A 273,003-nucleotide genomic window follows, 5' to 3' on the forward strand; every position below is an offset into this window, starting at 1 on the left:
AGATAGATAGATAGATAGATAGGTAGGTAGATAGGTAGGTAGGTAGGTAGGTAGATAGATAGATAGATAGATAGATAGATAGATAGATAGATAGATAGGTAGGTAGATAGGTAGGTAGGTAGGTAGATAGATAGGTAGGTAGGTAGATATGTAGGTAGATAGGTAGGTAGATAGATAGATAGATAGATAGATAGATAGATAGATAGATAGATAGATAGATAGATAGATAGGTAGGTAGGTAGGTAGGTAGATAGGTAGGTAGATAGGTAGGTAGGTAGATAGGTAGGTAAGTAGGTAGGTAGGTAGATAGGTAGGTAGATAGGTAGGTAGATAGATAGATAGATAGATAGATAGATAGATAGATAGATAGATAGAGGTAGGTAGGTAGGTAGGTAGGTAGGTAGGTAGATAGATAGATAGATAGATAGATAGATAGATAGATAGATAGATAGATAGATAGATAGATAGATAGATAGATAGATAGATAGATAGATAAAGCTTTATTAAAGATAGGCTACTTTGTGTTCCTCTGCATGTAGGGGTTTTAACTGAACTGAGTGTCGGTGTAATCCAGCAACATGTGGACGAAGCAAGAGATCATTAAGAAAAAACACTTGGATAAATGAGAAACTTTTTCTGTCATTTTTTAGATTAAAAAGAAACAAAACTTAATTTTTCAACCTGGAAAAATTAAAAAAAATTCCCCTGCTGCAAAATTAGGTAAATGTCAATCTTTATAAAAAAATTCAAAAGTCATTAATAAGAACAGAAACGTTTTCTTCTAATTAAATAAAATTGTGGTTTCCAGATTCTTCCTTAAATTTTCATTTTTATCACTTCTGGAAAATATATCATCAGATTTTCTTTGCACACTTAGCTTTCAGGGCTTCCATATGCCACTGTTTTGCATTAAATATAAGATTAAGTAATATATTAAATATGCAAGGTGTCGTATTTAATCATCGTGAGATAAGAGATCCTTAAACATGCTCAGAAAAATGTATTTCAGCATCTCCTGAGGGCGTTCTGTGAAAACAGGAAGTCAGTTTTTATCCTACTTTGAATTTTGACACATTTTTCATCCATTAAAAAAAGTAGTAACCTTTCTGCCTCAGGTTTAAACAGGAATAAAGAACTTCTTAAAAACAAATGAGCTTATTGATCTGCTGAATATTAACGACGAATTGGACTGTCAGCCTCTATTATTTGTACCTCTTTCATGTGCTGATATTTGTCTCCTGAGATTGTATTTAATCAGTTCATCTAATGATGATGTGTTGAAACAGACTTCAGGTTTTTAAGTAGTATTTTTATCCATCAAGCGTCTCAAAAGGGAAACAAATTCAGCCTAATGTTCCCTGCAGAGATTCTGATGATCGTCTCTTCTGTGTCGTGTTTATCTGTCGTGTTTAGTTTGATGTTTCAACACTTCATGTTTTTAAAATCTGCCTCCATCATTCAGCAGTCAGGTGATCTGTCAGCGCGGCTCCACTCGAATCACCTCAGACATGATGGCATTTGATATCTGCAGAGCCTCGGTCCCAGCGGCACTCAGGTGTCTTCTTCAGTGGAAGTGTCAGGTTCAGAGCGAAGGGTTCATAAAGACCACAGACCCCCACCTTTTGTTCAGGCATGCACTCAAGCAGCCTCCCAGTGCGGCGCTCTCCACAGGACAGCAATAGGCCATCGCTGAAAAGACGCTCAACAGGGAGTTTTTCCCCAGGCATTCACTGAACATCTCTGATCAGGTCTTACTTAACCAGGAGATCTGCTCCTGTCACATGATTCACACACACAAATATAACAAGCAGCTCGTTTAAGTGCAAACTTTTATTCTGAAAAGATGAATGTCAACATATAAAACTCTCTCTTGTCGGTTGTGTGATGTAACTGATGTACGCTCTGCTCCTCAGCCTGCAGCTTCTTCACAGCAAACATGAAGCTCAAACAAACTTTGCTGCCGTCACGTGTAGAAACAATAAAAAGAAGTGGACAAACACGGACGACAGACACTAAATCAACTGTGAGCGCAACTCTTGCAGCTGTCTTTAAATCGTCCGAGCAGCAGCAGCAGCAGCAGCAGCGTCCTCATCTGGCGTTCTTGGAGCAGCAGCCGTGCAGGAACTTCTTGAAAAAGTTCCTGAACTCCGTGTTGAAGATGGTGTAGATGATGGGGTTGAGGGCGCTGTTGACGTAGCCGAGCCACGTCACCACGCTCATCAGGGCGGGCGGGATGTGGCAGTCCTGACAGCGAGCCCGCAGCGTGTGGAGGACAAAGAAAGGAGTCCAGCAGAACAGGAAGGCACCTGCAGGAGGAGAGGAACCAGAGAGCAGGTGAGTTTCTCTCGAGACACAGAGTCAGATGTTTGGGGTTTATTTCAGTTTCATCCAAGCTGTGACCTCCAAGGGTTAAAAAGATGGAGCCCAAAACTACAGTTCCCTAAATGGCCACTAGAGGCTCCATTAAGCCCCATGTTAAGATCAAAGACTGTATAAATAATGGACATAGTATCTGTTCTTGAAGCGCTCGTCAGCTGGTGCCATATTGGAAATGATGAACTCAACCTAACTTCATCCAAGCTAGCATGAGGTAAAGAGGTGGGCCTTTAGCCTTTACGCTAACATCTACAGGGTGCCTGCCTGGGGTTTATTTCAGTTTCATCCAAGCTGTGACCTCCAAGGGTTAAAAAGATGGAGCCCAAAACTACAGTTCCCCAAATGGCCACTAGAGGCTGGCTACACAAGTGAGCCAGTCTCCATTAAGCCCCATGTTAAGATCAAAGACTATAAATAATGGACATAGTATCTGTTCTTGAAGCGCTCGTCAGCTGGTGCCATATTGGAAATGCTGAACTCAACCTAACTTCATCCGAGCTAGTGTGAGGTAAAGAGGTGGGCCTTTAGCCTTTACCCTAACATCTACAGGGTGCCTGCATGTCAATCAAGTCAGCCATGCCCTTATTTGGGCAAAACTTGTATGTTTAATATATTCAAAAATACTGAGTTATAAAAAGATTCACCCCGTACAGTGTGTGCCGATAGAGAAATGAGCTACTCAGACCGAAGTCGTTTTTTGAACCAGGCTGTAAACATGTTTATTTCTGCTGTAAAGATCGTCTTCTTTGAATGGGTGTGTATGTGGTTTACTGTGTTTCTGCAGCCAGCCTCTAGTGGACGCTTTAAGAACTGCAGTTTTATAACATCCGCATGGTCTTGATATTTTAAGACTGGAGGTTGCAGCTTGGTTAAGATGCAACAAGCCAAAAATGTCAACACTTTTGCAATGGGGACAAACCAAGAACTGCAGTTCCTCAGACGGCCACTAGAGGCTGGCTGTAAGAGTGAGCCGGTCTCCATTAGGCTCCATGTGAAGAACTTGAATAAAGCAGATTTACAGGCTGGTTAAATAATAATGACTTTGATTTCTTCAGCTTCATTTTCTGTCCATGACAAACCATAAACCTGGGGGGACAGAGCCTTCTCCGTAGCCACCCCCACCCTCTGGAACTCACTCCCCTCCCATATCCAAAACTGCTCTGACCCTCCAGCCTTCAAATCTCTTTTAAAAACTCACTTTTTTAAGTTAGCTTTTAATTTGTGATTGTATTGTTGTTTTGCCTAGTTTGATCTGTGTTCCTTGTTCGTTGCTTGTATTGATTTTAACAGTTGTAAAGTGTCTTTGAGTTCCTGAAAAGTGCTATATACAACTTAATATATTAAGAACATTAAGTTATTCATAAAGAGGGGTGTGGACACTTTGATTGACAGGTTGATACTTTACTTATTCTACTTCTCTTTACCGCCCTATCCGATTTCTGTGTTTGCACCCCAGTGGGGATGTTTACTGAACGATCTGCGCCAACCAATCAGCAGAGTTAAAAAATGAACCCATTGCATCAGTGCTGAAAAATGCAATTCCTCAAGTGTCCACTTGAGGCTGGTTCCAAAAGCACAGATGACCCCATTAACACCCATATTAAATGCCTAACAAAACATATCAGCAGCCTGATTAAAGAACAGTTTCAAACGCACTCTACAGAGGAGGATTGTTGCTGTAAGACAGGAAGCTAAAGGCCATGTCTGACCTCTGCCTCTTGCTAGTTGAAAACATCCACACTGTAGCTTTAATGTAGCTGCTTTTAAGAGAGGGTTCGTTTTTATGCACCAAAACTGTAGAACTCTACCTCTAGACATCAGAATGGTGAGCTCTCTGGGTGTTTTTAAAGTAAGCTAAAGATTTACCTTTTTAATTTGAAGTCATTTTTGATGTCCATAGATTGCATACTCCTCCCTCCACCTCTCTGTGCCCTCTGCCCGTCTCAGCATCCTGGGGAGCAGAGCTTTCAGTCACTCTGCTCCCCATGGTGCAAGCTCTGCCTCACTACCCCTGTTCAAATCAAGACTCAAAACTCATCTGTTTCAACCTGCATTCCCTGTCTAACTTCACTGCCTCATTTTAACTTGGTGTAACTCTGCTTCTTTTTATTTATTTTATCATGTTGTTTTATTTATTTTGTTTTTTTCTGTCTGTAAAGTGCATTGAGTGTTTGGAAAGGCGCTTCTAAATAAAATGTTTTATTATTATTATTATTATTTATTTATTATTTTTATTTTTTAACTTGTTTTTTATTTTATTTATTTATTTATTGCAACATTTATTTATCGTATTTATTTAGTTATGTATTTATTTATTGTATTTATCTGATTCTTTTAATTTTAGCAGATTTTTAATTTTGCTTCTACCCTTATTTTATTTATTGTATTTATTTTATTTCATTTTTAAGTATTTTCTAAGATCATGTCTTTTATTATTCTATCCATCTCTGTAGTTTTCTGTCTCTCTGTTCTTTTATGAAGCACTTTGGTCTGCACGCTTGTCTGTCTGAAAGGTGCATCATAAATGAAGTTAAGGTGAGTTGAGTTTTGCATTTGCAGCGCATTGCATTTCCACCATTGCATTTGTGTCAGACTGTTGTATTTGCAGCCTACTCACACCAATTAGACGCAACTGACACAAGCCTTCTACCTATCACAACACTGGCAGTCATCCGTCTGGGAATAATCCTGCAGTTTGAGAACATGTCACGAATCTGATCTCTCTAACTTTCCAGAGAATCATTTAAAGAAAATAAACCAAACCATGATGAAGGATTCCCACTGAGAGGAGGTTGCAAAGTACCAAGCAGAATCCAAATCTGTTTACACCACAGGATCTCTTAATAATTAATACTTTGTAGTTGATCATCAAAGGTCTTCATTTTACACGAAGCACTCATTACCCAGACGTTCTTCCAAAGAGTAAATCTCCTCGTACTTCAGACTGCCAAACTCTGAGGCCACCCTTTCAACCGTCAGGTGAGCACATGCAGATTAATGAGAACTACCTGCACACTGAAAACTCTGTCAGACCGAGCTTTACGTAATAATTGGATTCCAGATTAAGTAGCTGCAGGATTAGCCGCTGTGTGCTAAAGGGAAGCACTTCTGCGCATTAGGACCAACGCTGGCTGCTATTAATAGACCGACCTTTTCTTACTGATGTGTGAGTGACTCTGAGCAGACATCAGAGGTGGAGGTCAGACATCCAGATATCACGCTGGATGGATGACAAACTTTTTACTTCTTCTTCTGTCACAACAAAGTCCCTTTATTGTCATTACTTATAAAGTTTGTTTGGAATAAAGCTCCAGACTTCATGTTTCAGTCCTTCTGAGTTTCTTTGGAGGAAGCAAACTTAAACTTTGACCTTCAACAAGGTCCCGTTTCTTTCTGATGAAGGTCATGAAGAGTTCTCTTAAAGGTGACATATCACGCTTTTTTCATCAATATATATTGGTCTAAGAGGTCCCCAAAACATGTCTTTAAAGTTTATGCTCAAAAAAACACTTTGAAATCAGATTTTGGTCTGCCTGAAAAACCCTCTTCTTCAGTCCTCCTCAGAACACTCTGTTTTCTCTCTGACCACGCCCCCTCAGGAAGTGGGTGTGCCCTCGGCTGTCCAGCACGTTGATCTAATGTTTACATGTTGGCTGAATATACACGGCTGCTCACAGACCCGCGTTACTTCAACCCTCTGAATCTGATCCAGAATCTGATCCTGACGGAGAGGCGCCTGTAGCAGGACCTTTCTGAACCATTGGTCACAGATTTAGTGTTTCTTGTTGTTTTATTTGTCAGTATGTCGACGTGTGTCTTGGTACACAGCTACCAACATGTAGCTATGTGGCTATGCTAACTAGCGCTAGCACTTATCCATGATAAATAAAAATCATCCACTAGATCTTCAAATCTGCAGACGTGGGGAGTAAACCGACCTTTGTGTTTATTAAGACAGCCTACAACTAGCATGCCTCCCTCCTAAGCTCCTTGTTAGCACACATGTGTGCAGGGAATGAAAAACGGAGGAGGGGTTGAGTTGTATTTTATACAGTCTATGGGCTGAACAAGCTCCGAGCTCTGACTTCCTGTTACAGACCGGATGTTGTTGTTACGTAACAAAAACACTGAAGTCTGAAACTGCTGGTTTCAGCACACATTTACAGAAAGGTGGAGAAATCAGAACAGGGGCAGAATGGATTTTTTTCATTCTCAGGGGGTTTGTAGACAGGGACACATATTTCAGGTAGAGAACCATTAAAGAGTCCATTTTGCATGATATGTCACCCTTAAAGACCCCCAGGAAAAAAATCTTCAACATCTTTAAAAAACAATAATAAAAGGGATTTCAATGAGCACAAACTATTTGACACACAGAACATTGGGAGCTTTTCAAAGGGTTCGTTGATTTCTGGTTCTTTCGGTGAGATTAGCGGGCTTTTTATCCGTCTAAGACTTCAGCCACAAAAACAAAACAACAACTCACACTGAAGTTATGAACTCAAGTGTGTCACTCTCTAATACGGCTCTCTGTGCATATTTGTGACGCTCAGGCCTCAGCTTGCCCAACGATCGATGGGGCCTAAGCATCAGGAATGTCCTAAAACCATAAGTTGAGAGGTGGTTTCAAAGCTACACCGGCTGTACGGGAGCTCAGTTTGAAGCATTAATATAAAAGTTGTAGATTTCAGGAGTTTGTTGAAATGTTATCAAAAAAACGTAAAGCAGGTTTAAGAGCTGTTTTTATGTAGAGCAGTGGTGTCCAAACTTTTTTCAAAGAGGGCCACATTTGATGTTGTCAGAATACCTCAGGGCCAGCGGCTCCTACCGCGACTTAGGAATCCTAAAAGTTATATATGAAATCTCCATTTGATAACAATTATTAAAAAAAAATTCTGAATAAATCAGTAACTAGGAAATCCTCAGTTCTCCACAAGCCACGTATACATTAACAAACTTTTATCTTCAGGAGGAAAATGGTCGGGCAGTGTGGGAAAAATATTCTATCATTATTTTTCTATGGCAGGATCACGATCTGGATTTCATCACACTTCTTTTTCATGTTGTTTTTAAGACTTTTCTGACCAGCAGACAACATTTTAAGAAGTGAATAATTATTTGTCCTGCGATCTGAACAATTTTTATGCACCGAATTTTGCCTTTTCTGCACAATTTCATAATTTTGATTATGTCTTGTGTCCTCTTTTGTGTCTTGTGTCTTCTGAACTTTTAGTGTTCATCAAGAACATTTTCACATCCTGATAAAAACATGAATTTGAAAACCTGTCAACTTTAAGAGTTCTTGTGTTCCTTCTTCATTGCCGTCTTGCAGAATTCTCAGAGCTTTGCCTTTATACAAGTAGTTCATATGGAGCTTTTTGAGACGTTTCTGGTTTGACTTTAGTTTTGTTTGTGCACTTGAAAGAAACTGCAAATGTACAGATGATTCAGAATGGGATTAATTTTTGTGCCATAAATAACACATTTTAAGATGGAAGCTTGGGGCCATAAATAAATGGACCTTGGGCCGCGATTGGCCCCCGGGCCGTACTTTGGACACCCCTGATGTAGAGTGACGTTTACCTCAAACATTTCAACCATCACAAACTGGCAGCCCTTTCATCTGGGTGTATGTAATAGGGACAGGATACGACACTGTACGGTACGATACGGTATGAAAAATTACTATTTGATACAAAGCGATACGCTCTACATGATTCGATCTGATCCAATAGGATATGAAACGGTACGATACAAATCGTTTTGATACGATACAATACAAAATGCTACGCTAGCTTTAAGATGATATAAAAGCATGATGATACGATGATACAGTACAATGCAGTATGGTAAGATACGATACTAAACAATACGATACGGTAGGATAGGATACGAAACAACACAATACGATATATGTTACTAAATGATACAAAACAATACCATACGGTATGACACGAAACGTTATGATACGATACAATTAGGAGACGATATAATATGAAACTGCAACAATATGATGCTGTATGATGCGATACGATACAAAATGCTACGATACGGTTAGATACAATACAAAATGATATGATACGATACAATTAGGAGACGATACAATACGATACAAAATGCTACAATACGATACGGTATGGTACGTATGTTATGATGCGATACAGAACGATGCCATGAGAACTAGGGATGGGTACCGAATTCGGTACTGTTATAGGTACCGACCGAATTCTGTCGGTACTACTGAGTACCGATCCACGTAAAACCAAACGGTACCATGTTTCAGTACCTGAACGCATCCTTGTGACTGTGAGGGAGTGGAAGAGGAGGAGAGTTTCCGCTTTCGCCCTGTAATAAAGTCAGAGACTGATCGGGTGGACGTGTCTGCTCTCTGCTCTCTGCGCTCTGCATCTGTGAGAGAGCGCGCCAAACGGAGCCTGCAGCTGACGGACGCACGCACTCACCGCGAGTCTGAGCTGCAGGAGGATTAAGTTGAGACGGACTCTCTCGCTCCGAATACCTGCCCTGTTTATAACTGTTCCTGTGTGCGTGAATGCCCAACATGTAAGTTCAGTACGACAACTCACGTTTACTTAAGATAAAGTTTATTGCAGCATACAGTATTGTGTTTGGCGTATGGGCTCCGGACCTCATTACTCAGCATATTTAAATGCATACATTTAGGAGCAATGAGATAGGACTAACCCCCCTCGGAGCCCGCAGGTGGATGGAGGATGATGGTGATGACGTGTCAGCATGAATGAGCGCAGCTCGAGTTGTCTGCCTGAACTAGCTTGCAGTAGTGGTGCAACGGATCATCGTTGATCGGTGATCCGTACGGATGCCTCTCCACGGTTCGGCACGGACGTGGTCCGCGGATCGGTTGATGAAAAAAAAAAAAGGTTGCGCGTCAACTCACTCGTCAAGCGCAGTGGTAGTCATGGCAAGTGAAGGAGCAGAGGAACATTATAACCCTCCTGCATCTTGGAAGTCACATGTATTGGAGCATTTTGGTTTCCCTGTGAAATACAGTGAATGCTGAATGTGCTTGAGCCACGTTATGAAATTCCGTCGCGCACCCACTAGACCAGAGGCCGTCAATACACGGCCCGCGGGCCGCATCCGGCCGCCTATTTGTGGCCCCCGAACTGTTACTCCTTCACTCTGTGTTTTGGTCGGGTCACCATGTGTTTACCGGGATTTTTTTCTCCATGTCAACGATACGCAGACAGGCTGTTACTGGGTCACTTAGAGTCCAATGCTGCGAGTGCAATTTTTAACTTTCACTTTGGTTTATGGAGCAGTTCGCATGTTGGCACTTTGCCAACTGTAGGACCCTAGAATAATACGGTGTGTTCACAGTTTGCTGCTCAAAGAAAAGTGGACGCTGAAAATCAGCAAATGAAAGAAGAATGGAGTGAAACTTTTGAAGTTCCTCTGCTCCTTCACTTGCCATGCCATGAAATGCAGTGAATGAGGCAGGACTGGGGCCACAGATAGGGTGCTTTGCACATGCAGTACATTTTGAGTTGAATGTTGTTTTTATTTAATGGGCAAAGAGTTTTACAAAATAAATAGAGGGACAAAGTTGTATTTGTCTTGTCTTCTTTCTTTTTTTTTTTTTTTTGTTGATCCGAAAAATGATCCGATCCGTGACTCAAATCCGTGATACGATCCGAACTGTGAGTTTTTTGATCCGTTGCACCCCTAGCTTGCAGGCGGCGCTCCATTTGTGTGTCCTGTTATTATAAAGAGACGGAGAACTGACTGACTCCCCGTCTGCAGGCGTTCACGTGTGTTCATTGATAAACTCCCGAAAGAGCAATTAAACGCCACGAGCACGTGTCAGCTAATATATCTAATCACCTATATAATCCTGTTTCTGTTCATTTCATGTTAAATTAAATACATTTTAAATTTTTGAGATTTTACTATTAAACAAATCAACATTTATTTACATAAACACACAAAAGTACCGAAAATTGGTACCCTTGAGTACCAGTACAGATTCCCAGGTACCGGGTATTGGTGCCGTATCGGTTCAAATGTGAAAGGTACCCATCCCTATCCAGGATAATTTGTCTTTAACTTGTCATTGAAGTTTGAACAAATTGATAAAAATCTACAAAAGCCAATAAAAATCAACGAGTTCAAAGAGAAACACTTACCAAACAAAACACATATGACACACATTGCACCATTACCACACTGCACATGTTCCACAAATACAAACATGATAAATATAAAAGGTAAGAACATCATGAAGCTGTTATAGGCAGAGATGAGTTCTTCAGGGTTAGGACTATGTTGGTGTTCTCTGTACCGTCTGACAGACAGTGAGAGTTCATCATTTCAAACAGGTCATCAGAAGTCTTTGAAGGCTCCTTCACGCACGGCCTAACTACTTTATTCATTCATCATCCCCTGGATAGTAACCTGGTTTGTTGGTAGTCCGGCCTTGTGTGGTTGTGATGTACCTGACCCTGGGTTCAACTACTACCTGCAACCTCCATCTGAAATGTAATTATAGAAAAGGTAGTAAACTCACCCACAACAACAGGAAGCACCTTCATGGCCTTCCTCTCCCGGGTGTTGATCTTGGCCGTCTTCCTCTTGCGGGGTTCAGGGTTGAATTTGATCTCTGCTAGGCTCACCGTCCGCACGTGGCTGCCTGTGTACTCCAAAGAGTTAAAGGGCTGTTCTTGAGACGGGAACTGATCCTCTGGAGAGTCCGAAGGTTCTCGCTCTATGATTGGCGGCAGCGGCGGCGGCAATGAGGCCAACGGCGGCAACGAGGCGGCGGCCTCCTGCAGCTTGCGGCAGGCCTGGATGCTGTTCCTCAGCTTGGCTTTCCTCGCCTCCTCCCAGCGCCGCAGGCCTCGAAACATGCCGCAGTACAGCAGCAGCATGATGGGACAGGGGATGAAGAAGGAGCACACGGACGAGTACAGGACGTAGTCGTCGTTCTCTAGTTTACACTCGGTTGGGTCGCGGCCCGGAACGTTGTTGATGCCGAACATGACGGGCGAGGCCACGGCCAGAGCCACGATCCATGTGGCCGACAGCAGCACTGTCTGCCGCAGGTCCACGTGCTTCCTGTTGTAGTTCAGAGGGATGAGGACGGCGATGAACCTGCAACAATGACAGAACATTTACACAGTTAACCTGAAAAACTTTGAGGACAGCTTTAACAAACTTTAAGCTAGTTCATCCTTCTTACTGTCGAGTTATGGATGATTCCTTTCCCATTAAATCCTTGATCTTTGTGTTGTTAATGCACATACAGTGAGGCAAAAAAGTATTTAGTCAGCCACTGATTTTGCAAGTATTTTTAAAAGCAAGTACTCAAGTACTTTAACTCAAGTAATAATCTAACTGAACCACTTTCACTTGTATTGGAGTAATATTTGACCTGGAGGATCTATACTTTGACTTAAAGGTGACATATCATGCAAAATCGACTTTTTAATGGTTCTCTACCTGAAATATGTGTCCCTGTCTACAAACCCCCCGAGAATGAAAAAAATCCATTCTGCCCCTGTTCTGATTTCTCCACCTTTCTGTAAATGTGTGCTGAAACCAGCCGTTTCAGACTTCCGTGTTTTTGTTACGTAACAACAATATCCGGTCTGTAACGGAGTCAGAGCTCGGAGCTTGTTCAGCCCATAGACTGTATGAAATACAACTCAACCCCTCCTCCGTTTTTCATTACCTGCACAAATGTGTGCTAACAAGGAGTTTAGGAGGGAGGCATGCTAGTTTTAGGCTGTCTTAATAAACACAAAGGTCGGTTTTACTCCCCACGTCTGCAGATTTGAAGATCTAGTGGATGATTTTTATTTATCATGGATAAGTGCTAGCGCTAGTTAGCATAGCCACATAGCTACATGTTCGTAGCTGTGTACCAAGACACACGTCGACATACTGACAAATAAAACAACAAGAAACACTAAATCTGTGACCAATCCTTCAGAAAGGTCCTGCTGCAGGCGCCTCTCCGTCAGGATCAGATTCAGGATCAGATTCAGAGGGTTGAAGTAACGTGATCTCTGAGCAGCCGTGTATATTCAGCCAACATGTAAACATTAGATCAACGTGCTGGACAGCCGAGGCACATCCACTTCCTGAGGGGGCGTGGTCAGAGAGAAAACAGAGTGTTCTGAGAAGGACTGAAGAAGAGGGTTTTTCAGGCAGACCAAAATCTGATTTCAAAGTGTTTTTTTGAGCATAAACTTTAAAGACATGTTTTGGGGACCTCTTAGACCAATATATATTGATGAAAAAAGCGTGATATGTCACCTTTAAGGTGAGAAGCTGTGTGCTTTGTCCACCACTGTACCTCGTCAGTATAAAGGCAGAGCAGCCTGAGAGGTATGTCTCAGGGCTTAAAAAAGAAGCCTGTTAATCACTCTGTGCAGCCTGATGAGCTCACGGCTTCATGCTGCAGCTTTCATATGAACATGAAGCCTGACATGCTTCATGAAATCAAAACAAAAGGGATCGAAAGCTCCAACAGAAACGATCAACAACAGAATAAAAGACGACAAATCAATAAAAAGAGACAAAACAGTAACGGAGTGATGGAACAAAAGGAACAGAAACAGGAAAAATCCTGAAAACATTCACATCCAGCTCTCAGGTTAATGATCACATCCTTAAAGTTTTGTTTTTCTAATCTAAATAAATCTTCTTAACCTGAATCTTGACAGAATCAGACCTCTCTCCCTCTTTCTTTATTGTTCCCAGATGACGTCTTTACTCACACACTCTCACCTTTCTCAGCTGCAGAGAATCAGAGGTAAAGCTTATATCATTAAAGAAGTCTCTCTCTAGTTCTTATATTAATGCCGCAGGTCATGATGTCATTAGTTTCAGCTGTGACTGACAGGTCAGACCACCTGCTGTGAATATGTAGTCCTAATTATGTGAAAAAGCATCTTTAGAGGCAGTAAGATAAGACAGAAGATCAATGAAAACATGCTTCAATGCTTAGATATGGTATTTGAATCTTATGAGAGGAGTTCATGGACAGGATCTAAAGGCGCAGCCGGGGGGCAGGAGGGTCTCCAGTTCAAGGGCCTCAGAATTTGATCTTTGCTTTTCAAGCCGGGACCTCCAGCAGGCATTGAGGCAGTTTGCAGCTGGAATGAGAAAGGTCTGAGGTCATGGTTCTCTGAAACGGTGGATTGCTCTCTCTGGGTGGGGAGCGAGTCTTTGCCCCTAGTGAGGGTGTGCAAGTATCTCAGGGTCTTGTTCACATGTTGGGGTAAAAGGGAGAGTGAGGTTGACGGGGGGATGGGTGCTCTGTCAGTTGTGGTGAAGAGGGAGCTTAGTCGTAGGGTTAGGGTTAAGATTAGGGTTAAGGGTTTGGGTTAAGGGTTATGGTAAGGGTTGGGGATAGGGCTGGAGTTGAGGTTAGAGTTCAGGGTTATTGTTAGGGTTTAGGGTTAGGGTTAGGGTTAATGGTTAGGGTTGGGGTTAGGGTCATGTTAGGTTTAGGGTTTATGGTTAGGGGTCAGGGTTATGGTTGGGGTTAGGGTTATGTTAGGTTGAGTTTTCATGGTTAAGGGTTGGGGTTAGGGTTATGTTAGGTTTAGGGTTTAGGGTGTATGGCTAGGGTTGGGGTCAGGGTCATGTTAGGTTTAGGGTTTATGGTTAGGGGTTAGGGTCATGTTAGGTTTTGGTTTCATGGTTAAGGGTTGGGGTTATGGTTTAGGATTGGGGTTAGGGTCATCTTAGGTTTAGGGTTTATGGTTAGGGGTTAGGGTCATGTTAGGTTTAGGGTTTATAGTTAGGGGTTAGGGTCATGTTAGGTTTAGGGTTTATAGTTAGGGGTTAGGGTCATGTTAGGTTTAGGGTTTAGGATTGGGGTTAGGGTCATGTTAGGTTTAGGGTTTATGGTTAGGGGTTAGGGTCATGTTAGGTTTGGGGTTTATAGTTAGGGGTTAGGGTCATGTTAGGTTTAGGGTTTATGGTTAGGGGTAAGGGTCATGTTAGGTTTAGGGTTTATAGTTAGGGGTCAGTTAGGTTTAGGATTTATGGTCATGGTTAGGGTTAGGGTTTAGGATTGGGGTTAGTGTCATGTTAGGTTTAGTGTTCAGGGTGAGGGTTAGGATGTGAGCCCCATCCTTCCCAGCCCCAAGAAAACCAGCACAACAGGTCAACCGGATAACTCAGCCTTTCGAAGATATTAAACGTACGAGTTTTGCCCAAATAAGGGCGTGGCTGACTTGATTGACAGGTAGGCACCCTGTAGAGGGCTAAAGGCCCGCCTCTTTACCTCACACTACCTCGGACAAAGTTAGGTTGAGTTCAGCATTTCCAATATGGCTGCTGCAGCCAACTGGCTACAAAACAGCGCTTCAGAAACAGATGGGTGACGTCACGGACGCTACGTCCATTTATCATACATTCTGTGATTCACCACAGACACATTTGTAGACGCATCCTCTCTCCTGACACCAGGTTTTCAACACCCCCCCTCTCTGAGTTGGCCTTTAAGGGCTGTTCGGATACCATTGTGTTGCCTCCACTCTCGCCTCTAAGAGTAACGTCTTCATCACTCCTTCAGCAACTCTTTGACCCAACTACCCAGAGTGCATCAGCCCTGCGGCCCCTGTTTCCATTCAGTAACACACATCCGAGAGTGACAGCCGGTCATCACTCAGTTTGTTGGTAAAACCATCAAACCTGCACAGACACAGGAAGACGTCCCCCCTCCAGCAGCAGGTGGACTCTCTGCGGACCTCCAGGATCTGTGTCCTGCCCGCTCTGTTGAATTATTCAGACTCTGTCGCTCAGTTAAACCTCTTACTGCTGCAGGCTGCCTCAAAAGCTTCAGATCATCATCATCATCAGTCCACGTTAGCCCCACGGCCTCCATCACTCACTGATGTAATCATATTTTCCTGCCGTCGGACATCAGAGTTTGGGAGAAGCTCGGGTTTTTGGCTCAGATTTTCATCCCTCAACTTGGGGATAATCTCATTGAGTCAAAGTTAAAAGCACAAAGTGAAGCTGGCAGTTCATCACCACAGACTCATTCCTCATTGGATCCTCTAAATTGTCCCTGATTTTTCTTCTTTTAGAGCTTTTACAGGAAACAGACAGAGTTAATGTTTTTTATAGAGTGATCTGTTTTGTGACTGCCTTTAGAGGGAGAAATGAAACTCTAAGCGCGGGGTCCTCAGGGCTCGGGTTTGATTAATCAGCTGGTTCTTTCTAGGTGACCTTCACCCCGAGTCCACTGAAGCTCTCATAATGACTCTGAGTATGTGAGCTATAGCTGAACTTTGACCTCCACATGTAATTCAAGTCTACAGGGTTTCCTCTGAGGCATCTGGAGGAGTTTATGGAGAGCTGATTTTTGCAGTTTGAGATGATTCACAGTGATAAATTAGCTGCAGTAAAATACAGCCTTATAAATATAACAGCATGAAAAACTAATCATGTCAGAACTTCCTCAATCATGATAATAATAAAAAGGTGTCTCAGGCTGTGGGGCGATGTGATAGCTGTGTGCTGTCATGATTTCTTTCACTTATAATTCTGTATTATGTGTGATAACGTTACGTATCGTATTTGTTTGTATCTTATGTATCCTATCGTATTGTATTGTATCGTATTATTGCATCATATTGTATCATAGCGTATCATATCGTATCGTACTGAATCAAATTTAATTGAAGCATATATCTTCATTTTATAATTTTGTATCGTATCAAATTGCGGATTGTATCGTATTCTATCGTATTTTATGGTATTATTTCATTGCGTATTGTATCATGTAGAATCTTGTCATATCGTACCAAATCTTATTGTATCATTTTTTCATATTGTATTGAATCAAATTGTATCGAATGGAATCGTAGCATAGTGTAGCGTGTTGTATCGTATTGCATCGTATTGTATCATAACGTATCGTATCAAATCAAATCAAATTGTAGCGTTTCTTCTTTTACAATTTTGTATCATATCGAATTGAATCAAATCTAATTGAGTCGAATTGTTGCTAACTGTTTAGTATCATATTGAACTCTGTTTCATATTGTATCATTCATATAGTATGGCATGGTATCAGAGCGTAGTGTGACGTAAAGTAACATAACATAAAGTGACATAAAGTAACAGAATGTAAAGTAACGTGAAGTTAAGTAAAGTAACGTTAAGTCACATAATGTATTGTAAAGCAACGTAACGTAAAATGAAGTAAAGTAAAGTAACGTAACAACATAAAGTCACATAATGTATTGTAAAGTCACGTAACGTAATGTAAAGAAACGTAATGTAACGTAAAGTAATGTAAAGTAACATGACGTAACGCAAAGTAACATACTGTAAAGTAACGTAAAGTAACATAACGTGACATAAAGTAAAGTAACATAACGTAAAGTAACATAAAGTAACGTAAAGTAAAGTAACGTAACGTAAAGTCACGTAAAGTAACGTAAAGTCACGTGAAATAACGTGAAGTCACGTAAAGTAATGTTAAGAAACATTACGTAAAGTAAATTAATGTAAAGTAAATTAATGTAAAGTCCCATAATGTATTGTAAAGTCACGCAACGTAAAATCACGTAAAGTAACATAATTAACGTACCATAAAGTGAAGTAAAGTTACGTAACATAAAGTCACATAATGTATTGTAGAGTCACGTAACATAAAGAAACGTAATGTAAGGTAAAGTAATGTAAAGTAACATAACTTAACGTAAAGTAGAATACCGTAAAGTAACATAAAGTAACATAAGGTAACATAAAGTAACATAAAGTAAAGTAACATAACATAAAGTAACGTAAAGTAAAGTAACATAAAGTCTTGTAAAGTAACGTTAAGTAAATTAACGTAAAGTAAATTAACATAAAGTAACCTAAAGAAACGTTACGTAAAGTAAATTAATGTAAAGTAAATTAACATAAAGTCACATAATGTATTGTAAAGTGACATAACGTAACGTAAAGAAATATAGTGTAACGTAAAGTAACGTAAAGTATCATGACGTAACATAAAGTAAAGTACAGTAACATAACAAAGTAACATATCATAAAGTAACATAACACAAAGTAACGTCAAGTAAAGTAACCTAGATTAAAGTAAGGTAAAGTAACGTTTAGTAAATTAATGTTAAGTAAAATAATGTAAAGTAAATCAACGTAAAGTAACATAATGCAACGTAACATAATGCAAAGTAACATAACGTAAAGCAACGCAACGTAAAGTGACGTAAAGTAGCATAACGTAAAGTAACATTACATAATGTCACATAAAGTAAGGTAGCATATTTGAGAAACCCACAACAGCTGTTTCTGAGTAGCCTCCAGTACTGTTTTTTTTTTTGTTTGTTTTTGTTGGGGGTGTTACTACTATACATTAATCACTGTTCAATTGTGATGGCGTGCTAAACGCAGCCTGGCCTTTTTTCTTTTTTATAAAAACTGAACTGTACAACTGATTGTTTGTTTGTGTCCTGTTGTTTTTTTGTTTTGTTTTTTGTTTGTTTGTTTGTTTATTTATTTATTTTTTGTTGGTCTATTTGACTAACTGATCATTACCTTATCGTTTGTAACTATTCTGTGGCTATTTCTTTCTGTATGTCAATTGTCATGTGCTTTTGTGTTTTGTCATGAGTGTTGTTCAATAAAAAGACCATTGAAAGAAAGTAAGGTAGCATATCGTAATGTAACGTAAAGTATCGTTCGGATAATATTGTTTCAAATCTTACCGTATTGTATCATTTTGTATTGTATTGTTTTGGTATTGTATGGTTCAGGATCAATTCTTAATGGATCATATTGTACCAGTTTTACAGTATCATACTGAACCATTCTGTTTCCATCTGTACTCTATTACACCAAACTGTTTCATATCCTCTCCTGTTGTATGGAATCATCATTTTCTCTTTGTCATATTCTACTATTGTAATTTATTCAAACAGTAATAAACTTCATACTGTTTTGAATTATATCCTATTGTATAGTATTATATCATATTACATGACATCATATCCTGTTGTATTGCATCGTCTGGTGTCATACCAGGTTAGCACTGACCTGTCGATGCTGATGGCGCAGAGGTTGAAGATGGAGGCGGTGCACAGCATCACGTCCATGGTCATCAGACCATCACAGATGGTGGTGCTGAGGGTCCAAACACCGTCCTCGAACTGAAACACAGAGAAACACGCTCAGTATGGTAAACTGCAGATTTTTTACACACTTCATACATCAGTAAAAACTACAAATATTTACCCAGCTACTCTACTTTAGGTACCACTTATGTGATATAGATGCTCTAGAGAACTACACCGTCATCCTGCATCCCTAGAAGTCATTTTAAACCCTGTCTGCAAAGTAAACAGACCTGCAACATCAGGAACTATCAAATCATTAAAACAAGGAGCCAGACTCACAAAGGGAGTCATTTAAAGTGATTCTGTATCATGCACACTCAACATTTGTATGATGTGGGCAGCCCGCTGTGGGTGGAGGTCAAGGCAAGGGGGAAATCTGACTCGCCATAAATTCTTGTGTTCTTTTTGTTCAGGTGTGATGATTGTTGGAGCCACACAAACATTTACCTGGCAGTCCTTTCACATAGCTGGCAGTGCATAGTGAGCAGGGCAGCTGTGTGCAATGTTTTTATTTAGCCTGACTGAATGAATGACGAAGGTACAAAGTGATGAGAAAAAAACTTCAATAACAAATTTAATTTTAATAAATTAATAAATAAACATAGGTAAACTTTATATTTATATCTTTTATCATCTTCTAGTCTTCTCTCTGTTGTGTTTTCAAGCCTCCGTCTTCTCACTTCACCTTCATCTCAGCGTTCATTTCAAATAGCAGGACGAAAGGAGATTGTTTTTGGTTGTTGCATTACCTTCTTTACATCCTGCTTTCTGCTCTTACTGTCGAAGCACTTTAAAGTCTCTGATTTTAAATGTGCAATACGAATAAAGTTATTTCATGATTGATCTGCAGCATCCTGAGACGAGTACTGCCAAACAATGGCAGCAGAATGCTTTTTACATTAAAGGAGACGTCGGCATTTGATTTGTTTTTATTGAATACTATCTGTTTGTTTGAAACAGATCGACCACCCTGAATTAATTTGCCTACTTTCAGTTTTCAAGGATCTTGGGACGTTCAAAACAAAAGCAGTTTTGATTTCAAACACAGCAGGGAATGGAAAAAAATAACCAGAAGACAAAAGAGGGAACACTAAATGACAAAACATGGACCCATGTGTACTGTTCTCATTGTTTTCCTCTGATGCATTGTTGATGTGGGGCCACTCGCCTGACCTCTGAATCAAACCCCCACAGCAGAGCTGACCTCTGGAGGAATGTATATGGAGGGACAGTTTATGACACAAGCACTGAGCATTCCAGGAAATATACAGCATCAGGGTTCATTTGAAGTTTGGACGAAAAGATGACCCAGGTGGTCCTGAGTCCGCTTGCTGACATCACAAAATGGGTGGGGCTTAAAAAGGCGTCGGAGCTGACAATTAAAGGGACGGTTCACCAACATCAAAATCAACATCTTAAAAGTACAGAGTGTACAAATTAGAAAGCCCCAACGGACTGATTTAGAATTTAACATTTTAATTTAAATCAGTTAAAAATAAAGGGAAAAACAGTGTTACCATATAACTCTACACTCCCAGCATGCAGGCCTGCTCATCGTACCTGAAGTCTCTAAAAGTAGTATGGGAGGTAGAACCTTCAGCGATCAAGAACCTCTCCTTTGGAATCATCTACCAGTCAGGGTCCGGGAGGCAGACACCCTCTCTACTTTTAAGAGTAGGCTTCAAACTTTCCTTTTTGATCAAGCTTATAGTTAGAGCTGGATCAGGCTTGGACCAGGTCTTAGTTATGCTGCTATAGGCTTAGACTGACACACTGGGATCCTGTCTTTCTCTCTCTCTCCTCTCTCTCTGCCTGTCTCTCACTTTAACTCTTCCTGTCCCATTAAAGTTACTAACCATAGACCTTTCTGGAGTCCCTGAGCTCCCTTGTCTCGTAGGTTCTTTCTTTCTTTCTCTTTTCCTTTCATTCCTTTCTGCTTTCCTTCGTTCTTCCTTTCTTTGTTCTTTCCATGTTTCTTCATCCTTTATGTCTCCTTTTCGTATCCCATCTTTTACTTCTGTCATTCCTTCACCATTTATTCTCCTCTTTTTCTTTCTTCTGGTCTCCCTCTCTTCTCTCTTTTCTTAGACCTTTCTGGAGTCCCTGAGCTCCCTTGTCTCGTAGGTTCCTCTGGATCTCTGCTGCTGTGGACGTGCCAGACTCCAGCTGCTACAACTACTACTATCCGTCCCCCCACTATCATCTCTCTCTCTCTTCATCTCCCTCTATCCCTCTCTCCAACACGGTAGCAGCAGATGTGTGTCTAACATGAGTCTGGTCCTGCTGGAGGTTTCTGCCTGTTAAAGGAAGTTTGTCCTTGCCACTGTAACTTGCTAAATGCTGCAAAGTGCTCTGCTCATGGTGGATTAAGATGAGAGGGTTCATTTGAAGTTTGGATGAAAAGATGACCCAGGTGGTCCTGAGTCCGCCTGCTGACATCACAAAATGGGTGGGGCTTAAAATGGCAGCAGGGCTGACAATCAAAATCTTAAAAGTACAGAGTGTACAAATTAGAAAGAACCAAGGAACTGGTTTAGAATTTTACATTTAAATTTAAATCAGTTAAAAACAAATAAATGCAAAAGCAGTGTTACCATCTAACGCTACGCAGACTGAGTCCTGTCTGTAAGATGGGACTGGATCTGCTCCGGTCTTGATGTTGGGTCTTTGTTAATAATAGAACATAGAGGACGTTCTAGACCTGCTCTCTTTGGAAAGAGTCTGAAGAGAACATTTGTTGTGATTTAACGCTTTATAAATAAAGATTGATTGATTGATGAAATGAAAAAGAAAAAATACAATACAAAAAAAGAAAAGAGGGAAAAAGAATTTGGGCCTGTGTCCACAGCATTTTTTGACATTCTGGCAGCACATGTTTTCTACAAGAGACCATCCCAGCTCAACTTTCAGCGCCCAGCTTCCTCAGCTCTAAAATTAAAGGTTCCACTTTCAGAACACTGCCACACTCATCAATGGTACTTCTCCCTCACCGACCAATCAGAATGAAGAGACATGGAGACAACTTTCATTAACTGGCATCTATAAGCCCTTTTAAAAAGCGCTCTGAAGTTGAGGTTGCAAAAAGAAAAAAAACTGCTGTAAGTGGACACAGGCCCTAAATCATGCAAATGAAAAAACAACAGTGTTCGAAAGCTGTGTTAATAGCTGGTAAATTCGGGGCGCTGGTGGCCTAGCGGTCTAAGCGCCCCACATACAGAGGCTACAGTCCTCGTCGCAGGGGTCGCCGGTTCGATTCCCGGCCGGTCAACCATTTCCTGCATGTCTTCCCCCACTCTCTACTCCCCACATTTCCTGTCTCTCTTCAGCTGTCGTATGGAATAAAGGCAAAAAGGCCAAAAAATATAACTTTAAAAAATTTTTTTAAAAAAAAGCTGGTAAATTCAAACATCCAAATACAGTATAAATGAGAATAATAGATCTGGGTCATAGTGGTTGTTGATTCAGCGTTTCTAATCATCCTTATGATGCAGTGTTTAGAGAATACACAAGAATACATCTCAGTGTATTTGTTGATCTTTACAGGATGATAGTTGTTGGGAAGACAAATCATAAAACATGTCTCTGAAGAATAGTAGTATAACTGAAATCTAATGTTTAAAAACTGATTTTCAGCTCATGCTTTTCTATGATTTTATAACTTAAAGGTTCAGAAGTCCAAACTTCCCTCTGATATAACTGCTCCAAGCTCTCAAAGCTGGAGGTATAAGTGAGGCTTTCACACTCTGACTGCTCGATCTCATTTATAATCCTGATTAACCCATTAAAGCGCGAACACTTGGCCGTGACTCCATCTAACTCCATGTGAGCCTCACACGTTAGCCTGTTTTGCTATCGGTGGATGAGACACTGAACTATTTACATCCTAGCTGTTGACCTTTGACCTCTATGAAGTCAGACGGATGAGTGACAGTGAGCTGATAGTTCCACTTTCAGGTGTCACTCAGTTAGACGTGTTGTTATAAAACGAGAGGTCGTGCTGTTGTACTGAATATCAGACCTGGCTGCTGCAGATGTTGCTGATTGATGGCCACCAAATAAACTTTCATTGACCGTCCGCCGGCTCAGAGGCAGGACTGAAGTTTGAATCAACGTATCGAGCTGGGTTGCAAAGGGCTATAAATAGCTGTGGGTGCACATTTTGATTTGTTGGTACCTTGTAGAGGGAATTTTACAGATGCACAGACACACAGTTCGGCCATAGTCTCAGTGATGCTGTCCTTTAGTTTCTGAAGAGGACATTGCATTAGCTTCATTTCTCTGCCCCTGAAGTCACCGCTTGGTTGGAACAAGCTGCAGGCAGGTTCTGCTGCACTTCAGTTTTGGTAGATATATCATCTTTATCAGTCCTTCAGACTTGAAGTTTCCACTCTGCTGTGTTATTTTTTAAATCAAGACACCTTTGCACAGGAATTCAACGTAAGCAGTGAAAGTAAATTAGATAAGTGGAGCCATTTGTGACTAAAGCATGTGCAGACATATGTCACCCTTACAAAAGTCAGTCCTCCACAGAGTGTTGGGTAATTTGTGACACTTAGAAATGCACATTTTGGGGGCACTGTTTGCCTAGTGGTCTAAGCGTGCACCCCATGCACAGAGACCATAGTCCTCGATTCCAGCCTCGACCATTTACTGCGTGTCTTCCACCACTCTCTACTCCCCACATTTCCTGTCTCCCTTCAGCTGTTCCATCCAATAAAGGCCAAAATACCCCAAAAATATAACTTAAAAAAAAAGAAATGCACATTTTCATTCTCTTTGACAATATTCCATTTCATCTTTTTTCAATTAAGACAAGAAATAATGTGTACAGTTCTTGTTTTCATTGAAGTCTTGCACAACGGGTGAGCAAAGCATCCGTTTGGAGGGCTTATAATTGTATAATGATGTAATTAAAGTGTTTCTAATTGGATTAAAGGGGGTTAATTACTGGTCACATGCATTAAATGTGATATGTTAAGTGGTTTTAATGGTTCATCTGCATTAATTAAGTTTATAATAAGCTGGAAAAATGATGACAAAAGGCATGGCAGTCATTCTTTATAATTATAACCAACAAATCTATACAATCTTAATTAATGCAATGTTTTGTGAGGATCTTTGAACCATCTACTGTTACTTTAAATAACCTTTATTAATTATAATTATTCTGATTTATCAATTTTAAGGAGTTTTGTCTGATGAATCTTTCATACTATTGGCACGTGCAAATGAAGGGAGAGTGAAGCACCCAAAGGATCTTTAAGGAGCTTAGGTGTTGCCTCCCCAAATCAATGGACACATTAAAGGATCTCATGTTAACACCTTAATGAATTCAGATTAAGGTGGGTGTGTTTTTAAAGGTGAATTTAAGGTTTCCTCAGTAACTCCTGGAGGTTTGCTCACACTGTGAAGAGTTCCAGGAAGAAAACGTTTCTTAAATAGATTTCAGAGGAAAGAAGTGAGGTCCAGGAACCAGGATACTCCACAGACCTGCACCTGGACTGGAGTCAAGCAGGTCCCCTCAACAGTTTGGGGTCCCTAAGGTTTGTAGATTTAGAAAAGTATCTAATCTTAACTCAAACTGAAGCTTATTGTCTCCACAGAGTGTTTTCTGTGATCTCACCTCGGAGTAGACGAAGAGCGGCAGGACGAGCACGGCGAGCATCAGATCCGCGACCGCCAAGCTGACGATGAAGTAGTTGGTGGTGGTCTTCAGCGCCTTCTCCGTGAACACACTCAGACACACCAGCAGGTTCCCGCAGATGATCACCACGATCAGCAGGACCCCGAACACCAGCGCCGGCACGTTGTGTCCCCTCGCGGCCGCCTCCGGGGCCGCCGCAGCCGCGCTCAGGTTGACCGCCATCTCCGCCGCGGCTCCTCCGCTCCGTCCCCGTCCGAGCCACAGCAGCGAAGCCAGCTGGCTCTCATGAAGGCCGGGCCAGACTCTGGACCCGGTACTGTGATGTCATCCTGGGTGACTCGACTCAGGTTCTGCCGTGGAGCTCCAGGGTGCTCCGGTGCGCACTTTACGCAAATCACGCGCGTAAAACCGAAAAGAAACAGCTCGAGTTCCTCCTTCTTTACAAAGCAACACACATAATAACTCACTAGAATTAAAGGGGATCAGACAGAGTCCCGTGGGCCCCTGGGAGACAGAACATTTCAACTCATGAACATGGAAAAGTCGGAAAAACCGTCAGAAACTTCAGGAGGTAATCCATGGCTCCTCCGTCGGACCCCAGATCTGGTTGAGTTAACGACCCTCTGGAGTCTCTGGGGTCAGAGCGCGGTGAGTGTGTCGGGCTGCGGGTGATTTCAGCTCCCGTGTGTTTACCTGCAGCCTGCGTGAGGCCAACGGGGCAAAATTAGCCGATTAAAGCCGCTTATCAGCTGCGCTTTACGGTGTCCTTCAGTCCTTGAGCTCCAGCAGGAGACAGTCTGTCCATCTGTCTGTGGGTCTGTCCGTCAGAGAGAGAGAGAGAGAGAGAGAGAGAGAGAGAGAGAGAGAGAGAGAGAGAGAGAGAGAGAGAGAGAGAGAGAGAGAGAGAGAGTGTGCACGCTGTAAAAGATATCCAGTCCACCACTTTACTCTGCTGGTAATTAAAATAACGACAGACAGTGAATGTGCCACAGAGAGCAGTGATACATATAAAGTGTTGGGAGAGCTGCAGACATTCTGACTTTAAAGTGACTCTGAGGGAAGAGCGTGCTGGTGGGATATGTCTTGCAGTGTAGAGTGAAGGCTTGAGGGTAACCCTGAGCAGGAACCTGCAGGGGCAGAAGTCAGAGGAGAAGATTACCCTCCTCTGACGACACTCTGCAGGAAACCTCTGCTGCTTAGAAGGGTCGACATCTGGACTCTCAGATTCCTCTCACTCTGATTGTGCAATTATCACATTTCTACAAGTGCAATGTGTTTTTGTATTTCTTTGCATAATTATCATTGTGCAACTTGTAAATCAGAGATTATTGACTGTGCTAAATATATTTTTAACTGGGTAATATACAACACTGACTGAAATACATGTTATTAACTCAATAATGTAAATGTCTCAGAGTGCAATGTGCAATATACATTTTTTACAGTGTGGTATTCATTACCGACCATGCAATTAACATTCTTTCACTTACTTGTTGACATACATTACCTGAAGTGCAATATTAAATCCTTTACTTTGTAATGTATATCACCTTCTGTCCAATCTACATTACCTTACATGCAATATACAATATTTACAGTGTACTATACATCACCCACCATTCATTTAACATTTTTTTTTACATACATTACCTTAAAAAATATATAAAATATACTTCACCCTCTATATATACATTTTGACTATGCAACATACATGATAACATACTAAATACATTATTTACAGTGTACTACCTCACACAGTGATGCTTAGAATATTTACACTGCAATGTCAGTAACCTACCATTCATTTACTTTTTGACATACATTACCTGAAGTGCAATATTAAATCCTTTACTTTGTAATAAATATAATCTTCTGTCCAATATATACATGATCTAACATGCAATATACAGTATTTACAGTGTACTACACATTACCCACCATGGAATTTAAATTGTTTTTATAATTTGACATACATTACTTGAAGTGCATTCTTACATTTTTTACATTTTAAATATATTTTACCCTCTATAAATACATGTTTACTATGCAACATACATTACCTGACATACACAGTATTTAAAGTGCACTACACATTACCTACAATGAAATGTATTTTGTCTTTCTTTTTTGACATACATTAGCAGAAGTGCATTCTAACATTTTTTACATTTTAAAATACATTTTACCTTATATAAATATATATTTTAAAATGCAACATACAGTATTTACAGTGCACTATAAATTGCCTACCCCGTAACTAAAAATGTAAGTTAAGAGATATACATTATCCTCTGTGAAATATTAATTCTGTACTTTGAAATATAAATATTATATCTCAGAATACATATATTTCACAGAGTATAGCACACATTACTGACAGTGTAAAATAAATTTCTTTACTTTCCAATTAAAATTATTTCACAGAATAATACATTTTACCTTTCATGTAATTTACATATTTTACTATACATTACTTTACGTGCATTATACAGTTATTAAAGTGCACTACACATTACCTACAAAGCAGGATACAAATTTTGAAACATGCAATATACATTTATTACTTATCACTATTTTTTTTCCCAGTGCAAAATACATTACCTTCAATGCCATACATAATATTAATTAAATATTGAGCAATACACTTTTTCATTCTGCAATATAAAATACCAAAAGTGGAACATTCATTAATTACTGAATAATATATATATTTACTGAGCAACATACATTACCTACTGTGCAATATACATTTTTTTAAAGTGCAATATACTGTATGTTACTGTGCAAATCTATTTCTACCATTCAATCTACATCTTTTTAACATTTGCATCATACATAACCTGAAGTGCAGTTAGTATCCTGACTGCACCATACATTACCTAACTTGCATTATCCCCTATATGTTCAGTATGTTTGCTGTAACTGTGTTTATCAGATGATAAGCTGAAGCCTTTCTTATTTTGTTGAACCTTACATTATCACACTTTCTACTCTGTTTTAATAACAGGTCGTCCAGTGCTGCGAGCGCCCTCTAGAGGCCGTAGTGTTCTTTATAGCTACAATAAGATCAAACTTACCAAAGTCACTTCACCCTATAGTTCAGGACACCGTCTGTTCTTCATAAAGTGTGTCAGGGTCTGGACTCGCTCGACTCCTCGGGTCAGGAGGTGATGATGCTTGTTTTTATAATTTTGAGGCCATGTGTCTGTCGTGATGATGGATCACCTGAGCTGTGATGTCAGCTTAACCTCCTGGGATGACAGCGCAGACACACCTCCTGTCCTGTCCTGTCTGTCAGAGATGAGTTAACCTTCATGCAGCCGTGTGGACAGGGAGGCAGATGAGTGTCTCCGTTTTTACCTCTCCAGACCTCTGCTTCATTTCATTTTATCAACTAATGTCTCACTTTGTTCTCCTTTATATTTATCTGACGACATAAGTCCCTTTATTAAATATTATAACCCAACCTTTATTACTTTACATCAATCAATCAATCAATCTTTATTTATAAAGCGCCAAATCACAACAAAGTTCTCCTCAGGCTCTTTCCAAACAGAGCAGGTCTAGACCGTACTCTATGTTCTATTATTAACAAAGACCCAACATCAAGACCGGATCAGATCCAGTCCCATCTTACAGACAGGACTCAGTCTGATCTCATCTTAATCCACCATGAGCAGAGCACTTTGCAGCATTTAGCAAGTTACAGTGGCAAGGACAAACTTCCTTTAACAGGCAGAAACCTCCAGCAGGACCAGACTCATGTTAGACACACATCTGCTGAGACCGTGTTGGAGAGAGGGATAGAGGGAGATGAAGAGAGAGAGAGATGATAGTGGGGAGACAGATAGTAGTAGTTGTAGCAGCTGGAGTCTGGAGTTTAGAACTTTAACTCTGCAGCTTTTACTCACTGAAGTTCTCTGCTGCCACCTGGAGGTCTTCAGAATGCAAACACACACACACAAGCATCTTCTGTAACCATAAAGTAAGACCACAGATGTAAGACAGACGTGCTTCTTTTAAAGGTTTTACTTGTTCACACAAGATATAAAAAATATCACCACTCTGTCTGACATACAGCGCTTCAGAAAATAAAGACAAGACAGAAAAGTCTCTGAATACATCGATGTTTCTGCAGGAGAGCAGATTGATGGGACCAGAAGACACATCCAGGAGGTTTAAGGGTCTCAGACTGAAAGAAGAGCAGGATGTAAAGCACAAACATACAGGTATACTGCAGGTAAACACACAGTTACAAACAGGAAGTGACCAAATCAGGAACCGAAACTCTGAGGAAGACTGTTAGCATGAAGAGACTCAGCTGGCGCCGTATTAGATGGTGCTATATTTCACCACATATGGATTCACTGAATCAACACGTGAGAGGAGATAAGCACGAGTAGCAAAGACGTTTCAACACGGCTTTAAAATCCTTTTGAACTCAAAAAGCCGTGGCAGAGATCGGCCGGTGTTTTGGTTTAAACAGCGACCCTGTTAACTGGAGACTCTCAGCCGGATGCATCCCTCATAAACGTCTTTAGACGATCATAAATATCTGATGAGGATATTTTGAAATCTTAATAAAACTAAACTAGTTTGCATTCCCAGGAACTCCCTCTGTGTTTCAACAGCTGTGTAAACTCCACAAACACTGACACGTTCAGCTGAAGGTCTCCAGTTTACAGGGTCACTTTTAAAACCGGAACACCGGGAGGAGAGACGCATTCACGGTGGGCTGAGAGAAGACTACTGTTACAAGCTGCTTAAATCAAGAGAATCACAGCTTCTTCTTTTGAAAAGTACACACACATACAAAAAAGATAGAACAAATAAAAACTAATGAAAGAAAGAGAAATCAAGTGAATCACAGATGGAAAAAACAATGACTGGGAACGGTTTTAGGAAAAAAATTACAAAAAAAAAAAAAAAAGAATTGGAAGACAAAATTTTGAAAAAGATTTTTTGAAAAAAAAAATTTAGAAACAAATTTTTTGAAAAAAAAAATTTTGAAACAAATTTTTTGAAAAAAAAAATTTCGAAACAAATTTTTTGAAAAAAAAAAAATTGAAACAAATTTTATAAAAAAAAATTTTGAATTTTTTTTTTAAAAAAAGAATATTTGACAATTTTTTTTGCAAAAAAAAAAAAAGATAAAAAAAGTTGACCTGGCGCCTGTCGAAATTTTTTTTTTCTTCAAATATGAAATTGTGCTCCAGTATTGGAAAAACATGAAAAAAAGTGAAAATTTTGCGCCTGCGGTTAAAAACATGGAAAAAGCAATGAATGAATCAACACATGAGAGGAGATAAGCGCGAGTAGCAAAGACGTTTCAACACAGCTTTAAAATCCTTTTGAACTCAAAAAGCCGTGGCAGAGATCGGCCGGTGTTTTGGTTTAAACAGCGACCCTGCTCTGATCATGTAAACTAAAGACGCTCATCAAACGTGTTAAAATATGACATTAAACACTCCTGCAGTGTAACAGCGACCACTCCTGTGGTTTTCATTTCTCAGGGAGGCGGAGCTTCTGTTTCTCTTTGGATCTCTGATTGCTCCATGAGCTGCTCACCTTTGTTCAATCAGGTGTTTCTTTTTTAAGTTCAGTGAGTGGCTTCGGCAGCTTGTTGCAAAAACACAACGGCCCAATCCTGATCTCCTCTCCCACAGACTCCCAGTCTTTAAGGCATCTTACCAGCACATGTAAGGTGTGTTTAATACTTTGAATACAGGTGTTTTGATGATTTTATTTTGAAAGATTAGCGTTGACATTTCTCTGGAGTATAAAAAAATGAATGTGGCGTCATCATAGTGTCGTTTAAACCACCTGAAGCCTGTATCTGTGAGAGTTCAGGTGGAAGGTGAGGTCACCGGACGTCATCCTCACTCCTCCGGGTCGCTGAAGCTGATCCTGATGGTGAAGTGAGAGCGGAGCAGGGACATGATGGGGTCCCGCGGGGCTCCGGCCAGGCAGTACGCCTCGTCCACGCTGATGCCGCTGGAGCGCAGGGTCAGCAGGGATTTGGCGCAGCTCTCCTTGCTGCCGTGCGTCGTCACCAGGATGAAGCAGAGAGGGCTGTCGCTCAGGCTGAACCGCCGCCGCATCGCACCCAGCTGAGACGCCAAGCTCTGCAGAGGGAGAGGGAGAGTGAACAGCGTTCTGACACACGTTAGAGGTGTGATAACACCGTACAAGAGAAGTGAAAGGCAGACGGCGCCCTCTGCTGTTCTTAAAGAAAGATGTCATCTCACAGACTCCAAGATTTTCACCTCTCTAGTTTCAGGATGTTTCTGAGAGTACCTGAAGGGCCTGTCGACTCGCAGGCTTCAGGCCGGTGTCCGGCTGGATGACGGCGTCCTCACAGAACATTATCCTGAGCTGATCTGATGGAGTGGAGGCGACGCGATGATCCAGGAGAGCAGAGAGAACGCCTGGATCAACGACAAGGAGGGAGATTCACCTTCTCAGTTATCAAAATACAGGATTAGATCATATCATGAATATACACTTATAGACATACACACAAATAATTAAACACATAACTCATATGGAAGGCATCATGATAGCTCTGCAGTGTGATATCAGACTTAAAGTCGAACACTCCTCTGTGGATGTGCAGTGGTAATAATTCCAGCAGCTGATGGAGGAAGAGATCTGAGAGATCTGATCTGGTCCTCTGAGTGTAACTGAACCTCCTCCCTGCTGGCTGAGGTCTAAACTCTGCATGAACAGAGAGGTGAGGCTTTTAAAGGATGGGTTTTTTTTTGCCTCTGAGTGTCTCTGACTTACAGAAAAGTCTCTGATCGGCCTCTGTGCAGGTATCAGTGTTAGACTGAAGAGTCAGTTTGTGATCAAGGGTTGTTATATTTATACTGAGTCACAGATATTGAATACAAAAACACAAATACTGAATTTCCCCCCGGGATAAATAAAGTGTGTCTGATTTCTGATATAAGAGCTGTTGAAAGGTTGGTGCCTTCATAGGTGGATTTCTACAGACAACAATATGATACAATAGGATACGATACGACTAGTAACAACAGGATGTGACACGATATGACCGGATACAATATGACAGGAAATGGTAGGACACGATACGATACTATAAAATACTATACGATAAGAAAAGATGGGACAGGATTCGGTCGGCTACGGCACGATAAGACCCGTTATGACAAGACAGGATACGATATGATGGGTTAAGTTAGGACACCATGTGACATGACAGGACCCGATGTGATAAAACATGATAAACTTTATTGTCTGTTCGGCTACCAGGGGCGTCGCCAGACCCCCTTTACTGGGGCACTTGCCTCAGTATAAATAAGCTGTGCCTCAGTATCAGGGGCGGACTGGCCATTAGGAGTACCAGGAGTTCTCCCGATGGACCAGAGTAAAAAAGAAAAGACTTTAGGCGCAGGTTTTAATGTGCTGCATCCACCGCAGTGTTTCCCATTCATTCATTCATTCATTAATCTGCGACCTGCTCCTGACGGACGCCACCCCCTCCTCCCCTCCCCAGCTTGGAGATCATCGCTGTGTTCCAGAGAGCAGCAGGTGAACTGCACACACGCAGCTTTCCCTCAGGTGCGGGACGTGGACAGCGAAGTTAGCGGTCTGGTTTTGATTTTGCTGCTGCAGAGAATGAGGATCAAGGTGCTGGAGGAGGAGGAGAGGGAGAGGGAGGAGGAGTAGGAGGAGAGACTGAGGTGCAGGAGTGGTCAAGGCAAAGTGGAAGTGAGACTGACAGGCGAGAGAAGGGTGAAACAAGTCAGGAGAGACGGCCCCAAGAAGACAGACATGAAGATGAAGATGACGAGGGAGCAGTTTCAACACAAACAGAGGACATTAGTCTAGAGGGGCAAGAGCAAAAACCAGAGTCCACAAAGAAGGAGGGGACACGAGTGACTTAAGGCTGATTTATACTTCTGCGTCTCCCCTACGCAGCAGGGGCTGACGCGGACATGAGCCCCACATACTTGTGCGTCGGTGTGTCCGTGTCGCGCAGCAATTCTCCGCCGAAACGCCTGAGGGCAGTGCGGTCTCTCTGATAGCCGGTCCGCCTGCTTCCGGTCCCGCTACGATCTCTGTTTACTTTTCCACAGAGTTCAGAGCGTGTTATGTTAATCTACAGCTGATACATGTTGCTGTTTATCATACAGACATGATTACATGAAGAATAGAGAGGAGGAGATGAAATACACGGACGATGTGCGGCCGATGTCCGGGATCCCGGAAGTGTTGTAAATGCGGGAAAGACAAAGCCGCCGAGCGGACCAATCACAGGGCTTGAGGTCCGCGTCGGCTCTACGGGGAGTTACATTTTGGAGGAGGTGCACGTCAGCTACGTGCGTAGGCCTCGGCGTAGGTACGGGAGCTACGCGGACCCCCGGCGTAGGGTACGCCGTTGATTCAACGCAGAAGTATAAATCAGCCTTTAGGGGGAAAGCATGATGGTCCTAAACTAGTGAAGGCCCACTATCCCCAGCACTGGGTTAAAAAAACGATCATTGAATCCACAATGGTTTGAAAGCTTTCCCTGGTTCTAATATTCTGTAAATAGAGATGCAGCTTTGGAAACACATGAAACATGACACATCTGTGAGCACTGGTTTCACTAACTGGAAAAAAGCTCTGGATCTCTTTAGAGAGCCTGAGAAAACACCTGCCCATAAAATGTGTGTGTGTGTGTGTGTGTGAGGAAGGGTATATAGTAGGGGGCCTGTGCCCCAGTAGAGCTTCATGCCTAGCAACGCCCCTGTCAGCTAGTTTGTCTTGGTGCACACACTGAACAGCCTCCACAATAAGCATCTGTTTTGTCTTTGAGACACTGGGATGCAGGTAGGACTCATCGCACCTCTCTACAGGGGCACATTTAGGAACTGGGAGCTTTCTGTGTCCTTTAACTGCTGGTGGAATTTCTGTGTTTCTCTTTCTGACGTCCTCGATGGAGTGTTTGTGTCTTGTTGCCCGCTGCAGATCAAATTTCCCTTCAGGATAAAAACAAAGCTGAGGATGAAGCTGAAGAAGAAACTCGACCTGACCTTCCTGCATCGCCTCCGAAGCCTCGCTCCGGTCTGTCGTCAGGAAGAGCTGAACGTTATTCTTCTGCAAACTCTCCACGAAAGTCTCCTCGTTGGCAAAACAGAAGCTGCTGATTTCAAGACCTGCAAGACAGAGAGTCAACACCGCCGTGAAGAGGCGGTTAAAAAGAACATTTCTATCACATTTGATGCCTCTCCTTGGGCTTTGAGTTGAATTACCGTGATGCTTAGTGCTGCTGATGATGCTGGAGCTCTGCTGCTGCTGCTCGCTGTCCGTGGTTATCAGGATGACATCAAACTGTGGCGTCTCTTCAAGATTCTCCTGCTCCATGCGTTTATTCATTTCGTGCAGCAGCTGAAAACAGGAGGACATTGTGCCTTCAGTGATGAATCCACATCTGGTGCTTTTGTTTGCACTTGCAGGATAAAACATGGGAATGGGAATAACACAACCCGATGACCTTATGAAAAATAAAAACTACTGCAGCCTTGGACTCATCAGGATTGGGATACTGTGTTAGGTAGTTGGGTTGGTGGATGTCTGACCTGTAGCAGCTGGGTTGACATGTCCTCCTTCAAAGCTAAATGCCCCTCATCAGCTCCTGTTTCAAACACCTCACGAGACGTCACCGCCACAACCAGCACCCGATCAGGGTCTTTCTGCAGAGAGGAAACAACACGAGTCTTTATTTGCTCTTCTTGTGAGACATGTGAATAAAAAGGACACAGAAACAAACACTGAATCATCAGGACAGAAATAAAGAACCAATATGCAAACATTAGAAGACTAGAGTAGAACCTGCATGAAGATACAAATGATACAAAAAGGAATTTTAGTGAACATCCTGTTTGTTGTTTGATTTATTGTTATTGTATGTTTGAAGAATTTTCAGTTTTTAGTTTTTCTACATTGTGTTTTTAGCATTTTCAGTTGTTGTATTTCATGTCTGTAGAATTTTTCTGTTTTTTTGTATTTTATTTCTATAAAGCATTCACGGTTTTTCTTTGTAATGTTTGTAGAATTTTTTTGTTTTGTATTTTATGTTTATTTTGTATGTTTTGTTTTATGTGGACCCCAGGAAGAGTAGCTGCTGCGTTAGTGGCAGCTAATAGGGATCTGAAGAAAGAAAGAGAGAAGGAAAGAAAAAGAAAGAAAGAAAAAAAAAAGAAAGAAAGAAAGAGAGAAAGAAAGACTGAAAAAGAAAGAGAGGAAGAAAGACTGAAAAAGAAAGAAAGAAAGAAAGACAGAAAAAGAAAGACAGAAAGAAAGACAGAAAGAGAGAAAGAAAGAAAGAAAGAAAGAAAGAAAAAAGAAAGAAAAAAAAAAGAAGAGAGAAAAAAGAAAGAAAAGAAAGAAGGAACGAAAAAGAAAGAAAATAGAGAAAGCTATGAAAAAAAGAAAGACAGAAAAGAAAAGATATAGAAAGAGAAAAAAAAGAAGAAAGAAAGAAAGAAAAAGAAAGAAAAGACTAAAAAAGAAAGAAGAAAAAAAGAGAAAAAGATAGAAAGAAATAAAGAAAGAAAAAAAATACAGAAAGATAGAAGAAAGACTGAACAAAGAAAGAAAATAAAGAAGCAGAAAAAGAAAGAAGAAAGAAAGACAGAAAGAAGAAGAAAGAAAGAAAAATAAAGAAGAAAAAGAAGAGAAAAAGATAGAAAGAAAGAAAAAAGAAAAAGAGAAGAAGACATAAAGAAGAAGAACTAACGAAGAAATAAGAAGGAAGAAAGAAGAAAGAAAAAAAGAAAGAAAGAAAAAGAAAGAAAGAAAGAGAGAAACAGAGAGAAAGAAAGAAAGAAAGAAAGACAGAAAGAAAGAGAGAAAGATAGAAAGACAGAAAGAAAGACAGAAAGAAAGAAAGAAAGACAGAAAGGAAGAAAGAAAGATCTGCTGGCTGTGGGATTAAAATGACAGAATTCTGAGTGTAATACGGCACGTGACATTACACAGGCATTATTCTCCACTGTTCTTACCATCATCTTGAGTTTGACTTCATACTGATCTAATGTGCATGATCTCTCTGCTCTATAAAACATCCTCCTTTGCTTTGTGCTCCCTGATTCTCATGCAGCTTTGCACACGCTGCACTAATCATGTACTCAGATATGAGCGTGTCCGAATCCCCTTCACAAAATGCACAATTTAACATTTCTTCACTAAATTCTGAACAAGCTCCACAGTTAAAGTAATAATGTGTGGTGCATTTTAAACTCACGTGTCCTATGATGAATTCGGCATACATAACATGCAATATTATTGAACTGTAACTTTGAACATCAGAATCAGAATCAGCTTTATTCGCCAAGTATGCTTGAACACACAAGGAATTTGACTTTAGTAAACTGTGCTCTCTTTGTACAAGGCATAAGAATAAGAATAAGAATAAGAACTACAATAAAAAATAAAATAAAAATATAATAACAATAACATTAGCTATAATCTGGAGTGTTGTATCAGATAAATATCAGATATTTTAATGCTTTTTGAGTGAAACCTGATGAGTGATCTGACATACATGTTTCTGCGTATGTTGTGTGTTTTGAACTCTCTCGTGTTGGGACGCTCCCACATACCATCTCAGGTGTGTCTTACCTGCTTCACGTCGGGGTTCTGGATCGTGGATGCCATGTCCACCTGTCAGCTGGAGCTCTGCAGGTTCAGAGTGTTTCCAACAGGTTAATTCACACCTTTCTTCCACGTTACTACCACTTAAAAAGCTGTAAGACAAACTTACTTCAAAGTCCCCCCAGAAACAGGGAACTGTCTGTTTGGGTTCCGCCCAGAGATGAGCTGATGGTGAACGAATCGAGCAAATGATCCAACTCTTTTATGTCGTGAACAAAGAGGTGTGGCTGCTGTTCAGTAGTCATCTTTTGGACCATTCAATGTAAGGGATCGTTCATAATATAGTTTTTAGTATAGCTGTTCATTGATAAAAGTTGGTGCCTTGATAGGTAGATTTCTACAGACATTAATATGATACAAAAGGATATGATACAACACAACAGGATATGATACAGCAAGACATGACAGGATACGAAACAACACGACAGGATACAAGAGACATTTATTATCTAGTTCAAAATGTAGTCATTTTTTAAAGTAAATAATGTCTTATTTTATTATTATACACATTAATATTATTTATTCAGTTATTTCTTATTATTTAATTTATTGTGGATTATTTAAATATTTATTTAGTTATTAATCAGATCTTATCATCTCATGATTTTTACAGATTACCTCTCAGCATTTTAATATTTTGCTATATTTACTTTTAGTGTAGCATCTAAGTTTATTTTACTGGTTTAATATTTCAGTGTTTTATCATTTTATTAATTTATTTTATTTTGGTGGGTTTGATTTCATGTGTTGAGTTTTAACCATAGACTGTAAAAAATATGGACGTAGTATCCGTGACGTCACCCATCTGTTTCTGAAGAGCTGTTTTGAGACCAATCGGCTGCGGCAGCCATATTGCTTCTGTCGAGCCAGTGTGACGTAAAGAGGCGGGCTTTGAGCCTCCTAGCCAACAGCTGCAGTGTCCCTGCAGGCAGCTGTGCCTCTGATTGGAGGACTAGTAATCTCAATATCTTCGAAATTGCCGAATTACAAAAAAATTCACCCCCCTCACAGTGAGAGGACATCGAGAAATTAGCTATTCAGACTACACTCATCTTTTGTACCAGGCTGTAAACATGTTTATTAATGCTGCAAAGATCGTCTTTTCCCCATTCATGTGTATGTGACTTCCGGTACTTCCGGAGCCAGCCTCAAGTGGATCCTCGATGAACTGCAGCTTTTAACACTTCCGCAGTGACGCATATTTTTAGACCGGAGGTTGCCGCTTGGTTTTAACATCTTATTTACCTCCAGTGTTTCCTCATCAAGATATCATGAGAGCGATTCCTCAGTTTGTTCAGCAACTTCTTATTTATTTTACATTTCTTCTTCTTCTTCTTCTTCTTCTTCTTCTTCTTCTTCTTCTTCTTACTATATCATGTTCTTAACCTTTTGTGTCGGGGATGGGGGGACTTTTTTATCATTATTCTTATGTACATCACTTGGTGTTAGAATAACATTGCATTTAAAGCGCTTTAAAAATAAAGTCTGACTGACTGACTGATTGATTGATTGATTGATGAGGAGTCAAAACATTTTTAAGTGCATAATTTTGTAAAAATACAAATTAAAATGTAAATATTCAGTGCTTACTGTACGATAACTTCATAACACGAGTCAGGGTGATGTTTTTTTGCCTTCATAGACTGGATATTATAATATATTCTACTTTATTTTAATTCTACAGTCAATTGTAGCCATATTTGATGTCTAATCTTTAATTATTTAGCTCATGTATGAGTACAAATTACCAACATAGATCAAAACGTTGCTTATCTGGCCGAACTATAAAATAAAGAAGCAGTTCTGAACATTAAAACCCACTTTGGAGCTTAAAGAGTCGATTCTTGCCGAGTCGAGTAAAATGTTCCAGCTCACAAAAAGAACCGAACTCCCCTCCGCCCAGCGTCGCCTTCCTGAAACGCGACGTTGGTTCTGAGCGCAGCGCGGTGACGTCACTTCCTTGTTTGTCCGCCGCTCGCAGCCCCGCCCACAGCAGTGATTATTGTGTGTCAGGTGAAGAGAGTCGGCCCGGTTTGCCCCTTTAACCCCAAAGATCTTAAAGACCTGTCCGGAGGGAGCAGGGGAGCCGGTCCAGAGCGGGTCTGAGAGGAACCCCGTCCTGGTATGACACGGATCTGACCCGGTTCGGAGCGGTTTTGTAACGGATCCGGACCACTGGGAGGAAGAGAAGGAGGGAAAGTTTGCTCCAGCTTATGTTCACGGTGAGAAATCCTTACTCTGTTACCTATGTCCTTCCCTCCTTACCTCCTACGCTCTTCACCTTGGTGGTTTGAGGCGTCCCGTGTGCTCAACATGAACCCCGCGGACTGGTCGGGGTTCGGTTAGTCCTGGTTCAGGTCTGCAGGTGGACCGCATGTGGTTAGCTGTCAGCAGGTACAGGTAGCAAACAGGAGCAGGGGGAGAATATAATCTGTAATCTGAGACAGAAAGCAGCTTCAGATTACTCTGACAGCCAGAATACAGAGAGGGACAATATCAATATATTGACATTCAATCATCAATAATCAATCAGGCTCCATTTGATATATTTCATGCAAATCAATGCACCTTAGACACATAGATGCATACAAATGTAGGTAATAAACCCCCTTATATATCAGTGTTTGATAAAAACAGACATTTTAACCTCTAATTTGTTATAATCCAGCTCACACCAAGCAGTGACACAGATTAAAATACATAAAAATACATACAGGCAGGGAAATATCTCAAATGAAGCCTGGATTAATGGAATAAATGCAATAAATAATTAAAATTATACGTATAGAAAGATCAGTGTAAGGCTAGACCAAGAAGAAAAATATTAAACATATTCTAAAAATATTAATAAACATTTATGAGCAAATGCAAAACTAAAAAAAAAATATATATATATATAAAGACATACAGAATAATGCTTATGATTTAATTAATTTAATAAAACCAGACTCAAATGTTAAATTTATCACTTATGTAACAAATAAATACACAAGGCTTTATTACAAGCCAGTTGCAAGAATCCTGCACACTGTCCAACTTTCAAATAAAACATTTAAAGGCAATGCTTTGGTGTTAGACCTTCATCAGGGGAACATGGTCCAGGGTTAGGGAAGGTCTCGGTTGGAATCTTGCATCTCAAATTTGTGAGCTGCTTCTCACTTTTCTCCAACACACCTCTCCTTTGGAGTTGATGAGCGAAGCCTTTTTTTTCATTTTTAATTACTAGCCTGGAAATGACAAAAATGGACTAAAAGAACAAAGTTAAAATGCAGTCAAACATTGGGAATAAGGGAATTTTTAATAATTAATAATTAGAATAATCGTTTAACAGTAAAATATCTAATAGTTCATGTGACTTTTATATTCATGATATATCTTTTCTGTTGTTTCTACGAGCTCTTGGTTGTAATGTGGCACAGTCGTCAGACAGAGATTGTAGAGCATCTGAAAGCTGTTAGCTTCTTGTTGTTAAATAACAAAATACTTCCATAACAAGATGAGAATATTTCAAGTAACATAAGGAAGCATGAGATCCAGTTGCCCGTGAAACGAGTAAAGTAAAGTTCTGAAGGAACTTTTATGAAAAAATACACAAAAACTGAGGTAAAATGCAAACTTTACAGATCTCTCCATTCAAATAATCGACAAACAGTGAGCAGTGAATAAAAGAAAACTAATTTAGGGTCCAGATTGAAGGAGTTACTGTTCCATTCTATTCTACTTTGATCTGCTCTATTCCATTCTCTTCTGCTTTGATCTGTTCGGTTCTATTCTCTTCTGCTTTGATCTGTTCCATTCCATTCTCTTCTGCTTTGATCTGTTCCATTCTATTCTGCTTTGATCTGTTCCATTCTATTCTATTCTGCTTTGATCTGCTCCCTTCCATTCTCTTCTGCTTTGATCTGTTCGATTCTATTCTCTTCTGCTTTGATCTGTTCCATTCCATTCTCTTCTGCTTTGATCTGTTCCATTATATACTGCTTTGATCTGTTCCATTCTATTCTGCTTTGATCTGTTCCATTCTCTTCTGCTTTGATCTGTTCCATTCTATACTGCTTTGATCTGTTCCATTCTATTCTGCTTTGATCTGTTCCATTCTATTCTGCTTTGCTCTGTTCCATTCTCTTCTGCTTTGATCTGTTCCATTCTATTCTGCTTTGATCTGTTCCATTCTATACTGCTTTGATCTGTTCCATTCTATACTGCTTTGATCTGTTCCATTCTATACTGCTTTGATCTGTTCCATTCTATTCTGCTTTGATCTGTTCCATTCTATTCTGCTTTGATCTGTTCCATTCTATACTGCTTTGATCTGTTCCATTCTATTCTGCTTTGATCTGTTCCATTCTATTCTGCTTTGATCTGTTCCATTCTATTCTGCTTTGCTCTGTTCCATTCTCTTCTGCTTTGATCTGTTCCATTCTATTCTGCTTTGATCTGTTCCATTCTATTCTGCTTTGATCTGTTCCATTCTCTTCTGCTTTGATCTGTTCCATTCTGTTCTGCTTTGATCTGTTCCATTTTATTCTGCTTTGATCTGTTCCATTCTGTTCTGCTTTGATTCTTGCTTTATTCAACATCTGATTCGACTATGAATGAAAACTAAATTCTTCTTCAGATGTAAACATTCAGAGAAACGCTCGCTGCTGTGTCTCTGAGTCTGCTGACTCATGCTTTGAGGTTTTCAGAAACTCTTGTTGCTTCAGGAAGGCGGCACTTTATTCTTCAGAGGAGTTTTGTTTTTCTCCTCTGTGCTCCACAAGCTTTGCATTTTTCTGTCTGTTTCTGACACTTTAAAATGTTAGCGCTTCCAAAGTTGTAAAACATGTCTGCTCATTCTTCCAGTAGCTGTAGTGGAGCTGTAGGGAATAAAGGTGGATGTTAATGGCTCTAATTAGCTGCTCACTCTCCGTCTCCTCAGTCAGTCAAATGTCAGTCAGTCCGTCTCCTCTGAGTGGAAGGTGCAGCAGTGTGTGTAAAGGCTCAGACGCTAATAATTAGAAGCAGTCACACCAGTTGCTCTCTTTATCCGTCCATCAGTCAGTAAGTGTGATTACAGCTCACGTTATCAGTCAGTTGGTAAAAAGTCGGTTCTTCAGGTTCGGACGGCGCTGAAAAGAAAATCATTAGAGGCAGTCGGACCAGTCGGACAGCTCCCAACACACGATCACACCCGGGACGGAGCTACCTCCAAAAACCATCAGTTTTTACTTCAGCAGAAAAACACTCTGAATCAATCAATCTTTATTTATACAGCGCCAAATCACAACAAACGTTATCTGAAGACTCTTTCTGAACTAGACCGTACTCTATGTTCTATTATTAACAAAGACCCAACATCAAGACCGGATCAGATCCAGTCCCATCTTCCAGACAGGACTCAGTCTGATCTCATCTTAATCCACCATGAGCAGAGCACTTTGCAGCATTTAGCAAGTTACAGTGGCAAGGACAAACTTCCTTTAACAGGCAGAAACCTCCAGCAGGACCAGACTCATGTTAGACACACATCTGCTGAGACCGTGTTGGAGAGAGGGATAGAGGGAGATGAAGAGAGAGAGAGATGATAGTGAAGAGACGGATAGTCGTAGGTGTAGCAGCTGGAGTCTGGCACGTCCACAGCAGCAGAGATCCAGAGGAACCTACGAGACAAGGGAGCTCAGGGACTCCAGAAAGGTCTAAGAAAAGAGAAAAGAGAGGGAGACCAGAAGAAAGAAAAGGAGGAAAAAATAATGGTGAAGGACAGGACGGGATAAGAAAAGGAGAAGGAATGAAAGAGAGAGAAAGGAAGGAAAGAATAAAAGAAAGGAAGGAAGGGAGGAATGAAAGAAAGAAAGCAAGAAAGAAAGGAATGGAAGAGAGAAAGAAAGAGGGAAGGAAAGAAAGAATGAAATAAGAAAAGAGAGAAAGAAGTAAAGAAAGAAAGAGGATGAATAACAGACCCAAAAAAAATGAATCTACAGCAGAGATCTAGAGGAACCTACGGGACAAGGGAGCTCAGGGACTCCAGAAAGGTCTATGGTTAGTAACTTTAATGGGACAGGAAGAGTTAAATTAAGAGACAGGCAGAGAGAGGAGAGAGAGGGAAAAACAGGATCCCAGTGTGTCAGTCTAAGCCTATAGCAGCATAACTAAGAGCTGGTCCAAGCCTGATCCAGCTCTAACTATAAGCTTTATCAAAAAGGAAAGTTTGAAGCCTACTCTTAAAAGTAGAGAGGGTGTCTGCCTCCCGGACCCTGGCCTGATAACTGAAGGCTCTACCTCCCATACTACTTTTAGAGACTTTAGGTACAATGAGCAGGCCTGCATGCTGGGGGCGTATAAAAAAGGTGCAGATCTGATAGGTTTCTATTCTAGTCAATGTGTTAACTTCCACTGGATCCGCTCTGTTGCGTTCCGGCTGCATCTCTGATCCGGCAGGTCAGAGTCCTCCCGATCAGATACACAAGACTTCTATTCTTGCCGGATGCCGGAGCACGACGCATCAACTCAACAGAGCAGATGGAGCGGGACAGGAAGTCAGGTTTCACCAAAACGAAATGAAAACATCCGGTTAATTTTCAGAATAAAACACTGTGTTATCACCAGATCGTATTTCACTTAACTACAACAACAAACCAAAGTCATGATGAGCGGAGCCAGGCCTGGAGTCATGTGAAAAACCTCGGTCACATGACTCCAGCTGTCCGGTGGTCCTGCTCCGTGCTATGTTCTGAAAATGCGACCAGTGGGTTTCGTGACTGGAGGGAAAACACAGAGCCGGACTGCAGTGGATCGGAGACGGAGGTCCTGGGTCAGTGTTTCTCTTGTGTCTTATCAGACCGGACTAAAAGGCCAACAGCTTCAGGCGTTCAACAGTCAAGGGCCGGGACTTGTTGCTGACTGTGTTCTGATCCCTGTTTCAGTCTGCAGAGCAGAGGATGAATCATGAGCTGAGGGAGCTTCGAGCAGCTGATGAAACATTTCCTCCTCCCTGAACAAACAGAACGGTGGAGCGTCTAATTGCCTGTTTGCACGAGCTGGCGACAGTGTTGATGCTCCCTGTTTAAATAAAGCTTGTTGTCATTTAGTGTTAAAGGAGTGTCACGTTCAGGAGGTTCATCAGAAGAAGAAGAAGAAGAAGCATTTCTTTCTTTTGTTTCAGATTCTATCGATCAGTTTCATCATCATCGTCAGATTTCTGCTGAAGCTTCTCCGGACATTAATGAGTTAATCGCCTTGCAGGAAGCTCACAGCTGAAGTTAATGAGGTCTTCTGCACAATAAATGCATTATGTAGTTATGGTGATATGAATATGAGCAATAACACAATCCCCAAAGACCAGCTGAGTCACAATAATCAGACAAGATCTGATTCGGGGCGCCATTGGTGGAGCAGGCGCCCCATGTACAGAGTCCTGGAGTCCTCAACGCTGACAATACTTCTCCTCTCTCCCTCCTCTTGAGTTTCTAGCAATAGGAGAACATCCCTCTTTCTATGTACAGTTATTTGAGATTCAGTTGATGCAGCGTGTTCAAAAGCAGCGACCATAACCAGGAAGTGGTTCATCCACCAGAGAGAGACGCAGAAGCGTCATCTATGAGATAAGATGTCACTTTTACCAGTTCAACAAAGAAAGAGAGAGAGAGACGATGATGAATCCTTCTAAAATAAGGTGGAAAAACAAAGAGATAGAAGGAAATTCAAACAGTTAGATGAAGATGAAGAGGCCTGTTCTCTTCTGGGGACACTGACTGTCAGCACCAAATGTCACTAAGTTGCATCTTTCCAATTTCCAAGTCATTTGAATGATTAGTGGAGAAACCATAGACTGTATAAATAATGGACGTAGTATCCGTGACGTCACCCATCTGTTTCTGAAGAGCTCTTTTGAGGCCAGTCGTCAATGGGAGTCATATTGCTGCTGTCGATCGATTGTGACGTAAAGAGTAGGGATGCATCGATCCTACATTTTAGGTCCCGATACCGATACTAGCCGATCCGATCCCGGTATTGATTCGACAATCTCTATTCCTTAATGTGAGGATAGAATCGTGTTTTGGCAACTTCAGGCTTTTCTGACTTGATGGTGAACTGTACCTGGGTTCCAAGTGCTAAACCAGAGGCCTGAATCCCTTAATTTCAAGGATCTGGAACAATTAAAGGTGACATATCATGCAAAATGTTCTTTTTAATGGTTCTCTACCTGAAATATGTGTCCCTGTCTACAAACCCCCTGAAAATGAAAAGAATCCATTCTGCCCCTGTTCTGATTTCTCCACCTTTCTGTAAATGTGTGCTGAAACCAGCCGTTTCAGTTTTCAGTGTTTTTCATACGTCACAACAGCATCCGGTCTGTAACAGGAAGTCAGAGCTCGGAGCTTGTTCAGCCCATAGACTGTATAAAATACAACTCAACCCCTCCTTCGTTTTTCATTCCCTGCACACATGTGTGCTAACAAGGAGCTTAGGAGGGAGGCATGCTAGTTGTAGGCTGTCTTAATAAACACAAAGGTTGGTTTTACTCCCCACGTCTGCAGATTTGAAGATCTAGTGGATGATTTTTATTTATCATGGATAAGTGCTAGCACTAGTTAGCATAGCCACGTAGCTACATGTTGGTAGCTGTGTACCAAGACACATGTCGACATACTGACAAATAAAACAACAAGAAACACTAAATCTGTGACCGATCCTTCAGAAAGGTCCTGCTGCAGGCGCCTCTCCATCAGGATCAGATTCTGGATCAGATTCAGAGGGTTGAAGTAAAGCGGGTCTGTGAGCAGCCGTGTATATTCAGCCAACATGTAAACATTAGATCAACGTGCTGGACAGCCGAGGCCACACCCACTTCCCGAGGGGGCGTGGTCAGAGAGAAAACAGACTGTTCTGAGGAGGACTGAAGAAGAGGGGTTTTCAGGCAGACCAAAATCTGATTTCAAAGTGTTTTTTTGAGCATAAACTTTAAAGACATGTTTTGTGGACCTCTTAGACCAATATATTTAGATGAAAAAAGCGTAATATGTCACCTTTAAATCCAAAAACCTGTCCATTTTTTCACACCTTGAATCCATTAATAGAAGGTTTCTTCCTTCTTTGCAGTCGGCTACAGCTGACGTAAACTTCCTCCTTTGGGCTCCCATTATATTTTTCAGCTCACTGCCCTCCGTCGAACTGTTAGCGCTGCACATGTTGAGAGTTTCCGTCGGAGTTGTTAGCAAAAGAAGCGTGACATGCAGCTAAACTACAGAGCCTCTGTAGTTATCCTCCATCATGCTCCACCGGGCGGCGCTGATGACGTAGGAGACGCACATGGCTGTTGTAAACACAGAAAAGCATAGAACTGAGATGAATAGATCTGCCGTATGGATCGGCACTATATATCGGCCCTTGTCACCGATATCTGATCTAGCTTTTTGAGTCTGATCTAGCCGATACCAGGATCGGATTGGTGCATCCCTAGTAAAGAGGCGGGCTTTGAGCCTCCTAGCCAACAGCTGCAGTGTTCCCACCTGTCAATCAAGTCAGCTGTGCCTCTCATTGGAAGACTCCTAATCTCAATATCTTTGAAATTACCGCATTATGAAAAAATTCACCCCCCGTACAGTGAGAGCACATCAAGAAATGAGCTAGCCAGACTACACTCGTCTTTTGAACCAGGCTGTAAACATGTTTATTTCTGCTGTAAAGATCGTCTTCTTTGAATTGGTGTGTATGTGGTTTCCTGTACTTCTGGAGCCAGCCTCTAGTGGATCCTTGATGAACTGCAGTTTTTAGCTCTTCCGCATTGGACTCATTTTTGGACCGCTTGGGTTAGAGACACAGCCTACATACAACTTTAGCTCCATTTACTAGATCAACACACTGACAAACCTCGCCATGCTACCAGACGACATCTGACACCTGTGCTTGTTTACATCCAGGTAGTAGAGCTTTACAGGACGAGTGTCAGGAGGCTGCTTTACAGCTCAGAAACCTCTCTGTAACTTTCCGATCATGAAAGCTGCTGGAAGCTTCAGTCTCCGCTCCGTGACCCAGTCACAAGACTTATTTCTGCTCTCGGTCCCCAGAGTGCGTCTTGAAATGGGGGAAAGAGTTTTCGGCACGCTGCTTGCTGCAGGAGGATCTGTGTCGGAGGGAGCTGCTCTCTCTTTGAATGATTTTAAAAGAGGACTGAAGGCGTTAAAGGAGCATGCATCAGGTTGTAGATGCTCTGACTGATGACTTCCTGTTATGTGTTGTGATTGTTGGAGCGTGCTGCTTCTGCTGTTCTTGTCCAGGAATCAATGAATGAATACATAAACAACATATGTCGAGCATTTCAGGCGTGTAATTATAGAAATATTGATAATCCATTAAAAGGACTTCTAACTCTGGTTCTGATCAATGAGTGTGACAATGTTTAATCGTTCAGTAGATTAAACACACTCATCCCTGCTCTCTTTATGACGTTATGACGGCTCTTAAACACAACAGAGCTGTAAGACACAGACGGAGTAAATAAGGAATATCAATAAGCATCTTTTTCTGTCCTCCTCTCTCTCTCTCTCTCCTCCGCTCTCTGCAGCGCCGTCGTCCGTCATGTTCAGGTAGAGATCGACCTCACGGCGCCCAACCATGCGGAGGCATCTGGAAAGGATCCGCTTCCGGGGCCAGAGACGGGACGAGTTCCTGGACCTGGCTGAGTCGCCCAACACGTCCGACACGGAGAGCACGGAGGACGTCGTGCTCAAGCCTCGCGTCTCCGTCAGAGAGGCGGAGGAGCTGAGGGAGGTGGAGGGCGAGCAGCAGAGTGACGCTCAGGTACACAAACAAACACACAAACACACACACCTGTCTGATCTGGAACAGAGTAGTCAGAGTGATCCGTCTACTAGAAGAGAAGTAAGTGTTTGTGACCTCCATGAAGGCGAGCTGACCGAGCCCAAACACAGAGCTCACACAGGAAACACACACACACCGTGTTTCAGGAAACACACACACACACACACACACACACACACACACACACACACCATGTTTCAGGAAACACTTAGTGTGTATTTACATTCTTCAGTCCGCCTCAGTGTGACAGATGATCCGTAGTTTCTCTGCCAACTAGTTTGAGCTGATACTCGGGCCGGGATGTTTCCTGCTTCCTTTTCCTGTTGATCTCATCTCCACTGATAGCTCTCCAGCTGCTGCCTGCTTCATGGTGAACCCTCCTCTGTGGAAATGTTCAGTTTCTTTCCCTTCTGTTAGCAAAGGTCTGATTTGAGTTGGTAAACTGAAGGCTGTGTAGCCAGCCAATCACAGACTGTGACTTTAAGTAAGTCAGTAAATAAGAGAGTATGTAAGAGGGTGAATACGTAACTAAGTAGGAAAGTAAATAAGTCACTGAGTGAGTGAGTTACAGAGTAAGGAAGTAAGTAAGAAAATAAGCATGGAGGCTAGAAAGAAGGTAAGTAAATGAATGAGTGACTGAGTAATAAAATGAGTGAGTATGTAAGGAAGAGAGTAAGTTACTTAGTGAGTGAGTGAGTGAGTAGGTAAGGAAGTAAATAAGTAGGCTAGTAAGTAAGCAATGAGTGAGTAAGTAAGAAAGTAAGTCAGTGAGTGAGTAAGTATGTCACCAAGTAAGTAAGCGAGGAAGAAAATAAGTAAGGAGGCTAGAAAGTAAGTTAATTAATGTGTAAGGAAGTCATTAAGTGAGCAACTGAGTAAGTCAGTGAGCGAGTACGGAAGTGAGTAAGTAAGCAAGTGAGTGAGTGACTATGTAAATAAGAAAGTAAGTTAGTACGTATGTAAGTAATCAAGCAAGCGAGTGAGTAAGTAGGGAAGTGAGTGAGTGAGTGAATGAGTAAGTAAGGAAGTAAGTGAGTAAGCAAATAAGTAAGGAGGCTAGAAAGTAAGTTAATAAATGTGTAGGGAAGTCAGTAAGTGAGCAACTGAGTAAGTAAGTGAGCGAGTGACTATGTAAATAAGAAAGTAAGTTAGTACGTATGTAAGTAATCATGTGAATAAGTAAGTGAGTGAGTGAATGAGTAAGTAAGCAAGCGAGTGAGTAAGTAGGGAAGTAAGTGAGTGAGTGACTAAGTAAGTAAGGGAGTAAGTGAGTAAGCAAATAAGTATGGAGGCTAGAAAGTAAGTTAATTCATGTGTAGAGAAGTCAGTAAGTAAGCAAGTGACTGAATGAGTAAGTAAGCAAGATATTGAGTAAGTAGGTAAGTGAGTAAGTAAGGAAGGAAATGAGGAAGTAAGGAAGAAAGTAAGTGAGTAAGACAATATGTAAGTAGGCTTGAAAGTAAGTAAGTAAATGAATGAGTAAGGATGAGAGTAAATCCCTAAGCTAGTGAGTGAATAAGTGAGTGAGTGAGTAAGTAGGGAAGTAAGTACATACGTATGTATGTAATGAAGTTAATGTGTAAGTACGTGAGTGAGTGAGCTAGTAAGTGAGTGAGTAGATCAGTTACCAGGTAAGGAGGTAAGGAAGTAAGTAAGAAAATAAGTATGGAGGCTAGAAAGAAGGTAAGTGAATAAGTTAGTAAATCAGTGGGTGAGTAAGTGAGTATGTAAGGAAGAGAGTAAGTTACTAAGTGAGTAAGTAAAGAAGTAAATAAGTAGGTAAGTAAGGAAGTAAGCGAGTGAGTGAGTAAGGAAGGAAGGATGGAAGCAAGTGAGTAAATGAGTTACAAAGCAAGGAAGTAAGTTAGTAAGAAAAAAGTAAGGAGGCTAGAAAGTAAGTAAGGAAGTGAGTGAGTAAGGAAGTGAGTGACTGACTAATTAAACAAGAGAGCAATTTAGTACGTATGTAAGTAATCAAGTAAATGAGTAAGTGACTGACGGAATGAGTATGTAAGCAAGTGAGTGAGTAAGTAGGGAGGAGGCTAGAAAGTAAGTAAGGAAGTGAGTGAGTGATTAAGTAAGCAAGTATGTGAGTGAGTAAGGAAGTAAGCGAGTCAGTAAGTGAGTATGTAAGGAAGTGACTAAGTTACTAAGCAAGTGAGTGAATGAGTAAGTAAGAAAGGGAGTGAGTAAGTAGGAAAGTAAGTAAGTAAGGAAGTGAGGAAGTTAGTAAGTAAGGAAGCAAGTAAGTGAGGAAGAAAATAAGTAAGGAGGCTTGAAGTAAGTAAATAAATTAATGAGTAAGGAAGTAAGTATGTACGTAAGTAAGTCATGAAGTAAGGAAGCTAGGTGAGTAAGTACGTGACTAAGTAAGTAAGTGAGCGAGTGAAACCGCTGTTAGGGGTTAGGTGTCACACCAGATGATCAACAGCACTTTGAGGAAAAGCCTGTTTATAATTTCTCCTCAGGGAATACTCACAGTGAGTAATACATCTGAGTCTTTAAAGACAACAAGACAAGTTGATCAGCAAAGAGATGAGCAGCATCACTTTGTCCACAGGGGGCGCCAAAAATGACCCAAACAGAAAGTTCCTCACAGCAGCTTTAAGACAAAATCATCAACATTTAAACCACACTTTATATTTGATCACCATAGAAAATACAACAAAGAGAACTTTTCCTCTATATTCTGATTTTTGTGAAAAATGGAGGACCCAGGATTGAACCCTGTGGTACTCCACACACAAGAAAAATCCTGATCCAGGTCTCTGCTGCGTCTTTAAACTGATCCAGATCACACGTTGGTCTCAGCTGACCTTTGTAATAGATTTTATGAACTCATGTTGCTTTTCTGTCTGGGTTCATGTTCCTGTTTGTGTGGTTTTATCCCTCAGGCTGGTCCCGGCTCATTTTCTGCAGCTCTCCAAGACGACACCAAGACAGATCTGAACGAGGTCAAAGGTCACCTCGAAATCGCCCTGTTAGAGAAGCACTTCCTACGTGAGTAATTTGACTTGAACAATGATGGTGGTGTATTAGTGCTCTAATGCTTTCAATATTTAAACTTTTTTTATTCTATATTCTCCTCACATTTCCAGACACTAGGACTCCTTCTGATTCTAACATTACAAACCTCATTATGGACTCACATGAAACCACTTTGTCTCATAAATATCTTTTAAATAACCAAGAATAAGATGCAGTGATTGTAAAAATTTTAGCTGATTCTTTGTGGTTCTTTGTGTCTGTTTTTAAATAAGTCATGAGATTTGATATTGTGAAATTACAGCAAACACTTCCCCCTCTTGAATCGCCTCAGAGACTGTGTATTACTCTCACTCTGTTGACATTTTTTTCATGTTTAACCATGAAAACAAATCAGAGTTGTTCCCACAGGTGACTTCCTCAGGCCACTTAAACCCTCCTTTCTGAATCCACGGTTAGGTAAACGAGCCTGCCCGTGTGGAAGTGTTGCTAAATAACAGATAATCATCTGCTGCTGACATCAGGGCATGGCGCATTGTTTGTAGACGGGTGGCCGCTGTGAACACGGCAAATATTGGCCAATACTGATGTTCAGCTGATACCTCTGTTTTTATCTTGGCTTGTGCAAATAGAGAAGTTCAGAGGCGTGAATGTGCAGCAGCAGCAGCTTCTGTGAGAGTGCTCTAGAGGTTGAAAGTTTCAACTTCTGATTTCTCATAATGTTAACCACACATCATACATTTTCACCAAAAGCATCATGGGAAATAATCTCAGCAGGGATCTTTGTTGTAATCAGGCAGGTAATAACCCTGCAAGACACCGTGTCCGTATAATCACAGTCAGAATATTAAACATTAAAGATGTGAGGAATAGACAAACGTTAGTCTTTAAAAAGACCAACATTGTATTAATTCAGTGTTATGTTTTTGAAAGGCATGAGTCAAAATAAACACTGAAATTATTAATATTATAATCAGTCATGATGAAATTATACTCCTCCGCACTGTTATACAATTCTGTCTGGAATGAAATGTAAGTGTTTTATCTATAAGCTTCACCTCTGAGGCAGAAATGTGTCATTAATTCTTATTTTCAATAAATTCTAAATTGAGGTTCTCTGTCTGAGACTGAGACTGAATACAATACAAACAAGAATATATTAAAGAAGATAAATTGTGTACGTTTTATCCAAATTCATCTGATCAGTGTGGGAAGTGTGGATCGTTCGACTCCCATGTGCTCTCTTTTTGTTCCTGTTTTAAAAGTGAACAAAGTGTGGAATATAATCTTGAATCTGAGCTGGAAAAATACTGTATGTTATCCTGTGGGAGGCAGAGTGTGCTCTCTGCCTTAATTTATAACTAACTTGGGAACATTGGGGGGGAAAACAGGCTTCTGTATAGACCTGAGTGGGAGGAGATTAGGGCCACTAATAAAAATAAAATTTGATTTGATTTGATTTGATTTGATGACTTTATTTCGAACATGTAAAAGTAAAAAAAATACAATTAAAAAAAAAGCAGAAAAGAAGAAAGAGTTATACAAACATAAAATAAAAAGAAACAGTTTTACAAAAGAAACAAAATCAATATTAGCAAGCAGTGAAACAATTTACTCTACATGTACGAAAAGGAGTAGGAAGAAGTTTAAAACTTATCTAATCCTACCCCCTCTATTCACTGTTTTCTGCCATTATATGAGTGCAGTCCCACATGTCAAATCTTCATCTATTATCTTCATATTTATGCTAACAAACAAAAGTAAACCCCTCGTGATTATATACACTTGTCTTCCTCCTTGTACCTTATTAAAATCATTTCTTTGTACTTCTTCTTGAATTGAATTATGTTCAGACATTGCTTTAGTTCCATACTGAGACTATTCCATAGTTTAACACCACAGACTGAAATACAAAAGCTTTTCCTTGTGAAAATAGCTTGGAGTTGGAGAGCAGAGTAAAGAAAAGTTTTTAAGGTGTTTTTTTTTTTTATATTTTGTTTTGAGATTTAAGTCATAATTCCGGAATCACAGTCAGAATTCTAGAATCTTGAGATCAAAGTCAGAATTCTAGAATTACAAAACTAAAGCCAGAATACTGAGAAAAAGTCTGAATTCTGAAAAGAAAGTCAGATTTCCGAGACCAAAGCAAGAATACTAGAATTCTTGAGATCGAAGCCAGAATTCTAGAATTCCAAGATCAAAGTCAGAATTTTGAGTTTTAAAGTCAAAATTCTGAGATCAGAGCAAGAATTCTAGAATTCTTGGGATTAAAGGCAGTATACTAGAATTCCAAGATCAAAGTCAGTATTGTAGAATTATTTAGATTAAAGGCAGGATTCTAGAATTCTTAATATTAAATGCAGAATTCTAGAATTCCTGAGATCAAAGTCAGAATTCTAGAATTCTTGAGATCAAAGTCAGCATTCTAGAATTCCTGAGATCAAAGCCAGAATTCTAGAATTACAAGAACAAAGCCAGAATACTAAGGAAAAAGTCAGAATTCTAAGATGAAAGTCAGATTTCCGAGATCAAAGGCAGAATTCTAGAATTCTTGAGATCAAAGAAAGAATTCTAGAATTCCAAGATCAAAGCCAGAATTCTAGAATTCTTTAGATCAAAGTCTGAATTCTAGAATTCTTGAGATCAAAGTCTGAATTCTAGAATTCTTGAGATCATAGACAGAATTCTAGAATTACAAGAACAAAGCAAGAATTCTAGAATTCCAAGATCTAAGCCAGAATACTAAAAAAAAAGTCAGAATTCTAAGATGAAAGTCAGATTTCCGATCAAAGTCAGAATTCTAGAATTCTTGAGATCAAAGTCAGAATTCTAGAATTCCTAAAATCAAAGCCAGAATTGTAGAATTACAAGATCAAAGCAAGAATTCTACAATTACAAGATCAAAGCCAGAATACTAAGAAAAAAGTCAGAATTCTAAGATGAAAGTCAGATTTCCGAGATCAAAGGCAGAATTCCAGAATTCTTGAGATCGAAGCCAGAATTCTAGAATTCCAAGATCAAAGTCAGAATTTTGAGTTTTAAAGTCAAAATTCTGAGATCAGAGCAAGAATTCTAGAATTCTTGGGATTAAAGGCAGTATACTAGAATTCCAAGATCAAAGTCAGTATTGTAGAATTATTTAGATTAAAGGCAGGATTCTAGAATTCTTAATATTAAATGCAGAATTCTAGAATTCCTGAGATCAAAGTCAGAATTCTAGAATTCTTGAGATCAAAGTCAGCATTCTAGAATTCCTGAGATCAAAGCCAGAATTCTAGAATTACAAGAACAAAGCCAGAATACTAAGGAAAAAGTCAGAATTCTAAGATGAAAGTCAGATTTCCGAGATCAAAGGCAGAATTCTAGAATTCTTGAGATCAAAGAAAGAATTCTAGAATTCCAAGATCAAAGCCAGAATTCTAGAATTCTTTAGATCAAAGTCTGAATTCTAGAATTCTTGAGATCAAAGTCTGAATTCTAGAATTCTTGAGATCATAGACAGAATTCTAGAATTACAAGAACAAAGCAAGAATTCTAGAATTCCAAGATCTAAGCCAGAATACTAAAAAAAAGTCAGAATTCTAAGATGAAAGTCAGATTTCCGATCAAAGTCAGAATTCTAGAATTCTTGAGATCAAAGTCAGAATTCTAGAATTCCTAAAATCAAAGCCAGAATTGTAGAATTACAAGATCAAAGCAAGAATTCTACAATTACAAGATCAAAGCCAGAATACTAAGAAAAAAGTCAGAATTCTAAGATGAAAGTCAGATTTCCGAGATCAAAGGCAGAATTCTAGAATTCTTGAGATCAAAGAAAGAATTCTAGAATTCCAAGATCAAAGCCAGAATCCTAGAACTCTTTAGATTAAAGACAGAATTCTAGAATTCTTGAGATCAAAGGCAGAATTCTAGAACTCTTGAGATCAAAGGCAGAATTCTAGAATTCTTGAGATCAAAGAAAGAATTCTGGAACTCTTGAGATCAAAGACAGCATTCTAGAATTCTTGAGATCAAAGGCAGAATTCTAGAACTCTTGAGATCAAAGGCAGAATTCTAGAATTACAAGAACAAAGCCAGAATACTAAGGAAAAAGTCAGAATTCTAAGATGAAAGTCAGATTTCCGAGATCAAAGGCAGAATTCTAGAATTCTTGAGATCAAAGAAAGAATTCTAGAATTCCAAGATCAAAGCCAGAATTCTAGAATTCTTTAGATCAAAGTCTGAATTCTAGAATTCTTGAGATCAAAGTCTGAATTCTAGAATTCTTGAGATCATAGACAGAATTCTAGAATTACAAGAACAAAGCAAGAATTCTAGAATTCCAAGATCTAAGCCAGAATACTAAAAAAAAGTCAGAATTCTAAGATGAAGTCAGATTTCCGATCAAAGTCAGAATTCTAGAATTCTTGAGATCAAAGTCAGAATTCTAGAATTCCTAAAATCAAAGCCAGAATTGTAGAATTACAAGATCAAAGCAAGAATTCTACAATTACAAGATCAAAGCCAGAATACTAAGAAAAAAGTCAGAATTCTAAGATGAAAGTCAGATTTCCGAGATCAAAGGCAGAATTCCAGAATTCTTGAGATCAAAGAAAGAATTCTAGAATTCCAAGATCAAAGCCAGAATCCTAGAACTCTTTAGATTAAAGACAGAATTCTAGAATTCTTGAGATCAAAGGCAGAATTCTAGAACTCTTGAGATCAAAGGCAGAATTCTAGAATTCTTGAGATCAAAGAAAGAATTCTGGAACTCTTGAGATCAAAGACAGCATTCTAGAATTCTTGAGATCAAAGGCAGAATTCTAGAACTCTTGAGATCAAAGGCAGAATTCTAGAATTCCAAGATCAAAGCCAGAATTTTAGAATTCCAAGATCAAAGTCAGAATTCTAGAATCACAGAATAAAGACAGAACTGAAGAATTTTGAGATTAAAGTCAGAATTCTGAGATTAAAATCTCAGAATTAAAATAAAAATGACACCTTAAATTTTCTTTTTTTCCTCAGTGACCTCACTCCTCTTCTGTTGAACATGAAAGGATTAATGAGATGTAATTCGCCTCTTGAAAACACATCATGTTAAGACAATAAGAAGGATAAAATAATAAAAGGATGTGTGGAAGAATATTCATGAAGTGTTATAAAACCTGTGGATGGTGTGTGAAGGGGGGTCAGAGACTTATGTGAGGTGTGTGTGTGTTGATGTTTGGAGAGGGTGTGGTGTGTGGGATGTTATGTTATTATTAAACACTGGCAAAACATTGGAAGCATGGAGGACTGAAATAATCTGAATAATAATGAAAACAAAACAAACGTATTCATCTGTTATCTCTCCTAATGTTCCCCTCAGCGTCTTCAGATCACACGAGTTAAAGCCAGCGTGACCTGGAGTTAATTTCCTCTCCCACGATTATTAACTATGAATGAAAAAGTAAAGTGTCTCTCCGTCCGGCTGAGAGAGATTATGTCGATCGGCTCATTGTTGCTCCTCTCATTAGTGTGGAGAAAAACGTCCCACAGCAACACAGCATGCTGGGTAATCCATCAATATCTGCCTGTCCGCTTTATGTAACACACACACACACACACACATTCACACACACCCACACAGAGCTATTAATAACCCTACTGAACTCATTTGACACACACACACACTCACACACACTCACACACGTGTACATAATGATTAAGTGAGGAGCTGATGTTTCTTTAAATAAAGTATTTACTGGAGTTTGAGGGGAGTCTGAACTGAACCTCTCTGTCGGACGTTATCAAACAGTTTCTGTGAGGTGAAGTGTTTCTGTACTGATCGAGTGATTCTGTCGTCCATCGTCAACACAGAGGCTGCATTTTAAATGAGTGAGCTCTGCAGCTTTTAAAGGACCAGTCCGGATTTTCCATACACATGTTAAAGTCTATTTCTCCCTCATTTTAATCTGAAATCCTCAGTTTGGTATTTTATCAGCGTGCAAAAAAACCCCGTCTGCTGCTTCAAACCTCTAAGAGGAAACTAAAGTATCTTAAAGCTCCGCCCACGTTGATTTTGGCGCCCCCTGTGGACAAATTGATATCCACATCTCAATTTTTTTTTTTTAAAGTTACATTTTTTGGCCTTTTTGCCTTTTAATTTATAGGACAGCTGAAGAGAGACAGGAAATGTAGGGAGTAGAGAGCGGGGGAAGACAAGCAGGAAATGGTCGACCAGCCGGGAATCCAACCGGCGACCCCTGCGACGAGGACTGTAGCCTCTGTACGTGGGGCGCTTAGACCGCTAGGCCACCAGCGCCCCATATATATCCACATCTCTTTGCTGCGTTTGTCCTGTACATGTTTGAGGTGCTTTCTGACAAAAAAAGTTGTCACTCACTGTAAATATTTACACTGGATAAAGTCAAAATGGATGTTTCTCAGCGTGCTGTCAATCATCTCGTTTGACTCCTCCCCCTTCACAGCAGCTTCAGGTGTTAGAAGTTACAGTTCCTTTTGTAGGTCATGAAAAGGAGTCGGCGTCACTTTCAGACTGTTTCATAAGCAGCTCTAAACTCCTTGCAGGAGTTTTAAACCTGGAAAATATAACATTCAGTTTGTTTTTACTTCTTAAAGCTGGGGTTGGCAGTCTCGGAAAACCAGCATGAATTTGAATGTAGCATTTCCTCAGGACTCCGTCTAACCCCTCCCCTCCTCCCTCAGAGCTCCTCCAAAACGACGCCCCCCCGCTCACATGCACGAGCGCCGCTGACTTGCGACCATATGATGGTGACTGATTCAAAACCGGTCCTCACCAAAACATTCTCACAGTGAAAGTTAAAAACACAAACAAACATGGCTGCTGTTAGTACTCACAACTGTCATGTCAAAATTTTGGGTCCCAAAAAACGGTGATTGGTTGGTGTTTTCCCAGGTTTACTCCGGCTGTAGATAGCAGCTTTTTTTCACTCTTTATTAAGAACACATTATGTAATGATTACCATCAGGACATAAAGATAATTTTAACCAATATGACAAAAAGTGTATCTAAATCTGAACACCAACCCCAGCTTTAATGGCAGTCATGGCTCACCATACAGGTTCAAGTAACTTTTAGTTGTTTTTTGGTTTTCCATGAACAGAAGATAATTAAATCAAATCATGCATCTTGTCTTCGTATCACATTACACATTTAAAATAGTACATTAAAAATAAAATAAAATACATAAATAAATAAAAATAAAATACTGCCACTGTGTCTTACTGTACATTCCAAACAAGGAGAACCCAGCCGCCAGACCCCCCCCCCCCCCCCCCAAAGGTCAATGTCAAGCATATTGCCATTATAATAAGTTTTTGCATGATAGCAAAAGGCAAAGCTAGCTAAGCTATTTTGATAATAGACACAATAAAGAAATTACTTTTAGTTTTGATGCTCCAAATACTTTGAATTTGCTGCAGAGAAACTTTAAGACGACACTAACTTCTGATCGTATTGATTTCTTTTGTTTGTGCTTTGATACTTAAAGGTGACATATCACGCTTTTTTCATCAACATATATTGGTCTAAGAGGTCCCCAAAACATGTCTTTAAAGTTTATGCTCAAAAAAACACTTTGAAATCAGATTTTGGTCTGCCTGAAAACCCTCTTCTTCAGCCCTGCTCAGAACAGTCTGTTTTCTCTCTGGCCACGCCCACTCAGGAAGTGGATGTGCCTCGGCTGTCCAGCACGTTGATCTAATGTTTACATGTTGGCTGAATATACACGGCTGCTCAGAGACCCGCGTTACTTCAACCCTCTGAATCTGATCCAGAATCTGATCCTGACGGAGAGGCGCCTGTAGCAGGACCTTTCTGAAGGATTGGTCACAGATTTAGTGTTTCTTGTTGTTTTATTTGTCAGAATGTCGACGTGTGTCTTGGTACACAGCTACAGCTACGACATGTAGCTATGTAGCTATGCTAACTAGCGCTAGCACTTATCCATGACAAATAAAAATCATCCACTAGATCTTCAAATCTGCAGACGTGGGGAGTCAAACCGACCTTTGTGTTTATTAAGACAGCCTACAACTAGCATGTCTCCCTCCTAAGCTCCTTGTTAGCACACATGTGTGCAGGGAATGAAAAACGGAGGAGGGATTCAGTATTATTTTATACAGTCTATGGGCTGAACAAGCTCCGAGCTCTGACTCCGTGACAGACCGGATATTGTTGTTACGTAACAAAAACACGGAAGTCTGAAACGGCTTGTTTTACACACATTTACAGTTTGTAGACAGGGACACATATTTCAGGGAGAGAACCATTCAAAAGTCCATTTTGCATGATATGTCACCTTTAAATTCCTCTGACTGCTTATTTTATTGTTTCATTGTTTTATTGTATTTCCCTTACACCTCTTAGTTTTTGAACTGCATGTTTCCTTCTTGTGTCTCCTCACTGCTACCTCTCTAACCTTCTCTAACTGTATACCTGTAACTGCTCTCTTGTTGTCTCTACCTCCACCCTTTGCATGTGTTTTCCCAGGATCTAAATAAAATAGCTGGATGAATGATTGGACAGCTTTTAAAGATACAACCAGGCTTGACAACTCATCATTGATTTATTGATCTGCTTTTCATTCCTGTGAAACTGCTCATGAATTAATCAGCAGCAGTTTGTGTTTATGTCCACGAACTCTCGGCTCAGAGTTATTCCAATCAAACTTTCAGACATCCGCGCCCTCGCTCTGATTTTAAATGTTCAGTCACGTGAACTTAATTCGTCTCCTCTGAGAGTCTTTGATAATGTCTGTTTTATCTGTTCCAGAGGAGGAGCTGAGGAAACTCAAAGAGGAGTCCAACGTGGAGTCTCTGAGACAGGAGCTGGAGAAGGAGCGCAGCAGATGTCTGGAGCTGGAGCAGAAGGTGAACGAGGTCTTGAGATCCAGGTGAGTGTTCTCACGAGGAGCGGGTTGGATCAGTCAGGGTTTAGTCGTGGTGTTAGTTCTGGACTGACTGCTTTCTTTGCTTCTGTCTTCAAGCCTTGAGGACTCACCTTCCCAGACTCCTAGAGCACCGCCCCCTCCTCCACCTGCAGCCAGCAGCACAGGTAAGCAGGAGGTCACTTTAGGAGAGTTCATCCTCAATTCTTGGAAAACATTGGCAAACGGTCGCATTGGTTTAAAAAAAACATGGAGGATATTTAACATTTCACTCTCAAGAGCACAAAGCTTGAGGTTCATGGAAGGCAAAGGGAGGGAAACTGCAGAAACTTGTGAGGGAGGTTAAAACACACGAGGAGCCGAGTGAAAGAGACGTCTACCAAATTGAAGAAAACAGACACAAAACCACAAAATGCAAACAGAAAAGTTACAGTTGTGTCCCTACTGCGTCTCTGATCTGTCAGGTCAGCCCTCCAGATCAGACACATGAGCAGTGGTGCCGTATAGGGGGGAAAAGTTAGGATGATTCTAAGGGCCCGTGGCTCACAGGGGGACGAAAATAATAAGAAATAAAAAAAATTAAAAAATCAGAATTGATATTTTATTCAGAATACGGTCATTTAAAAAAACAGTCCCGTTGTCTTCATATGTATCGGCATGAAATGGTCCAGCCCAGCCTGACTCGCTCTAATCAGCTGTGCTGCAGTCACACAGAAGTTGCACAGTGCACAGAAAGGCAGCTAAAAGGTCTGGAAAGACAAAGTCTGGGTCCCAGAAAAGGAGGGAAAGAAAAGAGAGAGAGAAGAAAGGGCGACAGTATGTCACCCAGTTCTTCTCCAGGAAAGGTTGGTATAGTCTTTGAGTGGTTCAAATCAACCTGTTTGCTAGTTTGATGTCCACAATGAGATGAACTACGTTGTAGCTAATTATACTAAATGGGTTTCCCCGCCCTCCCTACCAGACTCAGCAGCTGATATGTCAGCAGGTGACCTGTCTCCCCACCACTCCCCCCAACCCCATGAACAAGAAGGTGAGCAACGTAGCATGGCAATTAGCATTATTGAAGGGGGTCTGTGGGAATCTCTTCTTTCTCTCTCTATCTGTACTATTACTAAAGTATAGAAAAGGCCCCAAAGTTATGTTAAATCCTGTTTGGTTTCAGTTCTGTTTAAGTTACACTACCGTTCAAAAGTTTGGGGTCACTTAGAAATGTCCTTATTTTTGAAAGAAAAGCACAGGTTTTTTCAATGAAGATAACATTAAATTAATTAGAAATACTCTATACATTGTTAATGCTGTAAATGACTATTCTAGCTGCAAACGTCTGTTTTTTAATGGAATATCTACATAGGTGTATAGAGGCTCATTTCCAGCAACCATCACTCCAGTGTTCTAATGGTACATTGTGTTTGCTGATAGCGTTAGAAAGCTAATGGATGATTAGAAACATCTTGAAAACCCTTGTGCAGTTACGTTAGCACAGCTGAAAACGGTTTCGCTGGTTAGAGAAGCTGTAAAACTGGCCTTTCTTTGAGCTAGTTGAGTATCTGGAGCATCACATTTGTGGGTTCGATTATACTCTCAGAATGGCCAGAAAAAGAGAACTTTCATATGAAACTCCACAGTCTATTCTTGTTCTTAGAAATTTCCAAGAAACTGAACATTTCCTACAACTGTGTGTACTACTCCCTTCAGAGAACAGCACAAACAGGCTCTAACCAGAGTAGAAAGAGAAGTGGGGGGCCCCGGTGCACAACTGAACAGAAGACAAGTACAGTAGAGTCTCTAGTTTGAGAAATAGACGCCTCACAGGTCCTGAACTGGCAGCTTCATTAAATGGTACCCGCAAAACGCCAGTGTCAACGTCTACAGTGAAGAGGCGACTCTGGGATGCTGGCCTTCTAGGCAGAGTGGCAAAGAAAAGGCCATATCTGAGACTGGCCAATAAAAGGAAAAGATTACTATGTGCAAAAGAACACAGACATTGGACAGAGGAAGATTGGAAAAAAGTGTTATGGACAGACAAATCGAAGTTTGCGGTGTTTGGATCACACAGAAGAAGATTAGTGAGACGCAGAACCGGTGAAGAGATGCTGGAAGAGTGTCTGACGCCATCTGTTAAGCATGGTGGAGGTAATGTGGTGGTCTGGGGCTGCTTTGGTGCAGGTAAAGTGGGAGATTTGTACAAGATAAAAGGGATTTTGAATAATGAAGGCTATCACTCAATTTTGCAATGCCATGCCATGCCCTGTGGACAGTGCTTGATTGGAGCCAATTTCCTCCTACAACAGGACAATGACCCAAAGCACACTTCCAGATTATGCAAGAACTATTTAGGGAAGAAGCAGGCAGCTGGTATTCTGTCTGTAATGGAGTGGACAGCGCAGTCACCAGATCTCAACCCCATTGAGCTGTTGTGGGAGCAGCTTGACCGTATGGTACGCAATAAGTCTCCATCAAGCCAATCCAACTTGTGGGAGGTGCTTCAGGAAGCGTGGGGTGAAATGTCTTCAGATTCCCTCAACAAATAAACAGCTACAATGCCAAAGGTCTGCAATGCTGTAATTGCTGCAAAGGGAGCATTCTTTGATGAAAGCAAAGTTTGAAGGACAAAATTATTATTTCAACTAAAAATCATTATTTCTAACACTCTCAATGTCTTGACTATATTTTCTTTTCATTTTGTAACTCATTTGATAAATAAAAGTGTGAGTTTTCATGAAAAACACAACATTGTCTGGGTGACCCCAAACTTTTGAACGGTAGTGTATGCTTTCACTTTCAATGTGGGAGGGGCTTCCCCAGCTAGTGTTTGACTGTGAGTGAGTGAGTGAGTGAGGCCATGCGGTGATGAGAGCTGGTGCAGTGACAGACAAGTGACTAGAAGCTGGATAAAACCACACACCCAAATCAACCAACTTCCAACTCTCTGTGTTTTTCGTGCTCTCGAGCGTTTGGTGGTGTTCTGGCCGACACCCCTGTGTGAACCTTGTAAAACTACATGAACTAGTGTCCAGACGGAGTTAACAACATTATCTCCACTACAAAAAGCCTCTAAAAACAAAGCTACTGCTAAGCTACATAAGCTACAGCCTATAGTCTGTTTTGGATGCTGGGCAGGTTGAAGCATTGAGGGATTTAGTCTGTTTTAAGGTCACGTCTGGGTCGATTGGATCCTGGAGATGTGGTTACAGCAGTTGCACAGGGGTCTTGTGGTCTTTGGTGATGGGGTCCAATGTGATAATTTTTCATGGGGCCCAAAAATCCCCGGCGGCGCCCCTGCACACAAGACTTCTATTTGTTCCCGGATGCCGGAGCACGACGCATCAATCTCAACAGAGCAGATGGAGCGGGACAGGAAGTCAGGTTTCACCAAAACAAAATGAAAACATCCGGTTAATTTTCAGAATAAAACACTCTGTGTTATCACCAGATCGTATTTCACTTAACTACAACAACAAACCAAAGTCATGATGAGCGGAGCCAGGCCTGGAGTCAACAGGTCAGAGGTTTTCAGAGGACCAGAAAGACAACATGGATGAGGAGAGGAGGAGGAGGAGAATCCTTGATTCAGTGATTTCTGCTGGAAAACCTCGGTCACATGACTCCAGCTGTCCGGTGGAAGTCCCGTGTCAGAGTACTCCTCAGATTGTTTTCCTAACTAATAGAAACACAAGATATGAGAACTTTGGTGAAGGTCAGACAGCTTCTTCATGAGAAGGGGAACGAGGTCCAGTTGTTCATCTCTTTAACTTTCTGCTCCCGTAGAAAAACAGAAGGACACTCTGTTCGACAGCTTCTCCAAATGGCTCTACGACCGTTTCGGGGTTTATATCGAGGACTTCCGCTTCCAGCCGGAGGAGCACACGGTGGAGACGGAGGAGCCGCTGAGTGCCAAGAGGTGAGGAAGAAAACACAGGACAGCAGAAACTTCTTTTTATGTATGTGTTTGAGTGTTTCAGAGGCGTGTGTGTCTTTAATGTAAACAAAGATCTGATCTCTGCTCCACAGGTTGACTGAAAACATGAGACGTCTCAGTGAGTATGGACTTACAGCACATATAACACATACCTTTGGCCACATGTTAGAAGCTTATTCTACAGATTAATTTTTAGCACACATGCTTCTTTGTCGTGATAATCTCTCACCTGGTCTGTGATTGGTCAACATGTTTGTTTGTTTGTTTGTTTCCAGAACGAGGGTTCAAACCTGTGACCAACTTCATGAGGAACCTTTCTGCCTTATCCAGCTGGTACTCCGTCTACACGTCGGCCATCGCCTTCATCGTGAGTCCACGCACAAGCATGTTTTTATATTTACAAAAATACACAATAAAAAGACACACTCCTCTGAGGTTGTGTGTGTGCGTGTGTGTGTGTGTGTGTGTGTGTGTGTGTGTGTGTGTGTGTGTGTGTGTGTGTGTGTGTGTGTTACAGGTCTACATGTACGCAGCGTGTAACGGCTGGGCCATCCCCATGTTCCTCTTCCTCGCCATCGTCCGCCTCTCTTTGAATTACCTGATTGCCAGGTCAGTTCAAGCCCCGCCCACTCTCTCAATCAGCCAATCACAAGGACAGAATCAGAAACTGGACACAAGAACATCTTTGTTTTCATTCTGTCCTCAGCTTTTGTTTCCACACTGATGTGTTGAAATGTTAGGATGTTTGGTTCAGGATGTTTGTAGTAGTCAGGGCAAACCTGCGGGACAAGGGAGCTCAGGGACTCCAGAAAGGTCTATGGTTAGTAACTTTAATGGGACAGGAAGAGTTAAAGTGAGAGACAGGCAGAGAGAGGAGAGAGAGGGAAAGACAGGATCCCTGTGTGTCAGTCTAAGCCTATAGCAGCATAACTAAGACCTGGTCCAGGCCTGATCCAGATCTAACTATAAGCTTTAACTGTTTAACATTTTAATCTTGGGCACATTTTTGTAACTTCATTCATTTATAGATATCAGATTGAATCCCATCTTGAAGTTCGGTTGTTAAAAACAAAAGATGTGGGGCACTACGATCAGACGGTTCAGACTCTGATCAGATTTCATTTGAACATTTGAGCCGAGATGACTCATAAAAATCTTCTAACCAGAGACAATTTAATATTTAATGAGACATCAAAATGCTTTTGATAATGTTTGGCTTCAATCAAGTGTTTCCCAAAGTGTAGAAGCAGACAAGCAGAATAAAGATCCTTAATGACTCACTTTGATTAAATGAAAGGACAGAAGAAAACAAGTCACTTCCTGTCACTAAAGTGACTAATCGTCTGTAATCAATCTGTTTTTATACAGCGCCAAATCAGAACAAATGTTCTCCTCAGACTCTTTCCAAACAGAGCAGGTCTAGACCGTACTCTATGTTCTATTATTAACAAAGACCGAACATCAAGACCGGATAAGATCCAGTCCCATCTTACAGACAGGACTCAGTCTGATCTCATCTTAATCCACCATGAGCAGAGCACTTTGCAGCATTTAGCAAGTTACAGTGGCAAGGACAAACTTCCTTTAACAGGCAGAAACCTCCAGCAGGACCAGACTCATGTTAGACATACATCTGATGAGACCGAGTTGGAGAGAGGGTTAGAGGGAGATGAAGAGAGAGAGAGATGATAGTGGGGAGACGGATAGTAGTAGTTGTAGCAGCTGGAGTCTGGCACGTCCACAGCAGCAGAGATCCAGAGGAACCTACGAGACAAGGGAGCTCAGGGACTCCAGAAAGGTCTAAGAAAAGAGAAAAGAGAGGGAGACCAGAAGAAAGAAAAAGAGGAGAATAAATGGTGAAAGAGTGACAGAAGGAAAGGACGGGGTAAGAAAAGGAGACAAAGTATGAAGAAACATGGAAAGAAAGAAAGAAAGAAGGAATGAAAGGGAAAGAAAGAAAGACAGAAAGAAAGAAAGAAAGAAAGAAAGAAAGAAAGAAAGAAAGAAAGAAAGAAAGAAAGGATGAATAACAGACCCCAAAAAAGGAATCTACAGCAGAGATCCAGAGGAACCTACGAGACATGGGAGCTCAGGGACTCCAGAAAGGTCTATGGTTAGTAACTTTAATGGGACAGGAAGAGTTAAAGTAAGAGACAGGCAGAGAGAGGAGAGAGAGAGGGAAAGACAGGATCCCAGTGTGTCAGTCTAAGCCTATAGCAGCATAACTAAGAGCTGGTCCAAGCCTGATCCAGCTCTAACTATAAGCTTTATCAAAAAGGAAAGTTTGAAGCCTACTCTTAAAAGTAGAGAGGGTGTCTGCCTCCCGGACCCTGACTGGAAGATGACTCCAAAGGAGAAAGGCCAGATAGATCAGATAGCGGTGAGACGGATAGTAGTAGTTGTAGCTGGAGTCTGGCATGCAGCATTCCAAAGCAAACCTACGGGACAAGGGAGCTCAGGGACCCCAAAAAGGAGAGTGTTTACACCTCCTCTGCTTCTTAAAGCCACATGATACCTCAGATCAGTTCACCGTGTCAAACCTCTGACACACAGATGTTTGTACTGTGTGTTAAATGACCTCCTCTCTGCTTGTATGTACCCATGATGCATTGCTCTCAGAGGCTGGAGGATCCAGTGGAGTATCGTACCCGAAGTCTCCGAGCCCGTGGTGAGAAATCACTCCTCATACGCTCACACTTTACTGCTTTCAACTTTACATTTTCATCCCTCAGATCAACCTGATCGTATGAAAGGAGATGTGGAATTATTTTGACTCACGGGTTAAGATTAGTTTTCTGAATAAGGGGCTATTTGATCCATATTTTCAATACTTGATGACCAATATAAGAAAATAACAAACATGTTATGCCCAACATACAGGGCTTGAAGTGATATAGCGTTGTCCAAAGTGATAATGAAGTTGTTTCCTTCTCTGTGTTCCAGGAGCCGCCTAAAGAAGACCTGACTGTGTCTGAGAAGTTCCAGCTGGTTCTGGACGTCGCTCAGAAAGCTCAGGTGAGCCGTGACGGACAGCTTTAGGCTCAGATGATTTACAGACAGGTTTCAAAACAACAACAACAACAAAAATGTGTTTTTCTGTTCTTTGTTCTTTCTTCCTCACAGAATCTGTTTGGGAGGATGGCGAACATCCTGGAGAAAATAAAGAAGTGAGTTTGTTTGCACATGTTTGTTTAATTTCCAACAGAGCTGTTGGTCCATAGTGATGTATCTTTACTCCTGTGTGTAGTCTGTTCATGTGGGTTCAGCCAGAGTTGACTCAGAAGCTGTACATCGGTCTGTGGATGGCCTTCATCTCTTCCTGCCTGCTGCCGTACAAACTGCTGGGATTCCTCATAGGTACGTCATTGATATACAAAATGCACTCACATGAGTTAATATCAATAACATACAAACTATTTAACTTAATTCAGTCAAAGCTTCAGTCTCTGATTAGTGTCTTCTTCCTCCTCCTCTTCCTCAGGTGTGTACGCAGGTATAAAGTTCTTCATCATCGACTTCATCTTTAAGAGTTGTCCGAAGCTCAGGCAGCGCTTCGACACCCCCTTCATCATCTGGACCAATTTACCCACCGACCTGCAGCTGAAGGAGCGCAGCAGCACCACGATGAGCAGACGGGTCAGTCCCAACTCTCCAAAATGGCGCCTACGTTACCCACAATGCAATCTGACCCGGGACACTTTGGTCAAGGGCTTTTTTTATTTTTTATTTTTTTGGTAGAAGCAGCTAACGTATCCTGAAGTTGCAAGTCTTGAGCAGATAGTAGTGTACAACGTTCTTCAGAAGTCTCAGCTCACTACCTTCTAACTTCATACAAGCTTTTTTTATTTTTAGGGCCCAAGGAAAAAATACTACTCTCTCTCAAAACCCCAAAGCTCATCAAACTTGGCACACGATTCAGGCTTGGTGAAAATTTTGATTTAATGTTGGTTTCACCTAAAAGTGTGGAAAAATGACTCTATAGCTCCCACTTAAAATTCTCAAAAATAGTTCCCCCAAAAATGCACTTTTATGAACATGTACGAAACTTGGATCAGCTACTTCTATGGCGTTCAACTGATCTGCCTAAAATTTGATGTGCAAATAGAAGACAACTGCATGAAGAAGGTTTATCAAAATCTTGTACATAACTCAAAGTGTGTGGCCGTAGCAAGCCCTCAATTTTGCTTTGGTTCGCCATGAAACAGGAGTGTTATATAACTAAGGTTCCTAAGTTACTTTTATGTAGATTTACGAAACTTGGTATGCAGATGTAGCTTGATTAGATCTACAAAAAAGCCATTTGGACATATATCACAACTACAACAGGAAATCCACTATTTTAAATAAGTTATCAAAATTTCATATTTTTTGGCTATTACCAGAGGGCTAACTTGGATCAACTACTTCTAGGGCGTTCAACTGATCTGCCTAAAATTTGATGTGCAACTAGAAGACAACTGCATGAAGAAGGTTTATCAAAATCTTGTACATAACTCAAAGGGTGTGGTTATAGCAAGCCCCCAACTTTGCATAATTCGCCATGAAAAGGAAGGGTTTTGTAACTCAGGTCCCCCCAAAAAAATGCTTTTATGTAGACTTACAAAACTTGGTATGCAGATGTAGCTTGATTAGATCTCCAAAAAAGCCTTTTGGACCCATATGATAATTCAAACAGGAAATCCACTGTTTTTAATCATTTATCAAAATTCAGTATTTTTCGGCCATGTCCAGGGGTCAAACTTGGATCAGCTACTTCTATGGCGTTCAACTGATCTGCCTAAAATTTGATGTGGAACTAGAAGACAACTGCATGAAGAAGGTTTATCAAAATCTTGTACGTGACTCAAAGTGTGTGGCCGTAGCAAGCCCTCAATTTTGCTTTGGTTCGCCATGAAACAGGAGTGTTATATAACTAAGGTTTTCTAAGTTACTCTTATGTAGATTTACGAAACTTGGTATGCAGATGTAGCTTGATGAGATCTACAAAAAAGCCATTTGGACATATATCACAACTACAACAGGAAATCCACTATTTTAAATAAGTTATCAAAATTTCATATTTTTTTGCTATTACCAGAGGGCTAACTTGGATCAACAACTTCTAGGGCGTTTGTCTGATCTGCCAAAAAATTGGCGTGCAACTAGGAAACACTTGCATGAAGAAAATTCATAAATAATCTTGTACATAACTCAAAGGGTGCGGTTATAGCAAGCCCCCAACTTTGCATAATTCGCCATGAAAAGGAAGGGTTTTGTAACTCAGGTCCTCCAAAAAATGCTTTTATGTAGACTTACAAAACTTGGTATGCAGATGTAGCTCGATTAGATCTACAAAAAAGCCATTTGGACCCATATCACAACTACAACAGGAAATCCACTATTTTAAATAAGTTATCAAAATTTCATATTTTTTGGCTATTACCAGAGGGCTAACTTGAATCAACTACTTCTATGGCGTTCAACTGATCTGCCTAAAATTTGATGTGCAACTAGAAGACAACTGCATGAAGAAGGTTTATCAAAATCTTGTACATAACTCAAAGGGTGTGGTTATAGCAAGCCCCCAACTTTGCATAATTCACCATGAAAAGGAAGGGTTTTGTAACTCAGGTCCCCCCAAAAAAATGCTTTTATGTAGACTTACAAAACTTGGTATGCAGATGTAGCTCGATTAGATCTACAAAAAAGCCATTTGGACCCATATCACAACTACAACAGGAAATCCACTATTTTAAATAAGTTATCAAAATTTCATATTTTTTGGCTATTACCAGAGGGCTAACTTGGATCAACTACTTCTAGGGCGTTCAACTGATCTGCCTGAAATTTGATGTGGAACTAGAAGACAACTGCATGAAGAAGGTTTATCAAAATCTTGTACATAACTCAAAGGGTGTGGTTATAACAAGCCCCCAACTTTGCATAATTCGCCATGAAAAGGAAGGGTTTTGTAACTCAGGTCCCCCCAAAAAAAAGCTTTTATGTAGTCTTACAAAACTTGGTATGCAGATGTAGCTCGATTAGATCTCCAAAAAAGCCTTTTGGACCCATATCACAACTACAACAGGAAATCCACTTTTTAAAATAAATTATCAAAAGTTCATATTTTTTCGGCCATTTCCAGGGGTCAAACTTGGATCGGCTACTTCTAGGGCGTTCAACTGATCTGCCTAAAATTTAATGTGCCAATAGAAGACACCTGCATGAAGAAGGTTTATCAAAATCTTGTACATAACTCAAAGTTTGTGGCCGTAGCAAGCCCTCAATTTTGCTATGGTTCGCCATGAAACAGGATTGTTATATAACTAAGGTTTCTAAGTTACTTTTATGTAGATTTACGAAACTTGGCAAGCATATGTGCCTTGATGAGATCTACAAAAAAAGTCTGCTGGATGCATATAATAACTCCAACAGAAATCCACTATTTTAGGTAAATTATCAAAATTTCATATTTTTCGGCTATTACCAGGGGTCTAACCTGGATGAACTACTTCTAGGGTGTTCGTCTGATCTGCCTAAAATTTTATGTGCAACTAGGAGACACCTGCATGAAGAAAGTTTATCAAAATCTTGTATGTGACTCAAAGTGTGTGGCCGTAGCAAGCCTTCGATTTTGTTATGGTTCGCCATGAAACAGAGTTTTATTACTGAGCCTCTTACAGAAATATTTTGTGCAAATTGCAGCTCCCTGTCGTGGTAGCACAAAATGTCAGGTTGTCACTCGATTACAGTCCTAGCACTTATCGTCTCCTCATCTAATTTGCTCTGAAAACACTTCATTCTTTTGTCTAGCTCTGTGGGGACATTCTTGAGTTTTCGTCAAACGGCGAGTCGCTGGCAGCGCAGCCACTGGTTTCTCCTTCTTCTACTAAATCAGCAGATTTCAGATGGAGGTTCTGTACTGGAATATTGGTTCTTACTGGTCCCAGCAGGTGGTCTCTGCTCTGCCTGGTTTCAGTTTTCTTTTTGTTGTTTTTCTTTCTCAGCTGTCTGAGTGTGAACAGGTAGGATCTCGATGTGTGTGTGTGTGTGTGTGTGATTTTACAAGTCATTAGTGTGTAGTCAGAGTTCTAGAATCGTGGTGACATCACTGGATGTGACCAATCAGCTGCTGTCATTCTGTTGACTGACAGCAGTAACTGTAAATCCCAACCCCCCCCCCTGGTCAGAGTCTTAGTAGTAGGTGTCCCTCCCCGATCTCCAGAGGATGAACCCTTTAGATTTGATCATCTCCCTCTAGCGCCCTCTTCAGGACAAACTTCGGTCAGATCTTACCTGAATTTTCACCAAATTTTAAATTAAATCCCCACATTTTCAGATCAATACAGACATTTATGCTTTTACTAGAATAAGTTGACAAATTTGATTTGTGCTCAAGAGAAATGTTGTCTTTGCCTCTGAATGTATCTGAAAATGTGGGTCCTTTTTTCAAGTTGGATCTGATCCGAACTTTTGTAATTTTGCCACAGACTCCCTTGGACACGTGTTACAAAGTGCAACACATTGTGATTGTCATGTTGTGTTGAACCATCTGACATCAAACACACCGACACCACAGGAGTAGTCAGTCACTGGCTGAGATGTTTGATAGAAAGTTTATTAGTTTTGTCATAAACAACTTTGATTATTGAATTTGTTTGTCTTATTGTTAAAGGGATAGTTGTCTTCTTTCAAGTATGGTTGTGTGAGGTCGCTGAAAGTGTACGCTCTGTTTAGAACTCTGTCAACACTTAACTTCGCTATTGGTTTGTGCACTTTACTTGGATGCAACACATCCGTGTTCTTCTGCCTGCAGAGTACTGATCATATGGTTTCTGGTGATATAATATACAGTCATAGCCAATACAAACGGTATTTTCAATCAATCAATCTTTATTTATAAATCATGAAATCACAACAAATGTTCTCCTCAGACTCTTTCCAAAAAAGAGCACCCAACATCAAGACCGGATCAGATCCAGTCCCATCTTACAGACAGGACTCAGTCTGATCTCATCTTAATCCACCATGAGCAGAGCACTTTGCAGCATTTAGCAAGTTACAGTGGCAAGGACAAACTTCCTTTAACAGGCAGAAACCTCCAGCAGGACCAGACTCATGTTAGACACACATCTGCTGAGACCGTGTTGGAGAGAGGGATAGAGGGAGATGAAGAGAGAGAGAGAGATGATAGTGGTGAGACGGATAGTAGTAGTTGTAGCAGCTGGAGTCTGGCACGTCCACAGCAGCAGAGATCCAGAGGAACCTACGAGACAAGGGAGCTCAGGGACTCCAGAAAGGTCTAAGAAAGGAGAAAAGAGAGGGAGACCAGAAGAAAGAAAAAGGGTAGAATAAATGGTGAAGGAATGACAGAAGGAAAGGACAGGATGAGAAAAGGAGACATAAAGGATGAAGAAACATGGATAGAAGAAAGAAAGAAAGAAAGAAAGAAGGACAGCAGGAAAGAAGGAATGAAAGGAAAATGGAATGAAAGAGAGAGAAAGAAGGAAGGGATGGAAGAAAGAAGAGCAGAAAAGAAGGAAAGAAAGGAGGAATTAAATAAAGAAGAAAAACAAAAGAAAGAAAGAAAGAAAGAAAGAAAGAAAGAAAGAAAGGATGAATAACAGACCCAAGAAATGAATCTACAGCAGAGATCCAGAGGAACCTACGAGACAAGGGAGCTCAGGGACTCCAGAAAGGTCTATGGTTAGTAACTTTAATGGGACAGGAAGAGTTAAAGTAAGAGACAGGCAGAGAGAGGGAAAGACAGGATCCCAGTGTGTCAGTCTAAAGGCTGATTTATACTTCTGCGTCTCCCCTACGCAGCAGGGGCTGACGCGGACATGAGCCCCACATACTTCTGCGTCGATGTGTCCGTGTCGCGCAGCAATTCTCCTCCGAAACGCTTCAGGGCAGTGTGGTCTCTCTGATAGCCGGTCACCTGCTTCCGGTCCCGCTACGATCTCTGTTTCCTTTTCCACATCGATTCAGAGCGTGTTCTGTTAATCTACAGCTGATACATGTTGCTGTTTATCATACAGACATGATTACATGAAGAATAGAGAGGAGGAGATGAAATACACGGCCGATGTGCGGCCGATGTCCGGGATCCCGGAAGTGCTGTGAATGCGGGAAAGACAAAGCCGTCGAGCGGACCAATCACAGAGCTTGCGGTCCGCGTCGGCTCTACGCGTAGTTACATTTTGGAGGAGGTGCACGTCAGCTACGTGCGTAGGCCTCTGCGTAGGTACGGGAGCTACGCGGACCTACGGCGTAGGTTACGCCGTCGATTCGACGCAGAAGTATAAATCAGCCTTAAGCCTATAGCAGCATAACTAAGACCTGGTCCAAGCCTGATCCAGCTCTAACTATAAGTTTATAGAGGTTTACATGAACACTTTTACAGATGTGTATCATCTTATTTTTTGATTCCACTGCCATGTTTAGGATTACATATCTTATGTTGTTTATTACGACACTGTTGATGGGGGTTCTTTCCTTTAGCGCCCTCTTAGGAGTTTTGGCTACACTCAACCAAATTTTCAGGTGTGATTATATTTATTGTTTTAAGCAGAGTCTTAGACTAGAGACACTTAGACTAAAGGCTGATTTATACTTCTGACATGAGATACTTGTGCATCGATGTGTCCGTGTCGCACAGCAATTCTACTCCGAAACCCCAGAGGGCAGTGTGGCCTCTCTGATAGCCGGTTGCCTGTTTCCGACCCCGCTACGATCTCTGTTTACTTTTCCACAGAGATTCAGAGCGTGTTATTTTAATCTACAGCTGATACATGTTGCTGTTTATCATACAGACATGATTACATGAAGAATAGAGAGGAGGAGATGACATTTATTTTTGTATTTATTAGTTCATTTGACAGGGGGGGCCATGCAAAACAAAAACTGTCAAGCCAGAGTTAGCTATAAGCTAATTTTCATCTGTGGTCCCTGGGCAGGAAGATGTAAACAAATGTACAATACAAACGATAAAAAAAACATACTAGCATTTAAAACAATACATAGACTACTCAACACAGTCCATCACTAATAACGACACATTTAAAATTACATTTCATTGTCTCTGATTTGATGCATTCAGATGAGCACATGATTGTTTTTCCTTGAGCCATAATTTCAGTGTACTTTTAAAAACACTGAGGCTTGTCCAGTCTCTAATGTGGGTCGGGATTGAGTTCCATTTTCCTGCTGCTCTGACTGAAAATGCAGACTGTCCAAATGCAGTCTTCCTACGTTTAGCTGAACAGTCTCCTCTTGCTGATGCCCTGGTCTCCCTTAGGTTGTTCCTGCATAGTAACACACATTGTTTAAGTGGTGGAGGGGCCTGATCATGAATTAGTTTATACATCAGACACGTATCTGCATAACAAAGAAAGCTGTCAAGTGCACGGCCAATGAGCGGGGATCCTGGAAGTGCTATAAATATGGGAAATACAATGCCGACCAATCACAGGGCTCGCGGCCCACTTCGATTCTACGTGTAGTTACATTTCGGAGGAGGTGCACGTCAGCTACGTGTGTAGGCCTCTGCGTAGGTACAGGAGCTACACGGACCCCTGGCGTAGGCTACGCTGTCAATTCGATGCAGAAGTCTAAATCAGCCTTTAGACTACGCTGTTTAACATTTTCACGTGTGGATCGTTTTTTTGTTGTTGTTGTTTCAAAACAGATTTTTGGTTCCTGTTTTTGAGAGTTGGAATCGTTTTTGGGACGGTTTTATCACATCAATGTTTTTGGTCGAACTCAACTTTTCTACAGCATAAAGGTTCCTAAAAATGATTGAATCCTGTGAAAGCTGTGTTTAAAATGTCGCTGATTAAATTAAATTAAAACTGAAGCAACATTCTAGGGGCATTTGACAACAACAACAAAGTCAAAGTGAGGGTGCAGTTGTTAGAATCCTGACCCAATCTGTCAAACAGTTGTGATCACACCGGGACAGGTGAGTGGTTTCACCTGTAGCTGACTCAGGGGATCCGGCTGCAGGTCCTTGCTCCGGCAGGTTTGTCGACACAGACTCTGATTCTTCCGTTCTACCTGCTCAGGTCACCGCTGCAGGAAGCCGAGGCAGCGTCGGCGCCGCAGCTCCTCTGGGTGTCAGCCGAGACGAGGACGGAGGACGAAACTACAGCACCAAGAGAGGAACGTTTCATGAAGTCTTCAGTCTGCCGGAGAGTGAGCGCCCCCTGACAGGTGAGGGGGGGAACTGCAGGGTGACTGAAACACCAAGTTTGTACATAGACGTGTTAAAGACTGATTCTGTAGCGCCAGAATCAGTCGTATAATCCCTTTGGGTTACATAAACTCCACCTGCTGCTAAACATCTCAGTTATGTCTGTGCATGACTGGACATGCTGCAGCCCTGTGTGCAGTGACATGCAGTGACTGTGAGCTGCAGCAGCTGATTCATGTGTGTGTGTGTGTGTTTTGTGTCTCAGTGTGTGAGAACGGCTGGCGCTGCTGCCTCATCAACAGAGACAGAAAAACACCCACAGACTACATCCGGAACGGAGTCCTCTACGTCACTGAGAAGTAAGTCCTGCACTTCCTGTCAGGTTTTTAAAAGTTTAACCGTCCCAATGTGGAGCTACACCGTACCGTCATCCCTGTAGGATAACGGACTCAGTTACTAAAGCAGTCCAGGCCTTCACTGGTGTTAATGCGGTCTGCTCTGTCTCCTCAGCTACCTGTGTTTCGAGAGCTCCAGCTCCAGGTCTGGATCCTCCAAGAGGAACAAAGTCATCAAGCTCACTGAAATCACAGACCTCCAGAAGGTAGGCCGAGTCTCTGAGCAGGAGCAAAGAACAACCGGATCAAACTGAGTCATTAAGAATCACGTCTCTCCATGAAGAGGGAGCAGATTACTTGGACAGACTTTAGGGACACTTTGTAGGACTAACAACCCTCTGAATAATAACAGTGTCACATCATCTTCTCTGTCTCTCTCAGTACAAAGTCCTGTCAGTGCTGCCTGGATCTGGGATGGGAATTTCAATAGCTACACCATCCACCCAAAAGGTAAGAAGGACTTTTAGTCAAAAAGAAGTCTGCACACGCCCCTGCACAGCACCACAGAGGGAACTATGTAGAACCTGAATGCTGACAGAAAGTCAGTCCCAACAAATATTACCCTCAGACTCTTTCCAAACAGAGCAGGTCTAGACCGTACTCTATGTTCCATTATTAACAAAGACCCAACATCAAGACAGGATCAGATCCAGTCCCATCTTACAGACAGGACTCAGTCTGATCTCATCTTAATCCACCATGAGCAGAGCACTTTGCAGCATTTAGCAAGTTACAGTGGCAAGGACAAACTTCCTTTAACAGGCAGAAACCTCCAGCAGGACCAGACTCATGTTAGACACACATCTGCTGAGACCGTGTTGGAGAGAGGGATAGAGGGAGATGAAGAGAGAGAGAGATGATAGTGGGGAGACGGATAGTAGTAGTTGTCGCAGCTGGAGTCTGGAACGTCCACAGCAGCAGAGATCCAGAGGAACCTACGAGACAAGGGAGCTCAGGGACTCCAGAAAGGTCTAAGAAAAGAGAGAAGAGAGGGAGACCAGAAGAAAGAAAAAGAGGAGAATAAATGGTGAAGGAATGACAGAAGGAAAGGACGGGATAAGAAAAGGAGACATAAAGGATGAAGAAACATGGAAAGAAAAAAGAAAGAAAGAAGGAAGGACAGCAGGAAAGAAGGAATGAAAGGGATAGAAAGAAGGAAGGAATGGAAGAAAGAAGAGCAGAAAAGAAGGAAAGAAAGGAGGAATTAAATAAAGAAGAAAAACAAAAGAAAGAAAGGATGAATAACAGACCCAAGAAAGGAATCTACAGCAGAGATCCAGAGGAACCTACGAGACAAGGGAGCTCAGGGACTCCAGAAAGGTCTATGGTTAGTAACTTTAATGGGACAGGAAGAGTTAAAGTAAGTGATGAAGGGGGGGAAAGACAGGATCCCAGTGTGTCAGTCTAAGCCTTAGCAGCATAACTAAGACCTGGTCCAAGCCTCAGCCAGCTCTAACTATAAGTTGAACCCTAAGAAATGAGCTCTTTAATATGGGACCTAATGGGGATTCCTTGGCTTTTGCAGCCAGCCTCTAGTGGACATTCAAGGAACTGCAGTTCCCACACTGGTTTCCTTGGTTTAACACCAGAGGTTGCTGCTTTGAGTATTGTATTTGAGTATTAATAAAGAAACGTTGGGTGGGTCAGCAGAGGTTTACATTTCCATTACAATAAAAGTTCTGTGTGATTTTGAAGTCGCTGGACGTATAAAGAAAATTCTTCTCTTCTTCCTGCAGCCGATGGTCTTCGGCGCCATGATCCACCGAGACGAGGCTTTCGACGTCATCAACGCCCAGTACACGAAGATCAACACCATGGCAACAGCCGCCAACCCAGAGACATAGTAACACCTCTCCAAGATGGCTGCCTTTACACAAAAACGCTGAAACTGTCACACGTCATCCGGCGGGTACATCTTCGATCAGCTGCTGATCAGAGTCTTCAGTCTTCGACATTTAACCCCTGATTGATGTTAAATCAGCCAAAGTCAGAAGTAACGACAGAATCAGCACAACACTGTCAGTCCTGAGTGTTATTAGCTTCTCATCTCTCATTAATGATCTGTAGTTGCTCAGAATCACATACGAGCTCATGTAGGAGAGGTTCTTCCCTCTAATTGAATGTCACATCTAAGTTGGACATTACTTCAGCATTAACTCCCTCAGTACGACCACCATGACATCGTCACCCTCCTCACTAACGTCTTCTAGTCGCTCCCTTCTCTGCTTTTTGATAATCCCTGTTAATCACCAGTTATTGAAACTTCCTTCCAGCACAAACGCTTCACACTGAAAGTCTTCCAAGGGCACAATCCCTCCCTTACTTGGTCGACTTTAACACTGATGTTCCTAAACACACCAGAGTGTCTCGCACATTAAACTAATACTTGATTAGCAGAAATTGAACAATATTTATGATGAAATAATCCAGTAACATGCTAATCAAACATCCAAACTAGTGAAGGTCGACTGCTTCTCTCGGTTGTATCCGTGTGCACTGGATCTCTTGAGGTTTTGGAGTGTTGGAGTGACCGAACAAAAGAGTCAAAGACGCCGCCTCGGACTGAAAGCATTCAGATTGCTTCACTCTTATCTAAACTAGGACTGCGTGCCATGTCCATATGTGATCCCATGACATTTTTATTAACATAATAAAAGGAAAAAAATCTTCCTGAAGCAGATTACAGAACTCAGGAGATGCTTGTACCAAACGATGCAGGATGTCTCGGGTTCCTGAGAACGAAGACTTTGGCGACTTCTAGTGGAAGAACTTGAAATTGCATTTTCTTGCATCTTCTCAATCAACCAAAACTGAACTCCTGAGTGAGCCTATATCAACAGAACACACTGCTTTCCCCTGAGATAAAAAAAAGTCCTCTGTTTTCCTGAATTAAGTTGCATTCAAGGATATCCAGTAATTTCAGCAACTCCCTAATCATCTCTTGTAGTCAGACTGAATGCATTTCAGATGTATCTCCATGATGCATGCCATATCGGCTCAACAGATTAGTCAAACTAATAACACCGTCAGTGTTATTTAAAGTGTCTCCATGTCTCTCAACTCGAAACCAAATTAATACAGGATACAACAGTGGGGTCATGTTAGCTTCCTTAAAGGTGACATATCATGCAAAATTGACTTTTTAATGGTTCTCAACTTAAAAATGTGTCCTTGTCTACAAACCCCCCGAGAATGAAAAGAATCCATTCTGCCCCTGTTCTGATTTCTCCACCTTTCTGTAAATGTGTGCTGAAACCAGCCGTTTCAGTTTTCAGTGTTTTTCATACGTCACAACGCCATCCGATCTGTAACAGGAAGTCAGAGCTCGGAGCTTGTTCAGCCCATAGACTGTATAAAATACAACTCAACCCCTCCTCCGTTTTTCATTCCCTGCACACACGTGTGCTAACAAGGAGCTTAGGAGGGAGGCATGCTAGTTGTAGGCTGTCTTAATAAACACAAAGGTTGGTTTTACTCCCCAGGCCTGCAGATTTGAAGATCTAGTGGATGATTTTTATTTTTCATGGAGAAGTGCTAGCGTTAGTTAGCATAGCCACATAGCTACATGTTCGTAGCTGTGTACCAAGACACACGTCGACATACTGACAAATAAAACAACAAGAAACACTAAATCTGTGACCAATGGTTCAGAAAGGTCCTGCTGCAGTCGCCTCTCCGTCAGGATCAGATTCTGGATCAGACTCAGAGGGTTGAAGTAACGCGGGTCTGTGAGCTGCCGTGTATATTCAGCCAACATGTAAACATTAGATCAACGTGCTGGAGAGCCGAGGGCACATCCACTTCCTGAGGGGGCGTGGTCAGAGAGAAAACAGACTGTTCTGAGGAGGGCTGAAGAAGAGGGGTTCTTCAGGCAGACCAAAATCTGATTTCAAAGTGTTTTTTTGAGCATAAACTTTAAAGACATGTTTTGGGGACCTCTTAGACCAATATATGTTGATGAAAAAAGCGTGATATGTCACCTTTAAGTGGCCTAAATAAGAGCATCCATTGGGTTTTCAAGGTGTCTTGTTAATTCAAAAATATTGATGATTTTTTCTAAAATGAATGCAATCTATTCCTTATGAACATTATATCCATTATTTAACTAATAACGCTGCACTTCTATTATTAAGTATCTCAATTAAGGTAATTAAGGGATGGTATCACTCGCCACAGAGTATTTAATGTTAGTTTTGCTTCAATGAACTCTTCAAAACCACAAAATATCCAGGTTATAACGGTATACAACAGAGGTGATAAGCATATAGTTCAAATAATCAACTAAATTCAGCCGTTTTCACAGTGTTAGAAGCAGATAATCATGTTTAAACCTCATTATTTGCATTAGTGTCTTCAGGGAAATGTAAAAACTTCATTATCTGTATTGTAATACGCCTTACAGTCTTGTTAATGTGACGATATGTTCTTTATAAAGGTACAAGATCTTCTATTCAGTTTGAATGTCCTCAGAGTACTGTAGTTTCTGTGCAACATTTGATAGAACGATAAACCACAAAATTCACCACTTTGTTTTTTTTTTCTGTGTTAGCTAGCTAAAGCTAAAGAAGCAGCTACAACGTGTTCTCCTGTTTTGCCTGACGGTTCAGTTCAGCTTCATTTTTTCTTTCATCAGAAATCATAGGAGCTAAATTAACCAGACGCCACACAGCAGTGTCAGTTATTCGCTTTTTACCGACTGTTTTACGCAACTTTTTCTCCGGGCTGGAGGCTAACCTAGCTAAAGCTAATCGCTACAACACAATGACTTGAAATTTTAGGTTTTTATTTAGAACTTTTAACTTACAGATTTTTGTTTTGCGTCATTCATCAGCTCGTGGTTTAAAACCGAGCTGAGATTATGTTTGTTTCGGGTTCTGTTTAACTTTAGCTTCCTCATTAGCCTAGCTAACCGGCTAAAGCTAAACTAGTCAGATGACAGGCGGAAATGCTCTCTCTCGTTTCTTAAAAAAAAAAACTGAGAGTTGTGATAGAATGAAAACAGCTAATTAACTCTGTCTGCTGACACTCAAGTTTTTGCCTTTCAATTCAAAACTTTTGCTCTCGAATTGCTTCTAGTCAGATCTAAAGGAGACATTTGGAATGGAATGGACAGAATAGAATGGAATGAATGGAAAAATTGAATGGAATGAATGGAATGGAATGGAATGGAATGGACAGAATAGAATGGAATGAATGGAAAAATGGAATGGAATGAATAGAATGGACAGAATGGAATGGAATGATTGGAAAGAATGGAATATAATGGATTTGAATGAATAGAATAGAAGAGAATAGTTTGTAATGAATAGAATGGACAGAATGGCATGAATGGAATAGAATAGAATGGAATGAATAGAATGGACAGAATGGAAAGAATGGACGTAATAGAATGAAATGAATAGATGGAATGGAGTGAAATGAATGAAATGAATGAAATGAATGAAATGGAATGGAATGGACAGAATGGAATGAATGGAATAGAATGGAATGGAATGGAATGGAAAGAATGGACATAATAGAATGGAATGAATGAGTGGAATGAATGAAATGAATGGAATGGAATGAATAGAATAGAATGGAATGGACAGAATTGAATGGAAAGGAATGGAATGAATGGAATAGAATGGAATTGGATAGCTGGATTGAATTTAATAGATTCCGGAACAGTTATTTTTTCCTCCATCAGGTCGTTTAACTTTGACTCTGAATTCGGCTAAAGTGCAGCTATGTAGTTTTTTAAAAAGTGCGTCTCTTTCTTCTGATCATCGTCTGTCTTTAACTTTGTCTTTCGTCTGTTCCTCAGAGGAACCAAATGAGTGTAAAAATGGTCAGTCTAAGGGCTGTCACACCAGCATTTATAATTTAACTCCCGTCTAATTCTCCATTTCTACAAACACATGACTCATTTTACATTCCAAACGTAAACAATCATTAAACTGGAGAATCCTTTCAAGGCAAGTAAATATAACTCGATTGATAAGTACTCGGTCTAACCTGTATCGACCCGTCCACCAGAGAAAACCATGAGTTTGTTTTTTAATCTCAAGTCGATAAAACATGAATTCATGTTTATTCAAACAGTTCTGATGAGTCCTTCTCACTGTTTGGATTCTGCCTACTGAAGCTCTTTTGTTGCCAAGTATTTTGTGTTTTACAGTTTTTCATTTTGCTTCTTGAACAAAAAGTTAAAACTGTAAAAAAAAAAGTTGCAGTATTGATGCCAGTTGTTAATACCATGTTGCCTCATTCAGACATTTGTAGTTGTGTGTGTCCCGACGCTTCAACACCTAATCTCCCGCGGTTTGTTTTTGTGGTTTATCAGGGTTTCATTTTGACATTTTAAAACGTAAACTCTGTGAGCATTTCTCTGTCGAGCTGTTGTGTCTTTTGAATGTAAGGGTTTTATAAAAACGGTGTCATTGTACAAACAGGTGTAATATTTTTAACTGAGATGATTTCTGTTGTAAAAATTTGATTTTGATTTTTTATTTAAGTAAAATCAAATGTCAAACTCCCGACTGTCTCCTGGGTTTGTGTCAGTGCAGTACCTGCTTCCGCCTGTTGGTGTCGCCGCCTGATTGTTGTTGTTTTTCTCTGTGGTTTGGAAATGGCTTCCTCTCTACGAAAATATTCAGAGTAATAAATAAAAAGACTAATCATATGAATTCACATCATTAACAAAAATATATATATATATATATATAATGACGTTTACAGTTATCACTCGTTATTAACATCAAGAAATTCAATGCAACTTAAAGCTTCTACAAGAAGTTTTTAGCTGCTGTTTTTAACACAACTTACTCATTCACAGGACCTAACGTACCATCCACCACATCACTCCTGTCCCCCAACAGCTCCACTGGCTCCCTGTTCAGTTCCGTATTCAATTCGAAGTCCTCCTGTTCACATTCAAGACCATCCACAACCTCGCCCCCCCCCCCCCATATCTGTTCGACCTCCTCCATGTTCCCACTCCCTCCCGTTCCCTCAGATCCTCTTCCTCCATACACCTGTCTGTCCCCTCTGCCCGTCTCACCACTATGGGGAGCCGAGCGTTCAGCCGCTCTGCTCCTCGTCTCTGGAACTCATGACCACCTCAACTCAGAACCACAGATTCTTTCCCCCCATTTCAAATCACAACTCAAAACACATCTCTTCAAAACCGCCTACTCCATCTGACGCCAATTGCACTGTCACTTTTTATTGTTTCTATTTTCTCACAACTTTGTCAGTTTATATTGTTTTCATTTATTTTAATTTTGTTTCCTTTAATGTGTAAATTCATGTATGTATATATATATACATATACATATATATATACATATATATATGTATATATATATATGTATATATACATATATATATACATATATGTATATGTATATATGTATATATATACATATACATATATATACATATATATATATATACATGTTTATATACATATATATACATATATATACATATATATACATATATATGTATATATGTATATATATATTTATACATATATGTATATATGTATATATATATGTGTATATATATGTGTATATATGTATATATGTATATGTATATATGTGTATATATATGTATGTATATATATGTATATATATGTATATATATATATATAAACATGTATATATATATATGTATATGTATATTTATATGTATATATATATACATATATATATACATATATATATATGTATATATATACATATATATATCTGTACAGTGTCTTTGACTGCCGAGAAAGACGCCTTTAAATAAAATGTATTATTATTATTATTATTATTTTGTCCACAGGGGGCGCCAAACTCAACACAGCCTGAAAGTTCCTTATTGAAGCTTTAAAAAAAAAGTAATAGATGTAAAAAAACAAATTGTACACCATAATATTTCTCAGCATAGAGTTTATTATAATAATTAATATACAATCTGTTTTCTGCCTTAAGCATATCTGAAGGCAAAACCACATATTTACATGAATGTTCAAAGTATTAACTGCTCACAAACACTTCTATTGACTCTTTATTATTTTAGGGAAGTTCAAAGTTTGTGTCAGTCATAATGTTTTACAGTCGCTGTATCAGCAGGGAGGGTTTTATGATCCCTAACAGGAACATGTGTTAATGTTTTTATCACCTGAAGCTTCTCTCTTTTTCACTTCTGGTTTAATGTTGACATGTTGAATTCACAAGTCAATGAAAAACAGGAATAACTGGTGCTGGTCTGACATTTATATTGTTAAAGATGGCTGCCATTAAATGTCTAGTTTTATTTTAAAATATCACTGCTCTTGTTTAACTCATGCTAGCATTTAACCATGTCCTAGCTAAAGGCTTTTTAGCTAGCTAACCTCAATAATTAGCTGAGTGCTAATTAAGCTGTTGAGACTTAACTGTAGGTAATTAGAAGTGCTCCTTTACGTATGTCTATCCTGATACACAGCCTAACATCCGACCTGATCCCTCCAATACATGTCCTGTCCCGAGCTTATTAAATCAAAAAATGTTAAATAATACATCTTTTCAGATTATCTTCATTGATATGAGCTGTCAGAAGAAAGGGTCTGCTCTGCGATTACTCCACTTAAATCCACTGTATGAATCAATTTGACTTTTTTTGCGGTGCATTTACTCGCAGTGACCACAAGGGCTCCATGAAGACGTCGGTCTTATCACTGTAAGACATTTCAGGCTGATTTAACTTGGAAATGAAAGTTCCCCTGCGGCCTTGAAAATGTAAGTTCATTCAACTTCAAAAGTAGCTTTTTCTTAAATCCAAAATTAAAGTTCAAAATTTTGATTTAACTATAATGTACTGGTTGTCACACTATTGTAGTTTAAGTTATGTATGTTTTGATATTTCATTGATTCAACTTTAAATTGCAAGTTAAAACAATGAATTATTAAGTTTTATTGCAGCTATTAAACGTGTCTTACCTAGTTAAACAAACACACATTTCTCTGTTGTTTCAATGTAAATTTCAACTTTTTCTTAATTTGTTTTTACTTGTCTTTATAAGCTAGGAGGATTTCTGTTTCTATTTTTTTCAATTTAGCTGCATCAGGATCACGATCCACCAACATCATGGTTTTCAAGCTAGCATTATTCACCGTGCAAACTAGCTAGTATCAGTGTGGGCGACGAGTACCATATTTTGTTTGAATGCAAGAACACAAGCATTCTGAATAATAGAGAGAGGTTCATACCCAGGTATTATTTCCAACGTCCCTCTGTGTTTAAATTAATTCTGCTTTTGCAATCAGATAAGCCGAAAGTTATCTGTTAATTAGGAGCTTTTCTGAAGAATGTCCTTCCTTTGTTTAAGTAAGATCTGCTGTACTTCAACCACGCCGTGTGCCATCATTATATTGTTTTGTTATTTGTAATTTATGTTCTGTGGCTCCATACCATCTGATCATGGTGTGAGCATCAAATTAAAATGAATGAAAGGAGATACAAATGTTAAAGGAAACCAGAAAGGTCGTGGGCAGGATGGTGGACAAAGAAGAATTGGCTTAACTTAAAAGTCTCCAACCTTTCCATTCACTAAACTATCAACAGCACTACATGCTTCCTCCTACAGCCAGAGGAAAAGTATAAAAAGAACATAATAGAGAGAAAATAAATTCATCTTAATACACAGATATAAACTTATATCAAAATCCCCTATTCCTGCTTCTTTTGTTCTTTTATTTTTTAAACTTAGAACTTGAAAAAGCTAGTTCATTGAACATGTTCAGGTATGACAAAATATCTGAACCGTCCAAACAATTCATTCTTGCATTTTTTACATTCCAGAACTCACACAGCCGAGTTCAAAGTCTAAAACTTCCTCAGGCTCTTTGAGTTGAAGAAACAACGTTAATGGATATAACTAATGTTTTACAGCACAAGAATCTCGTCTGCTTTAACCTCTGTGTATACATGAAATTAACACTCTTTCCATGATCTGGGAAAAACACATTAATTATGACAAGTTGAATATTTACATAGAGATTAACTTCAGATCTAAAGCTCCACTCACAGGACCGTGCTCACAGAGTTATTCAGACTTCCTCTTATCTTCTACAAGGCGTGTTCAGTCCTCTGTTTTACTGGACTTCTGATAAATCATCATTACACTTTATTGCATTGTGTACTCCTCTTTCCATTCTGTGCCTTTCACAGACCAGAGGTCATCACCTCCCCGCTCTCTGAGTCCTCTCCTGGATCCTCAATCTTAACCCCGAGTCCACTGTCTAGATCCGTGTCGATAAAGCCGACCCTTGGGGTTTTTAACTTCTGGTTGTCGTCTTCGTTTTCCTCTTTGCCGCTGGATTCTTCCTCATCGTCCTCACTGTCATCCTCTCTGCTGTCGGGGATAATCACCACCTCCTCCTTGGCGTTGGGGTCGATGTCCTCCTTAAACCACACTGACTTGTATCCATCATCGCTGCGTCGCTCTTTGGTGAGGATGGGTTTTGGATCGTCGGCCTTGTCTGACTCCGACAGGCTGACGTCGTCACGCAGGAGGGCATGTGGTGGGACTGTAGACTTCCCGATGGCTTCTTCAAGAGCAAAGTCTCTTGAAGCTTTCATTGGCTCCCCCTTTAGACCATCTGGTCCGGGACTGTCTCTATCTTCATCGTCCATGAAGGCGTCATTGGTGTACTGGACGGTCTCTTTTGGGCCGCCTGAACCTTGACCCAGCTGTGGAACAACAAAAGACATGTCATTTGTCTCGTTATAGTCTGTACTTACATGTGTTTTTTTAAAATGTTGCTGTATCTGATGGGATACTCTCAAAGCTCTTAATGTTCAGACACCTTTGTATCTTAAAGACCTCATAGTGACCTATTACCCCTCTAGAACACTGTTCTCCCAACATGCAGGCCTGCTCATCATACCTAAAGTCTCTAAAAGTAGTATGGGAGGTCGAGCCTTCAGTTATCAGGCCCCTCTCCTTTGGAATCATCTTCCAGTCAGGGTCCGGGAGGCAGACACCCTCTCTACTTTTAAGAGTAGGCTTCAAACTTTCCTTTTTGATAAAGCTTATAGTTAGAGCTGGATCAGGCTTGGACCAGGTCTTAGTTATGCTGCTATAGGCTTAGACTGACACACTGGGATCCTGTCTTTCCCTCTCTCTCCTCTCTCTGCCTGTCTCTCCCTTTAACTCTTCCTGTCCCATTAAAGTCACTAACCGTAGACCTTTCTGGAGTCCCTGAGCTCCCTTGTCCCGTAGGTTCCTCTGGATCTCTGATGTAGATTCCTTTTTTGGGTTCTTTCTTTCTTTCTTTCTTTCTTTCTTTCTTTCTTTCTTTCTTTCTTTCTTTCTTTCTTTCTTTCTTTTTTTTTTCCTTCCTTCCTTTTTTCTTTCTTTCTTTCCATGTTTCTTCATCCTTTATGTCTCCTTTTCTTATCCCGTCCTTTCCTTCTGTCATTCTTTCACCATTTATTCTCCTCTTTTTCTTTCTTCTGGTCTCCTTCTCTTTTCTCTTTTCTTAGACCTTTCTGGAGTCCATGAGCTCCCTTGTCCCGTAGATTTGCTCTGACCTGCTGCTGTGGACGTTCCAGACTCCAGCTGCTACAACTACTACTATCCATCTCACCACTATCATCTCTCCCTCTCTCTTCATCTCCCTCTATCCCTCTCTCCAACACGGTCTCAGCAGATGTGTGTCTAACATGAATCTGGTCCTGCTGGAGGTTTCTGCCTGTTAAATGCTTGTCCAATAAGCAAACATATGCTTCTATATTCCTTTACAAGTTTGACTATTCCTAAAAACGTTACACTCGTATCTTTTCATCCAAATACTGTAATTTTCCTTCAACAAAAATTTAATCTTTGAATATTTAACTGTCTAAGGAGTGCCTTAATAAGAGGCTAAAGGGAACACTGCGATATCTAGCACACCATCAACAAGTCATCAGGGTGGACAACTTTGCGAGTGAGTCAAATCATAAAAACACTGTTCCCTGCTAGCAGCAGTCACAGCATGGCGTGGCCTACTGCCATAAAAATGTCAATATAAGTGTCAGTCAGCAAAGTGATAAACACGATCCTCAAAGATCAGCGACAGGAGTGAGCCTGTACTTCAAACCCACCGTGCTTCGGAACATGCTGGTTTCATAGATCTTTTTCCAGGCCGAGTTCCCCCTCTGAACACGAAGGATGAGGACCACGATGACGATCAGACAGATGAACAAAAGGACGCCCAGGGTGGCACCAAGCGCTGCCATGTCTGTGGACCCATAGCCACCAGACGGTACGATCACTGCGGGAACAAAGACAGGTTTAGGGCTTTGTTTCTTTGAATGATGCTATGGCTGTGAATTCATGATTCTCTCTAATTTTCAGAACACTATCACATTTGTTAGTCTAACTGATAAAAATGAGCACAAGATGGCCTGCTTACATTCCAAAAAATACACTCAGGCAATGCTAAGAAGCCAGCTAACAGGCATAGCTAGATACTGCTCACTCTAACTCAAATTTAAGATTCATGTTGATGCAACTTTAAGACAAACAGAGGAAACAAGAGAGGCAAATATTCTAGTTGCTCACCAAATGAGAAAACCAAAATCCAAGTAATGTAGGGAACTAAAGATCAAGACATTGTCATGCTAACCAGTTAGCTTAGCTGCTAGCTATGAAAGGATTAGCCGTCAATCTTGAGCTTACATGTTGCTAACAACCAAAAATCATGGCTTATAACTCTAATACTAGAAATCATTAAATCAAGATTTCACATTAGTAAATCAGAATCAGAGCTAAGAATAAATCATAAGATACTTAGACAGTCAAGCAAACCCGGCATGAAACAGTTCATAGAAGAGCAAAGCTAAAGCCAAATCAAGAAGCTAGCATCGAAGCTTCTTTACCTTCATTAGAGATCTCCTGAAACTTTGATTTAGACTTTCTTGGCTTGACAGTTTGTAATTTTGAAAGCAAAAGCAAATCAAATGTGATGAAACTGAGCAACAAGCTGTTACTTGGGTTATTCAAAAATGAAAACTTGTGTTCATAAATACTTGGATGCATAGAGCTAGCTTAGCATTGAGCATTCAGTCATTTAACGTACTTTTTCATACTTGACTCGACATGGTTAGTTGATTTGTAAGTCCACCACATGAAGCGGCTCCTGAGCTAAAATGAACCCTACAGGTTTTTAGACATGGCGTCTATCTCCTCCCTTGGTTGCCAGCCTGCTCTACATAAGAGAAGTGAACACCATTCACAGGACCCCTGCTGATTTCACCAATGTATGGAGACCAGGGCCCGTATGCACGTCCAGCCGTTACACAAACAGGACCGTTAGTCTTCACGTACCGTTATGGAACGGCCCATTTGGCTGCAGCGTTAGCCGAATGCACGACTGCAAATAATCATCCAATTAACTAATTGCGCCATGAAAGCGAGGCTGGTGCAAGACGTCATACGTCCAGGGAACCTCCTGGAAAACCCTGATCCAACAAATTCAAATTGTGCATGCCTAGTATGCATAAACAACAATAAACATGGCGAGCGGTAGGTACCGCTGTGACTGAGAGAAGATCAAGAAGAAATGGACATTTGATTAGAAGAGAATAGAATGAACAAACATCTGTTATCAGCAAGTCAATCGTCAAAGATCATACTTTTCCAAAGGATTCATTCGATCCCTAAATATCCGTTGTCTTCTCATATTTAATCTTAAACGGTAACACATAAGCACGATGTCCTCCATCCTTTAAACAGCCTAACAGGTGAGGTAATCCTGCTGTTAGCACCTGTAATGGTGGGGTCTACCGCCATTAAATGTAATGCTTTGTTGGGGCGTTAACCTGGCTCATGCAGAACGCTAACCAATTTCTTTTTCACCATTACTACAAACAGACCGTTTTCATCACTATTGGCTGGACGTGCATACGGGCCCTGTTTGTATCTTTGCCTTACGTCCCCTAATGGGGAAACACTAGATACGACTGAAGCTACCTGTGGGAGGGTGAGCTGTGCTGGCTGTGGAGGCGCCTCCCTCACTCGTCAGACTGGGGGTGGCAGTTGAGACACTGCCATCAGTGGTCATACTGGGGTTGGAGGTGGGCTCAGTATCTCCAGTGGTTTTGCTGTCTGTGGTGGATTCCTCTGTGAACGGTGTGGCTGTACTGTCTGTAGTACTCAGAGGCAAGCTCGTGGTGGTGAGACCTAAGAGGAGAGCACACTTTGGTTTTTCATTCTTTACCTGAACATGGAAGGTGCTCCCGACTCAACCCAAAGTCCTGCTTTGCAATTCACTGATGTGCGTAGCTCCCATGTTTGTCTTTGTGAAGTTCGGCTTCATTCATTGAAGTGTGTGCAGATATATTTTGATGCATGTGAACGAAACACTACAAGGGGATTCATAAATAATGAGCACACAGCGACCCACTACTGTCATTTTTGGAAAGTCTAGTTGTCTGTTTGCATGCAGGCCTGCTCGTCTTACCTAAAGTCTCTAAAAGTAGTATGGGAGGTAGAACCTTCAGTGATTTTTGATTGAGACAGGAGGACAGTGAGGTGCAGTCGTCAAGGCGGGAGGAAATAAAAGCGTGAATGAGTTTTTGGGTGAAATAATGGACTCTACCTTTGAAATGTTTCTGAGCTGGTAAAAACAGGACTGGACAACTTTCTTGGTCTGTGGCTCAAAACATAAGTCCTGATGAAAAATGACCCCAAGATTCCTTGCTGATGTTTTGACGGGGATTGCTAAATTATCTAGGTTGGGCATGATGAGGGTATAGAAAAGCTTAAGGTGGAAACAAGAATCTAATGCACCCAACATGCAGTGGTGGTTCTAGACCAATTTTACTTCGGGGCCAGGCTGGGGCCAAGGGTGTTGTCAGAGGGACACATTCAACCCTGACAAAAGAGACTGAGAAGGGCGAGGACCAGCTGAGAACAAACTGGCAAAACATCAGTGTATCCGTATACCAGATATATATACTACTATGTACTAGATCAACATGCAGACTGACAGCAGCTATTTGGCTGTTTACCCTCAACATGAGTCCCTTAGAGCTCTAAGGGACTAGAACCAAGTACCACACGCACGTGTTCCGCCTGTAACATCGATACCAAAGCTTTTTTTATTGTATGATATTATTTTGGTGTGGATAGGGGGCCACAGGGGGGTCCAGGTTCAGTTTTAAAGGGGCACTGGCCCCTGTTGGCCCCTCCCCAGAACTGCCACTGCCAACATGGACTCTGGTCAGGCGCTCTAATGCACTTCCAACAATCTGGATCTCTGTGTGTGCTGATTGATGCAAAGGCATATGGACATTTGATTATAATGCATTATAAGCCTCCTTCATATTCAATTTGCAAAATCTCCCTCTCTGTATTGTCCTTGCTGCTCTTAAGTTTCCACATGTGTGGATTCATATTAAGAATGACCAAAAACTGATCAGCTCCTGTTTCTGACACAGGGGCCTACAGCTCAACCTGTCCAAGACTGAGCTTATTATCATTCCAGCCAGTCCCACTATGGACCCACAGATCAATATCCAGTTTGGATCACAAAACCTCATGCCCACTAAGTCTGCCCGAAATCTGGGTGTCATGATCGATGACCAGCTAACCTTCAAGGTTCATGTTGCCTCGGTTGCTCGGTCCTGCCGTTTTTCCCTCTATAACATCAAGAGGATCAGACCCTACCTGACAGAACACGCAACACAGCTCCTGGTTCAAGCTCTTGTAATGTCACGCATTGACTACTGCAACTCTCTACTGGCAGGCCTCCCTGCATGCACAGTTAAACCTCTGCAAATGATCCAGAACACAGCAGCAGCACGTCTGGTCTTCAACCAGCCTAAGACAGCTCATGTCACTCCCCTGCTCATCTCGCTACACTGGCTTCCAGTTGCAGCTCGCATCAGATGCAAAACTCTAATCATGACTTACAAAGCAGGAACCAAAACTGCTCCAGTTTACCTGGAACCCCTCATCCAGGTCTACTGCCCTTCTCGCCCGCGACGCTCAGCCTCTGAAAAGCGCCTAGTGCTTCCAGCACACAAGGCCTCAAAATCACTAGCTGGACTCTTCTCTTCTGTTGCCCCTAAATGGTGGAATGAATGTTCCAACTCCATTCGATCTGCAGAGTCCCTCTCTACTTTCAAAAGACAGCTAAAGACCCAGCTCTTTAGGAAGCACTATGCACTTAGCTAGACTGTTCTCCACTGTTGTCCCCAGTGGCAGATCATGTCTTCCAGCTACAGTTGACTCACACTGTCCTGCTCTACTCTGGGAATCTGTGTTCAGGTCTTGAGTGACCCAGCACTTGGTACTTTGGTCATTATTGTGGTGATGTTAATTGTTGATGATGATAATGGAAGGTCTTAAATTGGTTGGTTGCTTCATTGTAGATGTTCCTTATTTACTTTGTGCATTGCCTTTGCACTGCTTGGCAGTACCTGCACCCAAATGGACTTGAAGCTCTTTGTTCCTCTTACTGATCTTGTTTCCTCTTGTCTAGATCTTTGCTTGTGTTGTTCTTGGACTTGTACGTCGCTTTGGATAAAAGCGTCTGCTAAATGACATTGTAACATTGTAACATTGTAAGGGGCCGAGTCAGTAGAAACGATGCTGCTAATTTCACATCCTGATTCATCCGGTTGAAATGCTAGAAGACATTTGATGGGTTAGTAAAAAGGTTCCAAGCCAGAGCAAGAAGGTTTGATTGGTTGAGTTTGAATCTCTAATAGAGAGAGAGAGTTTAACATGAAGGGATTGTACCCACCTGTTTTCACCTCCACTGAGAGCTGAGCGACGGCTGACTCGTCGTTGGACCTGTCAGTTGCCACCACCTGAATGAGACAGGATGGAGTTTAGAGCTTTAGGAGAAAATAAGAAACCACTGTACAGTTTTCTGAATTCATGACTCACCTGCAGAGACAATGTGCCGTCTGGGAGCTCCTTAGTCATGAATAAATATCCGTTAATGATGGAGAAACCACTGCTCCCAGTTATGGAGTAAGTAAGGTAGGGATTCAGACTCTGTGGAGGCAGACATTAAAAGGTTAGAGCGGTATTCCTACGGTAAGATGTCATGGTACGCCAAGGGGTTACATGTAGAAGTAGTGTTCCTGTGTACTGGCACACCTGTCTGAAGTCTTCCTCCAAATTTTGCAGAAATGTGTCACAACTATGAGAAAATTCAAGTTCTCCTCTTTAAAGGTGACATATCACGCTTTTTTCATCAACATATATTGGTCTAAGAGGTCCCCAAAACACGTCTTTAAAGTTTATGCTGAAAAAAACACTTTGAAATCAGATTTTGGTCTGCCTGAAAAGCCCTCTTCTTCAGTCCTCCTCAGAACAGTCTGTTTTCTCTCTGACCACGCCCCCTCAGGAAGTGGATGTGGCCTCGGCTCTCCGGCACGTTGATCTAATGTTTACATGTTGGCTGAATATACACGGCTGCTGTTACTTCAACCCTCTGAATCTGATCCAGAATCTGATCCTGACGGAGTGGCGCCTGTAGCAGGACCTTTCTGAAGGATTGGTCACAGATTTAGTGTTTCTTGTTGTTTTATTTATCAGCATGTCGACATGTGTCTTGGTACACAGCTACGAACATGTAGCTATGTGGCTATGCTAACTAGCGCTAGCACTTATCCATGATAAATAAAAATCATCCACTAGATCTTCAAATCTGCAGACGTGGGGAATAAAACCGACCTCTGCCAGAAAGGCAGCAGGACCTTTCTGAACCATTGGTCACAGATTTAGTGTTTCTTGTTTTATTTGTCAGTATGTCGACGTGTGTCTTTGTATACAGCTACAGCTACGACATGTAGCTATGTGGCTATGCTAACTAGCGCTAGCACTTATCCATGATAAATAAAGATCATCCACTAGATCTTCAAATCTGCAGACGTGGGGAGTAAAACCGACCTTTGTGTTTATTAAGACAGCCTACAACTAGCATGCCTCCCTCCTAAGCTCCTTGTTAGCACACATGTGTGCAGGGAATGAAAAACGGAGGAGGGGTTGAGTTGTATTTTATACAGTCTATGGGCTGAACAAGCTCCGAGCTCTGACTTCCTGTTACAGACCAGATATTGTTGTGACGTAACAAAAACACTGAAGTCTGAAACGGCTCGTTTCACACATATTTAGGGGTTTGTAGACAGGGACACATATTTCAGGTAGAGAACCATTAAAAAGTCCATTTGGCATGATATGTCACCTTTAAGAGAGGCGTTTGTTGTGCAGTCTGATTATTCTCCAGTGATGCTTTTATTTTGGTTTTCACAATGATTGTTGGGCTTGCATGGACCTCTGATGGTTACTTAAACTAATCAAAGAACTTTTACATTTTCAATCTCTTTTGTTTGAATCTCCAGTGTTTGAACTCCAGAGTCTGGTTTCAGTGATTTACCCGAGTTGTATCGTAATCAGCGTCTGTGGCGACGAATTGCAGTGGCTGGCCTGTCGAGTCCACCGCCATGGACCCCACTGAAGAGATGACGGCGGTATACTGAGTCTTCTGAAACTTGGGAGGGTGAAGACTCGTCACCTGGACACTGAGGCTGACGGTGGTGGTTGCAAACTGATAGCTGTTTACCTTTTGGGCAGCCTGGGAGAGAAAAATGGGATGAAAGGTTAAAACAAAAACACCTACGCTGAGAGGAATCAAGAACAAAACTGAGTAACATCCAGTCGATGATTGTTTTGGACGTCTCACAGCCGTGTCTCCAAACCCATCACCGTTAGGCTGCAGTGTAAGGCAACAACAAAGACTGGAAGGATAGGGGGCGCTGTTTGTTAAATTGTGCACATTGAAAATAACAGAAACACTTCTCAACATTTTTAGCTCTTAAATGTCTTTAAAATGTAATTTGAATTTATAAAAGTCACTTTTTTTATCACATTTAGAGAAATATTTGTGACCTTCACATTTATATATACACATATATATTTAAGTTAAAATCACAATATAACTGCTAAATATAAATGTAAAATGTTAAATCTAAATATAAATGTTAGATACAAATCTAAATGTTAAATCTAAATCTAAATGTTAAATGTTCAATATAAATATTAAATGTTGAATATAAATGTCCAATATAAATATAAATGTTAAATATATATGTTAAATGTTAAATCTAAATATTAAATATAAGTCTAAATGTTAGATATAAATATGAATTTAACATGTTAAATCTAACTGCTAAATGTTGAATATAAATGTTAAATATAAATGTTAAATATAAATGTTAAATATAAATGTTAAATATAAATCTTAATGTTAGATATAAATATACATTTTACATGTTAAATCTAAATGTTAAATGTTGAATCTAAATTTTAAATATAAAATAAAAATTTGATGTAAGTATACATTTTAAATGCTGAATCTAAATTTTAAATATAAATGTTAAATCTAAATATAAATGTTAAATATAAATGTTAAATGTTGAATCTAAATGTTATATATAAATATAAATGTTACATATAAGTATAAATGTTACATGTTACATCTAAATGTTAAATGTTGAATCAAAACTTTAAATCTAAATGTTAAATGTTAAATCTAAATGTTAAATGTTAAATCTAAATGTTAAATGTTGCACTGCGATCTAAAACATTTAGATAATGTGCAAATTCCCACTTTTGCCCAGTGGAAATACCAAAATAAAAGCTTCATAAAGTAATACAGACCGAGCAATACCAACTTAGATTTTTCATACCATAGTGTTGTGAAATCTTAAAATGCCCTTCCAACATTTTCTACTAAATCGTTGCACATTGTGGACGGCGGGCAGTCCGGCTGTAACCTGTAGGGGTCAGTACTGACAGACTATGGTTGGTGTGTCTGTATCGCTTTATGAAGCTTTTATTTAAGATTGATTTTAACTGAAATATGTTTGTCATGACAAAACTGAAGTGAAAAAGATCACAAAGATTGCTCTAAACTTGATTAAAAAGTGACTTTTAAAATTCACACTACGTTTTTATGAGGTTTTGGAGCTAAATGTGGAGAAATGTTGCTTTTATTTTCAGTGTTCACAACTTTACAAACGGAACCTCATAGAAGGAGACATCACGTGAACAAACTGGAGTGGGTATTTAGTCTTTACCACCACAGCCAGGCTGATGGTCCCCACCACGTCGGCTGGCTTCAGCATGGTGATGTTCCCCGTGGTTGGGGAGATTGCAAACAGATCTCCAGTATCTAAAACACAAACATGTAGAGCTTGTTCCACCTGCTTATAACCAATGACTCATTTCTGAAAACAAAAACACAAAAACAGCTGTTTTATAAATAAGGGCTCGCTTACAACCCAGGAAGGAATACGTAATCTCTGCATTTATTCCAGAGTCTCCGTCAATGGCATGAATTGGTCCTGGTTTCAGAGGTAACACACCCTCCTGCAAAGGAGAACACACTCTGATTATCATCATGTATGGGGGAAGGAGAGAAAAGGGACAAAAGCAGAATCTAGACACTACACGGACTGTGGGATTGTGTGCTGCAGCATCCTTAAATTAATGAAACCTACTGAAACTGAAGTCTGATGTGTGGAGGTGTGAAAGCAGGGATTTGAACTTGTCTTCAGACTCTCTTTAAAATTCTTTACTTTGTTTTGTTCAAGCAGCAACCTCTGCTCTTGAAAAATGAAGCCAATACAAAAGTGCTAAAACTGCAGTTCCGAAAGCGTCCACTAGAGGCTGGCTGCAGAAGCACCGGGAGACACATACACACCCATTGAAAGAAGACGAACTTAACAGTAGAAATAAACATGTTTACAGCCTGGTTCAAAAAACGACTTAGGTCTGAATGGCTCATTTCTCTATCGGCACACACTGTACGGGGGGTGAATAGTTTTATAACTCCTTTTTTTCAGATATTAAACTTACTAGTTTTGCATATATAAGAGCTGACTTGACAGAGTCCTGAGGAAATGCTACTTTCAAATTCATGCTAGTTTTCCATGACTACCAACCCTAGCTTTAAAGGTGACATATCATGCAAAATCGACTTTTTAATGGTTCTCTACCTGAAATATGTGTCCCTGTCTACAAACCCCCCGAGAATGAAAAGAATCCATTCTGCCCCTGTTCTGATTTCTCCACCTTTCTGTAAATGTGTGTGAAACCAGCCGTTTCAGTTTTCAGTGTTTTTCATACGTCACAACGCCATCCGGTCTGTAACAGGAAGTCAGAGCTCGGAGCTTGTTCAGCCCATAGACTGTATAAAATACAACTCAACCCCTCCTCTGTTTTCATTCCCTGCACACATGTGTGCTAACAAGGAGCTTAGGAGGGAGGCATGCTAGTTGTAGGCTGTCTTAATAAACACAAAGGTCGGTTTTACTCCCCACGTCTGCAGATTTGAAGATCTAGTGGATGATTTTTATTTTCCATGGAAAAGTGCTAGCGCTAGTTAGCATAGCTACATAGCTGTAGCTGTGTACCAAGACACACGTCTACATACTAACAAATAAAACAACAAGTGACACAGAATCTGAGACCAATCCTTCAGAAAGGTCCTGCTGCCTTTCTGGCAGAGGTCGGTTTTACTCCCCACGTCTGCAGATTTGAAGATCTAGTGGATGATTTTTACTTATCATGGATAAGTGCTAGCGCTAGTTAGCATAGCCACATAGCTACATGTTCGTAGCTGTGTACCAAGACACACGTCTACATACTGACAAATAAAACAACAAGTAACACTAAATCTGTGACCAATGATTCAGAAAGGTCCTGCTACAGGCGCCTCTCCGTCAGGATCAGATTCTGGATCAGATTCAGAGGGTTGAAGTAACGCGGGTCTGTGAGCAGCCCTGTATATTCAGCCAACATGTAAGCATTAGATCAACGTGCCGGAGAGCCGAGGCCACACCCACTTCCCGAGGGGGCGTGGTCAGAGAGAAAACAGCCTGTTCTGAGCAGGGCTTAAAAAGAGGGTTTTTCAGGCAGACCAAAATCTGATTTCAAAGTGTTTTTCTGAGCATAAACTTTAAAGACATGTTTTGGGGACCTCTTAGACCAATATATATTGATGAAAAAAGCGTGATATGTCACCTTTAAATCCTGAAGCGTATTAAGAGAGTCAAACCTCAAACTGTTGAAACCATGTAGGAAAGGAGACGGGACCGGGTGCTTGAATTTGTTCCATGTGATAATTTGATGCAGGGTAAAGACAGCTCATGACTCCATCTATGTGATATGTTCCTGTGGTGATAACTGAAGAGATTTTTCATAAGTTATGTCCCTTTTGTTTTGCAATGACCCCGCCATAAGTCACTTTACATTCCACTCTGCTTCCCTTAGCTTCTTGTTTTGTACCTTTTGGATGATCTCATTCAAGTGTTCCTAAAGTTTCCTTAACTTTAAAAAAAGTAAACAGCAGTAAAAGAGTCACCTCCTGCTGGTTTAGGTCGACCCTGCCGGTGTATCCCACGCTCTGGCAGATCAAAGCTCCGCCGCTTTCGTGCTGGGTGCAGGGTTGAAACCACGGCGGTCTGTTATCCACATCAGAGATGGCGATATTGATGGTGGCGGTGGCAGTATATATAGGATCACCCTCTTGCAACGCTTTGTCCTTTAAAAAACACAACCTGATTACTCATCGCTCGTAGAGCACTTTGAGCAGCATCATATGTTTATGAAAGGTGCTGTTTAAATAAAGCTTGACTCATTGATTAATCTGACCTCTCTGTAGACTGAGACAAACACTCGATATTACTGAAGAGGAAAAGTGAATCAGTGCTTTGAACCAGCAGTGTTCAGTACTCACCACAGCTTCCAGTGTCACTTGTAAACTTTTGACTTTGTCAAAGTCAAGAAGCGTCTGAACGACGAGGTTGGGGCTAGTATCACTCTGCAGTGTAAATGCACTCTGCAGAAATCAAAGAGGACAAAGTTACCTCTTAAGATCACACATTGAAGTTTCATCCCACCTCCTGTTCTTACTTGTGTCCAAAAATATGCTGAAACTACCTCAGTCAATAAACAAAGGATGTAACTATCATGTCCAACAATATGACGTTTACTGTAGGAGCAGATGGGGGTGTTACAGTGTAATCGGTGACCCTGGTCTCTGGCGATTTTCAGCTGTTAGCAACTAGGACGGTCTAAGCATCTGACTTAAAGTCACCAGTGAACACGTTCTCTATTAACTGTAACATCGTTACAATTTTCTTCCCACAAATTAACAAAAGGCCAAATTCATTTTGGCAGGTGTAGAAAAAGGGATTGAAAGAATACAGCAGCTGGCTAACAGGCTAATATCCCAGATGTCGCAATACAGCCGTACTGTTGGCTAGCTAACATAATGAAGAATAGACATCAACATAAACATTAGCGCCTCCAAAGATGTCATCTTTAAAATGAAGTCAAATTAATTTAGGGGAAAGGTCCTACTCCTAACCTACAACTGAACCTCTTTAAATCAGCGTAGACGCCCCCTGCTGGCTGCTGGAAGGCATGCTGCTTAGGGCACTTCAGCATTGTCTTCATTTCAGGAAGAGGATTAGGATTCATTCTGAGATTAAAGTCAGAATTCTGGAATAAAAAGTCAGAATTCTGGAATTAAAGTCAGAATTCTGGAATTAATGTCAAAATTCTGGAATTAAAGTCAGAATTCTGTAATTAAAGTCAGAATTCTGGAATGAAAGTCAGAATTCTGGAATTAAAGTCAGAATTCTGGAATTAAAGTCAGAATTCTGGAATTAAAGGCAGAATTTGGGGATTAGAGTCAGAATTCTGGAATTAAAGGCTGAACTGGGGATTAGAGTCAGAAATCTGGAATTAAAGTCAGAATTCTGGAATTAAAGTCAGAATTCTAGATTTAAAAGACAAAATTCTGGAATTAAAGTCAATATTCTGGAATTAAAGGCAGAATTTGGGGATTACAGTCAGAATTCTGGAATTAAAGGCAGAATTCTGGAATTAAAGTCAAAACTCTGGATTAAAGTCAAAATTCTGGAATTAAAGTTAGAATTCTGGAATTAAAGGCAGAATTTGGGGATTGGAGTCAGAATTCTCAAATTAAAGTCAGATTTCTGGATTAAAAAGACAAAATTCTGGAATTAAAGTCAAGATTCTGGAATTCAAGTCAATATTCTGGAATTAAAGTCAAGATTCTGGAATTGAAGTCAAAATTCTGGGTTAAAGTTAAAATTCTGGAATTAAAGTTAAAATTCTGGAATTAAAGTAAAAATTCTGGAATTAAAGTGAGATTTTTAAAAAAATAAATAATTACACCTTAAAAAAAAAAATCAGATCTAAGTCAGAATTATGGAAATAAAATCAGAATTATAAGATTAGAGTCAGAATTTTAGAATTAAAGTCAGATTTTTTTTAATTAACTACACCTGGAAAAAAATAGTTAAGATTGAAGTCTGTTTTCTGAGATTGAAGTCAGACTTCTGACTGACTTGGTAGAAAGTCCACTCTGGATATGGACAGTAATGTAACTGTAAGCTGACCCTGAAGATAAATCAACATCAGGGTTTATCTGAACTAATGGATCTACTGAGAGACTTAAGAAATGATAAACATGAGGACTTACAGAATCAGATGTCAGTCTGTATTTTAGCTGCGAGCCGTCTAAATCTTTAGCTTCAAAGGGGCCAAACGCCGTGCCAACAGGAGACATCTGATAAACAAAGAAACATGTCAGAAGAGTTTTCCACCTGTACAGCAACAAACAAACAACAACCTGCAATGGTTAATGACAGTTTCTGTTGAGATATTTCACAGGAGGAGGACTCACCTCTGGGACGATTGTGTCGTAGGTGGTCTTTGAAAAGTTTGGAGGGTTATCATTTATATTCAGACAACTTACGTAGATGTTGTGGGTGTACTGGAAAAAAGAGACACATTCATGGTTTAGAGGATACGTTTTGGACGGTCAGATCTCAAATATGGAAAAAACAATCTAACAAAAGAGCTGCTTAGGCTTTACACAGTTTTGGTTCACCAAAAATATTAACATAAATACAATTCACTGCACCAAAACACAGAATCCACAGATATTCATTATTCTGAGGGATTTTCCACAGTGATTTATGATGCAGACTTCACCATTCAGTGCAACATTTGGAGTTTACCGTATCGCCAGCGAGAGAGCAGCTGATCCTGAGAGATGTGAATGCTTTATCATTGTTCTGGAAAAACAAACAAACACCAGGCTCATCAGTCAGGTGTCTACTAGAGAATATTTCACTGAGACATGAGTTAGAATCTGGTTAACACTGTGAGACATAATTTACCTCAAGGTCAAAGACCCTATTGGCTATCAGCTGGGCTCCATTAAGTGTGAATGGGTTGTCAGGGGGAGGATTTAGAAAAGACAAGGTCACACCAGGTTGGCTGGTAGTGAATGTACCAAGCACATGACCAGCTGTGTTGTTTTCTCTAAACGTCACGTCATCAAGACCAGAACAAACTGTGGGGACAGAAGAGCACAAGTGTCACAATCCAAGAGACGGCATCCTTTTTTTCCCCTTCTCTATGTGACGGATGATCCGCCCCTGCTCTCTGCTGTTGGTTTGAGTCAGCATTTCTAGTATCGCCACTGCAGTCACTGAGACTACACCCTAAAGCCTTCTTCCTGTCCCATTAAAGTTACTAACCATAGTCCTTTCTGGAGTCCCTGAGCTCCCTTGTCCCGTAGGTTCACTCTGACCTGCTGCTGTGGACGTGCCAGACTCCAGCTGCTACAACTACTACTATCCGTCTCACCACTATCATCTCTCTCTCTCTCTCTCTCTCTCTCTCTCTCTCTCTCTCTCTCTCTTCATCTCCCTCTATCCCTATGTAGGCCTGCTTGTCGTTCCTCAAGTCTCTCACAATAGTATGGGAGGTAAAACCTTCAGTTATCAGGCCCCTCTCCTTTGGAATCGTCTACCAGTCAGGGTCCAGGAGGCAGACACCCTCTCTACTTTTAAGAGTAGGCTTCAAACTTTCCTTTTTGATAAAGCTTATAGTTAGAGCTGGATCAGGCTTGGACCAGGTCTTAGTTATGCTGCTATAGGCTTAGACTGACACACTGGGATCCTGTCTTTCCCTCTCTCTTCTCTCTCTCCTGTCTCTTACTTTAACTCTTCCTGTCCCATTAAAGTTACTAACCATAGACCTTTCTGGAGTCCCTGAGCTCCCTTGTCTCGTAGGTTTCTCTGGATCTCTGCCGTAGATTCCTTTTTTGGGTCTGTCATTAAATCTTTCTTTCCTCCTTTATCTATTTCATCCCTTCTTACTTTCTTTCTTTCTTTCTTTCTTTCTCTCTATCATTCATTCTTTCCTGCTGTCCTCCTCTTTCTTTCTTTCTTTCTTTCTTTCTTTCTTTCTTTCTTTCTTTCTTTCCATGTTTCTTCATCCTTTATGTCTCTTTTTCTCATCTCCTTTCCTTCTGTCATTCTTTCACTGTTTATTCTCCTCTTTTTCTTTCTTCTGGTCTCCCTCTCTTTTCTCTTTTCTTAGGCCTTTCTGGAGTCCCTGAGCTCCCTTGTCCCGTAGGTTCCTCTGGATCTCTGCTGCTGTGGACGTTCCAGACTCCAGCTGCTACAACTACTACTATCCGTCTCCCCACTATCATCTCTCTCTCTCTCTCTCTCTCTCTCTCTCTCTCTCTCTCTCTCTCTCTCCATCTCCCTCTATCCCTCTCTCCAACACTGTCTCAGCAGATGTGTGTCTAACATGAGTCTGGTCCTGCTGGAGGTTTCTGCCCTTTTAAAGGAAGTTTGTCCTTGCCACTGTAACTTGCTAAATGCTGCAAAGTGCTCTGCTCATGGTGGATTAAGATGAGATCAGACTGAGTCCTGTCTGTAAGATGGGACTGGATCTGATCCGGTCTTGATGTTGGGTCTTTGTTGATAATAGAACATAGAGGACGGAAGCAGACCAATGTTGCCATTATGTTGCAGACAAATGTTAAACAGCTTGAAACTGAGTGAATCACAGGTGTGTGTGATGTTATTGTGGACTGCAGGTGAAATAAAAACACTGTGTGTAATCTACCAATCAGAGACGTTCAGCACTGCTTGGAACTTCAAAAAAGTACGACCTCCAAAGCAGGGACTTTTCATGGGGAGATTAACTACCCAGGAACTTGGGCGCTGATGGCCTAGCAGTCAAAGCACCCCACATACAGAGCCCACAGTCTTTCCCCCGCTCTCTACTCCCCACATTTTCTGTCTCTCTTCAGCTGTCCAATAAAATAAAGGCAAAAAGGCCAAAAAATATAACTTAAAAAAAAAACAAAAAAACTTCCCATGAACTAAATTTAGACCCTGGTTCCTTAAAAGGTACCTAGTTCCTGGGAAAGTTCCTGCAGTGGAAAAGCACCATGGACTCAGCTTGTACCCAGGTAAAAGTCAGTCAACTTCTCCAGAATGAAAGTTTCTGAGGAACATCCACTCATGAACAGATTTGCTCTATCACAGCAACAGTTTCAACATGAACATCCTGTAAAATCCATTCAGATGGACTTTAAAGGAGGCGTTTTTAACAGAACTTAAAGTTGGAAAACAGAGTTCTGAATTGGTCCAAACCACCTACAACAAAAACCAAACATTTAATATTAAACATGCTTGTTTTTTTGCATTTAGCATGAATGTCTGCATTTTTTTTAGAAAGGCTGTTGGAGTAGACAGGTGAGAAAAAGTTAATGCAACCACCTCAAAGTATAAAATAAAACAGCCAGAAGTCAAACGCCTTGATTTTACTGCCCCAGACAAAGTGACCCGGGCTCAGGCAAAACTTGACGTCCTGGCGCTGGGTTGGGTTCGAGGGTTGATAACATGTAAGAGCTCCCCGCCCTGAGAGTGACGTCAGAGGAAGATGGCCGCTGAGATAATGTAGTGTGTCAATACACACAGTCAAGTGATCGAAGGGGAGAGCTTAGGAATGCAGTAAGTGGAACCAAACAACACTGGTTCATATCATAACTTCACATCTAATATACGTGAGTTAACAAGTTCACAGTCTGCTCAGTAAACCGCAGTAAAAACTCTAAACGAAGGGATCAAATTCAGACGTGTGTGCATGCATCAAGCATCTAATCTAACTGAAACCACCTCCACATGATCAGTTATTCTTCTGGACTGAAACAGCAGTAGAAGCTGTTCCTTCTTTCCTCTTTCTGTTCTTCCTTTAAAGTTAGAGCTGGCTCAGGCTTGGACCAGCTTTTGTCATGCTGCTATAGGCCTAGACTGCCGGGGGAACTGGCACAATGACACACTGGGATCCTAGCTCACCCCCTTCCCCCCAACCCCTTCATCACTAACTTTAACTCTGCCTGTCCCATTAAAGTTACTAACCATAGACCTTTCTGGAGTCCCTGAGCTCCCTTGTCTCGTAGGTTCCTCTGAGCTGCCGTAGACGTCCTCCTGCTGCGGACGATCTGGACTCCAGCGACAACAGCTTCTACGACTCGTCTCATCACTATCACCTCTCTCTCTTTTACTCCCCTCTATCTGTCTTTCCAGACTCAACTCGGTCTCAGCAGATGTGTGTCTAACATGAGTCTGGTCCTGCTGGAGGTTTCTGCCTGTTAAAGGAAGTTTTTCCTTTCCACTGTAACTAGCTAAATACTGCAATGTGCAATGCTCATGGTGGATTAAGGTGGGGTCAGACTGAGTCTTACCCTGTCTTGGTGTTGGGTCTCTGTTCATAATTTGACATAGAGTGGTCTAGACCTCCTATGTTTGTAAAAGCGTCTTGAGATAACGTTTGCTGTGATTTGGCGCTATACAAATAAAGATTGATTGATTGATTCTGTCTGTTCCTGTCCACCGCTGCGTCACTGCGTCCTTCTACATGATGTGTTATAGATAAAGCAAACAGAAAAAGCTCCTCCTCTCTTGTGACCGTGACTTGACCGAGCAACTAATATAAAAGCTGATTACAAAGATACATGAATTAAAAAAAGTGTGGCGTCAGCGCTTCTGATGACAGTCTCCACCCATCACATCTTGTTTTACGACTTCGTCCCGTCTCTGTCGCCTGAACTCAGCCGAAACTTAAACCCTTTTTTTTTTTTATTCAGTCATGTCCCTGCTTGTTTTTTAAAAACATGAACCACGTAGGACACCACGTCCTGAAAAGAGACGCCTTCAGAGACATGAAACAAACGTCCCAGCAGGTTTCAGTACTCACGCTGCTGGGCCTCAGCCGACGTTTGAAGCAGAACCAGGAGTAAAAAGCTCAAACAGGTCCTCACGGTGGAGTGCGGATAAACCCCGTCCATGTCTCCGTCTGTCCCGTCTGAACTGATCCTCGTCTGTCTCTGTTCTCTGCTTATCTGCTCGGCTTTATGGCTGCAGTGGACTTTTCCCCGTCGTAAAAACACAACATGCAAATGTCTGTTTGCTGGGAAGTCATGTAAGATCTTTTATTTCTAACTGTTTGTTCCTTGATTTGATTGGTCGATTGGTGTGACTCGAAGCATGCCAGAGTTATGTGATTACAGAAGTGGACATTTAAAAAGTAGCATGAATTATGTTATCTATAAGCTAACCCTGGAAGAAGAGCAATCTTTAGATCATCTCCTCCCACTCTCCTCTTTATCAGGAGGATCTCAGCATGGCAACGAGAACACAAACACAGAGAGGAACAACTAACATAGGAAGCATTTTAAAGGGTGAACATATCCAAAAGTGTGCACCGCCATGTCAAACTTATTCAGTTTAAATTATGTGGTGCTCTGATTCTCTGAATGCACAGAAACGTTCAAACAGACCATCAGTGAAGCCAATCTTTAGGGTGTAGTTTGACAGAAGGCTTCTGTCCAAGGGAACATTTAGGCTTCTTCTCATTCAATCTTTTTAAGGGGAAAGCTTGACGGGGTCTTCACAAAGCTATACAACCTGTTCCTGTCTCAGTCCAAAGCCCCACACTGCCTGGACTCCATCTACAGCTTGAACGACTATCATTCAGTTGCAGTCACATCTGCAGTTTTGAAGTGCTTAGAGAAACTGGTCAAACACCTCATCATTACAGACCTCCCACCCACACTGGACTCAGTCTGCCTACAGCGCTAAGAGAAGAGAAACATCCTCCAACTATTGAGGTTAATGATCAACAGGTTAGTCACATGACTGGGTATAAAAACTCCAGAGAGGCTGAGTCTCTCAGAAGAAAAGATGGGAAGAGGTTCAACACTCTGTGAGAGACTGCGTGAGCAAATAGTTCAACAGTTTAAGAATAATGTTCTTCAGAGAGCAAAGAATACACAGTTTTTATGATCTACAGAACATCATATCATTAAAGGATTCAGAGGATCTGGAGTGACCTCTGTACAAAAGGGACAAGGACCAAAACCAAGACTGTGTGGACCTGGTCTTCAGGCCCTGAGGCAGCACTGCATTATAAAAAGATAATGACTGAAGTGAAAGTCACTGAATCAACCCTAACCCAAACCCAAACCCTCATCATAACCCTAATCATAACCCTAACCCAAACCCTAACCCTAATCCTATTCATAATCCTAACCCAAACCCTAACCCTAACCCGAAACCCTAACCCTAACCCTAATCATAACCCTAATCATAACCCTAACCCTAACCCTAATCATAACCCTAACCCTAACCCTAATCATAACCCTAACCCTAACCCTAACCCAAACCCGAACCCTAACCCTAATCATAACCCTAACCCTAATCATAACCCTAACCCTAATCATAACCCTAACCCTAATTATAACCCTAATCATAACCCTAATCATAACCCCAACCCTAACCCTAATCATAACCCTAACCCTAACCCTAATCATAACCCCAACCCTAACCCGAACCCTAACCCTAATCATAACCCTAACCCTAACCCGAACCCTAACCCTAATCATAACCCTAACCCTAATCATAACCCTAACCCGAACCCTAATCATAACCCTAACCCGAACCCTAATCATAACCCTAACCCTAACCCTAATCATAACCCCAACCCTAACCCGAACCCTAATCATAACCCTAACCCTAACCCGAACCCTAACCCTAATCATAACCCTAACCCTAACCCGAACCCTAACCCTAATCATAACCCTAACCCTAACCCGAACCCTAACCCTAATCATAACCCCAACCCTAACCCGAACCCTAACCCTAATCATAACCCTAACCCTAACCCGAACCCTAACCCTAATCATAACCCTAACCCTAATCATAACCCTAACCCGAACCCTAATCATAACCCTAACCCCAACCCTAATCATAACCCTAACCCCAACCCTAATCATAACCCCAACCCTAACCCGAACCCTAATCATAACCCTAACCCTAACCCTAATCATAACCCTAACCCTAACCCTAATCATAACCCTAACCCGAACCCTAATCATAACCCTAACCCGAACCCTAATCATAACCCTAACCCTAATCATAACCCTAACCCTAATCATAACCCTAACCCGAACCCTAATCATAACCCTAACCCTAATCATAACCCTAACCCTAACCCTAATCATAACCCCAACCCTAACCCGAACCCTAATCATAACCCCAACCCTAACCCGAACCCTAACCCTAATCATAACCCCAACCCTAACCCGAACCCTAACCCTAATCATAACCCTAACCCTAACCCTAATCATAACCCTAACCCGAACCCTAACCCTAACCCTAACCCTAATCATAACCCTAACCCTAACCCTAATCATAACCCTAACCCTAACCCTAACCCTAATCATAACCCTAATCATAACCCTAATCATAACCCTAATCATAACCCTTACCTTTTGAGCTTACAGTTCAAAACCAGCGTCCCTGATGGCATGGGGATCTTAAGAGTCCATGGAATGGGTAGCTTCCACATCTGTGAAGGCTCCATTAATGCTGAACAATATCTACAGGTTTAGGAGCAACACATGCTGCCATCCAGACAAGGACGTCTTCAGGAAGACCTTACATATGTCAGCAGGACGATGCCAAAGCACATTCTGCACATATTATAACAGCATGGCAATTCTTTTGGAATCCAGTTTTACTGAGGGAATCTTCACAAAACACTGATTGTGCATCATCTAGAAACGTGGCTTCACTCACAAAGTCATTAACTGTCTATTTAAGAGCTAGAATGTTACAAGGGTCAACAAACATGAACCTTTCTTACTAATGTCCAATAAAAAATGTGAATATGTGAAATGTTTTCATCAGTTATCAAACACACTAAACACCCTCAGTAATCCACAAACGTGTTTTAGTAACAAAGATTTATTTTTCAACATTAAATATGATAACAGCTGCATGTATTCACAACATAAGTGACGTTTTTCCTCCAAATATCAGCTTCCACGCCTCTCTTCTGTCTCCGCTGAGCGCCCCCTACAGGTCGGTCTGCCAGGTGGTGTAGACGGACGGACACATGTACTGTTTCAGCAGCAGGTTCACTTTCTCCGCTTCTCCTCCCCCCCCGCTGAGAAGTGAAAATAACACACGTGTGATTAAACGCATCGTCTATCCGGATAAGTTGTTAGTTGTTATACTGTGTCTGAAATGTCCCACCTTTTCCTGACGCCCTGAATGCGGCGCAGGAAGGCACAGATGGAGCTGTGTTTGGCTTTCGATCGCAGGAACTCTGCGTATCTGTTGGAGAACTCCATGTCTCCCAGCTGCCTCCTGCGGTCCAGACCTGACGACAACAGCTGCCTAAACACACACACACAAACAAGCACTTCAGTTCGGATCAGTACACACACACACAAAACTCACTTTTTGATGCTTCTTCACAATTTACATGTGTGTGTGCATCACATTTCCCTGCAAACTCCTTTCCTGAATATATTCAGAGCTTATTTTTTGGAGTTGTGGTTTTCACATGACAAATGTAAGCCCCAATAAAAGCTCTCTTTTAGCTCCATGTTTGGTCTCCTCCACCTCCACAGGGAAATATCTCCCTCTCTGCTGCTAAATGATCCATTATGTTTACGAGCTCGTCCGAGCTGTGTGGAGTTTTAAAAGCTTCTCCTCTGCTGCTCCCGGTTTCACAATGAGACCAGAGAGAGTGAACAAAGGACCTGAGGATATTAGTGGTTATGGAAATGTGGCTTTGAGCTTTAAAAATGTATAAGTGGTTCAGTTTGGAGTCTCATTAAGCATCCATCAACGTCTGAGTGAAACAAATACGACGGGGCAGCTGAGTCAGAATCAGAGGAGGAAAGAGAGAGATGTTTTTTTCAACAGGTCAATAACTGGTGGGATACAAAGTGCTTTCCTCTTTATGATATAAGCCCCTTTCATACATGAAGTCTTGAGATTTTTGAGTTGATTTTGGGACGTTCAGGTCTTGATATTTCAAGGGATTTGTCGTTCACACACCTCAGTGGGAGATTTTCTCTGTTTCTCTCACAACTTGAAATACTCTGTGTGGTTTGGGTGGAGTGGGAGGAGGAATCTTCAGTAATGTTGATATTTTTTAATGAAAAACAACATGTCAGGGCATTTCTTAAATACTAAGACCCTTTCCACTTAGGTCAGTAAAGGTTGGATTATCATGATGGCTCAAAAGATTATTCCCCCAGGTGTGAGGTGAGTTGAGAGTATTTTTCTTTCCCTCTCTCTGCTTGGATGATGATCAATTATCTTTGCTTTAAAAGTTTTATATTTTTTATCTTCTTCTAATGTAACAAACAAACAAACACCTAGCTTTAAACTCGCCTGAGTCTGGCCTCCAGCAGATCGTCCACAGAGTTCACCTCCGACAGAGACCACGGTGCGTTCAGGGGTTTGATCTGAGTCAGGAAACTCTCCAGCTCATCTTCATCCCTGATGGTCACGTGACAGAAAGACAAAACATTATTATTATATTTGAATCATATTTATTATTATTATGATAAAATATTTGTTTTATTATCAATATAAATATAATCATAACAACATCTAATTATAAAAATGATAAAATAATAATTATTATTATTTTATAGTAGTAATTATTATGATGGAATATAATTACAATAAAAAATAATATAATAGGCAGCTTTATTTAATAATAATAATAATAATACAATTTTACATCATAAAAATCAGATACTCAACATTATCTTTTACAACATAACATCAAGTGTGTCTGTGAGATGTGTTCAGGTACCTGACAGGAAGTGATGCGGCGAGGTGGAGGAGAGCCAGCAGGAGGAACATCTGGGTCACACTGACTGATGGCATTATGATGAGGATTGAAGATGATGATGATGATGATGAAGGTGAAGATGAGGATGATGGTTTCCAGACCCTTGAAACTACATTTACAACACCAGAGAAAAACTTTACAGCTTTACAAACTTAAAAATGGATTATCTTTTTAAAATAATAATTCTGTAAATAAAGTAAATTCTAAGAACAGTGTGTTTTACATTTTTCTTCAAAATCATACTTTATTTAATTCTATCTTTTCCACATTTAAACATAATTTATACCCTGTTATGAACTTTATATTTTTTGTTTTTTTTAATTTTCATTCAACAAATAAAGATGATACAACATTTAGGAGAGACTTTGCACTTGATGATGAAATTAATTTATTGCATTCTTGTAAACAGTAGTAAATTAAATTCTCATAATTTGATTTCATTATGTTATAAGGTGTTTTCCTAATTTTTTTTTTTACTGGTGTTGTCCTTCATTAATCATCTCTTTTTACCCCACATAAATCAGTTTGTTTTTCTTAATCATGTGAACAAAAACTTGGAAAATAATTTGTTAGTTAAAAGAAAGAAAAGCTGATTTTATAACAGATTGATTCTCTGTTTTTAATTTGAATTAAAACATTAACAAACTGATCTAAATGTCTGAAACATTCAGCTTCTTGGACTTAATTTGAAATATAAGATCCTGAAAAGTGAGACATGATGCCAAAATCACAAAAACCTTTCTAACACTAGTTTTAAGAGTTCGATAATGAACCTGTAGTTAAAAAAACAAGATTTCAAAATGCAGAAATCAAGATACGGTAAAATATAACACTTAAATAATACGTTATTTCTAACAGGAAGTGTTAAATCTTTGTGCAGAGACAAAAAAAAGCAGATCAAATGAAAAAGAAAGACAGATTCGAACAGATCCTTTCTTTGAGCAGAATATAAGGAAACAAGTTAAAGGAGCTTTTTTAAGTACAATAACCCTAAAATGAATAAAAGTCGTGAACAGTCAGAGTTTAAGAGACTCACCTGGATGGATCCCTCTCTCAGATCAGATGCAGACTGCCTCTCCGGGTCCAGGCCGCCTCCTTTTGAACCCCCCTGAGGTTTCCACCTTCCGACAGCTTTTATTGTTCTGATTATTTACCGTGTCGACTTATTGAGTTAGGAATCATATTTTCCTGCAGCGGCTTCCTGAGATCTTGATAAAATTATCGGTTTTCTGACTTCCCTAATGAGCTCTAATCACCTGTGAGAGCTGCCTGCTGGTTGTTCACATAGAAACCGTCATCAGATCGATACAGGGCATTGATCCTCAAACACACCTCCACATCTTTTTATGACTCTGATTCCTGCTTCTGTTTGCTCCGTATGACCTCAGAGCGCTTATCAGGTTATTTCTCCTCTGTGGAAATGAACGGAAGTTATCCTCTAAAATCTACCTTTAGACTTCTTTAATATTCAACATTTAACAACCCTTTCACTAACACAGATCAGGCACCCTCGTTTCTTAAAGACCTCATAGTGCCCTATTACCCCTCTAGAACACTATGCCCCCGACATGCAGGCCTGCTCATCGTACATAAAGCCTCTAAAAGTAGTATGGGAGGTAGAACCTTCAGTTATCAGGCCCCTCTCCTTTGGAAGCATCTACCAGTCAGGGTCCAGGAGGCAGACACCCTCTCTACTTTTAAGAGTAGGCTTCAAACTTTCCTTTTTGATAAAGCTTATAGTTAGAGCTGGATCAGGCTTGGACCAGGTCTTAGTTATGCTGCTATAGGCTTAGACTGACACACTGGGATCTTGTCTTTCCCCCCTTCATCACTTACTTAAACTCTTCCTGTCCCATTAAAGTTACTAACCATAGACCTTTCTTGAGTCCCTGAGCTCCCTTGTCCCGTAGGTTTGCTCTGACCTGCTGCTGTGGACGTGCCAGACTCCAGCTGCTACAACTACTACTATCCGTCTCACCACTATCATCTCTCTCTCTTCATCTCCCTCTATCCCTATGTAGGCCTGCTTGTCGTTCCTAAAGTCTCTAAAAGTAGTATGGGAGGTAGAGCCTTCAGTTATCAGGCCCCTCTCCTTTGGAATCATCTACCAGTCAGGGTCCGGGAGGCAGACACCCTCTCTACTTTTAAGAGTAGGCTTCAAACTTTCCTTTTTGATGAAACTTATAGTTAGAGCTGGATCAGGCTTGGACCAGGTCTTAGTTATGCTGCTATAGGCTTAAACTGGCGCACTGACACACTGGGATCCTATCTCACCCCCTTCCTCCCAACCCCCCCATCACTTACTTTAACTCTCCCTGTCCCATAAATGTTACTAACCATAGACCTTTCTGGAGTCCCTGAGCTCCCTTGTCTCGTAGGTTCCTCTGAGCTGCTGTAGACGTCCTCCTGCTGCGGACGTACTGGACTACAGCGGCAACAGCTTCTACGACTCGTCTCATCACTATCACCTTTCTCTCTCTTATTCACCTCTATCCCTCTTTCAAGACCCAACTCGGTCTCAGCAGATGTGTGTCTAACATGAGTCTGGTCCTAGTGGAGGTTTCTGCCTGTTAAAGGAAGTTTGTCCTTGCCACTGTAACTAGCTAAATACTGCAAAGTGCTCTGCTCATGATGGATTAAGGTGGGGTCAGACTGAGTCTTATCCTGTCTTGGTGTTGGGTCTCTGTTCATAATTTGACATAGAGTGGTCTAGACCTGCTCTGTTTGTAAAAGAGTCTTGAGATAACGTTTGTTGTGATTTGGCGCTATACAAATAAAGATTGATTGACAGATAATCTCCTGATGTCTGAATTCAATGAAGGGAGTTTGTTGGATTTGTGTCCTCGTGTAACCTAGATCGTTTGGTGTATTTTGGTCATTAAGCTCTTTTTGTAAAGTGTTAACTGAAGTATTTACTCTTGGCTCCCTCAAATAGAAAGGTTTAATGACGTGAACACTGTCAGACACCAATACGAGAGAAAAATATCATCACTTCTTCATTTTATTCCTGTAAAATGTTCGTGTTTAACTGTGTCACAGTGAGCGCTGTCATAAATCATAGCAATCAACATCGGTCAAACCAAGGTGACCTTTGACCACAGGCTGTAAAATGATTGCACCTGTTGGTTTCTGCACTGTGGAAGTGAAGCCTCGGTTTTCTGGAGTCAGAGGTGACCATGTTTGTGGGAGAGGAGCTGAGAGGTCAGTAGAAACCTCAAAATCATCATGAGGCTAATTCATTACCCGCTGAATGAGCTAGTTCAACCGTGTGTGTGCCTCAGAGTGAGGTTCAATAAGTCGTGGTGGTGGCTGACCTCGGCAAAAGCCTACAGAAGCAACACCAGAGAAAACCTGATCACACACGTCATATCAAATCAATCTGCAGACGGGTGAGTAGAATGGAATGGAATGGTACGGAACGGAATGGAACACATCAAAGGAGAATAGAATGGAATGTAAAAGAATAGAATGTTCCGACTGATCAAAGTCAAATAACAGCTGTGATTCATTCTAGAATGCAAAAGAGACACCAGGGACAACCTGATCACACACGTCACATCAAATCACTCCACAGAAAGTAGTCCGTCACATTCCCCCTCTGCCTGTTGACACTGTGGTGAAAACGTTAGTGTGTGGTCTCAGGCTGGCCTTGAGAGTGGAGGGAATAATAACAGTTAGCGGGCTCAGATGTGAGAGCAGCATGAGGAGCTACTGGACCCCATGCCACCATCTATGAGAGGGAAAAGAGGAGCAACATCCTGTCCTGCAATCCAGACACCGACAGCAGAGCTGGTGGGAGCATCCCTGACAGCGTAATTCCACAAGATCCATGTCCAGTCCATCTCCGATCCGCCATAGCGCCGGATCTGATAGGTTTCTGTTCGAGTCAATGTGTTAACTTCCACTGGATCCGCTCCGTCTCTGATCCGGCAGGTCGGAGCCCTCCGGATCAGATACACAAGACTTCTATTGTTCCCGGATGCCGGAGCAATCTCAACAGAGCAGATGGAGCGGGACAGGAAGTCAGGTTTCACCAAAACAAAATGAAAACATCCGGTTAATTTTCAGAATAAAACACTCTGTGTTATCACCAGATCGTATTTCACTTAACTACAACAACAAACCAAAGTCATGATGAGCGGAGCCAGGCCTGGAGTCAACAGGTCAGAGGTTTTCAGAGGACCAGAAAGACAACATGGATGAGGAGAAGAGGAGGAGAATCCTTGATTCAGTGATTACAGCGGGAAAACCTCGGTCATGTGACTCCATCTGTCCGTGGGTCCTGCAGTGGATCGGAGATGGATCTGGTGGAAGTCCGACGCAAGTTGGACTTCCCTAAAGGGCAGCACCAACACAAGCACAGCCGAGAGGTCAAGTTCAGAGACTGTATTAGCTGGGATGCTGTCAGGCAGTAGCCCCCTGTCAATCAAAGTGACCACACAATTTTTTACATTTTTTAAATTTATATATCAAAAAACTAATCATACAGTTGTTGGGAATTTAAAAATTAGAGACCAACATGTGTTTCTCTACCAGGGAGTAAAGGTTTGTAATGCTGTTAAACCAGGTATTTTAATATGGGGCCTGATGAGGACTGACTCACTTTTGGAGGAAGCCCCAGGTGGACACGAGTGGTACTGCAGTTTTTTGCCAGTTTGCATTAGCTTCATTTGCATTCACATATCCACGCCACCAATGCAATGTTGAATCAATTCCATGAAACAATGTGTGTAAAAGATGTTGAAGAGGCTGTATGTTCAGAATCAAATCATCACTCAGCATGTTAGAGTTGAACGTGTTTTTATTCCTGATGATGAAACCGCTACAGCAGAAGGTAAAGATCAGTACAGCTCAGGTAACAGCTAGAGGTCGACTGATTTACAAGATCACACTACTTTTCAGCGTCACATTAAAACTACAGCGTAAAGATAAATATAAAATAATGCTCCTTGTATCCTTTAATCTGAGGGCTAAAATTAATTCCTTCAGTAAAAAAAAGAAAAGAGAAAAACTCGAGGAATCAGGAGGTCAAGCTGACGTTTTAGGGAGAACTCATCAGAAAGATTATAAAGATTATTTTATTAGTAATAAAAATAAAAATTGCAATGCTACTCCTTCAGTCTACATGTTACACATGTTTTAAGCAAAATATCTAACGCATCACTAAAGACTTCTCATTGATTACTGTTAACTCTACTTTTAAAGTCATAATACAGTTTCTACAAACACTTCACTGCACTGCTTTAAGGTCTCGGTCACCAGCAGTCATTTAGATTATCATAAGTCATCTCACTTTGCAAAGACTTCAACATTTGCAAGCCTGTTGTGACCTTGTTTTATTGAGCGTGCTAACCTGTAGATAATAAAAATGGCGGAAGTGAAGAATAAAAAAGTTGTCATGTTGGTGAACGCTTCAGCAAAATGTTTGTCACCAACTTTGTAATATCTCAGTGACGTTTCTTAGAACTGACACGAGCTTGAAAACATGCTATCGTCTGTTAGCAAGCTGTCACAGTGCTAGCTTTGCTAACTTGTTTGTCATTATTCAGTTTTGTTTAACTTCCTCATTCTGAGTATAAACTCATTTTTAATAACGATATGGTTTGCAGTAAATCACAAATCTGTAATTTGTTGTTTAACAAACAGTCATTTTTAAAAATAAGCTAACTAGCCTCCAAACAAAAAATGCAGTTTAAGATAAGACAGAACCTCATTAGTCCTATCGGACATTTCCACTCTGTTGAAAATTCCAGAAACAGACTGGCAGAGAGATAACAGGAAGAAGCTAATGTCTTTGATTAGCTTGCTTGGGTTAAACAGTTAGCTTGAGAACAGTTAACCAACTAGCCCTGCTAGTGGTCACTATGTCATCAAGGTGCTAGCATAACTATTTTTAAGAATATGTGTGTATTACTTTTTCTGTCATTATCTGGTATGATGACCTTTAGAAAGATTAGCTTCTACCTTGTAGCAACTAAGCTAGCAGTGATGAGCTTTCATATTTGCAGTCATTGTTTTTATGGCGAAGTAGCAACTTTAGCAGTTGGTTCATTAACTTTGTTAGCTTGCTAACTGTTTGTCAAGTCAACAAGCCTTCAGCATTTACCATTTTATGAATTCATGCAAATCTATCTGCCATTTTAGGATTTTAGAGTCAGCCTAGTTGCTAAAACCCAAAAATACCTTTAAACAGATGGCCAAACAAAATGTGACTAACTAGCCTCCAAACAAAAAATGCAGTTTAAGATAAGACAGAACCTTATTAGTCCCATCGGACATTTCCTCTCTTCTGAAAATACCAGAAACAGACCAGCAGAGAGATAATTGAAAGAAGCTAATGTCATTGACTAGCTTGCTTGGGCTAAACAGTTAGCTTGAGAGCAGTTCACCAACTAGCCCTGCTAGTGGTCACTATGTCATCAAGGTGCTAGCATAACCATTTTTAAGAATATGAGTGGATTATTTTTAGTGTGTCATTATCTGGTATGAAGACCTTTAGAAAGATTAGCCTCGGCCTTATAGCAACTTAGCTAGCAGCGATGGGTTGTCATATCTGCATAGAGTCAATGTTTTCATGGCAAAGTAGAAACTTTAGCAGTTGGTTCATTAACTTGTAAAGTCAACAAGCCTTCAGCATTTACTATTTTATGAATTCATGAAAATAAATCCATCCTCAATAAAATTTTAAGTCGGCCATGTTTTGTTTAACCGTCTGTGTAAAGGTATTTTTGGGTTTTAGCAACTAGGCTAACTAGATTCCCAACTAAAAATGCTACTTCAGATAACATCTGATTATCTCAAAGTTAATTTCCCCTCTGCTGTATTTCTCTTTGTGCAAGTTTGTTTCTCAAATTTTCAACAGAGACAATGAGAAGCTACTGTTATTGACTTAGCACTTCCTGGATTTCTAGTGTTAAACAATTAGCTTGAGACAAGCTAGCACGTCCATTTTCACGAATATGTGTGGATGTATTTTTCCGTCATTATCCGGTATGAAGACCTTTTTCAGCCCTTTCTGTTGAAACGATATTTGTAGCTAGTTAGCCAAGCTAACTTGGATGCTAGCTGTTTGGGTTGCAAAGATTAGCTTCCGCCATGTAGCAATCAAGCTAGCTGGGTAAAGTTTTGTGGCTGAATAGTTACTTCACATAACTCGATAAGTATTAGGTCAACAAACCTGCAGCACACTATTTTATGAATTCATGCAACTCGTTTAACATTTGAAGATTTTCACTGGGCACTACATTTACACGACAGCGCTAAATTACAGCCCGCTAAATGTAAATAAATACTTGCATAATACTTCAAATTGAAAACACTTCACCGTCTGTCATCAGTCGACCTCTGTGAGAACATGCTTGAAACATTTGGTTTGTTGTTCAAAGACGTTACAGCAAACATTCAGGCTCTGATTGTACATCAAAACAGCATCATGAGGAATCAGAGGTCTTCACAGGGTTCAGGAAACCATGATGGGAACACGACTGTCAGTCTAACCAGGTCCATAAAGGTCCCGTTTTAATGTAGTGGTGCAGGATTACATTTAGCATGCAGGGTTCGTCAGGTGTCCTGTCTCGATCTGGTCTGAGAATCTGAACCTGTGAAGACCTCTAGTTGGAGCTACAACAAACACAGCTACATCATCAAACTCCAGCTGGTGTTTTTTTTGGTTGGTGTGAGGATCAAGAGGAAAGCTGATTGGTTGGTGAGCACCGTGAGCTGCTACCGGTTCACTCCACTGTCATTTAGAGTCCAGCTCCACAACGGCAGAGAGGAGACAGAACTGCTGGACGACCAACAAACACACAAACAACCATGATCTGACAGTCCAGTGCCGACACCCTACTTCTTATCCTGCTCATCTCAGATCACATCAGATCAGAGAGTAATCATGTTTTCCTTTTAAGGAGTGCGAGATGAAGGGAATAAGGTTGTGAAATCTAAAAGAGAGAGAGCTGTCAGCCCGCTTTACAATCCTCCTTCTGGATGGACTAACATCGCCATCCTGAGGTCGGGTGAAGTAACTGCAGCTTCACCTCAGTGTGGAAGTTAAACAGATGATGGTGCTACATGCTGATTGTAGTTTGTATAAAGAAGTTCACATGGTGAACGGTGAGATGTGGCTACAGAGAGTTAACATCAGGCTACAACATGCTGAACGCTGCTGGCTGTGAAGTTCAAAGATTACAGGATGTCACTTGGAGCATGATTTTTTTTTTGTGAGCAGGTGGTTGCATATCCAAACCTGACTGGATTATTCAGCATTTTTCACCTCAGGGAGTCCTCACTTACAGCTAATTTACTCTAAAGACCCTTAGAGAAATCTACATCCGAAGATATCAGACTTGAAATCCACTTTTTAGACTCAGGCACCCCCAAAACTAGACTGTATGTGCTCCTGATTCCTCATCACAGGGTGCGTTTGTTGGTTTCTTTAGAGGCTGTTTTGGGGATTTTTGATCCAAAACGAAAGAATAAGACAAAGTGAAACCAAGTTTTGACCAGCAGGTGGTGCTAGGAGCAAAACCAGACACCATAAGTGACGGGAACATGCCTGACAACGCTACAGCTCCAAAGCAGAAGACATCAGATTGTGTTTTTGGTGCTTTCTATGCTCAGCAGCCACGTGAGAGACTCTCAACCCCAGACTGGAAACCACTGCTTCCCCTTTTCTTCTACTTGTGTGAGACTCATGCATAATTTGTGAAAGGTTTGGATAAATATTTTGAGGTTTTCTGACACATGATGAACAGATTTCACAGCATTACAACAGACTGAGAAGAAATGTGAAGTCTGAAGACGGAACATCTCCACAGTTTGTGTGAACTTTGGTCGAGAGGCGTTGGATTTTAATCTGAGTTGCATACTGAGCAGGAATGGAAGATTAAAAGCTGACTCAGCCACGCCCAGCCTGACTGACGCACAACTTCACCCACTGAAAATTAAAACTTGAGTCTTCTTGTTTGTTTTTAAATCGCTGAAAATCAAAAAAAGTGAGCTCAGGAAGAAGGAGGACTTGAAGAGAGTCTGTAACAGAAGCCTTCTCATGAAGGATTAAGAGGGTTAAATAAATATGTCTACAGACCACGTGCAGGAGATTTAGTCTACTGCTCATGAATGTGAAGCACCCTCTGATGATCACATGACCCCATGAAGGAGTCACAGGTGTCTGGCATCCTTAAAGCATGTAACAGATAATCCAGAATCTAAGATCAGATCAGAGTTTCATTCTAAAACTATCTAAAAGTGCAAAAAGTTTTTATGAGTAACACATTTTAAAGTTTTTAGAAGCTGAAGAAATAAAAGAAGTCAGAGTCCACATGAGTCTGAGTAAAGAGACTCACAGGACCAACTTACGGTGGCTGGGAAGTGCAATGCAGGTTTACAATGGATAAAACACTTTTAAAGAGACAGGACATTTTTACCAGAAACAAAAATTACAAACAGCAGATTCTACTGGAAATGGAATATACCAAATACAGGAAGTGATCCTACAGTGATCGTGTGAGCGGTTTGTTTTGGCGGAGAGAATCGGACTGTCCTGCCAATCAGAGGTCATTCTGATGTGTCTTTTCAAAATAAGAGCCAAACGAAATTTGAGGAAAATAGCAATAATTCTGGATATTTTCAATCAGAGATTATCAACAAATCTCAGTTTCCACTCAGTCAGTTTAAATCAGACTAATAGTGGATCACTATTCAGTGGAAAATGGGACTTTGTTCATAATCACATAAAATGCTACATTCCCAATGGTTTTTATTTTGAAATTCCAAATCCAATTTATCTGTGATTGGCAGGAACACATTTTGAGGTGTTGTCTTATCAGTCTGACTCAAGATATATTAGTTGAAACATGTCAAATATACAGTATATTAATTCCCTGGTTGTTGCACATTTTCATATTACAGCCGTCTTTTATTTTGAAGGACAATCTAATATGGATTTTCAAAATAAAAGACACCTGTAATATGAAAATGTGCAACAGGCAAGGAATTAATATACATGATATTAAAGCTGCTGTGAGGAACTTTTAATTTATATTGATTTTGGCGCCCCTTGTGGACAAAGTGATCCTCTTATTTCTTGTCCGATGGATGCAAAAGTAGTGTCTTCAGACAAAAACCTCATCCTGTTGTCTTTACACAGTCAGATTTGTCATGCAACCGGATTATTTTTCATGAAAAAGTCAAATAAAGGCTGAGTTTAAAGCGAGATGTCAATCATCTGGTCTGACACCTACCCCCTCAGAGCGGTTTCAGGCAATACAAATGACTAGAGAGAAGGTATCAGTGTTGTTGTTGATGGTCTTGTTTGCTTATGAAGGTCATAAAGAGGCATCAGTATTGATTTCAGTCTGTTTCTCTCAGCTGGTTAAAATCTCCTCATAGTGCCTTTAACAACTCTGTTCCCACTTCAGTGATTTGAGTCAGACTGATAAGAGAACACCTCAACATGTCTTGCCAATTACAGCTGTATCTTATTTGAAATTTCAAAATAAAACCAGTGGATATTTGCAAATTTTCACAGTTTTTTTTACTGTAATGTCTATTCTAAGTGTGCAGCAAACCAATCACTCGATCACTCCCTGGTCACTTCCTGTATTTGGTACGTTCCTTTTCAGTAAGAATCTGTCGTTCAGGTAAAAATGTTCCGTCTCTTTAAAAGTGTTCCTGATTTTGTAAATTGTTTTGTTCTTGGTAAAAGTGTTTTAATGTAATTTTTTTTTTACAAAATGTAAAAGTGTTTCCCAAAATTTTAATTTGTCTCCAACTTTGTTAAAGTGTTTCATCCTTTGTAAATCTGCATTTCCCTTCCCAGCCACCGTACAACCTGGAGTAAAATCAGCCACAACGCTGAAATGATGTGACTCACACGAACGAGTCGAGTCACTCAGGAGAGCGAGGAAAGATTCACGACAAGTCCGAGTCACATGACAGAGACGTGTCAGAGTTGATCAGACTCTGAATTCATCCACAGCGACAGTTAACTGTGTAAAACAAGTGAAGCCGAACATTTAGAGCTCCCCCTGGTGTCTGTCTGCGGTATAGGTCATTAAATAAACCCCGCCTCCTCCATGTCAACAGATGGGACGTGTGTGAATCTTAAAAATTCCAAACACACGTCTGTTTTTTCTCAGACATGGTTTCTGTCAATATGATGATTTCTGTCAGTGTTCATTTTTCAGAGAAGTTAACTTTCATAAAACTGTTTGAGGCTTTAAAAAAAGGGGCGTGATTGACAGCTCTGTTGACCAATGAGGCGCCTGCAGCACTGATAAGCAGAGTACAGAGCAGTGCAACAAATACTGGCTGTAGTGTCTGTTGATCAAACATCATACTGCTGTCACATGCAACATGTGCAACCTCATGGTGAGATTATCAAGTCTCGATCTGAGGATTGTGGAAGAACTACTTTTAAAAATGAGGGCAGAACTGGAGCGTGATAATAAGAAGTATTTAAGATGCCAGACTTCCTGTGATCGTGTAAGTTTCACACAAAGACACTCAGAGTGTCACCAAAACCAAATCCTAAATCCTAAGGTGGATCTTTGCTCTCAGGGTCGATCATTTCATGACACCCCAGCGTTTCAGGGCGTCACTAAACCTCACTTCCTGTGAGTGAGGGTCATTATTCAAGACTTTTAGACCCAAAGGGTTTCTCATCTTCATCTCGTGTAACAGCTGAAGTGATGAGTATTAAATGACGGCAGCAACAGCAGTGACGTAGGCAGAGGCTACAAACACGAAGGAGACTCCAGTGTTGCAGGGACTAAAGGGGGGTGGGGTTTATATTGCACAGGGGTTGGTGAGATCCTCGAACACCGTTGGTTCTTCGATCCCTCGTGCGAACAGCTTGATCAACTGGCAGTGCACTCTGAAACCGAGAGGAAGGACTCAGATTAGTCAGATGAAATGTGTCGTGGTTGTAAATGTTTGACGGTAGAGGGGGTCGCTGTACCTGACATCGATGGCTGTGTGGGTCAGGATCTCGCCATCGCAGTTCCAGCTGCTGTAGGCGGGGGTGCAGCCACAAGCCGGGTGGTCTCGGCATATCTGACTGAAGATCTGGCGTTTGCCGTGCTCCCGCAGATCCAGCTCCAGGTCCGAGTCGCTTTGGCAGTGACGCGGTGTGAAGCGGAAACGGTGGACCCGGTGGACCTCGACAAAGGTCATGTCAAACTAGAACCACAGAGCAAGGTGTAAGTCTACCAGGTGTCCTCAAACTGGATCAAACATTAGGACTATGAGCTCATAGTGCCTTAATACCCCTCTAGAACACTACGCTCCCAACATGCAGGCCTGCTCGTTGTACCTAAAGTCTCTAAAAGTAGTATGGGAGGTAGAGCCTTCAGTTATCAGGACTCTCTCCTTTGGAATCATCTACCAGTCAGGGTCCAGGAGGCAGACACCCTCTCTACTTTTAAGAGTAGGCTTCAAACTTTCCTTTTTGATGAAGCTTATAGTTAGAGCTGGATCAGGCTTGGACCAGCTCTTAGTTATGCTGCAATAGGCTTAGACTGACACACTGGGATCTTGTCTTTCCCCCCTTCATCACTTACTTGAACTATCCCTGTCCCATTAAAGTTACTAACCATAGACCTTCCTGGAGTCCCTGAGCTCCCTTGTCTCGTAGGTTCCTCTGGATCTCTGCTGCCGTGGACGTGCCAGACTCCAGCTGCTACATCTACTACTATCAGTCTCACCACTATCATCTCTCTCTCCCTCTCTTCATCTCCCTCTATCCCTCTCTCCAACACGGTCTCAGCAGATGTGTGTCTAACATGAGTCTGGTCCTGCTGGAGGTTTCTGCCTGTTAAAGGAAGTTTGTCCTTGCCACTGTAACTTGCTAAATGCTGCAAAGTGCTCTGCTCATGGTGGATTAAGATGAGATCAGACTGAGTCCTGTCTGTAAGATGGGACTGGATCTGATCCGGTCTTGATGTTGGGTCTTTGGTGATAATAGAACATAGAGTACGGTCTAGACCTTCAGATTACATTTGTTGTGATTTTGCGCTGTTTAAACAAAGATTGATTGATTGGTTGATCATGTGGAGAGGCTATGACCCACAACTCTGATTTTCTACCTGGTCGTCTTTGCTGGTGTGTCTCAGGAGGTGCCTGAGGAAGTCGAAGCGGGAGCATTTCCGCACCAGGATGAGGTCAGTGGTGCCGTCGGCCAGGTGAGCAGCAGGCGAGAGGCCTTTGGGGCTGCGAGGACAAGCACAGCTCATACTGGCAGCGTTTATCGCCAAGAACTTCCCTCGGATCGTCCTCCACTCACCGTCACTCTCTGGAACCAAAACACAGACGTGGACTTACTCACTGCTACAACCACATCAACATGATTTACATTCAGCAGAATCTAAAAAGGCGTTTCGACAGCAGGAACCAGGGTCTAAATTTAGTTCCAGGGTAGTTAATCTCCTCCTGGAAAGTAGTTATTTCCAAAGGTCCAGGAACATTGGGTGCATCACACAACTGTGGCTTGTTAAAAAGCACCTTTTGTGGACTTTAAGGAGGTCTTATAAGCTCTATAGATCTTAAGTCTGGGTCTGTTGTTTGAACTGCCTTGTGTGCAGGACTATACTCAAAATTCTGATCCTGTGGCGTTCCCCAAGGCTCTTTTCTTAGACCACTACATTTTTACAAATCAAAAACAAATACATTCATTCAGATTCAGTCACTTCTTGTATTAGGTGAGTTTTAAGCTTCTCAAGATTGAAGATTTGTTTGAACTTACCGCTGTCTGATGCTTCGCCCATCTCGTACCTCTCAGCTCTCTCTGAAAGCATCTCCCCGTTGTGCTGGCAAACAGCACATCTGGACATTTACAGACACAAGGATTTTATTCAAAAACAAAAAATGACTGAGTCAAACAGTCAATCTTTCTGCAGATAAACTCGTCCCTTTGCTAATTCAACAAAACTTGTTCAGAGTGAAGCTTTTGTGGTTTATTGGAGCTGAGCCAGAGCTGCCTGGTTGGTCTTAAGAACTCTCTCTCTCACCCGGATCGACACTTGGCGGCATCCCGCGGGGTTCCCATGATGCCTCTGGCTGGTAGGTAGGACACAGTTCCCTCATAGTGATGATGAGTCAGGAACATCTTCAGACCTGCAGGAGTCACAGAGTCCACATGAAACCAGCTCACGTATTAAAGGGGCAACCAAGAATCGTCGTCACCTTCACCTTCCTCACAGTCCTGTTGTTTAAACTATCTGTGTGTTGCATCTTTCCTCGACTTTGTTTGTATTCTATTGTGTTCTTTATTTGTCTATCTGTTCATGTGCAGGACTGTGTTTCTGACTGACTCTGGATGACTCAGAAGAGGAATAACTCACCTAACAACACCTGAAAATAAACTTCTGATGTTTTTTTAAGCTTGACATCAGCTTTATTTTTAGAGTTTGGACTATTTTTTGCACAATGCATGTCTCATTGCTGCAAAGAGACACACGCTGATCTTGTCTTTCTGCCGTCTAATAAACTGAATGAAAGCGTTCACAGTTTCTTTGTCAGATTAAAGAGAATCAGGAACATTTCTAACATAAAGTTAAAGATACCAACTGCTGCAGCAGAAAGTTCTTTCAGAGCATGTCGAGGTGGCAGCTTTTATATATGGGCTTGTGTGCTCCCGGTCAAAGTGTGAGACCTCAAAAACAACAGCTTTGTCTTCTAGAGAATCAATGCATTAGAAATTGAACAACATCAGAGGATGTGTAATCTGTGTTGTGACATCCCTCTGGCCTGTGTGGTTGTTCTGCCTTTTGTTCTGTGTTGCAGGTGGAAGTATAAACAGTGGGGAGCACGTAGGCCGGATGCTCCCCGTCATTATAAAAGCTGCCACCTTGATTCTGTCAGGATGCCTCTCTTAATGCACTTTCTCTTCACACTTGCATCCTACACTCACTAACATTTATGGGCCTGCTGTCATCCTAACCTGAGAGGTCGTATCTGGCCGGTCCCATCCATCTCTTCCTCTCGCTGTCAGTCAGCACGTCGCCGTAGAAGCCGTATCCCAGCAGGGACACGGAGTACCGCAGGAAGGTGTTGTTGTGGTGAACCGAGCACACGTCCATCGGCTGTGCGTCTCCTAAACACACACCCACATAAACACGCATTATTAACACACTCTGGACCTGGAATCACTCTCGTGGGACTCAAAGGTTTTTATAAACGTGGTGTCCAATCAAAACACTTCAACGCATTTGAGAAACAAACCATTTGAGGGAACTTAAACTTCACTTAAATGAGCTGGAACTGGTGTTTGTTTAACTTTCGGTGGTGTTTAGAACGTGCATCAAGTACATCTGAAGGGGGAGAGGCTGAATTCTCCATTAGAACACTAGAGGGCAGCAGTGAGCATAACAATGTTGCTCATTTTGGGGACTTCAACGCAGGAAAAAGGGATTCATTTAGAATAAAACTGAAAGATATAATCCTGACGTAGGTTCCTCTGAGTCGCTGCTGTGGACGTGCCAGATTCCAGCTGCTACAGCTACTACTATCCGTCTCCCCACTATCATCTCTCTCTCTCTTCATCTCCTTCTATCCCTCTCTCCAACACGGTCTCAGCAGATGTCTGTCTAACATGAGTCTGGCCCTGCTGGAGGTTTCTGCCTGTTAAGATCCTCTGCAGCCTGGCTCCAGAGCTGCAGGACAGCTGGAGTCATGTGACCGAGGTTTTCCCAGCTGTAATCACTGAATCAAGGATTCTCCTCCTCCTCCTCTCCTCATCCATGTTGTCTTTTTGGTCCTCTGAAAACCTCTGCCCTGTTGACTCCAGGCCTGGCTCTGCTCATCATGACTTTGGTTTGTTGTTGTAGTTAAAGGTGACATATCACGCTTTTTTCATCAACATATATTGGTCTAAGAGGTCCCCAAAACATGTCTTTAAAGTTTATGCTCAAAAAAACACTTTGAAATCAGATTTTGGTCTGCCTGAAAACCCCTCTTCTTCAGTCCTCCTCAGAACACTCTGTTTTCTCTCTGACCATGCCCCCTCAGGAAGTGGATGTGCATCGGCTGTCCAGCACGTTGATCTAATGTTTACATGTTGGCTGAATATACACGGCTGCTTAGAGACCCACGTTACTTCAACCCTCTGAATCTGATCCAGAATCTGATCCTGACGGAGAGGCGCCTGCAGCAGGAACTTTCTGAACCATTGGTCACAGATTTAGTGTTTCTTGTTGTTTTATTTGTCAGTATGTCGACGTGTGTCTTGGTACACAGCTACGAACATGTAGCTATGTGGCTATGCTAACTAGCGCTAGCACTTTTCCATGATAAATAAAAATCATCCACTAGATCTTCAAATCTGCAGACGTGGGGAGTAAAACCGACCTTTGTGTTTATTAAGACAGCCTACAACTAGCATGCCTCCCTCCTAAGCTCCTTGTTAGCACACGTGTGCAGGGAATGAAAAACGGAGGAGCGGTTGAGTTGTATTTTATACAGTCTATGGGCTGAACAAGCTCCGAGCTCTGACTCCGTGACAGACCGGATATTGTTGTTACGTAACAAAAACACGGAAGTCTGAAACGGCTCGTTTCACACACATTTACAGAAAGGTGGAGAAATCAGAACAGGGGCAGAATGGATTCTTTTCATTCTCGGGGGGTTTGTAGACAGGGACACATATTTCAGGTAAAGAACCATTAAAAAGTCCATTTTGCATGATATGTCACCTTTAAGTGAAATACGATCTGGTGATAACACAGAGTGTTTTATTCTGAAAATGAACCGGATGTTTTTATTTTGTTTTGGTGAAACCTGACTTCCTGTCCCGCTCCATCTGCTCTGTTGAGATTGATGCATCATGCTCCGGCATCCGGCAACAAATAGAAGTCTTGTGTATCTGATCCGGAGGACTCCGAGCTGCCGGATTAGAGACGCAGCCGGAACGCAACGGAGTGGATCCAGTGGAAGTTAACACATTGACTAGACACGGATCTGGTGGAATTTGGTTGTAAAAGTTCAAATGTCCTTGAGTCTAACGGATGGATGGCTGGTCTGCTAAAGGCAAACCTTTGATCCGTTTTTCTGTCACATATTTGCACATTTTAATCCTTTCATGCTTCTTACCTTCAGACTCAACTCCATCATAACACATTATTTAATGTCTCTGCTGTAATCATGAACGTTCTTCTTTAAATAGCATCTGTACTCCTCTGCAGTTGTTGGCAGGATTCAACTTACATGAGAGCTCAGCCCCCACAAGGAGGACTCTGAGCTCTGTAACAGTGAGAGGGTGGCTCTTATTGCATGTGGACAGTTTTTACCCCCACTTATGTTATAAATAGACATTTAATTTATAGAAACCCCAAATTTACCACCATCAAACTTTTCATTCAGATGTATTTTAGTGACCAAAATCCCCTCTAATGTTCAGGCCAACGCTGTTTAAGAGAAACATCACAGTACAGGTGGAGATGGGTCATTTTATTCTGACTGACCGACTATGATGTGCAGCGCGGAGGTCACGGGGTCGTTCGTGCCCACGGTGGCGAAGCAGATGCAGTCTGTTGAACCTGAAACAAACAAACAGTCTGTCAGAGGAAGCTCTCTGATGACTGTGTGTGTGAGTGTGTGTGTGTGTGTGTGTGTGTGTGTGTGTGTGGGTGAGATACAGAGCGAATGTATTTGTGTTTTATTTATTTAAAGATTTGTATTTATAGAGCGCTTTGACACAACAACAGACAACAAAAAGAAAAGTAAAAAAAGAAGCAGAACAAAGAGAGAAACCAGGTCACAGTCATTACCTGCTTCTCTCTTTATACTGACGGGATGTTCTAGGTCTCAAACTTGGAGAATAAATAAATAAATTAATGCATGAATGTGAGTTAAACACTGAGCTGCAGCCTTTAAGACAGCCGGTCTACTGAAATTTATAATAATCCCAAAACCTTTTAGCCCCCAGAACTACTTTCCCCTGAACTAAAGGGTTCCCGTGCCCCCATTGTTGTCTGTGTTTTGACTGCAGGCTGAAGTCCCGGGTAGATTGTGCAAATCAAGCCAGTGACGTATGGAGGAAAAAAAAGTAAGTGCACTACACCACCAGACCAGTAGAGGGCAGCAACACAAAGAGGAATGCCATTCATCACAGATGACACCATAGAAGCAGATGGACAGGCAGGTATCATTATGAGCAACACAACAGTTAGCCTGTTAGCATGAAGAGACTCAGCTGGTGCTGTTTTAGATGGTGCTATATTTCATCACAGATGGATTCACTGAATCAACACGTGAGAGGAGATAAGCACGAGTAGCAAAGACATTTCAACACGGCTTTAAAATCCTTTTCAACTCAAAAAGCCGTGGCAGAGATCGAACGGTGTTTTGGTTTAAACAGCGACGCTGTTAACTGAGAGAAGACTACTGTTACAAGCTGCTAAATCAAGAGAATCACAGCTTCTTCTTTTGAAAAGTACACACACATACAAAAAAGATAGAACAAATAAAAACTAATGAAAGAAAGAGAAATCAAGTGAATCACAGATAGACAAACAATGACTGTGAATGTTTTTTCGAAAATTTGAATAAAAAAAATTGAAAAAAAATTTGAATTTTTTGTTTTGAAAAAAAAAAAATTGAAAAAAAAAAATTGAAAAAAAAAAAATTAAAAAAAAAAAAAATTGGGGAAAAAAAAAAAATTGACAAAAAAGAATTACAAAAAAGTTGACCCGGAGCCTGTCGGAATAATACATTTTCCTCATATTTGAAATTGTGGTCCAAAAGCAGAAAAACATGAAAAAAAGTAAAAATTTTGCTCCTGCAGTTAAAAACATGTAAAAGGAATGAATGAATCAACATGTGAGAGGAGATAAGCGCGAGTAGCAAAGACGTTTCAACACGGCTTTAAAATCCTTTTGAACTCAAAAAGCCGTGGCAGAGATCAATGGGTGTTTTGGTTTAAACAGCGACGCTGTTAACTGAGAGAAGACTACTGTTACAAGCTGCTAAATCAAGAGAATCACAGCTTCTTCTTTTGAAAAGTACACACACATACAAAAAAGAACGAACAAACAAAAACTAATGACAGAAAGAGAAATCAAGTGAATCACAGATGGAAAAAACAATGACTGTGAATGTTTTTTTCGAAAATGAAAAAAAAAAAAAATGAAAAAAAAAATTTGATTTTTTTGTTTTGAAAAAAGAAAATTTGGGAAAAAAAATTTGAAAAAAAAAATTACAAAAAAAATTGAATTTTTTGTTTTGAAAAAACAAATAATTTTTTTTTTTATAATAATAATAATTTTGGAAAAAAAAAATGTGACAAAAAAAAAATACAAGAAAGTTGACCCGGAGCCTGTCGGAATAATACATTTTCCTCAAATTTGAAATTGTGCTCCAAAAGCAGAAAAACATGAAAAAAGTGAAAATGTTGCGCCTGCAGTTAAAAACATGTAAAAAGCAATGAATGAATCAACACATGAGAGGAGATAAGCGCGAGTAGCAAAGACGTTTCAACACGGCTTTAAAATCCTTTTGAACTCAAAAAGCCGTGGCAGAGATCGGCCGGTGTTTTGGTTTAAACAGCGACCCTGTTAACTGGAGACTCTCAGCCAGATGCATCCCTCATAAACGTCTTTAGACGATCATTAAATATCTGATGAGGATATTTTGAAATCTTAATAAAAACTAAACTAGTTTGCATTCCCAGGAACTCCCTCTGTGTTTCAACAGCTGTGTAAACTCCACAAACACTGACACGTTCAGCTGAAGGTCTCCAGTTTACAGGGTCACTTTTAAAACCAGAACCTTGCCACTGTAATCTGCTAAATGCTGCTGCAAATCTTGAGTTGCATACAGCCTGAGCTCTCTGGTGTGCCCTCTAGAGGTATCCAGCAGTAAGACACGTAGCACACAGTCAAAGATATTTACAATGACGCTCATCACGCAGCTAAACGCCTACGTGAGGTTTATCTCCGTTCTTAGGCTACATTTATTCAGGTAGATTTCCTCTGAGCTTCTCCAACATGTTTAAACCTTTTAAACCTTCTTAAGAGCCAAATTCACTTCCTTAAAGACAACTTGAAAAACCACCTGAGCACCTTCTTAGCCTCCTCAAGGACCCTTACTTACTGAAGGACCTTTACATCCTGTCTCAGGACTTCTTCAACATTAAATCTCTGAGGTCTCATGTGAGGCTCTCTCACCTGCAGGTATGATTCCAATGCGGAGCGAGCAGGCAGCGAGAGTTTCATCCGGACAGTTTGGATCAACGCCGCCGTCGATCTGTATCCTCCAGATCAGCCCGTGGATGATCTCACTGAACATGCCGTCGCCTCCGACACACACCACTCTGAGCCAGGAGAGAGAAGGTCAAAGGTCAGCAGGAGCTTTAAGGACACATGATCACCTGTGCAGGGTTTGATGCTCACCCGTCAAACTTCTTAAGCTCCGCCTCCGTCCTCAGGTGGTCTCTTGCATTATTGGCGTACTGCGTCACTGTGACAACAAAAACATAGAAGAAAAGTTCAGATGTGAAACTCATGACTCACGACAGGATGAGGAATCAGCAGCGAGGGATGCGTACCGATGACGTCTGTGGAGATGCCAGCCTGGGCGAAGAGCGGCGCCACCTTCTGCTCATAGACGTGTTTGCCCTGCTTCTTCCCGCTGAACGGGTTGATGTAGACCAGCAGGTGTTTGGGTCTGCTCGCTGTGGACGAAATCAACAACAGTTTCTGGTAAAAATCATGCGTACTCCTCGATCCTGCAGACTTTGAGGTGAGTTCTCTTAAAGGTGACATATCATGCAAAATGGACTTTTTAATGGTTCTCTCCCTGAAATATGTGTCCCTGTCTACAAACCCCCCGAGAATGAAAATAATCCATTCTGCCCCTGTTCTGATTTCTCCACCTTTCTGTAAATGTGTGCTGAAACCAGCCGTTTCAGACTTCAGTGTTTTTGTTACGTCACAACAATATCCGGTCTGTAACAGGAAGTCAGAGCTCGGAGCTTGTTCAGCCCATAGACTGTATAAAATACAACTCAACCCCTCCTCCGTTTTTCATTCCCTGCACACATGTGTGCTAACAAGGAGCTTAGGAGGGAGGCATGCTAGTTGTAGGCTGTCTTAATAAACACAAAGGTCGGTTTTACTCCCCACGTCTGCAGATTTGAAGATCTAGTGCAGGGGTGTCCAAACTTTTTTCACAGAGGGCCACATTTGACGTTGTCAGAATAACTCAGGGCCAGTGGATCCTGCTGAGACTCAGGAATCATAAATGTTATATATGAAATCTCTTTAATGACAATTATTTTACTTTTTTTTCCCTCAATAAATCAGTAACTAGGTAGTCCTCAGTTCTCCACAAGCCATGTAAGCAGTAGCAGACTTTATCTTCTTCTGGAGAATAATGTTTGGAAATGTGGGAAAAATATTGTCTCACTATTTTCCTATGGCAGGATCACAATCTGGATTTCATCACACTTCTTTTTCATGTTGTTTTTAACATTTTTCTGACCAGCAGACAACATTTTAAGAACTAAATAATTCTTGTCCTGCGTTCTGAATATTTTTGTGCACCAAATTTTCCCTTTTCTGCAAAATTTCATAATTAGGATTTTGTCTTGTGTCCTCTTTTGTGTCATCTGAACTTTCAGTGTTCATCAAGAACATTTTCACATCATGATAAAAACATTAATTCGAAAACCTGTCAGCTTTAAGAGTTCTTGTGTTTCTTCTTTATTGCCGTCTTGCAGAATTCCCAGAGCTTTGGCTTTAGACGAGTAGTCCATATGAAGCTTTTTGAGACGTTTCTGGATTGACTTTAGTTTTGTTTGTGTGCTTGAAAGAAACTGAAAATGTACAGATGATTCAGAATGAGATTAATTTCTGTGCTATAAATAACACTTTTTAAGATGGAAGCTTGGGGCCATAAATAAATGGACTTTGGGCCGCGTTTGGCCCCCGGGCCGTAGTTTGGACATGCCTGATCTAGTGGATGATTTTTATTTATCATGGATAAGTGCTAGCGCTAGTTAGCATAGCCACATAGCTACATGTTCGTAGCTGTGTACCAAGACACACGTCGACATACTGATAAATAAAACAACAAGAAACACTAAATCTGTGACCAATCCTTCAGAAAGGTTCTGCTACAGGCGCCTCTCCATCAGGATCAGATTCTGGATCAGATTCAGAGGGTTGAAGTAACGTGATCTCTGAGCAGCCGTGTATATTCAGCCAACATGTAAACATTAGATCAACGTGCTGGACAGCCGAGGGCACATCCACTTCCTGAGGGGGCGTGGTCAGAGAGAAAACAGACTGTTCTGAGGAGGACTGAAGAAGAGGGGTTTACAGGCAGACCAAAATCTGATTTCAAAGTGTTTTTTTGAGCATAAACTTTAAAGACATGTTTTGGGGACCTCTTAGACCAATACGTTGATGAAAAGAGCGTGATATGTCACCTTTAAAGTACGTGAGGGTTTAAATCTCAAAGTGTTGATGAGCTCTGCTGCAGACTTTAAAACATCAAATAACCCCCTGCATGCAAGTCTGCAAATCTGAAGACTGAGTTTGGTTTGATTTTCAATTTACATATTCGATTTCCCCTTAATCATGACTTTCCTGACCTTTGATAGTTTGCAAAATTAAAAACAAACACCAGGATATAACTGAAAAAAGATGCACTTTCAATGTTTGTCTCTCTCCTTTCAGGTTATTGAACATTAAAGGCCCTGTGAGGAGTTTTGAACTGGCTGAGAAACAGACTGAAAATGATACTGATGCCTCTTTATGACCTTCAATAGTAAACAAGACCATCAGCAGCAACACTGACACCTTCTCTGTTGTCATTTTGAATGCCTGAAACCGCCCTGAGGGGGTAGGTGCCAGACCAGATGATAGACCTCTTGCTTCAGAAACAGCCTTTATTTGACTGTTTCATGGAAAATAATCACATTGCCTGATAAAGTTGACTGTTAACAGACAACAGGATGAGGTTTTTGTTGAAAACACTAATTTTACATGTATAGGACAAGAGGTATCACTTTGTCCAGAAGGGGGCGCCAGAATCGATACAAAACAAAAGTTCCTCACAGCAGCTTTAATGAATGTGGGTCCCATTCCTTTCTACACCATGAAAGTTGAAAAATGAAAAATTATATGCTTAGATTCAGCCGCCATAATTTCCTGTGCACAACAAGCAGAGAATAGTAATAGCGTACAAATCGCTCTGCCACCTAGTGTTCAGGCGAAGTACTGCAGTGTGACGCAGGCCACTATATTGCAGGGTCACCGCAGACGTATGAACCGGGCTTTAGGGTGGAGTTCAGGATCAGAGTGTCAGAGTGTGTTTCGGTGTGACGTCTTACTGATGGCGGCGATCTGATCTCTGATGCTGCCGACCCAGCGTTGACACAGCGCCTCCTCTGGACAGGTGAAGGTGACCTCAGCACACCGCCAGCGGTGCTGCCGACTCCTCTCCACATACATCACTGAAACCACACACACACACACGAGTCAAGAACATGAGGTGTGTGTCTCCATGTTTCACAGATGTGTCTCCAGAGGTTTCCTCTGCCGTGCGTCGAGGTGTGCTCACCTGTGAAGGCCTGCCTGCAGTCCTTCCCCTCTCTCTCTTTGATCTTCTTCCAGCTGCCATCGTCTTCTCTTCGTCCGCTGCTCGTCTCCTCCTCTTCCTCGCGGACAGAGATGACCTCTGACACTGGCACGCTGTGACAAACACCTGAAAACAAACACACACAGTTTCTTAGCATCAGAATCCTGCACACATCTGGAACACCTAATATTCCAACGCTTATCTGAGTTAGGTTTAGAGATGAGAAGGACGGCTTTATGTGACTCCTGGATCAGGACTCTCTTTTCAGTCGATGCACTTTAATTTTCATAACTCAGCTAAAAAAAACTATGTCAGTATATTTAGACCCCAAAGTTCATTTTACCTTTTCATTAGCTCAACTTTAAAATCCCTTGTTTGCTCTTTTTAAAAGCCTTGATTCAATCCGTCCTCTGGTTCTTCTGATGCTTCCTGTCCGTCTCTTAAATGCTTCTATAATTGATTTGACATCACTGTAAACGAGGCTCGCTCTTCAATGATCTCTGGAGTGTGAATAAAAGCTTGGTCGGCCGTCAGAGAGAGCTAAAGTACACCCACAGCTTCCAGTTAGGATCTACGAAACACAGAATACATTGAGCTCCGGGTTCTAGGAGAGACAGAGCCTCAGTGTTGGTGACTGACGTGACTCTCTCCAGCAGTTCATCGGATTTAAAAATAAAGACAGACGTCCACTCGTCTGTTTTTTCACCCCTAACAAAGACTCCAGTCTGCAGAGGAGTTCACACTGTTCACTGATGAACAGCTCGACTGCAGAGACACGACGTTAGGCTTTAAGAGATGTTGACACTCGGCCTATTTTGGGCCTGTTTCTGTCTCTCTCTTAATGAAGTGGCAGATTTATTGACCGACAGAGCAAAGAAGTGACGTCCAGGATCACACAGGAAGTGTGTTATCACGAGGAGTAGACAGGTTCAGACTTTAGACGGTTGCCTATCTGTACATTCCAGATCTTTGGACCTTTTCTGATGACCGGATTAAGGCAGGATATCTACATGGCTGTATTTCCTTCAATATGAACGTCTCAGAGAGGTCAAGCTAGGGCTGGGCGATAAGTCAATGACGATAATTATCGTGATATGATTTTTCTCATTATAAATATAACAAATGTTCAATAAATAATGTATTGAACGTATATCTATTAGGGGTGCAACAATACGTGTATCTGTATCGAACCGTTCGATACAGTGGTCACGGTTCGGTACGCCCTATGAACCGAACGATACGCAATTTTATATTCATTTGATCAACTTCTGACGAGGCGCTCTGTGCTGAAAGTTCAGAGGATCTGCGTTGACTCCTCCGGGCTGCATTGTCGAGCGCAGGTCCACTGAACTGCGCGCTCCTCCCACATTCATTCAGTCCAAGCTGGTCACGTTTGTTTTAACTGTGCTTCATATGGAAATATATATTTCACCATACGACGGTCTGCTGGGTTCATATGTTCACGTACGTGTGTGTGAGCGCACGCCCGAACGAGAGGGAAGCACGAGTGTCCGCTTTGGTTGCAGAGCAGAGTTGTTCCGTGGTCCTGTAGTGATGCTAGACTGGGTGATGTGGTTTTAAAGTTCATATATGGATTACTTGTGGTCTTATACTGCATGCTGTGTAAGACTTCAGCCTGATACCGGACAGTGTTTCCCCTGCCGTTATATCGGGGGCGCACCCGCTGGGTCCCGCCCCCCCCTGGAAGTCAAAGCAGAAGTGATTTAAGGTTCCCTCTCTCATAGATCAGGTGTATACCTTGTTCTTTTATTTAACAGACTAGATATCATTATGTTATTTATCTTATTTACATGACGGGATGTCATTTCTGTCTCTACATGGTCACGCGTTCACAATTCTCCTCTGCTCTCTATCGCGCACGGCAGATGCGCACGCAGACAGACAGGCAGGCAGACAGGCAGACACACACACACACGCAACCTCCCCATGTACATCAGAACATGTGTCAGGTGAAGCTGCCCCTGATACATATTATTTAATTTAAAAACTGCTTTTGAGCTGAAACAAATGTTGGTAATATCAATAAACTACAAGTAAAAAAAGTCATGGAAATTTCTCTTTTTCTGTATCGAAAACGTATCGAACCGTATCGTTGCACCCCTAATATCTATGTATATATAAATACACCTGTAATTACTCCCCCCAACCACTGGAAAGGGAGGGGGCGCTAATGAGCCTTAAACGCTAATTACCACCCAACATTAGACAGAAGAAGAAGACAAGTTCCATTGATCGCGGCATTAGCAGTCCAAGCATAATGACCGGGTCATCTCTCTCCCCTAAAACACTTCCCAGCTCCTCCTGGGGAATCCTGAGGTGATCCAAGACCAGGCGGGAGATATAATACTATATAATACTCCAGCGGCAACAGCTTCTACGACTCGTCTCATCACTATCACTTCTCTCTCTTACTCCCCTCTATCCCTCTTTCCAGACCCACCTCGGTCGAGGCATGATGGCTGTCTAACATGAGTCTGGTCCTGCTGGAGGTTTCTGCCTGTTAAAAAGGAAGTAATTCCTCGCCACTGTAACTAGCTAAATACTGCGATGTGCAATGCTCATGATGGATTAAGGTGGGGTCAGACTGAGTCTTACCCTGTCTTGAAGTTGGGTCTCTGTTCATAATTTGACATAGAGTGGTCTAGACCTCCTATGTTTGTAAAAGAGTCTTGAGATAACGTTTGTTGTGATTTGGCGCTATACAAATAAAGATTGATTGATTGATTGATTGATTGTAATCCCTCCACCGAGTTCTGGGTCTTCCCTGGGGCCTTCTCCCAGTTGGACGTGCCCGGAACACCTCTAAAAGGGAGGCGTCCGGGAGGCATCCTTATCAGACGCCCGAACCACCTCAGCTGACTCCTTTCGACGCAAGGGATGTCTGTGGTCCTGGCCCTCTCTCTAAGGCTGAGTCCAGACCCCCTTCAGAGGAAACTCATTTCAGCCGCTTGTATCTGAGGTCTTATTCTTTCAGTCATGACCCACAGCTCATGACCGTAGGTGAGGGTTGGAATGTAGACCGACTGGTAAATTGAAAGCTTTGCCTTCTGGCGCCTCCTTCTTCACCACGACGGTCCGGTACAACCGGGCGCATAAGTGCTGATGCTGTTCCAATCCGCCTGTCGACCTCACGCTCCATTTTACCCCTACTCACGAACAAGACCCCGAGATACTTAGACTTCCCCACTTGGGGCAAAGACTAGCTCCCCACCGAGAGAGAGCAATCCACCGTTTTCCGGCAGAGAACCATGGCCTCTGATTTGACAACATTGGAAGACACTCAGATGACAACATTGAACAGCCAATCATGTTGCAGGGTGAGAGGTAGGCGGGGCTTAAAGACGTTTGGAGCGGAATGTAAACACAGCTGAACTGAGCGACACGGAAGAAAACTCAAAACCTAGCAGCTCATAGCAGAGTCGTTAGTCTGACACTGCCGACTCTACGTTAACCAGTCCCTCCAGGAAGTTGCATTTCGCGAGTGCAACTATCAACGCAAATTCAACCAATCAGCGCGATTTTTTCGCGGCCTTGCAATTTTATGCAATCACTGCAACTTTCCCGCAAATTTGACCAATCACCTTAATCTCAGCCCCTTTACGTCATCGGTTTCATCATCAATTTGACTTCCTTGGAACATAAACGTAAGTCCTCACTTGATCGGCACTTTTCGACAGCAAAACACGCACAGAGAACGGGGGGAAAGAGGGGACAGCAGGCAGGACAAGTGACCATGAGAATGTTGTTATTTATAGGTTGAGGGGCTCAGTGTTAGCTTGGTCTCTACCTGCAGCAGGTGTGCTTTATGAACCAGCTCTCCTCACCTCCATGCATCTGTCTCATCTTCATTGAGGATTTTTACCCCCGGTGTGCGTTAGTGACAAAGACACAACCGGGGGGGACGTCTGTTCAATATTTGACGTTTGACGTTGTTGCCGCCATTACCGTAAAAAGCTCTGCGTCTACAGCTTGATTTAATCCAGTTTGGTGAAACATCAGACACATTTAGTAAGTTTGGATCAACTCATAGTCATCAAAGATGCAGATTCATTTCAGAGTGCCATGAACTGACTGTCTGTGCCTCTGTCGCTGCGAGGTGCATTCAGGGACCATCGTAAATGTGAAATACAGCCCTTTCATGGCATTTTTCTGTGAATCAAGAGAATCAAAATACAGTCAGTGGCCAAATCAAGAATGCTTTCTAAAAACATCTGTAATTTAGCGTATTTACTTGCCCCTGAGATGTCATTGGGAGAAAAAAGAAAAATCGCAACTTTCACCGCAATTCTTTCAAAAAGCTGTCGCAAAATCAGGCTTTTTGGGGACGCAACAATCACAAAAAAATTCTGCGAAATCCTGGAGGGACTGGTTAACTTAATGTGATGCATTCACTGAACTGTGGGAAATCACTCCGCCTGTAATCCTTAGGAATCTTAAAAGGGGAGTGCTAAAGTCAAAACAATAGTCTGTTAAACTGATTCACAGAATATAATTTGATATTTCTTTGTCATAAATTTAAATCAAATTATGCAAATTGTCTCAACCTGAGAAAATAAGAATCTGAAAACTAAAACTTCACATCTTATCTTACACAAAAGATCTACTTCCTGTTAGCATAGTCAAAAAAAAAGGGATTCAAGAGGCTCATCAGAAAACTAAATCCAGAGATGAGATAACAAACCGTCTTCAACTTTCACTCAGGACCAAAAATCTGCCTTTGAATTGAAATGGAATAATGATTTTATATTTATCGTGATAACATGGTGTTCAATATCGCCCTGCTCTAGGTAAAGGTAAGACCAAGTTGCTCAGATATGTTCAACGTAACAGAGTCAGGACCCAGATATTACCCCGTTACTGGATCAGTATGAAAGTATGACGGCGTGATGAGGGCGGGGCTTCGTTACGGCGCTGTTGCAGCTGTCGCACGTTGAACAGAGAATAGAAAGAATGAGGGTCAGGAGCACAAACTACGGCAGAGTTACTAAAACTAATCAGCCAAACTACCAGAACTGAGGAGGAGGAAGAGGAAGAGGAAGAGGAAGACAGCATGTTTCTACTGGATTTGATGATGATGGAAACCAAAACCGGCTCTAACTACTCCTCTGAGGTTCATTACAAAATGTGACTTTCATCAATCTTTCACCAAATGAACAGAAGTGAAGAACAACTCTGGAGTGGATTCTAAATCTCATCATTTTGGAAGAAAACCTCAGAGTTCACAGCTCGGACATCAAACACAGAAACATGTTCTAACCACTAAACCTGCAGCCTGCAGGGGGAGGAGGCCCCACTGCATCATGGGAGCTCAATCGTCCTACCTGAGTGTTGTCGTCGATGGAGAGAAGGAACACAAAGCCCTGCAGGAGAACCACACAGTTAACTAAAACCACCCTGAGAAGGTTGATGGTGGATATCTGCAGTCGTGCTCTTCTAGCTGCTTCGTTTGGGAGTTTATTTGGCTTAGATTGCCTTGTTAAGTTGTTTTTGCTGTTTGTTAATGTTTTTTTTTGGTTGACACATGTTGTGATTAATGAATAAAATTTAAAAAAAAAGGAAAAAGGAAAAAAATCCAATAAAAAGATTTTAAGATTTGGTTAAAAAGTGAATTATTTGATGTATTACATTTTAAAATGGATTTAATTATTGCATCACTGTAATGGACACGTCTTTAACTTCCTCAAAACTATGAATATTTAAATATATATATATTTAATATCACCCTACATGTCCTGAGAGTTGCACACTGACAATTTCCTGCTGTGTTAGACTCATAATCAATAACAAACAAACAAACAAACAAACAAACAAACAAACAAACAAACACAGCACAAGTCCTATAATATTACAACACTTATATAAACTCTTAATGTAAGCATACAGACAGGGAAGCTTCTCTCAGCAGGTCAGACATAAAAGATTCACACCTGACCCCACACACACACACACAGACACACACACACACACACACGCTCACTGTCTGACTCAGGGTTAAACGCCCCGCAGGTGTTTCTGTTGTCCCCATGACGACAGGAACACAAAGAGGTGTGGATGACACGCAGCTCGTCCGTGATCACCTGTAACAACGAGTAACCTCAGACGGCCTTGAGCTAAAATAAAAAGAGGCTATAAACTACAACTCCCAGGGTGCACTTCAGTCCGAGTCGTCCAATCAGAAGGCGTTAAATTCCATTGTTTATTGCAAGTGTGATACGTACCTGCAGATGTTTAACTGAGGTCACCTTTCGGTTCTAGATCAGCTGAGGTGAAGCAGCCTGCAGTCAGTGAGCAGGTCACAGTGGACCCTGCAGTCAGTATGCAGGTCACAGTGGACCCTGCAGTCAGTATGCAGGTCACAGTGGACCATGCAGTCAGTATGCAGGTCACAGTGGACCCTGCAGTCAGTACGCAGGTCACAGTGAACCCTGCAGTCAGTACGCAGGTCACAGTGAACCCTGCAGTCAGTTAGCAGGTCAAAGTGAACCCTGCAGTCAGTCAGCAGGTCAAAGTGAACCCTGCAGCAGCCTGCAGTCAGTATGCAGGTCACAGTGAACCCTGCAGTCAGTATGCAGGTCACAGTGAACCCTGCAGTCAGTATGCAGGTCACAGTGAACCCTGTAGTCAGTACGCAGGTCACAGTGAACCCTGCAGTCAGTTAGCAGGTCAAAGTGAACCCTGCAGCAGCCTGCAGTCAATACGCAGGTCAAAGTGAACCCTGCAGTCAGTCAGAAGGTCACAGTGAACCCTGCAGTCAGTCAGCAGGTCAAAGTGAACCCTGCAGCAGCCTGCAGTCAATACGCAGGTCAAAGTGAACCCTGCAGTCAGTCAGAAGGTCACAGTGAACCCTGCAGTCAGTCAGCAGGTCAAAGTGAACCTTGCATACAGTACGCAGGTCACAGTGAACCCTACAGTCACTATGCAGGTTGAGGAAACTGAGATATTGATGTTCTTCTCTGTATTACTCTGTGTTCAGGAGGCTGAGATGTTGATGTTTTCTCAGTATTTCTCTGTGTTCAGGAAGCTGAGATATTGATGTTCTTCTCTGTGTTTTTTTGTGTTCAGGAAGCTGAGATATTGATGTTCTTCTCTGTGTCCAGGAAGCTGAGATGTTGATGTTTTCTCTGTATTTCTCTGTGTTCAGGAAGCTGAGATATTGATGTTCTTCTCTGTATTTCTCTGTGTTCAGGAAGCTGAGATATTGATGTTCTTCTCAGTATTTCTCTTCGTTCAGGAAGCTGAGATGTTGATGTTTTCTCTTTATTTCTCTGTGTTCAGGAAGCTGAGATATTGATGTTTTCTCTGTATTTCTCTTTGTTCAGGAAGCTGAGATATTGATGTTCGCCACAGTATTGATGTTCTTCTCTGTATTTTTCTGTGTTCAGGAAGCTGATATATTGATGTTCTTCTCTGTATTTCTCTGTGTTCAGGAAACTGAGATATTGGTGTTCTTCTCTGTATTTGTCTGTGTTCAGGAAGCTGATATATTGATGTTCTTCTCTGTATTTATCTATGTTCAGGAAGCTGAGATATTGATGTTCTTCTCTGTATTTCTCTGTGTCCAGGAAGCTGAGATATTGATGTTCTTCACAGTATTTCTCTGTATTTAGGAAGCTGAGATATTGATGTTCTTCTCTGTATTACTCTGTGTTTAGGAAGCTGAGATATTGATGTTCTTCTCTGTATTACTCTGTGTCCAGGAAGCTGAGATATTGATGTTCTTCTCAGTATTTTTCTCTTTATTTCTCTGTGTCCAGGAAGCTGAGATATTGATGTTCTTCTCAGTATTTTTCTGTATTTCTCTGTGTTCAGGAAGCTGAGATATTGATGTTCTTCTCTGTATTTCTCTGTGTTCAGGAAGCTGAGATATTGATGTTCTTCTCTGTATTTCTCTGTGTTCAGGAAGCTGAGATATTGATGTTCTTCTCTGTATTTCTCTGTGTTCAGGAAGCTGTAGAGATAAATATGAAGGAGGTTTGGTGTGGAGCTTCCTCTGCCTGCAGCCTCAGTGTGACCTCCTCATGTTGTGTGTCAGCCTGGATGATGTGTTACATAACCAGCTATATCATGTCTCACGCTCACTGTGTACTGATCTGTATATGAAGGTGTTATCAGCAGGTCGAGACACTGTCTGTGTGTCCAACATGTCCTCTAAGTGTGTGAGAGTGTGTATGAGAGTGTGTGAGAGTGTGTGTGCTTTGTTTATCTCTCCTGAAGGCCGACAGACACACAGAGAGAGACAGACAGACAGAGAGACAGAGAGACAGAGAGACAGACATAAAGAGAGAAACAGTGGGACTGTTCTGGAGGTCTTACTGGGTCTGAAGGGGTGGTACACCGGGCTGGATACTCGTCTCTTCCAGGTGAGTAGGGACCGGCTCAGGCTCACATCGTACGCCGCGTTTCGAACGCGAAGCTCGGACACCAGCAGCAGTCTCCCCGGCCTCTCCATCTGCGTGTATCCGTCCTGCTCCGTCCCTCAGCCGGCTGAAGAGGCAGTAGCAGTACCGGGGATGGTTACCTGAACCCGGGCATGGTGTGTGTCTGTGACCGGGAGGCTTCAAACCGGGAAATACAGACTTCCAGACGGTAACGACAAAGTGCGTCCGTGTAGCGGATTCCACCTCGGGATGTTTTTATGACACATAGCGGTTCTTAACGGAACTGGGAGGAGCCTAAGTGAAGGGGCGTTTGCGTGCTGCAAGGAAAATCCGACAATTTCATTTCGTTACCTACCTGTTTAAGAATTTTGCAATTTTTTACATTATTAGTTTTCATATTAAATATTTAAGATACCACACTTAATTCCTTTTCACCCCCACCAAAATTAACACTATACTACGGTGGCCCTGAAGGACAAAACACATTTACAAAAGATGAAACACTTTTACAAAGTTGGAGACAAATTTACATTTTGGAAAACATTTTTATATTTTATAAAACAAAATTACATCAGAAAAACACTTTTAACAAGGCCAAAACAAATTTACATTTTTACATTTTATAAAACAAAATTACATCAGAAAAACACTTTTACCAAGGCCCAAACTAATTTACATTTAAGGGAACAAATTCACAAACAAAGGAACACTTTCACCATTAAGTCTGACTCCTTAAGCCTGACTCCGTTTAGCCTGAGGCTATGTGGTCTTAGCACAGACTGTATAAAATATGGACGTAGTATCCGTGATGTCACCTATCTCTTCCTGAGAGCTGCTTTGAAGCCAATCGACGGTGGCAGCCATATTGGAAATGCGGAACTCAACCAGGCAGAGTGTGATGTAGTGTGAGCCTCCTAGCCAACAGCTATGTGTTCCTGACCGGGAGTCACGTCAGTCATGTCCTTATTTGGGCGAAAAGTCGTAATCTTAATATCTTCTGAACCGTCACGTTAGAAATAAATTCACCCCCCGTACAGTGTGTGCTGATAGAGAGATTAGCTGTACCAGGCTGTAAACATGTTTATTAATGCTGCAAAGATCGTCTTTTTCCATTCATGTCTATGTGGTTTCCAGTGTTTCTGCAGCCAGCCTCTAGTGGATTCTCGATGTATTGCAGTTTATAACACTTCCGCATGGGCTTCATATTTTGAGACCGGAGGTTGTCGGTTGGGTCTGAGGCCGTTTCATCTGAATTCTGACACATGATGAAGGTTTTGCTGACATATGACGGAGCTTTTCCAGAGACATGATGCTTTTTCATCTGAGGTCTGACACCTCTCTCTGAGACCCGAGGATGTCCTAATATGTAAACACTGTCCATCTCCGTTTGGTTTCTCCCTATCAAAACAAACTAAAGGACCCCTCACTTGATCACTTCCGGATCACATCCGGTATTTGGTACATTCCCTCTCCGTAAAAATGAAATGTTAATGTGTTTCATCTTTTGTAAATTTGTTTTACAAAATAATTGTATGGACCTATAAAGTAGTATATAGTAGTAGTTTTTTTTTGGTCAGCATTAACAATTCCGTTCCCGCCAAAAAAAAAACAACAACAGGAATTATATGAAATCAATTTCATTTAAGGAATCAAACCAACCAAAAAGTGATGGGCTGAAGCTTGGCCTTATAATGTCCACCCTTTAAAAAAACAAAGCAAAACTTAGTTAACAAGCTTTAGGTCTCAAAGGTTAAGTATAAATTGCTAACATGAATATGAAATATATACTTTTTTTATTTAAAGGGGATTTAATGTTAAGAAATTGTCTTTAGATTTCTACATACATACATATTTGGTTGTTAGGAATTGAAAAAGGATGATAATTTACTTCTATGAGTGAAAATTACCATTAAAATATTTCGAAACCCAAATTTTCTGGGGGTCATAATACACTGGGAAAACCTTACACAGCTTCCAAAGTGTCCAAAATTAAGCTTTTTACTCGAGAAAAGAACATGCTGATATAACTATGTATGGTTAAAGTGCAAAACTCAACTAACACATTTAATTGAATTGCTAGGTTTTTTTTGTTGATAGTTTTTATGCCTTTTGTTTTTAATTCCTACAATTTCAAACAGCACTTGAAAGCATCAGAAATCTGCTGCGTCAGTAAAGCGTTGCGTCATCACGTCCACCTCTGACTGATCCCTTTAGCTGGAGGAAAAACAGTTCATGTATGCTGGAAGCTACAGAGAACATCTGCATGTTGAACTTAGTATTTTAATGAGATGTTTACAAAGTTCCTGTTGAAATGAGTCACACTGAATGAAGACACGCAGAGTGTTTATCTGACAGCTGTGGGCTTATACAGCTTATCTATTTAAGAGACAAAGACCTTATCAAATATGATGTCGTGTGTGATAATAAATTATTCTTTAGCATATGCAAGTTCTGCTGACACTATATCTTAGAAATAATGAACTCTAGAGTAATGAGTAAGTCAGCCTTGAGTAAGGGTTGTTTGTTTGGTCAGCTGTCTCTTCTTCTTCTCTGCCTCAGAACCTGTTTGTGTTTCCTGTCAGGAGGTCAAAGTGTTGAACGCAGCTGTTCTGCAGTGTTCAAAGATCTGATCATTGTCTCTTTTTGACATTAAGGAAGGCTAACCATTTTAATTTCACACAACAACAACAACAACTAAGTGAGTCCAGAATGTGTGACCTTAGTCTTGATTTCATTTTGGTTGAGGAAGTGTCACTTCACTGACAGGCTCAACGATGGCGTACGACTAAATGAAGACGCTGACTCGATGTAACCTGACATTGGCAAAGAGGGGGAGTTGAGCTTTCATAGTCAATCATACAAGAGAGGAATCTTTTTATTAAGAGCTAACAGCTGGAAAAAACACAGGAGCTGTAGAGTCCTATACAAAGTCACTTTATGTACAGTTCTGTTAATAATATTCAAGCTTATCTCAAACTAAAGAAGTGTGCTGTATGACTTAAATATCATATATATAATATATATTAATTTACCTTAAAAACAATGTTTGAATTTTTAGCCTAAAATGAACCTCACCATGTTTTCTGGATCTACAAATTACACTCACAATGACAAGACATGATGAAAATATTGACTTTAATACTTAAACATGTACAGTCATGGCCAAAAGTTTTGAGAATGACACAATTATTACATTTTCACAAAGTCTGCTGCTTCAGGGTTTTTAGGTGTTTTTGTCAGATGTTTCTATGGTATAATGAAATACAATTAGAAGCATTTCATAAGTATCAAAAGCTTTTATTGAGAATTACACAGAATTCATGGAATAAGTCAATATTTGCAGTGTTGACCCTTCTTTTTCAAGACCTCTGCAATTCTCCCTGGCATGCTGTCAATCAACTTCTGGACCAAATCCTGACTGATGGCAGTCCATTCTTGCAGAATCAATGCTTGGAGTTTGTCAGAATTTGTGGGTTTTTGATTGTCCACCCGCCTCTTGAGGATTGACCACAAGTTCTCAATGGGATTAAGATCAGGGGAGTTTCGTGGCCAAGGGCCCAAAATCTTAATGTTTTGTTCCCCGAGTCATTTTGTTATGACTTTTGCTTTATGGCAAGGTGCTCCATCATGCTGGAAAAGGCATTCTTCATCACCAAACTGCCCTTGGATGGTTGGGAGGACGTTCTGGTACCATTCTTTATTCATGGCTGTGTTTTTAGGCAAGATTGTGAGAGAGCCCACTCCCTTGACCGAAAAGCAACCCCACACATGAATGGTCTCAGGATGCTTCACTGTTGGCAAGAGACAGGACTGATGGTGGCGCTCACCTCGTCTTCTCCGAACAAGCCTTCCTCCAGATGCCCCAAACAATCGGAAAGGGGATTCACCAGAGAAAATGACTTTACCCCAGTCCTCAGCAGTCCAGTCCCTGTACCTTCTGCAGAATATCAGTCTGTTCCTGATGTTTTTACTGGAGAGAAGTGGCTTCTTTGCTGCCCTCCTTGACACCAGGCCTTCCTCCAAAAGTCTTCGCCTCACTGTGCGTGCAGATGCACTCACACCTGCCTGCTGCCATTCCTGAGCAAGCTCTGCACTGGTGGTGGCCCGATCCCGCAGCTGTAACACCTTCAGGAGACGGTCCTGGCGTTTGCTGGACTTTCTTGGGCACCCTGGAGCCTGTTTGGCAACAATTGAACCTCTCTCCTTGAAGTTCTTGATAATTCGATAGACGGTTGACTGAGGTGCAATCTTACTCGCTGCTATAAACTTCCCTGTTAGGCCCTTTTTGTGCAATGCAATGATGGCTGCACGTGTTTCCTTGCAGGTAACCATGGCTAACAGATGAGGAACAATGGTGTCATGCACCATCTTCCTTTTAAAGTGTCCAGTCACTCAATCATGACAGATTGATCGCCAGCCTTGTCCTCATCAACACCCACACCTGTGTTAATGTGTGTGACACCTGTGTGTCATTGAAATGATGTTAGCTGGTCCTTTTGTGGCAGGGCTGAAATGCAGTGGAAATGTGTTTTTGGTGATAAAGTTCATTTTCAAGGCAAAGAGGGACTTTGCAATTAATTGCAGTTGAGCTGATCACTCCTCATAACATTCTGGAGTATATGCAAATTACCATTATAAAAACTGAAACAGCAGACTTTGTGAAAATTAATAGTTGTGTCATTCTCAAAACTTTTGGCCATGACTGTACATGCAGATGCCACTACACTCACCTCAGTCTACATTAAGTCATTTAAATGGACTCTACATGATTTTGGAGGTTGTTCATTTTCCTTTTATGAAAGAAAACAAAAAATATTTGTGACTGAAACCTTAAATTTAGCTTGAATCATCAACTGTATTTAACCCTCCTGTTATGTTGTGGGTCAAATTGACCCTTTTTAAAGTTAAAAAATCTAAAAAAAAGTTAAAAATATTTTTCCTGTATGAAACATCTTTGCTTGGCTGAATAGGTGAAATCAACATGTGAAATCACAGTGGTTCATTTAACATTTTAGGCAGCATATACCATCCAAACCAGCTAAAAACAGCCAAAAAGCTGGGCAGCATGTGACAGAAGAGGTGGTTCGTGTTAATTTATCAACATCACTTCATAAAAAAAAAGAATGTAAAATAAAATCTATGTCATGTAAAACTATTGTATTTATATTTATGTCTTTTCAATGTACATTTAATTTTTTTTTCATCGAAAACGAGTGAGCCCTCCTCATTGAACCATGATCTGTGAGAATTAAAGAACACAAATTCACCAAATATTGATTTATATGGTTAGTAATGGAGTTAATGATGATATATCTTTTTAAAAATTATTGGGATTTTTTGGGTTCTGACACTTTTTGATAATTAAACATGCCCCGTGTCAAATTGACCCAGGAACATTACTGCTGTTCCAGAGAAACGAACATAACAGGAGGGTTAACTTACTGTTTCATGGATAAGAATTAGACATTTTTCCAGGATGTGTTGTTTGACTTCCTGTACTTCCTCCTCAGGGCCAGCAGGGGGAGCTGCTGCTACACACACCGCTCTGTGTTTCCACCATGTCTTACATTTCAACCAGTTCCCCCCACTTTTTTGTAAATCCTGGTTTAATACTGAGTTTAACTTCAACCCCCCCAAACCCTGAGACTGTTGTTAAAATCAACTTGACTGTTTTAAAGCACAAATCGATGAAAACACATCGATTCTGGACGACCGTTTTCCCCTGCACACCCACAGAAAACCTCATTTTAGTGCATAATATAACACACTTTATTACAAAGTCCATTCAGTCTGCTGGGTGCATGATTTCACTGATGTTATATTTCATATATGCAACATTCAGGAGTTAGAAAAACACTAGCTGATGCTTAAATAACTGTAGTTATAAATTAGTTATGCTGCTATAGGCTTAGACTGACACACTGGGATCCTGTCTTTCCCTCTCTCTCCTCTCTCTGTCTGTCTCTCACTTTAACTCTTCCTGTCCCATTAAAGTTACTAACCATAGACCTTTCTGGAGTCCCTGAGCTCCCTTGTCTCGTAGGTTCCTCTGGATCTCTGCTGTAGATCTCTTTTTTTCATTCTCTCTTTTCATTCCTTCTTTTTCTTTCTTTCTTTCTTTCTCTGTCTCCTTTTCTTACCCCGTCTTTTCCTTCTGTCATTCCTTCACCATTTATTCTCCTCTTTTTCTTTCTTCTGGTCTCCCTCTCTTCTCTCTTTTCATAGACCTTTCTGGAGTCCCTGAGCTCCCTTGTCTCGTAGGTTCCTCTGGATCTCTGCTCGTGTGGACGTGCTGTGGAAGCTTATAGTTAGAGCTGGATCAGGCTTGGACCAGATCTTAGTTATGCTGCTATAGGCTTAGACTGACACACTGGGATCCTGTCTTTCCCTCTCTCTCCTCTCTCTGCCTGTCTCTCTCTTTAACTCTTCCTGTCCCATTAAAGTTACTAACCATAGACCTTTCTGGAGTCCCTGAGCTCCCTTGTCTCGTAGGTTCCTCTGGATCTCTACAGGATATTCCTTTTTTGGGTCTGTCATTCTTTCTTTCCGTTTTTCTTTCTTTAGCTTGTTCATTCTTTCATTACATTCTGTCATTCTCTCTTTTCTTTCTTTCTGGATTTCTTTCCTTTGTTTTTTTTCCTCTTTCTTTTGCTCTTTAATTCTTTCCCTTTTCCTTTCATTCCATTCTTCTCTCTCTTTCCTTCATTCTTTCCTTTTTCCTTACTTCTCGTCTCCCTCTCTTTTCTCTTTTCATAGACCTTTCTGGAGTCCCTGAGCTCCCTTGTCCCGTAGGTTCCTCTGGATCTCTGCTGCTGTGGACGTGCCAGACTCCAGCTGCTACAACTACTACTACTATCCGTCTCTCCCTCTCTCTCTCTCTCTCTCTCTCTGCATTATTAGAGGTGTAGTTTTTCAGACTCTAACCAATTAAACAGAAATAGTCTCCATTCATCTCATTAGTGTGTGAAATGGCAGCATGGCATGTTACCTTATAGTGTAATGTAAATTCCTGCAACCGTTTCCATTCAGGCCCCTGCAGGCGGTGTTAACACTAAAGAGACACTCTGTTTCAACTTGAACACAAGAACAAATCAAATCACAAGTTTTCTTGAAAAATACTTTTATTGTGAAAGGGCTTCTATTGATGTTGGCCCTCTGACCACTGAGTTTCAGGTCACACAGCCTGCAGTTGTCCCTCTCCTCCCCTGAGAGACGGAGCACAGAGATGGATGAGTGTGACAGGAAGCTCCTCTCCGGCCCGTGATGGATGCCACTGCCTCTGACCGCAGCGAGGGAACGATAAGGCAACACTGCGAGGAGGAGCAGCAGGGTGGAGGTCAGGGTTATATATAGAAAACAGATGAGGAGGCCTTTGCCCCGCCCCCTCTGTGATGCATGATGACAGCCCCTCCAGCTGCGTCCACTCAGGTGATGTCACGGAGAATGGACGATGGGTGAAGGGGCAGAGCAGCTGTCCCAGCACGGCACGCGGACACCAACCGGTCCACGGAGTCCAGAACCTCTGCTCAACACAGCATGAAGGAGAAGAGCCATGACGGGTCAGACTGAAGGTCAAAGGTCACCGGACTTTAATGAAGTACAAGACTGCAGTCTCAAAATATTCTCAGGCTTCAAGCAGCTTCAAGGTTTTCATGCTGCTCTGTGTTTCAACAGTAATTTGCTTTTTTAATGCACTAAAGGAAATTCATGAGGAAAGCTTTATTTAGAGAGGAACAAGATGTGGCCCTGAAGTTCACACAACACAAAACACTGATACATTTCACAAAACACAAAACAAAAAAAAATTAAAAAATGAATTGTGAAAACATCTGACAAGACTCTATTTCCTCCACAAAAAAAACAAAAGTATTTCATAAAATATGGACATATTTTTTAACACAAAATTAATTCATAAACCTCATAAATAAACATATTAAAAAACAAAAACATATCACAAAACACTGATGAAATACATAAAAAACACAACATGTCAGAAAAGGCAAACACATCTAAAAAATGTTAAAATGCAAAAATTATTCTGCAATATTTCATGAAACTAAAATACTTTTAGAAACACAAAATACAGTTTATTTCCATTATATGCAAAAACGAAAAAAGCAAATGTTCCATGACACTACAATATTTATCAAAATGCAAAAAACACTTAATGAAATGCCAAAAAGTCCTACAGGCACTGAATTATAAAATCAAACACAAAAACATTTCACAAAATGGAAAAAATTCTAATGAAACTCAAGAATGTGTCATGATGAGGAAAACATTTCACTAAATAGAAAATTCAAAGCTTGGTCCTTCAGGGAACTGGACTCTGAAAGGCTTCTTCAGTTCTGACCAGACTGAGGAGGAGAGGTGAGACGTCTTCAAGGATTTCTACTAAATCCAGTTGCCTTAACCCTCCTGTTATGTTCGTTTCTCTGGAACAGCAATAATGTTCCTGGGTCAATTTGACCCGGGGCATATTCAATTGTCCAAAAGTGTCAGAACCCCAAAAAATCCCAATACACTTTTTTTTAAATCTAGTTTTTAACTCCATTACTAACAATTTAAATCAAGATTTAGTGCATTGGTGTTCTTTAATCCTCACAGATCATGGTTCAATGAGGAGCACTCACTTGTTTTTCATTAAAATTAATGTTAAAACTTTCTTTATTTACATTGGAAAGCCCTAAATATGAATACAATAGTTTAACATGACATTGATTTTCGTTTATTTTATTCTACATATTTTAATTTTTATGTTTTTTATGAAGTGATGTTGATAAATTAACACAACACCTCTTCTGTCACATGCTGCCCAGATGTTTATACTGCATTTAGCTGGTTTGGAGGGCATAAAAGGGGTCAATTTGACCCGCAACATAACACGAGGGTTAAGGATCAAATCTTGAATTACCCTGACCTGGGGGACTGAGAACCTTCACAGACAAAATAGAAAAGTATTCATATTTGACAAAAAAAACAAAAAAAAAACATTTCATCAAAAGAAAAATATTCTCAAAATGCCAAATCAAGTAATGACAAGCAAAAATATTGCATGCCATTTTTTTTTTTTAATAGAAACCCCCCAAATGTAAAAGAATGCTAAAATATTTTAAAGGTGACATATCATGCAAAATGGACTTTTTAATGGTTCTCTACCTGAAATATGTGTCCCTGTCTACAAACCCCCCGAGAATGAAAAAAATCCATTCTGCCCCTGTTCTGATTTCTCCACCTTTCTGTAAATGTGTGCTGAAACCAGCCGTTTCAGACTTCAGTGTTTTTGTTACGTAACAACAATATCCGGTCTGTAACAGGAAGTCAGAGCTCGGAGCTTGTTCAGCCCATAGACTGTATAAAACACAACTCAACCCCTCCTCCGTTTTTCATTCCCTGCACACGTGTGTGCTAACAAGGAGCTTAGGAGGGAGGCATGCTAGTTGTAGGCTGTCTTAATAAACACAAAGGTCGGTTTGACTCCCCACGTCTGCAGATTTGAAGATCTAGTGGATGATTTTTATTTGTCATGGATAAGTGCTAGAGCTAATTAGCATAGCCACATAGCTACATGTTCATAGCTGTAGCTGTGTACCAAGACAAACGTCGACATTCTGTCAAATAAAACAACAAGTAACACAGAATCTATGACCAATGGTTCAGAAAAGTCCCGCTGCTTTTCTGGCAGAGGTCGGTTTTACTCCCCACGTCTGCAGATTTGAAGATCTAGTGGATGATTTTTATTTATCATGGATAAGTGCTAGCGCTAGTTAGCATAGCCACATAGCTACATATCGTAGCTGTAGCTGTGTACCAAGACACACGTCTACATACTGACAAAAAAAACAACAAGAAACACTAAATCTGTGACCAATCCTTCAGAAAGGTCCTGCTGCAGGCGCCTCTCCGTCAGGATCAGATTCTGGATCAGATTCAGAGGGTTGAAGTAACGCGGGTCTGTGAGCAGCCGTGTATATTCAGCCAACATGTAAACATTAGATCAACGTGCTGGAGAGCCGAGGCCACACCCACTTCCTGAGGGGGCGTGGTCAGAGAGAAAACAGAGTGTTCTGATGGGGACTGAAGAAGAGGGTTTTTCAGGCAGACCAAAATCTGATTTCAAAGTGTTTTTTTGAGCTTAAACTTTAAAGACATGTTTTGGGGACCTCTTAGACCAATATATGTTGATGAAAAAAGCGTGATATGTCACCTTTAAAGTTTGTTAAAAGAAAATGTGGATTTCTTTTTGGTTTCATTAAATTATTGTTTTAATTGCATTTTGCTACGTAGGTCTCTGTCTGTAGTCTGAGTAGTATCCACCAATCAGGTGTCAGCAGGAACAACAGTCTGTATGGAGGGCAACAGCAGGTGTTCTAGAATTCTGCAATCAAAGACAGAATTCCTGAATTTCGACTTTGATGTCAGAATTCTGGAAAAAAAAAAAATGGAACCTTCCGTGAAGAAGGTCAGACCTCTCTCTTTCATAAATTGGTAAATTTGTCAATCAGTCAGTTTATGAACTCAGGGCTGTCAGGGACATCTTGAGTTTTGTAAGGGTGAAATTTTTTTATGTTTCAAGAAATATTTTTGCATTTCGCTCCCTGAATTATTTTGGCCTTTTGTGAAATTTTTTTGTGTTTCAATAAATATTTGTAATTAATGAAATGTGTTTTTGTGTTTCATGGAATATGTGTAGAGTTGACTTTCAGGGCCGCCACAGTCTCATTCATGCTGCTTACAAATCCATCTGTTATTTTGTACACGCAGCTTTGAATGTGCTGTGCATGATGTGCTTGGCGTGCAAGTAGTTACAGGGTGAAAAATGTTGCTGCAATATCTCCAAAGACAAAAGCTGACTAAACCACTGAAACATTTAAAAAACAGAATAACATCAGGTTAAATGTGTACTGTCATACATGGTAATACTTGGTAAAAATAAACCTTTAAAGGTGACATATCATGCAAATTGACTTTTTAATGATTCTCTACCTGAAATATGTGTCCCTGTCTACAAACCCCCTGAAAATGAAAATAATCCATTCTGCCCCTGTTCTGATTTCTACACCTTTCTGTAAATGTGTGCTGAAACCAGCCGTTTCAGACTTCAGTGTTTTTGTTACGTAACAACAATATCCGGTCTGTCACAGAGTCAGAGCTCGGAGCTTGTTCAGCCCATAGACTGTATAAAATACAACTCAACCCCTCCTCCGTTTTTCATTCCCTGCACACATGTGTGCTAACAAGGAGCTTAGGAGGGAGGCATGCTAGTTGTAGGCTGTCTTAATAAACACAAAGGTCGGTTTTACTCCCCACGTCTGCAGATTTGAAGATCTAGTGGATGATTTTTATTTATCATGGATAAGTGCTAGCGCTAGTTAGCATAGCCACATAGCTACATGTTGGTAGCTGTGTACCAAGACACACGTCGACATACTGACAAATAAAACAACAAGAAACACTAAATCTGTGACCAATCCTTCAGAAAGGTCCTGCTACAGGCGCCTCTCCATCAGGATCAGATTCTGGATCAGATTCAGAGGGTTGAAGTAAAGCGATCTCTGAGCAGCCGTGTATATTCAGCCAACATGTAAACATTAGATCAACGTGCTGGAGAGCCGAGGCCACATCCACTTCCTGAGGGGGCGTGGTCAGAGAGAAAACAGACTGTTCTGAGGAGGGCTGAAGAAGAGGGTTTTTCAGGCAGACCAAAATCTGATTTCAAAGTGTTTTTTTTAGCATAAACTTTAAAGACATGTTTTGGGGACCTCTTAGACCAATATATGTTGATGAAAAAAGCGTGATATGTCACCTTTAAAAGAAGGTTTTTGTCTGAAGACTGTCTGTATTGTTCTGTTGCAGATCGTCCAATCACAAACAGGCGCTGCATTGAAAGAACAAGTCCTCAGAACAACTTCATGAAGATAGAAATTAGAATGTTTTTCTGTTTGAGTTTTTTTTTTGTTCGGGAAATAAAAACTTTTTTCAAAATCACAATGACATTTCAAAAAAGTTGAAATTTTAGAAAAAACAAACATTTTAATAAATAAAAGGTTTCAGTAAACAATGACATTTCAAGATTTCACTTAGTGTGGTAATATGTGGTTGAAGTAAATGTTTAAAGCAATAAGTGCTTGGACTCCAAGTCATATTTCATTATATTAAACCTTTAAATAAATACATAATCTTATATAAAGTTATATTTTCTTCGCTATTTTGCAGATCCTCCCTTCACAAGCTGGCAAGGTCCCCAAAGAAATGTTGTCCTCAGACTGCAGGAGGAGAGAAACGAAGGTGTTTGTCTGTAATCTGAAATATCATTTTGTCTTTTTTTCTCTCCTTGAAATGTCAATATTTGATTCTGTATGGTTAGAGAAGTGTTGTGTTTTGGCAGATGTCTTTGTTAGAAATAGAAGACAATCTGAAGTTCAGAAAGTTTTTCTAAGCAGGTTGAGAATTCACCGTTAACTTTGAGTGAACAGGTTATTATGCAGAACTCTTCACCTTAATATAATTCAAACAGACGAGTTGACAAAAAAATCACTCCCTGTAGTTATCACAAATAAAGAAATGAGGTACAAGTCTCTAAAAGTAGTATGGGAGGTAGAGCCTTCAGTTATCAGGCCCCTCTCCTTTGGAATCATCTACCAGTCAGGGTCCGGGAGGCAGACCCCCTCTCTACTTTTAAGAGTAGGCTTCAAACTTTCCTTTTTGATAAAGCTTATAGTTAGAGCTGGATCAGGCTTGGACCAGCTCTTAGTTATGCTGCTATAGGCTTAGACTGACACACTGGGATCCTGTCTTTCCCTCTCTCTCCTCTCTGCCTGTCTCTTACTTGAACTCTTCCTGTCCCATTAAAGTTACTAACCATAGACCTTTCTGGAGTCCCTGAGCTCCTTTGTCCCGTAGGTTCCTCTGGATCTCTGCTGTAGATCTCTTTTTTCATTCTCTCTTTTCATTCCTTCTTTTTCTTTCTTTCTTTCTCCCTTTCTTTCTTTCTTTCTTTCTCTGTCTCCTTTTCTTACCCAGTCCTTTCCTTCTATCATTCTTTCACCATTTATTCTCCTCTTTTTCTTTCTTCTGGTCTCCCTCTCTTCTCTCTTATCTTAGACTTTTCTGGAGTCCCTGAGCTCCCTTGTCTCGTAGGTTCCTCTGGATCTCTGCTGCTGTGGACGTGCCAGACTCCAGCTGCTACAACTACTACTATCCGTCTCCCCACTATCATCTCTCTCTCTCTTCATCTCCCTCTATCCCTCTCTCCAACACGGTCTCAGCAGATGTGTGTCTAACATGAGTCTGGTCCTGCTGGAGGTTTCTGCCTGTTAAAGGAAGTTTGTCCTTGCCACTGTAACTTGCTAAATGCTGCAAAGTGCTCTGCTCATGGTGGATTAAGATGAGATCAGACTGAGTCCTGTCTGTAAGATGGGACTGGATCTGATCCGGTCTTGATGTTGGGTCTTTGTTAATAATAGAACATAGAGTACGGTCTGGACCTGCTCAGTTTGGAAAGAGTCTGAGGAGAATGTCTGTAAACATGCAATTCTGATTTTAAAATGAGACCAGCCCTTGGCTTTAAGAGACAGCCTCTAGTGGACACTCGAGGAACTGCTGTTTTTTTTACACCTAATTTTGTTAGTACTGGAATTTGCAGTTGTCTAATTTCTGACAGTATTCAGAGCCATGAACTCATCACGTGAAGCAACTTCAGTGAGCTTTATTTCTCACTTGTTATCAGTTTCTTCTGGTTAAACCATGAAAATAAAGAACACACATTCTGTCCAATCAGAGTAAGAGAGATTTAATCTCATTAACTTTATTTGTGAAAGTTTTTGGTTTGAGTTTTTCCTCAGAGAGGTCTCTCCTCCACGGTGATTGGTCCAAAAGTTGTTTCCTGTTCCCACTGAGTTCCTGAAACACAGAAACAAAGACAAAATCAAACATTATAGTCGACTCTTATTTCAAAACTTTAAGTTTAAGACCCAGACTTTGCATCCTCTCACCTGTTCCTGTCAGCTGACTCTGGCTTCCATCTCCACAGTCTGTGTCGCAGCATCTACAGACGTCATCCCTGCCACTGGCCTCCCTCCACCTGTCAATCAAAAAGTCTGAGTCTTAAAACAGATCCAAAACTCAAAATAAAGGTTTCAGCGTCTGGTTACAGTCGCTGCTCTCAGGTATTATTTTGCAGCTCAGTCTCACCTGTCAGAGAACGAACAGGCCTTGTTGGTGGCATCGACCGCTGCAGTCGCCGCTGTGGCTCTCACATTGCATGTGATGTAGATCTAAAAGACAACCACAGCGTTAACTTTACAACAAACTGACTCAAAAGAAAAATATATGAGGGGTTAAAAAAGTTCATTTCAAGTCAAACATAATGCACATGATGCGTTTAAGGTCTCACCATGCCGCTGTTGTCCTGCTGGAACCTGAACCCCTCCAACTCAAACTGCAGGCTGTCGTCCTTAGTCCGGGGCAGGAACCGGGAGCTGGAGCTGGTTAGCTGACCGTCAAACAGGCACCTGAACGCAACACAAAAGGACTGTAAGTTAGAGGAGGACACCTGAATGCAGCACAGGATTATCATGGGAGAAGACTTCATCATGCAAGGCAGAGGATTGTTCTAGAGGATGGGGACTTGAACGCAACACAGACCGGTCACCATTTTAAGAATCTAGAAACTGGAACTCAAGGAGGGTAAAACAAAACCCTTAAATGCACCACTGATATAGATAACACAAAGAACCATGATTTAGGGGAGACACCTGAATGCATCACAGGACTATCATGGCATGTAAGATGTTTTTATACAAGGCAGATGATTATTATAGGAGGATGGACACCTGAACGCAACACAAAGGACCATTAGTCAAATACAGCAGAGAGCCACCAGGCAGATAAGATTTATTTTTGCAAGACAGAGGACACCTGAACGCAACACAGACCTGCACCAAAACAGGGCACCATTATAAGAATCTAGAAACCTGAACTCGAGGAGGGTAAAACAAAACCCTGACAACACAGGAGACTGAACAGTCAACATAGAGGAGCATTGTTAAGAGGCTCTTGAATGCAACACGGAGCAACTATAGAGATGGGAAACACGTCCTGAACAGAAGACGATAAGACATAAAACCTGAATGCAACATAGACTACAATTGTAGGACAAACTTCCTTTAAACAGGCAGAAACCTCCAGCAGGACCAGACTCATGTTAGACACACATCTGCTGAGACCGTGTTGGAGAGAGGGATAGAGGGAGATGAAGAGAGAGAGAGAGATTATAGTGGGGAGACGGATAGTAGTAGTTGTAGCAGCTGGAGTCTGGACCACGTCCACAGCAGCAGAGATCCAGAGGAACCTACGAGACAAGGGAGCTCAGGGACTCCAGAAAGGTCTATGGTTAGTAACTTTAATGGGACAGGAAGAGTTAAAGTAAGAGACAGGCAGAGAGAGGAGAGAGAGGGAAAGACAGGATCCCAGTGTGTCAGTCTAAGCCTATAGCAGCATCACTAAGACCTGGTCCAAGCCTGATCCAGCTCTAACTATAAGCTTTATCAAAAAGGAAAGTTTGAAGCCTACTCTTAAAAGTAGAGAGAGTGTCTGCCTCCTGGACCCTGACTGGTAGATGATTCCAAAGGAGAGGTGCCTGATAACTGAAGGCTCTACCTCCCATACTACTTTTAGAGACGTATACCTAAGTTAAAGAGAGTGACATGGAAACAGAGGAGAGAGAGAGGGAAAGACAGGATCCCAGTATGTCAGTCTGAGCCTATAGCAGCATAACTAAGTGCTGGTCCAAGCTGGTTGACTTGAGGACTTTGTCTAATGTCACACATGTCCAAATGACCTGGACTAAGACAGACTTACAGGAGTAAAAACACCACCATGTACTGACCCTTTGTTTCCCAGGAAGACGTATCGAGGCACGGTGTCGATGTTGGGGACGACGGTGGCCACACAGGTGTCTACCGTCACTCTGAGGGGAGCGTGATGAAACTGCTTGACGGACACTTCGAACTTCATCATGTCCCCGAGCAGGAACTGAGCGGACGGGCGGGAGAACAGCCAATCATCTGGAAGGAAGGACCAAACATAAATCACATTCAGGACCCAGACCAGAAGTAGGCGTGGTTTCCTCCTCAGTTAGGGTTACTGTAAATAAAGTGATTTTCTGTTTTAAATGGATTCAAGTGAAAAGTTTGAACTATCACTAACCGGTCATGAGTCGGAGGGAGAAGTAGAGACTCTCCTCTGAAGCTTTGGAGTCGCTGAAGGGAGTCCAGGTCGGCGTGAACAGTTGACTGCTCACATCATGCTTCCTACAAACAAAATAAAAACATGAAACACTCAAAGAAAGCAAGAAGAGCAGAAGTGAAGATGTATCTCATTGGAGCGTTAATACGTATAATTTGAGAGCTCCTGGTTGAGTTTGTGAGACCTGACCTCTGGTAGTGACACTCGACGCTGACTGAGACGTCTCTGGTTCGGAGGATCTGGCTGTCTCCCAGAGGAGTCGGGGTGTAGAGCAGCGTGAAGACGTAGATGAACGAGTCCTCTGTCATCTAAAAGACATCAATGTTCAGCTGGATCCAAACTTTATTCTTCAAACATCCTCCATGACTTCTGTGTCCACATATAGAATGTGTTTTAGGTCAGTTTCTGCACACACAGCTTTGGGACAACTCCTTCAGGGCTGCAGACGTTAAACTCTGTTTATAGTGGTGACGTGTTGACAGGAGGAGCAGGGGTTTGGGACTCTGGGTTCAGGGTCCTGTTGAGTCTAAATAAAGCTGCCTTTTGACAGTAAATCAGGAACTTTGTGGAATTACCCTGAGCTCCTGGATCACTTCTCTATCGTGAGAGAGTAGCATCTTTAAGTAAATGATGCTGGCTGCACGATGCACATGCCAATATGTAAATAAAAGGTGCATTTCAACCGGGTCTTTTAGCCCCCAGAACTACTCTCCCCTGAACTAAAAGGTTCCTGTGACCCCATTGTTGTCTGTGTTTCGACTGTGGGCTGAAGTCCCGGGTAGATTGTGTAAATCAGGCCAGTGACGTATTGAGAAAAAAAAAAAGTAAATGCACTACACCACCAGACCAGTAGAGGGCAGTAAAACAAAGAGGAATGCCATTCATCACAGATGACACCATAGAAGCAGACGGACAGGCAGGTATCATTATGAGCAACACAACAGTTAGCCTGTTAGCATGAAGAGACTCAGCTGGCGCTGTTTTAGATGGTGCTATATTTCATCACAGATGGAGAAAAAAATTACTGAATGGTTTTTGGAAAAAATTGAAAAAAAAAAAAAAAAAAAAAAAAAAAAAAAGACAAAAAAGACATTTTGAAAAAAAAAATTTGAAAAAAAGAAATGTGACAAAAAAAAATTGAAAAAAAATTTTGAATTTTTTTTTTGAAAAAAATAAGTTGACCCGGAGCATGTTTTAGATGATTTTATATTTCATCACAGATGGATTCACTGAATCAACACGTGAGAGGAGATAAGCGCGAGTAGCAAAGACGTTTCAACACGGCTTTAAAATCCTTTTGAACTCAAAAAGCTGTGGCAGAGATCGGCCGGTGTTTTGGTTTAAACAGCGACCCTGTTAACTGGAGACTCTCTATTTTGAAATCTTAATAAAAACTAAACTAGTTTGCATTCCCAGGAACTCCCTCTGTGTTTCAACAGCTGTGTAAACTCCACAAACACTGACACGTTCAGCTGAAGGTCTCCTCCCGGTGTTCCAGGTTTTAAAAGTGACCCATTCACGGTGGGCTGAGAGAAGACTACTGTTACAAGCTGCTAGTGAATCACATATAGAAAAAACAATGACTGTGAATGGTTTCTGGAAAAACTTAAACAAAAAAATTGACAAAAAGAAAATGACTAAAAAAAAATGAAATTTTGAAAAAAAAAAATAATAATTTGACAAAAAAAAACTTGGAAAAAAAAAAAAAAAAAAATTGACAAGAAAAAATTTTGAAAAAAAAAAAAATTGAATTTTTTTTTCTTGTCAAATTATGAAAAAAACTTATGAAAAAATAAAATTTGACAAAAATAAAATTTGACAAAAAGTTGACTCGGACTCTGTCGAAAAAATTAATTTTCCTCAAATTTGAAATTGTGCTCCAAAAGCAGAAAAAACTTGAAAAAAAGTGAAAATGTTCTCCTGCTGTTAAAAACATGGAAAAAGCAATGAATGAATCAACACGTGAGAGGAGATAAGCGCGAGTAGCAAAGACGTTTCAACACGGCTTTAAAATCCTTTTGAACTCAAAAAGCTGTGGCAGAGATCGGCCGGTGTTTTGGTTTAAACAGCGACCCTGTTAACTGGAGACTCTCAGCCGGATGCATCCCTCATAAACGTCTTTAGACCATCATTAAATATCTGATGAGGATATTTTGAAATCTTAATACAAACTAAACTAGTTTGCATTCCCAGGAACTCCCTCTGTGTTTCAACAGCTGTGTAAACTCCACAAACACTGACACGTTCAGCTGAAGGTCTCCAGTTTACAGGGTCACTTTTAAAACCGGAACACCGGGAGGAGAGACGCATTCACGGTGGGCTGAGAGAAGACTACTGTTACAAGCTGCTAAATCAAGAGAATCACAGCTTCTTCTTTTGAAAAGTACACACACATACAAAAAAGATAGAACAAATAAAAACTAATGAAAGAAAGAGAAATCAAGTGAATCACAGATGTGTGTGATGTTATTGTGGACGGAGGGTGGAATAAAAACACTGCAGTTAATCTACCAATCAGACACGTTCAGCATTGCAGGCCCCGCCCCCTGAAAGTCCCGGGACCTTTGAAAAGTACTACCCCCCCCTAGCAGGGGCTTTTTAGGGGGGAGATTATCTACCCCTGAACTAAATTTAGGAGAGCACCAGGATGTGCATTAGATGTGACCTTGTTTAACCCTCACCATTAGCTGGCTGCCACATCCATGCAGCTCCGACTCAAACACCAGGACCTGAGCTTCATGATCCTCTGCCGTGACCGGACATCCTCCCAGTGTCACATCTGCAGCCTGGACGGGCGTCCCGATCCCCAGCAGGTCTTTCTTGGCCTCCACCCGCACGGTGCTGTCCCCGCAGACGGCGCTGACGCTGCTGGCGGCCGTGGGAGGCTTCAGCTCAAACTCTGGAGGGAAGTTGGGCTCGTCCTCCGGCGGTGGATCAGGAAACCTCCAGGTTAACGGCTCGTGGAAAGACTGCTTCTCTTGAAGGAGAGCTGGGAGGGACGGGGGACACATTCCATTAGTCTGACTGTTTCTTTTATGCGTTTGTCATCTTTCAATGACGAAGACGAACATGAAATATGATTCTTAACTTTGGAAACTGACGTCAGTTAGAAAAGCACAAAAAGTTAAGACAAGAAGCAGTGTGTCCTCCAAAATTAAAACATCAAGTCATCATTTCATGCATCACTTCATTAAACCACAACGGCTTCAATTAAAGGAAGTGATGTGTTGTTTTCTGCAGCCACAAGGGGCAGTAACGAGCCCAGTGAACCTCAGTGCAGCAGAATGAGTCAAAGATTAAACCTGCCTTTATTTTGAAAGGACAGCTTGATAGAGACAGGAAATGGCATGCAACACGTCATACAAGCACTGGGAATCAATCCTGCAACCAGTGGGTAGCCTCCATACATGGGGTGCCTTTTCATCTTTTGGTGTTCCTACAGCATGCATTTAAAAATACTGTGCAAGATATCATAAACACTCTTATCATCAGATATGAGGGGGAAGTTCAGGCAGACTCAGATGCTGCGGAAGAAACTTCTGTTTGATAAACCAGCAGAGGACAGAGGCTGATCTGAGGAGCAGCTGGAAAAGTGTTCCCTAAAGACTGTAAATGTTTGTTTGATGACTTTAAGATCTTTAAAGGGTTTACTTTTAAGAGCAGGTGGTTCTCTAAGGAGCGACCATCACAATCTACGATTACAAGCTGAATAGATTATGAAGGAAATGACGATTACAGTGAGATGAGAGGACACACATCACAGCTGTAAAACAATCCAACTCTTTACATGAGATAAAAGAATTAAGGATTAAAGGACATCCTAATGATTCATGCATTGTGGATCAGGTCTACCTGCTGGTTCCTGGACTCCAGTCCGGTCCGGTCTCTGGTCTTTAAAGTGGTTCTGGTTTGGCCCCTGTGCAGCTGAAGCTCCAAACAGCAGACAGAGAAAGATTCTGACACACGGCTTCATGTTAAACGTGAGTTTATTTTTTCCTGAGGTTCCTCTTTGAAACACTCTCACCTGAGCTGCAGGTGACTTTGTAGAGTTTCACTTTGGCTCCGCCCACCATCTGATTGACCTCATGTTCCTCCAGCTGAGACTCATTCAAACTGAACCAACCAGCTGAGACTCACCTGAGCTTCATTCAAACACACAGAACTTTATTTAAAATTGATGTTTTCAAACATGGAGAATCTGCTCGGCTGGATTTTGGGGAATTAAGAGGAAAATAAAAAAAGGTAGACTGCACAAACATTTCATGATATTACAAAAAATCTGTAAAAATTGTGAGACGCTAAAAAATTAATTCAAAGCAACAACCTTCAGTAAATGCAAAAAGTTAAAAAGCATTTTTTTCTTTTTACACAACAGGAAACATTCACAAAATGTAAAAATATTTAATGAAATAAAAAAAATAACAACTAATTCATTAAACTAAAAAAGAATTAGGGAACACTGAACATGTAAAAAAAAAATAAAAATTAAAGATAAAATAAATAAAAAATGATTTGAAAAAAATATTTCATGAAATTAAAAACATTTGAGGAAATATACAACCAATTCAGGATGCTCAAAAAATAGTTTTCAAAATGCAAAAAATATTTTCTTTTCAAAATAAGATGTTAAATTATAGAAACTTAAAAAAATAGACAAAAAATGAATTGAACTAAAAACATATTTAACTTAAAGCTGCTGTGAGGAATTTTTAATTTATATTGATTTTGGCGCCCCTTGTGGACAAAGTGATCCCTCTTATTTCTTGTCCGATGGATGCAAAAGTAGTGTCTTCAGACAAAAACCTCATCCTGTTGTCTTTACACAGTCAGATTTGTCATGCAACCTGATTATTTTTCATGAAAAAGTCAAATAAAGGCTGAGTTTAAAGCGAGATGTCAATCATGTGGTCTGACACCTACCCCCTCAGAGCGGTTTCAGGCAATACAAATGACTAGAGAGAAAGTATCAGTGTTGCTGTTGATGGTCTTGTGTGCCCACCGCCATCAGACTGTTAAACAGTAATGGAGGCCACAGACTGCACCATGCTGACCACTGACCCCCCCCCCCCCCCCCTTGAACAGATCCATAACATCCCTGCTGCTCTGTCTGTCACACTCCATCATCCCATCCTGAACTCTCTCTTGACTGCTGCTGGCATTATAATGTATAATATACTGTATTATATAATTATCTTGCTATATTATATTTTGTTAAATTACATTACTATTCTAAGTACAACTCATGGTCATATTACATACAAATATTCTTCTATTTATTGCTTAATTTGTCATTACCAACCATAATCACACCATGTCAACCTGTCACTACTGAAACATTTTTTAATACTGCCTGTAATTACTGCTATTTAATTTAAATTCCATTTGTAACATTGTATATATCTAAATTGTATTCTAGCTTTATTTATCTATTTTATTTTACTTATTTTATTTTATTTTATTTTATTTATTTTTATGTTATTTTGTTTTTATTTTTTTGTTTTATTTTTATTTTTATTTTTTACTTATCTTTTTATTTTTATTTTATCTTATTTTTTACTTATTGTACTTATTTTGTACTTATTGAAACTTCTTTCTTGATTGTACTTATGTCTGGGTTGCTGTAACAACTGAATTTCCCCCCCGGGGGATCAATAAAGTAATATCTTATCTTATCTTATCTTATGTTTCTCAGCTGGTTAAAATCTCCTCATAGTGCCTTTAACATTACATAACATGTAAAAATGAAGATTAAAAAATTGTAAATTAATAAATTATTTAATTAATTAAATAATATTTAATGGAAAGAAAAAAACATTAAACAAAACGGGCAACCTATTCATGAAGCTCAAAAAATATTTTCCAAAACGTAAATATGACTATTTAATTTCACAATAAGCACTTTTTTTTTTTGCAACATGCTAAACTAATTCTTGAAATTCTAAATTATTTCAGCAAAACACAAATATAACACAGAATATACAAATATTTAAAAATTTCACAAAATCATTCACAGGCTCATTCTTTAAACTCAAAAACAATTTCACAAACCACAATCATGTTACAGAAAATGCAAAAATATTTCCTGAAACAAAAAATAATTTCACAAAAAAACTCCTGAAAAAACTAGAAAAAGTTGATGTTTGATGAACGATTGTTTGGGTCATAAAATGTTTATGCAGTTGACCTTAAGGGCCACCGTAGGAGATGACTAGAATCATGATAAAGACTTGAATTATAAAATTAAAGTTATACTCTTTTTATTTTATATCATGTTTAAAAGTTGTTTCAGAATCTCTTTAAAAGCTTGATGAAATAAAAACTGGAGATGAACAATAATAAAACTTTTTCAGTTAGAGACTTTGCATCAGACCTTAATCAGACCTCCAGATTCTCCCTCTGAATGTGCCAGAATATCACATAACATTTTATCTGATATTAAATTAATATTATTTTTTCACCTGAGTGATGATCCTTTGAAAGTCTCAGAATCAGGAACCTCCAACACTCACAGTAAACACCTGACGTGTGAAGCTGCACAGGTTTGAGCTCCTTCTCAGCGCTGCACCGTGATGAAACGCTCCCAGACAGCAGGGAGGCAGATCAAAGCTGTGGCACAGACTCTGCGTGCAGACTCATCCCAGATCAGCCCGGCTCAGGATCTTTAGACCAGAGCGCCAGAGCGGGTCGCATCAGACAGGAAATGAAATTCAACAGTGGAGGTTTTTTTATATCCTGGTTTGTTTGTCTCGTTTTAGAGAGGGCCAGCTCAGGTTTACAGTTACAATCACACATGCCTCTCTGTCTTGATAAAGTTCAGTTCAGCTGTGAAGTACAAACGCAAAGAGGGTCACAGTGTCAGAGGGAAAAACTGTTTCTCTGCATGAAGACTTCTATTAAGTTCAGCAAGCGTTCCTGAGGAAGGTTCCTGCTGTCGAAACAAGCTTTGTTCTTCAAATGGTCCCTAGTTCTACGTAAAAGTTCCTACTGTCAAAACGCGCATAGTTCCTCAAATTGTTTTTAGTTCCTGGGGAGAGTTCCTGCTTTTGAAAGGCGCATTGTTCCTCAAATGATCCCTAGTTCCTGTGGCAAGTTCCTGCTGCGAACACATGCATAGTTCCTCAAATGGTCCCTAGTTCCTGGAGAAAGGTCCTGCTGTCAAAATGCGCACAGTTCCTCAAATGGTACCTAGTTCCTGGAGAAAGTTCCTGCTGTTTAAATGTGCATAGTTCCTCAAACCGTCCCTGGTTCCTGGGGATAGTTCCTGCGGTCAAAAGTTGCATAATGCCTCAAATGGTCCCTAGTTCCTGCTTTAGAAACGTGCATAGTTCCTCAAATGGTACCTAGTTCCTGGAGAAAGTTCCTGCTGTTTAAATGTGCATAGTTCCTCAAATGGTCCCTAGTTCCTTGAGAAAGTTCCTGCTGTCGAAACGTGCAAAGTGTCTCACATGGTCCCTATCTCCTGGGGAAAGTTCCTACTGTAAAAAATGCGCATGGTTCCTCAAATGGTCTCTAATTCCTGGGGAAAGTTCCGGCTGTCGAAATGCATATAGTTTCTTAAAAGTTCCCCAGTTCTTGGTAAAAGTTCCTACTGTCAAAACACGAACAGTTCCTCAAATGGTCCCTAGTTCCTGGGGAAAGTTCCTGCTCTGAAAACGCACATAGTTCTGCAAATGGTCTCTAGTTCTCGGTAAAAGCTCCTGCTGTCGAGACGTGCATAGTTCCTCAAACGGTCTCTAGTTCCTGGGGAAAGATCCTGCGGTTTAAAAGCTCCTTGTGTGTTTGTGGGACTTGTTTCCTCTGACGCAGTAGGCTTCCAGCTGTGCCGTAGTTTTTTCAAACTCTAATAAAACTTAATGCTTTCTTCACCTAACATGAAAAAGCAAACTTCATAAATCTGTCATGAGGAAGGTGGCAGCAGATCCTGAGGCCAGACCAGTTCAGCAATGTGTAGTTTGTATGCAGAAGTGAAGCTCTCCTCGTAGCTCATGTTTCACGGTAACTTTGACGGCTGTGGATGGAGTTTCTGCAGGTGTCAGATCGGATTTCATTAATGCATTAAAATCCACAGTTTCTGTTTTCTATACAACTAAACCGGGATGTTTCTATGTGGAGTTTGTGTGCATGTGTGCATGTGTGTGTTTGTGTGTGTGTGTGTGTGTGTGTGTGTGTGTGTGTGTGTGTCCGTGTGTGTGTGTGTTTGTGTGTCACAGACTAATTAAGCTCCTGATGGACTTCATTCTGTTTAAATTGTTTATGAATCATTAGAGGCAGAAAAACGTGCTCTCCCTCTGTGTCCTCTGTGTGAGCGTAATCAGTCCAGCCAAGGTCAAGCCAGCACACACACACACACACAAACACACACACACACACACACACACACACACACTGGCTTCCTGGTGATGAAAGTCCTGCGAGGAAAAGAAGAAGAGGGGAAATGAGTTTGGACAGAAAACAGGATGGTAAAAAATGTGTAATTCTTGCAAGAATCCTGCACGCTAAGCTCAAAACACATGAAGGATCTCTAATTTAAGACATGCAGAGTGTTTTTAATCTACATGTTAATCCAGATTATACATTTAACTCACTATTTTATATTCACATCCCTCTCCTAAAGTTTAAAATACATACTTTAAATCAACATTTAAAAATCATACGCAGCGATTGGTCTGTCGTTCCTTTGAGTGGAGTAGTGACGCAGCACTCTAGCGCCCCCTTCTGATCAGACATTACTGTATATAATATTTAACTTGAGTTAAATTTTAAAACCTTTAAAGTCTGTTCAAGAAGATTAGATGAGTGCAGACGTTCTTCTTCTTCTTCATCTTTAAATAAGAAGTGTTTTTGTCGAAGGTGTTTGATTTATTCTTCAGTATATTGATCTTTATGTCGTATTAGACGGGTATTCAGTGACTAAAATATACCCTGTGTGTGCTCATGTGTGTGTGTGTGTGTGTGTGTGTGTTAGCACAAGTGTTAGCACCAGTATTCTCCTTCCATTCATTTCCTGTATAAACTGCAGCAGCCTCCTGGGGCTGTTAGCGGCTCACCTTCACTGATATTAATGAGCTCTCTCTGCTCATTTCCTTTATTTATTAACTGCTAACAGCCAGAGGAAAGAAGCATGTGTGTGTGTGTGTGTGTGTGTGTGTGTGTGTGTGTGTGTGTGTGTGTAGGTGTGTGGAGGGTTCAGCCGTTTAATGTCGTGTTATTTTTACGCAGACGTGGCGTTTTTTTTTTTTTTTTTCTGTTTTGTTTTTTAGTTTTTCTGAAAAACGAAGCAGTTTGTTAATGATGTCGATGGCAGCAAGTTTTCAGGACGACCTTGATGAAGGAGGAGAGAGCTTGTAGGCCGTGAAACTCTTCTGAGATGGTACCAGCACCTTTAATATAACATGGGAGGCATGCACCTATCACAAGACTGTACACTAGAAACACTTATAGAAAAACAAAACTTAATATGTGACATTTCTGCATCAAAATGTCTGAAGTAATCACACTTTGTGTTGTATATCTCCTTGAATTGTGTCCTTTAATGTTCCAAAACTCTCCCAACAACACTTTTAGTTCCAGGAACTACTCTTTCAGGTCCCAGTGGCCCATTGTTGTCTGCGTTTCCACCGAGGCCTGAAGTCCCGTGGAGATTATGCAAATCAGGCCAGTGACGTATGGAGAAGGAATAAAAGACGTTGCACTACACCGCCAGACCAGTAGAGGGCAGTAAGAGAAATATGACACCACAGTTAGCCTGCTAGCATGAAGGAGATTCCTCTTGTGCTGTTCTTCATGCATTAAAATGGATTCACTGAATAAACTATGGAAGGAGACAAGCACGAGTAGCAAAGCTGATTCAACACAGCTTTAAAAATTGCCTTTTTTTAAAAGCCGTGGCAGAGATCGACCGGTGTTCCAGTTTAAACAGCGACCCTGTTAACTGGCGACTTTCAGCCGGATGCATCCCTCATAAACGTCTTTAAACGATCATTAAATATCTGATGAGGATTTCCCAGGAACTCCCTCTGTGTTTCAACAGCTGTGTAAACTCCACAAACACTGACACGTTCAGCTGAAGATCTCCAGTTTACAGGGTCACTATTCAGACTGGAACACCGGGAGCTGACAGAGACGCATTCACACTATCAGGCTCAGAGAAGACTGATGTTCAGGAGTTATTAAACCAAGTGGATCACAGGAGTGTGTGATGTTATTGTTGACTAATGGGGAATTAAAAACACTGAGGGTAATCTACCACTCAGGAACGTTCAGCATTGTAGGCCCCACCTTCTAAAGTTCCTGGACCTTTGTTAAGTATTACCCCCCAAGTATGGGCATTTCAAGGGGATATAAACTACCCAGGAACCAAATTTAGACCCTGATTCCTGCTGTGGAAATGCAGTTTGTTCCTCAAATGGTCTCTAGTTCCTAGGGAAAGTTCCTCCTGTTGAAACATGCATAGTTCTTAAAATAGTCCCTACTTCCTGGGGAAAGTTCCTGCTGTCCAAACACGCATGGTTCCAAAATTGGTCCCTAGTTTCTGGGGACAGTTCCTGCTGATGAAATGCTTATGATTCTAAAAATGGTCCATAGTTCCTAGGGAAAGTTCCTGCTGTCCAAACATGCATAACTCCTCAAATGGTCCCTAATTCCTGGGGAAAGTTCCTGCTGATGAAACGTGCATAGTTGCTCAAATGGTCCCTAGTTCCTGGGGCAAGTTCCTGCTGTCCAAACACATAGTTCCTTGATTGGTCCTTAGTTCCTGGGGGAAGTTCCTTCTGATGAAAGGTGCATAGTTCTTAAAATGGTCCCTAGTTCCTGGTGAAAGTCCTGCTGTCCAAACATGCATGGTTCCAAAATCGGTCCCTACTTCCTGGGGAAAGTTCCTGCTGTCCAAATACGCATGGTTCCAAAATTGGTCCCTAGTTTCTGGGGACAGTTCCTGCTGATGAAATGCTTATAATTCTTAAAATGGTCCATAGTTCCTAGGAAAAGTTCCTGCTGTCCAAACGTGCATAATTCCTCAAATGGTCCCTAATTCCTGGGGAAAGTTCCTGGTGATGAAACGTGCATAGTACTTAAAATAGTCCCTACTTCCTCGGGAATGGTCCTGCTGTTCAATCAAGCATAGTTCCTCAAATTGTCCCTAGTTCCTGGGGAAAGTTCCTGCGGTGTAAAAGCACATTTTGTTTGTAGGACGTGTTTGCTCTGATGCAGTGGACTTCCAGCTGTGGGGTAGTTTTTCAAACTCTTACACATCTTTACTCTTATCTTCACCCAACATGAAAAGACAAACTTCATTAATCTGTCATGAGGAAGGTGGCAGCAGATCCTGAGGCCAGACCAGAGGAAGAAATATCCTGCTGTGCCTTTAAACACAAAGCAGCTCAAACTAAAGTTTTGTATTATGAATACAGGCTTATATAACTGCTGTAGACTCTCAGTTTATAAATGTTCAGATGTTAGGAGGTAATATCACTCACCACTCCCTCTAAGACTCAGTGAACACGCCTCAAAACTTCACACAAAGAACACGAGGAGCTTCAGGACGCTGCTTTCTATTTTTTAATCTTCATACTTTGCGCTCTACCTTCAGGTATGTACGGCCGCTGCGTGAAGGTTGCAGCTCAGACAGCCGAGGTCAGAGGTCGTCAGAAGACAAGTGAGCGCCGCTGCGAAATCTGCTGAGCGCCGCAACTCCCGTCTGACCTCCGACCCTGAACATCCGATTCCATAATCACATTCCTGCTCCGTCCTCCTGCTGTTGAACTCCTGCAGTCACACAAAGTAAAGCCGTGTGGGTTTGAAGCAGACACTCAGAGTTATGAGACGTTCAATGACTCTCCTCTCCTCCTCTACTCCTCTACTCTGATGACCCGGTACAGAACGCTGCAGGAGCCTCATTGGTCAGCAGAGCTGTCAATCAAACACCTTCTCTGAACATTGTGACATAAAGCTGGATGAGAAGAACTAACTATAACGACAGAATGTCTGGGAAGAATTTATTTGACGTGTTTTTAAATTTCATAGTTTGCCCCATGTCCCATCTGTCAACATGGAGGAGGCGGGGTTTATGACCTATACTGCAGCCAGTCAGCAGGGGGAGCTCTGGATCTTTTGGCCTCAAAGTCAGTGAACACTAATCTGTGGTCCTGCTCCCTCTGCCGGGACTCCATCATGCTCTAACAACCAACTCACTATACATCATCCCTAACACAGCGCCCCCTACAGGCCTTGAGACATGTCGTCATGACTATGCAGTATTTCCTGTTTCATTATGTTGTTTGTCTTTGATTTTGCATCATTTTTCAGCTCATTTGCTGAAACTATAGTTCCTAAAATGGTCCATAGTTCCTTGGGATAGTTCCTGCTTTAAAAATGGGCTAAGTTCCTCAAAAGGTCACTAGTTCCTAGAGAAAGTTCCTGCTGTCCAAACACGCATAGCTCCTCGATTGGTCCCTAGTTCCTGGGGGAAGTTCCTTCTGATGAAACGTGCATAGTTCCTCAAATGGTTCCTAACTCCTGGGGAAAGTTCCTGCTGTCCAAACACGCATGGTTCCAAAATCGGTCCCTCGTTCCTGGGGAAAGTTCCTGCTGTCCAAACAAGCATGGTTCCAAAATCGGTCCCTAGTTTCTGGGGAGAGTTCCTGCTGATGAAACGTGCATAGTTCTTAAAATAGTCCCTAGTTCCTAGGGAAAGTTCCTGCTGTCCAGACGTGCATAACTCCTCAAATGGTCCCTAATTCCTGGGGAAAGTTCCTGCTGATGAAACGTGCATAGTTGCTCAAATGGTCCCTAGTTCCTGGGGCAAGTTCCTGCTGTCCAAACACACATAGTTCCTTGATTGGTCCCTAGTTCCTGGGGGAAGTTCCTTCTGATGAAACGTGCATAGTTCTTAAAACGGTTTCTAGCTCCTAGGTGAAGTTCCTGCTGTCTAAACATGCATAGTTCCTCGATAGGTCCCTAGTTCCTGGGGAAGGTTCCTTCTGATGAAACATGCATAGTTCTTAAAATGGTCCCTAGTTCCTGGTGAAAGTTCCTGCTGTCCAAACACGCATGGTTCCAAAATTGGTCCCTAGTTCCTGGGGAAAGTTCCTGCTGTCCAAACACGGATGGTTCCAAAATCGGTCCCTAGTTTCTGGGGAGAGTTCCTGCTGATGAAATGCTTATAATTCTTAAAATGGTCCATAGTTCCTAGGGAAAGTTCCTGCTGTCTAAACATGCATAGTTCCTCGATTGGTCCCTAGTTCCTTGGGGAAGTTCCTGCTGTCCAAACATGCATAGTTCCTCGATAGGTCCCTAGTTCCTGAGGAAGGTTCCTTCTGATGAAACGTGCATAGTTCTTAAAATGGTCCCTAGTTCCTGGGGAAAGTTCCTGCTGTCCAAACACGCATAGCTCCTTGATTGGTCCCTAGTTTCTGGGGGAAGTTCCTTCTGATGAAACGTCCATAGTTCCTCAAATGGTTCCTAGATCCTGGGGAAAGTTCCTGCTGTCAAAATGCATAGTTCCATAATCCAGATTTCTGTCGTTGAGGGTTTTTTTTCTGTGCTGTTTTTATTTATTCTGTTTGTTTTTTTCTATATCTGAGGTTTCAGCCTGTTTCTTCATGTTCTGATGTTCTGAGGACTTGCAGATCGTCAGCCTCTGTAGACCACCGTACAGCAGGGATCAGGTTTATTTATTTGCACACCCCTGAGCTAATACTTAATTGACCACTTAGTCTAATCCCAACAGTCAACACTCACCTGGTGACGCAGTTTTTGAACACCTGCGTGAACACCATCATCATCCTGTTTATGTCTCATCAAACCAGAGATCCCCAGGAGCCGTGCATCCGGACCCTTCCTGCTGACAGATGGATATTTTCATGTTTTCAAGCTTTCTAACGTCACAGTGTCACTGTAAGACCCTCCCTGCAGGAGCCGGGGCAGCTCACACACAATCTGACATGTGTGGGATGAACTGGAGAGCGGCTCAGGACGAGCAGATGGAAGGAGGCAGGAAGTCAGCGAGGAGCAGAGGAAGAAGAGCAGGATGTTTAGCCTCTGTCTAGCCTCTGTCGACTCGGCGGCCCTCGGCTCTTTACTCTCCAGCAACGACTCCTTCAGGACCTTGCAGGAGTCAAAACACGTTTCAGCTCAGCTTTATTATTCATGCCTGGAACAAACAGGGCTGACACTGAGAGGAGACATAAAACAATACAGTGTTCCAGAGGACGGGGAGGCTTTCCTAATGAAATTTTAAAGCAGCCTTGTTTCAGTAATTCAAATAGTCCAAAACCAAATCCTTCATCGTGTAGCTGATTTAGCTCCTTCTCCTCCTCTGTGTGCTCAACAAATAATATCATGGGATAGAAATACATGCAGAGTGGAGAAACCTCTGATTACAGTTACAGTGGCTTACATGAATTTTTAATCTTAAAAGGATCCGTCTCCATGTGAATTTTGAACCAATGAAATGAAGCAAAGATATTGAGGAAGCTGCTTTCTTTCTTGAACGACAGAATTATACAGGATGTAACACAGCGGGGACCTCCATCATAGAGAAAAAGAAGAAGTGCAAAATCCTGCAGTACCTTGAGTGACCACTAGAGGCTGGTTCCAAAAGCCAAGAAAGCAACACTAAATTCCACAGGAAGCATATTTTGAAATTGACCCGCTGGTGTGTGCAATTCTTGTAATTGACTTCCTGTCCAGGTTGACCATCTCTGTTCAATCAATCAATCTTTATTTATACTGTAAAGCGCCAAACCCCAACAAACATTATCCTCAGACTCTTCCCAAACAGAGCAGGTCTAGACCGTACTCTATGTTCAACTATTAACAAAGACCCAACATCAAGACAGGATCAGATCCAGTCCCATCTTACAGACAGGACTCTGATCTCATCTTAATCCACCATGAGCATTTAGCAAGTTACAGTGGCAAGGACCAACTTCCTTTAACAGGCAGAAACCTCCAGCAGGACCAGACTCATGTTAGACACACATCTGCTGAGACCGTGTTGGAGAGAGGGATAGAGGGAGATGAAGAGAGAGAGAGATGATAGTGGGGAGACGGATAGTAGTAGTTGTAGCAGCTGGAGTCTGGCAAGTCCACAGCAGCAGAGATCCAGAGCAAACCTACGGGACAAGGGAGCTCAGGGACTCCAGAAAGGTCTATGGTTAGGAACTTTAATGGGACAGGAAGAGTTAAAGTGAGAGACAGGCAGAGAGAGGAGAGAGAGGGAAAGACAGGATCCCAGTGTGTCAGTCTAAGCCTATAGCAGCATAACTAAGAGCTGGTCCAAGCCTGATCCAGCTCTAACTATAAGCTTTATCAAAAAGGAAAGTTTGAAGCCTACTCTTAAAAGTAGAGAGGGTGTCTGCCTCCTGGACCCTGACTGGTAGATGATTCCAAAGGAGAGGGGCCTGATAACTGAAGGTCCTACCTCCCATACTATTTTAAGAGACTTGAGGAATGACAAGCAGGCCTGCATAGGGATAGAGGGAGATGAAGAGAGAGAGAGAGAGAGAGAGAGAGAGAGAGAGAGAGAGAGAGAGAGAGAGAGAGAGAGATGATAGTGGAGAGGTGGATAGTAGTAGTTGTAGCAGCTGGAGTCTGGCACGTCCACAGCAGCAGGTCAGAGTGAACCTACGGGACAAGGGAGCTCGGGGACTCCAGAAAGGTCTATGGTTAGTAACTTTAGTATGCTAGTAGTTATGATGCGTACTGGGCGTGGACTCCATCACAAATAGACTCGGTGCATATCTTTAGAGGAACGGAAAAGGAAGCGTTTTCTGGGGCAGAGCTGAAATGCACCTCGTGGAAACACGAGCATTTCCTAGAACAGGCACAGATCAGTTCCAGAGTGCGTTTTGCTGACGGGGTATCATCAGCTGGTCTCATCACTCTGACTGTTAGCTTATCACTTTACTGCTCTCTTTTAAAACATGATTCTTTCTCTGCCTTTATTCCTTCACGCTGACGATAAGCGTGCCCCTCCTTCCCATCTCCGCCCCGTCTTATCAGAATCATTGATCCTGCTCCTGCTGTGATCAGACATCCTTCAATCTTAAAACCTCCCCATAGAGTCCGTACGCCAAAGACCTTCTGTCAAGTCACATCACTACGCTATGTGATAATCTCTCGTTCGTTCAACTTGTCTCTCCTGATTGAGACACACGTGGCTCAGCTTGCACAGAAAACTCCTCAATGATTTTTTCACCAATTATTCTGCCTGGTCGAACTTTGTGTTAATCAAAAACTAAATGAAAGAGCTCTCGAGGGGAATCAGTCACAATCAGGATTAATTAAAACTCAATAATAATTACTGGACTCAGATGTCAACACTGCAGAGTGACAGGAAGGAAGGAAGGCAGATCTCAGTCTCAATACCACTCCACTGTTAAGTAGAGGGAGGGGTGTCCTGATTTAAGACCTGCCTCTTAAGGCGTTTTTTGACTGCAGGAACTTTACCCCTGAACTACTTGTGTTTCTACCGGTGGAACCAGGGTCTAAATTTAGTTCAGGGGTAGATAATCTCCACCCTAAAAGCCCCTGCTAGGGGGTAGTACTTTTCAAAGGTCCCAGGACTTTCGGGGGGCGGGGCCTTCAATGCTGAACGTGTCTGATTGGTAGATTAACCGCAGTGTTTTTATTCCTCCCTCCATCCACAATAACATCACACACATCTGTGATTCACTTGATTTCTCTTTCTTTCATTAGTTTTTATTTGTTCTATCTTTTTTGTATGTGTGTGTACTTTTCAAAAGAAGAAGCTGTGATTCTCTTGATTTAGCAGCTTGTAACAGTAGTCTTCTCTCAGCCCACCGTGAATGCGTCTCTCCTCCCGGTGTTCCGGTTTTAAAAGTGACCCTGTAAACTGGAGACCTTCAGCTGAACGTGTCAGTGTTTGTGGAGTTTACACAGCTGTTGAAACACAGAGGGAGTTCCTGGGAATGCAAACTAGTTTAGTTTTTATTAAGATTTCAAAATATCCTCATCAGGTATTTAATGATGGTCTAAAGATGTTTATGAGGGATGCATCCGGCTGAGAGTCTCCAGTTAACAGGGTCGCTGTTTAAACCAAAACACTGGTCGATCTCTGCCACGGCTTTTTGAGTTCAAAAGGATTTTAAAGCCGTGTTGAAACGTCTTTGCTACTCGCTCTTATCTCCTCTCATGTGTTGATTCATTCATTGCTTTTTCCATGTTTTTAACAGCAGGCACAAATTTTCACTTTTTTTCACTTTTTTTCTGCTTTTGGAGCAAAATTTCAAATCTGAGGAAAATTAATTTTTTCGACAGACTCCGGGTCAACTTTTTTGTCAATTTTTTTTTTTTTCATAAAAGTTATTTTTCATAATTTGACAAGAAAAAAAAAATTCAAATGAATTTTTTTCAAATTCTTTTTTTTCAAAAGTTTTTTTCAAATTTTTTCTTGTCAATTTTTTTTTTTTTTTCAAAAATTTCAATTTTTTTTGTCAAATTTTCTTTTTGTCAAAATTGTTTTTTTTCAAAAAAAAATTTGTCAATTTTTTTGTTTAAATTTTTCCAAAAACCATTCACAGCCATTGTTTTTTCTATCTGTGATTCACTAGCAGCTTGTAACAGTAGTCTTCTCTCAGCCCACCGTGAATGCGTCTCTCCTCCCAGTGTTCCAGTTTTAAAAGTGACCCTGTAAACTGGAGACCTTCAGCTGAACGTGTCAGTGTTTGTGGAGTTTACACAGCTGTTGAAACACAGAGGGAGTTCCTGGGAATGCAAACTAGTTTAGTTTTTATTAAGATTTCAAAATATCCTCATCAGATATTTAATGATCGTCTAAAGATGTTTATGAGGGATGCATCCGGCTGAGAGTCTCCAGTTAACAGGGTCGCTGTTTGAACCAAAACACCGGCCGATCTCTGCCACGGCTTTTTGAGTTCAAAAGGATTTTAAAGCTGTGTTGAAACGTCTTTGCTACTCGCGCTTATCTCCTCTCGTGTTGATTCATTCATTGCTTTTTCCATGTTTTTAACAGCAGGCACAAATTTTCACTTTTTTTCACTTTTTTACTGCTTTTGGAGCACAATTTCAAATCTGAGGAAAATTATTTGTTTCGACAGACTCCGGGTCAACTTTTTTGTCAATTTATTTTTTTTTCATAAAAGTTATTTTTCATAATTTGACAAGAAAAAAAAATTCAAATTAATTTTTTTCAAATTCTTTTTTTTCAAATTTTTTTTTCAAATTTTTTCTTGTCAAATTTTTTTTTTTTTCCAAAATTTCAATTTTTTTTGTCAAATTTTCTTTTTGTCAAAATTGTTTTTTTTCAAAAAAAAATTTGTCAATTTTTTTGTTTTAATTTTTCCAAAAACCATTCACAGCCATTGTTTTTTCTATCTGTGATTCACTAGCAGCTTGTAACAGTAGTCTTCTCTCAGCCCACCGTGAATGTGTCTCTCCTCCCAGTGTTCCAGTTTTAAAAGTGACCCTGTAAACTGGAGACCTTCAGCTGAACGTGTCAGTGTTTGTGGAGTTTACACAGCTGTTGAAACACAGAGGGAGTTCCTGGGAATGCAAACTAGTTTAGTTTTTATTAAGATTTCAAAATATCCTCATCAGATATTTAATGATCGTCTAAAGACGTTTATGAGGGATGCATCCGGCTGAGAGTCTCCAGTTAACAGGGTCGCTGTTTAAACCAAAACACCAGCCGATCTCTGCCACGGCTTTTTGAGTTGAAAAGGATTTTAAAGCCGTGTTGAAATGTCTTTGCTACTCGCGCTTATCTCCTCTCACGTGTTGATTCAGTGAATCCATCTGTGATGAAATATAGCACCATCTAAAACAGCGCCAGCTGAGTCTCTTCATGCTAACAGGCTAACTGTTGTGTTGCTCATAATGATACCTGCCTGTCCGTCTGCTTCTGTGGTGTCATCTGTGATGAATGGCATTCCTCTTTGTTTTGCTGCCCTCTACTGGTCTGGTGGTGTAGTGCATTTACTTTTTTATTCTCCATACGTCACTGGCCTGATTTGCACAATCTATCCAGGACTTCAGCCCGCGGTCGAAACACAGACAACAATGGGGGCACAGGAACCTTTTAGTTCAGGGGAAAGTAGTTCTGGGGGCTAAAAGACCCTGGAACTCTTGGTGGAAATGCACCTTTATAGGGAACATCTCTAACTACCCAAACATAGGCCAACTATGATTATAAGAAGACCCACGTTTCAAGACCAAATCTTGTTTCTAATTAAAGATATTTTAAATTGTAGTAAATAAACTGTAGAAAAGTCAAACAAATCACTCAGTGTGAATCTTTGCTGTAGAAAAAATAAAGCAACTCTTTCTTCAGCTTCCTATCAATCATCTGGTCTGACACCTACCCCCTTGCAGCACTTAGAGGCATTCAAAATTACCATAAAGAAGTGGTCAGTCTTGATGATGATGATGTTGTTTGCTTCAGCAGGTCATAAAGAGGCCTCACTGTTGATTTCAGACTGTTTTATAACCAGCTAAAGGAGCTTTGACCTGCATTTGTATTTGTGTATATGCTGATGATATGATTCTATTCACCTGCAGCTGGCAGAGCGATAACTCCAGATACTGACGGTGATAATCTCATCACTGTGGAGGAGTGCAGCTGAGGTTTTAGCTTTGAGTAATGTTCCTTTTTTTAAATAAAAACATATTCTTAGTTTAAAATAAATCTTGTTTTGACTTCTCTGAGGCAGCTTAAAGTTCTCCTTGGATTTCAGGGTTCAGGTGAGGATCTTCCTGGCAGTTTGAATCCAGATTTGGGGGCTTAGACGGGACCTGGACTCAGAGCAGCGTCTCCGTCCGTCTGATCTTCTTGGCGTCTTTGCTGCTGGCAGTAAGACGATCACACAGAGCCGATCGCAGACTGCTGAGGGTGAGTGTGGCCTGTTTCGAGGGATTGTGGGTGAGATTTACAGGCAGGTCAGTTGGAAGCTGTTGATTTAATTGAAAACGATGTTCAGAGGAGGCGGACGGACTCCTCCGGCTGTTGGTTAGAGCAGATCAAAGCTGCAGTTTGTCTGTAGAAATGTTTCTGTCAGAATGTATCTCTGCTGAAATATAAACACTGACTGTCTGCGAGACGCTGCACAGGAAGCTGTCTCTTGAACTTAAGGTTACCAAAACCACACTATCACATTTAAACCTTTATTTTAAAACCTAATTGATCCATGTAGATTATTTTGGGGCTTTTCATGCCTTTATTGAAATGATAGGAAACTGGGATAGAGTGGGAATGACACTCAGCAGGAGCCATGAGTCAAAGTGGATCACTGCTTTGGGGACTCTACTTTTTTACCACTGGGGTTAGTGATTGATTGGTCCATGTTTAATTTTAACAGACAGCTGACGGCCAATCAGACTGCAGAATGATCTGTTGCTGGGGCTAAAGTGTCATAACAGTTTGTGTCAGCTAAAAACAACAACAAAGATATCAAAATAAAGGCTTTTTTGAAATCATTATTGTGAATTATCATGATGTTAATAAATCAGTGACTCATGGTCTTTTTTATGGCATGAAAAGTAAGAAATCACTCATAAAATGTCCTTTGAATCAGCAATGACATCGTTCAGTGTGTTTTAGAAAGTTGAAAATACAATTCTACTGAGTCCACTATTTTAAAATCTAAAAGAAACAAGTAAAAAACGTAAACTCGATCAGAGGGTTAGGGTCAGAGTTAACATCTGAACTTAGTTATTAGCGGTTTTAAGCAGTTCAGTCAGGACCACTTTCGTCAAAGATTCAAATATTTGCACGCAACAAATTATATTTGGCATGCCTGATGTGGGGAGAGCACACCTCCCCTTTCTGCCATGTTTATATGAAATGCTGATGCAGGGAGAACAGCAGCAAAGACCCCCAGGTACAGGACACAGCAAGCATCAGGGAACATGCCCTTGTGGAATGCCAACGCCTGTGGTGGGGGAGAGCACACCTCCCCTCTCTTTCATGTGCATACGTGAGAAGCCAAGGCAGGGAGAGCATCAGCAAAGAACAGAGCGGGCATCAGTGACAATACATACTGTATGACACAGCAGGAAGGAGGAGCTGGGGTGGAGGAGGGTCGTAAAGAGGTTTGCAGGGAGAGCAGGAAGAGAAGGCAGGCTGAAGAAGTTTAAATAGAACGCACATTTTGATATTTGTTAATCGGCTGAGCTGTCCACTCTTACATGTTCAAGTCTCTGCTGATAATTAAGCACGAATAAAGATGCAACATCTGGTGAAATTTAAAAACTGAGCTCATGACTTTCAAACCTTTCACAGTGATTAAAGTCTGCTTTATGCTGCAACAACACTCAAAGTCTGCTTGCGTTCATGCATAACTTACCATCTTATGCATCTTATGTATAAACACAGTCATGAAAGCACCCTCATTGTGTGACCCTTCGATCACACCTCAAACAGACTCTGACGCCCTTCAAACTCTGTCACGTGACTGCACCGCCACATTAAACCAACACGTCAGAGGACCGTATGCAGAGATGTCGCCCGAGGGGAGCCTGTGGCGTCATTTTGAAGCCTTAGGCCGCTGACCGAGCTGATGGTGTTGATGAAATCAGAATATCAACAGGCTTACACATTTAAAAACACCCTATAGTCCGGTCTGAGATCAGATACCGTCTCTGATCCTTTCAACAACACCCTCTTTGTTGTCTTCATCTCTCACCTTGTGTCCGGACTGAGAATATTGAGCTGAGACTGATAACGTGCGGTGTTTTCTTTCACAGCAGAAGAAGAAGAAAGAGGCTCTATTCTCCTTATAACAAGTCATTGTAGCTTCCAATAGACTTTCTCGGTGTTAATATTGATTTTGTAGGTCTTAATCAATATTTCTCAGCCCTTAAAAACTGTGCAGTTCACCTGTTTGAGGTTCCCAAGAAAAGGACTTCTTAATGAAGAAGCTTGGCTGTGTTGAGTGAGCGCTCTCTCTTTGAAACTTAAACTTCTTCGGGCGATTCTTTAAACTTTAAACATTTTTCATCCTGCAGGCTGAGCTCCACTCTCTCTCTCTCTCTGTGTCTCTGAATGAAATGAAACCAGGATGAACATCAATTATATAATGAAACACGCTGTAATTGAGGGCGTAGCTCATTATGCCACATTAGTCTGATATAAATAGTGAGCTATTAGCACTAATTTATTAGAAATCTGCCTCTTATTAAAGAACTTGAACCCTCATTATCTGCTGAGGCTCCTCGGTCCCTAAACTGCTGAGAAACAATCTGACATTCATAATGAGACGCTTTGTTAGAAAGTCTGAGTCTACCTGGTTTCTCTGCTGTTTGACGGAGACGCTGTGTTTTAGTATTTCCACATGAAAGCTGAGTTTCTGTGTGATATTCCCAGGATACCTTGCAGGACAGTTTCCATTTAATAACATTACTCTCCGTTAATTCCCTGAGTCACCCTCCGATGGCAACAAGCTACAAGGACTGTACAGGGACTGGAAATGACTGTCTCACAGCCTCATTGTATGATTGGCAGAGTGCTTCAGGGTCTTTTCTTTTGGGGAAACTTTGCACCTTAAACAGGTGAAGGAAGCTTGAGGAAAAACACATTGATGCAAAGACTATTTAACTAGAACCATAGCTCTAGAAAGGGCAATTCATCATGTTTTCTCCACTAGAGCGGCAACCTAGAGCCACATTGTCTTGTTTTCTCCATTAGCAGGGGATCCTTGAGGATCATGTATCATATTTCCTCTATTTGAAGAGTTCATCGATGTGTCAGGCACCAAGTCTGATCCATTGCAAGGTATCCTAAAGGGGATAATGTAGAGTTTTCTCCAACAAAAGAAGAGTCTTTGAGAATTATGAATTACATTTTCTCTACCAACAGAGAGAAGATGTTATCTAAATGTAATAGATGGTCATGCCTTACATTTTAACTCTGAAAGAACTCTGATGGACATTTCATGATGTTTTCTCCGCTAGAGTGGCAACCTGTCTTGTTTTCTCCATTAGCAGGGGATCCTTGAGGGCAAGTTATCATATTTTCTCTATTTGAAGAGCTCATCAATGGGTCAGGCACCAAGTCTGATCCATTGTAAGGTATCCAATATAATAATGTTCAGTTTTCTCCAACACATTTTTTTTTCTAGTGTTATGAGATTTGTTTTCTCCACCAATAGAGAGAATATGTTATCTTAATGTATTAGATGGTCATGCCTTGCATTTTCATTCTGAAGGTACTCTGATGGACACTTCATCATGTTTTCTCCACTAGTGAGGCGACCTAGAGCCGCTTTGTCTTGTTTTCTCCAATGGCAGAGGATCCTTGAGGACAATGTATCATATTTTCTCTATTAGAAGTCCTCATTAATGGTTCAGGTATCAAGTCTGATAAATGATAAGGCATCCAAGGGGTTGAGTTTTCTCCAACAAAAGAAGGACTCCTTGAGAGTTATGAATAAGGCTTTCTTCACTGAAAGATAAAAGATGTTGTGTCATTCTATTTTCTCCACCTGAGGTACACTTAAGAGGGTCATTCATTATATTTTTTACTCTGAAGAAACTCTGATGGACACTTCATCGTGTTTTCTCCACTAGAGAGGAAACCTAGTCTTGTTTTCTCCACTAGCAGAAAATTCTCAAGGACAATGTAACATATTTTCTCTATTTCAAGTGATCTAAAGTGGGTCAGGCATGAGTCTGATCAATGTTAAGGCATCCTTTAGGGGATACTTTTGAGTTTTTTCCAACAAAAGAAGAGTCTTTGAGAATTATGAATTACATTTTCTCCACCAACAGAGAGAAGATGTTATCTAAATGTAATAGATGGTCATGCCTTACATTTTAACTCTGAAAGAACTCTGATGGGCATTTCAGGATGTTTTCTCCGCTAGAGTGGCAACCTGTCTTGTTTTCTCCATTAGCAGGGGATCCTTGAGGGCAATGTATCATATTTTCTCTATTTGAAGAGCTCATCAATGGGTCAGGCACCAAGTCTGATCCATTGTAAGGTATCCAATATAATAATGTTCAGTTTTCTCCAACACATTTTTTTTTTCTAGTGTTATGAGATTCGTTTTCTCCACCAATAGAGAGAATATGTTATCTTAATGTATTAGATGGTCATGCCTTGCATTTTCACTCTGAAGGTACTCGGATGGACACTTCATCATGTTTTCTCCACTAGTGAGGCGACCTAGAGCCGCTTTGTCTTGTTTTCTCCAATGGCAGAGGATCCTTGAGGACAATGTATCATATTTTCTCTATTAGAAGTCCTCATTAATGGTTCAGGTATCAAGTCTGATAAACGATAAGGCATCCAAGGGGTTCAGTTTTCTCCAACAAAAGAAAGACTCCTTGAGAGTTATGAATAAGGCTTTCTTCACTGAAAGATAAAAGATGTTGTGTCATTCTATTTTCTCCACCTGAGGTACACCTAAGAGGGTCATTCATTATATCTTTTACTCTGAAGGAACTCTGATGGACACTTCATCGTGTTTTCTCCACTAGAGAGGAAACCTAGTCTCGTTTTCTCCACTAGCAGATAATTCTCAAGGACAATGTAACATATTTTCTCTATTTCAAGTGATCGAAAGTGGGTCAGGCATGAGTCTGATCAATGTTAAGGCATCCTTTAGGGGATCATTTTGAGTTTTCTCCAACAAAAAACGATTCCTTGATAGTTATAAATTCTGTTTTCTCCACCAAAAGAGAAAATATGTAATTTTATTTTTCCCCTCCTGAAGTAAACCTAAGAAGGTCATTCATTACAAACTTTTGGTGGACACTTCCACATATTTCCTCCACTAGAGCAACAACCTAGAGCCACATTATCTTGTTTTCTCTGCTGGAAGGGTGATGTATCATGATTTCTCTACTTGAAGTGATCAATAGTGGGTCAGGCATCAAGTCTGATCGATGGTAAGGCCTCCAAGGGGCTAATGTTGAGTTTTCTCCAACAAAAGAAGGATTCCTTGAGAGTTTTGAAATATTTTTTCTCCACTGGAAGAAAGAGGATGCAATTTCACTTTATGTTCTGCTCCTGAGGAACACCATATAGGGTCAAGCATTACATTTTTTACTCTGAAGGATCTCTGTCGGACACTTCTTCACGTTTTCTCCACTGGATGTGCACCTTATAGGGCCAGGAATTATGTTTTGTCAAACAGACGGGCTATCAAGATGAAACATAATCCTATTTATGCCATAATCTATTTATTTAAGGCTTTTCGGGTTCATTTTCTCCACTGAAAGTAATAAAAGACTTTATCTCATATTTAGTCCACATATTTTGGACCAGCTTTTGTCATGCTGCTATAGGCCTAGACTGCCGGGGGAACTTGCACACTGACACACTGGGATCCTAGCTCACCCCCTTCCCCCCAACCCCCTCATCACTTACTTTAACTCTGCCTGTCCCATTAAAGTTACTAACCATAGACCTTTCTGGAGTCCCTGAGCTCCATTGTCTCGTAGATTCCTCTGAGCTGCCGTAGACGTCCTCCTGCTGTGGACGTGCTGGACTCCAGCGGCAACAGCTTCTACGACTCGTCTGGATTAAGGTGGGGTCAGACTGAGTCTTACCCTGTCTTGAAGTTGGGTCTCTGTTCATAATTTAACATAGAGTGGTCTAGACCTCCTATGTTTGTAAAAGCGTCTTGAGATAACGTTTGTTGTGATTTGGCGCTTTACAAATAAAGATTGATTGATTGATTGATTGATATTTTGGGAGTGCACCTCAAAGGGACATTTATTAAGTTTTCTCCACATGAATTTCACCCCTACACCACATTTCTCCACTACAAGGGCACCAAAAAGGCAATTTCATCATAATCCATCTACTAGTTGCACCTTAAAGGGAAATGCATCTTGTTTTCTCCACTGAAACAAAATCTTAGAGGTCACAGTGGAAGAGCACCACGGGCATTTTGAGTGTTTTCTCCACTGTAGGTTCACCTCACATAAAGGACATGTTGTCATGTTTTCTCCACTAGAAGGAAATTGTATTTCTACTGAACTAAACGAGACATTTTGTCCCATTTTTTCCAATAGAACTACAAAATATTGGATTTTCTCCACTGGAACTATCTCTGTAAAGGCGATGGGTATAGTTTTTCTTGATGACGGGCAGTCTAGATATCGCTTTGATGAAGATTCCCCTCTTATTCGTCATGTTTTCTCCACTAGGAAGAAGGTGTTTAAGGACAACTTGTTTCATTGTGCTCAGAAATCATCCTTATGATGAAGCATTCTGTATTAAATCTGCTTTTCTCTCACCAAAGTTTACTTACACAAAATAAAAGTAACACAAACATAATGCAAAAATTAAAATGACGCTTTAGATTGCTGAATTATTTGTGTAGTTTTTCCTCATCTTCAACAGTGAGACAGGTGAAAAGAGGACACGTGGGGATTTATTCTGACGGCCAAAGTTTTCTTGAAACTTCTGTTAAACTGACTTTTATTGGTTTTCTTCTTCCATCAACTCCAACACCCAGGTGCTCTATACCTGTTCTGCCATTTCCATCCTACTGAAGGAGAACCCAGGCCTGAGTGTAAGATAATAAAGCCCCGAGTACAGTGGAGGAAGAACCATTTGAGAGGAGGCTAAAGGATCTGTGCACACATAAACCCTCTGCAGAAAGGAGATTTAATGTCAAACTGTAGTTGTTGATGATGTTTAAAGCTGCTCGACATCAGACAGATGTTCTTTTCTGACATCCTCACTCTGCTCTTTCATTTCTCCAGGGCTTTTTTTCCCCAGTGGTCCTTTTTTGAGCAGGATGGCTCATCTGTCATCTGCTCCACCTGCGTCAGAACAATAATATCCCTGCCAGGTGTGATGGACAGCTGAGGCGGCGCGCTGACAGCAGCGTGGTGTCCGGACACAGATTGAAGGTGGGGACCGACGTCCAGAATCCCATCAGGAGTCTGTTCACAAGGACGCCTGAGCCGCCTGGAGACGCCGCGTCCTCCACCTGCAATAAAACACCTCCGCCCTCCAAACGTTCCTTCAAGGCCGCGGCCGTGATTGCAGCGCTCATTCTGTCACAAGGAACAGTCGAGATTCGTCCACACTGTGATTTATTGGATCAAAGAGTTTCTCTCCCACTATAAAATGTAATGTCGCCTCGCAGAGAGTGACGGCTGAGAGGAGCAAAGTCAGAAAACATGGCTTCCTTTTCCTCAACTCCTCAACAACTTTTAATACTCGGTGTTTAAAGACGACACCAACAATCTGAGCTGGACTGTGCCTGTGTTTCAAGAAGCTCTTATAAGAAATTAGCTCCAGTAACTCCAGTGACACAACACAGTTACTGTGGTGGATAAAGTAGTCCCAGCATCATCCCTCCCAGACTCTTAAGGTGCATTTCGACCAGAAGTTCCCGGGACTTTTAACCCCAAGAACTATTCATTCAGGAACTAAATGGTTCCTGTGGCTCCATTGTTGTCTGCGTTTCGACCAGGGGCTGAAGTCCCAGGAAGATTATGCAAATCAGGCCAGTGACGCACTTCACCGCCAGACCAGTAGGGGGCAGTAGACAAAGACCAAGGCCATTCAACAAAGATGACGCCATAGAAGGAAACAGACAGGCCAGAATCGTCACATGCGACATCACAGTTAGCCTGTTAGCATGAAGGAGAGTCCTCTTGTGCTGTTTTTGTGTTTGATTGCAGATCGATTTACTGACTCAATACTTGAAACGAGACAAGCATGATTAGCCGACCCTTTTCAACACGGCTTGAAAAACCCTGGCAGAGATCGACCGGTGATACAATTTAAAGAGCGACCGTGTTAACTGGAGACATTCAGCCGGATGCATCCCTCATAAACGTCTTTAGACGATCATTAAATATCTGATGAGGATATTATGAAATCTTCATAAAAACTAAACTAGTTTGCATTCCCAGGAACTCCCTCTGTGTTTCAACAGCTGTGTAAACTCCACAAACACTGACACGTTCAGCTGAAGGTCTCCAGTTTACAGGGTCACTCTTCAGACTGGAACACCGGGAGCTGACAGAGACGCATTCACACTATCAGGCTCAGAGAAGATGTTATTGTGGACGGAGGGGGAAATAAAAACCCTGCAGGTAATCTACCAATCAGAATAGTTCAGCATTGCAGGCCATGCCCCCTAAAGTTCCTGAACCTTTGAAAAGTAGTACCCACAAGCAGTGGCTTTTTAGGGGGAGATGAATTACCCAAGAACTCAACCCTGGTTCCTGCTGTTGAAACAACCATTGGTTCCTAGTTCCTGGGGAAATTTACTGCTGTCGAAATACACATAGTTCCTCAAATGATCCCTAGTTCCTGGGGAAATTTACTGCTGTCGAAATACGCATAGTTCCTCAAATGATCCCTAGTTCCTGGGGAAATTTACTGCTGTCTAAATACGCATAGTTCCTCAAAAGGTCCCTAGTTCCTGGTGAAATTAACGGCTGTCGAAATATGCATAGTTCCTCAAATGATCCCTAGTTCCTGGTGAAATGTACTGCTGTCGAAACACGCATAGTTCCTCAAATGATCCCTAGTTCCTGGTGAAATGTACTGCTGTCGAAACACGCATAGTTCCTCAAATGATCCCTAGTTCCTGGTGAAATTGACTGCTGTCGAAACACGCATAGTTCCTCAAAAGGTCCAAAGTTCCTGGTGAAATTAACCGCTGTCGAAATACGCATAGTTCCTCAAAAGGTCCCTAGTTCCTGGTGAGATTTACTGCTGTCGAAATACACATATTTCCTCAAAAGGTCCATAGTTCATGGTGAAATTAACGGCTGTCGAAATACACATAGTTCCTCAAAAGGTCCCTAGTTCCTTGTGAAATTTACTGCTGTCGAAACACGCATAGTTCCTCAAAAGGTCCATAGTTCCTGGTGAAATTTACTGCTGTCGAAATACGCATAGTTCCTTAAATGGTCCCTAGTTCTTGTGGAAAGTTCCTGCGGTGGAAAAGCACCTATCGTCCTAGATGTAGGATGTAAATTTAGGGGCATCGTGTATTTAGATTCAGCGTCATGTTATAGCTGGAGACAGACGTGTGGAGCATCACGCTCTACATGTAAAAACACTTGGAGAGGCCAGGTTCATGAAAACAAGCCTGCGTTTCAGCAGTCAGATGAATGAGTGTTTGAAAACAGATTAGAGATGTCACTGCTGCTACATGCTTCACACACAAACCAGCAAACCCTCAAACCGTCTGTCAGAGTCCATTATTCAATCTGACATTTCCCATGACGTTTCTGTGTGATCGCTGACACGCAGGACGTGTTCGGCTCGCAGCGCACACGCACACACAAAACCCTGACACAGAAACACAAACCAACTCCACCAGGGAGACCACTCTAGATCAAGGTTTTTATTTCTCAGTGTGAACTCTCTGAGAATTATAGAAATCTCCAGTCATTATCAAGATGATTAATATTCACATCAGCTCCATGTCCTTCATTAGAGGGACAAACCTGATCACACTGATCTTCACCTTGCTGTGTGTGACAGTGCAGATAGAGATTGGATGTCTCACTCCGCTGAAGTAATGAGCTCATTCCAGTTGACAGACTCACCTCAGACTCTCACTGGTTTAATAATAAATATTGATCCATCCGCTGAGAAATCTCAAACTCCTTCTGTCTGCTCAAAGTTCACCCAAACTTTTCAGCAAACGCTGAAATATTATTATTTTTTAATTGGTGTTGGTCGACTTCCTGTTAGACTGGATGTGTGGTGACTCTATATCAGACCAACACATGAACACATGATGGCTGTCTAACATGAGTCTGGTCCTGCTGGAGGTTTCTGCCTGTTAAAAGGAAGTTTTTCCTCACCACTGTAACTAGCTAAATACTGCGATGTGCAATGCTCATGACGGATTAAGGTTTGATTGATTGACTGGACCAAATCTGACATGGTTTCACTTAATATGCTTGACAGTAAACCCAGTCTAAGCTCATCTAATCCAAGTGTTTGTTGTCTTTAAACTCGACCTATCCTCTGTCAACCAAACCCAGCCTGGTCTACACCCAGTCTACAAGACTAGAATTGACCTTTATTGATAGTAAACTAAGTCTTATCTGGTGTAATCCTGGTTTTTTATCTTACTTAGACCCATTGCTCCACAGTCTGCCGTGGTCCAATCACAGTCTACTAGGCCTCCTCTGATCCAAAGTGATCTTAATCTCTCATTAACCGAGTGTAATCAATCAATCAATCAATCAATCTTTATTTGTATAGCGCCAAATCACAACAAACGTTATCTCAAGACGCTTTTACAAACAGAGCAGGTCTAGACCACTCTATGTTAAATTATGAACAGAGACCCAACTTCAAGACTCAGTCTGACCCCACCTTAATCCATCATGAGCATTGCACCTCGCAGTATTTAGCTAGTTACAGTGGCGAGGCAGAGACCTCCAGCAGGACCAGACTCATGTTAGACAGCCATCATGCCTCGACCGAGTTGGGTCTGGAAAGACAGATAGAGGGGAGTAAGAGAGAGAGGTGATAGTGATGAGACGAGTCGTAGAAGCTGTTGCCGCTGGAGTCATGCACGTCCGGATCAGCTGGAGTCCAGATCGTCCGCAGCAGGAGGACGTCTACGGCAGCTCAGAGGAATCTACGAGACAAGGGAGTTCAGGGACTCCAGAAAGGTCTATGGTTAGTAACTTTAATGGGACAGGCAGAGTTAAAGTAAGTGATGAAGGGGTTGGGGGGAAGGGGGTGAGCTAGGATCCCAGTGTGTCAGTGTGCCAGTTCCCCCGGCAGTCTAGGCCTATAGCAGCATGACAAAAGCTGGTCCAAGCCTGATCCAGCTCTAACTATAATCTGGTTTGAACTAAGTCTAAAACAGTCTTAACCCAGCTAGTCTTCTGTTAAACCCAGTTTCATGTTGTCTAAACCGAGTCTGTCCTGGTTTAATCCCAGTATTTGTCTTTAACGGTCTAGTTTGATGTCATCAGATTTTAACTAAAGTGTAATCCCACCAAAACCCAGTTGAAGAAGATCTAAAACCAGTCTACCCAGGTCCAAAGCAGTCCCAGTTTGTCTAAATCAGTGTGCACATCTTGTTGTTGGCATATTAATGTTAGTAATTAGCTCATTTTGCCACGACAGGGCCTCCCAGAGTCATGACCTGGATTCTAAAACCTTGTGATTCAGCCTCTGCAGCCACTCCAGATCTGGGGTTGATCATTCTCGGGGGTTCGCACTGAGACGTGCTGGGAAAGTCCTGAAAACAGAGAGATGATGAGAAAAGTGGCTCCTGTGAATCGATACGTGACCCATCAGCGAGCCTCTTCCATCACGCTATGACTTATCGATCAGCGCTGCGGTGGGACCCTGCAGACATCAGCGGCTGTAATTGAGCTCCGGAGGGTTCACGAGAGTCTGTGCAGCGTATCCTCAGAGAGACTGCACCAATCAGGTCCACGTCGACTCAGTCAGTGACTTACACACAGATACTCACCTGGTCACAGCAAACACAGAAACGCTGCAGGTTGGTGTTTGTGGAGAAAATGACCGAGTCCTGCAAAAATACAGAGATTGGTCTGTTGATAGAAGCTGCTGTTGGAAAATTTGACATGAGAAGATGGATTTTTCCAGTGCATCGGTTTCTATCACATTATCTTTGCATCACTTTGATTATAATGAACATTTCCTCTTGGTTTCATGCCTTTTGCACCAACCTCAGCCTTTTGTGGTGCATGGATATCCACAACACACAAACCTATACCATGAAAAACAATGTAAGCTGTTTCAACACCCTTGTCAAGTGAAACTAAACCAACCAATCGGAACCTCTGAAATTGGCTGTGCATTTTCCATTTTGTTTAATTTGTAGAAATAAAATAAAAGAATATTTTTCCTGTTACTGTCAAATTCCAGAAAACAAGTTGTATTCAGCAACATGCAACATCTATGCAGCTGTGTAGCTCCCTCTCCCTCTTTCCAACCCCAACACCGTGGCCGTGACTTCACCCCTCGCCCCCAGCTTGTCGCCCCTCTGCCCCCGTTATGGTAATATTGGTTCCTTTGTGTTCAACTGCTTGAGATGCCCCCACCTCCTGCTTTCTCACCAAGATACCAGGTCCTTTTGTGTTTTAAATTGTGATGTCTGGATCCCTTAAACCTCTTGCCTGGATACAAAACCCTGTCCCGGTGCCAATACCTGCAGCAGACAAAGGGGTGTGGAGCATACCTTAGGGGGGCGTTCCTCAGGTGTAAATGTTTAGGTCTCCCCATGTTTAGGGGTCTTTCTTCATTTGGACTGCTCGTGTGTTGATTGACCTCTTCTTTGCAAAGAAAATAAAAACCTTGTCGGCCGGCCACTAGTAGCAGAAAACTTCCACAACATCCCTCACCCCTGACATAAGCGGTTCAATCCACAGAAAGTAGTCCAGCACATCCCCCCTCTGCCAGTTGACACTGTGGAAAAAACGTTAGTGTGGTATTGAGAGTGGGGAAATAATGACAGTTCAGTACGACAACTCACGTTCACTTAAGATAAAGTTTATTGCAGCATACAGTATTGTGTTTGGCGTATGGGCTCCGAACCTCATTACTCAGCATACATTATTTAAATGCATACATTTAGGAGCAATGAGATAGGACTAACCCCCCTCGGAGCCCGCAGGTGGATGCCGGGGAGGAGGTGGGTACAAAGTTTGCACACAGCACTGAGCAGGACAGCAGGAGCACTTGCAAAGCAGAGGCAGAGACAGAGACGGGGAGACATGCAGCTTAAATAGACCGCCAAATGAGGATGTTGAGATCAGCTGATAGGGAGGATGATGACGTGTCAGTATGACTGAGCGCAGCTCGAGTTGCCTGCCTGAACTAGCTTGCAGGCGGCGCTCCATTTAGCGGGCGCAGGTCTGAGAGCGGCCTGAGGAGCTACTGGACCCAAAAACCATCTCTGAGAGGGAAAAGTGGAGCAACATCTCCAGAGCATCCCGAAGCTGCTGATCTCTACAAAGTCACTGAAACCAGAAGAGGTAGCGGTTGTTAGTTACAAAAGTTAAGTTACAAAAAGTTGTAAAAAGTTACTAACCATAGACCTTTCTGGAGTCCCTGAGCTCCCTTGTCTCGTAGGTTCCTCTGGATCTCTGCTGCTGTGGACGTGCCAGACTCCAGCTGCTACAACTACTACTATCCGTCTCCCCACTATCATCTCTCTCTCTCTCTCTTCATCTCCCTCTATCCCTCTCTCCAACACGGTCTCAGCAGATGTGTGTCTAACATGAGTCTGGTCCTGCTGGAGGTTTCTGCCTGTTAAAGGAAGTTTGTCCTTGCCACTGTAACTTGCTAAATGCTGCAAAGTGCTCTGCTCATGGTGGATTAAGATGAGATCAGACTGAGTCCTGTCTGTAAGATGGGACTGGATCTGATCCGGTCTTGATGTTGGATCTTTGTTAATAATAGAACATAGAGTACGGTCTAGACCTGCTCTGTTTGGAAAGAGTCTGAGGATGACATTTGTTGGGATTTGGCGCTTTATAAATAAAGATTGATTGATGGCCGATCCGCCCCCTCCACTGCTCATTTGTGGTTTTTGACCTAAGAGTCTTTTTGATCCACACGGTTTATTGACCTAACGTGAACCTTCTAGACCTAAAGATGGAGAACAACTGTCAAAAAGTGGCGCTGCAAGACTGGTCGACCTCGCCATCTTCTGGGTAATGTTCCTCATTCTTTCTACATTTAACACCTGAGTATCGGCATCAAGATGCACTCAACAGCTCTGCTGCAGGAACGATTCCAATTTTAAGCCTAAAAAAAACATATTGCTTAGCCTACCCATTTAGCATGCTAACAGAAGCTAACTTTTTTTGCCACAGTGTCAACAAGCAAAATTGAAAAGTGTTGGACTCCTCTCACTGGGTTGATTTTACATGATGTGTTTGATGTGATTGGCCCCTGGAGTCATTGGCCAGGGGTTTAGACCAATCAGAATCAAGTATTTATCAGAGCTGGGTGATTAGTATGAAATGTGTGTGTGTGTGTGTGTGTGTGTGTGTGTGTGTGTGTGTGTGTGTGGTCTCCTGAGGTTTCTTCTGAAGTCTGAAGTATTTATTCTAACATTCCCCGTCATTGTTGCTTTAATTAGCGACCCTAAGATTTTTGGTCGTAGCCATGCTAGCTGGTTTCAACTGTATCCTGTCTTAATGCTATGCTAAGCTAACTGTTAGCCAGAAGGATGGTTTTGCCACGAAGAGGAAAAAATATTTAAAAGAAGCAGCTGTAGATGTTTTATGAACTCACTGAAGAGAAACAATGGTTGAAATGTTAAATGTGTGATGAGATTTTAACTGTTGGTGTGATCATCATCTGGAAAGAAAAAATAACATCTCTTGAGACACACTCCCTGTGACCCCCTCGTCTCTTCTAGGCAGGTTTTACAGTCTGCTGTTGAACATCTTATGCTGGTTATTACACTGTGCTGCATTTTAGTGCCTGCTGGGACAAACGCCCGCTGCAGCAGACACCCATAAATCCCACACTACCAGTCGAATTAATGCCCCCTCCATAAAAGTGATGTGTTTCCTGCTCCTGACTGGACGACGAGGGCCGTAAATATCAGCAGCCGCTGTCGGCTGATCGCTTCATCCAAGACGGTGAGGATGGAGAGGAGGAGGAGGAGGAGGAAACACGAGCACAAGGACGAAATCTAACAAAGAGGCCCGGATATCAGATTCACTGCTGTGCTAGCACTTTTTATTTTCTGCCTTTATTTACCTCGCATTTATATTTCATTCTTAGATACGACAGTCTGCTTCAAGAGACAGAAGAAACAATGTAATAGTATATTTCTTAGAGCACTGTTTGTGATCTCTCAGCTGTCTCTGTTCTCTTTCAGCCATGAACATCAACTATTTCTTTTTTATAAGTAAGTTATGTTTTTGGGCGTTGTTGCCTTTATTGACAGAACAGCTGAAGAGAGACAGTATATGTGGGGAGTGGAGAGAGGGGGAGGATATGAAGGAAATGGTCAACTGGCCGGGGGTCGAACCAGCGTCCTCTGCGACAATGACTGTAGGCGCTTAGACCGTTAGGCCACCAGCGCCCCTACATCAGCTATCTTTAACTAATTCATCTTGTATTATCCTGACCTTGGTGATGAAAGGAAGGGTGTTCACATCAGCGTCCTGCTCACCCTCTCAGGATTCTAATTTACATAATTAACTGTACATCATCCCAAACTTATTACCCGGCTTTCTTACTGATCTTCCGGTTGTGTAAGATACTTGATTCTGATTGGTCAAAAACTTGACGACGGTTATTAACTTTCACTAACATGAGCAACACCAGAGGCAAACTGATCACACGTCATGTCAAAAGAGTTTTCAGACCCCTCTAGCGACTCTTTTTCAAAAAAGCAACTAGCAACAAATCTAGCGCCTCCCCTACTCAACAAGCAGTGGATGCTGCTGTGAGTCCCTCCTAGCTGCATTCAGAGCAGGAGGCGTTCACCCTTCAGCATCCAGACTGCACATGTATCACGCATGTACGAAGACACAGCTGGCTGATCCCGCCTACTGTCTCTTTTTGGTCCATTTTGGTTGTTAATGTAGATTATATACAATAAACATGTAGAAAATGTTATGGTTGAAATTTTTTTTACTTTGATTTGTTGTAGGCTCCTCAGTGTCGTTATAAACATATTTAGGGTGTTTTTGAACCTCTTTTTGTCTCCCCCTCAATGTTACACGTCTGTCCTGCAGCGACCATAACAATTCAAATTATGCAAATTAAGTGATGACGTCATTTAGCGACTTTTAGGACAGCCAATAGCTACTTTCCACACTGAGGAGTTGGCAACACTGTTTACATTTGCCTCGTTTATTTTTTTATTTATTTTTAAAGTTATATTTTTGGCCTTTTTGCCTTTATTAGATAGGACAGCTGAAGAGAGACAGGAAATGTGGGGAGTGGAGAGACGGGGAGGACATGCAGCAAGTGGTCGACCAGCATCCTCTCCGTCGATGACTGTAGCCTCTATAAGTGGGGCGCTTAGACCGCTAAGCCACCAGCGCCCCTACATCAGCTATCTTTAACTAATTCATCTTGTATTATCCTGACCTTGGTGATGAAAGGAAGGGTGTTCACATCAGCGTCCTGCTCACCCTGTCAGGATTCTAATTTGCATAATTAACTGTACATCATCCCAACCTTATTACCCGGCTTTCTTACTGATCTCCTGGTTGTGTAAGATGCTTGATTCTGATTGGTCAAAAACCCTTTGACAACGGTTATTAACTTTCACTAACATGAGCAACACCAGAGGCAAACTGATTACAATTAATATCAAAAGAATTTTCAGACCCCTTTAGCGACAAATCTACTGACTTTTTCTGGTGTTAATGGAGACTTTTAGAGACTGATGTGAAAGCATGTATCGTTCTTACTCTACTCAACGAGCAGTGGATGCTGCTGTGAGTCCCTCTTAGCTGCATTCAGAGCAGGAGGCGTTAGACAGCCATCATGCCTCGACCGAGTTGGGTCTGGAAAGACAGATAGAGGGGAGTAAGAGAGAGAAGTGATGAGACGAGTCGTAGAAGCTGTTGCCGCTGGAGTCCAGATCGTCCGCAGCAGGAGGACGTCTACAGCAGCTCAGAGGAATCTACGAGACAATGGTGCTCAGGGACTCCAGAAAGGTCTATGGTTAGTAACTTTAATGGGACAGGCAGAGTTAAAGTAAGTGATGAGGGGGTTGGGGGGAAGGGGGTGAGCTAGGATCCCAGTGTGTCAGTGTGTCAGTTCCCCCGGCAGTCTAGGCCTATAGCAGCATGACAAAAGCTGGTCCAAGCCTGATCCAGCTCTAACTATAAGCTTTATCAAAAAGGAAAGTTTGAAGCCTACTCTTAAAAGTAGAGAGGGTGTCTGCCTCCCGGACCCTGACTGGTAGATGATTCCAGAGGAGAGGGAATTGAACCGGCGACCCCCACGACGAGGACGGTATAGCTTCTGTACGTGGGCCGCTTAGACCGCTAGGCCACCAGTGCCCCCGCCTGCTTTTAAAGGTGTGTGAACCGCAGAGCTCAGAGAAGAAGGAGAGCTGAATGAGGACAGTTTCATGTCAAATCGACCATAACGGGCAGATAAGAATTCATCGCTGTGGAATCACTGTGGCTGTTTTCTATAAACTGTATACATAAATCACTCAAATCAATGAAATATGTTTTAATCAATATCTTTTGGCAACATGTTTGAATCTTAGTAAGCTGCCAAGTTTTGTCTTGCCCTGTCAGGATTCCATCCATCCATCCATTATCTTGACCGCTTATCCCGTTGGGGGTCACGGGGGGCTGGAGCCTATCCCAGCTGGCTTCGGGCGGAAGGCAGGGTACACCCTGGACAGGTCGCCAACCAATCACAGACAACCATTCATGCACACACTCACACCTACGGGCAATTTAGAGTGATCAATCAACCTGAGCATGTTTTTGGATTGTGGGAGGAAGCCTGAGTACCCAGAGAGAACCCACGCATGCACGGGGAGAACATGCAAACTCCACACATACGGTGTTCATATTAGGACATCCTCAGGTCTCAGAGTGAGGTGTCAGACCTCAGATGAAAAAGCATCATGTCTTCGGAAAAGCTCCGTCATATCTCCGGAAAACCTTCATCATGTGTCAGTTTTCGGATGAAACGGCCTCAGACCAAACGGCCTCAGACCAAACGGCTTCTGACCTCAGACCAAACGCCTTCCGACCAAACGGCCTCAGACCAAGCGGCTTCAGACCAAACGCCTTCAGAATAAAACTGCTCCAGACCAAACGGCCTCAGACCAAACGGCTTCAGACCAAACGCCTTCAGAATAAAACTGCTCCAGACCAAACGGCCTCAGACCAAACGGCTTCAGAATAAACGGACTCAAACCACACGGCTTCAGAATAAACGGACTCAAACCAAACGGCTTCAGAATAAACGGACTCAAACCAAACGGCTTCAGAATAAACGGACTCAAACCAAACGGCTTCAGAATAAATGGAGTCAGACTAAACAGAGTCAGAACAAAAGGGTTGAGACAAAACGGTTTCAGAAATAAATTAATCATTTTATTTTGAAGGGGACACGTCATTAATCTAATAGCGGGACCATAGGGCGTGACAAAAAACGTCATCAACATGCGACCACTACAACAGGTACTGGCCCGGGAAAGTGGACACGGCGCTACAGAGAAGAAATAGAAAAAGAAGAAGAAGAAAAAGAAGAAAAAGAAGAGGAAGAAGAGGAAGAAGAAGAAGAAAGTGGACACGAAAGTAAGTTTTAGCATTATTTCTTTTGATTATGTTGAAAAAAGTAAACCAAGTTTACTTTACACACTAATTTTTACCATATGTAACTTTTATATTAGGCTAATATTATTATGTGTGGCTTATTTGCTAGCTTCAGCAGTAGCAATCCGTAAAAACAAATTAAAGGAGAAAACATTTGGTCTGCTGCAAACGTCAGCCACGTATATTTGTTAAAGTAAGGCTATAAGACCATTAAAGCATTTTAAAAGCGTACCTACTTAAGTAAATTTAATTTGGGGGGATTTTAATTTGATATTCAACAAGTTGGTCTAAAATAATCTGCCTACGTTGATTGTGTGACTTCATAACATGAACCGAAATGGTACTAACCATCCTGCAACCCACACTGCATACATTACGATGGATATTATTTTAAATAATGGTACCGTTTCCTTATTTACTGATGAGTAGCTCCAGAGTTATAGCCCTGATACATTTTCAAATCATATGATGCAGAGAAGCCTGTTGTTTGTGGATTGCTACTAATTGCACAGTACATTTCATTTGTAAGTCTGGCCCTATTAATATGCAATAACATTTTGCTTGTTTTCCTTTTTGCAGACAACTGTCAAAGATGTCAGCAGAGAGAGGGAGTGAAAGGAGTATCCTCAATAATCAATATATTAACGATGACCAACTATGACTTACTATTTGGAGTTATCTTTTCTGCAGCTTGGTTTTTGTGAACAGGGTTATCGAGCAGTGTAAAATCAAGTAACCTTATTGCAGAAATATGACGAGTACTGACAAGTCCTTCTGAATGTGAAATGTGACACGAGTGAGAATTACTCAAGTACAAGTCAAATGACTAATGTATGAAATACCTAGAGTAACAATAAAAAGTAATCCTTTTAAGGGTACTAAAATATAGAATACATGTGTTTTACTTATCATAGTTATGGTATTGCTCTGTTTGTGGATGATATCAATTTAATTCACATAACAGGTTTGGTTAGTGGGGGTGGTGGAGAAAGCACCAGTAGTTTCAATAGACTGATAGTGTTCAATCTGAAAATAGTATCCATTTAAATTTTTTGATATTAAGATTTGACACTTCAATGTTTTCTGACAACCTTACAAGCTAATATGAGGGTTAATTTTCCTATGGTATCGGTACCAATTTCTGTTGAAGGGTGCTCCATACCTCTTGATCTTACACTACTCCTATGTGAGTGCATTGTAGAATTTTTACCATGCAAATGTCTTTACCCCCACAGGCTAGCTTTATAGTATCAGTGCAGGAGTTAGAAGTTCAGTCAACCTATGGTTGTCACACTTAACTTTTCAGATGCAATGATACAACTGCTATTCAACAATGGTTTTAAACAGAGGGAAATCAGCAGTATGCTGGCTTCATTTGGACATAAAATCAGGTAGGCCCATATTTTGAAAGTTAATATTGCTGTATTAGATACCATTGATATGACACATCTTTGATATACACATTGTTTTATAATAACAGTAGTCTGTTGCTTGTGTACAGGACACAATGTATGTTTTTAATGAGGAAAGTCTGTATTGTGTTTGGCTTGTGGCCTTATAGTGAGAGACACCTGAGAAGAGTGTTACAACTATTAGGGTTGAGGCGAAGAAGCCACCAGCGACCTATCACTGAAATACAAAATGCTGTGGAGGTAAGTCTCGAAACATGTATAGAAAATAAGGGAAAGATACTAGCATATTGTATGTTTTTGTTGTAACCTGTTTTGCATGTTATTTTCAGAAATATTGAACACTTGCAAGTTGCTCTTTTTGTTCATGCAGTGTACGTCATTCAATTTTACATGGTTCACTATGTTGTATAATATGTTAATTTCCAGAGTGAGATAAGACACTGTTCACCTGAACAAGGCATCAGGGCGATGCTAAGGCGGGTTCGGGATGTTCGAGGAGTAAGGCCATGCTACAGGTTAGTTCCTATACTTTGCTAATAATGTTCAAGTACTGTCTCCCTTTAGTTTAGAGTTAAATTTTTCATCCACTGTTATGTAGAGATGATGTTGCTAAAGTAATGAGGGATCTGGATGCAAGTGGTCTTCAGAGAAGATCTCCTGGCAAGAAGAAAATCCAACGCAGGAACTACATCAGCTGTGGTCCAAATGACACTTGGCACATTGATGGTACAAATTTTGTCTTCATAATTAAAGCAATGAACTCTCAGAGATTGCAACTGTAATACTTACAAATGCATATTGTTCCACACAGGCAATGACAAACTCAAGTTCTTTGGTATGTGGATACATCTCGGGATTGATGGGTATGTATATAGAAAACATTTTTGAATAGTCTTTGCAATCTGATAATGTAAATTATTTGAAATTAATTTTGTGTGAAGATGAAATGTGGATGAATATTTTGTCACACAATTTCCAAGTAGACTTTCAGTGAAAATCAGGCTTTAACTACATGCGCCACAAAGATGTTTCAATCACATTATATTTGCGTGGATATGTGCACCTTTTCTGTCTTGGTTTAGGTTCTCTAGGAAGGTTCTCTGGCTGAAGGTTGGCACTTCCAACCGCAAGCAAAGATTTGTGGCAAGATATTTCTATGATGCTGTTCAGGAACACGGTGGTATGCACTGTATCGTTATTACTTTGTTGGAATTCTTATTATATAGGTTGTGACTGAAGGGTTACATTTTTGCAACATTAGAATGTTTTTGTGTGGTCGTACTGAAACTGTTAGCAACATCAAATATTATCTTGCTCAGGCTGTCCCCAGTTGATTCGATCCGACAGAGGAAAGGAGAACCTTGTTGTTGGTCAAATGCAGATGGCATTTCACATGCGGGAGTTGGGGAACCAGGCATGGAAGTGCTTCAGAATGGGGACATCGGTGCACAACCAGGCAAGTTTTTAAGTTTTTTCACAAGTATTTTTAGACCAGCACTGATGGCTTTAAAAAAAAAAGTAATGTCATTTTCTTTTGTTGTTCAGAGAGCTGAATGCTTCAACAGCATTTTAAAGAGGACATGGATAAAGAAATGGCTGACAACATTTGAGGTACCAAAGCAAATGTTTTAACAACACAGAAAAATTAATAAGAACAACATCTTTCAAAATGTTGTAATATTTTGCTTGGTTTATTATAAACACCACTTTGATTTGAAAAGGTCCTTAAACACCAATAATATTTATGTATTCATTGATTGATTTATTTATTCATTCATTCGTTCATTAACGACTTCACATTTGTATCAATTTTTCATTTGTTTGTGATTAATTAATTAATGTCCTTTTTATATAATTGATTTTCAAATTAATGATATTTTGGGGTACTACAAAATGATAAAGGATCACGCATATGAATATATTAACTCAACATGACCCCCATCAAACAAGTCTGCAATGCAACACTCGAATCATGTCTGAGCCTGAGAACAAAGAAAGATGAATTTATAATCCTCTTTCTGTTCACAACTCAGGACTTTGTAGCTTCTCACTAAATCTGTATTATCTGAATTTCCTTTTCCCTCCTCCCCTGTTCATATCATTTAGACATTTACTGTTACTGTATTTTACTATGTGAGATCTGTCACGTTATTGCAGCTGACAACATGCTGCTTCCTGTTATAGCCCTTTCAAAGTAAATGTTTTTGGACAATGAAACATGAAGGGAGTTTTAATGTGAATTTTATTTTCCGAAATGAAATGCTAATCATTGAAGTAGCTTAACTATGAATAGCAGCACACCTTGATTTTCTAGTGACTTGGCCTCATATGAGATCGCTTGATCCATTAACTCAACTTGCCTTGGAATTCTAAGTGTTCTAGCTTTTAAGGATCTATCCAATCCCCAACTGTAGTCTCAACAACATAAATTAAATGTGTGTAGATTTAGAGTTTGTTTACTGATGTAATTTCAACACTTGCAACTTCTGTCTTTTTCAAAATCACACACTTAGGCCATGATGGAGTCTGGCATCCTTGAACTCGACAACCCTGTACACATGTAAGAGACGGTTCTTTCACATGACAATGCCTCAGTATCTCTAAATATTCAACCAAACAATGTTCAGATTGCTAACATGTCTCTAACAGATGTATTTACAAGAATTATTTTTTTTTTTTTCCTCCATAGCAATTGTTTGCAGTACACGCACCTACTACTTTTCCAGGAAGAACTGGAAACTGAGCGGGCTCTGTGGAACACCCACGACATCCGTAAACAACGCCATGCACCAGGCCCATTTGGGAAGCCAGACCTTCTGTACACCTCACCACCTCCTGGTATGTAATTTGCAACAGGTTGATTACTTTGCCTTGCTTAGTTCTAAAGGAACAGTAAGGGGAAAATTAAATTTACCTTTCATCTTTAACTTAAATCATTGTAGAGCTTTGAGAACGGCTTTATGTACCTATACACAATTTTTCTTCCCAACTGCAGGTTTTGCAGAAATGCTGTACACAGTGGACACAGATCTTCTCGACCATGCAAAAGACATTATCAGTGAGAAAGATGAACCATCGATGGTGGCAAACTCGGAATTCAGAGAAATGTGCCAGATCATCTTAGGGAAAAGTCAGTTTCCACGTACAGTAGAGGGCTGCCTTGCTGCATACCTTATGGTAGTGAAGGAACTCACCACTGCCATGACTAGGAACACGCTTCCCACACCCTCTACATTTGCAGAGGCAAATGAAATGTACAAGTTTTTGAACAGTGGAAATATTTAAGTGGAGTGACTGGTTCTTTAGGAAAATAAAAAGTATGCAAATAAGTCTTAGAACATCTTTATTTTGTACTGTAAGTTGGACATGCATTGTTAATGAAAAATTAAATTTTACCTTGATTTAAAGTAGAACACAAAAAATGCATACATTCAAAATCACATTTTTGGGAAATTAACTGTAGACTGCCAACATCTTTATTTTTTGCAGTAAGTTAGAAATGCATTGTTAATGAAAAATTAAATTTTACCTTGATTTAAAGTAGAACACAAAAAAATGCATACATTCAAAATCACATTTTTGGGAAATTAACTGTAGACTGCCAACATCTTAATTTTTTGCAGTAAGTTAGAAATGCATTGTTAATGAAAAATTAAATTTTACCTTAATTTAAAGTAGAACACAAAAAAATGCATACATTCAAAATCACATTTTTGGGAAATTAACTGTAGACTGCCAACATCTTTATGTTTACATTCAATTGAAGATGGAAAAATAGAACACAAAACTATACACAAGAATGTGGGTTACAATGAATCAAAACTACCAACTATAGCCATATCGGCCGGAAAGGTCGAGCCCTGACTTTATTAACTGGACCACATCAGATGCTGTTGGCCTTGAGGAGGCTTCATAGTCCACCAAGCCAGACAGGTAGCTGTACCTCTCACTCAGATGAGCGAGGGCATGGGGTGGGGTTTTAATGACTAATAGTGCAGCAAGTTCTCGCTGCTTATTTACCACCCACGGAACAGACCCTGTGAGCAGCTCGAGAAATGTGACTCCCAGGGACCACATGTCGGTCTGCCAGGAGGCCTCTTCAAAGTTCAGAAGACATTCAGGGGCCATGTAAAGATATGTCCCACCAGTTGGCCCAACAGCCTCTGTTGTAAATCGGCTGCCTTTACGCAGCATCACTGTGTCTCGAATATTAGCCAGGCCCCAGTCTGTAAGGACAGCCTTCTTGGATGGGTGGTGGACCTGCAAGGTATCAGATCACAAAGCTCCCTTGGTTAGGTTGTCCAAAATATCACAGGTTTTATTATTCATCACTTACTGCAGATGACATAACATAGTTCATATAAATCTCATCCTATTAAGAGCCCTCTATCAACCAATAGTGTCCAGTGCCATAGGGGAAATTATTCTAGGAGAGTGCACTTTTTACTTTTGTGAAGTGAATCTGTGGAAAAAGATGAAAGCAAATACAGTTTACAACTCAATCACACACCTCACTCTGTGAGCAAAATGTGTAATATAGTGGTTAGCTGTAGTCTTACCTCCTCAATTCATCAATTTGGGACACATTTACAGGACACACTTTAATGGAAATGTATAGAAATAACTATAGAACAGATTGTGTGACATGTTCAACCTCTTTGCATGTACTATGCATGTACTGTTTTTATGCAATGGTCTAATGACTAGATGTTTTGGGTTAAGACTATCACACAGAACCAATATGAAACACTTTAATCAACATGTCTTTAGCCATTGATAATGTAGGAAATAGCAAACAATTGTACATAATCTTTTGCATGAATATGCTAAAGAATTTTCATTTTGAGAGTAATGAATAATTGCATTTATGTGAATAAGTGACTTGGGGAACAGCAAGTTGAAGAAATGGTTTAGAAATTAAATTCTGATCTGGGAAAATGAAAATGAATAAAATGAATGATTAAAACTTAAAAAAAAGACAAAAAGCTTACCATGACATTTGCTGGCTTTATGTCTTGGTGAATGATACTTTGAGAATGGATGTACTCCACGGCCATTGACAGGTCCAATGCAATGAAGCTGGCATCATCCCCCTCAAGCTAGTAAGAAGAAGAGAGGTAAAAGAAGAGAAAGATAAAAATGCAGCTTCCACATGACAGAACTTCCATAATACTTCATTTCAACTACTACTTTTAGTTGTACTACTACTACTTTAATGATTTACACTTCATTTCCGGGAAAAAAACTTCACATTGAAACTCCCTTCATGTTACGTAGGCCAAAATACTTCACTTTGAAAGGGCTATAACAGGAAGCAGCATGTTGTCAGCTGCAATAACGTGACAGATCTCACATATTAAAATAAAGTACCAGTAGATGTCTAAATTATAGGAGCAGAGGAGGAGGGAAAAGGAAATTCAGATAATACAGATTTAGTGAGAAGCTACAAAGTCCTGAGTTGTGAACAGAAAGAGGATTATAAATTCATCTTTCTGTGGTCTTAGGCTCAGACATGAAAAAGCTGTGAACTACTGCAATAGACAAAAACCTAATGTCAAGTATAAAGCATTCAGTTAGATACCTAAACATTTTACTGTGGGTACAAGAAAGAACAAGTAATGGCACCTTCACAAAGCAGCTTTCCTTTTGAAGCACTGCTTCAAGGCTTGCTCCATGAACATACTCTGTCGCCAACAAATAGCAGGACTCCGTGCGGGCTGCTGCCATAAGCCTGACAATGTTGGGATGAGATAGCCTCCTAATATAAATACGAGACAAAGAACACAGTGTCCTTTCACAATCTTTCACAACTTAATTACTAGAACCTGCTAAATGTGTCTGTATGAAATGTTGGCTTACAACACAGTACAATCAAATAACAAGAAAGCTATTTAAATCACATCAAATTCTTACAGGGACACGTTTATCTCGTGTTGTATGTCTCTGTCTGTTCCTCCAGAGCCGAGTGCGATCTTCTTTACTGCTGCTGGAGTACCCTGAAAGCAGCCTCCAAAAACCTTACCGAAGGTTCCTTCCCCCAGTGGATTATCCTCATTATATTTTATCATTGCACTGTCCACATATGGAACACGTGGCAGATACACTTGAAGACAAAAACATACAAAAACACATTATCAAGCTGCCACTTGGTACTCCAATCACTCCTCAAGTTTGTTATCTCCAGGAGCAGCAGTCCCTATCTCTTGGTTATTGCAACTTCAATTCTTTATTTGCTTATCTTAAACTTATGCCTTAAAATGTTTGTTGAATCTGTCACTCCTTACATGATGGTAAATTAGGAGTCAGGGTCAGGGATGATTCAGGGTGATTCATCCCATGTCCACTAACTGCATCTCCCTCCACCGCTGTCTTTTCACCTGGGGCTGCTCTGCCTACAGCTCCACCTGCAGATGACCCTACCACCTGTGACTGGCTTTTTTTTCTTGCCCTCACTGATCGAAACTCCTCAGAGCTTGACGGTTCAGGATGGAAATCCTACAAACAAATTTGGCCACAATTCGCATATTGCATGTTTACTAATGTGCAATAAACCATGTCTAAGATACTAATAAGACAATGATGAATTCGCAAACATAAGATTTTATCAGATCAATGTTTTTACCTTATCTGCCACATCCTCAGCCACACCAGTTTCAGGGATTTCATCTGTAAATAACACAGATGTTAGACTAAAAATTGTAAACATGCAATAGCATACACATGGGAAAAACATATACAAAGTAGAAATGTGATCAAAAAATTCTATAGTAATGTCTATTCATTTGGAAATGGTAGACATACAGGTACACACCTAAATCACCACTTTCACAATCATTCACTCCAGTTTCAGGGATTTCATCTGCAACATGACACATATATTAGACTAAACAAAAATGAAAATGCTTTGGCTCATGTTAGACAATTAAAAGAATTATATAATATAATAATTATTTGTTCTCTGAATATTTTCAAAAAAATGTTAACAGTCGTTTTCAATTTTTTTAAGAAGTCAGATAGTGAATATATTTCTTTAACTGTGTGGTTAAAATGACGCTTTCAAAGTAATTCGGCTGTATTTTTAAATAAATGCAGAATCTGCAGAAATGAGTGTGCAAAATTATTATGCAAGTTGGTGATAAGAGCATATAACTTGAGAAAATTAAAAACTAGGCACCATTTTTAATGTTCTAATGATTGAAAATAATAATATTTACTACAACTGTATTCAAACTTCAACAAAAACAACAGTTTTCTTTACATTTGTATACAAAATAAAACTGTTAATGTCTTTGAAACATTTGAAATCTGAAGTGTTTCTCAAATGTCCAATATAACCTCCTTTTCTTTCAGTGAGGGTCAGAGGTCAGAGGTCACTGGTAAACTGATTTAGTTTCTGATGACTTCTCTGCTGACTCTGTGAGCTGTACCTTGTATGGCTTTCCAACGATTGTCTTTTGAGCTGTATTTCTCACCATCACTATGAATTATCTTCTTTATTATTGAACACAAGTTCTCAGTTGGGTTGAGATCAGGTGAGCTGGCAGGCCAGTTCATGAGGCGATCGTCTTTAAAGCCCTGAGATGCCATCCTGTCCTGGGAATAATGTGAGGCATGTGACGGTGCATTGTGCTCATGCATGAACTCGAGCATCTTTTTCACTTTAGCTGAATGTCTTTTCCTCCATGGAGGAAAATACAAAAGAGGATCGCCTCATGAACTGGCCTACTTGCTTACCCGATCTCAACCCGACTGAGAACTTGTGGTCAATAATAAAGAAGATAATTCATAGTGATGGTGAGAAATACAGCTCAAAAGACAATCGTTGGAAAGCCATACAAGGTGCAGCTCACAGAGTCAGCAGAGAAGTCATCAGAAACTAAATCAGTTTACCAGTGACCTCTGACCTCTGACCCTCACTGAAAGAAAAGGAGGTTATATTGGACATTTGAGAAACACTTCAGATTTCAAATGTTTCAAAGACATTAACAGTTTTATTTTGTATACAAATGTAAAGAAAACTGTTGTTTTTGTTGAAGTTTGAATACAGTTGTAGTAAATATTATTATTTTCAATCATTAGAACATTTAAAATGGTGCCTAGTTTTTAATTTTCTCAAGTTATATGCTCTTATCACCAACTTGCATAATAATTTTGCACACTCATTTCTGCAGATTCTGCATTTATTGAAAAATACAGCCGACTTACTTTGAAAAGCATCATTTTAACCACACAGTTGAAGAAATATATTAGCTATCTGACTTCTTAAAAAAATTGAAAACGACTGTTAACATTTTTTTGAAAATATTCACAGAAATGCAACTTGCGTACTAATTTGGAACACAGTGTAGAGGTACACACCTAAGGTGCAACTTCCGTCTCCTAAACAAACGACTTCTGTAAAAATACAAAAAGAAAAAAATACACATGAACATATTTCTACAAAATGAACTCAAAGATAACACTACTTATTATCATATTTTGAAACAATTACCTATTTCTCTCCGGCCAATATACAAGGTCCTTTTCCATGGATTTGGAATATCTGACACAGTTTTAAATTCTTTGTAGAAGTCCTCTTTGGTCCACCTGGTCCCATCAACATGGCAGAGGGTGAACTCACTCCCTTCAATTTCATCTGGCCAGAAACTATTTTTGCCAGTGTTGACCAGGTCATCATATGTTTCATGGCCTTTTAGAATGAGACGGGGAGGAGTTTCCTCCATTATTAATTTTTGGTAGTGTCCAGATCTTTTCTTAGTTCTAGGCTTCCACTCCATGGGAGCCATTCTTATCTAACATCAAGGGAGAAAAAAAGAAGAAAAGACCAAGGCGCTTAGATATGTATACAAATGGTACAATCAGTGTCAATCAGTGTCTGTGGATAACTGTTCACAAACCTTCACTAAAGATTTCCCATGGTCCACAAGTTTCTCACAAAGAGGAAACTGCTTTTTTTTAACTTGAGGCTGCAGTAGCTTTTTGGCTTTGCCAAAGGCCTCTGCTGCACCTGTGATGCAATCATACATTTAGAAAAAACATTGTGCCAAGCAAAGGGATCTAAACTATTTTTGAACAGTAAGAGTGCAAGATCTCAAAATTGTAGTTTTGTAAAATTGTAGTTTTCTTACTTAAAAATGTGTTGGAAGGTCCTGGCTTGACATCATCTGCAAAATAAAAGCGCATCAATTCTTAAGCTGATTCAGGATAGAATTCCACTACTGCCAGTCCACCTTATTCTGAAGTATTATCCTTAGATGTTAAATCAGACTATTTGTCATAAAACAACAACCAGTTCATTAATTCAGGAGTCATAAGATCAGCATCTATCAATTGTCAGGCTTACCTGTTTCTTCTGCCACCAGGAGCTTTTTTACTTTGGCATCAAAGCCTTTTTGAGTGAGCTCACCTACAAATGGAATGTGAAGAGGTAGGGAGTGACAATATTACTATACAGCAGTTACCAACTCTTAAATCAAATTATTATATAGTATTCATTTACTCAAGTAACACCTGTGACTACATTCATATATCTCGGCCTTTGTCAGGGGGTGCAGTCCAACAATATCAACAGTTAATAAGCTTGGTTAGAGAGTACAGAAGGCTGGCAGTCTGGGCTTTTCTGAAAAAACACATTAATTGAATTTGTTCGTGGATGAAAACATTGCCAAACTTGCTCAACTAATGCTGGAGCAATGGTACACTCAGATAATAATATGTTTTTGAACGGTAGAGTTAATTAGATAGTAGTGCTGATTAATAAGACATTTTTAATTAAGCCCAATTATGTCGGCATTCCTGTGTCAGTTGACCTTAAAAATTTTAACCCTAATTAGATATGTTACCATTTTCAAGCTCTCGCTTCAAGTCCTCGTACTCCTTCACTTTGTGCATTTCCTGAAAATGGACGAATTGATTACTCGTCAATTTAGCAAAGCATCGGGCATTGCCACTGCCATGATAGAAGCGAGCGAAGATTAGCTACACACAACGGTATCAATGTAATGTTACTATTGCCTTAAAAATGTCACAAGCTAGCTCGCTCCCTACATGTTATCATTATTTGTATTCAAACATCCAACCATGAGTAAATATATATTGACATTGGCAAAAGTAATAGAAAAAGAACAGCTAAAACTTACTTTCGTGTCCACTTTCTTCCTCTTCTTCCTCTTCTTCCTCTTCTTTTTCTTCTTTTTCTTCTTCTTCTTTTTCTATTTCTTCTCTGTAGCGCCGTGTCCACTTTCCCGGGCCAGTACCTGTTGTAGTGGTCGCATGTTGATGACGTTTTTTGTCACGCCCTATGGTCCCGCTATTAGATTAATGACGTGTCCCCTTCAAAATAAAATGATTAATTTATTTCTGAAACCGTTTGTCTCAACCCTTTTGTTCTGACTCTGTTTAGTCTGACTCCATTTATTCTGAAGCCGTTTGGTTTGAGTCCGTTTATTCTGAAGCCGTTTGGTTTGAGTCCGTTTATTCTGAAGCCGTTTGGTTTGAGTCCGTTTATTCTGAAGCCGTTTGGTTTGAGTCCGTTTATTCTGAAGCCGTTTGGTTTGAGTCCGTTTATTCTGAAGCCGTTTGGTCTGAGGCCGTTTGGTCTGGAGCAGTTTTATTCTGAAGGCGTTTGGTCTGAAGCCGCTTGGTCTGAGGCCGTTTGGTCGGAAGGCGTTTGGTCTGAGGTCAGAAGCCGTTTGGTCTGAGGCCGTTTGGTCTGAGGCCGTTTCATCCGAAAACTGACACATGATGAAGGTTTTCCGGAGATATGACGGAGCTTTTCCGAAGACATGATGCTTTTTCATCTGAGGTCTGACACCTCACTCTGAGACCTGAGGATGTCCTAATATGTACACCGTACACACAGAAAGGCACCTGCCCGGCTGGGGATTTGAACCAGGAACCTTCTAGCTGGGAGGCAACAGCGCTACCCACTGCACCACCGTGCAGTCCCAGATCTACCTGCTAACCATACATTATCCTTTACTTACTTACGAACAGCATTCCCAAGATGCACGTCATTTTAAGGGAGCTATAACATTTAACTTTCTTTAAAAAGCTGTAGGTGAAAATAAAACTCATACCTGAGTCGCCTTTGGCTGAAACATGGGGCTTTACATTTCTAGCAGCATCAGACGGCGACTCATCTCTCTTCTGTGCATTAGACTCGAGACGTAGGATGTGATGTCAGAGGTGTCAAATGCAAATGTTCAAAGTGTCACCTGTCAGTCACGCAGCGTCTGACTGCCAGGTGACAGGTTAAAAAAACCCCACCGTCAGCACGTCACTGCTCCGAGCAGATCCAAGCGGCTTGTTCCCCTCCCATCATGCTTTGTGTCTCATCAGTGTTTGATGTGACATTAACAGGCGTAAACACAGACGTCGACATGACAAACGAGCCTCACATATCAAACGCATCGTCTCCCTCGAGGGGGGTCGGGCTTTCCCATCGAGCGAGAGAGCGAGCAAGGAGCGAGTGAGAAAGTGCACACTTCACATCCTGTCTGTCTGCAGAGCGTGAATCAAACAGCCGCTGATGAAATATTGACTCAGACACAGTTAATATTTGGAGGAGTTATTTATGCTCAGATACAACTTCTCAAAAAGTCACTTTTGGCTGCTTCTGTTGGGAAACAGAAAAACATTTCACCGACACATTTACTCTACAGGGCTGCACGGTGGTGCAGTGGGTAGCACTGTTGCCTCACAGCTAGAAGGTTCCTGGTTCGAATCCCCGGCCGAGCGGGTCCCTGTGCATGCATGGGTTCTCTCTGGGTACTCCGGCTTCCTCCCACAATCCAAAAACATGCTCAGGTTGATTGATCAGTGTGAGTGTGTGCGTGAATGGTTGTCTGTCTCTCTGTGGGGTTGGAGACCTGTCCAGGGTGTACCCTGCCCTCCGCCCGAAGCCAGCTGGGATAGGCTCCAGCCCCCCGTGACCCCCAATGGGGTTAGCGGTCAAGATAATGGATGGATGGATTTACTCTACAGTTTCAGAAAAAGTTGAACACTGATGTGTTTTTTGGAGAGCATGTTTCTTTCACTCTTCAGTGTTAATAAGGTCACATGGTGGGAAATCTTCTCTAAATATAAGCACTAAGCAGAGGGCATGATTAGGGGGTTTAGTGACCTCCCTGGTGGCTCATGGATGTGCCGGTTTTAACACAATGCGTGGTCAGGCGCCTGTTGCTGTTTTGGGGGATGCAGAAGACGACTGCACCAGAGGAAAACTAAACTAGTCATATACTGTACAGACTTTTACATATAAACAAATTCAGCCACTGTGCTTGTGTATCCCTGACAGCAAATCCACCGGTGAAGATGACAGCTTGTTGTCATTCTCTTATTTTCCAACTGAGGTGGACTTTGGGAAACCTTTGGCCGCATTTTCATGAGTCACAGTCAAGTGGCTAAAGAGTCCCGCGAATGCTCCTATCAGTTCCCTCGGGACTGGTTCTCTTTCCCCAAACAGCTCAGACCATAGCCGAACTGCTTGGCCTGGCCTGGCCGTGCTCTGCCTTCCTACACTTCAGCCTCCGCTGCTCAATGCATCAAATGTTCCTGATGCGCCAAACGTGGAGACTACGCAGTGATCAAAGTTATAAATGATAAGAGTATTTTGTAACTTTGACCATTTGAAATGAATCGTTTCTTGTCTTCAGATTTGGATTCAGACGGATTAAACACTCTTTCTGTGGAACAGTACTTCTACTCATGAGGAAGTGTGTATTTGCTGAAACACTCATTTTATTTCCCTCGTCTCCTTACACCTTGAGAGGCCAAATTCCGCCAGATCCGCCACAGCACCAGATCTGATAGGTTTCTATTCTAGTGTTAGAGCCGGCTCAGGCTTGGACCAGCTTTTGTCATGCTGCTATAGGCCTAGACTGCCGGGGGAACTGGCGCACTGACACACTGGGATCCTAGCTCACCCCCTTCCCCCCAACCCCCTCATCACTTACTTTAACTCTGCCTGTCCCATTAAAGTTACTACCCATAGACCTTTCTGGAGTCCCTGAGCTCCATTGTCTCGTAGATTCCTCTGAGCTGCTGTAGACGTCCTCCAGCTGATCCGGACATGCTGGACTCCAGCGGCAACAGCTTCTACTACTCGTCTCATCACTATCACTTCTCTCTCTTACTCCCCTCTATCTGTCTTTCCAGACCCAACTCAGTCGAGGCATGATGTGTGTCTAACATGAGTCTGGTCCTGCTGGAGGTTTCTGCCTGTTAAAGGAAGTTTGTCCTCTCCACTGTAACTAGCTAAATACTGCAATGTGCAATGCTCATGGTGGATTAAGGTGGGGTCAGACTGAGTCTTACCCTGTCTTGAAGTTGGGTCTCTGTTCATAATTTGACATAGAGTGGTCTAGACCTCCTATGTTTGTAAAAGCATCTTGAGATAACGTTTGTTGTGATTTGGCGCTTTACAAATAAAGATTGATTGATTGATAGTCAATGTGTTAACTTCCACTGGATCCGCTCCGTTGCGTTCCGGCTGCCTCTCTGATCCATCAGGTCGGAGCCCCCCGGATCAGATACACAAGACTTCTGTTGTTGCCGGATACCGGAGCACGACGCATCAATCTCAACAGAGCAGATGGAGCGGGACAGGAAGTCAGGTTTCACCAAAACAAAATGAAAACATCCGGTTAATTTTCAGAATAAAACACTCTGTGTTATCACCAGATCGTATTTCACTTAACTACAACAACAAACCAAAGTCATGATGAGCGGAGCCAGGCCTGGAGTCAACAGGTCAGAGGTTTTCAGAGGACCAGAAAGACAACATGGATGAGGAGAGGAGGAGGATCCTTGATTCAGTGATTACAGCGGGAAAACCTCGGTCACATGACTCCAGCTGTCCGGCGGTCTTGCTCGGATCGCAGCATATCGGAGTCGGACCGGACATGGACTTGGCACGGATCTGTTGGAGGTCCTGTGTTAGGACAGAATCCAAGGTGTGCGACAGCATGTAGGCCTCCCTCATCCAGGTTTACCTTCCTCGGGCCTGCTTCCTGATCTTTACAGCCTCCCTTATCCAACGCTGGTATCTGTTGCTCTAGGAGTGGATAACCTCGGTCTACATGCTGTCCTAAGACCGTTGCCAGGCCTGGAGTCAACAGGTCAGAGGTTTTCAGAGGACCAGAAAGACAACATGGATGAGGAGGAGAATCCTTGATTCAGTGATTCTTCTTCTTCTTTTTCTTTATTTATTTAACCAGGTAAGAGACTCAAGAGTTACCTGGCCTAGACAGCAGCACAAAACAGGTTACAACACACAACAAGCACACACAACAAGCACACAAAACAACACAAATAGAATACAAATAGAATACAGTCACAGTTCCACATGGTTACACAGTGCAATCACAAGATCCAATGGAGCCTGTTTCTCTGTCTTCTGATGATTGACTTGAATTCCCCCAGAGTTACACGATGTGTCAGTTTCAAGTCCTTCTGCACATCATTCCATTCCAATTACCGCGGGGAAACCTCGGTCACATGACTCCAGCTGTCCGGCGGTCCTGCTGCATTCTGAAAACACAACCGGTGGGTGTTGATGGACGAGAGAGCACGGAGCCAGAGACAGACCGGATACTGATCTGGTGGAAGTCCGATGTTAGACAGCCCTGTGACGGACACAACCTCTCCCTGTGCTCTCTGTCTCATACACACAGAAACACACCCTCAAACTTAACCATTCAAGACTGCTTTCCTTTATGTTATGTTTAGTTAACATATGATCCTCTCCGATACTATCGGCGTGTCCAGCGGTTTGAATAATTAACGAAGGCTGATCTATAACGGAGTCTGTGAGGCTCATCTCTGGAGAAACGCTAACAAGCTGAGGATCTTTATCTGTTTTATAATGAGTTTTCGGTTTCTGAGTCTAACTCTTGCAGACTCGTATCTCTCTGTTGAACGCATCACACTTCCTCTATTTCCCCCCCAAACTTAAAGTCCAAACTGTGGGACAGCTCTGTTAACACAGGCAGCCGCTTCAGTGTTCCTCCACCCGATTATCACCTTTTAAACATTTTTAATTTGAACATGTCTTTAAACTTTGTGATGGTTTGCCATCATATGTAACTTCCACATGGTATCATCACTATTTTTTGATTGTTAGGAAGTTAATTGATGAACTGGTATAAATCAGGTTTGGGAATAAGTATGATGGCTTAACGAGTGAAGTTTGATGGTCGCAGCAGAAATAAAAGAAACAGACATGCAGAGAAGAAGAAGAAGAAGACGGGCTGGAACAGACAGGTGAACTAGTTTATGGACGACAGTAAGTCTCTGCTGACATCGGCTGTAAATGTCTGCAGGTCGCTGACTGAAGATAAGTTACTGTTCTGCATAACGACAGTAACTCTTCTTCTCTTATTTCATGCTGAGACTGTAGGAAAAGACATCCAGATTATGGAGATGGGTTAGGAACAAAAAGTGCAGTATATTTGGTGTCTAGGTGCACATATTTTAGCAACCAATATACCAATATCAATCCAAAGGGAGCTGCTGTTTGGTTGTATTTTACCCAGAAGAGCTTGAAAAAGCTGGATGCAGAGCAAGGTGGATCCTGACCCTGGCTTTCATATCAGTATCAGTGGTTTGTTCATGAAGATAAATAGTGGTAGCCATGACTGTCAGAACCATTAAACCACAGAAGAACCAGGAGACGCAAAAAAGGAAGGAACTTTACCCCGGATCTGCATGCGTTTCAACCGGTGGACCCAGGGTCTAAATTTAGACCCTGGGGTAGATAATCTCCCCCCTAAAAAGCCCCTGCTAGGGGGGTAGTACTTTTCAAAGGTCACTTTCAGGAGGCAGGGCCTGCAATGCTCAACATGTCTGATTGGTAGATTAACTGCAGTGTTTTTATTCCTCCCTCCGTCCACAATAACATCACACACATCTGTGATTCACTTGATTTCTCTCTCTTTCATTAGTTTTTATTTGTTCTATCTTTTTCATTCAAGTTTTTTTTCATAGTTTGACAAGAAAAAAAAATTTCAAATTTTTTTTTTTCAATTTTTTTTTCAAATTCTTTTTTTTCAAAGTTTTTTTCAAAATTTTTCTTGTCAATTTTTTTTATTTTTTTTATTTTAATTTTTTTTAGTCAAATTTTCTTTTTGTCAACATTTTTTTTTTCAAATTTTTTCTTGTCAAAATTTTTTATTTTTTCAAAAATTTCATTTTTTTTTAGTCAAATCTTCTTTTCGTCAACATTTTTTTTTTTCAAATTTTTTTTTTTGTCAATTTTTTTGTTTCAAATTTTTCCAAAAACCATTCACAGTCATTGTTTTTTCTATCTGTGATTCACTAGCAGCTTGTAACAGTAGTCTTCTCTCAGCCCACCGTGAATGCGTCTCTCCTCCCGGTGTTACGGTTTTAAAAGTGACCCTGTAAACTGGAGACCTTCAGCTGAACGTGTCAGTGTTTGTGGAGTTTACACAGCTGTTGAGACACAGAGGGAGTTCCTGGGAATGCAAACTAGTTTAGTTTTTATTAAGAATTCAAAATATCCTCATCAGATATTTAATGATCGTCTAAAGATGTTTATGAGGGATGCATCCGGCTGAGAGTCTCCAGTTAACAGGGTCGCTGTTTAAACCAAAACACCGGCCGATCTCTGCCACGGCTTTTTGAGTTCAAAAGGATTTTAAAGCCGTGTTGAAACGTCTTTGCTACTCGTGCTTATCTCCTCTCACGTGTTGATTCATTCATTGCTTTTTACATGTTTTTAACAGCAGGTGCACAATTTTCACTTTTTTTCAAGTTTTTTCTGCTTTTGGAGCACAATTTCAAATTTGAGGAAAATAAATTTTTTCGACAGGCTCCGGGTCAACTTTTTTGTCAAATTTTTTTTTGTCAAATTTTATTTTTTCAAAAAGGTTTTTTTCATAATTTGACAAGAAAAACATTTTTTTTTTTTTTTTTTTATTTCAATTTTTTTCGTCAAATTTTCTTTTTGTCAACATTTTTTTTTTCAAATTTTTTCTTGTCATTTTTGTTTTTTTTTCCAAAAATTTCAAACATTTTTTGTCAAATTTTTTTTTTTGTCAAAATTCATTTTTTTCAAAAAAAATTTTTGTCAATTTTTTTGTTTTAAATTTTTCCAAAAACCATTCACAGTCATTTTTTTTTCTATCTGTGATTCTCTTGATTTAGCAGCTTGTAACAGTAGTCTTCTCTCAGCCCACCGTGAATGCGTCTCTCCTCCCGGTGTTACGGTTTTAAAAGTGACCCTGTAAACTGGAGACCTTCAGCTGAACGTGTCAGTGTTTGTGGAGTTTACACAGCTGTTGAAACACAGAGGGAGTTCCTGGGAATGCGAACTAGTTTAGTTTTTATTAAGAATTCAAAATATCCTCATCAGATATTTAATGATGGTCTAAAGATGTTTATGAGGGATGCATCCGGCTGACAGTCTCCAGTTAACAGGGTCGCTGTTTAAACCAAAACACCGGCTGATCTCTGCCACGGCTTTTTGAGTTGAAAAGGATTTTAAAGCCGTGTTGAAACGTCTTTGCTACTCGCGCTTATCTCCTCTCACGTGTTGATTCAGTGAATCCATCTGTGATGAAATATAGCACCATCTAAAACAGAGTCTCTTCATGCTAACAGGCTAACTGTTGTGTTGCTCATAATGATACCTGCCTGTCCGTCTGCTTCTATGGTGTCATCTGTGATGAATGGCCTTCCTCTTTGTTTTACTGCCCTCTACTGGTCTGGTGGTGTAGTGCATTTACTTTTTTTCCTCCATCATCACTAGCCTGATTTACACAATCTACCCGGGACTTCAGCCCGCAGTCGAAACGCAGACAACAATGGGGGCACAGGAACCTTTTAGTTCAGGGGAAAGTAGTTCTGGGGGCTAAACTGTTGGTCGAATTTCACCTAAAGAGGCTTCAAGTAAAACCTCAGAGCATTATTGAACATGTAGAAAAAGGTTGCATTCATGCTTCATCTACTTCACCATCACAGCTAGAAATACGACATGTTGTGATATTTGGGCTTTAAATTTCCTGCAGTCACTTCCATACATCTCTATAATCTATACCGCTTATCCCACAGGGGGGAAGCTGGGAGACTGGATCCAATCCCAGCTGTCATCGGGGCGAGAGGCAGGGTACACTCGGGACAGGCTGTCAGCCTATCAAAGCGCTAACATATAGACAGACAACCAGACACCCTCACACCTCGAGCAATCTAGAGTGACCAATTACCCTAACAAGCATGTCTCTGGACTGTGGGAGGAAGCCGGAGTGCCCGGAGGGAACTCACACATGCAGGAGGAGGACATGCAGACTACACACAGGAAGGCCCCAGCAGAGACTCCAATCATCTGAACGGCACCACCATGCAGCTCTTCTAATGTTGCTTGATTCTCATGAATATGAACGCCAGAATGTTTTGTGTTTGCTGCTAAATTGACGCGTCAAAATTGCATGAACGCCAATTTTTGTGACAGGGCAGGGGTTCTGGTGGATCATGCCTATGTCCCCACATTTCTAAGATGTTTTTCAAGCTGGTTTTGTTTGTTTTACTTCAGGAAATGAAACCAAATGTTCGGCATCTATAAGATCTGCTTCAGCCAAAACCCTTTTCGATCAGCCTGTTTTATTTTTCTTGTAATGATTATGATCGTGATGATTTCTGCTGCTTCTGATCGAAATAAAATTACTCATTCATTCATTTACTGTAAAGTGCTTCCAAATTGTTTTGTGGAAGGATAGGGCTTATATTGAAGGGAAATGTAGGAACACAAGACCTCATTTTGAAAATGTCCTTGAATTGTGGGACCATTGGGCTGTGGGAACATAAGGATGACCCCTTGAAGGGAGATGCCGGTGAGGGGCGGAGCTAACTTCCTAGTTCAACCAATAGCTGGAATCGAGTGACAGACAAAGGTTTTCACGACTTAGACCCCCTCACTCTTTTTCCTCACAGTGAGCTCCTGTTTATTCCTGATGCCATTAAAACAGGTAGAGTCACAGAGTTCAGGGAAGCTGCAGAGAGATGGAATCAATGTGTCCGGTCTTTTCTAGACGAATGAACCTCCACGGATCTGTACGTCACATCATGCGTCATCGGAGGATCTGCACGCTGATTGGCTGATTGGCTATTGTGGCAATGATTTGCAAACTTCAATTTGTGCATGGGGTGAACCAAAGCTGGGTGACGTAGTATCAGTGACGTCACCCATCTGTTCCTGAAGCCCTGTTTTTTTTTTTAAAGTTATATTTTTGGTCTTTTTTCTCTCAGCTGAAGAGAGACAGGAAATGTGGGGAGTAGAGAGAGGGGGAAGACATGCAGGAAATGGTCGACAGGCCAGGAATTGAACCGGCGACCCCTGCGATGAGGACTGTAGCCTCTGTAAGTGGGGCGCTTAGACCTAGCGGTCCCGCATGAAGCCCTGTTTTGAAGCCGATCGTCAGCGGGTGCCATATTGGAAATGCTGAACTCAGCCTAGCTTCGCCCAAGCCAGTGTGAGGTAAAGAGGCGGGCCTTTAGCCTTTTCGCTAACAGCTACAGTGTTCCCGCCTGTCAATCAAATCAGCTGTGCCTCTCATTGGAAGACTTGTAATCTCAATATCTTTGAAATTGCTGCGTTAGAAAAAAAATTCACCCCATACAGTGTGTGCCGATCATAGACTGTAAAAAAATATGGACGTAGTATCCGTGACCACTGTGCTGCCACTAAGGCAGTTAATTTGTTTTTTATAACATGGGAATTCATTTTGCACTAATTAAAGTTAAAGAATATGTTAAAAGCTGCTCAAAGTTAAAAGTGCCTGTAAAAGAGGTTTATTTTGAAAGTCGGTCATTTGATGACGTCACATCCTGTCAGGTCTGTTTCTGTTAGGTCATTTCCTGTTAGCTTCTTTTCCTGGCTCATCAGAAAGCAAGGCAGACAATGTGGAGCATGGTCTGAATGTTATCCGCCGCCATCTGCTCAAATTCATCATAGAGGCATTGCCGTAAGTTCATAAATGTGATGTTTAGGATGTTAAGAATATAAATAGTGATATATTGTTAAAAAACGTTTAAGGATAAAAGGTTAAAAATAGAGATTATTTACATTTATTTAAAAGCTATTTAAAACATGCTAGCAGCTAATGTAGCTGGTACTCAAAGTGCATTGAGTGAAGTTAATTCATGTTTGAAGCCACTTAAAATGTAACATTAAGTTATATACAGTGCTTATTGTTTTGTATTGTTTTATTTACAGTTTTCACCAGCATGTCAGTGAAGGAACCCGAAGTAACCGGTCAATCTTGCTTCGACTCTGTCTTCATTGGCTCTGGTTTACCTTGGTGTTTAGTCAGAGTTTCAACACACTGCACGAGAACACTACAACCACACCCATCTGTTTCTGAAGAGCTGTTTTGAGACCAATCGGCTGCGGCCCACAGGCAGCTGTGCCTCTCATTGGAAGACTGGTAATCTCAATATCTTCGAAATTGCCGAATTAGAAAAAAATTCACCCCCCCTCACAGTGAGAGGACATCGAGAAATGAGCTATTCAGACTCCACTCATCTTTTGTACCAGGCTGTAAACATGTTTATTAATGCTGCAAAGATCGTCTTTTCCCCATTCATGTGTATGTGACTTCCGGTACTTCCGGAGCTAGCCTCAAGCGGATCCTCGATGAGCTGCAGCTTTTAACACTTCTGCATTGACTCATATTTTTAGACCGGAGGTTGCCGCTTGGTGCCGATAGAGAAATGAACTATCCAGATGTAAAAAAATGTTTGTACCAGGCTGTAAACATGTTTATTTCTGCTGTAAAGATCGTCTTCTTTGAATGGGTGTGTATGTGGTTTCCGGTGTTTCTGCAGCCAGCCTCCAGTGGACGCTCGAGGAACTGCAGTTTTTGGCACTTCCACGTGGGATTCAGATTTTAAGACTGGAGGTTGCCACTTGGTGTGAACGCCCCATAACAGTCCCACTCAGTGTTATTCAGATACAATTAAAGGTTGATAGATAAGCATTGTTTCTAAATAACTCCCAGCAGCAGCAGCAGCTCTGTAAACACGTTACTGAGAGCACATCTTCCTGTAGAAGAGAATACAGATGCATTGGTACCTCTCCTCTTTAAATGACCTGCTGTACTTCACAAAGCTGAACCCTGTGACTAAGACAGAGCCGGTGAGTCTGAACACCATGAGGTCTGAAAGTTACTGATCTGATATCAGAGGAAATCACAGCTCACAGGAGGAAACATTGTGTGCTGATCAATAATTCAGAGGTTTGAAGAAGTTTCTGCAGGCTGTTAGCGGAGTTGACTCAGGCAGATTACAGAGGAAGAGGCTGAATTTATGCATCAAACGGGAGCCGCGGCATCATCAGAGTGTGATAAATGATGAATGACGCCGCGGTTAATTACACACGGGGAGAGGAGATGATCCTGTGTGAGGAGAATATTTACTGTAATTATGAATTTCAAAGTGCAAATGTTATTCAGTCACTCCGGCAGGTTTATCGAGATCACAGACTCCAAAATGTGAAACTTGTTTTCTAATTTCCAGTTAAAGACGCAGAGAGAGAGAGAGAAAAAAGATGCTCAACAAAGAGACACGGGCCCACCATGAAGAGAGGGAAGACAACTTTGAGGAGCTGAAAACAGCAGACCATATTTAAAAGACACAAACTACAAAGAGACACAAAACAACCACAAAAAATACCCCTTTTTGACCAACGTGGACCTGGTTCTAGTTCTGGGCTGGTGCTCATGCTGGTTCGGAGCTGATTGAACTTGCAAACCAACTCGGCACCAGTTTGTTTTCCCACCCACTCGAGCCGGTGGAAGAGCAATGTCATGACATCACTTCTTCATGACCGCTTTTCCCAGCAGCACTAGTGCAAGCTTTCCCTCACAATAACACAGAACTTATCCAACTTTACCAACACTTCTGTGCTACTCGTCGCTCTTTACATGGCCGTGACTTCACCCCTCGCCCCCAGCTTGTCGCCCCTCTGCCCCCGTTATGGTAATATTGGTTCCTTTGTGTTCAACCGCTTGAGATGCCCCACCTCCTGCTTTCTCACCAAGATACCGGGTCCTTTTGTGTTTTAAATTGTGATGTCTGGACCTCTTAAACCTCCCGCCTGGATACAAAACCCTGTCCCGGTGCTGATACCTGCAGCAGACAAAGGGGTGTGGAGCATACCTTAGGGGGCGTTCCTCAGGTATAAATGTTTAGGTCTCCTTATGTTTTGGGGTCTTTCTTCATTCTGACCGCTCGTGTGTTGATTGACCTTTTCTTTGCAAAGAAAATAAAAATCTTGTTGGCCGGCAGAAGTCTCTATTTTATTCTTCACTAGTAGCAGGAAACTTCCACAACACCCCTCGCCCCTGACATAATCCCCCCTCTGCCTGTTGACACTGTGGTAAAAACGTTAGTGTGGTCTTGAGAGTGGGGAAATAATGACATTTAGCGGGCGCAGGTCTGAGAGCAGCCTGAGGAGCTACTGGACCCAAAAACCATCTCTGAGAGGGAATAGTGGAGCAACATCCCCAGAGCATCCCGAAGCTGCTGATCTCTACAAAGTCACTGAAACCAGAAGAGGTAGTGGTTGTTAGTTAGAAAAGTTAAGTTACAAAAAGTTGTAAAAAGTTCCTAACCATAGACCTTCCTGGAGTCCCTGAGCCCCCTTGTCTCGTAGGCTCCTCTGGATCTCTGTTGCGGTGGACGTGCCAGACTCCAGCTGCTACAACTACTACTATCCGTCTCCCCACTATCATCTCTCTCTCTCTCTTCATCTCCCTCTATCCCTCTCTCCAACACGGTCTCAGCAGATGTGTGTCTAACATGAGTCTGGTCCTGCTGGAGGTTTCTGCCTGTTAAAGGTGACATAACACGCTTTTTTCATCAACATATCTTGGTCTAAGAGGTCCCCAAAACATGTCTTTAAAGTTTATGCTCAAAAAAACACTTTGAAATCAGATTTTGGTCTGCCTGAAAAGCCCTTTTCTTCAGTCCTCCTCAGAACACTCTGTTTTCTCTCTGACCACGCCCCCTCAGGAAGTGGATGTACCCTCGGCTGTCCAGCATGTTGATCTAATGTTTACATGTTGGCTGAATATACACGGCTGCTCAGAGATCACGTTACTTCAACCCTCTGAATCTGATCCTGACGGAGAGGTGCCTGCAGCAGGACCTTTCTGAACCATTGGTCACAGATTTATTAGGGCCCGAGCACCGACAATGTCGGCGAAGGCCCTCTTGAAACCCGAGTGATTATTATTATTATTATTATTATTATTATTATTCTTTGTTTCTTTCTTCCGCCGTTTCAATGCCCAATGTGCTTGCCATAACGCGGTGCAAATGTCCCCAACTGTTGCACATGCACCAGGCCTGGCGAAAATTTCGACATTTTTGTGGTCCCGAAAAAAAATTCCCCAAAATGGCTAAATGGCGCCCCCTTGAAGTTGGAAATTTGAAAAGGCTAGCCCCATAATACGGTTCAACATACATGCATCAAATTTTTTTTGGGAAGGTGTCATGCCAAGACCTACAAAAAATCCTCTTAACGTCGTGGTGAAATCCCAACAGGAAGTCGGCCATTTTGATTTTTCTGTTTTTGACCCCTTTATTTTGGGTATGTATTTGTGTAAACATCTCCTACAGTTTTGGTCCCATCAACTCCCAACCACGCACATTTTGGAGTGGACAGATTAACGATCAAAAGTTATCGGACAGAATTTCTCTAACTCAATTTTTGTGGGCGTGGCACCGCGCTAAACTTGGAGTACATTTTTTCAACCTCTAAAGTATGTATTTATGTAAATAGCTCCTACAATTTTGCTCCGATCAACTCCCAACCACGCACATTTTGAAGTAGACACATTGACGATTAAAAGCTATCAGACAGAATTTCTCTAAGTCATTGGATGTGGGCGTGGCCCCGCCTCAAACTCTGATGTCTCGCCATGAAACAGGAAATACTTATAGCTCCTTCATACAGTGTTCAATTTGTTTGAAGTTACATACACATGATCAGGGTCCATCCCTCAACATACCTATGGACTCATTTATCTACTACAGCCATAGCGCCACCCACAGGAAATACATGGTACTGACATTTACATACAATCTCCGATCTCTTCCAAATTTGACATGTTTCATCATGGGCCCAGCCTGAACTCATTTATATACACATGTTTGTCATATGAATAGCGCCACCTAATGGACACAAGCAGTATTTACTCTCAGAACATGTTTTTAACATGCTTGTGATCCCAACTCTTTCTATAATGATCTGTGATGAACAATCCTTCAGAACATAATTAAAGACACAGCAGCACCTACTGGTGACAGGTGGTACTGCAATGTACACTATGCTGATAACTGCACAGGTAAGCTCACAGTTTCAGCCTAGGCAGCACAGCAACACCTGCAGCACATCAGGCGGTGGCTTACATCAGGCGGTCGCGCACATCAGGCGGTGCTTGAACGAGGGCCCGCACATCGCCGCTTGCGGCTTTAATTGTTTCTTGTTGTTTTATTTGTCAGTATGTAGACGTGTGTCTTGGTACACAGCTACAGCTACGACATGTAGCTATGTGGCTATGCTAACTAGCGCTAGCACTTATCCATGGAAAATAAAAATCATCCACTAGATCTTCAAATCTGCAGACGTGGGGAGTCAAACCAACCTTTGTGTTTATTAAGACAGCCTACAACTAGCATGCCTCCCTCCTAAGCTCCTTGTTAGCACACATGTGTGCAGGGAATGAAAAACGGAGGAGGGGTTGAGTTGTATTTTATACAGTCTATGGGCTGAACAAGCTCCGAGCTCTGACTCCGTGACAGACCGGATATTGTTGTTACGTAACAAAAACACGGAAGTCTGAAACGGCTTGTTTCACACACATTTACAGAAAGGTGGAGAAATCAGAACAGGGGCAGAATGGATTCTTTTCATTCTCGGGGGGTTTGTAGACAGGGACACATATTTCAGGTAGAGAACCATTAAAAAGTCCATTTTGCATGATATGTCACCTTTAAAGGAAGTTTGTCCTTGCCACTGTAACTTGCTAAATGCTGCAAAGTGCTCTGCTCATGGTGGATTAAGATGAGATCAGAGTCCTGTCTGTAAGAGGGGACTGGATCTGATCCTGTCTTGATGTTGGGTCTTTGTTAACAATAGAACATGGAGTACGGTCTAGACCTGCTCTGTTTGGAAAGAGTCTTCAGGTTACATTTGTTGTGATTTGGCGCTTTATAAGTAAAGATTGATTGATTGAACGAGTGTCTGTGTATATTAGAATCCTGACAGGGTGAGTAAGACCCCGACGTAGAGCACTCTGACTTAGCTTCAGTCCTCCATGACTCCCAGATCTCAACTTCTGATAGAAGAAACAAACTTTAATCCCTCGGCAGGTTTTTACGGCTGTAAAGTGAAGCCACAAAACTTTCCCAAAGAATGAGCTCACACTGACTCACAGCATAACGTGCAAAAGTTCAGACTCAAACTGCTGATGAAGACAGACCAGGACCAGGACCTGAACCCCCCCCCCCTCCCCTCCCCTCACTAACCTCCTCCTCCTCCTTCAGGCTGTAATCTTCTGGATGAAGTTGTTTTTCTCTCTCAGGTTGTGTTTTTTTTTTTATCTCCTGATGCTGCTGATGTCGCTCTGATCAGCCTCATCATTATTCTCAGCATCGTCCTGCTAGCAAAGCGTTACCCGGGCAACGGTGACCTTGCCAACGGGACTCCTGTACGAAGCACTAATGAGGATGAGGAGTTTAGGAGCTGCTCGGTATGAGGCGCACAGAGACAGACCGAGACAGACAGAACATAGAGTAAACATATTTCCAATAACAATCCATTAAAAACTTTAACTTAATGTACTCCTGTGTTTCTGTCTGACGCTCCTCCATCCTTCTGATCCACCATGCTACAAACAAACACTGTTCTTTACCTTCTTTCATTCATCTGAGGGCTGAGAGGTGAGGATGTGAGAGGAAATCTGCAACAATTAGGTGATTGATGGATTAATTAGAGACTATTTAGATTATCAGTTCAGCTTATTTACAAAAATAAACTTTAGCTCCTTAAAAAGAATACTTGGCTGGTTTAATGTATTTCAGTCAGGACCACTCTCATTAAAATAATGAATTATTTGCATGTAATAATTATATTTGGTTGTATGGCACTGTTCCCAGGCTGCATGGTGGTGCAATGGGTAGCGTTGTTGCCTCACAGCTAGAAGGTTTCTGGTTCGAGTCCCCAGCCGGGCAGGTGCCTTTCTGTGTGGAGTTTGCATGTTCTCTCCAGGTACTCCGGCTTCCTCCCACAGTCCAAAAACATGCTTCCCAGGTTGATTGATCACTCTAAATTGCCCGTAGGTGTGAGTGTGTGCGTGAATGGTTGTCTGTCTCTCTGTGTTAGCCCTGTGATAGGTTGGCGACCTGTCCAGGGTGTACCCTGCCTTCCGCCCGAAGCCAGCTGGGATAGGCTCCAGCCCCCCGTGACCCCTAACGGGATAAGTGGTCAAGATAATGGATGAATGGCTGGATGGCACTGTTCCCTGAGCTCCCTGCCCTTTCATTTTATTGTAGGGTTTTACAATTTTACTTTTTACTTTTATATTGATTTAAATGTTGCTTTATTATTTTATCAATTTTAACTGTTTCTCTTATTTTATTTTTAAAGACTTATACAGACTGGACACGGATCTGGTGGAAGCATGAACTGATGCACAAGAATGGATGTGGGAGAAGCTCAGGTCTCTGGTCTCTCAGATTATGCACTATGACCAAGCGGCATCATCCAGTCTTAAAATCATGAAGGCAATATGGAATTACTAAAACTGCAGTTCCTTGAGCGTCCACTAGAGGCTGGCTGCAGAAACACAGGAAACCACATACACACCCATTCAAAGAGACGATCTTTACAGCAGAAATAAACATGTTTACAGCCTGGTTCATAAAACTTATTTTAGTCTGAATAGCTCATTTGTCTATCAGCACACGCTGTATGGGGTGAATTTTTTAAAATCCCTTTATTTTTGAAATTATTAAAGTTACAAGTTTTGCCCAAATAAGGGCATGGCTGACTTGACTGACAGGCGGGCATCCTGCAGCTGTTAGCTAGGAGGTTAAAGGCCAGCCTCTTTATTAGATCGACCAAAGTCAGGTTGAGTCGACATTCGCAATTTGAGTGACGTCATGGTGTCTACGTCTGTTTATTATACAGTCTGTGGCTGTGGCTGGATATTTTTGTGAATTGGTGTTGTTAGAACCAAATTTTGAATACAGTTTTAATCCCTGGAAGTGAGATTAGAAGTTAATTTTGGATAAAACACTCTCCATATGATGTTTAATTAAAGTGGAGGACAGAGAAGGTCTTAAAAATGTCTCCAGTTACATGTTCTCTACTCCTCTGATACCAAATCAGACAAACACATTTACTCAGTCTCCAACTTCTGCAGCATCAGTGCTGGATGACTGCTGGATAAATACAGTAATATGTGTTGAAGCAGCTCACGGTCTCACCTCGTTGTTCCTGAGCTGAGACACCTCGACGACACTCGGAGGGTGTTCAATCATGCAGCATTTTCTGCTTCACATCACAGTAAACAACAGAGGGAGGTCTGACTCCTCTGGACCCGACAAAGACACCACACCGGCTCACAGCTATGATTCATCACCGCTGGCGTGATTCAGAATCCACTGCCGGCTCATCACAGGTTTCGTTTTGAGGAGGTCATTAGCGGAGGTCAGGCGGAGGTAGAGCCGTCAGCTGTCATCATTCACATGTTTGAGGAGAGAGAGAGAGAGGAGAGAGAGAGAGAGAGAGAGAGAGAGAGAGAGAGAGAGAGAGGAGCTCTCTACTGTTGCTGCTGTCACACTGGATTTAGTTTCAGGTTCGTCTTCCTGTCACTTTCCTGTCGGTTTGAAGCTGCGGGGTTCAGAGAGCGAGGGTGTGTGCAGGACGAGTGTTTTCATATCTCAGGAAAGTTTGAAACCTGCTGAAGCTCTTGGAGATCTCTCTCTACAATCTCCACTTGAATGGAGTCTCTGACAGTTCCTCCTCCAGCACCGACTGGATTTGATTCACATTGAGAGATTTTAATAATCTGAACTCAGGCTCTCATCTTTGGTTACATTCAACATCGTGTTTGATATACAAACCTTTAGCTTAGCTGCGTTTATATAAGCAAAGAGTCACATGATGGTGTTGTTGAAGTATCATCTGATTTGTAGAGGTTTGGTCATCCTACCTGAAGCGGCAGGATGACCATGCCCCCTGTTGTCTGACGGTCTTAGGACAGCATCCCAGGTGCGCAACAGCATTTAGGCCGAGGTTATCCACTCCAAGAGCAACAGATACCAGCGTTGGATAAGGGAGGCTGTAAAGATCAGGAAGCGGGCCCGAGGAAGGTAAACCTGGATGAGGAAGGCCTACATGCTGTCGCACACCTTGGATTCTGTCCTAACACAGGACCTCCAACAGATCTGTGCCCAGTCCGGCTCCAGTCCGGCTCCAGTCCGGCTCCGGTCCGTCTCCGGTCCGTCTCCGATACGCTGCGGTCCGAGCCGGACCGCCGGACAGCTGGAGTCATGTGACCGAGGTTTTCCCTGCGGTAATCCCTGAATCAAGGATTCTCCTCCTCCTCTCCTCATCCATGTTGTCTTTCTGGTCCTCTGAAAACCTCTGACCTGTTGACTCCAGGCCTGGCTCCGCTCATCATGACTTTGGTTTGTTGTTGTAGTTAAGTGAAATACGATCTGGTGATAACACAGAGTGTTTTATTCTGAAAATTAACCGGATGTTTTCATTTTGTTTTGGTGAAACCTGACTTCCTGTCCCGCTCCATCTGCTCTGTTGAGATTGATGCGTCGTGCTCCGGCATCCGGCAGAAATAGAAGTCTTGTGTATCTGATCCGGAGGGCTTCGACCTGCCGGATCAGAGAGGCAGCTGGAACGCAACGGAGTGGATCCAGTGGAAGTTAACACAGTGACTAGAATAGAAACCTATCAGATCTGGAGCTGTGGAGGATCAGAGACGGATTGGAGACAGCTCTGGTGGAATATGACCCTGCTTTTGAGCTTCTCTTGTTAGTCTGTTTGTTAAATATGGATGATTTATACCTTAATAAACACATTTGAACTGATGTGACTTTAATGGAGTCGTCTGTGATGCAGGCCTCGGTTGTGTATTAGAGGTGATTTGAGTTCATTCTGGTATTTCGACTCCTCACAGTTGTTTATTTTATGTCCTCTGCATATCAACCGAGTCTGGGTCGGATGTTGTGAACCAGAATCCATCAGCGTGCTGTCACCGCCGTTAGAAACAAACCGCTCTCCTTTGTGATTCCTGCGCACACAAACGCACCTCAGCATGAATATGGAGAGGAGGAAGAGAAGGCTCACTGATGTCTAAAAGAGACGTTTTCTGTCAGAGAGGAAGAAGCAGGAGAAGCTCAGCGGGAGGCGGGCGACTCTGGAGACTGAGAAATATCTTCACTTCAGACACAAAGAGAAGGAGTCGGCTTGTAGAAGCTCAGGTTTTTAACATGTCACTGCGGCGGAGCAATCTGAGGTTGTCTGAGGCGGAGCAGTGAGGAAAAAAAATCGTCCTTCCTCTCCAGGTGAATCTGAACACAGACTCGTGTTGGACGGGGAACACTGAGCTCCAACAGAGCCTTAAACTAAGTGAGCATGTCTAAGAGCCAGGGAGCAAAGCTGGCTCCATCTATCAGACTGTTATCCTCCTTTTGTTTCCTTCCTTATAAAAATAACACCCACAATCTTTGAATACAGATGCTCCTGTGAGATCTTTGTTAGTCCCTGTTTTTGGCCCAGACCTCATCCCTCCTCTTGTTCCTCAGTCCTGTTCTGTGTCTTCTTTCCACTGCAAACACAAAGTCACTCCACCTCTTCCTCAGTCCGTCAGTCGATCAATATCTCCCCCCCCCTGAAGCTCCTCTTCTTAACCCCTCTTCATTTGCACCACTTGACCTCTGACCCCCTGTATGGATCCAGACCTCCTCACTTCATTATTTCTCTGGCACCAGGAAGCATCCACAGCTGCAGTTGGGACAGTCTGAGGTCAGAGGTTAATGTGATCAGGAGCTGATGTGGAGTATCAGTTTGTCAGATTAACAGAGGGGTTATTGATCGGCGCTCTCTTGTGTTGTTGTTTCTTGTCGTCTCCGGAGACAAATTCACCCAAAACTGTCAATAACGGCTCGGTTAGCGCTGGATTATCTCTCCCTGTCACTCTGATCAATACTGCAGGGCGTGACTCTGCATCCAAGAGACGACTTTTCATTCAGAGCGCTCTGAATTTGCATCGTCACAGGAGGAGGTGCTGTCTTTGTCTTTATACATTTGATTCATCACCCTATGTTGTGATTCAGCTTTCCATCTACTGGCCTTGTTGTTGATTTTGGCGAGTGTTGAAGGATGAGAGAGCACTGAGCCGGATGCAGCGGGTCGGAGATGGACCGGACACGGATCTGGTGGAGGTCCGATGTGAATTCACTAAGAATGGATTGCGGTCACTAATAGCACCGTGCAATGTGCATCATTTGCCCTGCTCTCTGCTCCATGATCCTCAAGGTCTGGTTCTCAAAGTTTTGCAGCTACTGTGCAGTTTGCTCTTGTTTTTCGTCTGGTTGTGGAGATGAGCCGTCAGCATCTCCGGCGGACTGAGACGCTATTGTTCTGCAGGACCGTTTATGGAGTATCTTAAGCCTGGTTTATACTTCTGCTTTTACCCAGCACTTCTCACTTGTGCATCAATGTGCTCGTGTCACTCTACAGTACTCCGCCGGAACACTTGAGGGCAGTGTGGTCTCTGTTAGACTCAGGTCGCCTATTTCTGGTCCCGCTATGTTTCTGCTAGCTTTTTCACCGTGATTCGGAGCGTATTATGTTAAATTCTGTTAGTGCTTTGAGAATTAGATGTTTGGTTTTTGTTGTCTTACTTGCATTTGTTAAAGGGGACATATCACGCTTTTTTCATCAACATATATTGGTCTAAGAGGTCCCCAAAACATGTCTTTAAAGTTTGTGCTCAAAAAAACACTTTGAAATCAGATTTTGGCATGCCTGAAAAGTCCTCTTCTTCATTCCTTATCAGAACACTCTGTTTTCTCTCTGACCACGCCCCCTCAGGAAGTGGATGTGTCTCGGCTCTCCAGCATGTTGATCTAATGTTTACATGTTGGCTGAATATACACGGCTGCTCACAGACCCGCGTTACTTCAACCCTCTGAATCTGATCCTGACGGAGAGGCGCCTGTAGCAGGACCTTTCTGAACCATTGGTCACAGATTTCGTGTTTCTTGTTGTTTTATTTGTCAGCATGTCGACGTGTGTCTTGGTACACAGCTACGAACATGTAGCTATGTGGCTATGCTAACTAGCGCTAGCACTTTTCCATGATAAATAAAAATCATCCACTAGATCTTCAAATCTGCAGACGTGGGGAGTAAAACCGACCTCTGCCAGAAAGGCAGAGGGACCTTTCTGAAGGATTGATCAAAGGTTTAATGTTTCTTGTGGTTTTATTTGTCAGTATGTCGACGTGTGTCTTGGTACACAGCTACAGCTACGACATGTAGCTATGTAGCTATGCTAACTAGCGCTAGCACTTATCCATGATAAATAAAAATCATCCACTAGATCTTCAAATCTGCAGACGTGGGGAGTCAAACCGACCTTTGTGTTTATTAATACAGCCTACAACTAGCATGCCTCCCTCCTAAGCTCCTTGTTAGCACACATTTGTGCAGGTAATGAAAAACAGAGGAGGGATTCAGTATTATTTTATACAGTCTATGGGCTGAACAAGCTCCGAGCTCTGACTCCGTGACAGACCGGATATTGTTGTTACGTAACAAAAACACGGAAGTCTGAAACGGCTCGTTTCACACACATTTACAGAAAGGTGGAGAAATCAGAACAGGGGCAGAATGGATTCTTTTCATTCTCAGGGGGGTTTGTAGACAGGGACACATATTTCAGGAAGAGAACCATTAAAAAGTCAATTTTGCATGTTATGTCACCTTTAAAGCCTGATTTACACTTTGGCATCAAATCTATGCCGTAACATACGTCGTAAGTTAGCGTCGTAAGTTAGCATTGTAAGTTAGCATCGTACTTTGTCTTTCTTTGTAATTTATTCTTGCAAGAAGGAGAGTCTCACAACAACAGTCTTCCTAGACAGTCAAAGAGAGAGTTAGGGCGTTTCCCCTCTTTAAACACCTTCTAACATTGTATCTTTCTAACATTTTAAATACATGTTTTCATCAGACAATAATCAATGTGAAGGCTTCACATCTTCTGCTTCTCTTATCACACTGAAGGGAGGTTGACCTTCAGTTTTGCTACAAACAGCAGCTCTCTGTAGTTATTTTCCACCACAGCTTCAAAAGTAGCCTGACGTGCTCCTCCTCAAAAATGTAACTACATGTCGAAACAACGCAGCCTACAAGCCTTGTGATTGGTCCACTGGGCTGCATCGTATTTCCTGCATTGACATTTCTGATATCATCCCCTACACATTCAACGGCCGGACGTTTCACCTCCTCCGCAACTCCTCTCTCTTCTTCTTTGCAATCATTTTTGAAATTTCTTCTTTGTCTGCCCTGTTCTATCCTTGCTGCTGCTCTCCCGGCCTCAGCTTTTCATGACTGCACTGAAAGGAAAGGGAGGTGTGCTCTCCCCTCCTCAGGCATTGTTCTTCCACGTAGACATGTAGAAGGGCAGGGACCTACCTCACAGAACTGTAGTTTTTCCTGTTTTCCTGCCCTGTTCTGCCTTTGCTGCTGCTCTCCCTGCCTTGGCTTTTCATGACTGCACATGAAAGAGAGAGGTGTGCTCTCACCACCTTAGGCATTTCACTTCAACATAGGCATGTGGATGGGCAGGGAGCTCACAGAACAGTATTTTTGCTGTTGTCCTGCCCTGTTCTGCCTTTGCTGCTGCTCTCCCTGCCTTGGCTTTTCATGACTGCACATGAAAGAGAGAGGTGTGCTCTCACCACCTTAGGCATTTCACTTCAACATAGGCGTGTGGAAGGGCAGGGAGTTCACAGAACAGTATTTTTGCTGTTGTCCTGCCCTGTTCTGGCTTTGCTGCTGCTCTCCCTGCCTTGGCTTTTCATGACTGCACATGAAAGAGAGAGGTGTGCTCTCACCACCTTAGGCATTTCCCTTCAACATAGGCATGTGGATGGGCAGGGAGCTCACAGAACAGTATTGTTGCTGTTGTCCTGCCCTGTTCTGCCTTTGCTGCTGCTCTCCCTGCCTTGGCTTTTCATGACTGCACATGAAAGAGAGAAGTGTGCTCTCACCACCTTAGGCATTTCACTTCAACATAGGCATGTGGATGGGCAGGGAGCTCACAGAACAGTATTTTTGCTGTTTCCTGCCCTGTTCTGCCTTTGCTGCTGCTCTCCCTGCCTTGGCTTTTCATGACTGCACATGAAAGAGAGAGGTGTGCTCTCACCACCTTAGGCATTTCACTTCAACATAGGCATGTGGATGGGCAGGGAGCTCACAGAACAGTATTTTTGCTGTTGTCCTGCCCTGTTCATTTCATCATATTCATTTCAACTCCAATTTTAAAAATCTAATATCCAGAAAATAATCCTGAAAATGTTTCAGATTCATGATCATGTGTTTGTTGCTTTTCTGATAAATTGTGAAACCATCACCAAAGGAAGAGTGACAGTTTCTCCAGAGTTTTGAGACTTCACATTGAGTGTTTCAGTCATTATTCAGTCTTAGGTAATTTATTATAATGAAGAGGTTGAATAATTATTAAAATAGTTAATCCTACATTTTCAGTGGTTTTATTCTTCTGACCGTGAAGCAGCGTATTAACCCTGTGACTTCTCTCTGGAGCAGTAATTAGTCTTTAAATCATTCATCTTCTTGAACAGACGAAGAAATAAAAACAAAGATGAATGAGTGAATATAAAAAAGGCTGTTTGAAGGAAGCAGAGCTGGATCCTGTGTCTTTTCCCCTCTCGGTGTTAGCGTGCAGCTTTTGTCCCGTAACTGAAGAAATCGAATTCTTGAGAGGAAAAGAAACTGATGGAGTCATGAATAAAACATGTGTTTGGTTTTTCTGAGGACACATAATCATCAGATTTATATCAGCTGCTGGGAGAATCACGAGGATCACACATGGAAACCAGAGGCAGTCAGGGAATGTAAAGACAAATGAGGGTTTTATGAATTTACTGCAGAGACAGAGACGGTGTGAGGAGGAAGCAAAACAACCCAGAGGTGTAAAATAAACTTTTATAGGAACATGGAGAGAGTGGACACAGGCAGGTAGCTTCACAGGCTTACAGGACAAGCTAATGAGCTAATGAGCTAATGTTTACAATGAAGAAATTAAGCTTAGAATTAGTTCAGGCAGGCTCGGCCTACAGAACATCAGCTTTGCATCCCACCTCCACGACACCCCAGCTCCTCCTTTTTCTGGAGAGTCTGATTTCACCAGTGTCATATGTATCATCACCGATTAAACCCAGGGTTCTTTGCTTTTCGTGAATGCACGTGAAACACAGGGGAGGTGTGCTCTCCCCACCTCAGGCTTTGGCATGCCACGTAGGCACATAGAAGTGCAGTGTCCTCACAGAACAATATCTTTGCTGTTTCCTGCCCTGTTCTGTCTTTGCTGCTGCTCCCCCTGCCTCGGCTTTTCATGAATGCACATGAAAGAGAGGGGAGGTGTGCTCTCCCCACCTCAGGCTTTGGAATTCCTCGTAGGCACATAGAAGTGCAGGGACCTCACAGAACAATATCTTTGCTGTTTCCTGCCCTGTTCTGTCTTTGCTGCTGCTCTCCCTCCCTCGGCTTTTCATGAATGCACATGAAAGAGAGGGGGGGGTGTGCTCTCCCCACCTCAGGCTTTGGAATTCCTCGTAGGCACATAGAAGTGCAGGGACCTCACAGAACAATATCTTTGCTGTTTCCTGCCCTGTTCTGTCTTTGCTGCTGCTCTCCCTCCCTTGGCTTTTCATGAATGCACATGAAAGAGAGGGGAGGTGTGCTCGCCCCACCTCATGCTTTGGAATTCCATGTAGGCACACGGAAGTGCAGGGACCTCACAGAACAATATCTTTGCTGTGTCCTGCCCTGTTCTGTCTTTGCTGCTGCTCCCCCTGCCTCGGCTTTTCATGAATGCATATGAAAGAGAGGGGAGGTTTGCTCTCCCCACCTCAGGCTTTGGAATTCCACGTAGGCACATGGAAGTGCAGGGACCTCACAGAACAATATCTTTGCTGTTTCCTGCCCTTTTCTGTCTTTGCTGCTGCTCTCCTTGCCTCGGCTTTTCGTGAATGCACGTGAAAGAGAGGGGGGGTGTGCTCGCCCCACCTCATGCTTTGGAATTCCACGTAGGCACATGGAAGGGCAGGGACCTCCCAGACCAATATTTTTGCTGTCAGTTTCCCTTCAGGCTCTCTTTTAGAGGAAACGTAACAGTAGCTACTTGCTGTGACTGATTTAACCATAACAGTGTGTAAAGATGGACGACAGCACATCAACACCTTTTCCTGTGGTACAAATAAGAAGCCAAAACATCCCCTGTAATGTTTGCCGGCAGGAAGAAGCAAACTCTTGTTTTGAAATCAAGGAAGCCAAAGCAAAACAGGCTGCAGTTCCTTGAGTGTCCAGTTGAAGCTGGCTCCAGAGGTCCAATTGAAAACCATGTTCAAAGGCTCATTTTAAAAATCATTCACTTTTCCTCCTGATACTCAAACGTCAGAGCTGCAGGACTTTTCTTGTAATCAATAGATTTAGTCCAAGTGTTTAAAATGTTGAATGTTGCAGCTTTAAAACGTAGTAACTGAAGATGGAAGGTGCCTCAAATGCATTAAAAAGAAAGGGTGACATGTCAGGTTTTCAGGACTCTGCTTGTACTCCCCCTCACTTTCTTCCTCTTCTTCTTCCTCTTGTAGTAAATTTCACACAGACAGGCAGGGTCAAAGGTCGCAGCAGCTGGAGTGCTTTTAAAGAAGGAATCACATGTATGTATCCAGTACCAGGATGTCTTTTGTGACCTCCAACAGAGATGAAGCATTCAGATCTCTTCTCCCTCCATGACCTGGAAAACTGTCTCCGCGCTCTTTACCACCGCCTGACCTTGAGGACAAAGCCGCCGTCGCCTGGAGAAAAGGCCGCCGCTCGCCCGCTGAGAGCTTTCAGTGCTGGTGGTAATTGGATGCTGGTCTTCCTCTGTCCCCCGCTGCTCCTCTCTGTTCTCTCTGCTGGAGGTGTCATCATCAGTGCTCTAATAAGGCGAAGGCCAAAAGCGCCTCCAGCGAGTCATTATTCACCGTAATGACTCTTCACTGCGCTCCGAACACACTCGGCTCCGGGTTGAATGTGCACACGCCGAGCTGGAGCGCGGTTTAAACACTCAGGTCATTAGATAGTAAAAACACAAAGTGAAAACACTGCAGCTCGGCTGCTCACTCACACTTTAACTGACTTTGGTTCACTTCTTTAAATAGAAAACTCACATGTATCCCTGACATCATCTCTATGACAGTCTGTTATTTCTCAACAGCAGACCGTTGTAAGAGATACAGGTCTAACCACGGACTCTGGAGGACTCACAGATTGAATCAGTGCGCCAAAAGAAGTCACCTAAATTTGATGTTTGTGTGTTTACAGTGGAAATCAATCAATCTTTATTTATAAAGCGCCAAATCACAACAATTCTATCCTCAGACTCTTTCCAAACAGAGCAGGTCTAGACCGTCCCCTATGTTCTATTATTAACAAAGACCCAACATCAAGACCGGATCAGATCCAGTCCCATCTTACAGACAGGACTCAGTCTGATCTCATCTTAATCCACCATGAGCAGAGCACTTTGCAGCATTTAGCAAGTTACAGTGGCAAGGACAAACTTCCTTTAACAGGCAGAAACCTCCAGCAGGACCAGACTCATGTTAGACACACATCTGCTGAGACCGTGTTGGAGAGAGGGATAGAGGGAGATGAAAAGAGAGAGAGAGATGATAGTGGGGAGACGGATAGTAGTAGTTGTAGCAGCTGGAGTCTGGAACGTCCACAGCAGCAGAGATCCAGAGGAACCTACGAGACAAGGGAGCTCAGGGACTCCAGAAAGGTCTATGGTTAGTAACTTTAATGGGACAGGAAGAGTTAAAGTGAGAGACAGGCAGAGAGAGGGAAAGACAGGATCCCAGTGTGTCAGTCTAAGCCTATAGCAGCATAACTAAGACCTGGTCCAAGCCTGATCCAGCTCTAACTATAAGCTTTATCAAAAAGGAAAGTTTGAAGCCTACTCTTAAAAGTAGAGAGGATGTCTGCCTCCTGTTCCCTCACTGGTACATGATTCCAAAGGGCAAATGGTACTGAAACTTTGTGGGGGTGTTTGAGCAGGACAATCCTCATAAGATGCCTGAGAATCATGACTTGAAGAAGCAACAAGAGAAGTGTGATTCTTGGTGCTTCTGGTGACCGAAGTCCATTCTTTCCGAATGTTTCATCAGGATCCATTTTCTGGTAACAACTTCCACCTGAACATGACATTTAGCTCAATCTGAGCAGCAGTAACAGACTAACCAGCTCACACACACACACACACACACACACACACACACACACACACACACACACACACACACACACACACACACACACACACACACACACACACACACAGACACAGTTCAGCTCTTTTATTTTTAAAGAGCGTTTAATTTTTAACACTGTGAGCTCCCGATCTTCACTTTCCAAACCAAACAGGTCGATTATTTCAGGAAAACAGTGAGAAGGAAAACTTCCTCTGGAGAGATCTCTGAAGGAATAGGCTGAAAAACCAAAACAGGATGGCTGTGATCTTTTGGCAGCACTGCTTTAAAAACACAGAGGTGACTCTGGAGTGGAGATCACTGCATTAATTGAGGATTCCGCTCCTTAAAATCATGATTGGGTGATTCTACTTGGACTATAAATTTACTACAAACAGAAACAAGATTCGTCAGAACAGACTCTACAAGAAGGTCTAAAGACAGACCAGTTCAAACTGATAGCATCCTGTTAGCTACGTGATCGTCTTTCACACTTTCAGAGTTTTCAGTAACGCCGACATTTCTCCAGACTGTTGGGAGGATTTGTTTTTAAATCCAACATTAAGAATGCACATATTCCTCATCCATTCTGTGCGAGTCTTGACGTTCTGTGATTTACTGCAAGAAGAAGAGGAAGGAGGAGGAGGAGGAGGAGGAGGAGGAAGAATGAAAAGAAGAGGAAGAGGAAGAAGACGAGTGTGCTGGTATTGATGAATCAGTGATTTGACCACACTGAGGTCAGTAAACTGGAGGGAGGAGGGAGAGCGTCGATGTGTTCAGAGCTGGAAACTCTCTGAGAGTATAAATTATAAAGAACCTGCAACACACACACACACACACACACACACACACACACACACACACACACACACACCTTTGATCTATTGATTTTCTCAGTTTCTCCTTGACTTAAAATGTCATAAATAAAATCATCAAAGCTGCAAACAGTCAGAGTCCTGGAAACACCCCAAACACAAACGCTTGTGTTTCTATCCTTGTGAGGACCTTCCCTGGGAATGTTTTGGTGCCTCTCAGACACATTCTCATTCGATCTGATTCAGGGCGGGCCAATTAAACGACGACACCAAACCTGCAAAGTGTTTTTGTTTTCGTCTTGAGATAATAATGATAGATCGGCACAGGCATCTCGACATCACCCATTTATCTCTCGACTGCCTAAGTGAAGTCTATTGCTCGGCATTTGGCCGCCTCCATGTTGGTTTGCTTGAGCCAGAAGTAAAGATGTTTGGACGAGAGGGTGGAGAAGAAGAGAAGCAAAGGGAGGGGGTAATTAAATACTGGGCTGGATGACTTTTTGGCTCTTAGGGTCTCAAGTGGACGCTCAAAAGGTGCTTTTCAACCAGAAGTGAAGTCCCATGGAGATTACGCGAATCAGACCAGTGACGTATGGAGAAATAAAGTAATTGCACTACACCACCAGACCAGTAGAGGGCAGTAAAACAAAGATGAAGGCGGTACAACAAAGATGACACTATTGAAGGAGACAGACAGGTCGGTACCATCATGTGCGACACCACGGCCAAATACCAGATCCGTCTCTGATCCGTCACAGCACCAGATCTATCAGGTTTCTATTCTAGTCAATGTGTTAACTTCCACTGGATCCGCTCTCTGACCTGGCACACTGGAACACAACGGATCAGAAACTCAAGACTTCTATTGTTGCCGAATGCCGGAGCACGTCCGTATCAGCTGGACTCCAGCTGATACGGACGTGCTGGACTCCAGCGGCAACAGCTTCTACGACTCGTCTCATCACTATCACCTCTCTCTCTTACTCCCCTCTATCTGTCTTTCCAGACCCAACTCGGTCGAGGCATGATGTGTGTCTAACATGAGTCTGGTCCTGCTGGAGGTTTCTGCCTGTTAAAGGAATTTTGTCCTCACCACTGTAACTAACTAAATACTGCGATGTGCAATGCTCATGGTGGATTAAGGTGGGGTCAGACTGAGTCTTTCCCTGTCTTGAAGTTGGGTATCTGTTCATAATTTGACATAGAGTGGTCTAGACCTGTTTGTTGTGATTTGGCGCTTTACAAATAAAGATTGATTGATTGATTAATTGATCAATCTCAACAGAGCAGATGGAGTGGGACAGGAAGTCAGGTTTCACCAAAACAAAATGAAAACATCCGGTTAATTTTCAGATTAAAACATGCTGCAGCCTTCTGATGTTTCATTGTGTGCATGTAGTTTGAGGATGAATATTTGTATCTGATTTAAAGAAACAGTGTCTGAAAACTGAAACCCACCCTTAAAAACAACTTCTCTTTCTTTCTTTGTTTCTTTTTTCTTTCTTTCTTTCTATCTTTCTTTCTTTCTTCTTTCTTTCTTTCTTCTTTCTTTCTTTCTTTCCCTCTTTCTTTCTTTCTTTCTTCATGCTTTCTTTCTTTCTTTCTTTCTTTCTTTCTTTCTTTCTTTCTTTCTTTCTTTATTTCTATCTTTCTTTCTTCTTTCTTTCCTTTTTCTTTCTTTCTTTCTTTCTTTCTTTCTTTCTTTCTTCTTTCTTTCTTGGTTTCTTTGTTTGTTTCTTTCTTTCTTTCCTTTTTCTTTGTTTCTATCTTTCCTTCTTTCTTTCCTTCTTTCTTTCCTTTTTCTTTCCTTCTTTCTTTCTTTCCTTCTTTCTTTCTTTCTTTCTTTCTTTCTTTCTTCTTTCTTTCCTTTTTCTTTCTTTCTTTCTTTCTTTCTTTCTTTCTTTCTTTCTTTCTTTCTTTCTTTTATCAATGGAGCTGTTTTCTGATTCTCCCATAAAAGTCATTTCCTTAAATCAAGTAAAGTGTTTGTCTTAAATCAAGATTATCCGTCTTCTACAAATAAGATCTCAGCTTGAAAAATGTCTGAAATGTTAAATAAACCTTGTTTCTTCTAAATTAAAACTCAAAACAAGATCATTTGAAGATTGTTTGACTTCACAAGATATTCAAGATGTCTTAAAACAAGTCCCTCTATCTCACTCAAATGTTAAATGTTAAGTAAAGTTATCTTAAATCAAGTGGGAGAAGACATTTGGACTAAAAATGAGACAATTTCACTTGGTAAGATTTTGAGTTTTTGCAGTGATAGAAGCAGGAGTGATGTATTTTCCTTGTTTTAGTCAGTCACATGTTATAAAAAGAAATCCCAACCTCAAAGTAAAAAATGCATGGACTAGTTTTTCTGGACATGTCTCATCTGTGAGATGTTAAGAGGCCGTCCTTTAAATGTGTTGCATACAGTGTTGTGGCTGTAGTAAAGGTACGTGCCAGCAGCCAGTGAAGCATTTCTCCACTGAAGGGCACCCTGGAGAGAGCTTCACATTCTTCCAGCAGTGTTTCTGAGTTTTACAGAAGTCTAAACTCCATCCTTCATGTCGGTCACTCCGGCTGTTCAATCGGCCGGCTGACTGTCACTCACAGCCTTTTCTTCCAGCTGCTGTATATCATTTGTAACCCGTCTGTCAACAGCTGATGTATGAATAAAGATTTAATCACAGCAGATGACATGTAAAGTGATGATTGTGATTCTGTTTACAGAATGAATGAGGGAACCATCGAACACGAGGCTGCCAAACTCAAGCTGCTCCGACGCCAACAGTTTAATATACCGGCTCTTTATTTATGAAGCTGCACTCTCAGTGATTTATTCACTCTGTTGTTTTGGATTTATTCTGAGATAATAAATGTTGATCAGTCACAGGGCTGACAGCTCAGATCAGAAGCTGCAGCTTACACAGAGGTCACGTACTTTATTACATTGGAGCTGGTGCTGACTTACATCCATGATTGGTGTGATGCAGGATGAAATGTGGAGTTTTCACTGTGAAATCACAATATGCAGAAATGTTATGGTGTCGGTTTACATGAGGACAGTGATGAAGATGACTGGCTGCCCTCATCTCACCCACATCTAGCAATCCCCCCATAAATACATACCTTCAGTAGGTTACTAAGTGTGGACAGAACAAATGAAGACTTCCCCCAGGAACTTGGGACCTTATGAGGAAGTACAGCAGGAACCAGGGTCTAAATTTAGTGAAAAGTCCTTGCTCGGGGGTTGTACTTTCCAAAAGTCCAGGAACTTTTGGGGGCGGGGCCTACAATGCTGAACGAGTACCCTCAGTGTTTTTACTTCCCTCTCGGTCCACAACAACATCACACACACCTGTGATTCACTTGCTTTAATAACTCCTGAACATTGGTCTTCTCTGAGCCTGATAGTGTGAATGTGTCTCTCTCAGCTCCCGGTGTTCCAGTCTGAAGGGTGACCCTGTAGACTGGAGACCTTCAGCTGAACCAAGGATTTTCCTCCTCCTCTCCTCATCCATGTTGTCTTTAAGTGCCTTCAGTTATCAGGCTCCTCTCCTTTGGAATCATTTGGGAGGCAGACACCTTGGGTACTTCCTAAAGCACTTAAATGATATGTCCTCTGTCCTCTTTCAAACAGGAAGTAGTTATAGTATACATGCTTTGCAAAGCGTTCCACAACTCCAACTGCTGCTCGGAGGAGAGAGGATCGAGGAGAGAGGAGGGAAATTAGAGGAGCGATAACCGAGGATACACAAAGAGCCGCCTTCATGGAGGTCTTGTTTCAAATATCACTCACTGATTGGACGCTGCAGATTAAACGTCACAACACCAGAGTTTGATAACAGAGGAGCTTGAAACGGTCACGAAGGGGCGCCTTGAAACAGATCAGAAACACACATTGATTTCTAAGCAGTCGGTATTTGATAAGTGGAATAAAATTGTGCTTGATGTGAGTTTTAAACAGAAAATATTGACCATAAGTGTCATAAAATCATTAGAACAGATGTTTTTTCTTCTGATTCACCATCCTAATGTTACATTTTATTTTAAATAGAATTAAAGATTGATAGACACTTTTTATATTTATCATCATGTCGATAAAGTTTCATATCAGGCTGATTATTGATGAGCAGTGGGGTTAAAAAGTATCACACATTTCAATTTTCCTGAAACATTAAAGGTGACATATCACGCTTTTTTCATCAATATATATTGGTCTAAGAGGTCCCCAAAACATGTCTTTAAAGTTTATGCTCAAAAAAACACTTTGAAATCAGATTTTGGTCTGCCTGAAAAACCCTCTTCTTCAGTCCTCCTCAGAACAGGCTGTTTTCTCTCTGACCACGCCCCCTCAGGAAGTGGGCGTGGCCTCGGCTGTCCAGCACGTTGATCTAATGTTTACATGTTGGCTGAATATACACGGCTGCTCACAGACCCGCGTTACTTCAACCCTCTGAATCTGATCCAGAATCTGATCCTGACGGAGAGGCGCCTGCAGCAGGACCTTTCTGAACCATTGGTCACAGATTTAGTGTTTCTTGTTGTTTTATTTATCAGTATGTAGACGTGTGTCTTGGTACACAGCTACAGCTATGACAGGTAGCTATGTAGCTATGCTAACTAGCGCTAGCACTTTTCCATGACAAATAAAAATCATCCACTAGATCTTCAAATCTGCAGAAGTGGGGAGTCAAAGCGACCTTTGTGTTTATTAAGACAGCCTACAACTAGCATGCCTCCCTCCTAAGCTCCTTGTTAGCACACATGTGTGCAGGGAATGAAAAACAGAGGAGGGGTTGAGTTGTATTTTATACAGTCTATGGGCTGAACAAGCCCCGAGCTCTGACTTCCTGTTACAGACCGGATGGCGTTGTGACCATAGACTGTATAAAATATGGACGTAGTATCCGTGACGTCACCCATCTGTTCCTGAGAGCTGTTTTGAAGCAAATCGACGGCAGCAGCCATATTGGTAATGCGGAACTCAACTAGGCAGAGTGTGACGTAGTGTGAGTCTCTTAGCCAATGGCTGTGTGTTCACGACCGGGAGTCACGTCAGTCATGTCCTTATTTGGGCAAAACTTGTAATCTTAATATCTTCTGAACCGTCACGTTAGAAAAAAATTCACCCCCCGTACAGTGTGTGCCATTAGAGAGATTAGCTTTGTAGGGCCAAGCCGTTTTTTGAACCAGGCTGTAAACATGTTTATTAATGCTGCAAAGATCGTCTTTTTCCCATTCATATCTATGTGGTTTCCGGTGTTTCTGCAGCCAGCCTCAAGAGGATTTTCGATGTATTGCAGTTTATATCACTTCCGCATTGGCTTCATCGTTTGAGACCGGAGTTTGCCGCTTGGTTGTGACGTATGAAAAACACTGAAGTCTGAAACGGCTGGTTTCAGCACACATTTACAGAAAGGTGGAGAAATCAGAACAGGGGCAGAATGGATTCTTTTCATTTTCGGGGGGGGGGGGGGGGGGGGGGGTTTGTAGACAGGGACACATATTTCAGGTAGAGAACCATTAAAAAGTCAATTTTGCATGATATGTCACCTTTAAAGGCATGTCTACAAACCCCCTGAGAATGAAAAGAATCCATTCTGCCCCTGTTCTGATTTCTCCACCTTTCTGTAAATGTGTGCTGAAACCAGCCGTTTCAGACTTCAGTGTTTTTGTTACGTAACAACAATATCCGGTCTGTCACGGAGTCAGAGCTCGGAGCTTGTTCAGCCCATAGACTGTATAAAATAATACTGAATCCCTCCTCCGTTTTTCATTCCCTGCACACATGTGTGCTAACAAGGAGCTTAGGAGGGAGGCATGCTAGTTGTAGGCTGTCTTAATAAACACAAAGGTCGGTTTTACTCCCCACGTCTGCAGATTTGAAGATCTAGTGGATGATTTTTATTTGTCATGGATAAGTGCTAGCACTAATTAGCATAGCCACATAGCTATATGTTCGTAGCTGTAGCTGTAGCTGTAGCTGTAGCTGTAGTGTAGCTGTAGCTGTGTACCAAGACACACGTCGACATACTGATAAATAAAACAACAAGAAACACTAAATCTGTGACCAATGCTTCAGAAAGGTCCTGCTGCAGGCGCCTCTCTGTCAGGATCAGATTCAGAGGGTTGAAGTAACGCGATCTCTGAGCAGCCGTGTATATTCAGCCAACATGTAAACATTAGATCAATGTGCTGGACAGCCGAGGCACATCCACTTCCTGAGGGGGCGTGGTCAGAGAGAAAACAGAGTGTTCTGATGAGGAATGAAGAAGAGGACTTTTCAGGCAGACCAAAATCTGATTTTAAAGTGTTTTTTTGAGCATAAACTTTAAAGACATGTTTTGGGGACCTCTTAGACCAATATATGTTGATGAAAAAAGCGTGATATGTCACCTTTAAAGCTCATAAATAGTTTCCAGAGTTCCTAAGACATCATGTAAGTGTCTTTTTATAAAATAAACAGATTATCAGTTTATATAAATGTGAATAATGAGCATTTATTTAATAATAAAGCATGCTACTGGTAGAAATGGTCTGTATGTTTCTGAACAGGACAGATAATGAACTGACTGCAGGTTGTTCTTCCTTATTGATCGGGGGAACTCTGGATCCACTCAGACTCCACTTTATATGAAGCTCCTTCTTCGATAGTATGAGGAAAAACATCATCCCTCCGAAACAGCTTCACACATTTCTTCACTGTAAAGTTCTGTGAAGCGTTCAAAGGTCAGAGACATGCCGCCGTCTGTGTCATTGTTGGTTATCTTCACCTCCCGCGTCTCCTCCTCGTTGACATTTCTATAAACCCCTCTGGAGGATTTTTCACCCCGGCTGCAGACGGTCTCTGCTCTTTGTCTTTGTTCTCCGTCTTTTACTCAGTTTTCACAATTTATGTAGCTAAATTGAAGCTGCAGGATAACACAACATTTCACACACCGGAGACTCTTTCATTCATTTATTCAGGACGTCTTTCGAAGGCCTTTTTGTTGAAGTTGAAGCGAACACATACTACTTTGGATAAACTGGAAGTCAAAGTTTACAGATGTTGGATGTTACAGAGGAAAGAGCCTGTCACAGTTTGACGAGTTTGAGACACCAGAGCTACACAGTGAGGTTTAAGAGCTAGCGTAAATAGAGTCTGCTTTATTTCTAACTTTTGGTCTCATGCTCAAGTCTTCTTCCGAGCATGTTTTGAGCCACCCCAGAGGACTTTCTGGCTCTATAAACGGTAAACTGTATAAAAAGATGAACAACACCTCCCTGAAAGTGAAGCCCAAACATTTGGAGCTCCCCCTGCTGACTGGCTGTGGTATAGGTAATAATGCCTGCCTACTCCATGCTAACGGATGGGATCAGAGTAGAGGATTAACGGTAAGAGGAAGTGTAAAACACTAACAGCTGACTTCCATCAGATCCGTTTCAGGTCGGTCTCTGATATGTACTCTCTTGTTCGTCAACACCCACTGGTTGCGTTTTCAGAATGCATCATGGAGCAGGACCACCGGACAGCTGGAGTCATGTGACCGAGGTTTTCCCATGGTAATCACTGAATCAAGGATTCTTCTCCTCCTCCTCTCCTCATCCATGTTGTCTTTCTGGTCCTCTGAAAACCTCTGACCTGTTGACTCCAGGCCTGGCTCCGCTCATCATGACTTTGGTTTGTTGTTGTGAAACCTGACTTCCTGTCCCGCTCCATCTGCTCTGTTGAGATTGATGCGTCGTGCTCCGGCATCCGGCAACAATAGAAAGAAACAGAGTGGATCCAGTGGAAGTTAACACATTGACTAGAATAGAAACCTGTCAGATCCAGTGCCATGATGGATTGGAGATGGATCTGGTGGAATTTGGCCGTAAGAATTTCATGATGTTAAAAGTCAATCAATCAATCTTTATTTGTATAGCACCAAATCACAACAAACGTTATCTCAAGACACTTTTACAAACAGAGCAGGTCTAGACCACTCTATGTCAAATTATGAACAGAGACCCAACACCAAGACAGGGTAAGACTCAGTCTGACCCCACCTTAATCCACCATGAGCATTGCACCTCGCAGTGTTTAGCAAGTTAACAGGCAGAAACCTCCAGCAGAACCAAACTCGTGTTAGACACACATCTGCTGAGACCGTGATGGGTCTGGAAAGAGGGATAGAGGAGAATAAGAGATAGAGGGAGCGGTGATAGTGATGAGACGAGTAGTAGAAGCTGTTGCCGCTGGAGTCCAGCACGTCTGTATCAGCTGGAGTCTGGAAGATCCACAGCAGGAGGAAACTACGGGACAAGGGAGCTCAGGGACTCCAGAAAGGTCTATGGTTAGTAACTTTAATGGGACAGGAAGAGTTAAAGTAAGTGATGAGGGGGTTGGGGGGAAGGGGGGTGAGATAGGATCCCAATGTGTCAGTGTGTCAGTTCCCCGGCAGTCTAAGCCTATAGCAGCATGACTAATCCATCCAGTGGAAGTTAACACATTGACTAGAGTAGAAAGCTATCAGATCCTGGCTCCTGAGCTTGTCTTGTTAGTCTGTTTCTTGCATATATGTTCTAATCGACGAGACGCAGCCGGAACGCAACAGAGAGGATCCAGTGGAAGTTAACACACTGACTAGAATAGAAACCGATCAGCCGTAACACAAGAATCCTGGAACTTTCTATAACCGTGTGTGACGGCTTCAAATCAATAGAAGAGTCTGTGGACCGTGCCGAGCTGAGGGATCTATAAGTCTATCTATATGTTAAACGTGGCTCCACCTGTCAGTCCCTACAGCATGACACCATATCATAAAGACGTCAGCGCCCATCTGGGTGATGCTTTGGCTTCACTTTTTTTATACAGATGATGTGGAGATGTACTGTCCATCATAACATTTTAGTTTCAGATACAAAACAAATGGACATTCCAGCTCTTCCTCTATGATGAGATGTGGCAAAGAAAAGGCAAAATACCTCCTTGACGTGTGCTGACATATTGCACTGGCGCTCGCCTTTTCCACCAACCAGTACATACAGTCATGGCCAAAAGTTTTGAGAATGACACAAATATTACATTTTCACAAAGTCTGCTGCTTCAGGGTTTTTAGGTGTTTTTGTCGGATGTTTCTATGGTATAATGAAATACAATTAGAAGCATTTCATAAGTATCAAAAGCTTTTATTTAGAATTACACAGAATTCATGCAATAAGTCAATATTTGCAGTGTTGACCCTTCTTTTTCAAGACCTCTGCAATTCTCCCTGGCATGCTGTCAATCAACTTCTGGACCAAATCCTGACTGATGGCAGTCCATTCTTGCAGAATCAATGCTTGGAGTTTGTCAGAATTTGTGGGTTTTTGATTGTCCACCCGCCTCTTGAGGATTGACCACAAGTTCTCAATGGGATTAAGATCTGGGGAGTTTCCTGGCCAAGGGCCCAAAATCTTAATGTTTTGTTCCCCGAGCCTCTTTGTTATGACTTTTGCTTTATGGCAAGGTGCTCCATCATGCTGGAAAAGGCATTCTTCATCACCAAACTGCCCTTGGATGGTTGGGAGAAGTTGCTCTCGGAGGACGTTCTGGTACCATTCTTTATTCATGGCTGTGTTTTTAGGCAAGATTGTGAGAGAGCCCACTCCCTTGACCGAAAGCAACCCCACACATGAATGGTCTCAGGATGCTTCACTGTTGGCAAGAGACAGGACTGATGGTAGCGCTCACCTCGTCTTCTCCGAACAAGCCTTCCTCCAGATGCCCCAAACAATGGGAAAGGGGATTCATCAGAGAAAATGACTTTACCCCAGTCCTCAGCAGTCCAGTCCCTGTACCTTCTGCAGAATATCAGTCTGTCCCTGATGTTTTTACTGGAGAGAAGTGGCTTCTTTGCTGCCCTCCTTGACACCAGGCCTTCCTCCAAAAATTTTTACAATCACCGCAACATTCCCGCAAATTTGACCAATTACCTCAATCTCAGACTGTCATGGACACTGCTGGAGCAGCCTGCTCCTCCTAGCCCCACCCACTCTGCTTTCTCCTGCTCACACACCTGCAACCTGTTGGTAATCACTCCCTGGTAGTTAAGCCAGTCTGTTCCTTTGCTGGTTGCCAGATTGTCTTGTCTGCTCCTGCCTGTTTGTATCTCGGCCAGCTATATGTTCTTTTGTCTCCTTGGAATTCGACCACTGCTTGTTAACCTGTTTTTGGATTTGCCTACCGACTTTGTACTTCTGCCTGGTTGGACTGCTTTTGGTTTTTTGAACTTTGGAACGGACTATACTCTGCTTTGCCTGCTGTGAATAAATCCACTATCTTCCCTAATTCTGCTCTTGGGTCCTTCCTGAACTGTGACTCAGCCCCTGCACATCATCGGTTTTGTCATCAATTTGACTTCCTTGGAACATAAACATGAGTCCTCACTTGATCGGCACTTTTCAACAACAAAACACGCACAGAGAACGGGGGGAAAGAGGGGACAGCAGGCAGGACAAGTGACCATGACAACATTGTTATTTATAGATTGAGGGGCTCAGTGTTCGCTTGGTCTCTACCTGCAGCAGGTGTGCTGTATGAACCAGCTCTCCTCACCTCCATGCATCTGTCTCATCTTCATTGAGGATTTTTACCCCCCGGTGTGCGTTAGTGACAAAGACACAACCGGGGGACGTATGTTTACTATTTGATGTTTGACGTTGTTGCCGCGGTTACCGTAAAAAGCTCTGCGTCTACAGCTTGATTTAATCCAGTTTGGTGAAACATCAGACACATTCAGTAAGTTTGGATCAACTCATAGTCATCAAAGATGCAGATTCATTTCAGAGTGCCGTGAACTGACTGTGCATCAGTCACTGCGAGGTGCATTCAGGGACCGTCGTAAATGTGCAATACGGCCCTTTCATGGCATTTTTCTGTGAATCAAGAGAATCAAAATACAGTCAGTGGCCACATCAAGAATGCTTTCTAAAAACAACTGTAATTTAGCGTATTTACTTGCCCCTGAGATGTTATTCAGAATCAGAATCAGCTTTATTCGCCAAGTATGCTTGAACACACAAGGAATTTGACTTCAGTAAACTGTGCTCTCTTTGTACAAGGCATAAGAATAAGAATAAGACCTACAATAAAAAATAAAATAAAAAATATAATAACAATAACGTCAGCTATAAATACAAGAAACAACAAATAGGCTTGACTAATATGTACAGGCTAAAATAATATGATAGTGCAGTGGTGAGTTGCAGAGGTAGTTTTTACATTATAAAATAGAAGTTAAATAATACAAAAAATAGAAATATGGAATTCTGCTTGGAGAATTGTTGCATTGTATATCTACATGTATATTTACAGAGAGTATTTATCTGACAGGTCTGACACTGTTATGGTTTAGTGTTCATCAGAGTGACAGCCTGGGGGAAGAAGCTGTTCTTATGGCGGGTTGTTTTGGCGCACAGTGATCTGTAGCGCCTGCCGGAGGGGAGGAGTTTAAAGAATTTGTGTCCAGGGTGTGAGGGGTCAGCGGTGATGCTACCTGCCCGTTTCCTGGCCCGGGACCGGTACAAGTCCTGGATGGGGGGCAGGTCGACACCGATGATTTTCTCTGCAGTCCTTATAGTCCATTGCAGTCTGTGTTTGTCTAGTTTGGTTGCAGATCCAAACCAGACAGTGATGGAGGTGCACAGAACAGACTGGATGATGGAGGTGTAGAACATGATCAGCAGCTCCTGAGGCAGGTTGAACTTCCTGAGCTGACGCAGGAAGTACATCCTCTGCTGGGCCTTTTTCCTGATAGTGTCTATGTGGGAGGTCCACACCTCAGGTCCCGGGAAATAGTGGATCCCAGGAACCTGAAAGAGTCCACAGTAGACACAGTGCTGTTCAGGATGGTGAGGGGGGGGAGTGGGGGGGGGGGCTTCTCCTGAAGTCCACTGTCATCTCTACCGTCTTGAGCGGGTTCAGCTCCAGATGGTTCTGACTACACCAGAGAGCCAGCTGTTCCACCTCCTGTCTGTAAGCAGACTCGTCTCCGTCCTGGATGAGACCGATGACGGTGGTGTCGTCTGCGAACTTCAGGAGTTTCACCGAGGGGTCCCCTGAGGTGCAGTATTGGGGGACAAAAGCAAAAAAAAAAATTCGCAACTTTCACCGCAATTTTTTCAAAAAGCTGTCGTAAATTCAGGCTTTTTTGGGGCCGCAACAATCACAAAAAAATCCCGCGAAATCCTGGAGGGACTGATTAGTAGCATGCAGAGTGCTGCAGGAGCCTGGAGCTAACAGCAATCAACATGATGAGAGCAAACTGTCACGGCGGAAAGCATGTTTGAGTTTAATTGCTTAATTTTCTAGTTTGACCCATGTTCCATCTGTTCGAATGGTGGGGGCGGGGCTTATGTCCTTTACTGCAGCCAGCCACCAGGGGGAGCTGCAGAACTTTTGGCTTCACACAGGATAGCTGTCGTTCTGTCCCTGGTTTTATTCAGTCCATGGTTCTGTGAATTCGTGAGCATGCAGACGACTCTCTGGTTTACTCTCGTGACGGTTTAATCCACTGCCATACGACCGTGTTGTTAGCTTAGTTAATCTCTGACGATTGATTCAAGCAGACGGATCTCTCATTTAAAAACTCACACTCTTTACTCTCCTGCTTGTTTTTGTTTTTTTCTCCTCCTGGTTTTTCATCTATTTTTCCCTTTAGCAGGCAGATATTGGCTTTGACATCAGAGAAAACTACACTTCTATTAAACTCACTCCAATAAAGGGACTCAAACTAACTTATAGAAGAGGAATAAAGTGTGTAAATGCATAAAGCCTGTGTGTTTGTGTGCTCATCTGACAGTCCTGTAGATCATTTCCAGCTCCCTCTCTGCTTTGCTTGCAGCAGAGGAGTTTGTCTCTCTTTACTTTAATTAAAAGTCAGACTGATTGTTTGTTTGTGGTCACAGAGCTCCACTCCTTCTTTCTCTCCTGCCATGGTTTCATTTTTCACCAAACTGCTGGCCAGAAGGAAGGAGGAGGAGGGGGAGGAGGAGGGGGGGATGTTTTGTTGGGGAGAGTGAAGAATCCATTTTCCTCGGCCTGCTGTTGCAGCCTTGGCGATGGTGACGGCGGCGGCGGCGGCGTTACGAGCGACAGCAGCGAAGGGGAGATTAGGAGCTGATATCCTGCCTCCTCATCCGTCCCTGATAACACACAGCGGGATAATGGCTTTGCTATTTCTGCTGCTGCTGCTGCTGAGACGATGACGGTTGTTATCTGACTGCTGGAAGCTGCTGTTTAGAGCTCCGGGAGCCGACATGGCAGACCAATCAGTCAGTATCAGAGATGGATTCATGGAGCTCCTGCTGGTTAACATTAGTGTCGGTGCAGCTGCAGAGCAGACCATCACACTGAGAGACATCTGTCAGTTTGGGATCAGATTTATTCATGTGGAAACAGAGGAAATTACAGGCACTGCTTTCTTCCACACAAACATTTTAAAGTACTTCATCAAATTTAAATGTTTATTCAGCCCCCTCCTGTGATCCATCAGTTGTCACAAGCGTCTTTAGTCTCGTGTTTCTCAGTCTGAGGTGGACACAGCTGACAGTTTCACAGCTTTCTAGTAGCTTAAAATCCTTTAGCCCTAAATCTCAAAGGATATTAAAAATTGAACGAGACACACGCAAGGATTTTCTTGATAATGCTCCTTCTTTGAACCTGCATCAGAGGATTCTTTTTACATTATTCTAAAAAACTGAGTCATTTCCTGAGTATCCTCATGTGGACTTCGCTATAGCCTGCCACCCTGCCACCTGAACACAGGTCAAGACCAAGCGACAACTTCCTATGATCAGAGACTCAACTTCAAGACAGGGTAAGACTCAGTCTAACCCCACCTTGATCCATCATAAGCATTGCACATCACAGTATTTATCTAGTTACAGTGGCGAGGAAAAGCTTCCTTTTAACAGGCAGAAACCTCGAGCAGGACCGGACTCATGTTAGACACACATCTGCTGAGACCGTGTTGGAGAGAGGGATAGAGGGAGAATAAGAGAGAGAGAGATGATAGTGATGAGACGAGTAGTAGAAGCTGTTGCCGCTGGGGTCCAGCACGTCCGTATCAGCTGGAGTCCGGAACGTCCACAGCAGGAGGAACCGCAGGAGGAACCGCAGGAGGAACCTACGAGACAAGGGAGCTCAGGGACTCCAGAAAGGTCTATGGTTAGTAGCTTTAATGGGACAGGCAGAGTTAAAGTAAGAGATGGGGGGTTGGGGGGGGAAGGGGGTGAGATAGGATCCCAGTGTGTCAGTGCACCAGTTCCCCTGGCAGTCTAAGCCTATAGCAGCATAACTAAGAGCTGGACCAAGCCTGATCCAGCTGTAACTATAAGCTTTATCAAAAAGGAAAGTTTGAAGCCAATGCAGAAGTTTTAAAAAACTGCAGTTCACCAAGGATCCGCTAGAGGCTGGCTCCAGAAGTACCGGAGACCACATACAGACCAATTAAAACCAGCTGGTCTTTGCAGCAGAAATAAACATGTTTACAGCCTGGTTCAAAAGACGAGTGTAGTCTGGGCATCTCATTTCTCGATCGGCACACACTGTACAGGGGGTGAATTTTTTCATATCGCGGCTATTTCGAAGATATTTAGATTACAAGTTTTCCAATGGAAGCCAAAAAACTGCAGTTCCTCAAGTGTCCACTTGAGGCTGCTCCAAAAGCCGAGGAAACCCCATTAGGTCCCATTTTAGAATGTAAAGTTCTACAGCAGACTTCAACACGTTTAAAGCCTGGTGCAAAAAATGCTTTTGGTGTGAGCAGCTCGTTTTAATTTGAACACTTTATTCAGAGGAGGAATTTTTAGTAACTCATCTGTTGTTAAGATATTAAGGCTAAGAGTTGTGCATACATAATAGGGGTGTAGCTGAGTTGATGGACTGGTGAGTGTTGAAGCTGTTTGTGTGGTGGCTAAATGACGGCCTCTCCTCCACCTCTCTGCTTGTTTCTAGATTAATTTCCTGATAAAGTTCGCAGCAGAACATTTACAGAGCCACAGATTCCACAATAACCATAAAACTGTGCTATTAGGAAAGACGCATTGGCTGTTTTTACACTTTATAAACACATTTTTAAAGACCTAGATATATTACCTGTACGTAATTTAAATTCTGTGAGCTGGTGAGTGTTAAAGTGTGAAAGAAACGAACTGTAAAAGCACTTTGTTGAAGCCGCAGTGTACTGTTGCTGCACAGATGTTGGTTTTATGAAGCAGAGACTCCAGTCCTTTAAACTCCTCTTTCATGTCTAAGTGCCCCGCTCTGTCTCGAGTGATCAAACTAAATATCTGAGTTCATTCAAACATGATTCAGACAATTGACTCCAGACGGTTCAGTGTTTGTACAGACGGGGTTCGGCTGATTACATCACAGACGGAGAGCTAAATGTGCGGTCAATGACATGAAGCTGATGGCTGTCAGACGATCTGCATGAAGAGGAAACAACTGTGAGAAGACTCATAAAGAAAACCATCAGAGGGGAATCTGCTCACTGGAAGAACTTCATCTCTTTGGTTTTTACCCTTAAATCCTTTTAATCTGTCACTGTGTCCTGATGCAACCAGGAGTCAGAGCCTGAAGTCAAGCTAGCAGCTCTGTTAGGCTACCCTTAGCACTTAGCATTAACATTTTAACACTCTGAAGATGCTTATCTGTTGGTATAAAATGCCCGGATAAGATCCAGTCCCATCTTAATCCACCATGAGCAGAGCACTTTGCAGCATTTAGCAAGTTACAGTGGCAAGGACAAACTTCCTTTAACAGGCAGAAACCTCCAGCAGGACCAGACTCATGTTAGACACACATCTGCTGAGACCGTGTTGGAGAGAGGGATAGAGGGAGATGAAGAGAGAGAAAGAGATGATAGTGGTGAGACGGATAGTAGTAGTTGGAGTCTGGAACGTCCACAGCAGCAGGTCAGAGCAAACCTACGGGACAAGGGAGCTCAGGGACTCCAGAAAGGTCTATGGTTAGTAACTTTAATGGGACAGGAAGAGTTAAAGTAAGATACAGGCAGAGAGAGGGAAAGACAGGATCCCAGTGTGTCAGTCTAAGCCTATAGCAGCATAACTAAGAGCTGGTCCAAGCCTGAGCTGGCTCTTTAACCAGCAGCATTTAGCAAGTTACAGTGGCAAGGACAAACTTCCTTTAACAGGCAGAGACCTCCAGCAGGACCAGACTCATGTTAGACACACATCTGCTGAGACCGTGTTGGAGAGAGGGATGGAGGGAGATGAAGAGAGAGAGAGATGATAGTGGAGAGACGGATAGTTGTAGTTGTAGCAGCTGGAGTCTGGCACGTCCACAGCAGCAGAGATCCAGAGGAACCTACGAGACAAGGGAGCTCAGGGACTCCAGAGAGGTCTAAGAAAAGAGAGAAGAGAGGGAGACCAGAAGAAAGAAAAAGAGGAGAATAAATGGCGAAAGAAGGAAAGAACGGGATAAGAAAAGGAGACAAAGGATGAAGAAACATGGAAAGAACAAAGAGAGAGAAAGGAAGGAAGAAAGGGAGACAGAAAAGAGAGAAGTAAAGAAAGAAAGAAATGAAAGGAGTAAGGAATGAAGGAATGAAAGAAAAAATAAATGAAAGAAACAAAGGAAAAAGGAATAAAAGGAATGAATGAAAGGAAGGATTGAAAGGAAGTAAGAAAGAAGGACGGAATGAAAGAGAAAGAAAGAAAGTAAGAAGGAATAAAAAAGAAAAAGAGAAATAAGTAAAGAAAGAAAGAATGAATGACAGACCCCAAAAAAGGAATCCACAGCAGCAGAGATCCAGATGAACCTACGGGACAAGGGAGCTCAGGGACTCCAGAAAGGTCTATGGTTAGTAACTTTAATGGGACAGGAAGAGTTAAAGTAAGTGACAGGCAGAGAGAAGAGAGAGAGGGAAAGACCCAGTGGATCCCAGTGTGTCAGTCTAAGCCTATAGCAGCATAACTAAGAGCTGGTCCAAGCCTGATCCAGCTCTAACTATAAGCTTTATCAAAAAGGAAAGTTTGAAGCCTACTCTTAAAAGTAGAGAGGGTGTCTGCCTCCCGGACCCTGACTGGTGGATGATTCCAAAGGAGAGGGGCCTGATAACTGAAGGTTCGACCTCCCATACTACTTTTAGAGACTTTAGGTACGACGAGCAGGCCTGCATGTTGGGAGCGTAGTGTTCTAGAGGGGTAATAGGACACTATGAGGTCTTTAAGATACGAAGGTGTCTGACCATGGTCAATGGTTAGTAACTTTAATAGGATACAGCTAACCTTTCATTCTAACTGAAACACAAACTTACTTTTCAAATGTTTGGGGCGCAGGTTATATACATGCACCCCATGTACAGAAGCTAGAAGCAGCCTGGGTTCAAGTCCAACCTCTGGAGCCCCATCTCCACATATCACTCCTCACTCTTGTGCACAAATTTTTTTTTAATGACATATCTGAGTAAGAACTTGACAAACGTAGGATCATACTTGTGATGCACTCAGGTGCTTCTTGTCCTCGAAGGCCACCGTCGTGACACGGACAGGAGGGGTGAGCAGGGGAGCGTTTCAGTTTAGAATCTGACCACTAGATATTGCTAAATATTCCCATTTCTGCACACTGTACCTTTAACAAACATAGGTTGGATGATTTAGTATTGGTGGAAGTTGTCCTTGTCCAAACCAAAAACAGCCAGGGTATCAGCAGTGTATCGTCTTCCTTGTTAAGACAGCAGCTAGCATGAAAGCCTGTATCCATCTGATGCTGTTCTTTCACTTGGTTTGTCTTTTATCATACTCCTCATGGGGGGGAAGCTTTCCGTGTGTGTCCACCGTCTGAATAAAATCCAACCAAACACAGTCTCCTGCTCCGGAGCGGCCCAGCTGCCGGCATTAATGAGTCCATAAAGTGGTTTTAGGAGCAACAATAATCAACGGACAATAAAGAGTTTGTGTTTATGACGCAATTAGGCTTGTATGGCAAAACGCCTTCACACGATTATCACTTATGCCCCTTTAACAAGATGAATGATGTTGCATATTCAACATCATGGATATTAAAATGAAGCATGATTGTATTGAAATGAATGAGCCTGGAAAGAAGAGGCAGAAGTATACGAGTTTCATCTTGGTGTACATTTGATCTCAGTCCCTCTCCTTCCTCATGTACAGCACTTTTACGTCATGGTTTCATGGTTGAGGAGTTATTAAAGACCAGAGCTATTTAAGTCTCATGCAGCAGATGTGCACTGATCCTAATATCTACTCATTACAGTCATTTGACTCTATTTTTGAAACAAAACATTTTTCACTCGGATAATATTTCGTCTGTAATCTGATTCAGTCAGAAGATAACGGATGATAAATTTGCCTTATCAAGTACATTATTACTTTTTCTTCCTCTTCCTCCTCTCTTCTTTCGTTCCTCATCCTCTCTCCTCAGTTTGTCTGAACATGTTCTCAAAGGTACCTGTGTTTGATTTGACCTGGGAGAGGATCTTTACAGGGTTTGATGATAAAGTCTGCTGTGACAAATACATAAAACAGTTAAGTTACAGATTAGATGAAGTGTTATGGTCCTGATTTTTTGGTTATTTGCCCTAACCCTCTCTCTCTCTGCCTGCAGGTTGCATGGGTAGGAGCGGGGCCGGTCTCCTCAGGAGTGAGGCTCATCAGGCACACCTGTCCCTGATTTTCTCATCAGCACTGGCTTCTTAAGCTGCCACCAAACACTCCTCCAGTGCCAGATTATTTCCTCTAGCCGCATGCTCCATGTCCCATTGTAGCCTTGCTCCTGAGGAGTCTACCAGTCAGGGTCCGGGAGGCAGACACCCTCTCCACTTTTAAGAGTAGACTTAAAACTTTCCTTTTTGATAAAGCTTATAGTTAGAGCTGGATCAGGCTTGGACCAGCTTTTGTCATGCTGCTATAGGCCTAGACTGCCGGGGGAACTGGCACACTGACACACTGGGATCCTAGCTCACCTTCTTCCCCCCAACCCCTTCATCACTTACTTTAACTCTGCCTGTCCCATTAAAGTTACTAACCATAGACCTTTCTGGAGTCCCTGAGCTCCATTGTCTCGTAGATTCCTCTGAGCTGCCGTAGACGTCCTCCTGCTGTGGACGATCTGGACTCCAGCTGATACGGACGTGCTGGACTCCAGCGGCAACAGCTTCTACGACTCGTCTCATCACTATCGCTTCTCTCTCTTACTCCCCTCTATCTGTCTTTCCAGACCCAACTCAGTCGAGGCATGATGGCTGTCTAACATGAGTCTGGTTCTGCTGGAGGTTTCTGCCTGTTAAAAAGAAGTTTTTCCTCACCACTGTAACTAGCTAAATACTGTGATGTGCAATGCTCATGATGGATTAAGGTGGGGTCAGACTGAGTCTTACCCTGTCTTGGTGTTGGGTCTCTGTTCATAATTTGACATAGTGTGGTCTAGACCTCCTATGTTTGTAAAAGCATCTTGAGATAACGTTTGTTGTGATTTGGCGCTATACAAATAAAGATTGATTGATTGATTGACTGAGGAGATTCAAGCCAAGTTTTCTGTGAACTTATCTTGAGTGTTTTCCAGAGGATTGATTCCTAGTTTTTTGTTTGTGAGTTTTTTTTAATAGAACCTTTTCCCCCTTTTTGGGTGATTTTGTGTTACCCCTAGTTTTGTACTTTTTCTCAGTTGATTTACCCGCAAGGCGCTTCAGTTGAACCTTGGTTTTTTGCTTAATAAATATTTTTTTCTCTGTACTCTGCATTTGGGTCCTGGTCCTTTGCTCAAGCCGTAACATGAAGTCCCAAAAAACACACATTTAGTCAGTCCCTCCAGGAAGTTGCGATTTCGCGATCGCAACTATCAACGCAAATTCAACCAATCAGCGTGATTTTTTCGCGGCCCTGCAATTTTTTACAATGACCGCAACTTTCCCGCAAATTTGACCAATTACCTCAATCTCAGCCCCTGTGCGTCATCGGTTTTGTCATCAATTTGACTTCCTAGGAACATAAACGTAAGTCCTCACTTGATCGGCACTTTTCAACAACAAAACACGCACAGAGAACGGGTGAAGAGCGAGGACAGCAGGCAGGACAAGTCACCATGACAATGTTGTTATTTATAGATTGAGGGGCTCAGTGTTAGCTTGGTCTCTACCTGCAGCAGGTGTGCTTTATGAACCAGCTCTCCTCACCTCCATGCATCTGTCTCATCTTCATTGAGGATTTTTACCCCCGGTGTGCGTTAGTGACAAAGACACAACCACGGCAACAACGTCTGTTTACTATTTGATGTTTGACGTTGTTGCCGTGGTTACCATAAAAAGCTCTGCGTCTACAGCTTGATTTAATCCAGTTTGGTGAAACATCAGACACATTCAGTAAGTTTTGATCAACTCATAGTCATCAAAGATGCAGATTAATTTCAGAGTGCCGTGAACTGACTGTGCATCAGTCGCTGCGAGGTGCATTCAGGGACCGTCGTAAATGTGCAATACAGTCCTTTCATGGCATTTTTCTGTGAATCAAGAGAATCAAAATACAGTCAGTGGCCACATCAAGAATGTTTTCTAAAAACAACTGTAATTTAGCATATTTACTTGCCCCTGAGATGTTATTGGGGGAAAAAAGCAAAAAAAAAATTCGCAACTTTCACCGCAATTTTTTTAAAAAGCCGTCGCAAAATCATGCTTTTTGGGGACGCAACAATCACCAAAAAATCCCACGAAATCCTGGAGGGACTGTTTAGTGTACAGCCTGATGTTACACTAGTTAAAAAGGAGATGATCAGGCTTCATATTGTCTCTCTGATAGCTTTGAAATAGCTTTAAACGACTTACAGCTCAAAACATTCTCTAGTGATCTCAGGCCGCTGTCTTTGAAAACCCTAATTTCAGCCTCTGTTTTAAAATGCCTCATTCCAGGTACTGTCTCTTTAAGGATCTTTGAAGCATTCCAGAACCCAGGACTACGGAACCCTCCTTCACTGTTGTCATGCAGCAAAGCTGTCGTCGTTTAGCTAACTGGTGTCAACCATAGACTGTAAATAAAAATGGACAGCGTTGCTTCGCCTCTTCCTGTTGTAGGGTTCTGAAGCCAAAAAAAACCCGCTCCTGGGCGCCACCATTGTGCAGCCAGAGTCTGCGAAGCCACAGAATTTCTGTGGTTGCCATGGTCATTTCTGTGTTGCCACGGTAACGAGCTCCACCCTACAGCGTAGCGTCACAAGATCCTATGGAGTTTCCCTCTACGGCGGCTGTCAATCAAAACAAACCTGGAAGTAAAACCCTGTTTTTTTTATAACTAACGAAGAAGAAACTTTTCAGAAAAAAGAGGCCTTTAACATAAAAACAGTCAAATACTAACTACATATCACCACAGCATACGGATGGGAGAAACATTCGTACCACGTGTATTTATTTTTTAAAGTTGGACTGCTCCCCCATTCAAATGAATGGAGGAGACAGATTTTTTTACCTATACTGCAGCCAGCCACCAGGGGGCAGACGCTTTCCTGGAAGCTTCACTTCCAGCCGAGTGAGATGCACCCCTTGTGTTAACTGAATGGATATTGTTGTTTGTGCCACAGGCTGCACGCCGGCGTCACATAGGCTGTTTCCGAAACGGCCTGCTACATACTACTTACTAATGTAGTAGGCAGTAGGTATTGCCTACTACATACTGCATTTGAATTTAGTCTGTAGTATGACTGTTCTGTCCGATCTGTCATGCAGCATGCTGAGCCAGACTTCGCTAGATTTCCGGTTTCGGAAAGCGGAAGTAAACAACGGCGAAGCCGATAAATAAAAAGCTTATTTAGCATCCATTTATGATTTAAAAAGTTAGGAAGTGGTTTATATGTAATTTGATAACTTTCACAGCACCCAAAAACAGATTTCCTCCCATCAAAAAATGAGGAAAAAGAAAAAGCAGAACGAGCGCAGTGCATTATGGGAAACAGTACGCGAGGCAGACTGGTCCGATGCACACTGAGATATTTTCCCGAATCAGTAGACATCCGGGGAGTTTTGGCTTACTGCAGACTTTTCTCTTGTTCACATACTACTTACTACATACTGAATTTTGGACATATCAGTACGTACTGCTAGTATAGTAGGCGATTTCGGAAACAGCCATAGGCACCTGTCACCTTGCAACAGGTAGCTAGCTGGCTAACTAGCAAACATAGCTAGCGTTATGTATCTTAACCATGGACTGTACAAATAATGGACTTAGTATCTGTGACGTCACCCATCTGTTTCTGAAGCGCTGTTTTGAGGCCAATCAGTGGCGGCAGCCATAATGGAAATGCTGAACTCAACCAAACTGCTGTCGAGCGAGTGTGACGTAAAGAGGCGGGCTTTGAGCCTCCTCGCCAACAGCTACAGTGTTCCCGACTGTCAATCAAGTCAGCTGTGCCTGGCTGTGCAGTCTTGGCTGCATAGACATGCCTGCTCACAGACCCGCGTTACTTCAACCCTCTGACTCTGATCCAGAATCTGATCCTGACGGAGAGGCGCCTGCAGCAGGACCTTTCTGAACCATTGGTCACAGATTTAGTGTTTCTTGTTGTTTTATTTGTCAGTATGTCGACGTGTGTCTTGGTACACAGCTACCAACATGTAGCTATGTGGCTATGCTAACTAGCGCTAGCACTTTTCCATGAAAAATAAAAATCATCCACTAGATCTTCAAATCTGCAGACGTGGGGAGTAAAACCGACCTTTGTGTTTATTAAGACAGCCTACAACTAGCATGCCTCCCTCCTAAGCTCCTTGTTAGCACACATGTGTGCAGGGAATGAAGAACAGGGGCGGAGTTGATGACTGAACAAGCTCCGAGCTCTGACTTCCGTTACAGACCGGATCACGTTGTGACGACGTAACAAGTCGATTTTGCGTAATACGTCACCTTTAATATCTCTGAAATTGCAGTGTTAGAAAAAAATTCAGTGTGTGCCGGTCAAGAAATGAGCTATCCAGACTTCACTTGTTTTTTTGAACCAGGCTGTAAACATGTTTATTTCTGCTGTAAAGATCGGCTTCTTTGAATGGGTGTGTATGTGGTTTCCTGTGCTTCCGGAGGCAGCCTCAAGTGGACACTCGTGGAACTGCAGTTTTTATCACTTCTGCATAGACTTCAATTCTTGCGGCCAGAGGTTGCCTCTTGGGAAAAACCCAGAACACGACCAGTTCCACGTTGGTTTCAGGTCCATGCCTCACTCAGAGACCGCCTTGGATCACACACCTCGTCTGATCAGAGGATAAACTCTGCCTCCTGTTTCCCTCTGAGGCAGTTCATCCATGCTGACATTTACCCTGATATCTTATTAAAGCAGGAACCTGAACAGTTTCAGTTCAGGGTGAAACTTTAGAAGAAACTTTTTTCCAGTTAATCCACTCCCCCCTGAACGGAGCACATTTAACACACACAGCTGCCTGATTCAGAGCCCCACAGAGCCGAACTAACACGTTTACCCTCGTGAAATAACACGACTGTGATTCTGTTTTGTTTGGCGGAGTGGACTCGCCGAGGTTTCTGAAGGATTATTGCTTTTTTTTACAGACAGAGGAGGAAACATTTCTGCTCTGTTGGGGACAGCAGGCAAGTCTGGCTCAGTAGAAGTGATGCGTTCACACATTTGAAAAAAAGCAGTTTATCACAGCTGTAAACATGTTTCTTCACTCAGTCACTTCAGGCTGCTGAAGCTGGTAACCTTCACCAACAGAGTCTGACTCTTTTCTGGTGGTAAGAACACTGAAGAACTCGGGTAACTTTCCTTGTGTTTGTGTTTAATATTTGACTCCAAAAACTCTCTGAGGCAAATGTTTAACTTTGAACTAACTCAACAAAACAAAATAAGAATACTCCCTTCCAGTGGCGGCTGGTGGAGTTTTGTCCAGGGGGGGCTATAACTCCAAAATAGTACATGTTTGCTTGCTTTTTGGTAAATGTCTGGGGTATCACACCAGTGTATTTACATACACGAAAACAGCAAAAGCAACATTGTAATGTCATGTACTGTTCTAACTTTTGTACATAAATTTTGCTCTTCTTTCCTTGAGAGAAATACATTTCTCAATGACTCTATGGTTAAAGTCAGGGATGCTTTTGACAAGTTTCTTCTCCATAGAGAGCATGGCCAATGCATTGAGACGATCCTGTGACATTGTGTTCCTGAGGAAGGTCTTGATTCTCTTCAGTGTTGAGAAGCACCTCTCAGATTCAGTGAGATTCATTCGATCGTCTTGCATCACCTGTAATAGATAAGTGACCATGGTGATGGTGTCTCATGGCTGCAGTATTCATGCTGCCACTGGTGCAGTAGGCTAAATAGCTTCAGTAGATCATTGATTAATAAGATTTGTGTTTACCATTTGTATAAGCTGTGTAAGCTAATCATTGTCTCAGTACTTATTTAAAGAGGTGTAGATATTATTCATGCATCACCAATTAATGTGTGTGTAGTAATGATATTACATGCTCGCCAGCAGAGGGCACTGTTACACTGTGTATAATGCTTGTTAACAAATAATCTGTCAAATAATAGCATTACTATTCCTGCCAGTTTAACTTTTCTGAGAAGTGCTTTAAATCAGTAATACCTGTCTTTATCCATGCTGGGTCAGATCCTGATGTTTGGAAAAGGAGGCAGGGAAAGCAGACTAACGCATTAGCATCACTGCATGTAGTTAGCCTTGTTGCTAAACCAGGTCCTGGAAAAAGACCGGGTGTATTGTCTCCCTCTGTCTTTGGACTGATGATTAATGTTGATGTTGGGCTGATCAGGTCCACGCTCTTTCACGTGGAGCTTCTCCTGGTATGTTCTCCTCTCTAAAGGTGATGTTTTGAGTGACTTCACTGAGTTATTTACTTTCTCTCCCTTCATTTTGCGTCTCTGTCCGATCGTCTCCTACTCCCACGGCTCGAGCTGTCAATCAGCCGCGCTTGATGACAGACGGCTGTGACGTCAGCCCCATGACAGGAGGGTGATGGTTTGTAAATCAAGCTGCATTCAGCTCTTGGCGCAGGGAAGGTGCGCCCCGACATGGCCCTATCTCTTGTATTGAAGAGGAGCTACTGCGCATGTACAACTTTTAACGAGAGTCTATGGCCAAAGGTTTCTGCGCCCCGGAGGAAAACCGGAGAAAACCAGTCTATGGGGAAAACCCATGGGGAACATACGTCACCAATCAGACAACACAGATGAACGAAACAGCTTTGCTAATAATTATTTAACTATACAATATTAATCTTGCTCATTTTAAAATATATATACATACAGTTCAGAATATTATTTTATTATTTAATTTTTTTATTTTTTTATTTTTTTATTTTTTTATTTTTTTATGTCTTGTGGTGGGTGGTGGGGCGGCGCCCTAGCGCCCCTATTGGCCAGCCGCCACTGCTCCCTTCCTCTCTAACTAATCTCCTCAAACTCTCCTCTTTTCATACGGTGACCTTACGGCGGGGTCGACCACTCGCCAGAGAATCACTGGACTAAACTACCTGTCTGTAAAGTAGTGCACGAGCTCTACCTGCAGCATGACCTCCTGAATACAAGTATCTGACGTGTCACTTATCACAGACTCGTTTCTTCTGCAGAACCAGATCTTCTTCTTTTAATGCATGAGGTTATTTTACCTGAGGATTTTGTTTTATGTGGTTTAGATTAATTCAACCTTTATCAGAGCAAACTTTAAGCAGGAAGCTTTCCTGTGATCAGATTTTTAAATGATGCAAGCACAGGAAGTATTGCTATGCTGCAGTACAGACCGGGACTCTCTGTTTGCACGTGTTTAAACAATGAACTGCCCCTCTTTGCAAAAACCTCGAATACACAAACACTGCTGTTAAATTCCAACCGATCCTTGTCTGGTCCCTTCTCGATCCGTCACAGCACCAGATCTGATCGGTTTCTATTCTAGTCAATGTGTTAACTTCCACTGGATCCGCTCCGTTGCGTTGCAACTCCGTCTCCGGCATCCATCCATCCATCCATCCACCCACCCACCCATCCACCCATCCACCCATCCATCCATCCATCCATCCATCCATCCATCCATCCATCCATCCATCCATTATCTTGACCACTTATCCCATTAGGGGTCACATGGGGCTGGAGCCTATCCCAGCTGGCTTCGGGCGGAAGGCAGGGTACACCCTGGACAGGTCGCCAACGTATCACAGGGCTAACACAGAGAGACAGACAACCATTCATGCACACACTCACACTTACAATTTAGAGTGATCAATCAACCTGAGCATGTTTTTGGATTGTGGGAGGAAGCCGGAGTACCCGGAGAGAATCCACGCATGCACGGGGAGAACATGCAAACTCCACACAGAAAGGCACCCGCTTGGCCGGGGATTCGAACCAGGAACCTTCTAGCTGTGAGGCATGAGCGCTACCCACTGCACCACCGTGCAGCCCTCTGAAGATTACTCTCATGTGAACAAGATGCCACTGAGAGTTTCTGTTTCAAAGTTCTTTGACCTTTACTGTTTCTGTCTTTCTATCATTAAATAGTCTGAGTAGTCTGACTTTACAGACTTATGCCTGCTCCTTCTTTTGCATGAAAGCTCTGTGTCCTGTCCATAGGTTTCTATTCTAGTCACTGTGTTAACTTCCACTGGATCCACCCTGTCGCTTTCCGGCTGCCTCTCTGAGGCAGGTCGGAGCCCTCCGGATCCGATACGCAAGACTTCTATTTGTTGCCGGATGCCGGAGCACGACGCATCAATCTCAACAGAGCAGATGGAGCGGGACAGGAAATCAGGTTTCACCACAACAAAATGAAAACATCCGGTTAATTTTTCAGAATAAAACACTCTGTGTTATCACCAGATCGTATTTCACTTAACTACAACAACAAACCAAAGTCATGATGAGCGGAGCCAGGCCTGGAGTCAACAGGTCAGAGGTTTTCAGAGGACCAGAAAGACAACATGGATGAGGAGAGGAGGAGGAGGAGAATCCTTGATTCAGGGATTACTGTGGCAAAACCTCGGTCACGACTCCAGCTGTCCGGCGGTCTTGCTCCGATCGCAGTATATCAGAGTCGGACCGGACCTGTTGGAGGTCCTGTGTTAGGACAGAATCCAAGGTGTGCGACAGCATGTAGGCCTCCCTCATCCAGGTTTACCTTCCTCGGGCCTGCTTCCTGATCTTTACAGCCTCCCTTATCCAACGCTGGTATCTGTTGCTCTAGGAGTGGATAACCTCGGCCTACATGCTGTCCTAAGACCGTTGCCAGGCCTGGAGTCAACAGGTAAGAGGTTTTCAGAGGACCAGAAAGACGACATGGATGAGGAGAGGAGGAGGAGGAGAATCCTTGATTCAATAATTGCCACGGGAAAACCTCGGTCACATGACTCCGGCTGTCTGGCGGTCCTGTCATTCACTTATTCTTTAGAGTCCAAAAATCTGGTGTTATTCATGTGAATTATGTAAACACAGGACATTCTGGCGTTCACGAATACGTACAAATAAAGTGAGCAGATTGTTCTATTTGTATCTGGTGTGAACATGACTTTACCCTAAGCAGTATTTATCAAGGATATCTCACTGAAAGACAACAACTCCATCTCCAGATGACCTGAAATAAAACATTCATCTGTTGTTAATATTACCTTCACATTACTGTTAATGTTGTAATCAGGAGTTGAATCAGTCAGGCGACATATCCAGGAACTAAATCATTGAATGCTCCAAAGACATGAAATGATAAATCTAACTACACCTGAAGGTCGCGGCGGTATCTTTTGTGAGTCTTTGAAAGTACTTGATCGTCCTTAAGTGACCAAAATCTCCTAAAAAAGCCGAATTAGATTGAATTCAGAGCATCCATCTTTTCATTTTAATTTCCAGGAGTGCTGCTTTATCCTGCGCTGGGTATGTCCATTTAGAAAGGAGACATGAAGATCATTTGTAACCTTCCTGTGAATTAATTTGTATAATGAGCTGCTGCTGCTGCTGCTAAAGAAATATGAAGCAGCAGCTGATTAGATTAAAGTGATGGGTCTTTGCTGAGGTTTGAAACCGTTTCACTCAGTCCGCTGTGTTCCACGCCGCTCTGTCTGTTCGGTCAGACGTGGCGTTTCAACTCTGTGTCATGTCATTTCATCATATTATCACCTCTAACTATATTTAATGATGTTCATCTGGTATGACTCAACAGAGACTTCTATTTTACCTTCACAATCTCATCTCCTGTGAGCCTGACTCTTTTCATTTCAGTGCGTCTGCTGCGTCTTTATCTGTGTCTCTCTCCCGGTAACTCTGAGAGCAGCACACCTGTGTGCTCTCAGGCCGCTCAGCTCCTGCAGAGAACACAGCTGATGAGGATCTCAATCAGCCGGTCATTTGGGGAGCTGGGAGCGTGCTCGAACGTTGCAGCTGTTTTTCTAATCAGTGGTCAGTTAACGTCATCTTTATCTTCAGATCTTTGGACTCCGAAGGCCGAATTTGAAGATTGAATGCGTCACTGCATCGTGTTGAAGGCCGTCCCATTTTAAAGACTCCTCCAAATGTATCCTACTTTTCCCGGGCTGCAGAAGAGGCAATGTGAGCATCCTTCGTGGTCCAACACATCCCATAATTCTTTTCCACTTCATACAAAATATCGAGCTTCCTCTGACCTACAGATCTCTTAATGGTCAGACACCTTCGTACCCCTCTAGAACACTACGCTCCCAACACGCAGGCCTGCTCATCGTACCTAAAGTCTCTAAAAGTAGTATGGGAGGTATGGGACCCTGGCTTTACCAGTCAGGGTCCGGGAGGCAGACACCCTCTCTACTTTTAAGAGTAGGCTTCAAACTTTCCTTTTTGATAAAGCTTATAGTTAGAGCTGGATCAGGCTTGGACCAGGTCTTAGTTATGCTGCTATAGGCTTAGACTGACACACTGGGATCCTGTCTTTCCCTCTCTCTCTTCTCTCTGCCTGTCTCTTACTTTAACTCTTCCTGTCCCATTAAAGTTACTAACCATAGACCTTTCTGGAGTCCCTGAGCTCCCTTGTCTCGTAGCTTCCTCTGGATCTCTGCTGTAGATTCCTTTATTTGGGTCTGTCATTCTTTTTCTTCTTCATTCCTTCTCTTTCCTTCTTCTTTCCTTCTTCATCTTCTTCCTTCTTTCTTTTTTTTTTCTTTTTTTTTGGTTCTTTCTGTCTTTCTTTCTCTTCTTTTTTCTTTCTTTCTTTTCTTTCTTTCTTTCTTTCTTTATTCTTTCTTTCTTTCTTTCCTTCCTTTTTCTTTCCTTTCTTTCTTCTTTCTTCATCCTTCTTTTCTTTCCTTCTTTCTTCTTCCTTCATTCTTTCTTTCCGTCTTTCTTTTTTTTTTTTTTTTTTGGTTCTTTCTTTTCTTTCTTCTTTTTTTTCTTTCTTTCCTTCTTTCTTTCTTTCTTTCCTTCTTTCTTCTTTCTTTCCTTCCTTCTTTCTTTCTTTCCTTCCTTCTTTCTTTCCTTCTTTCTTTCTCTTTCTCTTTCTTTCTTCTCTTTTTTTTTTCTTTTTTGGTTCTTTCTTTCTTTCTTCTTTTTTTTTCTTTCTCTTTTTTCTTTTTTCTTTCTTTCCTTCTTTCTTTCCTTCCTTCCTTCCTTTCTTCTTTCTTCTTTCCTTCTTTCTTTCCTTCTTTCCTTCTTTCTTTCCTTCTTTCTTTTTTTTTCTTTTTTGGTTTCTTTCCTTCTTTCTTTCTTTCTTTCCTTCTTTCTTCTATCCTTCTTTCTTTCTTTCAATCCTTCCTTCATTCTTTATTTCCTTCCTTCCTTTTTTCATTCCTTCTTTCTTTCCTTCTTTCTTTCCCTCATTCTTTCTTTCCTTCTTTCTTTCTTTCTTTCTTTCTTTCCTTCTTTCTTTCCTTACTTCTTTCTTTCCAGCTTTCTTTCTTTCCTTCTTTCTTTCATTCCTTCCTTCTTTCTTTCTTTCTTTCCTTCTTTCCTTCCTTCTTTCTTTCTTTCCTTCCTTCTTTCCTTCCTTCTTTCATTCCTTCCTTCTTTCCTTCTTCCTTTCTTTCTTTTCTTTCCTTCTTTCTTTCTTTCCTTCCTTCTTCCTTTCTTTCCTTCTTTCTTTAATGTTTCTTCATCCTTTGTCTCCTTTTCTCATCCCGTTTTTTCCTTCTGTCATTCCTTCACCATTTACTCTCCTCTTTTTCTTTCTTCTGGTCTCCCTCTCTTTTCTCTTTTCTTAGACCTTTCTGGAGTCCCTGAGCTCCCTTGTCTCGTAGGTTCCTCTGGATCTCTGCTGCTGTGGACGTGCCAGACTCCAGCTGCAACAACTACTACTATCTGTCTCACCTCTATCATCTCTCTCTCTCTTCACCTCCCTCTATCCCTCTCTCCAACACGGTAGGTCTCAGCAGATGTGTGTCTAACATGAGTCTGGTCCTGCTGGAGGTTTCTGCCTGTTAAAGGAAGTTTGTCCTTGCCACTGTAACTTGCTAAATGCTGCAAAGTGCTCTGCTCATGGTGGATTAAGATGAGATCAGACTGAGTCCTGTCTTTAAGATGGGACTGGATCTTATCCTGTCTTGATGGACGGTCTAGACCTGCAGATGTCATGTTAAATAAAGATTGATTGATTGGGACACAGATACCAATCAGCTTCAGAATTATGAACAACTGTGCAATCTAACACATCTCCAGATTCTGTGGACACGTCAGAGTTTATTTACTGATTGGAGTCATCTTCTCACTCCTACTTCAGTCTCCATCTGGAGGAACTTTTGACTCTCCATGTTTCCTGTGGATGATTACGAGTGCAAACAACACTCTTATGTGCTTTTTGTGCGACTTTAAGTCTCCTCCCCACTTGTTTCCCCAAGTGTTGTTGTTGGTTTTTTAATCCCCCATGCAGGAGATGTCATTTCAAAGTGTCGTTTTTATCCACACGACAGCCTGTCAGTTAAATTCTGTGGATTTCATCGTCTCAGACATGCAGGGGGCCGTCTCCCCGTCTGCCACCTTGTGTATAAACTCCTCAGATAAATGGCGTGGTGGGGAGGGTTTGGTGTGTCGGTGGGAGTACGAGCCTGCAGGTGATTCTGAAAAGCAGGTGATAAGAGAACAGGATGAATCAAAAGTCTTATCTGAAACAAGCTCTTATTGCTCTTTTGTTTACTGCTCATCCTCAGACGAATGAGCTGCCAGAGAGCTGCCATCAGACATCCTGAAGAGGTTCATTCTCTGCTGAGTTCAAGCTCCAGTGAAGGCAGGAGAGAGGAAGCCACGGAGTTAAGTAACATGTTAACTAGAGCAGCGTGCTTCAGAAGGCACGTTTGCTTTAATTCTGATGATTGTTTGGAGGTTTTGGGGAGGCAGGACTTGACATGAGAAGCACGTTGTGAGAGATGAGGCAACAGAGAGCTACGCTTTGTATTTAAATCAGTGCTACGTGCAGACACCTTGGCTGCTCTGGTTGTCCTTTTTCAACCTTGTGTTTTTGTCAAGGGGCAACCTCTGGTCCTAAAATATGAAGCCTATGCGGAAGTGCTAAAAAAATGCAGTTCCTTGAGTGTCCACTAGAGGCTGGCTGCAGAAACACCAGAAACCACATACACACCCATTCAAAGAAGACGATCTTTACAGAAATAATAAACATGTTTACAGCCTGGTACAAAAAACACTGTACGGAGTGAATTTTTTTATAACTCTGTACTTTTGAAGATATTAAATGTACGAGTTTTGCACAAATAAGGAGATGACCGACTTGATTGACAGGCGGGCACCCTGTAGCTGTTAGCGAGGCGGCTAATGGCCCGCCTCTTTACGTCACACTAGCTGGACAGACGTTAGGTTGAGTTTAGGGTTTCAAACTCACCCGGCACCCGCCGACGATCGGCTTCATAGCAGCGCTCAGGAACAGATGGGTGACGTCACGAGTACTACGGCCATTTTTTTTATACAGTCTTTTCGTTTTTGTTCGTTTGGTTTCGTGCCGTTCTTCTGGGTTCTTCACGGTCTCAGCAGATGTGTGTCTAACATGAGTCTGGTCCTGCTGGAGGTTTCTGCCTGTTAACCCTTAAAGACCTAGACCATTTTTGGGGGCACCAGACTCTCCTGTATTTTTCTTGTTTTTCTAACCTATTGAAGCACTCAGTATCAAGTGCCATACATCAATTTATTCAGGAGAACCTTATCTTTCACTGTGCTGCATTTAAAGTACCAGTTTTACTTTAGTTTTGTCTGATAATGGATGAAAATACTTAAGTTTTTTAAAAATCGTCTGGAAATTTAGGTCATTTTTTACTGTGAACTCAGACAGAACATCAGGAAGTTTTGTTTTGTTAGGAGGTTGTACTTGGGTGTTTTAGACTTCCAAATAAATTTGTGTCACTATCAAACCTTTACTGAGCAAGTTACAGCCATTTGTTATAGTATTTTCAAAGACGTTTTTAGTGGAAAAAGCAAGTGTATTCTTATGTTTCATTTACTGACCCTGTGGATATGTGTAAAAAAAGGTCTTAGAGTAAGTAGAGATGTTATTATATCATAAATTAGGACACAGAGGTAAAAGTGACTTTTCAGATAAATACATTCTGATCATGAACACATGCAAACATGGTAACAAATAGTGGAAACTGTCTTCATAAATGAATTGAAATACACTTAGTGCAAATAAACAAATTGTAAATTATTTTCACTAACTCTGAACATAATGAGAGAGCTGTAAATTATTTAGTAAAAATGAGCAAAAAGTGCAGATGATCTTCACCAATTATACACATAAATTACAGAAACATATATACTATATATATCCTGGAAAGGATCGATGCAGCTGCTGCACTCCTCCTCTCTGCCCCAGCTGTGTCTGTGTCAGAATCAGATGACTGCTCGGCAAAATTTGATAAAATTAGACATAGTGCCTCTTCTGTTGTGTACCTTCGTGTTGTCATTTTTATTTTGTGTTGAGTTCAAATAACGTGCACATCTGTTCGATTTTGCTGTCCGGTTTTGTATACGGATTCTCCGTCTTGTTTTCCGCTCTTTACATTCAAATTTCCCCCAAAAAACACTTTTATTGGTGGAGTAGAAAGTTGTCATGGCGAAACACATCCTGGACATTTACATTTTGAACCAATCGATACACAGGGGTGGGACTAAGCATCTACACCCATTGCCAATTGGCTCAGTGGAAGAAACTACGGAGGTTTCCCTGACGAATCAATGCTGCAAAATGTGATGGCGTCATCACGGTCACCACGCAGTCGCTGAATATGCAAATGAGACAAATGTGGTATCGATGGAAAGCTGAGAATGAGTTTTTAAAGCTTGTTGATAGGATCAGCGGTTCAAAAGTTATTAAACATTTAAGAAGAAGAGCTATTTGTGGCCGCCGGCAGCCCACTCGGTCTTTGAGGGTTAAAGGAAGTTTTTCCTCTGTGCTGTAACTAGCTAAATACTGCGATGTGCAATGCTCATGGTGGATTAAGGTGGGGTCAGACTGAGTCTTACCCTGTCTTGAAGTTGGGTCTCTGTTCATAATTTGACATAGAGTGGTCTAGACCTCCTATGTTTGTAAAAGCGTCTTGAGATAACGTTTGTTGTGATTTGGCGCTTTACAAATAAAGATTGATTGATTGATAGATTGTTTGGTTTCATGCCATTCTTCTGGGTTTGCAACAGTTGCATGAATTTTCTCAGATATTTCCCCATGTTGCCACATCAGCTCACCCAGTGCTCTTACAAAAAAAAAAAAATTGCTGGGGGTGTGTATATTTCAGCTTTTTGCGTTCACACACGCAGCCCACCCAGAAAATTCAGGTTTAGGTTTCAGGAGTTTTGTGTGGATGCATCTCTTGTGCTTCACAATCCTCTCCATGCTCTGCAGCCTCACACTGTTTTGCCTGTACTGTAACCACAGGTCCGCGTCTGCGGTGGGAAATAAAGTGACGTCCTGGTGATGCATCGCCTCTTTGTTTCCTTTAATTAATCCTCCTCCTGTGCAGTAAAGTGAGCATAATAATTCCACACAGGCTGCTCTGATCTGCCTAATGTGCTGCTCTACCTCTGACTTAAAGCTGGAACATAAATCCAGCTGCAGCACAGCCTTTAGAGACGCCGGCTGAATAATGTGGCTATTAGATGATAAGGAAGGACGCAGCGGGGGGAGGGGTCAGGTGAGGACGGGGGAGGGGCATTGGTATCGCTCTGAGGTTAACCTGTGAAGAGAAAAGTCAGCTGAAACTCAGGACCTTCAGTATCTGAACATAATAACTTAACTGCAGATTTCTAAAGCGGGTCGTTTTAATCCGACACTCCTCTCTTCAAACTTCCACCATAAGAGCTTTTTAGTGCATCTAGAATAGAGCGACCTTGTTCGTGTTTAAGACATGAAGCAGAGATGTCCGTGTGATGCATAACGGAACAACCTTGTGCGTCCGTACGACATGTCAGTATGTCAAACAACATAACAAGCTTTTGCATTTATGTGACAAGAGAAAGCTTATGCAAATGTATGGCACGAAACACAACTTTGTTCATCCGTATGAACAGGAAACTCACACCTTGTTGCGTGTGTCTGACACAAAACAAAGCAAGACTCTACGTCTGTGTGACGACTCTGAAGGGATCAACCTTGTGCTTTTGTAAGACATGACAAAGAGAATCAGTGTTCCTCAGTTTGACGTAAACTTCACTGTAAACCCGATGATGAGGAAAGACAAGGCCAAACTGCTCTACCAGTACAGGGAAAACCAACAATGATCCAACAAGGGACAGGGGGAACCAGAGGAACTAGATAGACAGAGTCATCAACACAGGTGTGAACACAGGACACAGGTGAGACTAATGAGGGGAATCAACAAGGAGGGAAACACACAAGAGCATGAAGTAAAACTACACCGGAGACTAGGGATGTAAATTTAAAGGTGGCATATCACGCTTTTTTCATCAACATATATTGGTCTAAGAGGTCCCCAAAACATGTCTTTAAAGTTTATGCTCAAAAAAACACTTTGAAATCAGATTTTGATCTGCCTGAAAACCCCTCTTCTTCAGTCCTCCTCAGAACACTCTGTTTTCTCTCTGACCACGCCCCCTCAGGAAGTGGGTGTGGCCTCGGCTGTCCAGCACGTTGATCTAATGTTTACATGTTGGCTGAGTATACACGGCTGCTCACAGATCACGTTACTTCAACCCTCTGAATCTGATCCAGAATCTGATCCTGACGGAGAGGCGCCTGCAGCAGGACCTTTCTGAACCATTGGTCACAGATTTAGTGTTTCTTGTTGTTTTATTTATCAGTATGTCTACGTGTGTCTTGGTACACAGCTACAGCTATGAACATGTAGCTATGTGGCTATGCTAATTAGCGCTAGCACTTATCCATGACAAATAAAAATCATCCACTAGATCTTCAAATCTGCAGACGTGGGGAGTAAAACCGACCTCTGCCAGAAAGGCAGCAGGACCTTTTCTGAACCATTGGTCACAGATTTAGTGTTTCTTGTTGTTTTATTTGTCAGTATGTCGACGTGTCTTGGTACACAGCTACAGCTACAGCTACCAACATGTAGCTATGCTAACTAGCGCTAGCACTTTTCCATGGTAAATAAAAATCATCCTCTAGATCTTCAAATCTGCAGACGTGGGGAGTCAAACCGACCTTTGTGTTTATTAAGACAGTCTACAACTAGCATGCCTCCCTCCTAAGCTCCTTGTTAGCACACATGTGTGCAAGGAATGAAAAACGGAGGAGGGGTTGAGTTGTATTTTATACAGTCTATGGGCTGAACAAGCTCCGAGCTCTGACTTCCTGTTACAGACCGGATGGCGTTGTGACGTATGAAAAACACTGAAAACTGAAACGGCTGGTTTCACACACATTTACAGAAAGGTGGAGAAATCAGAACAGGGGCAGAATGGATTCTTTTCATTCTCAGGGGGTTTGTAGACAGGGACACATATTTCAGGTAGAGAACCATTAAAAAGTCCATTTGACATGATATGTCACCTTTAAAGTATTTTCCGTGATCGATCTTTGGAAATGTTATCAATCAATTATCGATTAATCATTAAAAAAAAATGCCAAATGCGTTTTTTTCCCTGAATCAAATTTTCCTTCAGGACACAATGTATATAACTGACAGTATTTAATACGGCTCGTATTGAGGTGTTCAAAATGTTAAACACGCTGAATATCAACGTGTGGAGCAGGCTCATAATCTCTGCGGACACACAGTCATAAAAGTGAAGGCTCAGACTTCAACAAGGGAACTGAACAGAAACATATTTCAGACTCACAGTGTCCAGTTTTCTGTCTACTCGTTCTTATTGAGAAGAATAAGCATGTGAACGCAGTCAGGTGTCAGCCGGGAGCGCAACCGGGTCAGAATCAGTCCGGCTGCGGATAAAAAAAGCGCTCGTGGAGACCTGTCACTCAGCCACAGCCTACAGCTGATTCACATCGAAACGTGCTTTAAACTTAAAACACCTCCCTGATAGCTGAACCAAATATAACACCACATGATGTTTGTTCCATGTGTTAGAAAATCGAAACAAAAAAATGTGTTCAAGTACGTTCTTACATCCCTAAACCACAGGCATCTTAAGGACACAGATGTTAGCAACTGTATGGTTCAAGGTTTTTTAAAAAGCAAGCTAGTGGACTGCAACCGTGTCTTCTGAATGACGTGATAAGGGCAACATTGTGCATTTGCATGACTCAAAAAGGAGCAACTTTATTCGTCTGTATGTCACGACTCGTGTGTCTTTAAGCCACAGAAACAAAGTCTGTGTGCCCCAAAAATGATAACCAAGTTCGTCTGTACGACACGAAGCAGAACAGCTGTGTAGGGGTGAGCCCGACTAAGGCGACTAGTCGAATCTGATTCATCAGATTTTGCCCGTAGTGGATGAATAGTGGAATGTTTGTTGTTTTTCCTTATTGACCCAAAGTCTGCATGATGGTGACCGCATGACAATATTACACATAACCCTTTACAATTAAGAGACTCATAGCTTAAAGTAAAAGGGACAACAGAATATTATAATATAAAACTAAGATTTTTTAAATCTATATTGCAAAAACAACGAGGTGATGAAGGAGAGAAAACTCAAATAAGGCCGCTATCAGTTAAACATGGAACAACGCTCCACTATAGAGTAATGAATCAGGAGATATTTAAACAGTGTTTACACAGCAGAGAGCAGCACTGCAGAGGGTAGTTTGTCCAACTTAAGACTAAACATTTGTATAATGTTCAAAATCAAACCTGAACCAGCTAAAGGGTTTTTAAATCTCTTAACAGAACCTTTTAAAACAGTCTTTCATCGCGTCTTTGTCCGCTTGAGTCTTTTCAAATTGTACGTGAGGAAAACCATCGTGTGTACGGGCAGAAGTGCGCTCCTGTCTTAGTTGACTGTAAATCCTGTCTTTGTGAATATCCTCTCTGATGGTGTGGAGGTGGATGGGATGCTGGGATTGTTTTGAGGCTTCAGACAGCTTTGGGTATCCCTCCTTGTTCTTTTGGCCCCGTACAGTTTTTGTGTGGTCCGGTAATCCTTGATCTCAAAGCCCTCTTCATGAAGCTGCTCCTCATCTTCATCACTAGTTTTTAGGATCAACTGAAGTTTTATTTCCTGACATTTTGAGCTGCCATGAACGTAGAAAGATTTAAAGGCCAGCTGAGGTACGTCTGCTCCATGGGAGAGTCCACCTTTAATTACCAGGGGAGATTTAATTACCACTTTAAGGAGATTTAACACTTCAAGAGCTGTTCTCAGAATTACATTAAATAAGTTTATATTTATATCAAAATAGGATTTATGAGACACTATTTTTACAGGAAACAGGAAAATAATGTAAAATTAGACATTGAGCACCCCCATGGTTTGAATGGAATGATCCACGTTTCATATGCAAATATTCGACTATGAGATTGGCAGTCGACTAAGACTCGTTAGAACGAACAGTCGAATATTCGACTATTTGGGGTCACCCCTACAGCTATGTGTATCCGTGTGACCAGAACATGGCAGTCTTTATTCTCTATGTGACACCAAACAGACTGAACTTCTGCATCCTAGTAGTTTCGTGCACGAAAACAGCTTGCTAATTGTACATTTGTGTGACGTGAAAATCAGCAGGAAGGTAAGTGAGTGCGCTGAATCAGGATGGCTTCATCATTTGTTTGAATGAAAGTTGTACTAGAGCAAAGACGACGTTCCTCTGATGCAAAGTGAAGAATTAGAACAGTAACATTAACTTCCTGAATGCTGTTGAGCTGTTGGGAGCTAATCTGTTCTTCAAATCCATTATCAGCTGAGAGACTTCGTCATCACAAGCTGGAGAAATTAATTAAATGTTGTGCAAAATGCATGTTGGGAAAATGTGTTGAACTTTTTTTATCTAATTCCTGCAGATTCTCCTGCTGCAGCTCTGCAGAGAGAGAGAGAGAGAGAGAGAGAGAGAGAGAGAGAGAGAGAGGAGGAATGAAACAAAGCTAAGTTTTACTTCACTTCTCCCAGATATTTATGTTTTTGCCTTGAGAAACTCTGTGCTCTGCATAGCAATGCCAGGCAACCGAATGCAAATGTCAGACTGAATTTGGATTGAAATGTGCTCACTGCTGACCTGGGGCCAGTTTCATTCACTGCCCCTCCTCTTTTTATGGGCACATTAACTTGTTTCACCTCTTTCTCTCTCTCCTCCGGTGAGAAGAAGTGAACGGTTCTCGCTCTCGATCCGTGCAGACGATGTTTAAACCCTGGCGTGTTTACAG

At 41.7% G+C, this 273,003-nt stretch overlaps 8 protein-coding genes and 1 long non-coding RNA gene across 12 annotated transcripts; 3 read left to right on the forward strand and 6 right to left on the reverse strand.

Moving 5' to 3' along the window:
- Window positions 1-1,812: 1,812 nt before the first annotated feature.
- LOC117814403 (D(4) dopamine receptor-like) lies at window positions 1,813-24,955 on the reverse strand. Its single transcript, XM_034685714.1, has 4 exons — window positions 24,127-24,955; window positions 18,424-18,536; window positions 10,922-11,505; window positions 1,813-2,306 (listed from the first exon to the last, which is right to left on the reverse strand). The coding sequence occupies exons 1-4, from the start codon at window positions 24,367-24,369 to the stop codon at window positions 2,089-2,091; spliced, it is 1,158 nt and encodes a 385-aa protein (XP_034541605.1). The 5' UTR covers window positions 24,370-24,955; the 3' UTR covers window positions 1,813-2,088.
- A 4,915-nt stretch (window positions 24,956-29,870) lies between these two features.
- On the reverse strand, window positions 29,871-35,994 carry LOC117813697 (cytosolic 5'-nucleotidase 1B). Of its 2 annotated transcripts, XM_034684694.1 has the most exons (7): window positions 35,921-35,994; window positions 35,779-35,835; window positions 33,735-33,848; window positions 33,408-33,543; window positions 33,189-33,311; window positions 30,445-30,575; window positions 29,871-30,272 (listed from the first exon to the last, which is right to left on the reverse strand). In XM_034684694.1, exons 2-7 carry the CDS (start codon window positions 35,812-35,814, stop codon window positions 30,027-30,029), a joined length of 786 nt encoding a protein of 261 aa, XP_034540585.1. In that variant the 5' UTR covers window positions 35,815-35,835; window positions 35,921-35,994; the 3' UTR covers window positions 29,871-30,026. The 2 variants fall into 2 exon arrangements, with proteins under 2 accessions (XP_034540585.1, XP_034540584.1); XM_034684693.1 differs by lacking the exons at window positions 35,779-35,835; window positions 35,921-35,994 and adding an exon at window positions 35,160-35,258.
- Window positions 35,995-37,767: 1,773 nt separating this feature from the next.
- Window positions 37,768-80,492, forward strand: LOC117814983 (GRAM domain-containing protein 4-like). 2 transcript variants are annotated; one of them, XM_034686589.1, is made up of 20 exons: window positions 37,768-38,033; window positions 46,358-46,593; window positions 49,509-49,614; window positions 58,376-58,496; window positions 58,590-58,657; window positions 59,452-59,520; window positions 62,259-62,391; window positions 62,502-62,527; window positions 62,685-62,776; window positions 62,927-63,018; window positions 65,029-65,077; window positions 65,353-65,424; window positions 65,533-65,576; window positions 65,657-65,766; window positions 65,891-66,045; window positions 73,455-73,602; window positions 73,848-73,941; window positions 74,093-74,183; window positions 74,359-74,427; window positions 75,714-80,492. In XM_034686589.1, the coding sequence occupies exons 2-20, from the start codon at window positions 46,408-46,410 to the stop codon at window positions 75,819-75,821; spliced, it is 1,833 nt and encodes a 610-aa protein (XP_034542480.1). In that variant the 5' UTR covers window positions 37,768-38,033; window positions 46,358-46,407; the 3' UTR covers window positions 75,822-80,492. The 2 variants fall into 2 exon arrangements, with proteins under 2 accessions (XP_034542480.1, XP_034542481.1); XM_034686590.1 differs by lacking the exon at window positions 59,452-59,520.
- Window positions 80,493-81,876: 1,384 nt separating this feature from the next.
- cdhr5b (cadherin-related family member 5b) lies at window positions 81,877-103,187 on the reverse strand. The gene is made up of 15 exons (XM_034685176.1): window positions 103,097-103,187; window positions 99,211-99,386; window positions 99,049-99,105; window positions 98,712-98,801; window positions 98,508-98,594; window positions 96,732-96,833; window positions 96,357-96,536; window positions 94,270-94,360; window positions 94,069-94,163; window positions 92,367-92,564; window positions 90,869-90,979; window positions 90,723-90,789; window positions 87,944-88,153; window positions 86,074-86,243; window positions 81,877-84,678 (listed from the first exon to the last, which is right to left on the reverse strand). Exons 1-15 carry the CDS (start codon window positions 103,185-103,187, stop codon window positions 84,151-84,153), a joined length of 2,253 nt encoding a protein of 750 aa, XP_034541067.1. The 3' UTR covers window positions 81,877-84,150.
- A 9,654-nt stretch (window positions 103,188-112,841) lies between these two features.
- On the reverse strand, window positions 112,842-140,300 carry cerk (ceramide kinase). Its single transcript, XM_034685754.1, has 13 exons — window positions 139,970-140,300; window positions 131,618-131,761; window positions 131,388-131,510; window positions 128,598-128,723; window positions 128,443-128,509; window positions 128,218-128,363; window positions 125,515-125,589; window positions 122,997-123,149; window positions 122,065-122,170; window positions 121,800-121,879; window positions 121,144-121,349; window positions 120,018-120,238; window positions 112,842-119,933 (listed from the first exon to the last, which is right to left on the reverse strand). The coding sequence occupies exons 1-13, from the start codon at window positions 140,103-140,105 to the stop codon at window positions 119,846-119,848; spliced, it is 1,671 nt and encodes a 556-aa protein (XP_034541645.1). The 5' UTR covers window positions 140,106-140,300; the 3' UTR covers window positions 112,842-119,845.
- A 13,510-nt stretch (window positions 140,301-153,810) lies between these two features.
- On the reverse strand, window positions 153,811-160,348 carry LOC117814595 (zona pellucida sperm-binding protein 3-like). Its single transcript, XM_034686028.1, has 9 exons — window positions 160,135-160,348; window positions 158,964-159,271; window positions 156,472-156,590; window positions 156,244-156,347; window positions 155,924-156,101; window positions 154,430-154,547; window positions 154,228-154,310; window positions 154,029-154,117; window positions 153,811-153,936 (listed from the first exon to the last, which is right to left on the reverse strand). The coding sequence occupies exons 1-9, from the start codon at window positions 160,253-160,255 to the stop codon at window positions 153,875-153,877; spliced, it is 1,182 nt and encodes a 393-aa protein (XP_034541919.1). The 5' UTR covers window positions 160,256-160,348; the 3' UTR covers window positions 153,811-153,874.
- A 15,643-nt stretch (window positions 160,349-175,991) lies between these two features.
- LOC117814976 lies at window positions 175,992-183,234 on the forward strand. Its single transcript, XR_004631674.1, has 2 exons — window positions 175,992-176,152; window positions 182,977-183,234. It is a non-coding gene; the product is annotated as an uncharacterized LOC117814976 (long non-coding RNA).
- A 10,947-nt stretch (window positions 183,235-194,181) lies between these two features.
- Window positions 194,182-199,249, forward strand: LOC117813717. The gene is made up of 13 exons (XM_034684720.1): window positions 194,182-194,490; window positions 195,088-195,128; window positions 195,815-195,899; window positions 196,070-196,160; window positions 196,347-196,435; window positions 196,519-196,646; window positions 196,732-196,783; window positions 197,003-197,100; window positions 197,240-197,376; window positions 197,466-197,531; window positions 198,434-198,480; window positions 198,610-198,758; window positions 198,916-199,249. Exons 2-13 carry the CDS (start codon window positions 195,101-195,103, stop codon window positions 199,203-199,205), a joined length of 1,260 nt encoding a protein of 419 aa, XP_034540611.1. The 5' UTR covers window positions 194,182-194,490; window positions 195,088-195,100; the 3' UTR covers window positions 199,206-199,249.
- Window positions 199,250-199,375: 126 nt separating this feature from the next.
- Window positions 199,376-206,245, reverse strand: LOC117813716 (mitogen-activated protein kinase kinase kinase 17-like). 2 transcript variants are annotated; one of them, XM_034684718.1, is made up of 14 exons: window positions 206,060-206,245; window positions 205,763-205,814; window positions 205,264-205,326; window positions 205,049-205,084; window positions 204,818-204,927; window positions 204,412-204,712; window positions 204,279-204,314; window positions 202,732-202,779; window positions 202,543-202,586; window positions 202,205-202,415; window positions 201,834-202,023; window positions 201,546-201,678; window positions 200,912-201,019; window positions 199,376-200,180 (listed from the first exon to the last, which is right to left on the reverse strand). In XM_034684718.1, the coding sequence occupies exons 2-14, from the start codon at window positions 205,809-205,811 to the stop codon at window positions 199,743-199,745; spliced, it is 1,767 nt and encodes a 588-aa protein (XP_034540609.1). In that variant the 5' UTR covers window positions 205,812-205,814; window positions 206,060-206,245; the 3' UTR covers window positions 199,376-199,742. The 2 variants fall into 2 exon arrangements, with proteins under 2 accessions (XP_034540609.1, XP_034540610.1); XM_034684719.1 differs by lacking the exons at window positions 201,546-201,678; window positions 201,834-202,023; window positions 202,205-202,415 and having other exon boundaries at window positions 199,377-200,180; window positions 206,060-206,243.
- Between the last annotated feature and the right edge of the window lie 66,758 nt (window positions 206,246-273,003).

Source organism: Notolabrus celidotus, chromosome 6 (genome assembly GCF_009762535.1).
Source record: "Notolabrus celidotus isolate fNotCel1 chromosome 6, fNotCel1.pri, whole genome shotgun sequence".
In the NCBI taxonomy this organism is placed as follows: domain Eukaryota; kingdom Metazoa; phylum Chordata; class Actinopteri; order Labriformes; family Labridae; genus Notolabrus; species Notolabrus celidotus.

Coding starts and splice junctions, on each gene's coding strand:
- LOC117814403 (XM_034685714.1), bottom strand. CDS start 24,369: ATGGCGGTCAACCTGAGCGCGGCTGCGGCGGCCCCGGAGGCGGCCGCG. Junction 18,537..24,126: donor CGCTCTTCGTCTACTCCGAG/GTGAGATCACAG, acceptor TCTGTGTTTCAG/TTCGAGGACGGTGTTTGGAC. Junction 2,307..10,921: donor GGTGCTTCCTGTTGTTGTGG/GTGAGTTTACTA, acceptor CTCCTCCTGCAG/GTGCCTTCCTGTTCTGCTGG.
- LOC117813697 (XM_034684693.1), bottom strand. CDS start 35,222: ATGTTTTATAGAGCAGAGAGATCATGCACATTAGATCAGTATGAAGTC. Junction 33,312..33,407: donor CAGCAGCACTAAGCATCACG/GTAATTCAACTC, acceptor TCTGTCTTGCAG/GTCTTGAAATCAGCAGCTTC. Junction 30,576..33,188: donor TTCGGAGGCGATGCAGGAAG/GTCAGGTCGAGT, acceptor TCGTTGATCCAG/GCGTTCTCTCTGCTCTCCTG.
- LOC117814983 (XM_034686589.1), top strand. CDS start 46,408: ATGCGGAGGCATCTGGAAAGGATCCGCTTCCGGGGCCAGAGACGGGAC. Junction 62,392..62,501: donor GAGCCGCTGAGTGCCAAGAG/GTGAGGAAGAAA, acceptor TCTGCTCCACAG/GTTGACTGAAAACATGAGAC. Junction 66,046..73,454: donor GCACCACGATGAGCAGACGG/GTCAGTCCCAAC, acceptor CTACCTGCTCAG/GTCACCGCTGCAGGAAGCCG.
- cdhr5b (XM_034685176.1), bottom strand. CDS start 103,187: ATGGACGGGGTTTATCCGCACTCCACCGTGAGGACCTGTTTGAGCTTT. Junction 90,980..92,366: donor CTGATTACGATACAACTCGG/GTAAATCACTGA, acceptor CTGCCTCCACAG/AGTCTGAATCCCTACCTTAC. Junction 86,244..87,943: donor CACAGCTCACCCTCCCACAG/GTAGCTTCAGTC, acceptor TTGTTCCCGCAG/TGATCGTACCGTCTGGTGGC.
- cerk (XM_034685754.1), bottom strand. CDS start 140,105: ATGGAGAGGCCGGGGAGACTGCTGCTGGTGTCCGAGCTTCGCGTTCGA. Junction 125,590..128,217: donor CATTGGAATCATACCTGCAG/GTGAGAGAGCCT, acceptor TGTTTGTTTCAG/GTTCAACAGACTGCATCTGC. Junction 123,150..125,514: donor CGCGCTGCACATCATAGTCG/GTCAGTCAGAAT, acceptor GTGTGTGTTTAG/GAGACGCACAGCCGATGGAC.
- LOC117814595 (XM_034686028.1), bottom strand. CDS start 160,255: ATGAAGCCGTGTGTCAGAATCTTTCTCTGTCTGCTGTTTGGAGCTTCA. Junction 156,102..156,243: donor CTCCCTCCGACTCATGACCG/GTTAGTGATAGT, acceptor CCTTCCTTCCAG/ATGATTGGCTGTTCTCCCGC. Junction 153,937..154,028: donor GAGTCAGCTGACAGGAACAG/GTGAGAGGATGC, acceptor TCTGTGTTTCAG/GAACTCAGTGGGAACAGGAA.
- LOC117813717 (XM_034684720.1), top strand. CDS start 195,101: ATGTCAGCAGAGAGAGGGAGTGAAAGGA. Junction 197,101..197,239: donor TGCTGTTCAGGAACACGGTG/GTATGCACTGTA, acceptor TATCTTGCTCAG/GCTGTCCCCAGTTGATTCGA. Junction 198,481..198,609: donor CTCGACAACCCTGTACACAT/GTAAGAGACGGT, acceptor TTTCCTCCATAG/CAATTGTTTGCAGTACACGC.
- LOC117813716 (XM_034684718.1), bottom strand. CDS start 205,811: ATGCACAAAGTGAAGGAGTACGAGGACTTGAAGCGAGAGCTTGAAAAT. Junction 202,587..202,731: donor TTGTGAAAGTGGTGATTTAG/GTGTGTACCTGT, acceptor TGTTATTTACAG/ATGAAATCCCTGAAACTGGT. Junction 201,679..201,833: donor CACGAGATAAACGTGTCCCT/GTAAGAATTTGA, acceptor TATTTATATTAG/GAGGCTATCTCATCCCAACA.